Source organism: Capricornis sumatraensis, chromosome 13, assembly GCF_032405125.1.
Source record: "Capricornis sumatraensis isolate serow.1 chromosome 13, serow.2, whole genome shotgun sequence".
NCBI classification, from domain to species: Eukaryota; Metazoa; Chordata; class Mammalia; order Artiodactyla; family Bovidae; genus Capricornis; species Capricornis sumatraensis.
Window position 1 is genome coordinate 89,569,950 of NC_091081.1, and position 282,907 is coordinate 89,852,856.

At 54.4% G+C, this 282,907-nt stretch overlaps 1 protein-coding gene across 1 annotated transcript; it reads left to right on the plus strand.

The window, feature by feature from the left end:
- The first annotated feature begins 60,113 nt into the window (after positions 1-60,113).
- On the plus strand, positions 60,114-227,155 carry SMOC2 (SPARC related modular calcium binding 2). The gene is made up of 13 exons (XM_068984929.1): positions 60,114-60,197; positions 114,986-115,157; positions 124,917-125,023; positions 126,068-126,167; positions 138,990-139,037; positions 141,992-142,042; positions 143,436-143,510; positions 180,126-180,312; positions 188,155-188,237; positions 217,669-217,768; positions 219,564-219,838; positions 223,186-223,223; positions 225,808-227,155. Exons 1-13 carry the CDS (start codon positions 60,114-60,116, stop codon positions 225,823-225,825), a joined length of 1,338 nt encoding a protein of 445 aa, XP_068841030.1. The 3' UTR covers positions 225,826-227,155.
- The last annotated feature ends 55,752 nt before the right edge of the window (positions 227,156-282,907 follow it).

A 282,907-nucleotide genomic window follows, 5' to 3' on the forward strand; every position in this document is an offset into this window, starting at 1 on the left:
CCTGAGGTGGGAGCTGAGGTCAGGGAGGGGCGTGGCCCCAGCACTCAGCTCCCGGGGCTCTAGAGGGCCGAGGGCACAGATAATCCACCCACAGGAATTCTTGCTTATAAGTAAATCTAATCAGTGACACATTGCTCTGAAAATTCATTGTGTTTGGTTGCAGAGTGAGTGTTAGTCGCTCAGATGTGTCTGACTTTTTGTGACATCATGGGCTGTAGACTGTCAGGCTCCTCTGTCCATGGGATTTCCCAGGAAAGAATACTGGAGTGGGTTGCTATTTCCTCCTCTAGGAGATCTTCCTGACCCAGGGATCAAACCCAGGTCTTTTGCATTGTAGGCAGATTCTTTACTGTCTGCGCAAACCCTAGGGAAATGCCGTAACCGGGGCTCAGCACTGCAGCCCCCTGGCCGTCACAGAGCAGATGCTGGAGCTCCTTGCTCTGATGGGTTTGGTCTCTCCCGGCCATGCGGCATCGAAGGAGGGTCTCGTTCCCCCGCCCCCACAGCACACCAGGGTGGAGAACAGCTCCTCTGGTTTCCATCCTGCACCGCCTGCTGGGGGAGAAACTTCACTGCGTTCAGGTGGTGGGCGGATGATCCCGTAAAACTGTTTCTCAGGGTGAAGCTGGGCTGGGCTCCCATCCGACTGGGCCACTCAGGTCAGCAGCATTGATTCTTTCCTTGGGGATGCGGGTGGCAAGTTTGAAGGTGTCCAGGGCCCCCTAAGCCCCTTCCCTGTGCCGAGGACTAGCTGCTTTTCTTACACTGAAAACGCACAGAAATGCTGGATTCTCTTTCCTTCACCTGGGATGTAGGTGCCTGCATTTTTTCACTGATCAAACTGATGTGACTTGCCTGTGACAAAGGACGTGTAAAACGTGACTCTGTGTTTACTATTATGGGCAGCCATGCTTTGTAAGAAGTGGCTGAGAGTGAAAGTGTTAGTTGCTCAGTCGTGTCCGACTCTTTGCAGCCCCATGGACTGCAGCCCGCCAGGCGCCTCTGTCCATGGGATTCTCCAGGCAAGAACACTGGAGTGGGCTGCCATGCTCTCCTCCAGGGGATCTTCCAGACCCAGGGGTGAAACCCCCGTCTCCTGCATTGCAGGCAGAATTCTTGACCGTCTGATCCACCAGGGAAGCCGCTGGGGGTTAATGCACTTCCAGATAGAACAGCGCAGTCCTAGGAAGAGATGGGAAGGCGTTCTCCAGGGACTTTTCCAGCCAATCAGGAAGCTCCTGGTGCCGTCAGACAGGTCACGCATGTGTCCTCAGTGTGGCAATAAACCTTGGTGCCTCTGGTTCAAAAGGCCTTGCGAGCCCGGCTCCCTTTCTGCTGCCTGGAGGGGGTCTGAGCTGAATGTCTAGTGTGCAGCTGGAACACCAAGTGCAGTTTCTCAACATGTTTGAGATGAACAAAGAGTGGGGGGCAAGAGGGGACCCCCGGGCGTCTGGGAGCCCATCAGCCAATTATGGGCGAAGGGCAGAGAAGGCGACTGTGAGGGGGACTAAGGGCTTACAGAGCGGCCCGGCCTGCATCCCACCTGCACGTGTGGATTTTTATCGTGTTTCCTGTTTACCACTCAGAGCGTGTAAACAAATAGAGCAGAATTTCAGAGGTTTTCTTTTTCTTCAAGGTGGAATGTGTTTCCTTTTCTAAGTGAACAATGATGGTTACCGAAAAATCCAGGAATTAGTTTTAAAAATCCCACATTTAAAAATAAAGAAATGACCCGAGAAAAGCGATGATGTGACGTCAGCGCCTCTGAAGTTGGTGCTGATGATCTGACCGTCTGGATCCTCGTGTCATCCCGGAGAAGAGCACCTGGATCGTCTGGAATTGCCAGTTCTGCTGGGTGTTGCCAGTGGCAAAGTTTCTCAGGAAGGATGACGTCGTGCCTTCACACCTTAAGTGCCCAGCACATGAGCTGATGTTCCGAGTATTTGATGGGACGGAGGTCTGGTGACTGAGGGAGTGAGGGTTGGGAACCAACACTTCCCCCCCCCCCCCCGTCATCAGCCGCAGCTGTCAGGCTGCGCGTTGCCACCTCTTGTAAGGACTGTTTCTCAAGTCAAATCGGAGGTGCAAAAGAGGTCTTGGTAGATTTTGGCTTTTGGTTTCAACATTCTCATAATAATATAATCTAAAATGCATTGAACTTTAAAAAAAGTGAATTCTATAAATTTTTTATCATGAAATAAAATCACGTATCACATTAAATTTAGGAAGCTCAGAAGAGAAGAGTCCGACTTTCATTATTGGAACATGACTGCACTAGTATCTTGGTTTAATTTCTTTAATCCTCGATCTTCTCTATCTGTATTTTAACATAACTGCAAATACAACCTGAAACATTCTGAAGGTGAAAGTCATTCAGTTGTGCCCGACTCTTTGTGACTCCATGGAGTCCATGGAGTTCTCCAGGCCAGAATGCTAGAGTGGGTAGCTGTTCCAGTCTCCAGAGGGTCTTCCCAACCCGGGAATCGAACCGGGGTCTCCTGTACTGCAGGCAGATTCTTTGCCCGCAAGCCACCAGGGAAGCTCCGCATAGCAGGGAACCATACCTTTCTGTCTGCACGTCATTCTATTATGTGGTGGTGTGAGGTTTACTCCTTTTTTAAGGCTTCTAAAGGGTTACTTTGGGCTTCCCAGGTGGTGCGAGAGCTAAGGGACCCGCTGCTTATGCAGGAGGCATAAGAGACGAGGGTTCAGTCCCTGGAGTGGGGAGATCCCCTGGAGGAGGGCATGACAACCCACTCCAGTATTCCTGCCTAAAGAGTCGCGTGGGCAGAGGAGCCTGACGGGCTACGGTCCAAGGGTTGTAAGAGCTGCACACGACGAAGCAACAGCACGTGTGAAGGGGCTGTTTTAACTGCTTCCGTTGAAAATGGCACTTTGATGAACATTATGTGTAATTTTCCACATTTGGGGCTTTTTTCTTGGGCTAGATTCTTCAAAGTGGATCTAATAGGTAAAAGGACATAAAATTTCTCAGGCCACCTCCCAAGGCAGGCTGTTGAAGCTCGTCCTTTAGGACCAGCAGGGACGCAGATCTCCAGCCCAGGGGGCGTCCTGGGAGTTTTCAGTGTCTCCCTTTCCTGGAGGCCGACAGCCAAGGTCCTGGGCTCAGACTGTGCTGACGGTCTGTCTGGAACACTGGGCTTCAGTGAGGGGCCCGAGCTGGCACGCAGACAGCCCAGGACTCTCACCCGGGGTCCCCCAGCGTCAGGAGGGGCGCCCAGGACTCGTCCTCCCCTCCGCAAGGACGCTCCTGCTGCCTTCTGATGGAGGGGACGGGAAGACCGTAGACCTAGGGACAGCCCCCCACGCCGCCTCCCCGCCGGGCGCGCTTTGAAAATCGGAGAGCAAAGAAACTAGAACCTGCAAGCGCCTGGAGGTGTGTCCGAGACGCGAGGCTGTCTTGATTTCCGGGAGCACTTCTGGGGACGAGCCTCCCCGGCCAGGCGGGCTCCCCTCCGTGTGGGCAGGGCGCCCCCTGGTGGGCACGCGGGAGGCTGCCGGCCTCCACGGAAGAGCCCCCACTTCTGCAAACCCGGCTCCAAACCCGGGCTCCCAGCAAACTCCAAACTCAAGCTGCAAACTCATAGCTGAACGCAGTCGGCCCGTCCTCCGGGTGGTGAGTGCGGGGCCGCCGCCTGCTGCCCGCACCTGCCGCAGTACTGCCTTCCCCCCCTGGGCACACCAGGGGAGCCCCCAGCACACCCGGGGCTCCATCCTTCCTTCCTGCAGGTAGACGCTCGGGCTGGGCTCCAGAGGCGGGCTCTGACAGCAGCCCCGCCCCAACCCCGGACAGCGCAGCGGAGCTCTGGGTGCAGTGAGGTCACGGGTGTCTGCTCCCGAGAGGCGCTCTGAGCAGTGACCGTGTTAGCGCGAGCCCGGTGCGGCGCCTGGGGTCGGCCACCCCGCACGCGGTGCCACGGGCTCCTCCCTGCCTCGTCCGCCCTCCAGCTCTAGTGGGACGCCTTCCTGGAGAGCGAGGTCCAGGAGGAGGCACGGTGGCTCAGCTGGTTCCGGCGCCTGGTCCTGAGTCTCCAGTAAGCAGAGCGTGACTTGAAGGTGCCGGGGTCTTGTCCCTTCCAGAGGACACCGAGGGTAGCTCAAGGCCACTCTTCACTGCCTTCCGGCAGTCACTCAGAGAAGCATGCTCTGGAAGCTTCTGTGGGGCCGTCCTCTGCGGCTCCTGCTCCTCCTCCTCGGCAACCCCCAGCCCTGCTCCGTCCCACCCCCGGCGCCGGTGCCCCCCTGCCGCGCCCCCTCCAACCTCAGCACGGCCGCCTCCTTCGCTCCGGTCAGACGCCCGCAGATCGGGCGGCGCTCTGAGCCTGGGTGCGTGCCCGGCCCTGGGGTCCTCCCCGGTGCTTCCTGGGCCTTCTCTGGAACTGCTGCGGGAGAGACGTTTGAGGGCGCGTGGTCAGCATCTTAACTGTAATGACGGCTTCATGGGCGAGTCCATACGGCAACATTCATCCAGTTGTGTGAGCGCAGCTTAATATATATCAATTATATGTCAATACACTTGTTAAAAAAACAGCTAACGTTACCCAAAGCAGTTTTTCCATGTTTATGATGCCAATTGGCTAATAATGAGTTTCACGTGTTTTTAATTTTGGGGTCTGCTGATTTGTTTTTGATTTGATTTTATATGTGAAAGTTTATCTACTTCCCACCGTAAACTACAAGACAGGGGACACCACAGAGACCTCACTTATATCCGCTACATAAAGATGACTTTCTTTCCCTTAAAGTTTTAGTTAATTTTTCCATCGATTTCTTTTGAAAATATCGTGGAATGTGTGTGTGTGGGGGGAGAATGCGTGTAGACATACACACTTGTAGACCCACATGCATTCACACAGAGGCACACTCACAACAAGCACACTCACACAGACACACTCATAGACGCACACTCACATAGACTCGCACTCACAACAAGCACACTCACACAGACGCACACTCACATAGACGCGCACTCACATGGATGCACACTCACAGACAAGCACACTCACCTAGACACACACTCACAGACAAGCGCGCTCACACCCCCTCCGCCTTCCCCAGCCAGGCAGTGGCCCTCTAGGGCTATCTTCCTGAGGCCTGGACATCTGGTCCTGGCGCTTCATCAAGGTCCTGGGAAGAGGAGGCGGCAGGTGATTTATAAGGTGCTGTTAAGCCAGGGCTTCCCCTGGGGCCCCAGGCCCGGCTGTCACATGGTTTACCAATAGGGGATTGATGCTCTGCAGCGGCCTCAGACCCGGGGCGTGTGAAGGCCCTGTGGGGAGCTGGGCTTGGGCCCCACCGAGTCCAGCGTCCCTGCACCCGTGAACGTCTCGGTGGCTCCTGAGCAGAGGCGCCGCGTGTCCTGTGAGCGAGGCCGCTCAATCCCTGACGACTGGCCCTGCGGCGCAGTCTCCTTCTCCCCGAGGCTCATACCTAACATGGGCTGTAGCTCCTGGTTGAGGGCTCGGCTCTGAGACCTGGCCTGAGGGCCTCATTTCTACTCTTGGTGCCTGGGAGGATGAGAAGTGTCAGGAGTGGTTGGTTCCCTGTTCTGTTAACAAACGGATACCTCTGTCTCAGCCTTCCTGGGGGGTTGGTGCCACTGGCACACCACTCCCATCTGTGAGCTTGGAGGGCACTGTGTCCACCTCACAGCCGCCCCTGTGTCTCCAGGGCCCTTCAAGCACATTGCAGGCAGTGCCGACCAGAGCGCTGAGGCCGCCCATTCACACTCCCCTCGTGAGAGCAGTGGGGCCAGCATGCTCATACGTGTGCATTTACATATAAAACGCACGCAGACCACTGTGTGTGGTCTGTTGCTCATACGTGCACATTTACATATAAAACGCACGCAGACCATTGTGTGTGGCCTGTTGCTTAGCCGTTCCCGACTCTTTGTGACCCCACAGGCTGTACGTCGCCCACCAGGCTCCTCTGTCCCTGGGATTCTCCAACAAGAATACTGGAGTGGGTTGCCATGCCCTCCTCCAGGGGACCTTCCGATCCAGGGACTGAACCTGGGTCTCTTGCGTCTCCCACACTGGCAGGCAGATTTACCACTGAGCCACCTGGGAATCACGCATATATCAAGACCATATTTTAATAGTAAATTATATATATACACACACTCACAGATACATATGGAGTGGGGTGGGTGGAGAGAGGCCCTTGGGTCCTCATATGCTTTCAAAAAGCACTTTATTGTTCAAGATCCAGGATTTAGAAGCATGTTTCTAAATGTGCGTAGTGTTAAAAGACATTCTTTGAGGACGATCAAGAACCACCCCCCCATCTCCAGGGTGAAAAAAAAAAAATAAAGCTTTTTTTCATTCTCAAAGTTGATGGTTCAAATTTTAGCCAGTATTGGAAATGGGATCCAGGTGTTGGTGGTGACAACCCTGACACTTTCTGGAGCACGCTCTCTATTTGCGAAATAAAAATATGTCTTGTTTGTTGAACATAGTTCTGGCATGTGAAACCGGGCTTTGTCTAAGGTACTTGGTCGTGTTGAAAACAGTCTGGCTTCTATGAAAACTGTCTGGTGGTGGGCGGAGAGCCCCGCGCTGGACTCAGACCAGCGGGAGGGCCGGGGTTCGGGGCGGACAGCCCCTGGTCCCCCTGGGTGCGAGTCTTCACGGCTCACGTGGCTGAGAGCCCAGGGCCAGCAAAGCTGGGTACTCAGACCAGTGTCCAGGGTACAGGGGGCCAGGGAGAGGGTCTCCCCAGACCCCTCACTGCCCTGTCATCTTCACAAGGTGACCGATGAGTCAGAGAGACACAGAAGACATGTTCAAGGCTGTCACCAGGGAGGAGCAGGGCAGCCCTGTCACTGCAGGAAGGAAGGTGTCCGCGGCCGTGTGGTTTATAATCACACCAATTAGAAACGGTAAAGGGAGTCGACTGGGCACTTCCCTGGAAACAGCTGAGCTGAAAACACACAGCAAAACAGTGGACCCTTCAGATACAGTCGCATCTGGGGAGCAGCTTCCAGAGGTGGTCCTGGGGGCGGTCCTGGGCCCTGGGATCCCAGGTCTTGGGAGCTGAGCCCTGAACAAGCAGCCACAGTCTGTGTTAGATATGAGCCTTGGGGTGCTGGATCCCGGAGAAGGGTGCAGCAGGGCCAGCAGGACCCCACCGCATCCTGGGAGGGGCTCAGCACAGATCCCGGGGCTGGTCCTGGGAGGGGCTCAGCACAGATCCCGGGGCTGGTCCTGGGAGGGGGCCCGGGCGTCTTCCCTCCCGAGCCTCCGGGGCAGAAGGCGGAGGGAAGGGGAGTCAGATGAGTCAGGAGCAGGCCTATCAACAGAGAAGAATGTGCCCCAGGAGCGGCTTGCGCGCTCAGTGGGTCAGAACCTCTGCGGTCATATCACTACCCTCTGTGCAGCTCACCGGCTGCTATGGGGCTTGGCCTGGACTCTTCTGCGCCCAAGAGGTTAAAGCAGGGACCGTGTGAATCTGCTCCCACAAGCAGAGTTCCCTGCAGGAGGTCTCCCCAGGCCTTCGGAAGCAGGTGTCTCCCTGCCCGCGGCTTGGGCCTTGGGTTCGGATGGGCCCACTTGGAGTGTGTGAGGTGAACCCAGGGATGGGGAGGACCCCTGCAGCTGGGCATGTGGGCAGAGAAGGGCAGGGAGGAGGCGCCGTCACAGGTGCCCCCTGGGCTGCGTGGCAAGGAGGCGTCCGTGGCTGGGTCCCTGCTCCCTGTGGGCAGATCCTCCCTAAATCTGGCGGACAGTGCTCTGTGCTGAGGTGCCCCGGGGTGTGGATGCTGCCAGCGAGGACCATGGGCAGGGGCGGGAGGGTGTGGTCAGTCCCGGCCACGCCGAGCCTGCCCCGTGGAAGACGCTCATCTCCCCTGAAGGGCCTTTCTGGTGGGGGGCTTTAATCCCCTCCGTAAGCAAGCACCTGCTTCTTCCTCGGGGAACTAAGCGCCCTGAAACGCTCCCGAAGCTAGGGCCTCAGCCTGAGACGGCGACCCTGTGTCAGATGACAGCAAAGACTGGCTCTGTCCTGGGAGGGGGCGTATCAGGGAACTTTGTCTCCTTTGCTTTGGGCCAGAGACAGAGAGACAGCGTAGGACTCAGGAGGGAGAACAGAGATGATCAGGTTCTTTTCTGGGGGTGCCGGGGTCAAGGCCTGGAGAGCAGGCCCGGAGTGGGGTGAGCGTGGTCGGCGGGTGGCACCTGCGGGCCTGGAGTGGGGCCAGCGGACTGTCAGGCGTCAGGGTCTCCTTGTGGCTGCGTTCCTTTTGGCCTTGAGGCTTCATGGCCTGCGTCCACCTCTGTGACTGGGCTTGGCTGTGCCACGAGGCACAAACAAGAACCCCAGTCTTGCATCTGGCAAAGGACCTTCTGGCCCCCCCAGTGAAGATGGTCCCAGGATGGAGCATGACCACGAGGCGGCCGGCAGGACAGGGGAGGAGCAGGGCAGAGTCTGGAATGAGAACTGACGCGTCATGACACCCCAGGGCCCTCAGATGTGGGGCGTGTGGAGAGGATGCTGTGGCGAGGAGAGGGTGGACACCGACGGGCCGCAGGCAGGCTGGGGTGCGGGCTCGAGGGGCCGCAGCAGCTTCTAGGCTGCAGAAGCAGCCGCGGGGCTGATACTCTCACACTGCAGAGAAAAGCAGGTCTCAGAAGCCCCCAGACCCTGACCGCTGGAGGAACCAGTCCCTGCGAGGTCACCGAGCTTGTTCTCAGCCCTGGCTGTGCTGAACCCCTAGGGGACTTCACAAAGCTGGTACAGGAGCCTGGCCAAGGTGCTGGTCTGTTTGGTCTGGCGAGTGGCTTGGTCATCAGGAGCCCACGAAACTCCCCAAACTGTTACAAATGTGACACCCAGGTTTGGACCATGTTCTCCACACTCCCCTCTACCCCGGCTTCTTGTGTGTGGCCGGGTCCTGGTGCCGCCCTGGGGAGCATGGGGGCCAGGGGGAGACGAGGGTCCTGACTTGGGCTTCCTCTGCCCTTTCTTTCCCCACGGTCTTCAGTTCAACCACCTCTGTGACGGCTCTCGACACCCTTTCCCCTGAGTCTTCCCTCCGGGGCTGGAGCCACTGGGGAGACACTTGCCCACACGCCCCAGGGAAACTGAGCTGCCCTTTAACGTCACTAACACCTTCACCAAGTTTATGCTCTCGGGGTTCCAGATTAACCCCACCCCGGGGCTGCCGTCTATAGGGTCGCACAGGGTCGGACACGACTGAAGCGACTTCGCAGCAGCAGCAGCAGCCGGGCACATGACTCTGCTCTTAGTTGGAGCCTCTGGGTGAACCCCTGGTCTCGCGAGAATCGTACTTAAGTCCAATCGCACCCCCACTCAAGTATTACTATTTTCACTTTTCATCCTGAAGATTATTTGCAGACTTGCCGGCTCACGGTGAGTCTCCGAGTATTGTGCAACTCCTCACGTACTTCTGCAAGGTTCTGGCAACTGCCACGCGAAAGGAGCTGGGGTCACAAGCGTTTTGCAAGAGACGGCTCTGAGACCGGACGTAGGCAACAAGGTGCAGTTATCTGCTGGCGGCTGTGACCGAACCTGCTCCCACTCTTCCCGGGGCAGAGAGGGTGCCATCCTGCGTCCCTTCTGTCTCCCCTTCGAGTTTAAAGAACTGGAAGCACAAGAGTCGCTCACAGGCTTTCATCCTCAGCGCACAGGGCACCTCCTCCCAGCGGGGGTGGCAGTGATGGGGGTGGTGAGCTGTGCTGGAGGCAGGGACGCGCGGGCCCTCGGAGGGGCTGCTTGACCACAGCAGCTCCCAGACCTGCCTCTCATGAGGCCAGAGGGTCGCTTCGGACGAGCTGTGAGCCTGGCCTGGCAGCCACCGGAGGCCCTTCCCAGGTGTTTGCTGGGGTCAGCGGCCGGGCTCCCGGTCGCCCACAGAGACACGCTCTCAGTGTATCTTTGCTGAGGGTGCAGGTCTCCTTCGGCCCCCTGTCCCCTTCAGAGAGCGCCCTGGACCAAGGAGACCACAGCAGCGGGAAGCAGGAACGGGGCCACCAAGCGACCCCCGGCAGGCTGCGTGGGGCCGCGTCAGGCGGCGCTGGAGTGTCCACAGAGAGGGATGCTGAGAGCCTACACGGGCCCTGTGGCCTGCCTGCCGCATCCTTCCCATCAGCTCCCCCGCCCCGCATTCCTGAGACCCCAGCCCACCGCCGTCAGCTCCCGCACCCCTTTCCATCAGCTCCCCCACCCCGCATTCCTGAGACCCTAGCCCACTGTGTCAGCTCCCACACCCCTTTCCATCAGCGCCCCCGCCCCGCTCTTCCTGAGGCCCCAGCCCACCGCCGTCACCTCCCGCTGCCCGCTTTTCACCCTCTGTGGCCGAGGGTCCTCCTGGGCAGCCGGAGCGCCTCCTGGCCACGCGAGGAAGCCCTGCGTCTCCCCTGCCCCGGGCTTGGCACGACCGCCCCGCCTGGACACGCACCCTGTCTTCCCCGGCTGAGTCTTCCCGGCCTGCAGGCCTCTCCCTGGCGTGGACGTGTCTCCACCTGCCATCCCCGCAGTTACCATTTCTGCGTCCGTGTGCCATCCATCCACGGCTCCCCTGGTCCCCACATGGTGAGAGAAGAGACCGCTCTGCCTGTTTCTGGGCTCCAGGCTGCCCTCCCTGGCCCAGGCCAACCCGAGAGGGGCCCCCGGGGCCCTCCCTGACCGAACGAGCGTGCCCAAGGCTCCCTCATGCATGTCAATGGAGAGACGTGTTTAGAGCGGCTTCTTGCTGTGCTTGCAAAGCCCAGGAGGGCTCCTTCCTCTCCCTGCATCTCTCTGCTCCTCCAGAGCCCCCACCACAGCAGGAAGGGGCCCGCAGGTGCAGAAGCCCCTCGCCCCACCAGAGCCGGAAGCTGGGGCAGCGGCTCTCCGTTCTGGAGGGAAGCCCCACCTCCCAACCCTCCTGAGGGGGTGCACTCCAAACAGAAGACCGCCTGGCACGCGAGCGCCTCGTGTCCGCCGGCTCTCGAACAAAGACACGTGCGCGTTCACCTTCTGGTTGTGGCAGGTTTGCTTTCCTACAATTTAAAATTAGTATCAGCATTTGCTTCCCCGGTGGCTCAGATGGTAACGAGCCTGCCTGTAATGCAGACCTGGGTTTGATCCCTGGGTGGGAAAGACTCGCTGGAAAAAGGAAAAGGCTACCCACTCCAGTATTCTCACCTGGAAAATCCCACGGACAGAGGAGGCTGGTGGGATGCAGTGCATGGGGTCACAAAGAGTCGTGTCCACGACTGAGCGACTAACACTTTCACTTCTCTGTGCTTTATATAGTGTGTATAACTGAACCATTGACATTCAGTTCAGTTCAGTCGCTCACTAGTGTCTGACTCTTTGCGACCCCATGAGTCGCAGCACGCCAGGATTTCCCGTCCATCACCAACTCCCGGAGTCCGCTCAGACTCACGTCCATCGAGTCAGCTATGCAATTCGTGTATTAACGTGGTAAAGCTATTTTCAGTGCAATGAGAAGATGAACGTAAGTATGAGCTGTTATTTTTTAAAAAATACTTTTATTTATTTATTTACTTGGCTGCGCCAGGATCTTAGTTGCAGTGTGTGAGATCTAGTCCCCCGACGGCCACTTAGCCCCTGGGCCACCGGGAAGTCCCATAAGCTGTATCTTTCCAGTGACCATCTGTCTAATTGTGGTTGTTCAGTCGCTCAGTCGTGTCCAACTCTTTGTGACCCCATGAATCGCAGCACGCCAAGCCTCCCTGTCCATCACCAACTCCTGCAGTTTACTCAAACTCAGGTCCATCGAGTCAGTGATGCCATCCAGCCGTCTCACCCTCTGTCGTCCCCTTCTCCTCCGCCTTCAGTGTTTCCCAGCATCAGGGGCTTTTCCAATGAGTCAGTTCTTCACATCAGATGGACAAAGTATTGGAGTTTCAGCTTCAGCATCAGTCCTTCCAATGAACACCCAGGACTGATCTCCTTTAGGATGGACTGGTTGGATCTCCTTGCAGTCCAAGGGACTCTTGAGAGTCTTCTCCAGCACCACAGATCAAAAGCATCAATTCTTCGGCGCTCAGCTTTCTTCACAGTCCAACTATCACATCCATACATGACCACAGGAAAAACCATAGCCTTGACTAGACAGACCTTTGTCGGCAAAGTGATGTCTCTGCTTTTGAGATACACTGTCTAGGTTGGTCATAGCTTTCCTTCCAAGGAGTTTTCTTGGCTGCAGTCACCATCTGCAGTGATTTTGGAGCCCAAGAAAATAGCCTCTCACTGTTTCCATTGTTTCCCAATCTATTTGCCATTAAGTGATGGGACCGGATGCTATGATGTTAGTTTTTTGAACGTTGAGTTTTAAGCCAGCTACTTGGCATTAAGTTGATAGTATGGAAAATGGTTTTGTTTTTTTCAGTTAAGTAGACCCAGAGGTTTTGTGCTGCCACGCTCTGAACTGGTGTAAGAGGCGCTGTGGTCCCCTTCCTGGGAATCGTCACAAGGTGCCCTGGGGGAGGCGGGATCTGGAAACCTCCGGGGCTGAGGGTGGAGGGAGGGGCCTCTGTGCAGTGCCACCGGGCACCACCAGGGGGCAGACGCAGCCTGCACTGGCTGTGGTGCTGGACACAGGACAGGCCCCGGCCCAGGCCGGGTCAGTAGGGGTCTGGGTACAGACGGGAGGTCGTGGGGCTGTCTGGAGGCTGCCCTGCCGACTTCCTTCCATCAGCCCAGCTAAGGCCAGGACCCCTCAGGAGGCTGCCCTGGGCCGACCCCCTTCCATCAGCCCAGCTAAGGCCAGGACCCCTCAGGAGGCTGCCCTGCCAACCCCCTTCCATCAGCCCAGCTAAGGCCAGGACCCCTCAGGAGCAGGACCCCGAGATCTGGATGAGAAACCCACACATGTGGGGGCCCAAAGAGTGTGGGGCACCCAGACAGCCACAGGAGTGGACTGGGGTCTTCTCAGCCCTTGGGGTTCACAGGCTGTGGCTCCTGGGATGCGAGGACTCTTTGATCTGGGGAGATGCCTGGCAGGTGAGCTATGATTTTGCAAAGCTGGCTTGGAGTGGCAACTGCCTGGGCCCTGGGTCTGAGGCCAAGAGACAGGGCAGGAGTGACCCTGGGCCCGCGTGGCGCCCATCGCCAGAGTCCGGGGGAAGGGACCCGGAGCTCAGGGTGTCCAGGCGAGTGGACCGGCCAAGTCTCAGTGTCCCCTCCCCCTCGGACAGCCCCCTGTATCACTGTGCTATCTTCCAAACCTAACAGATGAGGCAGCGGATATTTGAAAGGTGCCTGCTGCACAGCCCTGATAACTGAAGGTCGGGTCTGCGGTCTGCGGGGGACCTGCTCCAATTGGGTCAGCCCAAGTCCCCAGGGAGCATCACTTGGCCAGTCTGAACCTGACCTCCAGCAGTGGTCCTGCTTCAGAAAAAGCCTGATTGCCAAGATGATGGGGTGCGTTCCATGTTGATGGGGCTTGATGGGAAAATTGCCTACCACCCTTACAAGGAACATAAATGTTCCGTGTTCAGCCCACCCTTCCGTCCTGTCCCCACAGTCTCTGTGACTTGCTTCAAGGGTTCCAAGGGCCCACAGCAGAAGGGGCTTCTCCAACAGCTGGGGCACTGCAGGCTCCCCGGGAGGAGCCAGAGAATGGGCACCTGGGCGCAGGGACAGTCACAGGGGTCCTGAGATGGGCACAAGGTCAGGGTTTCCTCACTTCAGCCCTCCCCTAGGCTCAGCTGTGGCCGAGAGCGTCACGGCAGCCCACCAAGGAGTCCAGGACAGACCTGCCTGTGTCCTCTGCATGGAAGTGCCGATGTGACGTGACTCAGCTGGAGCCTTGGCTAAACGTGATCCCCCGCGCCCGCAGTGGCTGGGGGCAGGCAGACATGACCCAGCTCCGCGGTTGTGGGTGACACTGGCAAGCCTCGGCTGGAGCTGGGGGTGGCAGCTGGGATATTACTGACTCACAGGTGCCAAGAAGCCAGACTCCCAAGTCTGCTCAGGGTGCTGTTTCTTATTGCCAGCGAAAAGCGTTAGACCTCGGTCTCCCCACCCACAGGCCTGGTGCCGGGCAGGGCTCGCTGGCTGGAGATGAAGAGAAAAGCCAGCAATCCTGATCGCGTCTTTACTTAAAGCTTCCGATCAGACACACCACATAATTTGCATTTGTTCAATTGTTTAAATGCAGTGTTAGGTGTCATTAATCTTGAAGACTGATTTCTTGTTGCCCCACTGTCTTCCCAGCCTGGGATGGAGGGCTGGTTTGACTCAAAAACATTCCTTCTCCAAAAGAACGACCTGTCCTCTACCTCCAGCACCCACTCTTTAAGACGCTGAAACCCACAAAAGTTAGAAAACCAGACATTTCAGCTTTTCTGTGACGGGTGGGCCTGTGCCCGCCTGCAGAGGGGCCCAGTGCCTCCCTTCCTCCTCCTCCTCAGGGCAGGAGTCCTTGGGGGCTCCTTGGGAAGGGGGGTCCTTGGGGGTCTTGGGGGGTCCTTGGGGCCTCTGTGGCTTTGCTGCTGCCCTGAGCTGCGCCTGCCGCTGGAGGCCACCCCTGAGCCCCACAGGTCACTGGGCCGCCCTGCCCCCTTCTGCGCCTGGAGACCCCCGGCCCCCCCGAAGGAGCTCCTGCACCTTCTCAGCCGTGGATTCACCCACGTTCACCCAAAGCCGACTTCAAACTTCCTGACTCTGGTGGGGAACCCCCAACAGAGGAGGGGTGGGTTTCCTGAGGCCCGATTTCCAAGTAAGGTCCCAGTCACGGTCGCGGGGTCTGGCTGGGACGCAGCTTTCTGGGCACACAGTTCACCCCGTTCTGAGGGCCGGCTGTGCGTCCTTCCCCGGGGGCTGAGCTCTGCTCAGACTCCGTTTGGGGCCCGGAGTCGGAGGGAGCCTCCAGGAGGAGCGGCCACCAGAGGGCGCTGCTGCCCAGGGCTCGTCCTGCCCGCGTCCACCCGGCGAGGACCCCGGGGAGCCGTCTGTCTGCGGGGCTGTGTGGGGTCCTCCTTCCTCTGTCCTCCGAGGGGGGTCTGCTTTCGCTGCCCTCCGAGGGGTCCTCCTTCCTCCGCCCTCCGAGGAGCACAGCCCGTGGGGCCACCCGGCCGCAGCGCTGGTCTCCATGTCTGGGCTCCGTTAGTTTGGAGGTGCTGGGAGGAGTGGCTGGGGTCACTGCAAGTGGGTGTGCGGAGGTCAGGGGGTGCCTGGGGCAGAGCTGAGGGAGGGAGGGGGTGGAGACCACGGGGCCAAGAGGCAGCCACGCGCGGTGCCCTGAGGGCTGGTGCGTGGACAGGCGGACACCCGCACACACACACCCTGCCCATGCATCAGGAGGAGGCTTCAGGCTGGGGCCCTCTGCAGGGTGGACCGTGCCAGGCTTTGGCTGGGCACAGTGTGGACTGGACCCCAGGGGGAAGGAGCCGGGTGACAGTCTGAGCCCGGGGCTGCCCCATGGGCTGGAGGTTGGGCCGGAGGGTGGTTTCGGGAGTCCCCCTCCCACCGGACGGCTGGTGGGCTCACGTCTGGCTCTCAGGGCTGACGCGCGCACCTGAGCAGGTGACAAAGCCCTATTCACCTCCTCACTTTTATGACCATTCTGTGGGCTCCTTGAGGATCCAGCCACTTTGATGTGGGTGTTTGCTCCTACAGACCCGGCACTGTTGATCTGAGCAACGGTCCATCCCCGACGGCCGAGCTCCCGGGAGCCCCGTCCCGGCAGCGATTACAACCGCCTTTTATTGCTCCACAGGTGTCTGCAGCCAGACAAACAGGGCACAGAGGCCGTTGTTGATAAGGAAATGTGATACTCGAGGAGCCCGGGAGCTTCCGCAGGGGCTCGGCTTGGCTGGACGGACCCCAGGAGCATGAAAAGGGCGATTGTGAAGGGCAGGAAACAGGCTCACCTGCTCCTCAATTAGGGGCACCTGTGTTGACTTGTCCCGTGAAGGGAACTCATTTTTCAACCGGTGAGATGCGTGTTTTCCTGGAAAGCCCAGCGCCCCGCTTGCTACTTTCATCGGGAAGCGAGAGATGGCTTTTGTCCCTTGTGATCTGAGCATGTGGATGGACGAAGCAGCCTTCGCTGCCATGCAGCTCGGACGGTGGTTCTGAGGCTGAGCCGGGCCCGGGCCCGCGGGTTGGTCGGGACCGAGTCCTGGCGGGCGGGTCGCTGGCGGGGAGCACCGTCCAGGTTCCCTTGTGCGGGGGTCACTGAGCCCAAGGGGCCGCTCGGGACACCTTCCCTGCCGCTGTCTCTTTACTCTGTGGCTCGGGGCTGCGGGGTCCGCCTCACTGGGAGGATGCAGAATGGGCTGGCAGACACGGGCTGGCAGGCATGCCTCCCGCCTTGCTTCTAGTACGTGTTCCCCGAGAAGGGGCCCAGCGCCCGTGAGGCCCTCCCGGCCCGCCTCTGACCATCGGCTCACAGAACGGGCTGTGGTAGAGACGGCTCACGCCCAGAGCCTTAGGTGTCCTCAACAGCCCTGGGGGGCACCAGCCGTGGGGTGGGTGGCAGGGGACCCCAGGCCATGCTGAGGACCCACTGCCCCCTGCTCCCCAGAAGCTGCTGGCTGGAGCCGATGGAGAGAGGGCCCCAAAGGGTGAGATCGGTGTTGGAACTCTCGCCTGAAGCAGAAACTGAACCAGGCTGGGGGCTGGAGGACCCGAGGGCGGTTGGGGGGCATGTGGACTCCGGCCACTGCTCTTTGCTCCCCCCCAGCCTGCTTCACAGGTGACAGTGGTCAGGGTGAGACTGCATGGAGCCCGAGGATGGAGCCATTGGGGGTCCAGCCACGACTCTCCCACCCTGGGGGGCTTCCTCGTCCCTCTTCTAGCCAGAGGTGACAGCGTGGGGGGACGCTGATGAGAGAGCCCTGTGAGGCAGGCTGCTGCAGTGGCTGGAGGGCCCCTCTGTCCATCACCGCTGGTCCCACCGTCTGGCTCAGGGGACCTAAGGCTTGTCCCTCCTCGACCTGGCATGAGGACTGAAACCTATCAGTCCTCCTGGGCCCCTCTGCCATGGCCGACACGCCATGGTGCTGCTGCATGGGGGGGGGGGGGTGGGGGTCTCAGGCCCTTCTCCCTGGACCATCGTGGTTCTTGGGGCCTTGGGGTCGCTTCCCTGGGAGAAGGCCCCTCTCCAGCCTCTCTCCAGCCAGATGAGGGGAAAGCCTCAGTCACAGGGCACAGTGACCTTCACGGGAGTGAGGGAAGCTGCACGCTGAGCTGAGGCCACCAAGTGGATCCCCTGCAGCTCCCTGGGGGGGACAAGGCGTGGACCACCTGCTGCCCAGGTGCTCAGGCACAGCCAGTCCCTGTGAGGGCTGTGGGTGCTGGACGCAGGCCCGTGAGGGCGGTCATGTACCTCGGGGCTGTAGTGTGTGTGCCGTGGGAACAGGGACGCCCCTCTGACCTCTGAAGGGTTCGGTTTCTTATCTGCTAAGTGAACACAATTGTACACACTTTTCTGAATGGTTCCAACTAAGACAGTGAATGTCTTTGAACACCTTGCAGGGCCTGAGGACCTGAGGGGTTGCACCTGGAGCTGTGGGCGCCTGAGCTCCCCACTCTCCGGGAAGACCAGAGCCAGCCTCCTTTCTCTGTTTCCTGGAGCAGGCACCCCTGGAAGGGACCAGAACGGCCTCCACTGGAGGGGCCTCCACTGGCCCCCCCCCCCAGGCTCACCTGCCTCCCCTTCACGCGAGTGATTTCTCCTCAATCAGGTGCAAACGGGTCACGAAATCCACAGTCTTCCTGTCATAGCACAGTCAAGAATCAATGTCGGAGGAAAATGTGAGACAGAAGGTGTTAGAAGCATGTTCTGGAAGGGTGGCCTCGGGCATCAGTTCTCATCCAGGTGAGACAGCACCTGGGGAGGGGCTTGCACACGGAAGCCAAGGGGGCTTCCAGGCCACAAGGGCAGGGGCTTGACTGAGAATGGCCTGTGGGCACGGATGCTGTTTAGTCTCCAGGTCATGTCCGACTCTCTGCGACCCCGTGGACTGTAGCCCGCCAGGCTCCCCGGTCCATGGGAGTCCCCAGGCAAGAACACTGGAGTATTGCCTGCCATGCTGCAGGACCTGGAGGGTTGCCAGTCCCTCCTCCGGGGGATCTTCCTGACCCGGGGATCGAGCCCGGTTCTCCCGCATCGGCAGGTGCTTTACCACTGAGCCACCTGGGAAACCCCACCTATGGGCGCTCAGCTCTGAAGCTGGTTTTGGGTCTTAAAAGCCAGGCTAACCGCCTTCAATTCCTTTTAAAGTTGCAAACGAGGAGTTGTCTTGGGGTGACGTGACACAGACCAGGCCCAGGTGTGGTCACCTCCCCGCCTGGCCTCTCCTTAGCCTTGACGAGGACCCAGTCCCTCAGCGCGTGGCACCGCCCCTCACAAAGCGACTCAGTACGTATGCGCCTCGCCTGCGTCTAAGAGCTGCGGGCCGTGGAAGGTCTGGTGCCGCCCGCAGACCTTGCCTCTGTTTCTAGATGTGGGTCAATGGATGAAACAATTAAAAAGAGCAGTTTTCCCTTGTTTTAAAATCTTCCTCTCCGTGTGTCTGCTTGTAAACATCTTATCAGGGTACTGGTGTCCATGCACTGATAATTTAGGATATCTAAGCTACCATATCTTTTTGTCCAGGGCCTCGTAAAGTCTGACATTTATAATCTCCCGTCGTTACAGTTTAAAATGAAAGGCAGCCCCGCTGAGTGGCCCGCACATGTGCAGATGGTTAAAGGCATTTTTTAAATGAAGGCGTCTCTCAGGGGCTTTCGTTGTTGTTGTTTTTGGTTTTGTGTTTTCATACCACAAGATGCTAAGTAATCTGTTGATTTAGTAAAGTATGTATTTAATGCCCAGAGAAAACTCTAAAAAGATTGACGTAAAACCCAGCAGGGACACGGGGCTCGGGTCAGAACCAGGCCCGGGGCCCCGACCCTTTAGAGAGGGCCGCGCGTGCGGGGCGTGGTGCCCTGTCCAGCGCTCTAGGGCCGCCGCTCCGGCCCACCGCAGGCGGTCTTCCCTTGAAGGCTCCCATGACTGGGCGGGCGGAAAACCCACGTCCCAGGACGGGCAGAGGCGGACGAGTCCAGGTCGCTCGGACCACCCGGCGCATGTGGGGAGCGTTTCTGGTCTTTGCGTCAACCTTCAGCTGCAAGTTTGCGGGAGGAATCAGTGAGGCCTCGAGTGTAGGTTTGTGTCCCCTCCTGACGATGCCTCTCCGTGCTCCGGATGCTGTGGGTGGTGTGGTCCTCTGATCCGTCTGATGTCCAGCACCCACTGCCTTCTCTTGAACCTCCGTGTCCCCAGACATGCAGAGACAAAGCGTGACCTGGGGAGAAGGGTCCCTCTAGCCCACCTGGCCTTTCGGGTGGGTCTTCACCGACAGGCAGGCCCTGGACTTGCTCACGGATGGAGCTGGGTGGGGACTCTCTTGCTGCCTGTCCACTGTGACCAGCGTTGCTCAGTCACCGAATCACGCCTGATTCTCTGCAGCCCTGGGGACAGCAGCACATTCTGCCCTTCATCATCTCCTAGAGTTCACTCAGACTCAGGTCCATTGGGTCAGTGACATCATCCAACCATCTCATCCTGTCTTGCCCCCTTTTCCTCCAGCCTTCAGTCTTTCCCAGCATCAGGGCCTTTTCCAATGAGTCAGCTCTTTGCATCAGCTGCCAAAAGTATTGGAGCTTCAGGTTCAGCATCGGTCTTTCCGATTAAAATTTTTCTCTTGTCCTCAAACTGAGCACGTAAGCATGTTTCAGGCAGCAGCTTTGCCAAATCCTGCCACGACTCGGTGGGCTGAGCCTTTCCTGCAAGTCACCCTGCCCTGTCTCTGAGCCCCGCTGATGCTCTGTCTGGGGGCTGTCAGTGGGCCCAGTATCCCATATTTCCTCCTGGCCTCTCACTGTTATGTGCAGGCTGCTTCTGCCATCTGCTTCCAGATCCTTCCTTGGCCCCGGACGCATCAGCTTCGGAACCGGAACTGCCCCCGAGACGAAGGATTCAGTTCGGCGGCCGCTGCTGTCATCTCCTCTGTGCTGGTCCCACCCGGACCCCCGTCCCCTTCCCAACAGAGATGGGGATTTGCCCAGAAACAGCCCCCACCCCGATGAACCAGTGAGTCTCGAGGAGGCTGGTCCCTCCTCAGCTTCTGGGGTCCGCCTGACTGGCCTTGGGTGGCACTTTTCACCCTCGGGATTCTGGACTTGTGCGCCAGGTGGCCCCCATTTGGGGACGTCCTGTGGCCTGTTATGCGTTCAATGCTCTGGACTCTGGGAGCACAGTCTCCAGACATGGCAAGTGTCCTCAGGGAACAGATGTGACCCCCATCTGTGTGACAGATGTGACGGAGAGCTCTGGTCCAAGCCAACGATGACAGTCTCCAGAGGGTGAGCGTCCCTCCCCAGACCACCTCTGAAGGTGTTCCTGACCTGGAGATGGACTGGGGTTGTCCTAGACTCACTCTGGACAGAGAGGTGTGAGGAGAGTTTGCCGGTGACTTCCTGGGAAAGGTTTCTTGGTCTTTAACAAGGCGCATGAGGAAATGGGCCCTCTGCGCACTGAATCTTGTCTGATGGAGGCTGAGGCCATGTCCCCCGGGGACCGTCTGTGGCTCTCCCGCCCGACGGGACCTGTGAACAGGGCACAGCCGGGCACACTGAGGGGGGCAGAGCCTGGCTTGCCTGGCCCCATGCCCTGGACGCCTTACAATGTAGGTGCATCTACAGCGGCTGCTGGGGCAAAACCAGCACCAATGCGGCGGCTGAAAACCATAGGGATTTGTTCTCTTGTGGTTCAGGAGGCTGCAAGCCCAGAGCCTGTCTTGCTGGCTGGAGTGGGGTGTAGGGACGGCCCCTCCGGAAGCCCAGGGGTGCCTCAGCCTTTTCCTGCTGCAGCGCTGGTCCTGTGGCGCCTCCTCTATCTGCCGAGAGCATCACCTGGCCGTTGCCCTGTCCCCCTCGTCACATTGCCTCCCCTTCTGTGGTCACATCTCCCTCTGCCGTGCTCTGACAAGGACCCTCGGGATGGATGCTCCAGGGCCATCTCCCCATCTCGGCGTCCTAGATGCCAGCATACCTGCAGAAGTCCCCTTTGCCATCTCTGGTGACAATTGAAGCTTCCAGGGAGGAAGGTGTGGACATCTTTTGAGGTCGCTGTCCTGCCCATGGCCTAGGGTGTGCACCGCCTCCAGTGTCTAAGCTGGAGGGGGCGTGTGCCCGTGGCCCAGAGTGTGCACAGCCTCTAGTGTCTAAGCTGGAGGGGGCACGTGCCTGTGGCCCAGGGCACACAGCCTCTAGTGTCTAAGCTGGAGGGGGCACGTGCCCGTGGCCCAGGGCACACAGCCTCCAGTGTCTAAGCCGGAGGGGGCGCGTGCCCGTGGCCCAGGGTGTGCACGGGCTCCAGTGTCTAAGCTGGAGGGGGCGCGTGCCCGTGGCCCAGGGTGTGCACGGCCTCCAGTGTCTAAGCTGGAGGGGGCGCGTGCCCGTGGCCCAGGGTGTGCACAGCCTCCAGTGTCTAAGTTGGACAGGGCGCGTGCCCGTGGCCCAGGGCACACAGCCTCTAGTGTCTAAGCTGGAGGGGGCGCGTGCCCGTGGCCCAGGGCGCGCACGGCCTCCAGTGTCTAAGCTGGAGGGGGCGCGTGCTGTGTGTGCAGCTGAGCACGCCCTGCTGTACACCTTCCCGTGGATCCCCTCGTGGCATGAAAACCCCAGGGTGCCTCGCCCACAGCTGTGCTGGGTCCTGGTCTTGCTGCCTGGAGCTGAGCCTGAGGATCAATTTAGAAGGTTACCTGCTTCCAGGGTGAGGCCGTGGGCGCTTGCATCACATGGAGCCACATTTACTCTGGGGAAGCTCGGGTCCGTAAAGGAGCCGTGAGTCACTTGCTGGGGTCCCGTCGGCACCAGACACCCCCCGTTCTGTAAACAGCAGGCCCGACGTGAGGTCACCAACAACCGCACCAGCCAGGGCCTCGCTGTTTGCTCTGGCACCTTAACGGGCGTGCTGACCACGGGCAGCGGTCACTGCACCGGCCGGGCTGTGACCACATGGCTCCTGCTCAGACGGGCGGATCTGCTGGTTTCCTTCTTGGTCTCAGGGTGGCGCCGGACCAGAGCTGATGTCGGATGCAGGGCTGGGTTCCCTGAGAAGGAGAGAAGCCCGGTCCGTCTGTTGCTCTGGGTCTGAACCCCGGCTGCATGCACTTCTCTGAGAAGCTGCCAAGTCCCAGCACCGCGTCGGGGGATGTCTCCAGGCGCTGCCCTTAGAGGGTGGCGGGGCTGTCAGCCACAATGCAGACCCCACTTCGGAGGCTTCGGTTTCCTCTGGGAACCCCTGCAGCTCAGGGTCAGATACGAGGAGCTCTGCTCACATGAGTATTTTTAATAAAAGTGCATCTCTCCTTCATCAGCAGACCTCACTGGTGAGCTCGGAACTCGAAACCTGGAGGAGGCTGTGGGGCGGTTGGCGTTGGGATGCAGGCCTCCTGTTACGCGGTTACTGCCCGTCATAGGCGGAGGAGACCCGCTCTTCCGATCCTGACGCCACCAGCAAATCCTGGGCTTCGAGTTGCCACAGCAACGGAGCCTCAGCCCCGCGTTCCCCATGCATGCGCCGTGGACGGTCCCGTGTGGTCACTGCGGGCCCGGGCCACTGACACAAGGGCTCCAGGCTTGGAGGTGGCCTCTGCGTCAGTTTCAGGGGCAGGGGGAGCCCAGGGACTTGCAGAGACCTCCCGCCCCCCAGCCAGCACCAGCCGGCGTGGACGAGCAGTGAGTGAGTCAGGACTGCACGGCCTCTATTTCCCTTTAAATAAATACACGCTAAAAAACGGGAGGGAATATGGTTGGACAAATTATCTGGGGTTTTAATCACTCTGGAGTTATGCGAAAGCCAGCCCAGACACTCAGGTGGCAGAGGCGCAGGGGCCCGGATGGTCTGCTTTGGCACGGACGCCTGAGCTGAGCAGGGGTCGGGGGCTCACGTAGGTGGTCCCCACACCAGGGGGGCCTCTCCCTGACCCCACAGGTGGCTGTTCATGGCAAGGCGTGTTTGTGAGTGATGAGGCCAGGGCCTAGCTGAAGCAGCTGGGACGTCTGTAAGTCTAAATCTGAAATAGCCGTGACGAAAGCGGTGGTTTCCTCCCTACGCTCCTTGCTCGGGGAGGCCGAGAGGAGCCCTTCTGAGCCATGAGGGTGGTCACAGGTGCCCCCGGGGGCGCTGAGGAGGGGGCAGCCCAGTGGGTGACAGGCTCCTCTCAAAGGGCACAGTCGCGGGTCTGAGGCAGGTAGGTGGACGCACTGCAGAGTGGCCCCGGGGGGGCGGCCCGCTGTGGGCGCCGCTCAGGGAGTGTGGGGGGAGGCATCAGAGCCGTCTGCGGCCGTGGCAGCTCCTCTGTGTGAACTCTCAGCGGGGAGAAACCGGGGGTGCTCCTGCCCTGAGCCCTCCTTCCGGGGCTGGGGGAGGGAGGCTCCACGGGGTAGGGGGGCGTCTGGGGCCCCGACACAACCTGCAGGGAAATGGGCGCTTGTTCTGATCCGTGCTTGGGGCTACAGGAGCCCCCGAGGAGGGACGGTCATCTACCCCCATCCCCAGCCAGAAGGAGACGGCTCGGCCAGTTCAGACTCAGACCCGAGACGCAGCAGGGCCGAGAGCAGGCTGCCAACCCACTCACACGGAGAGGCCTTTGGCCGAGACGGGGAGGAGGGCGTGCCTGGCCAGGTGTGCCGGCCAGGTGTGAGGCCAGGTGTGCGGACCGTCTGCCACCCAGTTCCAGGGCTAGTCTTCCGGCCTGGCTGAGAACCGGCCGGGACACACAGCTCCAGGCCCTGAGTCTGGGAGCTGTTGCCCCGTCATGCTCAGGAGCTGTAATCCTCACAGGCAGCTGCCAGAGAGCCCCGTGTGTGCGTGCGTGTGTGAGCGTGCAGGCCAGGGCACACGTGTCCCTGGAGGTGGCCTGGCCACCCACAGCAGCCTTCTCAGACACCAGCACAGTTCCTGGCTTCAGCTTATGAAAGACCCCAGGCTTGGCTGGAGCCCACGAGCTTCTCTGGCAACACTTGGTCGGGTGGCAGGCAGATTCCTAACCTTGATCAGACGCCCCTGGAGGCCGTCGGGCAGGCTTGCTGGGATGCTCTGCCTCGGGCTGGCTGTGTTTCCGGAGAGCTGTCCGCTGGGCGCACACCTGGGCGGATTTCAGCCCCGAGGGGGCCTCTGCTCCCTGGCCCCCCATCTGTTAGGAGGGGTCAGGCGGGAGAAAGGATGGCTGTGGCTTAAACAGGGGGGCTTTCTGCAGGCCTGTCCTCTGCTTCTGCATTTCTTTAGTTTCCAGAATCTAAAAGGAGTTGCGTCGATGCAAACACATAATTCAGCACAGCCCGAAGGAAGCAAGGGGCGCCTAGAGGCGGGGCTTCCTCCTTCCTGCACCAGGGGAGATGGCCCTGTTCTGACCAGGCGGGCACAGGGCTCTGCCAGGTTTGCAGGAAGTCAAGCAGACGTCAGCATGCCTGGGTCTGTTCTCTGTGGCAGGGAGGGGAGCTGGTGGGCATGGAAGTGACTTTCCTAACCCTGTCCAAGCATGGGCTTTGCCTGGAGAGCAGCTGGCCTCTCCGCCACCCCAAGGGTTCTAAGAGCCTGCGGTCAACGCGGCCTCAGGGGGGCGCCCCACTGGGAGGATGCCCAGGAGGGCCTGTGGGGAGCCCGGCCTTAAGGGGAACAGACCCGCCTTGCCTGTGGGAGCCCAGACTTCAGGGGGAACAGGCCAGCCTTGCCTGTGGGAGCCCAGGCTTCAGGTAGAAGAGGGCAGCCTTGCCTGTGGGAGCCTGGCCTTGAGATGGGACAGGCCCGCCTTGCCTGTGGGAGCCCGGCCTTGAGGTGGGACAGGCCCAACTTGCCTGTGGGAGCCTCGCCTTGAGGTGGGACAGGCCTGTCTTGCCTGTGGGAGCCCGGCCTTGAGGTGGGACAGGCCCGTCTTGCCTGTGGGAGCCCGGCCTTGAGGTGGGACAGGCCCGCCTTGCCTGTGGGAGCCCGGCCTTGAGGTGGGACAGGCCCGACTTGCCTGTGGGAGCCCAGGCTTCAGGTAGAACAGGGCAGCCTTGCCTGTGGGAGCCTCGCCTTGAGGTGGGACAGGGCCGCCTTGCCTGTGGGAGCCCAGGCTTCAGGGGAAACCGGCTCGCCTTGCCTGTGGGAGCCAAGGCTTCAGTTATAACAGGACACCCTTGCCTGTGGGAGCCCAGCATTGAGGTGGGACAACCCCGACTTGCCTGTGGGAGCCCAGGCTTCTGGTAGAACCAGCCAGCCTTGCTTGTGGGAGCCTGGCCTTGAGGTGGGACAGGCCCACCTTGCCTGTGGAAGCCTGGCCTTGAGATGGGACAGGCCTGACTTGCCTGTGGGAGCCCAGGCTTCAGGTAGAACAGGGCAGCCTTGCCTGTGGGAGCCCGGCCTTGAGATGGGAGAGGCCTGACTTGCCTGTGGGAGCCCAGGCTTCAGGTGGAAAAGTGCAGTCTTGCTTGTGGGAGCCTGGCCTTGAGGTGGGACAGGCCTGTCTTGCCTGTTAGAGCCTGGGCTTCAGGGGGAATAAGCCTGCCTTTCAATGAGAGCCCAGGCTTGGGGGAATAGGCCTGTCTTGCCTGTGGGAGCCCGGCTTTCAGGTGGAACAGGGCGGCCCTTCTGTGGGAGCCCGTCCTTGTGGTGGGACAGGACTGCCTTGCCAGTGGGAGCCCAGCCTTGAGGTAGAACAGGGCAGCCTTGCCTGTGGAAGCCCGGCCTTGAGGTAGAACAGGGCAGCCTTGCCTGTGGAAGCCTGGCCTTGAGGTGGGACAGGCCCGCCTTGCCTGTGGGAGTATGGCCTTGAGATGGGACAGGCCCAACCTGCCTGTGGGAGCCCAGGCTTCAGGTGGAACAGGGCACCCTTGCCTGTGGGAGCCCGGCCTTGAGGTGGGACAGGCCTGCCTTGCCTGTGGGAGTCCGGCCTTGAGGTGGGACAGGCCCGCCTTGCCTGTGGGAGCCCAGGCTTCAGGTAGAACTGGGCAGCCTTGCCTGTGGGAGCCCGGCCTTGAGGTGGGACAGGCCTGCCTTGCCTGTGGGAGTCCGGCCTTGAGGTGGGACAGGCCCGACTTGCCTGTGGGAGCCCAGGCTTCAGATGGAACTGGGCAGCCTTGCCTGTGGGAGCCCAGCCTTGAGGTGGGACAGGCCTGCCTTGCCTGTGGGAGTCCAGCCTTGAGGTGGGACAGACCTGACTTGCCTGTGGGAGTCCAGCCTTGAGGTGGGACAGACCTGACTTGCCTATGAGAGCCCAGGCTTCAGGTGGAACAGGGCACCCTTGCCTGTGGGAGCCCGGCCTTGAGGTGGGACAGGGCAGCCTTGCCTGTGGGAGCCCGTCCTTGAGGTGGGACAGGCCCGCCTTGCCTGTGGGAGCCCAGGCTTCAGGTGGAACAGGGCACCCTTGCCTGTGGGAGCCCGGCCTTGAGGTGGGACAGGCCTGCCTTGCCTGTGGGAGTCCAGCCTTGAGGTGGGACAGACCTGACTTGCCTGTGGGAGCCCAGGCTTCAGGTGGAACTGGGCAGCCTTGCCTGTGGGAGCCTCGCCTTGAGGTGGGACAGGCCCATCTTGCCTGTTAGAGCCTGGGCTTCAAGGGGAATAAGCCTGCCTTTCAGTGAGAGCCCAGGCTTGGGGGAATAGGCCTGTCTTGCCTGTGGGAGCCCGGCTTCAGGTGGAACAGGGCGGCCCTTCTGTGGGAGCCTGGCCTTCAGGTGGAACAGGCCCACCTTTACTGTGGGAGCCCAGCCTTGAGGTGGGACAGGCCCCTCTTGCCTGTGGGAGCCCAGGCTTCAGGTGGAAAAGTGCAGCCTTGCCTGTGGGAGCCCGGCCTTGAGGTGGGACAGGGCAGCCTTGCCTGTGGGGGCCCGGCCTTGAGGTGGGACAGGCCCGCCTTGCCTGTGGGAGCCCGGCCTTGAGGTGGGACAGGCCCACCTTGCCTGTGGGAGCCCGGCCTTGAGGTGGGACAGGGCAGTCTTGCCTGTGGGGGCCCGGCCTTGTGGTGGGACAGGCCCGCCTTGCCTGTGGGAGCCCAGCCTTCGGGGGAACAGGCCCGCCTTGCCTCCTCCGCTCATTTGTTCACACGTCTGGGCTGGATTCTTTTCAAACAAAGACTCTGAGGCAAAAGAGGTGCAGAAATACCACTCTAGGTCTTCGAAGATGGCTGTCCACTCGCCGTGCGAACGCAAACACTTCCTGCCGCACGTCAGGAGCACACGCACCGGGGCCCGCTCTTCCCTGCAGGGTCGGCCTCGGGGTGTCCAGTCCAGGGCCCGGGGCCCCGGGGCGGTGGGCTGAGCCCTGGGTGGGCTGTCAGAGAACTGATGTGGCCTCGGGGCACGGTTCCCGAGGAGAGCATTTTGAGTTGAGAGACCCACCCCTTGAGAGCCAGACAAACTCCAGATACTGTCCGAGCAGACCGTGACAGAGACTTGCACGCCTGGGGCACGTCCAGCCACACTGACGTCTGTGACGCGTCCATCACAGGTGGGCTTTGTCAGCAACACAAATCTGAAGCAGTTTTGGTCTCTGCCCTTGAGATAAGATCGGATGATATTCTATTATTTAAAGTGTTCTAATGCACCCCACTCCAGTACTCTTGCCTGGAAAATCCCATGGATGGAGGAGCCTGGTGGGTTGCAGTCCATGGGGTCGCTAAGAATCAGACACAACTGAGCGACTTCCCTTTCACTTTTCACTTTCATGCATTGGAGAAGGAAATGGCAACCCACTCCAGTGTTCTTGCCTGGAAAATCCCATGGACAGAGGAGCCTGGTGGGCTGCAGTCCATGGGGTCGCAAAGAGTCGGACATGACTGAGCGACTTCACTTTCACTTTTCACTTTCATGCATTGGAGAAGGAAATGGCAACCCACTCCAGTGTTCTTGCCTGGAGAATCCCAGGGACGGGGGAGCCTGGTGGGCTGCCGTCTATGGGGTCACACAGAGTCGGACACGACTGAAGTGATTTAGCAGCAGCAGCAGCAATGCATCATAGCTCGTCCTGGGTGAATCAGAAAGTGGTTGCCACCAACAATGATCGCACAGTAATCCTCTTTGCCAAGGTTTCTCTCCCTGCTGTGTGCTTCCTGCCAGGCGTGGGGGACCCCCGGCCCCTGTCTCCGGCAGCAGGGTCGGGCCATCCATCAGGCTGGGGCTGCTCGTCTGGGCTGGCGGGGCTGGGATCGACCCTGTCTGTGAGCCCAGCCAGCTCGCCCTGCTGGGGCAGCTCCTGGGGCATCTTCTGCCTGGGCTCCCAGAGTCTGGGGTTCAGGACCCTCCACTGCCCCTGCCCTCCTGGTTCAGCTCTTCCTGAACCCCAGGTGGTGTTCCCTGGGACTACCTCCCAGGTTAACCGTTCGCCAGGAAGACATGCAGGCATGAAAGCCGGGTGGGCAGGGAGCTCTTGGCTGTCTGCACACAGCGGGGAATGGTGGGGGCACAGGGCAGAGCCCTTCCGGGCATGCTCGCTGAGGCCGAGGACTGCGCCCCGCTTCAAGGTGTGAGCAGAGGGCTGCTGATGGCCTCGGCGGTGGGTCTGGACCACGTGTGGCCACATTCAGCCCTGGGCTCCCGCTCCTGCAAGGCTGCCCCAGCCACATGGCCTGCAGGATGCCGTCTAGAGAGCGAGGGTTTCAGGATGGCCCCTCCTGACCTAGAGGAGCTGAGGCCCTGGAGGAGGAAGAACCCACTCGACAGCCTGTCCCCCACACAGGCGCTGGGACTGCCGATCACGGTGGGCTGGGGGGTGCCCTGGGGAGCTGGCCACCTCAGATCTCACCAGTCCCTTCAGCACGGTCCTCCATAGACTGTGGTCTAGGCTGGCCTGGGAGCGGGGGGCTCCCTGGAACCAGGCTCTCCCCCTCGGGCTGGGGTGAGGCTCTGCCCCTCCCCGCACCCTGGAGCTGGCCTTGTTTCTGATGACGAACCCAGTGAGTCCATTCAGGGCAACGAGGGCATGGAAGGGCAGGAAGGAACTCCTGTGGTCCTGACGCTGAGATTTCCTAACACTTCAGCCCATTTCCTAGGACACGCACATGCCTGCCCGTGCATGCAGGCAGGCCTGCACACACGGACGCACTTGGGTTTTGTAGCCAAACGGGCTGAATCCAAGACTCCGAGTCTCAGCTCAGCGCTGCACGTTGGAGATGGGGTGACCGTAACGGTGACGACTCCGCAGCGCGGCTCGAGTGTGGATTCCCAGCTCAGCGCTGCTCGAGTGTGGATTCCCAGCTCAGCGCTGCTCGAGTGTGGCTTCTCAGCTCAGCGCGGCTCGAGTGTGGATTCCCAGCTCAGCGCTGCTTGAGTGTGGCTTCTCAGCTCAGCGCTGCTCGAGTGTGGATTCCCAGCTCAGCGCTGCTCGAGTGTGGATTCCCAGCTCAGCGCTGCTCGAGTGTGGCTTCCCAGCTCAGCGCTGCTCGAGTGTGGCTTCCCAGCTCAGCGCGGCTCGAGTGTGGATTCCCAGCTCAGCGCTGCTCGAGTGTGGATTCCCAGCTCAGCGCTGCTCGAGTGTGGCTTCTCAGCTCAGCGCTGCTCGAGTGTGGATTCCCAGCTCAGCGCTGCTCGAGTGTGGATTCCCAGCTCAGCGCTGCTCGAGTGTGGCTTCTCAGCTCAGCGCGGCTCGAGTGTGGATTCCCAGCTCAGCGCTGCTCGAGTGTGGCTTCTCAGCTCAGCGCTGCTCGAGTGTGGATTCTCAGCTCAGCGCTGCATGTTGGAGACGGGGTGACCGTAACGGTGACGACTCCGCAGCGCGGCTCGAGTGTGGATGAGAAGAACAGTGTAAAGAAAGCCCCAGGGCAGACTCTCTCCTGGTGAACACACGCGTGTGCTGTGTGTGCACACTTGCCCATGGGGCAGGGAGACAGTTCAGAGACCACCGCCCCCATGCAGTATTTGAACACCGCCCTGACGATAGCCCTGAAATGTCTTCCTTCCTCATCTTCTGTGTGTCCACCCGAGGGTGTCCCAAGCTGCTCCGCAGGGTGTCCATCTGGCCTGGCGGCCGCAGCGTGACTGGCCTGCAGCCTGGGCTTTGCGACGCAGCCCTGGCCTGACACCCGCACCTCCGGCCGGGCGCACCGACCGTCCCTCCTCTGTCCTGGGGAGGGCGTGATGCAGGATGTCCAGGCCTCACGGTCTCGGCCCCGCCAGCCCGCTCCTGTCTGCTCCTCACCAGATCCACAGCTCTGTCCATGAGCTGCCAGCCCGGGACACCCGGCGCTATTGACAGGATGAGGTGGGGCTGGTGTCTGTGCAGAAGGCGTGAAGGTCTTCACCCCAGCCAGGCTGCGGGGCAGGGTCTCGGGCACCATAACCGGCAGTGCTGGTCCAGGGCCTTGGGGGTTCGGAGGTCAGCCGGCTGGGACCCCCAGGCTCCAGCTCCGGGTAGTGCACATGGACAGAACCCAAGTTCTCCATGTGTGACCCCCCCCGTGCCCCCGGCTTGGCCACCAGACCAGCGTCTGCATCCTGGAGGGGGAGTGGTCCCCCTACTCAGGGGTGAAGCGCCTGACCTCAGGGACCCCAGGGGGTAAGCACAAGGCCCCCTCCTGCCAACCTGCCTCCCCGAACGCAACTGCCCTTCCTTTTTTTATTATCATTAAAGTTTATCTTTTATTTTTATTGAAGGATAATTGCTTTACAGACTTTTGCTGTTTTCTGTCAAACCTCAACGTGACTCAGCCACAGATATACACATATCCTCTCCCTTTTGAGCCTCCCCCCGTCTCCCTCCCCATCCCACCTCTCTAGGTTGATACAGAGCCCCTGTTTGACCGATGAATGGATGAAGCAGTCGCGGTACATATACACGGTGGAATACTACTCAGCCACGGAAAGGAGCACATTGGAGTCAGTGCTACCGAGGTGGGTGACCCTGCCCTTCTTTTTAGCAGCTCATCCTACCCCTGGGAGTCTTGATCTCACAGAGAGAGGAGGGGTGGCCAGGTCCTACATGACTTCAGGTGGGGGGCTCAGGATCTGGCGGGAGCCTGGGATGGGGGGATGCTGAGACAGGAGGCTGCGTGCGTGCCCTGTGTGCCCGTCACCTCCATGCAGGGACCTCCCCACAGGCACACCCAGATGACCCTCAGCAAGGTGCACTCTGGCCCATCCTTGTACTGAGCCCCACGGACTCTGCTGGAAACTGGACCCAGGGACACACGGGCCATGTCTGTAATCCCCTGTAACCATGCAGACTTGGTTTGGGGCCAGACTTGGATTTTTTTTTTTTGATGTTCTGTGTTTGCTCATTCTAGGCAAATCACTAGGCTCTGCTTTGAAGGGAAAAGGATTAAAAGGCCATAAAGCGGCCTCTTTGACATTAAATTGCTTTAATATTTTGAGGAGGTAAATGCAAATACATTGGAATCAGACGCAATGCTTCCATCAGATGCACCACGTTCGACGTCTCAGGGGAACTCGGTCAGAAACATGCCGGGGTTCTGAGGCCCCCGCCCCGCCGTAAGACCTGCATCTGTGTCCACATCCTTCATCGTCAGATGAGGTGTGTTTTCAACAGGTCCACACTGTTCTCCACGTGACTCCGAGGTCAGAAAAGCCCCACCATGTCTCTCTCTGAAATGCACTGCCTTGCGGGCATCAGCGGCTGTCAAGGGGAAGAGGGACCTTCTTCCAACTGAAGTCCATCCAGAGGGGTGAGATCGCAGTCTCCCCTCCTGTGGAAGCTGGATGCCCAGTCTTGGTGCAGATGAGCATTCGTTTCTTTGAGGACAGCTAGTTTGTAGCATTACTGTTGGCGCAGAGTCAGACACGACTGCCGCGACCTAGCAGCAGCGTTCTTGTTCGGTCATTTAAAACACACGCTAACGATCTCAGGTGGGAGGGGAGGACGGCCCTCTGACAACAGCCCGCTGCGCTCCTCGGGGCAGCAGGTCTCCGTGGTCCCAGCCCAGGCTCCTCACTCACCAAGGTCCGCTTGGGACACCTGGGTCTTCACGACACTGCGGGGTCGCAGCTCGCTGCCTGCCTCCACCTGCTGTCAGAGTCTCAGGGATGGGGGTCCAGAAATGGCACTTCTAACAGGTTTTCTTGCTGATGGACCCACAACATTTAAGCACTGCTGGCCCCCATATTCAGTCCCAAAGTAGTGTCCGACTCTCTGTGGACTGCGGCATGCCAAGCTTCCCCGTCCTTCACTATCTCCCAGAGTTTGCTGAATCGGTGATGCCATCCAGCCATCTCATCCTCGGTCGTCCCCTTCTCCTCCTGCCCACAATCCCTCCCAGCATCAGGGTCTTTTCTAATGAGTCAGTTCTTTGCATTAGGTGGCCAGAGTATCGGACCTTCAGCTTCAGCATGAGTCCCTCCAATAAATATCCAGGGTTGATCTCCTGTAGGATGGACTGGTTGTATCTCCTTGCAGTCCAAGGGACTCTCAAGAGTCTTCTCCAATACCACAGTTCAAAAGCATCAATTCTTCAGTGCTCAGCTTTCCTTATGGTCCAGTTCTTACATCCATACGTGACCACTGGAAAAACCACAGGTTTGGCTATACGGACCTTTGTTGGCAAAGTGATATCCCTGCATATCTCAGCATATTTTTAATATGCTGTCTAGGTTTTTCATAGCTTTCTTTCCAAGGAGCAAGCATCTTTTAATTTCATGGCTGGAGTCACCATCTGCAGTGATTTTGGAGCCCAAGACCACTGCCCTAAAGGGTGCTTTTTAGGGGTTAACTCTTCCTGAGCCCTTGAGAACAATTACCGATCCTTTCATTCATTCCGAAATGCACTCGCGTGCCAGACACTGCTCTGTGAATTGTAAGACTGCCTGGTGGGCCCCCTCCTGGATAAGCCCCTCCACCTGGGTGAAGGCAGAACTGCAGATGTGACCTGTGATGGACACGACCCCTGTGGTTCTGTCCTGAATCGAGAGACTCAGTCCAGAGGGGAAGGGACGGTCTGGAGGTCAGAGAGCAGGGTGCCAGGAAGACCCACCCAGCTGGCCTGGAAGGAAGCACGGGTACCTGCATGAAACCCCTATGGGGGCAGTAGGCAGACTCAGGACATCAGGAGCAACCAGGAAAAGACCCCAGTTCTACCAGTACCTGAGGGGCGTGGACCGGAACCTCAGTCCTCTGAGGTGAGCTGAGCCCAGCGACACTCGCCTCATCTTGGAGAGACCTGGATGACCGACCTGCCCGCCCAGCCTCCTGAGCACGGAGACCGTGAGATGCCACCTGGGTGCTGCCAGTGGCTTGTTCCCTTGTGCAGGAGGTATGGCTCGGGCTCCAGAGGAGGGGAGAGGCCCTGTCCCCACAGGGCTTGCTATCTAGTGGGGAGACCCCAGCAGAGAGGACGCCGCAGTGGATCTCATAACGGTTATGAAAAAAGGTCAGTTCAGGTGAAGACGCAGGGAGTGGGCAGGGTGCAGGTGAACACAGGAAAGTCAGAGACGAGTGTGGGCTGGGAAGGGGGCCCTCCTGGGGCACAGGGCGACGGAGGGCGGGGGGGGCACAGGGGGGGCGATGGAGGGCAGGGGGGGCACAGGGGGTGGCATGGAGGGCAGGGTGGGGGTACAGGGGGTGGACGTGCCGGGCAGGGTGGGGCACAGGGGTGTGTGGAGGGCAGGGTGGGGGCACAGGGGGTGGACGAGCCGGGCAGGGTGGGGCACAGGGGGGGCGTGGAGGGCAGGGGGGGGCACAGGGGGGGCGTGGAGGGCAGGGTGGGGGTACAGGGGTGTGTGGAGGGTAGGGTGGGGGTACAGGGCAGTGGTGTGGAGGGCAGGGTGGGGCACAGGCTGCAGCTCCCCGGCTCCCCTGAGTGTGGTCCTGCCCACCCACCCGCTCTGGCCATGTTTCTGCCCGGAGCGGACCCGCGTCTGAGAGGACAGATGCCCTGAGGGCACCTCCGCACCTCGGCACACCCTTCCTGCTCCCCAGCCCTCTGTGGGGCCCCAGCAGTTCCTGGGCCCTTTGCTCCTCAAACGCTGTGGCTGGAGTGCAGCCTGCAAACGGGGAGCAGCCCCCGGAGGGGAGCCCGCAGGGACCCCAAGCTTCCCAGAACCGGGTGGGACGCGTCTCCCCTGGAGCCCTGGCCTGGCCTCAGGGCAGGGGTCAGGGTCTGGAGATGCCTCAGGGCAGGGGTCAGGGTCTGGAGATGCCCCCCTCAGGGCAGAGGTCAGGGTCTGGAGATGCCCCCTTCAGGGCAGAGGTCAGGGTCTGGAGACACCCCCTTCAGGGCAGAGGTCAGGGTCTGGAGACGCCCCCTCAGGGCAGGGGTCAGGGTCTGGAGACACCCCCTTCAGGGCAGAGGTCAGGGTCTGGAGATGCCCCCCTCAGGGCAGGGGTCAGGGTCTGGAGACACCCCCTTCAGGGCAGAGGTCAGGGTCTGGAGATGCCTCAGGGCAGGTGTCAGGGTCTGGAGATGCCCCCTCAGGGCAGGGGTCAGAGTCTGGAGACACCCCCCTCAGGGCAGAGGTCAGGGTCTGGAGACACCCCCTTCAGGGCAGAGGTCAGGGTCTGGAGACACCCCCTTCAGGGCAGAGGTCAGGGTCTGGAGACGCCCCCTCAGGGCAGGGGTCAGGGTCTGGAGACACCCCCCCTCAGGGCAGAGGTCAGGGTCTGGAGATGCTTCAGGGCAGAGGTCAGGGTCTGGAGACACCCCCTTCAGGGCAGAGGTCAGGGTCTGGAGACGCCCCCTCAGGGCCGTGGTCAGGGTCTGGAGACTCCCACCTCAGCCTCGTCCAGAGAAGCCACCAGAAGGGCCTGGGAGTGGCTGGAGGGCCCATCCCCTGAGCCAGGGGCGTCGGCTCTCAGAGGCCCTCTGCCCTGAGCTGGGTGGCGGCGTGTGCACGGCCACATCTGAGCCCCGTGAGATCTCAGGCAAGTCGTCTGCCCATCAAAGTGCCTCAAAGGACCAACAGAGCAGATAGCAGAAACGTGTCCTCCCAAGGCCAGAGGCTGAGAGTCTGAGATGCAGGGTGAGCGGGACCAGGGAGGATGCGCTGGGCCAGCCCTTGGTGCCCACATCCCTCCAGCCTCCACGGGGCAGGCTCCTCTGTGTAAGGACGCACTCATGTCAGATGAGGGCCCTAGCCACCTTATTTTGACATGACCCCCTGTGACACGCCCTGTGTCCAGGTAAGACCATACTGGGAGGGGCGTGCTGGGGTCAAGACTGTCTTCTTATCTGGGGGGACACACGTTCTCCCCACAATGCCCTCTAGTCTTTAAGTTGCCTCCTCCGAAAAGATAAGTGGTAACTAACTCGGAAGCGTTTCATGAGATGATGGATGTAACTGACTTGATTCTGTTCTGGACCCGGGAGTGTGGGGGATTCTCCCAGGGAAGCCCCGGGTCTGGAAGGTGGCTGCTGGAACAAAGACTCAGGCTGCACGGCTGGTTTTCCGCTGTAAGAGACTCAAAGCTTCAGGCCTGATGGATCCTGGAGCAGAAGAAACTCAGAGGAACCCTTTTCATCTGAGGTCCAATAACTGGACTCTCAATCTCCTCCTTGGGGGATTTCTGCTTAAGAAATTCTTGACAACGTGATTATTCCCAGACAGCAGAGTCATGGAAATAAAAATGTAATCGTAGGCTTGGACTTGTACATAAAGATAAACAGATTGGGGGGAACACATGTGTCATCGGGCTGAAATGAACCTATTGAAAAACAAGAGGCCTGTGAGGACTCAGGGAAGGTAAATAGACCTTGTTTTATAAATGACACAGTAAAGGTCCTTCAAACAGAGCTGTGGACCTCGGCGTGGGAAACGTTCCGAGTGATCTTTTCCAGTCCTGCTGAGATCAGCCTCTGCATATTTCCTGTTAAATAAAAGCCCTGGGATGTGCAACAGATTTAGCCGAACAAACAGAAGACGTTGGCGAAGCTGATAACCGATTCCCGGAGGGCTGGGTCTCCGAGCGGAAGGAATTTGGATGGAGAGAGAGCAGACACAGCCAGAGGAGCTTAGACCTTGATGCTCGACTCCGTCCTCCCGCTCACCTCCCGGCAAAGCCTGGCCGCTTCTGAGCTAGTCTGACAGCGGTAGCCTGGCAGCTGGATCTGTGGAGGCGCAAACGTGTGCTCTCTCTGCCCATCGACGGGCGTGGCGGCCTTGCGGGTCGCGAGCCGACGTGTCCTACTTAGGCCAGTACGGATTCATCATCGTCGGGCACGAGCTCCCCGGGTTTTTTCCAAGAACGGAAATGGACACGTTAATTTATCTTCATTTTCTCTCTTACGTCTCTTGTGGTCAGTGAAATGCGTTTTCCAGGTGACTGATTGGGGTCAGAAGTGTCTGCGGGGGAGCAGAGGGAAACCATTGTCCTCTGGATGCCTTCAAGATGTTACAGGAAATGAGTGCATGCTGGTTCGCCTACTCAAGCAGCTAATACTCCATTTACACTCTAGCCCAGGGGCTGACTCGCAGACTTCCCTTAGAGTGCCCCGCGATGAACCCCCAGAGGGAGAGCAAAAGCCCCTCCCCCCGCTTGGAGTCCCTTTTTCTACGTGAAGCCAAGGCCAGACTCCTTTCCAGTTCGCTTGCTACGGGCCGCCTCCTGGTCCATGCTGTGGCCAGCTCACCCATCAAATGCTCAGAGTCCTCTGCGAGCCCCTGGGATGTGCCGTGGATGGCAGGCTCTCTGCTCCCTGGGCCCTGGTCCATGAATTCAGCCTGATCCAGATCTGGTGTTTTCCACCATTAGCCACAAGTTTCCTGGATTTCTATCTGTATAATTAGATAAACCAGGGTGGAAGAGGGATGAGAGAGGCCGGTGAGTGACAGCAGCCGTGGTGTGACTGGCAGCCAGGGCGCAGCCCTCTCGGGCTCCTGAGGCACGCGGAGGACGCGGGCTTTCTTCTGATGGTACTAGAGTCACTCAGGTGTTTCATCGGGGACTGACATTACGTGACTGGTGTTTTTAGGTAAGCTTGTTCTGCCTGCTGTGTCGAGAAACTGAGTACAGAGCACAGAGGGAAGCAGCAGCTAAGACGTGATCTAGATGGTCCTGTGGCCCAGGCAGACGTGGCAGTGAAGGTGTGGGCTGGCTGGAGCCTGGACAGAGTGTGAGGCGGAGGCGGAGAGCGTCCTAACTAATGGAGTGTGAGAAAACTCTGAGGCTCTTGACTTACACAATGGGCAGGATGGAGCTGACCACAGCTGATGGAGCTGTCCACGGGTGATGGAGCAGTCCACGAACAGTGGAGCTGTTCTCAGTGAGGGAGCTAGTCCCGGTAACAGCACTGGTCCCTGATAATGGAGCTATCCCCGAATAATGGAGTTATCCTCAGTGATGGAGTTGCTGAATTAATGGAGTTGTCCACAGATGGTAGAGCTGTGCCCATGATGGGGCTGTCTCCACGATGAAGCTTTCCCTGATGATGGACCTGTCCCCATGATGGAGCTGTCCCCGATGAAGGAGCTGTCCCCATGATGGAGCTGTCCCCACGATGGAGCTGTCTCCATGATGGAGCTGTCCCCGATGAAGGAGCTGTCCCCGATGAAGGAGCTGTCCCCATGATGGAGCTGTCCCCACGATGGAGCTGTCCCCACGATGGAGCTGTCCCCATGGTGGAGCTGTCCCGGATGATGGAACTGTCCCCCATGATGGACCTGTCCCTGATGGTGGAGCTGTCCCCATGATGGAGCTGTCCCCGATGAAGGAGCTGTCCCCATGATGGAGCTGTCCCCACGATGGAGCTGTCCCCATGATGGAGCTGTCCCGGATGATGGAACTGTCCCCGATGAAGGAGCTGTCTCCATGTTGGGGCTGTCCCTGATGGTGGAGCTGTCCGCATGATGGAACTGTCCCCGATGAAGGAGCTGTCTCCATGTTGGGGCTGCCCCTGATGGTGGAGCTGTCTCCATGTTGGGGCTGCCCCTGATGGTGGAGCTGTCTCCATGTTGGGGCTGCCCCTGATGGTGGAGCTGTCTCCATGTTGGGGCTGCCCCTGATGGTGGAGCTGTCCCCCATGACGGACCTGTCCCTGATGGTGGAGCTGTCTGCATGATGGAGCTGTCCCTGATGGTGGAGCTGTCCGCATGATGGACCTGTCCCTGATGGTGGAGCTGTCCGCATGATGGAGCTGTCCCTGATGGTGGAGCTGTCCCGGATGATGGACCTGCCCCTGATGGTGGAGCTGTCTCCATGTTGGGGCTGTCCCTGATGGTGGAGCTGTCCGCATGATGGACCTGTCCCGGATGAGGTGGGTTAATTCACGGGAGGAGCAGCAGGTGGGATGAAGGAGATTATGGTTTGGGTCTGGGGAGCCAATTAGACATTCAAGGAGAAATGGTGTGAGGCAATGGGCCATGGCAAGAAGGAGGGAGGGAAGCTTTCTTCCTGTTTGGTGCCCTTTTGCACGTGATGCAACTTTCTTAATCTGTGCTCATTATTACCTGCAGAATTTTTAAAAACTCAGAGTTACAAGAACACGGGGCTGTCTGAGGCACTGCTTCTTTTCTCGATCATATGCTGGGTCCCAAACCCCGAGAATGTCTCTGCGAGACCTACGGTGTGTGAACCCCTTGGCTCTGGCTGATTTCAGAGGGAAACAGAAGGTGAAGCACCAACTGTAGGTCCGAGAACTGCCGATGAGGCGGAGTCAGGCTGGGCATCAGCCTCAGAACCTCCCCGGGGCTCCGGATGCGGGCCTGGGGAGCCCCTAGACCTGGGGAAGGAGACCCCAGGACAGCGGGGCGGGCAAGGACCCCTCGGTGCTTCCTGCGGGGAGGAGGTGCGGCCGTGTGGGACCTACATTTGCTCAAGCGAATCAGGCTGGAATCAAGGGCGCCAGTTTCGGTTTTCTACCATAGAAAGCTTGTTCCTCAACCCCTGAAAGCACAGCTGTGGCTGACTGCTTAGCCGAACCTGCCCGCGTGTCTCCCGAGCGGAGCTGTGTTTACGCTTGGGCAGCTCAGAGCCCTGCCTTCCTGTCCAAGCCAGATAGTCACCCACAAGCTTCCTCAGGCCTGGGGGAGGTTATGGAGCCTCACAGGAGCATCTCTGCCTCCTCAGCCTCCCAGCAGACGGACAGCCCGCCATCCAGTGTGCCCGGCAGAAGCCGCAGCGCTCATGCTTCATCCCCGCGGGGAGCGGGATCCTGCGCTCCACCCAGGGCCGGGCCTCTCTCCTCACCCTCTTTACTGAAGCATCAAAACAGCCAAAGGTGGGCCCTACATCCCCAGTTCGTACGTGAGCGCTCCGTCGTGTCTGACCCTTTGCAGCCCCGTGGACTGCCAAGCTCCTCTGTCCATGGGATTCTCCAGGCCGGAATACTGGAGCAGGTTCCTATTCCCTGCTCCGGGGCCTCTTCCTGATCCAGGGATCGAACCCATGTCTCCTCCCTCAGCGGGAGGACTCTCTACCACTGCGAACTGGTGGCCAACCCTGGGCCTTTGGAGCCCGAGGCCCTGGGTGTGACTGTGAGAAGCGAAGGAACATTCTCTCATTTGTGAAAGGCTGGCTCACTCTTCTCAGCTCATCACAACTCTGTTTTGCAGATGAAATACATTCCAGTGTAGATGAAATGCTCAGAACCCCGCTGGCCCCCAGGCCACCGACAGGAGCAAGGCCCGCGTGGTCAGCTGCGGGCCTGTGTCCACCCTCTGCCCCTCCCCCTCCAGCGTCCTCCTTGGGGTGCAGATGGTCACCATCGTGACACAGCCGGGCGTCCGCTGGGCCCCAGGGAGGGCAGTGTCCATGGGAAGCCTTGCTCAGGTCAGGGCGATCGGGGAGGAAGAGGGTGCTGGAGAGTTGAGGTGGCAGAGTGGCCTCCCTTGTGCGGGGAACCCGGGGCCTCGGGCCCCCCCCACCATGGCGACCCTCCCGCCGGCAGGCCGGGCTGCGTCCAGGCTGGAGCTGGGCCTGCTCTCCCCTAATGGGGGTCCCTGGAGACGATCAGACTCTGAACCTGGGGGAGCAGCGTCCATCTGGGTTTTCTTCCTAGTTATTGTGGACCTGTGACTGCCTTTCCAGATCTCTTTGGGAACCTGTTTTTTTCCCCTTGGCCACAGTGAGGGCTGGGAGTTCTGATCTTTGTGTGAAGAAGGAAGAGACCCCAGAGGGAGGCAGGGCTCTGCTGGTCCCACATGGGCTGAGCATTGCAATTTCATGGCGGTTCAGGTCTCTCTATTTCAGGCTCAGCCGGATTATACCTGAAAGTTCTTTTTTCCGTCCAGAAACTGTCAAACACTGAACGATTCACTGAGAAAGACCGAGCCACAATTACGGAATGAATCATATGCATTTTAATAAAGATTTAAGTCAAATATTTATGAGAAAAGCTAAAAATACGCTGGTAGCTGCTGTGTGGTTCTGATCCTCAGCCAGGAGAGCGAACAGGGAAAGCTCCTTGCTGCCTCGCTCAGCTCCAGCCTGATTCTTGCTTCTGTGTCTCCTGGTGGGGGGCGGGGGAGCTAGGAATCCTGGGTGCTGACCTATTCTCCCAAGACAAACCTGGGGAGATGTTTACAGGGCGCTCCCAGCCTCCAGTCACACCCCGTAAGGTTTAGACGGAGAGGCGCCCCGGCCCACAGGTTGCATTCCTCTGTTGCCTCTGGTCTCTGCCTTTAACAGGGAGCAGAAGGGCATGGCACCCGACTCCAGTATCCTCACCGGGGAAATCCCACGGATGGAGGAGCCTGGCGGGCCACAGTCCAGGGGGTCGCTCAGCATCAGACACGACCGAGCGATGCAGCTTGCATACACGTGGATGCTCTTTATGGAAAGTCTGCTTCGAAATGCTTCCTTCTGTGGATGCAGGGAGATGAGATTTCATGGTTTTCCTGGATTTTGACAGAAAGACGACCGACACCAGACGCAGCCTGGATCCTGGAGAATGCAGAGAACCATGCTAGCTGCATCTTCAGAGCTGACCCCGGGTCACGTGCTGGACAGCTGGGCGCACAGGTGGCTGCAGGGGCGAGCTGTCTCTGACTCCTGGGTCTCTGCTCACGAAGGCCACCTGCCCTTCTAAGGGGGACACGGTGTCTCCGCTTGACTCTGAAGCAGAATTCCACTGATGGGTGGCTCCCAGGACAGATGGTATGCTCCCACACCCTGCAGACTGGACGTCCGAGACTGCTGTGTCCTCAGGGGTGGTTTCTGGCGGGCCCCTCTCTCGGGCTCGTTCGTGGACGGCTGCCTTCCGGCTCTGTCCTCACGTGGCCTTGTGTGTGGAGAGCCCAGGGCTGGGGCTCCGTGTCTCCTCTCTTCTCACAGGGACTTAAGCCTGCTGGGCCGTGACCTCAGCTGACCTACTAACCCCCTGAAGACCCAGCTCCACGTTCAGCCTTGCTGGGCAGCAGGGCGTGGGTGCGTGCATGTAGAGGGGGGCCACAGTTCAGTCCAGCACAAAGAGGGTAGGTGTGAGCAGGAGGAAGCCTGCTGTGGGTGCAGCCTCCCCCTACCCGGCCCTCCCCTACCCGGGCCCTCCCCTACCCGGGCCGAGGACGCGCGTCTTCCTGCACCTGGCCTCCACCTTTGGGGCTGCCCAGCCATGTGCCCCCTCCCTGGCCCCCATGCGAGCTCCGTGTGCTCGAGGGGACGCAACGGATGGACCCCAGGAATGTCCTGAGATGCCTCCCTGGTCCGATGGCCTGCCTGCTATCCCGCACAGCGGAGGCTGTGTGGATCAGACCGCCCTGGGGAGGCCTGGCCCTGATGACCGTCCTGTGGGGCCCTTTGAACAGCTGGTTCAGCTCTCACTCCTGGCATTTTCACCCTCTGAAGTTGGAGGGGCTCTGATATTTGAGGACCAGCGTCATCATTCTGGGGAGAAGATGACAAATCGGTAGCCCTTTGGTGGATATGAACACAGACTGTGTCCACAAACGAAGCAGGCCGGTCGCAGGGAGAGCCCAGACCTGCTCCAGAAGCTAACGAAACCTAAATAATTGGCTTTACCACTTAGAAATTATGTCGGAGGGCAAAGAAGACGATTTTTAAAAATACTCTCTCATGACTCGAAAATAAAACACAGTTTCTGTTCGGTCTTAAATATTCACACAAAATCACCTCTTTGGAGGTTAAAAAAAAAGACTAAATGGTCTCAGCCAAAAAGTTTTCAGAACGTTATGAGTCATGAATACAGGATTATAATGTGAGTCTGTGAGTAAACCTGGCTGCAGGCAGAGTTCCGTTCTGTGCGGGGTGGGGTGCGTGCTCAGGTAAACCCGACTGCAGGGCAGAATTCTGTTCTGTGCAGGGTGGGGTGTGTGCTCAGAGGAGAGGGGTCCTGTGAGCCCGGGGGGGCAGGGTGCGGGGGTCGTGGGGGCATGCGGGAGGCAGGGGGGCGCTAGGGGTGCACATGAGGGCAGGGGGGTCGGGGGGGGGCATGAGGGGGTCGGGGGGGCATGAGGGGGTCGGGGGGGCGCTAGGGGTGCGCATGAGGGCAGGGGGGTTGTGGGGTGTGCAGGGGCAGGGGATGCGCGGGTGGGGGCTCGCAGGCGCACGGGGAGCCGGTGTTTCTCTCGGCTGCGGTGCTTTCTGCTTCTGGCTTTGCCAGTCATGCGGCTGGAAGACGTAGCTCCACGTTCCTCCTTTAAAACCCTGCTTGATTCACCAGCATCAGCCTGATCTGTTGATCCACACACACCCCGGAAGAGAAGTAAGGGTCTTTTTTTTAACCATTTCAGTTTGCAGCTGCTGACACATTGTCATGCAAATGTTTCCTCCGGTGTCCACAGGCGCTGTGAGCTTTAATCAGACTCAGACTTGCCTCTGGGTCTTGTGTCTTGTCCCCAGTGCTGAACAGTGATCCTGGTTGCAAACCGACTCACAAGCGACACCGGCTTCCTGCTCTCGCAGGACGCTCTACCTAGACAAAGAGGAGGCCTGTCTATCGATTAACAGTGACCTCTCCATCAGTGAGCTTCCCTGGTGGCTCAGCTGGTAAACAATCCTCGCGCAATGTGGGAGACCTGGGCTCAATCCCTGGCTTGGGAAGATCCCCTGGAGGAGGGAAAGACTGCCCACTCCAGGATTCTGGCCTGGAGAGTTCCATGGACTGTATAGTCCATGGGGTCACAAAGAGCTGGACACGACTGAGCGACTTTCACTTCTCCATCAATGGGCTCTCCCTGGTGGTTCTGTGGTAAAGAATCTGCCAGCCAATTCAGGAGACATGGGTTCAGCCCTGGAGTTGGGAAGACTCCCTAGAGAAGGAAATAGCAACCCACTCCAGTGTTCTTGCCTGGGAAATCCTACGGACAGAGGAACCTAGCGTGAGGCAGTCCACGGACAGAGCTGAGAGCCTGAAGAACCACACAGCAGAGCAGCTCAGTGACCTGCTGCCCCTGCTCCGCCTGCACCGCCCGCACGCACGGCCAGCTCCCGGGGCAGGGGGCAGGCAGCCACCACAGCTCCCGCAAGGCCAGACCCAGGATCAGAGGGGCGGCAACAGCGCAAGAGGGACAACGGGGCTTTTCCAGGAAGCCCCCCAGCAAGCCCCGCGGGCGGCGTGACGGGACCCTGGGGGCTTCTCCAGGTGGGCCCAGGGGGTGACCTCCCCCCCACCAAGGGCTTGGGTACGCGACCCCAGCACAGGTCAGAAGGTCCTGGGGCTTTGACAGGCAGGACTGTGAAAGGCTAATCGTGAGCTGTGATCAGAGCCGGAGAGTGGGGAGGAAGCCACCGCTCCTCCTGCCCCGACCACAGGCCTCGGCCCAGACCCGGCCTCTGCACGGGGGAACCACGAGCTCGCGGGGAGGAGGCCCTCGGGGCTGCTGCGGGGCCCAGCCTCTGGGGGGCTCGGGAGGCTCTCCTCACTTCAGAGCAGGAGGTGGAGGCTGGTGTCACTTGCAGTGTCCAGCCTGGAGGGCATTTTGCACGCCTTCCAACTGCTGCCGAAGGTGCCTGTCCTTGAAGTCCGGCCCCGGCCCCGCCCCCCGTGTGCTCCCCACGGTCCCGGGGGGCCGGGGGGTGCTGGCCTATGCGTGCGGCTCTGCACGGTGTGTCGGATGCGTGTGGCGGGGCTCCAAGTCAGATGCCCGGGCCTGCCTCTCCTCGCTGCTCTCCGCTTCTCCTCGCGGCACCGAGTCCGACCCAGGCGCCCTCGCTCCCACCTGGACCCCTGCCCGGCCCCGGATTGCTCCTGGCAGCCCACCAGACGGCTCAGCAGCACCCGCTCAGAGAGCCAGGTTTGGAGTTACATGGCAAGGCCCTGGTGAAGAAGAAATACATCTTTATAATAAAAGCACAAATGGTTTTTTGGCACACGAGCTCTTCATTAGATATTTATCAGGTATTTTAAAAGTTGGCTCAAAGCAGCATGGGATTTGCCAGGACGCTTCCTCACAGCCGGAGGAAAGGAAGAACCCGCAGGGTGAGTCTGAGCTGCCTCTGCCCGCGGTCCACACTGCTGGGGCCACGTCCGGGCTCATGGGTCCTCCCTACCGATGCCCGTTCTTGTTTGGATGATGCTGGGGTGTGGGCCCTGCAATCTGCTTGCCCTGTGGGTCCCTGGGCCTCCCTCCGGTATCAGGAAGCACGCCTGGGTGTGAGTGGGAAGGGCAGGGCTTTCTGCGTGTGGGGGAGCCAAACTGGCCAGGAGGGCATCGTGTCCAATGAGAAGTCACCCAGCAAAAATAAAAATCACGTGCCGCATGGGTTGAATGTCTTAAAACGGAGTGAACCGTTTGGGGAGGTTTCTCCACGTGCTCTCCTCTCTCTCTCTCTCTCTCTCTCTCTCTCACGCACACACACTCTGTCCTTAGAGGAAGAGATGCTGAGCTACTGCTAGGGATTAATTCGACATCTACCTAAGTTTTCCTCAGAACCACATTAGAATTTCTGGAAGCTGGGGGCATTTAATCCGTGCAGAAACGGTCGACTTAGAGCGTTCCAGAACCCTGGCGTACGCGGCGGGTGGGGCACTGCAGGGTGGACGGCAGGCCGGGCGGGCAGAAGGCCAGTGCCCGTGGCTCCGTCCCCAAGCTCAGCCCTGCGGACACAGGCGCCCTGGTGAACAGTGAGCTCTCAGGAGTCCTGTCTTTCTCCTCCTCAATTCCCCTCCATCTTGTAAAGCAAACTTCCTCCAAGACATGTCAAAAGCTGTACACGTCCCAGGTGGGCTGAAGAAGAGGCAAAATGGGTGTAAAATGAGCCAAGAATTCTCCCGTGCTGATGAAAGGTGAGATTACCTACCTGGCACTGCCGGGCCGCAGGCCAGCGGGGCGCTGTGCTGCCGGCCGCTGCTGGGCGCGTTCGCTGTGCCGGGCGGGACACGAAGCCCGTTCACGTCTGGCCCAGCAGGCCCGGCGTCCACGTTCCCCAGGGCGGCTGCTGAGCCGGTCCTGGGGGCCCGCGCCGACTCCTGACCAGATGGCTCATATTTCAGGGAGAGTCAGCATCCCCTGAACTCTCATGTTGTCTACACCAGGAGGTGCCCCAGAGCCCGTGGGGAGGACAGGAGGACCTGCGACGGAGGGGGGGGGGGGGGAGAAGCCGCGGCCGCAGGGAGCACCACGCTCGGGTCCTAGAAGGGGACATGCGTCTCCCGGGCATCACCCCGCGCTCGGGGGCAGCCCCGGGGAGACTGCCGGTCCAGCCTGCTCAGGACCCAGGTGAAAATGCCCCCTGCTGCATCCAGGGGCCAGCTCCCGGGATTCCTGGAATGTCAGCCTGGGATACACAAGCTGGCTGGCCTCCCAAGAAAGGGGGGGCACACCGCAGGCCCTGGGCGTGTGACTTCCAGCGTGTCTGTGCGGCTGATGCGCCAAGGAGAGAGGAGTGGGTAAAGCTGCCCAGGTTCCCCAGCGCCTGGAAGCCGAGATCTTAGGTCTCCACTGGCGACCCTCAGCTCCTCTCGGAATCCGTCCTACAGACTCCTGGGGAGTGTCCACGGCTCTCAGCCCTGGGTGTGCTTGCCGCCGGGGACTCACGCAGCAGGAGCCCCGCGCCCGCCTGGAGCCGGCCGCCCTCGCATCCACTGCCCGCTGGCAGGGGCCCTGCGGGTGGGGAGGCTCCTCAGGGGCCAGGCCCCACCACCGCCCCCGACACGCTGAATTGGAGCTAGTTCTGCCCGTGGTTCCCGGGGGCCTGGACGCCGGCCCGCTGTGCAGACAGACCAGACACAGGCTGAGATCCAGGTGCCTGACCCCCGGGCCCAGGGAAAGGCAGGCTGCTGAGGAAGGGCGTGGCCTCCAAACACCTTCTCCCAGAGGTGGGACAGCGTCGCGGGTGCAGCGGAGTCCCGGCGGGAGTGGGCCTGCGGGCCCAGAAAGCTGCCCCATCAAGTCTCCAGGCCACGTGACACACCTGAGCAGAGCCGCCACCGACACCTACACCACCTTCCGATACAGGGTGAAACTCGCTCAGTCGTGTCCGACTCTGCGACCCCGTGGACTATACAGTCCGTGGAATTCTCCAGGCCAGAATACTGGAGTGGGTAGCCTTTCCCTTCTCCAGGGGATCTTCCCGACCCAGGGATTGGACCCAGGTCTCCCGCATTGCAGGCGGATTCTTTACCAACTGAGCTAGCAGCCAAGCCCCTTTTCCGATATAAAATTGCCTTTCTTTTTATTTCTGAGCGTGCACAATCCACGCACAGCACGAGTATTAAAGAGGCCCCGTGGGCGTTTCCCCTTTAAGTCCGTGATTTCCGGGCTTTCCTGGTCACTGAGTAGCCCCCACCCGCCCCGACTAATACACTGCCCTCCCCTCCAGGTCCTCCGAGAGGGGCCCCGAGGCACCGAGGCGTGTGCGGCCGCGGGCCCTGCCTGAGACCGCGCGCGTGCCGGGGAGAAGCGGAGCGACCGCGAGACAGAGCAGCGGAGGAGCCGGTGATCCTCCCCGGAGGACTGGCGCTCGTGAAACACGGGGATTTTGAACCCCGCACCGCGCGAGTGTGGAGCCTGTGAAACAGAGAGCTCAAGTCGGACAACAGTGAGACTAAGGAGGAGCGAGGCCCGGGCTGCGCGAGGAACGCCGCCCCGTGCCGTCCTCAGAGGCGCAGCGCGGGGTGGGGGCCACCCCCGGGGGCTTCAGGCTGCGCTTCGGGATGGAGAGGAGGAAGCCCCCGGCCGCGGGGTGGGGGGCACCGGCCTGGGCGAAGGGGCGGATGGAGGAGCTGGCGGGCCGGACGCTCAGGGGCCCGGCGGGTTCCCACAGCCGCTTGGGCCTTGAGTGTGTGTGTCTCCAGCGGACTTTAAAGTGACAAAAGGCAGGGGCCGGGTCGGGGTTGCGGAGGATCGGGGAGGGCGGGGCCTGGGGAGCGCCGGAGGAGAGGCTCCGACTTTAGAGCGTCTGGCATCACCGTCGGGGATAACCGACGGCGCTTCTCAGTGTTCCGGGGGCGAGACTCTCAGATGCGATCCTGTGCCCTGCAGAGCCTGGGCGGCAACGGGGCGGGGAACGGTCAGACCGCTCACATCGCCACCCTCCCACGGGCGGCCTTCCAGTGTGCTCACCCTCTGCCCCCGCCCCGAGGGCAGTGAGCACCCCACCCACGGGCGCCTGGGGCCCTCACTGTCTGTCACTCAGCCCTCTGCTCCGTGCACCGCGGTCCCGGCTGGTTCTGACCCGCCTCTCCCTGCTGGCTGAGGACCCCGCATGTCCTTCATGTGCTTCCACGTCGTGTCCTCTTGAGTGGCAGGCCTGCTCCTGTATGGATTTTTAAGCCATTGCTTCGCGAGGTCGCTGCATATTCTGGCTGCAGGCACTGTCCTTCGTGGGATCTGTGATTTGTAAATATCTTGGGGCTCAAGCTAACTTTTTTGCTGCTTAATGAGTTGCCGCCAGCGTGACATCCTATTCATTATACGTTTCAACAAACATCCGCAGACTAAACACCATTTCAGCTGATAAGTGGAAATGACTGATCGAACGTCTGGGTGGCTCTCATACACACGTGACTGCCAAAGCTGTCGCTCACGAGCGTTCGGAAAGAAGATGCCTCGTGCTGGCTGCTGAGCGGCTCTCAGACAAGGCCTGGCTCCCAGGGTCTTGGAGTAAACAGGAGGCTTTCAGACAAGACACAGAGGTCGCTCTGGGGCTGGAAACAAAAAGCCTGCAGGGAAATTGGAATGAAAGGGCAGGGGTAAATTATGAGCATATGCATACCTGGCTCAGACGGTAAGCAATCTGCCTGCAGCACAGAAGACCCGGGCAAATCCCTGGGTTGGGAAGATTCGCTGGAGGAGGGCATGGCTACCCACTCCAGCATTCTGGCCTGGAGAATTCCAGGGACAGAGGATCCTGGCGGGCTATGGTCCATGGGGTCACAAAGAGTCGGACACGACTGAGTGACTAACACACAGATGCACGCACAGCTGAAAGTGTGGTGGAATGAACACGCACAGAACCAAGATCCAGGTGAAGACAGCCTCCCTGCTCCCAGAGGGCCGTCCTGACCTGCCTCCCCGGAGGGGACGAAGTTCCAGTGTCTGGTCAGCACGCCCCAGGCCTCTCTGAGGGCCACCTTATACCACCAGCTGAGGTTTGCGGCCTCCTCTTTCACACACTTAAAGCAATGCGTGTTAGCACTTAGACTGTTCTCTGCTACTACAGCCACCCCCACCTGTGAGCTATGAATACAGGACTGAGGCAGTCCGTGATGCCGTCAACAACGAGCGAGCTCGAGCCCCTGTGCTCGTTGTCATCTGTCAAGGCTTTCTTTGCCAGCCCCCCAGCCCCGGACGAGCCCTTTTGCTCCCTATCCTCCTCTGGACCCTGTTAAGGAGCAGGAAACACCAGGAGGAAAAGGCGAAGCGTGCAGACCCTCCGTGGAGTGGACTGTCTTTCTTATCTGCGCTGTCCTGGGAGGCAGGGGGTTCCCCGGAGAAGGACCTCTTGTGGTGCCAAAGCTCCATGTAGTGGCCATTTCATTGCGTTCGTTTACGATGCTGCTGATAAGCTGTGTGCTGTCCGAGATCTCTTCCTAAAGAGCCGCTTTCGCTATGCGCCAGAGCTACAACTTCACTGTTGACGTCACTCCCACCTCGAGAACCTGTGTTGACTGGGGTGGTGAATTTCACAGGCCCACTTGCTGGGCTGCAGTGCCCAGTGCTGGGGCAAGCGTCTGCCTAGGTGTTGCTGTGAAGCCATGTTCAGATGAGATTAACATTTAAATCTCACTGTAAACAAAGCAGGTGGCCCTCCATGTGGGTGGGCCGTGTCTAAGTAGTTGAAGACACTAAGAGGAAAGACTGCGGTTCCCCAAGGAGGGCAGAATTCTCCTTATCCTGGGCATCTGCTCATCCTGGGCCACTGACTGCGAGCCTTCCCTGCAGAGTTCGGATGTTCCAACACCCACAGTCAAGTCAGCCAACACCTTCAAATCAATCAGTTGATGTCTTTCTCCCCTTGTGTGTATGTGTATGTATTTATTTATGTGCTGTTTCCCGGGAGGATCCTCTCTAACACGAGCACACCCCGGAGACAGGGAAGGTTTGGCTCCTGAACGTTGCGTTACAGCAGCTATCGCAGTGAAGCAGGCCACAGGTGCTGTCTGGCCTCCCAGGTCAGATAGAAGTTCTGTCCACACAGCAGTGTAGTCTAAGGGTGCAATGGCATTGCGTCTAAAAAACAACGCACACACTCCGACATAAAAGCAGTTTATTGCTAAAAATGCTAGCTGTCATCTGCGCCTTCACTGAGTTGGCCTCTTTTCACCTTGATGTTGAGGCTGTTGGCTGATCAGAGTGGGGGCTGCTGAAGGCGAGGTGTCTGTAGCAATTCTGTGCGACAAGACGAGAACAAAGCTTGCTGCACCGGTGACTCTCCCTTGCGCTTGATCACGCAGAGGCCGTTGTAGGGCTGTTCATTGCCCTAATTTCAATACTGCTGTGTCTCAGGGGGCAAGGAGGCCTGAGGAGGGGGGGATGGGGATGGGGGGTCTGTGGGGTAGTCAGAACACACGCAACATCATCAGCTAAGTTCACGCATGTAATCGAGGTTCCTGGCACCCCAAAATGAGCCCTGTAGGAACACAGAGCATCACTGACCGCAGGTCACCAGTGCAAAGATGAAAACAGAGCAAGTGTGTGACCTGGTGTGAGAGCCGCAGAATGTGACCCGTCCGCAGTGTCAGCAGACTTTGCTGGAAAAGTGGCTCCCATGGACTTGCTCGCTGCGGGGTTGCCCCAGTGTTTGCAAAGTTTCGTACAGTGAGCAAGACAGAAGGAGGGCTGCTCACATGACTGCCTGCATAAGAAGCAGATCCCCGCACCTCTCACCCCTGAAATATGAGACTCACCACTGGGCCTAACTTTGCACATGAAACTTTATTAGCTACTAGCATTTCATGAGCTCTTCTGGTCATGGAACTCTGATCAACTCACACTTCCATGAGCTATTTCCTTATCTAGAAACAGATTCTATCTAGAAAATAGAGCTGCCATGTGATCCCACTCCTGGGCATATACCTAAAAAAGATGAAAACTCTACTTTGAAAGGATTTATGCACCCTAGTGTTCATAGCACCACTGTGCACAATATCAAGACGTGGAAGCAACTGAAGTGTCCAACGAAGAAGGACAATTACCACACTCCATCACTTACATGTGGAATCGAAAAAACTGACACAAATGAGCTAATTTATACACTGAAAGACTCACAGTGAACAAACGCAGTCACAGAGCAGGACGGCGGTGGGGAGACAGATTAGGAGCTGAAAAAGATGCGGTCGTGTCCAACTCTGTGAGCCCCTGGAGTACACAGTCCATGGGACTCTCCAGGCCAGAACACCGGAGTGGGCAGCCTCTCCCTTCTCCAGGGGATTTTCCCAACCCGGGGATCGAACTCAGGTTTCCCGCACTGCCGGTGGATTCTTTACCAGCTGAGTCACGAGGGGAGGCCTTGTGGTTTAGGAGCTAGGCACTGACATACACTGCTGTGCATAAAACCGACAAACACCAAGGACTGATGGTGAAGCTGAAGCTCCAGTACTCTGGCCACCATGCAAGAGCTGACTCGTGGGAAATGACTGTGCTGGGAAAGACTGAGGGCAGGAGGAGAAGGGGACGACAGAGGATGACGTGCGTGGATGGCATCACCGACTCCATGGACGTGAGTCTGAGCGACTGTCTCACTCTGGGAGGTAGTGAAGGACAGGGAAGCCTGGCATACTACACTCCATGGGGTTGCAAAGACTCGGGCACAACTTAGCGGCTGAACAGCAACAACAGCCGGGACCTCCTGTATTGCACAGAAAACTATGTTCAATGCTGTGATAACCTAGAACCGAAAAGAATCAAAAAATAATGTGTGTGTGTGTGTGTGTGTGTGTGTGTGTGTGTGTGTGACTGAATCATCTTGCTGTACCTCTGAACCTCACAGCATTATACTATACTATAAATCAGCTATACTTCAATAAATCATAAAGTAAAATAAAAGAAAGCCTCTCCACCCTTCAAAGTTGGTTCCAGTGCAGCATCCACCACGGTATCTGCCTCTCAGGCCTCCATTTTTAACTCAGCAACCACCCCAGAGAAACCTCCCGTGTGCCTGGAGGGGCTCGGAGACACAGTGTCTGTCGCAGCCTCCCAGCGGGAAGGAGGCCTGCACTGTAGCGAGCTGGGCCCAGCAGGCAGGGAGGGGAGGAGCAGCTCTGGGGTGGTGGGCGGGCGGGGCGAGGGGCTGGCCCTGACCCAGGCCCCCAGGCGCCAGGGCAGCCGATGTGCCATCAGAGACGGTCTGGGGAGATCCAGCAAGTGCCCCCGTTTCCAGGCCTGTGTACTTCCACCTCTTCACCTTTGCCTTTCGACCTTCCAGGGCACTTTCCATTTCTGCTAGGCCAAACGATCCCTGTGGGTTTATTCTTTCCTATTTGAAGCTGCTCTGGAAAAGCCCAGGGTCTAGCTCTGGCTCCTGGGGCGCGTGGGCCCCTGTGACTGATGCTGGGCGGCTGAGTCCCTGCCAGGCCCACACAGGCCCCGCCCACGTGCTTGGTTTCTGCCTTGACTTCCCCACGAGAGCGCCCCCCAGACCCCCAGGGGTCCCGTCCGTCCCCACAGGCTCGGCCGAGACCCGGGCGGCCGCGGTCCCAAGTGTGGGGAGGCTGGCCTGCCCTGCCGCTGCCCTCTTCTCGGGGGAGACGTGGCCAGAATCTTCCTGGAGACCTCCCTCCTGCTGACCAGCGGGCTCTCGGGGCCCGATGGGGCGGGAGCAGGGGGTGTCCAGCCCTTGCACGTGACCCGGCCCCTCGCCCCTGCTGTGGCCAGGACCTGCCTCCCCCTCCTGGGGCCAGAGCTTCCCCTGCAGGCTCCAGCCCCCTAAGACATCACGCAGGGCCCCAGGTCTCTCCCTCTGCCACAGACCAGGTCGCTCCCAGGCCCGCCGTCCGGCTTCCGCGGTCTCCCCAGCACCGGCTCCTTCTCTGCCCTCCCACCCTTGTAGCTTGTTGGCCTCAGAGCTCTGCCGACCTTGCTTTGGGGGGATTCCTGAGAGAGCAGGGGGTCCTGACCGCGGCCACTGGCTGCTGTTCTGACTCCTTGTTTCTTTCTTTCTTTTCTTCTCTGGTGAGCAAACAAAGGCAACAAGCCTAAATATGAAACAAGCCCCCTGTCCGTCATCAGCGCTCCTCCAGCAGCAGAGGGCAGACCCCCGGCTTTGTGCGTTTTGGCCTGTCTCCTGGGGACGGACTCGAAACCGCTGGTCAGACTGTGCTGTGCTGCGGCTTCATCGGAAGCATTTTCTCCTGTCACAGTGGCAGAAAAAACAACCGCATGCCTCCCGCTGACTGTGTTTTCTATATTTAAACATGTTATAGGTGGAAAAATTAGAAATGTAGGGAAACATTGAAGCGTTGTAAAATAAAATGACGAATTCTTAAAATGACAAAATAATTCTAAAAATAAACAAAGGACTGAAAACTGCCCTGGATGATGCTGATGTCCGTGGAATTCTCCAGGCAAGAACACTGGAGTAGGCAGCCGTGCCCGTCTCCAGGGGCTCTTCTCGACCCAGGGCTGCCGTTCCCTTCTCCGGGGAATCTTCCTGACCCAGGGGTTGATCCTGTGTCTCCTGCATTGCAGGCGGATTCTTGGCTTCCCACCAGGGAAGCCCTAATGATCCTGATCCCCAACAATAAATAAACAAAAAATAAATTTTGGCAAAATGGTTTCAGCCATACTTTCCTGCTGACCAGCCCTCAAATGATCCTCTTCAGAAGTTTGAGCACTTACAGATTCTCCCTTAGTTAAACATGAAGCTGATGCTCAAGAAATTGTACTGTTAATTGCATTGTCTGATTAAAGCAGATTTCTTTGGTATCGTTGAACCACCTTCTAGGTAATGGATTCGATCCAAATAGTTGAGATTCCATTCTCTCCTAGTAAATCATGATGTGTTTTCATGGAAATAATTTTGACTATATATATTTTATATAAAAAGTATTATATATGTATATATTATATATTTTATTATGTATATATATATATAGTTCTTCCATAAAACTGAAAGACACACATTTTCTTGTGCTGAACATCTCATCAGTAAGACTGATGTCAGCTAGCTTACTATCTTTGTTTTCTCATAGGATTTTTATGGTTTCAGGTTTTATATTCAAGTCTTTAATCCATTTTGAATTAATTTTTGTGTATGCTGTGAGATAGGGGCCAGAGTCATTCTTTTCCCCCTTGTATATTCTTAGGTCCTTTGCTGCAAATTAATCACTCGAATACGCATCGGTTTATTTCTGGGCTGTATTCTATCCCATTGATCTAAGATTCTGCAATGTCACGCGGTTTTAATTACAATAGGTTTGTAATATTATCTGAGATCGAGGGGTATGGTGCCTCTAGTTTTGTTCTTTTTCCTCAGTGTTGCTTTGGCTGTTTGGGGTCTTCTACGGATCTGTGAAAAATGTACAGTTGTTCTATTTCTGTGAAAAATACTGTTGGAATTTTGATAGGGATTCTGTTGAATTTGTCTGTTACTCTGGATGTATGGACTTTTCGATAGCGTTCATTCTTCCAACCTATTGAGCTTGCAGTATCTTTCCATTAGGTGTTGCTCACTTTCTTTCATGTCTGATCTTCGGCGTACAGCTCTCTCACTCCCTGCTTAAATTCTAGACACTTCACTGTCTTTGGTACAGTTGGAATGGGAGTGTTCTCTTGACTTCTCTTTCCGATAGCTTGTCATTGCTGCAAAGAGGTACGACATTTCTTGTGTGTTGGTTTTGCTTTCAGCAACTTTACTGAACTTGTTTATTAGTTCTAACCGTTTCTGGTGGAGTCTTCAGGGTCTGCTGTGTATAATACTGTGTCATCGGCAAATAGTAGCATTTTACTTTTCCTTTCCAATTTGGGTCGCTTGTCTTTTTCTTGCCTAATTGCTGTGGGCAAGACTTCCAGCACTGTGCTGGATAAAAGTGGTGAGAGTATGTCCTTGTCTTCTTCCTGATCGTAGGGGAAAAGCTTTCAGCTTTTCACCTTTGGGCGTATTAGCTGTGGGCTTGTCATGCATGACCCATATTATGGTGAGGCACGACCCCTCAATAACCCCTTTGTTGACAGTTTTTATCATAAGTGGAAAGGCATTTTCTGCATCTATTGAGATGATCATATACGTTTTAATATTTTCATCTTGTTGAAATGGCATGTTGTGTTGACTGATTTATGGATGCTGAAGCATCCTTGCATCCCTGGCATAAATCCCATTTGATCATTCTGTGTGGTCCTTTCAATGTATTGTTGAGTTAGGTTTGCTAACATTCTCTTTTGAATTTTTACATCTGTTTGATATATTCATCAGGGACACTGGCCTATAATTTTCTTTCCAGGTGGCATCCTTGTCTGATTTCATATCAGAATGATGCTTGCCTGGGAAAATGAGTTTGGAGGTGTTTCTCCTGTTCTATTTTTTGGAAGAGTTTGGTGGCAATTAATTAATTCTTTGAACGTTTGATAGAATTCACCAAAGGAGCAAGCTGGTCCTAGACCTTTGTTTGTTGGAAAGCTTTTGATTACTGACTTAATTTCCTCGCTAATAAGATTTTCTATTTCTTAATGATTCAGCTTTTGTTGGCTGCGTGTTTCTAGGGATTTACCCATTTCTCCTAGGCTGTCCAACTTGGCGTGTGATCGGCCACAGGAATCTCTTATGTCCGTTTGTATGTCTGTGGTGTCAGTCGTAACTTCTTTTTATTTCTGATTTGTTTGCGTCCTCTCTCTTTCTCTCTTGGTGGGTCTAGATAAAGGTCTGTCAGTTTAGTCTGTCTTTTCAGAGAAGCCGCTCTCAGCCCCGTCGATCTTTTATACGGTCTTTTTGGTCTCTGTTTCACTGATTTCCACTCTGTCTTTGTTATTTCCTTCCTTCTCCTAACTTTGTGTGGCTGCATTTTAATATTCAGCTCAGATCACCAGGAATGGCGGGGGCGGGGGGGGAGAGGAGTGTTTTGATGGAATGCCATCCTGGCATTTGCACTAGGCTAGGGAAGGGGGCGTGGCCGCTGAAGGTGATTGAAAGGCTTTTTTGTGGGAGGATCTTCTCACACTGCTTTCTGTCTGCATAACTCACACCTGTGTGGTCCACCAGTCTCGGAGTATTCCTGGCAAGTCGTATTTCTGTTTAACACCCTTTCCTTCCCCCCAAAGGCAGGTCTCACATAAAGAAAGGAGGGGAAGATGCCTACATTGTGGTTAATGAGGAGGGAGAATCCAGAGGTGGTTTGGGTCACCTGAGTTTGGAGGAGCTTGGCTGCTCTGTGCTAATTAATAGTTAGCTCCTCCTCTCTCCTCTTTCATGCCTCCTGCCATCATAGTTTTGGGTGAGATGCGCTTTTAAAATTATTATTGGTTTAGCTCTGTAACTCTTATCTTCTGTAAGTTCCATATACTAACAAATGTGGCTTCACGAACAGAAAGGCAAAAACAGCTTCTGAGTGTCGTGGACACGAACCTGTTTCAAGACCCCCATGCTGCCTCTGGCAGCTGCCTCACGCTTGGCCCGATGGGACGGTGGCTCCTTAGGCTGGTCTGTCTCTGGCAACAGAAATACATACTTTCAGAGCCATGTAGTTGTCTCCTGTCACCTTTAGAGGGAACGTTCGCACCGTAAACGTCGCAAGTTTGTATTTGGCTTTGTGAAACAGAACTTTCTTTGAAGATGTTAAAAAGGTTTACCATTGGAAAGTGCTGCCGTGGGGTGGAAGCGTCCCCAGTGAATCCCAAACAACCGCGAAGTGCTTTCATAACTCGCTTGGTGGTGGATCTGAAGCAACAGGCCAAGCAGCGCAAGGCGGTGGCGGCGTGTCTGCAGCTCAGAGCTGTGGGTAGTGAGGGGAGAGGCAGACTGCAGGGTCAGAGCTGGGTGAGGGTCCTGCTCCGCCACTCACTGCTCCTGCCAACCTGGGCTGTCCAGGGATCTCGGCCTTATTGTCTGTCATCTGTGAAATATGAGCTTTGCAGAGTTTCCACTGAGTTAATCAGATGACTTGTATCAAACACCCAGCAAATTCCAATCCATTAAAAACGTCCATAAAGTGCCTTGAAAGCATTGTCCTAATCCATATCATAAGGCATCGTGAGATGGCAGAAGAAATCAGTCCACGTGATTTTATTGAGAACAAAGACACTTCAGATTATCTGTTACTTAAATGTCTACAAACAGGGACGAGAGCCTTGAGACAGACTAGGGTCCACGCAGTCTGTGCTTTAACGGAAACTGTCCCGCTGACTGAGTCTAATGGTCGTGGCGAAGGCCAGCTGGCCCGGCGCTGCCTAACTAGACCCTGTGACTCCTCCGTGCGCTTGGGTTTCTGGAGTTAGGCGCTTGGGCTAAAAGCCCGGGACTGACGTGAGGGTCATTCCTGGGCCAAAGGGAACAAAGTTAAGGGAAGACACAGGTCCTTCAGGCTAAGAGGCCAAGCAGAGACCCAAGAGTCAGAAACTCCCAGAAACGCCAACCCTCTGGTGTGGGGGTAAACTCTGGAGCCAGTCTGAGGGTTGGCAGAACACACAGAGATACGAGAGGGGGCGATTGTGCAGAATCCACCTGGGGAGAGCGAGCGAGCTGCAAAGACTCTTTCTGCCAGAGCCAAGCAGGAGCTGGGAGAAAATGTTAATAAGTGACTGATGGTGATTGGTGAAGTGGGCACGATGTCCAGGGCACACACGCTGGCCAGGGCTCGCTCACACCCGCGGGCGACCCTCAGGATGGCAACCCCCTGGTAAGATTTGGGAGACACAGAATTCACAGGGACACTTGCTTAAAGAGCTTATGCTTTGCCTATTGAGGTAGGAAAAGGAGCTGACAAGAAGTTTCTGGCCAAATACAAATTAGTCAGAAGTAATAATTACATTATATTACGCCTACTGCTGGGAAAGATTGAGGGCAAGAAAAGAAGGGGATGACAGAGGATGAGATGGTTGCATGGCATCACTGACTCAATGGACATGAGTTTGAACAAAATCTGGGAGACAGGCAAGGACAGGGAAGCCTGGTATGCTGCGGTTCATGGGGTTGCAGAGTCGGACGTGACCTAGTGGCTGAACAACAAATTATATCATGCCTACAACAAGAAAGAAGTCCTTTGGCAGTTTTGGCATAGTGAAAGAAATTAAAAAGTAAGCCAGGATGCCTTATCGAGGATTTTGCTAGTGGCCTTAGGGGGAAAGTAGATTTGGAAATGTGAGGATGGCTAGAATAGGGTCCTTAGTTTCTCCTTCATATTCTTCAGTGACAAAAAAAAGTTAAATTCCAGATACATAATCCACAATTTAGAATGGGCCCTCATCCACTTACTAATTTTAAAAAACCCCACATTTCCAAGACAAGGGAACTTCCTCGATGGGCCGGCCTGTCCTATAGGAACTGCCTGGAAAACACTGAGCCGGCTGCTTCCTGTCTTGATTCTCGACTAAGTGGCTGTTCTCGCTAACGCAGCACCCATCTGGCCTCCACGCCAGGAATAACTTTCTCAGCGGCGGAGAATGACAGACAGACACAACAGTAACCCAGTGTTTTTAATAAACGTATTGTTTTTCTCCGCAAAAATGGAAGTTGACTGTCTCCCAACTCTGCTGCCAGCTTCTCTTAGGAGCTAGAAGTTGGCATTCAGGGCGCTGTGAGACCCCCCACCCCAAGCTGTCAAAGGCTGTGTCTCATTGGACGGTCCTGGACAACACATTTCATTTCTCTGTGTGGACTCCCTGAGGAGTCTGTGGTTGATACGTGAGGGAAACGCCGAGATTCTTGAGCACAGGGCTTGCAAGCCGGGGGTGGGGGGGGCGCGTCTTTGCTCCCCCCTCTCCCGCCCTCCTTCTCTGGGCCTCCAAGGAGGTGCAGGACAAAAGGCAGAGGGCAGGTCTGGGCACCGGGGGTCTGGGCCTGCCTCTGCCGCTCCCGCTGTCCGGCTGAGCCGCTGGCCTTCTGCTTTTGTTCTTCCTCTTGACGTCAGAGTGAATGAATGAGCGGGTTTTCCATCTTTTGACTTTTACAGGAAAGCGCACAACAGCAAATGAATATTTAAGCTGTCAGCTTGCAGTCCTCTCAGTAAAGCACGAAGTAAAAGCAACATTTCTGGCAGCGGATGCTGAAGGGTTCACGCCAGGTCTGGGTGAAAGTTTCCCTCTCTGGGCGATCGTAGGCCAGCAGTAGGCAGTGTCGACTCTGCATTCTCCCTCGACTGTTGAGGACGCTCCCTACCGGCATTCCTTAGTCACTTACCCACGTGCAGCTGCTCTGCTCACCTCTTTCTCGGACCCAAGAGCAGTCCCGGTTTTATTACAGTTTCTTTCTGAGCCCTCAAGCCAGAAGGAATGTGTTTAAGTATAATACTTAATAGATTTTCTGGGCTCTGGAATTTGAATGAGAATTCACAGAGCAGCCCTCTTTCGAGAAGACACACATTTCCTCCCCGCCTTTCCATGGCCCTCTGTCTGTCTCTTTCATGCGGAAAACACCTCAGCGTGCGACCCCGTGGTTGGAACAGCCCAGGCTTTGTCTCAACGGTCAGGCCCAGAGCCTGCTGATACAGTCCCCGAAGCACTGCCAAAGCTTCGGATTAAACACGGGATTAAAAGTCAGATTTGGATTTTCTGTTTTCTTCTTTTTCTCGGTGTGCCGACAAGTCAATCGAAGCATTGTTCTCCAGAATCTTCACTCTCTTGGCTTTCTGTGTGAGCTAGAATCAGGGCTTTCTCCTGTAAAGTTGTAAGCCGAGGAGAAACTATTCCTGCAATGTTGTCTGTGATGAGTACTGTCCAGAGTCTGGGCGTGCAAAATTCTCTTGGTTTCCCATCAGAGTCTCCACCAAGGGGTCTGGGCCCTCTACACCCCCTATGCTGGCTTCATCAGTGCCTGAAAGGGTTTAGAAGCAGCCACGTTCCTGCCAGCCACACTTGCCCCAGGTCCCGGTTACCTGCAAGTCCGGCCCCAGATCTCTAGGTCCCCCAAGATCCCAGAGTGGGTGCACCTGCGGAAAGGTGTGCAAAGATGCCACCCGCCTTGAACCTTCTGGACTGCACTGGGTGCCCTGCTCACAGCTGCCCTTACTAGAGAGCCAGCTAATCCACCCGTAAAGTTGAGAGGCGAATTCTAGGCTGGACGAGGTGGCGTTAGAGCCCAGAGGTCCAGGGCCCCAAGGAGGACTGGGGGCTGACCTAGGCTTCGAGTTAGCTCTTGGGGGGGGGGGGCGGTGAATCGGCCAGCAGGACCAGTCTTGCGAGGACCGGATCAGCGCCCTGGGATGGGAGGACGAGGTGTATCTTGCTGTCCCAGGGCTTGCGCGCGCGCGAGAGAGCGTGTACGCCTGTGTGCATCTGTGTGCGTGTGTGCACATGGCTGCGCGTGTGCGGGGAAGGGGGCGCGCACACGCAGCACCCACACAGGCTGCAGCATAGCCCTGCGGGTCCCCCCCCACTTCCAGCTCCCTCAGACCCGCGCCCGCGGCGGCCGCTCGGCGGAGCGGGCGTCGGAGCCGAGCGAGCGGGGCGCCGCGGCCGCGCTGGAGGTGGGGCAGGGGGAGGGGACGGGAGGGCGGGGAGGGCGGGCGGAGGAGGATCCGGGAAGCTCCGGAGTTATTTGACAGGAGCCGGGGCCGCCGCAGGACGCGGAGGACCGCCGGGCCAGCTGGTCGAGTCCGGGCCGCCCGGAGCGCTGGGGACGAGGACCCGAGCAGCCCCTCCGCCGGTTCCGCGGCCGCCGCCCGAGTGCCGCCCGCGCGCCCCGCTCGGGGCCGGAGAGCGCCGGCCCGCGCCCGGTCACCATGCTGCTGCCGCGGCTCTGCTGGCTGCCGCTGCTCGCGGCGCTGCTCCCGCCGGCGCCCGCGCAGAAGTTCTCGGCGCTCACGGTGAGTGGGCCCGCGGCGCCGGGCGCGCCGCCTCCTGCCCGGACGGGGCCGGCCGCGTCCCCACGGGCCCCTCCGGCCGCTCCGGCCGCCGCGCTCAGGCGCCGCGAGCAGGTGACCCTCCCGCCCGCGTGGCCCGAGCAGGTGGGGCCTGGGCGGCCCGCGGGGCGCGCGCGGCTTCTGGGGCCCCCCGACGCGGGTGGACCGGCAAGTGGTGCTCCGCGGGCCCCTCGCCGCCCCCGCACGCGGGGCAGGGTCGCGCGCGGAAGACCAGGTCCGGGAGCCAGGGCGCCGCCCGGTGGACTGTCCGAGGGCGGCTCTGCTGGGGCCTCGGCTCCCACCGGGCTCGGTGCGTCCCGCGCTCGGCCCTGGGCGCGCGGTGCGGACCCCGCGGCTCTTGCCCGGCGGGCGGGCGAAGGGGCCCGGCTCCTGGGCCCCGCAGGTTGGGCCCGACCCTCCCGGGGGACGTGAGCTTAGAAGCAGCAGATGCCGGGACACAAGGAGATTGCTTCCCCTCGTCCAAGCGGGCAGACACTGGAGGGCCCCGGGGACTCCGCGTCCTGCGCTCGCCGGCCCTGGGCCCCCGGGGCAGGGTGCGCCGAGCGCCAGGGTCACCGCGCGGACCGCGGCCGGGTTTGCTTTCTTAGCGGCGACTTCTCGGCGAGGCCCGGCCACCGTTGCGCGGTGCCAAGCTCGAAGCGCCGCGCAGGGGCCGAGCCAAGCCGCCGGCCCGGCCCGGGTGTCCCAGCCCCCGGCTCGGGCAGACCTCGTGGGCTTGCAGTGTTTGCAAACCCATAATTAATGCAATCTGCAGAAACGAAAACATTCCACTTAAATGTGTTTTTGAACAAGTGCTTGAGAAAACACGCAGGGAGAGAGAACACCTCTGGTGGAGAGATGCTTCTAAGTGCCCGGGACGGTCCTGAAGGCGTTTATTGTATCGAAAATACCAACGGGTGAGCTGGACTGTGGTCGGGTCTGCTTTTCAGCAAAGCTCAAGCCGGCCGGGAACCTTTTTTTTTTTTTTTCCTATTCGAGCAGTACCAGGGGGAAGGAGTTAGTGAGTTCACGGTTCATACCTAAAATTCTTCTGGGGCGGCCCTGGTCCCTGCCTTGCGTCTCACAAATGACGTGCAGATTAGAAACTGCCTACCCGATCAAGAGGAGGTTCCCAGAGGCTCAGCGGCCCGTGTGGGGTTTTCATCTCCGCAGAGAGGCCGCGGCGGGAGACTTGCTGTGTGTGTCGGTGCCTCGACCCATCTGGACACACATGATGGGCTTAGACGCGCGCTTGTGTAAACAGCCGCCCACCGCGGGGCATCCGAGGCCCCAGAGAAATGGAGACCAAGCCTCACTTCTTTTGCAGCAGGCTGCCTCCGCGGCCACAGCTGTTCTGAAAGTGCCCAAAGCACATGGCACCTCAGGGGGCCTCCTGGATCTGCCAGTCTCTGGGTGGAAAAGCAGGATAGGGTGTTAGTTCCTGGAACTGCTGGACTCCCTGTGGGTTTTCCTCTCTTTTCCGCCCGCACTCTTAGAAGCTCAGCACTCGCTTTCAGGTTGCCCTTGGCCTTGGCCTTCCTAGGGCTGCGCTCAGGGTTTCCTGGGTGTTGGCGGCACCGGCTGCAGAGGACCCCATGCGGAAGCTAATGGCACGCAGAGTGCGGGTACCAGCCCCCTTTGGCTGCACTTCCCTCGAAACTGTTTGTCCTAACACTATTTTTGCAAGTAAGATGCTATGTGGCTTCAGCCTCCAGGAGAAAAGCTTAGAGCCCTGACATCTCTTGGCAAGCTCCCCTCCCCGCCCCACCTCTCATCAAGCAAGTCAAGAAGCTGGCTGATGGGCCGTGAGGGCACGTTGGAGGTGCTGGATTTTTCTGGAGTGCTCACCTCTTTTCAGACCGATTTCCAGTTTGCAGGGGGGAGGCGACCGCTTGTTTCCAGCAGGATGGCTTTCTCTCTGCGGGATTTACATCTGGTCTTTAATAAACCAGAGAGACAGTGCCAGTCCCTGGGGGCTGGGGAGTGATCACTGGGCGTCTTCTGGATGTGTGGTCCTAGGCACATTACTTAGCTGTCTTAATTGCCAGTGTTCTTGCTGTAAAGTGCGACCAAGCAACGCCTTCTGTTTAGCTCAGTGCCAGGATTAAACGTGAGGCTTTTTGTGTCCGCTCGCGGTACACACCTGTTCAGTAACTCACCCTATTTCTGATGGCGGCCGTGCCACTGGTCCTGACGCCGTGGTTTCCCCAGGTGGCTGTGCCCCTCAGGCGTGGGGACGCTGGCCTCATGGTGGTTTTGTCTGTGGGGTGCGGAGCAGTGGGCCACCCTGGGGGAGCGCGAGCTTTGTTAAGGTGGGGGTGCCAGCCTGGACCAGCAATCGAGGAAACCAGCCTGGCTGCCCGCTCGGCACCACCCTGTCTCCTCAGGTGGAAGCAGGCAGCACGTCTGCCTCCTGGGAGTCAGAAGCTTGTCGCTGGCATCCCTGGGTGATGCTTTTGTCCCCCCGCTCCCCGCACTGGACGGTCTTGGTTGGGGGACGTGTCTCCCCCGTGTGTCGGTGGGTTTGACCGCCTCCGCTAATTGGTGTTCAAGACAAAGAGAATCTGCTTTGCTCAATAATTACCTTTCTTTCCCGTTAGAGTCATGCTTTAGAAACGGCACCTTTGTGTGCATTCCTGTGACTCTGAGGATGTGCATCATTGCCTGGTCCTCCATGAACCGCGAGCTTTTCCTGTGACAGGCGGGGGCGAGAGGTGTGTCTGACCCCTGCTGGGATCCTCACCTGTCCCTTCCTTCTTCGAGGGCTGGATCCGGTCCAGTTTCCATCCTGCTCGTGGCCGAGCCTAGGGAGCACCTTCCAGTGTCGGTTGCCTGCTCACACGTGGTCCAGATGACCGCAGTTCTGCTCCATCACGGGCGCAGCGGTGCCGACTTTGGCAGGAGTCCGCAAACCCGGACGTGGGTGTTTCCTTCCTGGGTGTTCCCGGGGGCACTGTACTCCCAGTGACTCCTTGCTCAGAGTGTTTGGGAGGAGCTGGGGACTGATTTTAGAGCTGCCTGCGGGAGTTCTGGCCCCACTGAGAAGGCAGAGGCCAGTGGCCTTGCTTCTCATGTGGCTTCTGGCCACCTGTGAGGATGCGCCCCGGGTGCTGCCCACGGGCTGAGCTTTCTTTGCTCCGGGGACACTTGGTGTGTGTTTTCTCCTTGACTTCGCAGCAGCCTGACCAGCAAGGCTCTGCTTTACTCTCATTCGAGAGGCCCTGCTGGGGCCCTCCACACTGCTCTCTTCCAGAGGCTTCCCTGGGCGGGGGTGGGGGCCAGGGTGTGGACTTCCCTGCCTGTCTGCTGGGTCACCTTCAAGGCCGGTCCAGCTGGGCCTCCCCCGTCCCCTGGCGGGCCTCCAGCACGTGATGAGGAGCTGTCTGTCGGGGCAGGGGCTTCTAAGGACAGAGGAGCCTGGTGGGCTACCGCTCATGGTGTCGTAGAGTCGAACACCCCGGGGTGGGGGCTGAGCGACAGCAGCCACATAGGAGTATGCCGCGGTCGGCACACGCGGGCCCACCGTTGACAGTGCGGAGACGTGGAGTCAGACGTCCCCCTCAGTTCCAGGGCGATCGTGGACGGCCCTGCCCCCACTGCTCCACTGTCTGCTCAGCTCTCAGGCAGCGACTATGGTTTTTTCCTTCTCCTTTTGCAAATGCTCTGAGCACATTTGCTGCTCTGGGAAAGCGGCGTTTCGTTCATCAGCAGAAGAGGGACCACGGAGGTGGTTGAGGAAAAGGAAAGTAAACGTCATCAAGATTTTCCAGCCTAGAAGCCCATTTACACGGCGACTGGAAACCCAAACATCTGGAGGGGTCGCTTTAATTCTGATTTGAAATCAAGACCATAAATAAAACTGTAAGCAACTTCAGGCTATAACAAGGTTGTGCAGTAAATGGGCATCGATGTAACCAACATAGGTTGCGATGGTTCAGAGCAGAACAGATTTCTAAGTAATTCTATATCAAAATAAGCCTTCATGAGAGTCTAGGGTTTTGGAATGAGGTTGCTATTAAGATTGGCAATGTAACATTGGAATAGAGGGCAAGGGTCACACTGTATATATTTTTAATTGAAACATAACTGTCTACACATTTACAAGCCGTGGGTGTAGAGTGACGGACTTCCAGGTGGATTCTGGCGTCAGAGAAGGAAGATTCAGTCATAGTTTTCTGAGTTCATTTGTGATTCCCTAATCGATGGCATTGGTAATGGGACACGTTGTTGTTGTTCAGCTGCTAAGTCGTGTCTGACCCTTTGCGACCCCATGGACTGCAGCCCACCAGACTCCTCTGTGCATGGGGTTATCCAGGCAAGAACACTGGAGCGGGCCGCCATTCCCTCCTCCAGGGGATCTCCCGACCCAGGGATGGAACCCATGTCTCTCGCATTGCAGGCAGATTCTTTACCATCTGAGCCACCGGCAAGCCCGTGGGATTAGACCCTTCTCTTAATTTCTGTACATCTCGAGAGTCTGAATAACACTTAATATATTGAATATTTATTAATAACTGAAGCCCAAGGAAGGAAAGGGTTCAGAAAGTGCAATCCTAATTCCATGTGGGCTAAGAAGAGGTTATTCTAGAAGTGATAATAACAGGCATTTTATGCGGTTTTGTAGTCCCAGGCTGAAAACCAAAGAGCAGAGATTTGTAATAAAACAAATAAATAGAACCCAATAAAATGGTGACTCATTTATATTGTCAGCATTGAGAAGCAAGACATTGTAAATGGAAACTTGTACTACCTGGCCAGGTTTAATTAAAATTATCATTAGAATAGGAGGCCCTTTCCAGAATGACTCATAACACTATAATCATATTCAGATTTCTATTATGTCCAACATAAAACTGGATGTTAATCGATGAAGCTGGCATTTAAGGGGAGGCGAAATGTCCATATGGTTGGGAGCGTGTTTCTCCTGCGACGTGAGCGTCTGCATTCTCCTCACTCCCTCTTTCCCCGATCGCCTTTCCTCTCTGTCTCTTATGCCTCCGCCCTAATCACAGTCGATTCCTTTGCTTCTCCTGTGGCCTTTAATGTCGCTGCTTCCGTCTGAGCTGAGAGTGGGCGAGAAGTTTCTGGCTCCTTCCCCTCACACTCTCTCCCCTGAGAGCATCTGCAGGGCCCCTCTGCTCAGTGTGGCTGGCTCACTGTGGATGGTAGGCCCCTCACCCCCTGCGTCGTGTGACCGGCCCCGTCCCCTCAGTGAGCACACGCCCTGTTTATGTTTATTTTTGTGGGGGGCAAGCCAAGCTGTTAACATTTGAGGTTTCTGGCAAAGGGTTTTCCAATAATAGTGAAGTTTCAGGAAGCTCGGAGGCTTCAGATGAGCACAGAGATCTGTGGCGTGCTTGAGCCCTGGCTCAGAACACTCGAGGACGTGCGCCGGAATCTGTCGGGCCCCTCTCGTTTGGGATGCTCTCAGGTTTGCTGGATTTCGTCGCTGCTGAAAGAGCATGCTCATCAGTGGGTTGGCCCCAAGTGCTCTCGTCTATTGGTGACCTGGCCCGAGGCGGGTTGCTTTGTTGTTCGCTGTCATCAAGGCTCCAGGAACAAACGGGTCCATCCTCCCTGTGAGGTGAGCGCATGGCAGACACGTGATTCTCTTCCTGGGACTGAGGACGTCTGTCTGACTTCCCATCCCTCTGCCCGCCCTGCTCAGCTCTGTACCGTCCCAGCCCCCGGTGGACCGGGGAGACAGACCCTCTGTGGCCCAGCCCATGGCCCCCTGGAGCTGGCAATGGCTGGGTGCTCGAGAGGTGGACCTGGGGCCTTGGAAGAGGGTCTCACAGGCCTTTGTCTGATCCAGATGTGAGCGCTGAGTGCTGGTCACTCTCGCCTGGGAGCTCCATCTCTGTTTCAGTGAAAGTGGGTAAGGAATGTTCTTTTTTCTTCATTACCCAGAGGAATGATGGGAAGTGCATGGCCGAGTGGGCAGAGTGATAATTTTGGGGGGGCCACTTTTCCAGCTGAGGACGGTGAGGTCATGGTTACCTGGCTCCCTCTGGCCTGGCTGAGCAGTCTCGTGATGGCTCTAAAACACGGCTCTGATGTGCGTTCACAGCTGAGCCCTGATGCTGGGGTTTTTACATGTCATTGCCCCTTTCTCATCAAGCACTTCTGGGGCCTGTCTTCATCTTCATAAGAACGTGGCATAGACTTGCCTTCTCCTCCTTGAATCTGGTTAACCTGTCCTGGTTACTAACAGACTAGCTCAAGCCCCGGTCAAGCTCTCTTCACGGAACTCCATCCGCAGGGCTGCACTTTGCTTGCTCTACCACAATTTTTCTTAAAATGTTGAGAAAAATGTACAAATCCGAAGAAAGGCCCCAGAGCCACCCTGGGCCACCTCTTTGTTTGGACATCACTGTGGTGTCCTCCTCACATTACACGTTAGAGTCGCATACAGACTTGTAAGTCGCATAGTGCAAGTTCCGAGACTCACTCACCCCATTGATGAGAATCACTGTTCAGTGTGGAGCAGAAATGCTTACCAATTTGGAAACCGTTCAGGAGGTCCAGATGACGGATACAGGGCGTCATCTGTGCTGTCTCTTAATTGATTCCACAGAGTACTTGGGTTTGTGTCATCAAGAATTAAAAAAACAAATAGTACATTTAAAATGTAAAAAAATTGGCCTTTGAAAGACAGAAGTGACTGTCCTTCAGTTTCGAGATCACTCCAGGGTTAAGACGGCAGAGCGAGTGCCGTCTGGGGATTCCGTGGCCAGTTTTGGGGCGAGGGCTGCAAGCGTGTGTCCCCAGCATCCTTTCTGGGAAGTGCTCTCAGCTCTGTATGGCAGAGACACACGCCAAGGCCCGCCTTGGCCTCCCTCCCAGAGATCAGCCGCAGAAATGTCTCCTGCACCTGTCTCAGGGGACTGCTAGCTTCTTCACGGCGAAGCGGCTGAGTCAGGGACAGACAGAGCGAGCCAGGTCAGGACCACGGTCAGGACTCTGCTCGCGAGGCCGGGTCGTCCACTCCTTCCTTAGACCTGCTCCTGTTGGTGGCAGAGGGGAGGGGGGCCCCTTTCTTCCGAGGGGCCACACTGGCTGTGATGTAAGGGGCCTCGCCCAGGAATGTCTCAGCCAGGGAGACCTCTGTTTTGGATAAACAGGTGCACGGAAAGTTTTAAATATTACAAAGAGAGATGGTGCGAGATTCTGCTGCCTGCCTTAATGCCGCTGACAGTGGAGTAGAATCTGTCACGGGAGGGTTTTCCTTGGGCCTGGGTGCTTGGGCTGGGCCTGGGCGCACGGGCTGGCAGGCTTGGTTTGAATGCAGGCTGGGAATCATATCATCTTTAAAACTGCCACCTACTGATGAACCGACAGTTCCCGTCATCTGCTTCCCCTGGGCCGTTAGCGTAGGTATTTAAAGCAGGTCACTAGGTCTGGGAAAGCCAGACGCCCTTGCACCTCCTCCGTGTCTTTCGGACCCGGCCCTTCCTCCCAGGCCCCGGCGACTCTGCCTTGCCGTGTCGGGAGCACTCTGAGGATGAGGGACGTTTGGACGTCATCCGCCAGGAGTCCGCTTGCTCCTGCCTCCCCGCCCCTCATCTAAGGCCCTGCATTCCCCTCCGCTTTCTGAACCAAGCTCCGTTCTGAGCTCTGGTTGGCTCACACCCTCAGGACCGGAGGCAGGACCTCAGACAAGGAGCACACCTCTGTCTGGCGTGTTGGTTGGCCCACTTGCCCAAGTCACTTTGTGAATCTGAGACTCCATTAAGCCAATTTCTCCCCCTCACTGTTTTTTTTTTTTAATTTCTAGAAACTGTAAGTGGTGTTTTATATGCTATTGGTGTTAAAACTAGGCTTGCATCCTGACCCCACTAGCAGGTTGGAGCTCTCCCCTCTGGCTCACGGAAATCTGCTAAGCGCTCCTCACTGTCCTGTAAGCGGAGCTGTAGGGGGACCCGGAGGGGTGGGCTCCCAGGAGGTGAGACCAGGGCCGTCTCCTCCAGCTGCTGCACCCAGGCCCTGCACCAGGAAAGAGCCCCAAGGGAGTCAGTCCCCTCCCCTCCCGAGAATCAGTGACTTGGGAAGCATCCAACTCTGACTAGGATTCCCAAGGCCACCCACCTGTGACTTCCTCTGACAGTAATCGACGCTGTAGTGGAGGGTGCTGGGCCCGCTGTGAGCCCCGGGCAGTGTGCTCCTGACCGGCAGCCCGCCCCCGCCCCCAGACCTGTTGTCTCCCACACACGCAGGTGCGATCCTAGCACGGCCTGAGCGCACGCAGCACCCAGGCTGTGAGTTCAGACTCAACACTCAGCCCGCTTCCCTCTTAAGGCAGAGAGAGCCGTTTCCTGGGCTGGCACCAGCCCCACCGAGCCGCCCTGTTCCTTTCGTGGGTGATGCATTTAAGTGTTTGCCGGCGCCCGAGGGTGAGGAACGCGAGAGACGGCTCTGACCTGAACGTACATGTCGGCGCAGTCCCGGCTTTGCAGGACCCACTGGTGATGGGCTCAGGTCTTCCTTCTTCAAAGGTGTATCTTTTGCAGGGAGTTGCCCAAACGAGATCTTTCTTTTCACCCGGAGATAAAACCCAGGTGGGGTCCCGGATCCTTTTCTCCGCTCACGTGGCACCTCAGGCTGTTGACACCCGTTTACACCCGCAGGAAGCGCAGGTGCGGCTCCGGGCCAAGGGCCTCTACCGGCCGTGGACGCGGAGGTGCCCGCGCCGGCCACACGGCGGCGCCCGAGAGCAGCCCGCCCCTCCCGGCGGCCGGCGCTGGAGGACGGAGCCCCCGGGGCCCACGCGGCCCACTGCCCTCTCGGGGAGGCGCCCGCGCTGTCTGCGGGCCGGCTGCCCGCCAGATGGGACTTCCTTTCTGCTGCAAAGTCTGGTCACTTAGTAAACCGGTTCTGTTTAAAGCAGTGGCTTCGCTTACTTGTTGGCTAAGCTGATACCCCATTTCAGTGCTCTCTGGGAATGGAAGTGCTTACACGCGTCCGCTTGAGATGGATCTTAACCGGGAAAAACATCAACTGCAGAAAATCGGTCCTCAGGCTTTCGAGGCCTCTCTTCCAACCGAGCCTTCTCCCCACAGGCTCTGCAGCCCGGATCTTCGTGGGGCGAGGGTCCTGGGAGGTGAGGCCCAGCCCCTGCCCCCCAGCTGAGTTCTTACCGGCTGCTACCTCTGGCCGGAAACCATTGACATTGGTTTGCATGAAAGGATCTGAAGGGGGTGTAGAGAGTCCTGAGTGGCCCCCTTGCCAGTCCCCTTTCCCTCCACCCGTGCCTTTCTCTGAGGCTTTGTTCCCTTGTCCTTCTGTGACCAAGGAAGGCCCGTCTCTGGGGCCGGAGGTCCTCTACGGACCTTCGAGCTTGGGAGGCGGGTCCCGCCTGTGGTCTCAGGCCCCTTGGAGGCTGTGACCTCCTCAGAACCTGGCGTCACTTCCAGGCCCAGCCCAGCCTCAGCGTGGCCCCTTGTGGACGGCCATGGGCCCTGGGGGCTTCCTGGGGCTCTGGGGGGACGTCGCCCCTCAGCCCGCAGACGGCAGTGCTGCGTGGACACACCCGATGCTGGGTCCTGTCTCTGGGCTCAGTTCTGTGACCCCACGTGTGCAGAGGTCAGGACGTGGGGGCTCCTGAGGCTGTGCCCAGACGCGGACTGAGGCCTGGGGGCGGCCGCGGGCCTCCCTTCCTGGGGTTCTGGCGCTTCAGGCCGGAGCTCCAGGGCACTTCCTTGCCCTTTGTGTTCTTCCCCCAAATTTAACACAAAAAAGGGTAAAAGAATTTCATTGGTCAGGAAATGGTAGAGTTAGAGGCTAATCTCTCTCTCTGTCCCTCCTTCTCTGAGTGTCTCTCTCTGTCTCTCCCTATCTCTCCCTGTCTCTCTCTTTGTCTCTCCCAGTCTCTCTCTCTGCTCCTCTCTCTCTCTGTCTCTCCCTATCTCTCTCTGTCTCTCCTTATCTCTCTCTGTCTCTCTCCCCCATCTCTCTGTCTCTCCCTATCTCTCTCTGTCTCTCTCTGTCTCTCTCTTTGTCTTTCCCTGTCTCTCTCCCCTGTCTCTCTCTCTGCTCCTCTGTCTCTCTCTGTCTGTCTCCCTATCTCTCCCTGTCTCTCTCTGTCTCTCTCTCTGTCTCTCCCTGTCTCTCTCTGTCTCTCTCCCCATCTCTCTGTCTCTCCCTGTCTCTCTGTCTCTCTCTCTCTGTCTCTCCCTATCTCTCTCTGTCTCTGCTCCTCTCTGTCTCTCTCTGTCTCTGTCTCTGAGTTTCTCTGTCTCTCTCTCCTTGTCTCTCTCTCTCCCCCTCTATCTCTGTCTGACCCCCTTAGACTTTCTGCAGCCTAGTCCCCTGGCCTGTGGTCACTCCCCCTGGCCCTGGGGCTGCAGCTGGGCGGCCTCCCCTCCACACCAGGGACGGAGGACTGGGCCCCAGGAGCTGCAAGGTCTGAGAAAGGACGTGAGCCAACCCAGGTCTTGGCTCAAAGCCACATCCTAATCAGACTTTGTTTTCACCCTTTTTTTCGCTGTTCTCCTTTAACACTTTCTGGGGGTCCGGGTCTCACTGAGCGCTCGGGACAGCCCTGTGTGCATCGCAGTCGTGGGAGCCCAGTTCTTGGGGCGGCTGCCCCCGCTGTCTCGGGATTTCCAGGGTTGGGGGGGCAGGTGATCAGCTGGGACGCCCCGGGGTGCCCTGAGGATGAGGAGGGGCGCAGCCTAGCATCCGTCACTTTGCCTTTGGGGCACCTTAGTGCCCGTCCTGGGGACCGGGGGGCTCCGGTGGAGGAGAGGTAAGCGAAGCTTCACAGCGCACGGGTGTGTCTGACGCGCTCAGAGGCGTGGTGCAGCGAGCTCTCCGCTGGGTGCCGTCACCGGGCAGCCATCATGGGGCCTGTCGCCGCAGACACAGCCGTGCACGGGGGTCGGGACCGGGGAGGGGTCTCCCCCACGTTCCTGTTGGAAATGTGGCCCCGAAGGCCAAGCCCGGGGGGTTGGAGGGGTGCTGTGGGCACCCTGTGCAGAGACTTACCTAGGGGACAAGGGGCCTCCTCAGGGCCTGGGAGGGCCAGGGCCCCCTTAGGGCTCCCAGGGGCTTGGAGGGCCCTGAGGGGCTGGGCTGGGCAGCCGGCCGGCCTCCCGGGGTCTCAGAGCAGAGGGGCAGGCAGGCTCTGGGGCAGCAGTGGTACAGGTGTGATGGGGGCTGGTGGTGCGGGGGTGATGGGGGGCGGGTGGTGCAGGGTGATGCTGGGGGGCTGGTGGTGCAGGGGTGATGGGGGGCGGGTGGTGCACGTGTGATGGGGGGCTGGTGGTGCAGGGGTGATGGGGGGCTGGTGGTGCGGGGGTGATGGGGGGCTGGTGGTGCAGGGTGATGCTGGGGGGCTGGTGGTGCAGGGGTGATGGGGGGCTGGTGGTGCAGGGGTGATGGGGGGCTGGTGGTGCAGGGGTGATGGGGGGCTGGTGGTGCGGGGGTGATGGGGGGCGGGTGGTGCAGGGGTGATGGGGGGCGGGTGGTGCACGTGTGATGGGGGGCTGGTGGTGCAGGGGTGATGGGGGGCTGGTGGTGCACGTGTGATGGGGGGCTGGTGGTGCGGGGGTGATGGGGGGCGGGTGGTGCGGGGGTGATGGGGGGCGGGTGGTGCGGGGGTGATGGGGGGCGGGTGGTGCGGGGTGATGGGGGGCGGGTGGTCCCGGGGTGATGGGGGGCGGGTGGTGCGGGGGTGATGGGGGGCGGGTGGTGCGGGGTGATGGGGGGCGGGTGGTGCGGGGGTGATGGGGTGCTGGTGGTGCGGGGGTGATGGGGGCTGGTGGTGCGGGGGTGATGGGGGGCGGGTGGTGCGGGGTGATGGGGGGCGGGTGGTCCCGGGGTGATGGGGGGCTGGTGGTGCGGGGGTGATGGGGGGCGGGTGGTGCGGGGGTGATGGGGGGCGGGTGGTGCGGGGTGATGGGGGGCTGGTGGTGCGGGGGTGATGGGGGGCGGGTGGTGCGGGGGTGATGGGGGCTGGTGGTGCGGGGGTGATGGGGGGCTGGTGGTGCGGGGGTGATGGGGGGCTGGTGGTGCAGGGGTGATGGGGGGCGGGTGGTCCCGGGGTGATGGGGGGCTGGTGGTGCAGGGGTGATGGGGGGCGGGTGGTCCCGGGGTGATGGGGGGCGGGTGGTGCACGTGTGATGGGGGCTGGTGGTGCAGGGGTGATGGGGGGCGGGTGGTGCAGGGGTGATGGGGGGCAGGTGGTGCGGGGGTGATGGGGGGCGGGTGGTGCGGGGGTGATGGGGGGCGGGTGGTCCCGGGGTGATGGGGGGCTGGTGGTGCACGTGTGATGGGGTGCTGGTGGTGCGGGGTGATGGGGGGCTGGTGGTGCGGGGGTGATGGGGGGCGGGTGGTGCAGGGTGATGGGGTGCTGGTGGTGCGGGGTGATGGGGGGCTGGTTGTGCAGGGGTGATGGGGGGCGGGTGGTGCGGGGTGATGGGGGGCTGGTGGTGCAGGGGTGATGGGGGGCTGGTGGTGCAGGGGTGATGGGGGGCGGGTGGTGCAGGGGTGATGGGGGGCTGGTGGTGGAGGGGTGATGGGGGGCTGGTGGTGCAGGGGTGATGGGGGGCTGGTGGTGCAGGGTGATGGGGGGCTGGTGGTGGAGGGGTGATGGGGGGCTGGTTGTGCAGGGGTGATGGGGTGCGGGTGGTGCGGGGTGATGGGGGGCTGGTGGTGCAGGGGTGATGGGGGGCTGGTGGTGCAGGGTGATGGGGGGCTGGTGGTGCGGGGGTGATGGGGGCGGGTGGTGCGGGGTGATGGGGGGCTGGTGGTGCAGGGGTGATGGGGGGCTGGTGGTGGAGGGGTGATGGGGGGCTGGTTGTGCAGGGGTGATGGGGGGCGGGTGGTGCAGGGGTGATGGGGGTCGGGTGGTGCAGGGGTGATGGGGGGCTGGTGGTGGAGGGGTGATGGGGGGCTGGTGGTGCAGTGGTGATGGGGGGCTGGTGGTGCAGGGGTGATGGGGGGCTGGTGGTGCAGGGGTGATGGGGGGCTGGTTGTGCAGGGGTGATGGGGGGCTGGTGGTGCAGGGGTGATGGGGGGCGGGTGGTGCGGGGTGATGGGGGGCGGGTGGTGCAGGGTGATGGGGTGCTGGTGGTGCAGGGGTGATGGGGGGCGGGTGGTGCGGGGTGATGGGGGGCTGGTGGTGCACGTGTGATGGGGGGCTGGTGGTGCAGGGGTGATGGGGGGCTGGTGGTGCAGGGTGATGGGGTGCTGGTGGTGCGGCCGTGATGCTGGGGTCTGGCTGGGAGAGGCAGGGCGCTCACGGCCCAGGGGGCCATTCGATGTCAGGTTACCTCACGTCGTCTCTGTGTTTCTGCCTGTGAGACGTGGGTTCAGGCGAGGAGACGCAGAGCTGAGGTGAGGGGAGCCGTGAGGAGATCCGGCGGGGCCAGGCGGACACGTGAGCTGCTGGCAGCCTCCCTGTCCCTGGTGTTTCCTCACGGGGCACGCCGTGCAGAGCTCGGGAGGGCGGAGTCCAGCCTGGGTGCCTGTCCGGCTCATGAGCACCGTCTCCTGAGCCCCTCACGTCGGGGCGTCGGGTGAAACAGATGCCTAAACTGCTTGAACAGAAGCATGTGTGACCTTGGGTTAAGCAGATCCCAGGAAACAAAACCTCAGCTGCCACCTGAGCCTCCGCGTGGCCCCCTGCAGCCCATCTTTCAGGGGAGTGGGTCCTTGTGAGCCTGGGGGGTGACAGGCGGTGAACGCGGCCCTCCCGCCGGACTCCCTGAAGGTCAGTCTCACTCTGAATCACAAAGTGACGTGGAGACGCGGTTGGCAGAGGCGCAGGAGGCTGGGGGGCAGCCTCGTGTGTGGTGGGACAGGCCGCTGGCCGCTTCCGGGAGCCGGGGGGCCACGATGGGAGGGCAGCGGGCCTCCTGCCTGGAGCCAAGTGCCCTAGAGGCCTGCGGGGACTCCACTGGATGGCAGGCGGGCGGAGGAAAGATGCTGCTTTTCCGAGGCCTTTGCCCTCTTGGGCTTGCCTTCTCTTCCCTTCTAAGAGCAGCCTCCCGTGCCTGCTGCATCGCTACCCCAGGCTTGTTGTCCTCTGATGCACCCTGGACTTCCTGTTGCGGACATGCTCTGACATGGAATTGAGGGCAACGCGGGGCTCTTGTTTGGAAGAGATGTGGTGGGACCTCGTGATGGTGAAATCCTGCGGGTGTGGCCCCGAGACCAGGATGCGGGGCTCGGTGCAGGATGACACCTCCTTACCGCCCACCCCTGGTCCTCAGGAGACGTGTAGTCACAGCCAGAGGACAGAGCCGGCCTCCCCGGGGGCGGTGGGCTCACTGCCTGGCATCCAGGGGTCTGGGGCCAACACTCCGCCTATGGTTCCTGGCTTGGCTGCTCTTGGGGGATTGGGTGAGCCGCCGGTTCTCAGCCTCCTAGGCTGCAGGACAGGGGTAACCAGGGCTGCACCCCGTCCTGCTCCTGGGAGGGAAGTGGGTCCTGGGCTGGACGAGCCCTCCAGGAGCGCACCTCCTGCCCGCTCTGCTCCAAGGGCGGGCATGGCCTGCGGTTCCTTCTCCGGCGGCCTCTCCCGAGCCCTCAGTGAGTCCGTGTCCTGTGGTCCTTTGCTTGCTCCTGCCCCTCGTCTCTACAGACCCCAGCTCCTGCCCGAGGAAGGCTTCCTAACCCAGGATCAGCCGACAGGCTACCCCGTGTGGAGGAGTGGGAAGCTGGGGGCCTGCAGTTGAGCAAGGCGTGATGATCTCATTTGTGACTGAGAGGCCCTGTCGGTGGGGCTTGGGGATTTGCGCGATGCAACAGGTGAGCTCAAGGGAGCTTGTGGGGGGCCCCGCTCTGTGGTGGTGGCATAGGGAGCAGGTGTGGGGCCTCTTCCTGCGTCCGGGGCCCCGCTCACAGTGACCCCCGTGCTGACTCCTCCCCGGCTTGCTCTCCTTGTGGTGGGCACTTCAGTTCAGTCGCTCAGTCGTGTCCGACTCTTTGCGACCTCATGGACTGCAGCACGCCAGGCCTCCCTGTCCATCACCAACTCCCAGAGCTTGCTCAAACTCATGTCCATTGAGTCGGTGATGCCATCCAACCATCTCATCCCCTGTCTTCCCCTTTTCCTCCTGCCTTCAGTCTTTCCCAGCATCAGGGTCTTTTCAAATGAGTCAGCTCTTCATCAGGTGGCCAGAGTATTGGAGCATCAGCTTCAGCATCAGTCCTTCCAATGAATATTCAGGACTGATTTTCTTTAGGATGGGCTGGATGAATCTCCTTGCAGTCCAAGGGACTCTCAAGAGTCTTCTCCAGCTTTCTTTACAGTCCAACTCTCACATCCATACATGACCACTGGAAAAACCATAGCCTTGACTAGACGGGCATTTGTTGGCAAAGTAATGTCTCTGCTTTTACCAGACCCCCCAGCGCAGTGGCCGGGGGCAGAAACCCCGCGCCCCCTGTAGGAGGTGAGGGAGTGGGTGCCCCGGCCCCACGGTGGGGCCGTGTGCCGCTCATTTTTTTTTTTGAGGACTTCCCTGATGGCTCAGACGGTAAGGCGTCTGTCTACAATGCGGGAGACCTGTGTTCGATCCCTGGGTTGGGAAGATCCCCTGGAGAAGGAAATGGCAATCCATCCCAGTACTATTGCCTGGAAAATCCCATGGACAGAGGAGCCTGGTAGGCTACAGTCCATGGCGTCGCAAAGAGTCAGACACGACTGAGTGACTTCACTTTCTTTCCTTTTCTTCCAAGGAGCAAGCCTCTTTCAATTTCATGGCTGCAGTCTAAGTGTGGTGGACACTTGGTTGATCCCATTTTGCAGATGAGGAACTTGGGACAGAGGTGATTAAGTGAAGTGCCCAGAGTCATCTGGCAGGCCTCCTGGGTGGGTAGGCCCAGGGTCTCCCAGCTGACCCCCTGGGCTGGGTAAGCCTTGACATGCGGGAACAGGCGGCAGGATGCTCTGAGCTCAGGTCCTCTGAATGAGGCTCTCAGGCAAAGACTTGAGCCTGGCTGGACCATGAGTGCTTGTGGACTCACCCAGGGGTGTCACCAAGGCCGCGGGGCCCTTGGACCAGAGGTCTGGGTCACGCGGGCAGGAAGCTTGCTGCGGTGTCTACAGGGCACGTTCCCCAGGGGATCCTTAGGAGACCAGTTCTGGGAATAGTCGTGTCGGACGGCCGCAGGGAGGGCGGTGGGCGCCGTGCACCTGTGGCTGGGCCCCGGCAGGTGTTCACTGTTCGGGGAGAGCCTGAGGTGCCCTGGCAGGCGCGGCCCTGACTGCGGGGTCTGCCCTGATTCTCCCTGTGTTTCCTGGTCTCTGAGTCACACATTGCTTTCAAGTAGCAGGTGTCTGGTTTGTATTTTGATTGATCCCTGCTTCTCTCACTGAGATTTTGAACTTAAGAGACTCTTAATTAAGTGTAAATAAGATAAAATTTACCCTGATTGACTGATAGCGCAGGAGGTTTTCTCAGGTGCCTCGTATCACTTGCCCCAGGCTTGCAAGGCTACACGCTTACACGCGAGGGGAGGCGTGCGATGAAAGACTGTAGGGTTCCTCAGGTGACGCCTGCCCTTAAGCTCCAGCCCCTCACGCGGTCACCCAGGAGCAAGTGACGGGATCTCTGTTGTCGGAGGCGGTGGCGGAGGAGCTTTTAGGGATTTGATTGCCAGCTTCCTCACTTTGTAGGGAGGAATCAGAGCCCTTCACAGTCACACCTGCACACAGCCAGGTAGGCAGTCCAGGTGTCTGGACTCAGCTTCACCCCATTTTTGCCACCCTCCCCTGCTGGCTGAAATTTAATGCTGGATTTTAACAAAAAGAATTTCAGTGCTTCAATCTTCCTGGTGTCTTGCATCACACTATAGAGGACTGATTTTGGTGGAAACGTGTTAAGAGACCTTGACACTGCCTGTGCCCGGGCTGAGCTCAGTCGTGTCCAACTCTGGGCGACCCCAGGGACCGTAACCCTCCAGGCTCCTCTGTCCGTGGGATTTCCCAGGCAAGAACACTGGAGTGGGTTGCCATTTCCTTCTCCAGGGGCTCTTCCCGACCCAGGGATCGAACCTGCGTCTCCTGCATTGGCAGGCAGAGCCTTTACTGCTGATCCACCTGGGAAGCCCCCAGACAACGACACTACGGTTCAAAGATGCAAAATAGTGTGACTGTCAAGGCGGCTCCTCTTTGGCTTACGGCACATTGGTCACGTGACTTAGTAACGACTGCGTCCTGATGTGAAGAGGGCCCAAAGGAGCCGCCCAGACCCTGGTTCTGAGTCGACGAGCGCTGTGTGTGTCCCCAGGACGCCTTACACAGGCTGTGGCTGAGAGGATAAGGAGCTTCACCTCAGCCCCGACGGTGTTGGGCCCACTGTGGATTTCAAAGAGCCTGTTGTAAGGCCTTGGGCACTTTTTGTTCAGTTGTTAAGTCGTGTCCAGCTCTTTGCAGCCCCATGGATTGCAGCACGCCAGGCTCCCCTGCCCTTCACCACCTTCTGGAGCTTGCTCAAATTCTCGTCCATCGAGTCGGTGATGCCACCCAACCATCTCATCCTCTGTCGTCCCCTTCTCCTCCTGCCCTCAATCTTTCCCAGCATCGGGGTCTTTTCCATCGAGTTGGCTTTTCACTTCAGGTGGCCGAAGTATTGGAGTTTCAGCATCAGTCCTTCCGATGAATACACAGAGTTGATTTCCTTTAGGATTGACTGGCTTGACCTCCCTGCTGTCCAGGGGGCTCTCAGGAATCTTCTCCAGCACCACAGTTCAAAAGCATCAGTTTTTAGAGAGGACCTAAGACGATGTGTGCAGGCGACTTCCAGGTGTCTCCCCTTCGCCGGAAGCAAGCTGAGGTTTCATCTGATGGCTTTTCGTTTGGCCCTTGTCTCAAGTCTCTGATGCTTTCTTCTGAGGTTTGGTGAGAACTGAGGCTGAGGGTCAGGGCAGCTGAGAGCGCATTGGGTGGGTCTCAAGTCTCTGATGCTTTCTTCTGAGGTTTGGTGAGAACTGAGGCTGAGGGTCAGGGCAGCTGAGAGCGTGTTGGGTGGTAACGAGTCTTGGCTGCGGCAGAACCTTCACTGCGGCAGCGTCTGCGTCTGTGATGCGGTAGGACTGTCTTGGAGCCCTACAGTTGTCCTCATTCCACTGGGTGAATCAGCAAACAGACGCGCCCAGTGGGCAGTGAGACCGAGCTGCTGGAAACACGGCCCCCAGGCCAAAGGCACCAACTGTCCAGGTGTTCATGGGGTGCTCAGGCCCTCCTGGGCTTTTTCGGGCACTGCTGCTTGAGGCTGTGATGTTCTGGACCCAGAGCTCGGTGGGCACTGAGGGGATGTGTTTGTTCCTTGGGAACGTGGTCCCACTGACCGCCGCCCGCCCCCTCCTTCTCTCCCCTTTGCACGGCTTCCCTTCCAGTCGATCCTTCTGGCAGGTCTTGTCCAGTGGACCACGAGGCCTGAGCCGTGCCCTGCCCCACCCACTCACCCTCTGATTGGCCCTTAGCTGTGGGCACTTCTCTGTTGCCTCGGTGGCTCGGGTCCTCAGTCTGTCACGGCACCTGCTTCTTGGGCACCACGGGGACCCAGTGTCTGCAGTGTCCCGGAGCTCCTGCCAGCCGACCGGCAGCAGCTTGTCTTCGGGGAAGCCTGGCTTTGGGGCGCGTCCTGGATGCACTGGTGCCTGTAGACTGACCAGTCCTTTCCCTGTAGGGCGTGGCCTCCTCTGCTTCAGGCCCTGCCCGGGTGGCCTTGGTCTGAGGTTCTGGGCCTCCCCAAGCTGTCTGCTCGGGGGTGGCCCTGCCCTCCTCCCAGCAGGTCCCTCGTGGCCCAGGCCTCACCTGCCCCATCCAGTTAGCGTGCTCCACTGCCGACCCCCAGGGGGCTCTGGTGACCGACTCCAGCGCCCCCCAGGGATGGGAGGGTGGAGGAGTGGATGGCGGGCTCACAGGACACGGGAGGAAAAGGCAGAGGGGGCCAGCATGGACATGGCCTGAGCTCAGGGGCTCCCTGGATGTCTTTTCCACGCAGCCTGTATGGCCACTTAGCCCTGTGGGGGACCAGGACTGGGAAGAACCCTTGGAAAGGCCAGGTGGGTGGCGGGCAAGTGGGAGAGACATATTCCTGACGTGTGTACTGCATGCTTAGTCATGTCCAACTCTTCGCGACCCCGTGGACTGCAGCCCGCCAGGCTCCTCTGTCCATGGGTTTCCCAGGCAAGAGCACTGGGGTGGCTGCCACTTCCTTCTCCATTTCTGCAGTGGCCACGTTCAAGCACCTTTGTGGTGAGTTACCTGCAAGTCACAGGTGACCTGTGTATGGTTCCTGTAATACTGAAGTCCCACCCGGTATAGAGTTTCCCCTGTTTATCTGAGGGTGCTCTTTGAGTCCTGTTCCTGCAGGAAAGTGGACATGAGCTCCCGGGACTCTTTCTCCAAGGCCTTGTGTCATTGGGGACTTACCCACCCCCTCCCAGCCCACCTAGGTCTTGGGTTCTCTGCCCTTAAAATACTCCACTGACCCAAACCGGGGAAACGGAAAGTACCGAGATGCAGGGGCGATGGTCTGCGTGACACCAAGTGACACGCCCCTCCCCCGCTGTGTTCACCCTAAGGCGGCTTTCATTTCACTGCGGCTGCTGCTGCTGCTGAGTCGCGTCAGTCGTGCCCGACTCCTTGCGACCCCCATGGACGGCAGCCCACCAGGCTCCCCGTCCTTGGGATTCTCCAGGCAAGAACACTGAAGTGGGTTGCCATTTCCTTCTCCAATGCATGAAAGTGAAAAGTGAAAGGGAAGTCGCTCAGTCGTGTCCGACTCTTCGCGACCCCATGGACTGCAGCCCACCAGGCTCCTCCATCCTTGGGATTCTCCAGGCAAGAGCTCTGGAGTGGGCTGCCATCGCCTTCTCCACTCATGCCACTAAGGAGAGACATTAGCTGTGTAGACCTCAAAGCCAGGGAAGCGGCAGCTCTCAGCAGAGTGACGCAGGCTCAGTGCTCGAGGGGCTCTGTCGGCCGTTCTGCTTTCTCCACACAGGAGGACTGGCCCCCGATGGTCCTGAGAACAAAGCCGTGGCTCCGAGGGCTTCGAGAGGTTGCTGGAGTCTTTCCCACGTGATGCATGCGGACGGTTGAAGGCATTTGGTGTGAGACTCAAGGACTGTGAGGGCCTAGGGAAGGAAGGCGGCCCCAGAGGGAGGTAAACTTGATGAAACGACGTGAGGTGTCTGGATAGGGGCGAAGGAGATTCAGGTCCTTCTGGATGATATCCTGTGCTCAGGGCAAGCACCAACCGGGAAAGTCATATCTCCTGGCACTTCTCAGGTGACCTCAGGGCTCAGCATCCCCGAGGGGGTGGTGCGAGGGCTGGGGGAGATTCCCGCAGCAGAGCTGGGGTTGGGTTCTGCGGGGCATCAGCTTGTCCCTGGGATTTCACACCTGTTTCCACTTTGAGAACAGCGCCGGGGGCTGGCTGGGCGGTCATTCTTTCCTCCAAGATTAACTGTTCTGCTGTACGTCCAAAACCCACCGGGGGCGAGCCCACCTGTGGGGCGTCCAGGCCATCTGGGTGTATGACTGTCACTATGGAGCCACAGACAGCTTCTCCAGAAGGAAGACGGCACTTGGGGACGTGACTGGCTCAGATGTAGTCAGCTTTGGGAATGACCATTCCATTCCACTGTTACTAAGTCATGTCGGACTTTTTGTGACTCCGTGGACTGCAGCACGCCAGGCCTCCCTGTCCATCACCATCTCCAGGAGTTTGTTCAAACTCATGTCCATTGAGTCAGTGATGCCATCTAAGCATCTCATCCTCTGTTGTCCCCTTCTCCTCCTGCCCTCTGTCTTTCCCAGCATCAGGGTCTTTTCCAATGAGTCAGTTCTTCACATCATGTGGCCAAAGTATTGGAGTTTCAGCTTCAGCATCAGTCCTTCCAATGAACACCCAGGACTGATCTCCTTTAGGATGGACTGGTTGCATCTCCTTGCAGTTCAAGGGACTCTTGAGGATATTCTCCAACACCCAGTTCGACAGTATCAGTTCTTTCACGTTCAACCTTCTTTATGGTCCAACTCTCACATCCATGCATGACTACCGGAAAATCATAGCTTTGACTATACAGACCTTAGTTGGTAAAGTGATGTGTCTGCTTTTTAGCATGCTGTCTGGGTTTGTCATAGCTTTCCTTCCAAGGAGCATCCCTCTCCATCTAAGACTCAGAAGCCCAAGTGTCATGCCATTAGAGGACGCCCCCATGAGCCATAGGTGGGCCACCTGAAGGTACCCTGTGCCGCAGATGGTTGAACTTGTAAGTCATCATATGTGGCAGGTTTCCAAACTTCCCCCAGGACTATCCTAGCTAACCTTATTCTGCTGTTGAGGTATCTTCTGTCCAAGGTATTTCTTGGACAACTTTGTGTTAAAGAAAATCATATGGGTAAAGAATAAAGAATATAAAAGTACCAGAGAGAAAAGTTCCAAACAAGCCCCGAGAAGCCCGAGGTCCCTTTAGGAGCCCAAGACGGACTGGCCGCCTTCCTGCGGTCGGGTCCTCAGGGCCTGGCGGGCGTGTGGCTGGAGCAGGTCGCCGTGGCTGGCGGGGGCGAGTTGAAGGGTCGCATTCTGAGGAGGGTGAAGGCTCCACAGGTCACGGGAAAGCCTGCCCCCGAGAGTGGCCTCCTTGTTTCTGGGAGACCCCGTCAGCACTGGTCAGCCCCATCGCAGGAAGGGAAGCGACCCCCGTCACGGGGAGGGAAATGACCCCTGTCGCGGGAAGGGAAGCGGCCGGTTTCCAGTCTCCCACCGCCTCGTTTAATCTGCCGAAAAGCGAGCTTTCTGCTGAAGCTTCCCCGCACTCTCCCCCTGGGTTCGCGTGCTCTTTACTCAGGAGAAGAAGGCAGCAGCCAGCGGCTCTCAATTTCTGGGCTCCGGACAGAAGGCTGTTGCTCTTAACCTTGGACTCTCTTGAGTGCCTGCAGCTCGGGGCTCCCGGTGGAGGGATGTGCCCCGTTGTCCAAATTCAGAGGCTGCCGGCCGTCAGCTGGGAAGGGGGTTGTGGTCACCGCAGCCTCAGGCAGAGGGTCGCTAGGCTGCTGGTGGCTGGTGACCTGGTGGCTGTGTGAGCTTTAAAACCTGCCTCTTGTCTCACCTCGAGGTTCTGTGTTCAGATGGCGTGTTTTGTGAAACCCGATATGAAATGCGATGAATTTGGGGAGCCCAGGAGAGCGGTGCCACCTGAAGCCCACAGCCTGGGGCAGATTTGGGGCCTGTGGCGTCGGCTGGGGAAGGGCTTAAGGGACCTCTGGGAGACACAGCAGGGAAGTGTGGACAGGACGGTCAGGTCACCACCTGCTGGACCGGGGACCCAGCGTCTTGAGGAGAAAGCATGTGTTTCGAGTCCTGTGCACATGTTCGGAGTGTACTGTGGGCCTTTGTCCCGAGGATGGACTCTTCACACCCAGATGCAGGCGCGCCTGCCCTGCTCATTCTCTGTGGGCAAGGCTCCCGCAACCCCAGCGGCTGCAGCATCAGCCCAGAGCCAAAGCCAAACCGAACGGAACTTCCCGCTGGCCCACCTGAGTCCTGTCACAGGTGAACTCAGCTCAGCACCGCTGCCAACAGCTACTTCACTGTCAGATGCTCTGCTGAGAGGATTCCAACCTCTCCTGTGGACCAGGGATGCTTTCCCTTTGGGTCTGCTGAACGTGGGATTATTCTCTCTTAGACTTTTCTTAAATCCAGCGTAAGCCCTGCTTTGTGAGAGGATTTGCTGTGTATGTAATGAAACTATAAGCAACACGTTGTGAATTCCTCTGCTTCTGAGAAAGCACCACTAATTATGTCTTTTGTGTGATGGAGGTATTTCATTAATAGTTATCCCTGAAAACCATGCAGGAAGCTGGTAGTTTTGCAGCTGTTGTCTTTCCTTGGCTTAACTAAGAGGCTTCTTGAATCAGTACATCAGCACTGAAGGAAAGAGCTGGAGGCAAACTGCCTGGTGTACTTACCCGTGTTTGTCTCCAGGCAGATAAGTGAGAACCTTCAGGGCGTTCACGCCCCAGACTCTGCAGGGCCTGCAGCGGCTCTGGGAGCCCAGGTCCTACAGGAAGGGGGCACCAGGCAGATAAGGAAGTTTTCTGACTGCACGGATGTGCGAGCTGGACCACAGAGAAAGCTGAGTGCCAAAGAGCTGATGCTTTCAAACTGTGGTCCTAGAGCAGACTCTTAAGAGTCCCTCGGACTGCAAGGAGATCAGACCAGTCCATCCTAAAGGAAATCAGTCCTGAATATTCATCGGAAGGACTGATACTGAAGCTGAATACTTTGGCCACCTGATGTGAGGAGCTGACTCATTAGAAAAGACTCTGATGCTGGGAAAGATTGAAGGCAGGAGGAGGGGGGGTTAACAGAGGATGAGATGGTTGGATGGCATCATCGACTCAATGAACTCGAGTTTGGGAAAACTCTGGAAAATGGTGAAGGACAGGGAAGCCTGGTGTGCTGCAGTCCTTGGGGTGGCAAAGAGCCGGACAGGACTGAATGGACAGAAACAAGAACTGCGAGACTGACTCCGGCCTCACCAGCTGACTGCTTCCAAAGCGCGCGTTCGTATTTTAACAAGTTGAGTGGTTTTATTGGTAAGTTCACTTTCCCATGTCTCAGAAGGGAACTGTAGTCCTGGACACGGTAACGATCACGGGAGCTTTTTGCTCCAGCAGCATGTGGGTCTGGGCAGCCTTCCCTGGCTGGCTCCTGCACCAGGACCAGCGTGGGACAGGGCAGCCCCTGCCCCGGGCCGTCCTCTCCTTCGCCGTGGGCCGGCTCTCCTCCGTCCGCCTGGTAGAGGGATCTTCATCCTAGAACAAGAGCCGTGTTTTCCAGGGTTTGTCTCACTGCCTTATTCTCCCAGAAATCCCTGAGCAGAGCATTCCCCAGGAGGCGAGTCTGGCAAAACTGACAGCAGGCGGGTTTGGTGAGGGGTAATTGAGCGTGTTTTGTAAACAGATCCCAGGTCACGAGTTTATATAAACATGAAGTTCTGGTTGGGGGGGTGTAGAGGCGCGGCAGGATTCGAAAGGTCAGGGTTTGAATACAGAAGCAATTTTCTAAATCTTTCTGTTTGTAAACGGTGTCCTGAAATCAATAAACTAGCAATTCGGAGCACTGTGCAAATTCCGGCAGCACCAGCAGCCAAATCACACGCCTTTGTGGTAAAAATTGGCAGAGCTTTCGGTCCCTGCCAGCTTCGCTGTCAGTGAGATGACCTTTCAGAGACAAAGAGCCTCGACCACATGTGGGTGTCGTCAGGATCCCGATTTGAGTCTCATTAGGAAGGAAGGCTTTCTCATCTCTTCAAGAACACTGAATGGAAATTTCCAGTTCATTCAATGAAATCGTGCTTATGTCTTTTCTCCTTGTCTTTGGGCTGGAGGACTAAATTAGAAACAATAATTTTCTCTGAGCTTGATCTGCTCATAGAAAATACATACGCAGTTTGAAATATATTCATTTTCTCAAAATTGGCCTTTCTTAGTGACTGTGTGATTTGGTGCAGTTTCTCATGGTGTGAGGCAAGGCGAAGGTCCATCAGAACCACCCACTGTGTCCGATAAAAAATGTGGATTCTCATCCCCTCCTGGTCCCTGGAGTCAAGACCTGCAGGGTGGAGACAGGCTGTTTCGAAAACAGAATCTCAGATGATCCTTAAGGAAACCAAAGGCTGAGAATCACCGACTCCGTTAATAGGAAATCTAGAAACAAGGCTCCCGCCCTTCCCCGTGTGTGGCATCTTTTCTTTTTCATGAAAAACAGACCCGCCAGCTACCTGTTTTGCCCTATCTGTGTAGCTTGTTGTTTAAAAAAAAAAAAATCCAACTTTCAGCCTTGGCCACCTGTGATATGACTTTGTTTCATGTTGAGCAGGGAATGCCAAATCTTGAAAGATATCTCTGCTCCAGATAGAGTGTTTCTCTGACCTTTTATTTTTGAGTGAAGCCTTAACTGATGTATCTCTGGCCCAGATGCCGGGACCCTGCATCTTAGTGAGACATCTCTGTGGCCATTTGAGGCACTTCTGGGATAATTTTTGCTAAAACATCAAAAAAGAAAAAATACCCAATGTGAGATGCTGAGAGTCCATCCCATGACACACTCTGCGGAGTCTACCTTATTTTATGACGATACTGTGATTTCCACCTTCACAAGTCCAACCCCATGGACACAGCACTGCCGTGGTCTCCACCTCTACAGGTAAGCTTAGGAGCTTTAAAGGCCCGTGACTCACACGGCAGAATTCTGGGTGAGGGCTGTTGAGGGCAGGCGTGCCTCCTGTTGACCTGCGTGGAAGATTCTGCCTCCCTGCGATGTTGCCTCAGGGCATCTTGAACTGCTAGTAACCACATGAGCCTCTTGCCAAATTAGATTTCAAGCATCGGGCCTCGAGAGGCAGTGGACTGCGGGCCTCCTTCCCTCCGAGGCTTGCGTGGGGCCCGCTGGCAGAAGGAGGTCCATGTTTTAGAACAAAGCCGTTTCCCGCCTTTCCCTCTTCACTGTGGCTGCAGGGCCCATGGGGATGCCCTCCCGTCTCACTCAGGAGTCCAGACTGGCCCGTGTCTGGTGCTGGGAAGCTGTCCCCTCACCTCTGCTCTGCCCTGAGGGTCTCCTCTGTGCTGCAAGACTTGCGGGCGGGTAGAGACTCCCACACCCAGACAAGCTTCAGTTCCCCACCAGCTGTTGCCCAGGGTGGCAGGACACCCCGTCTTCTGCAGTGTGGGGTTGTCTCGACCCCTCAGCCTGATGACAGTTGGGAGCCACCACATTCTGGTGGTGGGGCTGCTGAGGGGGCGTCGGAGCGGCCAACAGGCTAGGGCCTGAGCTCTCACCTGCAGGGTGAGGGGCCGGGTTCAGAGGCAGGGATCCTCTATTGCCAACGGATGTGGCTCCCGTGGCCGGGCAGGCCCCTGTCCTGCATCCTGGCCCTTTGTGGGGCTGTGGTCCCATCAGTGAGTCTGGGGACTCAGCTCTACCCCCTCATCTCCTCCACCAGGTGAGAGGCCAGCCCAGGCCCCTCATGCCTCTCTTGAGGAGGGCACAATGCCAGTGCCCCTTCCGTGTGCAGCGGCCCCTGGGGTCAGGCAGCCGGACTTTGTGAGCTTTGGAAGTGGGCGGAGCCGTGAGGAAGGGACCACACCGGGGCCAGGACCTGATGCTCAGGGGCAGTAGAGCTGTCCTGGAACAGGGGGGAGTGCACCAGTGAGTGTGTGTGTGTGTCTGTGTCTGGGCCCATCTTTGTATTTGAATGGCACCACACACACACACACACACACACACACACACACACACACACACACACACACACAGAGCAGCTGGGCCAGGAGGAGGTGGAGACACGCCTGGGAGATGCCGCAGTTTGAACACACAGAGCAGCTGGGCCAGGAGGAGGTGGAGACACGCCTGGGACATGCCGCAGTTTGGGTCCAGGCAGAAAAGTCAGCATCGTGATAAAGCGAGGTGCACGCGGGATCTGCTTCCTGGTGCAGACGAGAGAGCCACTCACCCTACACTGTAGTCTATTAGGCGTGCATCGCATCACCTCAAAAGAGGCAATGTGTGTGCTGTAGTTAAAATACTTTATTGCTCCAAAGATAGGAACCGTCATCTAAGCCTTCAATGGGTCTCAGTAGCAACATCAAAGATCATGTATTACAGAAACCCCAACAAATATCATCAAAAGAAAGCCGAACGCTGAAGAATTGATGCTTTTGAACTGTGGTGTTGGAGAAGACTCTTGAGAGTCCCTTGGACTGCAAGGAGATCCAACCAGTCCATCCTAAAGGAGATCAGTCCTGAATATTCATTGGAAGGACTGATGCTGAAGCTGAAGCTCCAATACTTTAGCTACCTGGTGCAAAGAACTGACTCATTGGAAAAGACCTTGATGCTGGGAAATATTGAGGGCAGGAGGAGAAGGGGACGACAGAGGACAAGATGGTTGCATGGCATCACTGACTTGATGGACATGAGTTTGGGCAGGCTGTGGGTGTTGGTGATGGACAGGGAAGCCTGGCATGCTGCAGTCCATGGGGTCACAAAGAGTCAGACATGACTGAGTGACTGCGCTGAACTAAACAAGTATAATAATAATGAAAGAATGTGAAAAATGGGGAGAACTGCCAAATTGTGATGAAGACACACAGGGTGAGAGAAGCTTGTGGGATGGATGGCACCGATAGGCATGCCCCAGGCAGGGTTGCCCCAAACCCTCAATTTATAAAGATCAAAGTGTCCCCAGGGCACAGTAAAAGGACATCTGCGTGTTCTGACCGGAGCAGGGGGAAAGGCATGGGGGAGAGCAGGCAGGCTGGGAGTGGGGGAAAGGCGGGCGGGAGAGGCCCGGGAGGGGGGAGGGAGAGGGGGCTGGGAGGGGGGAGGGAGAGGGGGCTGGGAGGGGGGAGGGAGAGGGGGCTGGGAGGGGGGAGGGAGAGGGCTGGGAGGGGGGAGGGAGAGGGGGCTGGGAGCGGGGAGGCAAGGGGAGAGCAGGCGGGCTGGGAGGGCTGGGCTGAAGGTGTCAGGGTCCCTCCAGAGACTCAGAGGTCCTCCTGAAGAGGCTGGCGCCCGTGGCCAGGTGGATAGGAGAAGGGCAGGCTGGGGACAGGGTGGCCTTGAGGTGTCTAGGGACGTGAGGACCGGTGTTTGCTGAGTGACTGTGGACACGGGGCCTTCACGTGGCTCACGTCCTTAAGCCTCCCACCAGTGCCCTGTGGAAGGGATTGCAGTTTAGTGTTGTGGACGTAGGGACGGGTGTCAAGCCCGGGCTTTTAGGTAATTCTGCGCTAAGCTCTGTCCTAGTTCATTTCTAGCTGTCCTAAACTGTGCAGAGGGCGGCTGGAAAAAAGGAGCATCTCGGCCATGTTTCAGATCTGGGGGCGTCAAAGCAGACGCGGTGGTGGTGGTCGTGATGGAAATTTGTTTTCGACCCACAGTTTCCCTTACATGTGATCACTCATTCGATGACCAAGCGATGTCCAAACTGGCCCGAAGGGGCTAGAGCACATGTTTTCTGCTTTGTTAGATGTTTGGGGTATTTACTTTGTGCCATTGCTTTTTACAGGGCTTCCCTGGTGGTTCAGACGGTAAAGCGTCTGCCTACGACACGGGAGACCCGGGTTCGATCCCTGGGTTGGGAAGATCCTCTGGAGAAGGAAATGGCAACCCACTCCAGTACTCTTGCCTGGAAATTCCCATGGACGGAGGAGCCTGGTAGGCTACAGTCCATGGGGTTGCAAAGAGTCGGACATGACTGAGTGATTTCACTTCACTATTGCTTTTCATGGGCTTTCTCTGGTGGCTCAGACAGTAAGGAATCTGCCTGCAATGCAGGAGATGTGGGTTTAATCCCTAGGTCAGGAAGATCCCCTGGAGAAGGGCATGGCAACCCACTCCAGTATTCTTGCCTGGAGAATCCCATGGACAGAGGAGCCTGGCGGGCTGCAGTCCATAGGGTTGTAAAGAGTCGGACACGACTAATGCTTGTGTGTAGCTTTTAATAATTCATGCTTTTTTCTTTCTTTACTGTTGATACATATCCGTCTGGGTAATGCGCATATGGTTATACATTTTCAGTAGGTTTTAAGTGTTATATAAATTTAAACTCTATACAGCATGACTTTTTGAAAAGCTAGCTGAGGTCCACTGTTCAGTTCAGTTCAGTTCAGTCGCTCAGTCGTGTCTGACTCTTTGCGAACCCATGAATCGCAGCACGCCAGGCCTCCCTGTCCATCACCATCTCCTGGAGTTCACTCAGACTCACGTCCATCGAGTCAGTGATGCGATCCAGCCATCTGATCCTCTGTCATCCCCTTCTCCTGCCCCCAATCCCTCCCAGCATCAGAGTCTTTTCCAATGAGTCAACTCTTCGCATGAGGTGTCCAAAGTACTGGATCTTCAGCTTTAGCATCATTGCTTCCAAAGAAATCCCAGGGCTGATCTCCTTTAGGATGGACTGGTTGGATCTCCTTGCAGTCCAAGGGACTCTCAAGAGTCTTCTCCAACACCACAGTTCAAAAGCATCAATTCTTTGGCGCTCAGCCTTCTTCACAGTCCAACTCTCACATCCATACATGACCACAGGAAAAACCATAGCCTTGACTAGACGGACCTTAGTTGGCAATGTAACGTCTCTGCTTTTGAATATACTATCTAGGTTGGTCATAACTTTTCTTCCAAGGAGTAAGCTTCTTTTAATTTCATGGCTGCAGTCACCATCTGCAGTGATTTTGGAGCCCAAAAATAAAGTCTGACACTGTTTCTATTGTTTCCCCATCTATTTCCCATGAAGTGATGGGACCAGATGCCATGATCTTAGTTTTCTGAATGTTGAGCTTTAGGCCAATTTTTTCACTCTCCTCTTTCACTTTCATCAAGAGGCTTTTTAGTTCCTCTTCACTTTCTGCCATAAGGGTGGTGTCATCTGCATATCTGAGGTTATTGATATTTCTCCCGGCAATCTTGATTCCAGCTTGTGTTTCTTCCAGTCCAGTGTTTCTCATGATGTACTCTGCATAGAAGTTAAATAAGCAGGGTGACAATATACAGCCTTCATGTACACCTTTTCCTATTTGGAACGAGTCTGTTGTTCCATGTTCAGTTCTCACTGTTGCTTCCTGACCTGCATACAGATTTCTCAAGAGGCAGGTCAGGTGGTCTGGTATTCCCATCTCTTTCACAATTTTCCACAGTTTATTGTGATCCACACAGTCAAAGGCCTTGGCATAGTCAATAAAGCAGAAATAGATGTTTTTCTGGAACTCTCTTGCTTTTTAGATGATCCAGTGGATGTTGGCAATTTGATCTCTGGTTCCTCTGCCTTTTCTAAAACCAGCTTGAACATCAGGGAGCTCACGGTTCACGTATTGCTGAATTGGAGAATTTTGAGCATTACTTTACTAGCCTCTGGGATGAGTGCAATTGTGTGGTAGTTTGAGCATTCTTTGGCATTGCCTTTCTTTGGAATTGGAGTGAAAACTGACCTTTTCCAGTCCTGTGGCCACTGCTGAGTTTTCCAAACTTGTTGGCATATTGAGTGCAGCACTTTCACAGCATCATCTTTCAGGATTTGAAACAGCTCAACTGGAATTCTATCACCTCCACTAGCTTTGTTCGTAGTGATGCTTTCTAAGGCCCACTTGACTTCACATTCCAAGATGTCAGGCTCTAGATTAGTGATCACATCATCATGATTATCTGGGTCGTGAAGATCTTTTTTGTACAGTTCTTCCGTGTGTTCTTGCCGGGTGAGGAAAGTCCCAGTCTCCCGTGATGTTGTTGCCTGGAGATTAGACACTGATGAAACTTTGCAGTCCTGACATTTTGCCGTCTTTCACCTACACTCTGTGTGTGTGTGTGTGTGTGTGTGTGCGTGTGTGTGTGTGTGTGTGTGTGAGCATGCCCTGGATGCAGGTACATACGTATGTGCGTGTGTATATAAACTTGGGATTGTACTCTACATTTTCATTTTAAATATGTTTATTTAAAATGCTTTCTACACCCTTTATGTGACTTTCAATGGATTGGCACTTTTCTGTTGTGTGCTTCAGAGTAGCTTGTTTATCCAGACCTCCGCTGTTGGAGATTGTGTCTCCTCCGGGCGTGTCTTGCTGCTGATAGAATGCTGCTGTGAGCAGTACTGCGCATTCAGATTTGTGTGCATTTCTGATGTTTTTCTTCACTTGCACTTTGGATGTGGGATTGCTGGGGTTCAGGATTTTAAAGGCCTCTAATACACAGTACAGAACTAGCCAGGCTTTCCGTGTTTATGGAACATTTGGCCTCTCTGGGACTGGCTGCTGGAAGTGCCCAGCAGCCCCTGAAAGTTCAGAATCAGCAACTTCATTTTCCTTGGTTTTTGATCTGAGGATCTGTGTTCATTATAGACTTTTGTTTGCAATAATACCAATGACTCCAAACCTTTAACCAAAGTTGAACTAAATTAGACTCTGAGTCGCAATTAAGGTTGGTTCCCTTTAAAAGCTGAGGCTCGGCAGTTTCGTTTTCCTGCGGTTCTGCGCTTTCAAAGCCTCTTGTGGACGGGGAGCAGATGCGCCCAGACCCTGGAAGAACCATCTTTCCTGTGGACTCTCCAGCTCCAAGATGAAATGGAATCGCTCGGATCGATGGCCAAACCTCAAGCACATGTGTTGCTGGGTCTGAGATCACCGACCACAGCCACCCGCCCCTCCTCCCCTCAGCCTCCAAGTCACTGCTCTTTACCTTTTCAGTTTGTGGAGCCTGGAAACACATCCCTGGGCTTGTCACACGGTCCTATTATCGGACATGTGCTTAGATGCACTCCCAATCATCGGTCTCGCTCCCCAGAATGTGTGGCCATCGATGTTTCCTAACTCCTTTTTCCTAGTGCTGCATGGACAAACATGTCTGGAAGCTTTGGGCTTATAACTGAGCCCACTCTCTTCGTTTGTGACACCTCAAGACCCGGAAGGAAAAGATGAAGGACAACGGCTGACAAAGGGTGGCTTTGCATATTGTCTGGGAGCCTGGCTCTTTGCAGCTGGGTGGCAGCTGGTGGATGCATGAGTGTGTGTGCATGTGTGTGTGCCTGTGTGTGTATGTCTGTGTGCTTGTATGTGTGTGTGCCTGTGCCTGTGTGTGCCTGTGTGTGTGCCTGTGTGTGTGTGTGCCTGTGTGTGTGTGTCTGTGTGCTTGTATGTGTGTATGCCTGTATATCTGTGTTCCTGAGCATGTGTGTGTGTGCCTGTGTGTGTACATCTGTGTGCTTGTGTTTGTGTGTGCCTGTGCCTGTGTGCGCCTATGTCTGTGTGCCTGTGTGTGTGTGTGCCTGTGTGTGTGTGCCTGTGTGTGTGTCTGTGTGTGTGTGCCTGTGTCTGTGTGTGCCCGTGTGTGTGTGTGTCTGTGCCTGTGTGCGCCTATGTCTGTGTGCCTGTATGTCTGTGTTCCTGTGCATGTGTGTGTGCCTGTGTGTGTGTCTGTGTGTGTGTGCCTGTGTGTGTACATCTGTGTGCTTGTATGTGTGTGTGCCTGTGTGTGTGCCTGTGCGTGTGTGTCTCTGTGTGTGTGCCTGTGCCTGTGTGTGCCTGTGTATCTGTGTTCCTATGCATGTGTGTGTGCCTGTGCGTGTGTCTGTGTGTGTGTGTGCCTGTGTTCCTGTGCATGTGTGTGTGCCTGTGTGTGTGTGCCTGTGTGTGTGTGTGCCTGTGTGTGTATGTCTGTGTGCTTGTATGTGTGTGTGCCTGTGCCTGTGTGTGCCTGTATCTGTGTGCCTCTGTGTGTGTGTGTGCCTGTATGTCTGTGTTCCTGTGCATGTGTGTGTGCGCCTGTGTGTGTACGTCTGTGTGCTTGTATGTGTGTGTCTGTGTGTGTGTGCCTGTGTTGTGTACGTGTCTGTGTGCTTGTATGTGTGTATGCCTGTATATCTGTGTTCCTGCGCATGTGTGTGTGCCTATGTGTGTACGTCTGTGTGCTTGTATGTGTGTGTCTGTGTGTGTGCCTGTGTGTGTGTGTGTCTGTGTGTGTGTGTGCCTGTGTTGTGTGTGTGCCTGTGTTTTGTATGTGTCTGTGTGCTTGTATGTGTGTGTGCCTGTGCCTGTGTGTGCCTGTGCCTGTGTGTGCCTGTGTGTGTGCCTATATGTCTGTGTGTGTGTGTGTCTCTGTGTGCGTGTGTGCCTGTGTTGTGTGTGTGCCTGTGTTTTGTATGTGTCTGTGTGCTTGTATGTGTGTGTGCCTGTGCCTGTGTGTGCCTGTGTGTGTGTGTGCCTATATGTCTGTGTGTCTGTGTGTGTGTGTGCCTGTGTGTGTGTCTCTGTGTGTGTGCGTGCCTGTGCCTGTGTGTGCCTGTGTGTCTGTGTTCCTATGCATGTGTGTGTGCCTGTGCGTGTGTCTGTGTGTGTGTGCCTGTGTGTGTGCACCTGTGTGTGTGCCTGTGTGTGTGTCTCTGTGTGCGTGTGTGCCTGTGTTGTGTGTGTGCCTGTGTTTTGTATGTGTCTGTGTGCTTGTATGTGTGTGTGCCTGTGCCTGTGTGTGCCTGTGTGTCTGTGTTCCTATGCATGTGTGTGTGCCTGTGCGTGTGTCTGTGTGCGTGTGTCTGTGTGTGTGTGTGTCTGTGTGTGTGTGCCTGTGTGTGTCTGTGTTCCTATGCATGTGTGTGTGCCTGTGCGTGTGTCTGTTTGTGTGTGCCTGTGTGTGTGTGCCTGTGTGTGTGTGTGCCTGTGTTTGTACATCTCTGTGCTTGTATGTGTGTGTGTGTGCCTGTGTTCCTGTGCATGTGTGTGTGCCTGTGTGGGTGTGTGCTTGTGTGTGCGTGTGTCTGTGTGTGTGCCTGTGTGTGCGTGTGTCTGTGTGTGTGTGTGCCTGTGTGTGTGTGTGCCTGTGTGTGTGTCTGTGTGTATGTGTGCCTGTGTTCCTGTGCATGTGTGTGTCTGTGTGTGTGTGTCTGTGTGTGTGTGTCTGTGTGTGTGTCTCTGTGTGTGTGTGCCTGTGCCTGTGTGTGCCTGTGTGTCTGTGTTCCTATGCATGTGTGTGTGCCTGTGTGTGTGCCTGTGTTTGTACATCTGTGTGCTTGTATGTGTGTGTGTGTGTGCCTGTGTTCCTGTGCATGTGTGTGTGCCTGTGTGGGTGTGTACCTGTGTGTGTGTGTGTCTGTGTGTGTGCCTGTGTGTGCGTGTGTCTGTGTCTGTGTGTGTGTGCCTGTGTGTGTGTGTCTGTGTGTGTGTGTGTCTGTGTGTGTGTGTGTCTGTGTGTGTCTCTGTGTGTGTGTCTCTGTGTGTGTGTGCCTGTGCCTGTGTGTGCCTGTGTGTCTGTGTTCCTATGCATGTGTGTGTGCCTGTGTGTGTGTGTGCCTGTGTGCCTGTGTGTCTGTGTGCCTGTGTGTGTGTGTGCCTGTGTGTGTGCCTGTGTGTGTGTGTGCCTGTGTGTGTGTGTGCCTGTGGGTGTGTGCCTGTGTGTGCGTGTGTCTGTGTGTGTGTGTCTGTGTGTGTGTGTGCCTGTGTGTGTGCCTGTGTGTGTGTGTGCCTGTGTGTGTGTGTGCCTGTGTTCCTGTGCATGTGTGTGTCTGTGTGTGTGTGTCTCTGTGTGTGTGTGCCTATGCCTGTGTGTGCCTGTGTGTCTGTGTTCCTATGCATGTGTGTGTGCCTGTGTTCCTGCATGTGTGTGTGCCTGTGTGTGTGTGTGTCTGTGTGTGTGTGCCTGTGTGTGTGTGTCTGTGTTCCTATGCATGTGTGTGTGCCTGTGTGTGTGTGCCTGTGTGTGTGTGTGCCTGTGTGTGTGCCTGTGTTTGTACATCTGTGTGCTTGTATGTGTGTGTGTGTGTGCCTGTGTTCCTGTGCATGTGTGTGTGCCTGTGTGGGTGTGTGCCTGTGTGTGCATGTGTCTGTGTGTGTGCCTGTGTGTGCGTGTGTCTGTGTTCCTATGCATGTGTGTGTGCCTGTGTGTGTGTGCCTGTGTGTGTGCCTGTGTTTGTACATCTGTGTGCTTGTATGTGTGTGTGTGTGTGCCTGTGTGGGTGTGTGCCTGTGTGTGCGTGTGTCTGTGTGTGTGCCTGTGTGGGTGTGTGCCTGTGTGTGCGTGTGTCTGTGTGTGTGCCTGTGTGTGCGTGTGCATGTGTGTGTGCCTGTGTGGGTGTGTGCCTGTGTGTGCATGTGTCTGTGTGTGTGCCTGTGTGTGCATGTGTCTGTGTGTGTGTCTGTGTGGGTGTGTGCCTGTGTGTGTGTGCCTGTGTGTGTGTGCCTGTGTTTGTGTGTGCCTGTGTTCCTGTGCATGTGTGTGTCTGTGTGTGTGTGTGCCTATGCCTGTGTGTGCCTGTGCGTGTGTCTCTGTGTGTGTGTGCCTGTGTGTGTGTGCCTGTGTGTGTGTGCCTGTGTGTGTGTGTGCCTGTGTGTGTGTGTATGGAGGAGGTGGGAGGGGAGGCAGGCACATACGCACACACAGGCACACAGGCGCACACACAGAGGCAGGGGTCCTTGCCTGTGATGTTCTAAAGACCTAGCCATCCATAGCACACTCGCTCTTTGGGGATGTCTGCCCCGATAACAGCCAGAATACATCCCAGGGCTCCCAGACAACGCCCCAGCGATGCATGTTCTGAAGGCACAATCATGCCCAGCCCACCTGGATCTTCTCCCGACCCCGGGCAATGTGTCACAGCCCAGCTTCTCCCAGTTTCTCCCCCAAGATCACTGAGCACGTGGGGATTTGTGAGGCCTCTGCTGGCCTGTGAAGCCCGTGAAGCAAAGTCTGCCCACCCGTTGATGGATGTTGGGGATCACACCCACGAGCTCCCCCCTCCAGTCCCCAACCTGAGGTTTTGGGCCAGTGGGGACCCAAAGCCCAGGGACATGAGGAGAGGAGAGCAGCACGGACAGGCTAGGCCCAACCTCCTAGTTTATCCCCTCAATCGTACATGCCTCCCTGGTGGCTCAGCTGGTAAAGAATCCGCCCGCAATACAGGAGACCCCAGTTTGGTCCCTGGGTTGGGAAGATGCCCTGGAGAAGGGAAAGGCTACCCACTCCAGTATTCGGGCCTGGAGAACTCCATGGACTCTGTAGTCTATGGGGTCACCTAACCTTCTTACTTCTTCCTGTGGGCACCATTTCCCTGCTATCTCTGGTCCAGCCATTTCCAGTAACCCACTAAGAACTAGACAGAACCGATGAGTGAAGGGTTGTGTCCCCAAAGTCACGAAAGCAAGCGAACAGCAGAAACCAAGCATCAGCGCTGCGATTTCTAGCCCTTGGGGCACAGTTCAGAGATTTTACATCCTGTCGGCTCTGTTCATCTTCTGCCTGGTGGGAAGGCTTCGTGTCCCACTCTCTGTGCCGTGGAGCAAAAGAGAAGAAAAAGACAAGGAAATGACCTGCATTGCGTCTTTTCTTGGCCCCTTCTCCAAAGACGGAGCGAGCCGTGTGCCCACAGTCCGCAGTTTGACTGGCACATTGTTAGGCCTGCAAGGGCTGTTTTCTCTCAAATCCGTCTCCCGTGGCTCCTTCCCCTGAGCCGTGTTGGCTGTGCACATCCAAACCCATCGTGATTCACCATGCATCGGTAACAGCGTTTGGAGGCCGGTCCGTGAAAACCTATCCAATTCCCTGCTGAGTTCACCCACATTCTCCTGTGGTTCTGCAGTGTTTTACAGAAAAAATAGTCCTGGTTCCAAGTCTCTGCCGTCCAAATCCACATTTTGTAGCTTTTCATCACAGAGTCAGGTCCGGGCTGAGACCTCAGCCTTGAGCGAGCTGCCTTTCCTGGAAGAGGAGCGTAAACAAGGGCATTAGTGCCCCCGCCCGCGGGCGTGGCCGCGTGCAGGCCCTCGTCCAGGGCGTCCGGCTGTGAGGTCCTGCTGCACGCTGGACGTATGGCAGCTAGGCCAGCGAGGCGCAGGGCTGGAGAGGGAGTGTCTGTCTTCTTTATTCTTCACCCTCTGCACAGGAAGGCCCAGCTGGCTCGAGGGCCGAGGAGATCAGAGCACACTGCTGGCCGGAGCCCGGGACCCTTAGCCTGCACCCCTCCGAGCCCTGAGGGCACCTTACCCCTGTGGGAGCCCTTGTCCTTGGGCCGAGCTGTGAGCAGCTTCAGGGTGTCAGAGCTGTCCCTGAGCAGCGGTGCTGGCGCGGCCCGTCCTGGGCACACCTGCCCGCCGCCTCCTTGCCCGCTCACTGATTTCCGCTGCACGTAGCAGACCCGTTGCCGTTTCTGTCTGACTTGTCCTCTTCTGCTGGAGGAGCCTGAAGGTGGCCCCGTCCGCTGAGTCACCTTCTCCTCCAGGGTGGTCTCTGGCCAGGGAGGCCGGTTTCTGCAGCCTGGCTGACCTGTGCTCCCCTCTGGGGCCCTCCACCTCCCTGCTCCGTCCCCTCCCCTTGCTTCTGACCTCTGCGGGGTCCCCTCGAGTGACCTCAGAGCAGACTTGAGTGCTCCATCTTCAGCCTTATCATTTATTCAAACTGATCACCTCTTACCAGGCTTCCATCAGGCTCCCCGCGGGCCCCGGCAGCTCCCCAGCTTCCATCGGGCTCCCCGGCTCCCCGCAGGCTCCGGCGGCTCCCCAGCTTCCATCAGGCTCCCCGCGGGCCCCGGCGGCTCCCCAGCTTCCATCGGGCTCCCCGGCTCCCCGCAGGCTCCGGCGGCTCCCCGGCTCCCATCGGGCTCCCCGCGGGCTCCCCGCGGGCCCCCGCGGCTCCCCGGCTCCTCGCCGGTCCTCGGCCTGTGCCCTGGTCTTAAGTGCTGTTCCCCGTGTGCGCGTCTGTACCCAAGCTTCCTTTTTTATAAGGACACCCAGTCATTTTGGATTAAAGGCTCCCTTTCCTTCTGCATGACTCGATGAACGTAACTAATGACATTATTTCCAAATAAGGTTGCTCTTTAAGGGGAAGGGAGATAGCACCTCTCGTGAACTCTAGGGAGACACAGTTCAACCTGTGACGTCAGTGGTTGGATCTGAAGCCCACTCTCATTCTCACTGAGTACCACCTAATCTTAAATCGATTACTGTGCACGACCCTTGTTTCCGAAAACAGTCACATTCACGAGTGCCCGGGGTTCAGACTGAATGCATTTGTCAAGGGGAGGGAACACCATTCAACCCACGATAATACTGCAAAAATACCCTCAGCCTTCAAACCCCCAGCCTTGCCAAGGCGACAGTCTTAGCTTTCTGGATGTCCTTGTAGGGGGAAGCGACCAGGACGCAGGTTCTCAGCCAAGTTATCCCAGTCCTTCCTGGAAGACTCTGTTACAGAGTAAAATAGATGGGGGCGGGGGCAGGGGCAGGAACCAGGGCCGCACCCTTGGAAGGTCCCATGAACGGAAGTCCCCGCTGTGGACCAGCGGGGATGGGCCCCATGGGGAGCTGATGCGCCCCTCTCGAGCCCACCGTCCCTGTGGTTTATGGGGGGCAGTCTGGCGAACTTGATGGGGCCCGAGAAATCACTCAGTGCAAGCCCCCATCTTATAAATGCTGAAATCTGCATTGAATCGGGCAGAATGGTCAAGCGGGTAACCAGGCAGCGGCCTAGAGGAGCTTTGGGACTGCAGGTCGGCAAGCACAGATGCCAAGTGGCACGGGGCTGGCCCTGCTCTGCGGGAGAGGCAGCATCTCTCGCTCCACGTCCACGCACCTCGGCCTCCCGGGCTGTGGCCACAGCCTCGCTGCATCTGGGACTGGAGCCATGTGGCAGGGAGCCTGCCGCCTCTGCTCGAGTGTGTTCACGGACCACTTAGAGCAGGGGGCGTGCCTTCCCATATGAAGACTGACCCTGTGTCATTCTTGGCATTTCACCCCTGACAGCAGGAAATATTTCTAGATCATCTTGTATAATTTACAGTGGGTCAGCCCAATTCATTGCAAATATTTCTCCTATCATGTATCTGAGTAATGCAGGGGTTTTGATCTGAGTCCAGTTGAAGCTGGATGAATCTGAATTCCAGAGGCCTGACACAGACAATGCTGAACAGAAAATTATATTTTATTAAAATCATAAGTGAATTTGTGTGTGTGAAGTTATGGATGCTTAGATAAAGTGCAAAAGCTAGTTTCCAAAAGGTTTGAAGAGTGAGATGAGAATAAAGGGCAGTAACTAGGAAAAGATGTTTCTGAGACCAGGAATGAAAAGGTTCTGGGAGGTAGAGAAGGTTCTGGAAGGTGGAGGCACCTTTGGTTTAGAGTCTTGTGATGACATTGCCCACAGTGCCTGTCTTTCAAAACGAGGTCAGTTAATCCTAAAATGCTTACGGATGACTTCCACCAGGGCCAGGCAGACCTTCAGGTGAATACCTGAAGATTAAAATTATTATTACTAATAACAATAAAATGCTTAAGGAAGACTTAAACCAAAACATTAATCCCATGCTTGTGTGAAAATATCTATACATATGACCTGCAGGAATGTTTTAATCTAGTCTGATAGACACAGATGCAGAAATGCTGTTTGAGTTTTCTTAATTGTGATTTCATTTTGTTAGGAAATTGAGACAAGTTTTCACCATTTTAGGGCCACTCACATATTCTCCCTCCGTTCTTTCTTTGATGAACCTAATTTCCTCACTTTAGAAGCCAGTTTTCTAATTTACTGAATCTCTTAATTAATCAGTCTCTTTAAATTTTAATTGATTCTAATATTGAATTTGCTTCTGAAACTACCAGTGAATTTATATAGATAAAATAATGTTACCTATTTTTTCCCTTGTGCATGAAAAGTTGTATTCGAAGAGAACATTTCTTGTGCAGGCAAAGATAAGGAACCTTCCCTGTCTAAACTGAAAAACTCGATTGTATTTAAAAGGAAAGGTCCAATTTGACATTTGCATGAGAATACTCTTGGCTTAGAATCAATCTTCTTAAAGATGTAAACACGCACACACACACAACACACCACACACACACATACCCCCCCCCACCACACACACACACACACATACACCCACACACACATACCAGACACACACACACACCCCCACACCACACACACACACACACACACACATACACCCACACACACATACCAGACACACACACACCCCCACACCACACACACACACACATACACCCACACACACATACCACACACACGATGTTTATTTTTAACTCACAAGACTTCGATTTCCCCCATTAGTTCACCTTTTCTTTTAGAGAAATATCTCTCAGGAACTATCGGAGACGTCAAGGGAGACCCCACAGCCCCACCACCCGCAGTGGCCCCAATGGTCAGGCTCTCCAATGACAGGCTGATCAAATGATTAATCCAAACCTGGCAGTCTCCCTCTTCTGATGCTCAAGTCTGTGACACGTCGCAGCTGGGGATGAAACCGCGTGGTGGAAACGCAAGCCTGGGAGCCAGTTTTCGCGTTTCCTGAGTATGACCACAGTGAGGCCTGGTGTCGCCAAGCTGCAGCACTGGCTTGTCTGAACAAGCTTCTCTCCTGGTTTCGAGGTGACTGTGGCCGAGGGGTCAGTGGCCGTGGGAGGGACCGCGCTTCGAGAGGACAACACTTGCAGCACAAGCGGCCCTCGGAGTCTCGCCCCTGCTCCCTGCCCCCGCCCGCCAGGAAACCGCGCCCCGGAGGCTTCTCTGCAGCAGTGTGGCCACCTGCGCAGCGAGGGAGGGTTTCTTGAGTAGCCTGTCGAGGGCTTGTCAGGATCCAGTGAGATTACTTAGGAGAAAACTGTCTGTGTTTTGGCATGAAATCTTCCTGAGTCCTTTCTAACTTGGTGTGAAGGGACATTCAAGGAAGAATTCACAAATTTAAATGAGGACTAAACAGGTGGGATGTTCATATGTGCTCAGAAGTGACCTTTTTGAAAGACAACTGGCTTGAACTTTCATCTTTATTGGTACAGATGTGTTAAAAAAAATGCAACTCCCATCAATTTATAGTCTTACCTTGTGTAAGATGTCATATAGCCTTGCACAGTGATGAAGGGAAATATTTGATAAACAGTGCACAAAGAGCTGGATATGATTGCGCGCGCGCACGCACACACACACGTGCAAACTTTAAAGTCAGTGATTGTTCTCCAGAACCAAAGGAAACTCCTATTCAGAAAGTGACAGTGACGTTCTGTGCACAAAGGCCAAGGGGTCCCCAGCATGGACCCCATTGTGGCAAGATGGGGTCCTACAATAGTACTGTGATGTAAAATGATGGTAGTTTGGTAAATTAATATAAAAATTCTAAGTATATTAAATCCTGGCTAGTTAAAATCAGCTTTAGATGATCAAGCTGACAATGTGGACGTACTTTCTTTTTTTCAAACAATGTATAAATCCTAGTTTCCTTTTTCTAGCTAAGTGTCAGCTAAGAAAATCGACTTCAGCTGGCTCCTACAGGCAACACATCTTCTGGTCTCAGACTGTCTTTGTGTTGTTGCCGTCTTCATTGGTTTTTGCCCCGTGGCGTTTTCTGACGCGGACTCCCGGGGGAATTTGATTTTGCGCAGGAGCCACTTTCTGGAATTTTGCCTGTCAACAGCCATGGACCCGGTAACTTCCGAATATCAGGAGGACAGAGTCGCCTCATGCCTTTGGAACAATCCTAAATTAAAGATTTGTCTCTGTTTCCATTGTAAACCTCATTGTTTTCTTGGTTTGACATTATTCCAGACGTACTGGTCGAAATCTTGGCAGCTTTGCTCAATAGTTTTACCAGATGTTGAGAAGAGTAGCTTTTCCTCTTGAGCATTCTGAGTGAATGTATTCTTTACGAAATGGTCAAGCTCAGGGTCTGGATCCAGACAGCTGGACACTGGGGAGCAGGCACTGGTCCTGTCGCTTGTCCTAATTAAGAGATTTAGGTATACAAAATGCTAATTTACTTGGCAAATACCTAAACACAGTGGGTAGCTCTCTTCCTCTACGCTTTCCCCTGAATTGAACACCTAGGCAGCTTCTCTCTGGATATTCCCTGAAGCACTCTGCTGGGTCAGTGAACACGCTGACGACGTCTCCTCCGCACATCTGCCCTGTCAAGAAGACGGGAAAACCTCGCAAGTTCGTTGGTAATTAGCAGTGCCTCCGACTTGTTGGGCTCCGAGTTGAGCCGCCTTTCTGGGGCAGGGCCCTCTAGGACATGGAGCAGACACACGCGGACGGACAGGGGCACTTTCTTGACCCTGATGTCCTGTGATAACTCCCCCGGGACAGCGGGGCCCAAGCTGGGGCGGCCACCCCAGAACAGGGCCAGCCTGAGAGGCGGGGACTGGGGAGACCAGGGCCTGGATCTCTGCCTTCCCTGAGGGTCTGAGCCTGCAGGCCTGGAGGAAAGGGGTCAGCTCAGACAGAATGGGGGTGCCAGTGCCAGGATCCCAAAGCCCACTGCTGATGAGGCGGGTCTCCGTGTGGGTGGGCGGGGCCAATGTGTAGATGAGTGGGGCCTGTGTGTGGATGGGCAGGGCCTGCATGTGGATGGGCGGGGCTTGTGTAGATGGGCGGGGCTTGTGTGTTCTCCAAGCCAGGCTTCAGCAATACGTGAACCGCGAACTTCCAGATGTTCAATCTGGTTTTAGAAAAGGCAGAGGAACCAGAGATCAAATTGCCAACATCCGCTGGATCATTGAAAAAGCAAGAGAGTTCCAGAAAAACATCTATTTCTGCCTTATTGACTATGCCAAAGCCTTGGACTGTGTGGATCACAATAAACTGTGGAAAATTCTGAGAGTGATGGGAATACCAGATCATCTGACCTGCCTCTTGAGAAACCTATATGCAGGTCAGGAAGCAACAGTTAGAACTGGACATGGAACAACAGACTGGTTCCAAATAGGAAAAGGAGTACGTCAAGGCTGTATATTGTCACCCTGCTTATTTAACTTATATGCAGGGTACATCATGAGAAACGCTGGACTGGAAGAAGCACAAGCTGGAATCAAGATTTCCAGGAGAAATATCAATAACCTCAGATATGCAGATGACACCACCCTTATGGCAGAAAGTGAAGAGGAACTAAAAAGCCTCTTAATGAAAGTGAAAGAGGAGAGTGAAAAAGTTGGCCTAAAGCTCAACATTCAGAAAACTAAGATCATGGCATCTGGTCCCATCACTTCATGGGAAATAGATGGGGAAACAGTGGAAACAGTGTCAGACTTTATTTTTTTGGGCTCCCAAATCACTGCAGATGGTGATTGCAGCCATGAAATTAAAAGACACTTACTCCTTGGAAGAAAAGTTATGACCAACCTAGATAGCATATTCAAAAGCAGAGACATTACTTTGTCAACAAAGGTCCATCTAGTCAAGGCTATGGTTTCTCCAGTGGTCATGTATGGAGGTGAGAGTTGGACTATAAAGAGAGCTGAGCACCGAAGAATTGATGCTTTTGAACTGTGGTGTCGGAGAAGACTCTTGAGAGTCCCTTGGACTGCAAGGAGATCCAACCAGTCCATTCTGAAGGAGATCAGCCCTGGGTGTTCTTTGGAATGACTGATGCTAAAGCTGAAACTCCAATACTTTGGCCACCTCATGCGAAGAGTTGACTCACTGGAAAAGACTCTGATGCTGGGAGGGATTGGGGGCAGGAGGAGAAGGGGACGACAGAGGATGAGATGGCTGGATGGCATCACGGACTCGATGGACATAAGTCTGAGTGAACTCTGGAAGTTGGTGATGGACGGGGAGGCCTGGCGTGCTGCAATTCATGGGGTCACAAAGAGTCAGACATGACTGAGCGACTGAACGGAACTGAACTGAACTGAACTATGTGTGGGCGGGGCCTGTGTGTGGATAGGCGGGGCCTTGTGTGGGCGGGGCCTGTGTGTGGATGGGGGTGCTGGCGTGTATCCTGCAGACCCCCTCACGCAGGGGTTTCTGTTCTTCCGAACAATCCAAGTCAGGTCGCTGCCGAGACGGGACAGCGGTGCTGGCCCACCCCTGTTACCTGGCCCGCTGCATTCTGCGATCCCTCCCCCGATGGGAGGCCAAGGTACAGCCTCCGCCGTAATGGCCTCGGGGAAGGCAGCCAGCACAAGCGCGCCTCTCGTTCGTCCTTTGCTCTGTTCGGCGCCCACTGGCGGCCTCATCCTGCAGGCCCAGCGCACGGCCAGGGCCCCTCCCAGCACTCTGAGCTCTCCTCTGAAGCCCCCATGTGTCATCCTGTCTCCTGGTGACGTTTAATCCTCTGCAAAGCGTGTGATGCTCTGCGCACCTTGTGGAAAGCAGAGCAGGCATCTGCCACGGGGTGAGGTGTCTGCTGGGGACACTGTTTGGAAAAGGCCACAAGGTCGCCTGGGACAGAATGTGGTCTCTGCCCCCTGCCTCCCCCTGCGTCCCTGCCCAGGCTCCCCCTCCCCTTCCACTCTCGCCTCTCCCCGCCTTCACCCCTTCCCTGGTTTGGGTTTGTTGGGCAATGACGTGTGCCCCAAGGGTAGGGGAGCTCAGCCCACTGCCCACGCCCCACGCCAGCTGGCCTGTCCCCTCACTTCCACGTTGACCCCCTGCTCTTTACCTCCATCTCAGGGCCTCTCCTCTCCCTCAGCAGGATCTCTCTCCCCCCAAGTTTCTCTCCCTCCTGTCATTAAAGTGTTTCTCCTTCCTCTGTGATTACAGGTGTGAGTTTCAGGATAACCTTTTCAAAAGATGATTCATTTCTCAGCGTTTCATATTTGTTTCATTAGTAATGCAGCCTGGAATGGATATTGATGTCTCTACAACTGGTCATTTAGAAATTGGGGTTTAGGGAGCTGGTTCAGGAGATTAATTACCCTTCATCGTTGCTTCCAGAGCAGCGTCTAAGCCGCCGGTGATGACAGAAGCGTGTCCTCTCGCTGCCCAGGGCCCGGCTCCAAGCCTGGGGGGCTGGGAGCTCAGTGCCGCCAAGCAGCTGCGTTTTCTCTTCCATTTCACTTGAACTCAGTGCAAGTAGCTGCGTGTGGCTGGTGGTTTCATGAGCTACCTGACCCCCCCAGTCCTGGGGTGAAGCACCTTGTGTCTGGGTGATGAGGGCGCAGAGCTGTCTCCCCGCCTTGGCCCCTGGGAGGAGGTGAGGCAGCCCAGCGGCCCGTTCCTGCCCGTCGCGGAGATAGTGCTCCTGCTGGAGGACGATGATAACGCTGAGCAGCGAGGTGCCAGCACCAGGAGACGAAGAGGGTCCGTTTCGGAGAATTCTCCTCCAAGGTTCCGGGCCTGGCTATCTCCTAATGTAAACACGAACTCTTAAACGTGAAGAATCTGCTTAACGAAAAGCCGAGGTGATGGGGGCGTGGGCCGCTTTCCATTTGTGTGGATGCTGATGTGAGGTGTCCGTGAGTCACCTGCAGGCCTGGGGGAAACCTGGGGAAGATGAGAGAGCATAAGAGGGGGGCTCCTGTGCCCCCGGCCCCTCTTCTGCGCATCTTTCCAAGGCTGCTTGTCGAGATCAGGCCCTGCGCGTGGGTGAAGAGTGAAGCCTTTGGGTGGGTGCCCCGGGGCAGGAAGGTGCAGCTGTGGCCCCCAGGCGGGTTTCCAGCCCGTAGGATTGTAGTGAAGAGCAGACCCCCAGGCCCAAAGTCTTGGGTTGGCTCTCACCGCATCTTGGCTGAGCAGGTGGCCTCTCCTGGGAGCCTTGGTCTCTTCATCGGTGACCCCTGAACTCTGCCTGCCCAGCCTCCAGACCCTGATAGCATCCTATCCAGGGGGGCAGCCTCTGCCCTGGCCCCCAGGTCATGTAGACAAAGGCGCTTGGCTCCTTTCCACAGAGAAAGGGCTTCAGACTTCCTTCCGCAGGGTCTTTCTCCTGTGGTGGTGGTTGTGTAGGTGTGCAGAGGTGAGCCTGGAAGGTGGGGGAGGTTTCTTCTCGGCTCCTCCTTCCCCCAGGAAGCCTCCCTGCCTGGCCCAGCGTGGAGCGCGCCTGTGCCCCAGTGGTGAGGATATCGGGTCTGGACACGTGGGCTCTCAGGGGTCACTCCCTTCCCTTCACGCAGCAAATCCTTGTGAGGGAGCTGCTTTGCGCTTGGACCTATGTGGATCCGGCAGGACCTAGACCTGTGACCACTGGCTTCTCCCCTAGCCTGCAGCAAAACACCCTTGCTTTCAACACGTCTCCCAGGCACCCGCTTTGCCCCAGGAAGGGCCAGACCGGGCTCACAGGAGGAGGGATGAGGTGGGGGTGTGATGAGGGTGCAGATGTTTCGGGCACTGGGAAGGTCTTGCTGGGCTGGGATGCCAACATGAACCGGGTTCTGTCTGGTCTCCCCTGGGAGTCCCAGGCCCCTGAGCGGATGTGATGTTCTCATTCTCACCCGAAGAAGTCGGGACCGCGTGAGCGCACCTGAGACCTGGGGCGAGCCCGCTTCCCCGCCCGGGACCAGTCTCCCCGCAGCTTCTCTGGCAAACGAGCCTGTGTGCCACGCCACTCTCACCGGCTGCCCCTCTGCTCCCTGCTTCACCCCGCCCGCCCCGCCGTCCGTGCGGACCGTCCTGCCGTGTGGCGCACGGCCTCCTGAGGTTTGGCTCGGGAGCAAGCTCTCCGGTGTCTCTGCTCGGGGGATGTGTTTCCCCTGCTGTGCAGGTCTCTTTAATAGCCTTACCATGTACTTTTGTGTAATTTGCTCTAAATGCTTTAAAATGAGCAGGAACCTTAAAAAAGAAGCCTTGGCTGAAGGCCTCTGGAAATGTCACTTCGTCAGCAAGTGTGCTGGTCTCCTGGGGGCCAGAGGGTGGACGGAGGTGCCGTCTGCCATCTGCTTGGCAGCCCCGGAGCGAGTGAGGCTGTCGGGGCGTTTGTGAGCTCCCCGTCATGACAGAGTGCAGGGCACGGCACTTCTGTGGCCACCTTCTCCATCTCTGCCTGGCCTCTGGCCTTGTGCCGGCCAGGCGGTCTGTCAGCCCCTCTCAGAGGGGCTGGTGCACAGAGCGCAGTCTGGGCTCCTGGGCCTTTGTCCCCATGCCCTGTCTGCGTGCACAGATGTACCCAGATGGTCCCTGGGGTGGACACCGGGGATTCCCCAGGGTTGACCAGCAGCCCAGTGGATGGGGAAGTGACAGACACAGAACTGACCCTGGTGTGCAGGGCAGAGGGTTTGGAAAATGGAGTCAGACTTGAGCGTAATACTTATTTTGTAGGCTAATTTACCCTTTTGCTCTTAGACACAGGCGGGGTGTGTGTATGACCTTTCGTGTGCTTTAATCTGGAGGCATCTTGAGCACATGGGAAGGAGGCGTCCCACACCGGGGAGGTGAGGAGAGATGGGCGTGTCAGGCCGTCGAGCAAGTGTGTCAGCTGCAACACACTCACGGCGAGCGCGCCCGGGTTCAGGCGTCTTCCTAACGCCTAAGTGTCTACGCGCCCCGTGCCCCTACGTCTGGCTGCTCGGACACCGTCTGACCCTGCTGCAGGCCCTGGTCACTCCCCAGTGAGTTCCGCTGGTCGTGTTACTGCAGCTTCCCAGACGGTGAGCGTTTATTGAGCACCAGCTGCAGACCAGACGCGGTGCTGGGCTCGGGCCTCAGGACGAACACATTCATCTCTACCCGAGAGGCCCCAGGCGTAAGCAGTTGGTCGAGCGTCCACTGTAACGTCCTCCCACTTCCCAAATTCCCAGCTCTGTTTCACAGAGCTGCATCCAGAGAAGCCAGGTAGCTGTGAAGCACCCGTGTGGTCCACGCCTTGGTTCTTATCGGGATGCTGCTGAGACCTGGCACTTCACTGTAACTGAGCTCATGAAGAGAGTGCTGGCCTGCGGCCCGGTGAGACCCCTGTACTCATCTCCACGTCACCACATGCGGTGACACCCTGGGGACACAGGCCTGGCTTGTACGAGTGGAGGTTTTAAGGCCTTTGTGCAAACAAATCGTCTCTGAACCTCGAGAGCGGGGTTGACTGTCAAGTCAGGAGCCTTCAAGTGAGAATCAGAGATCATCCTTGCGCTCAGGTGACACCATCTACCTGTATTTTATTTTGAGACTCTCAAACTCTGCTTAATAAAATGCAGGTAGATGTTTGAGAGTAACGCCAGGACTTCCCCGGTGGCTCAGAGGTTAAAGCGTCTGCCTGCAATGCAGGAGACCTGGGTTCAATCCCTGGGTTGGGAAGACCTCCTGGAGAAGGACATGGCAACCTACTCCAGCATTCTTGCCTGGAGAGAGGAGCCTGGTGGGCTATAGTCCACGGGGTCGCAAAGAGTCGGGCATGACTGAGTGACTTCACTTTCTTTCTTTCTGAGAGTAACAAAGTTCCTAGTGATTCTCACATAAACACAAATCTGGAACAATCAAAACCCAGGAGTTTCTTATCTGCAAGAGGTACTAACAAGAAGCAAAGATATCTGTTTTCATCATTGAAATAAATATTACTGTGGAGGCAGGGAAGGAAAGTAGATAGAAAGGACAGGCTTTGAGGAAAGAAGAGATTAGCAGCGCAGGGCGTGGAGCGGAACTTCCGCCAGCCCCTAGCTGTGGGGTCAGGAACCCGTGCTCACCATGTGGAGGGTGCCTGGAGCTCAGAGGATCAGAGAGGGGCTGGGCCCGGGGACTGGAAGCCCGCAAGGCCTCTGTAAAAACTCGAGCAGTCTGTGTCCACTCAGACAGAGCGGGACCGCAGTGCTGGGAGTGAAGCAGGCGGCGGCACCGGCCTGCCCGCCTCCTATCTCCGCCTCGGTGGGCCAGCCCCTGCCACGCCTGCTCCATCCAGGGCGCCTGGAGCTCCCGTTTCTCAGCCAGGCTCCAGGGACCGCAGCGCTGGTGTGCTCAGCCCCCTGGGCCTGTGTCAGTGTGCACTCGCGGTGGGCGGCGCTCCTGTGTCTGTCTCCGGGCAGGGTTCCTGCAGCTCCTCTGCTGGGTCCCCTCTCCAGGCACGAGCGCCCCCTCCCCATGGACCCTGCGTGTGGAGCCCACCTGCCCTCGCTGCCTGCATCTTCCTGCAAGACTCGCCCCTCCTCTCGACACCCAGGCTACTTCCCTCTCGCCTTCATGCTCCTAATTTTCTTGCTGAAATGACTGAACGGGAGGTTCTCCTAGTGTTCACCCAGTAGATTTGAAGCTATTATGATGGGAGCGTGGCCCAGAGCAAAGGTGCCTGGGGTTGAGCATCTGCCCGGGAGGGCTTCCTGCAGGTCGCACCTTCGTGTCTTTTCCAAGCACGTCCTCATCCATGTCCTTCGTCTTCTTTCCACAGTAATGGTGATGGAATAAGCCTTAGCGTTGCCATCATCTTCATTTCACAATGAAGAAGCCAGCATCATTTGGCTAAGAGGACGGCTGTCCCGGGTCACACAGCAGCTGCCTGTCTCCAAAGTCAATACGCTTCCTCTGCTCACTCTGCCCTACAGTGCCGACCACCCACCCCCCACCCACCCACACTGGCGTTTATCAGCACAAATGTTGACCACTTTCTCTCTCTTTGTTGGGTTTACAACATAAATCTAGTCATAAAAACTGAAAAGAAAAAAAAAAGAAGTCCTCACAATCGTTTGCCCTTGGTTTTTAAATTCCTGCAGCTGCCCCATGAATACAATGAAAAGCCATCAGGAGACCCCAAGTGATGCTGGTGACCCCTGTTCTCGATACTGTTTCCCTCAGCGTCTCAGACATATTCAGCAGATCCCGCTGTGCAAGACCCACAGGCTGTTGTTTTCACCCATGCTGCCGGCTTGTTTCTCAAATCAGAGAAGGGGGGGATCTAGTAAAAGCCCATCCCACTGGCTCTGTGCTGGCCAGTGCGTCCTGGAGATCCACCAGCCTCGGCCGGCAGGGCCGTGCACACGTGGAGACACAGACGCCCTCCTCACCCTGCGGCTCACTTCGTCCTCCTCAGGCGCAGCGCGAGTCTCGCTGTCTCAGCTATTTGCACGGCTACCACAAAGGTCAGCAGAGCAAGTGCTATTACCCCCACTTCGCAGATAAGCACGTGACCCCCCGCTGCCGTGCTGGTGGTTCTGATGGTGTGCTGAAGGTCCTGAGTAGCGTCTGGCCATCGCAGAATCCACTTTTCATGGGTTCACGGCATCCTTGCTAATTGCCAGTTAATGACCAAGGCCTGGAGGGCTGTCATAGTGTGGGAGTCATTTTGTCAGACTGTCCGCTGGGTCATCTGTGTGCAGCGAGGAGAATGCAGGCTTGGGAGTGTTGTGGTCGCAGGAAAGGGGCCCCCATCCCTCCCGGCCTGTTGGTCTGCAGGCCAGTCTCAGCACGACCCCCGGCAGACCTCCTGACATCACGGCTCTTGGTTTGCTCCCCTGGACTCCATACCACTATCTTCCTTTCCCGTCTTCTCAGAGGCTCTCTTGGGTGAGTCTTCAGATCCCCACACAGGAGTCAGAAGACCATCCCACGGCTCTCAGACGCTCACGCTCTCCTCGCAATGCCTGCCGGGCCTGTGTCAGCCCACACGACAGGACGGTGCTCACTGGCCGAGCTGGCTGTTTGCTCCCCTCTGGGCCTTAGTCTCCGCGAGGACGGGCCCTCCTCTGAACCCTCACAGAGTCCAGGAAAATGCCTGACAGAGGGCAGTCCCCCAGCAGTCACTGAGCAAGTCCAATTCAAGATGGACCTGACTCTTTCCTACCTTAGAAATGCGAGGCTTTCTCCCTGAAGAGTGGGAAACAGAGGCAAAGACTATTAAAATACTGAAGCAGAGTGTTTTTTACCAGCTGAGCCACCAGGGAAGGGGTTCCCTGGGGGCTCAGAGGTTAAAGCGTCTGCCTGCAATGCGGGAGACCTGGGTTCGATCCCTGGGTCAGGAAGATCCCGTGGAGAAGGAAATGGCACCCCACTCCAGTATTCTTGCCTGGAGAATCCCATGGACAGAGGAGCCTGGTGGGCTGCAGTCCACGGGGTCGCAAAGAGTCGGACACGACTGAGCAACTTCACTCAGAGTGTTTTTTAAGCACGCATGGATTGGTGCATGTTCGTTCCAGCAAATGGATGAGGAATGAGTGAATGAGTGAGTGAGAGAGAGAATGAGTGAGTGAGGGGTGGCTGTCTCTGGGCAGAGAACACCCCGCAGCAGCTGTGTTTCCCTGGAGCGTCTCAGCTGCCGGCTCAGGGCTGGAAAACGCTTGTCCAGCTTTGAGTCACGGGTTTGGTTCTCTATTCCGCTAGAAAGTAGGGGGCACGTTCCTGAGATCTGACAGCTCAGGGTCTAAAGTGAAGCTGCTCTTTAAAGCAGGGTGTGTGTTTCCAGTCCTCCCCGCCTCCTTCCTTGGTGGTTCAAGGTCACTTCCTCTCTCGAGCCCCCCAGCTCCACCTGCTCCCCAGACGCACCACGGGTTCTGACCTGTCTCCCCTCCCGGGTGTGTGGGCCTCGTCCTGGCATCGAGCAAGCACACTTACTTGGAAGCTATGTTCGCTTTCCGGTGGCTCATTATTTAGAAAGTTCTTGCTTTGGGGAATCTTCCAGCTGCATGATTATGTAATTCAGAGATGTTTTTCTTAATTTAACCCATGCCATGTGTTATCTTGTAAAAATGGCATCTTCCATCAACGTATCAACATTGCAGGGGAAAAATTTGTCCGTATCAAGAGTTTAATCTGTTTCTTAAATGACTGCACTTGTTCCCACTTTTCCTCTGGTTTAAACCCATGCGTTTATTAAGCAGAACACGGACCATGGCTTTAATCTGTGTACACTTGACCTGCTTTTGCTAGTGCTGCAGCCATGTGACCTGCAGGCAGATTTGCACGTGCAGCCCCTTAGCGCCTCCCCCCACCCCCATGTGCCGACTTCCCTGCATCCTGAACGGAAGCGAGGCGGGCCTGGGACCCTGAGGTTGTTGCTGTCATAGTGGTGCTCAAAGTGCAACAGAGTCCCTGGAAGCTGGACAAAGGGGCTCTGAGCGGAACTAGTGTGAAGACCCTCAACCACGTTCATTAGTGAACACTAAATTCTTTAGAAGAGGAATATTGGTATAGTTTATTTTCCTCCCTCAGCTTTGTTTGGTAAAGAATCCAGCTCCTTGAGAAGCTCACTTTCCTCTGTGCACTCACTCCCCTGGAATTTAATTGCTGGTAAAAGTGGGGAGGGGGAGAAATGGGGAGAAAGTATGAGTTCTCTCATTTCTGAGAAAGAACGGGTCCATTGTTTGTTCCACACCATTAAATTACCAAGAATTACGGTCAAATCCCAAACGCCTGAATGCTCGACTTTTTCAAAACTGAGAAGAGAGAGGCTGTCGCCCTCCATTTAGAGAGAATGGTAATTACAGTGTCTTCCCTAAGTCATCTGCATTTCCTCGTCTTAGGGTTTCAGGAAATACAAATAGAGCACCTCTTATACGTAAAAATTAGCAGGATTCAGGTTATTGACTGTCTGCATCTGGAATTGAAGGGTGCGCCTTCTGGGCGGGCTCCTGTGTGGGCCGGGCCTGGGAGGGCCCAGGATGTTTCAGTCAGCTCTGCTCCTCTGTGGCCCCTCTCTCTGTCTCTCTTGTTCTTGCACAAAACTGCGCTGGTCCCAGCCAGCTGTGAGTCACAGGAACAAGCCTGTGAAAACTAGATGCCTGTGAGGAGCGGAACGAGGCAGCTTTGAAAGGCAAGCAGCATTTCATGCGGACGGGACCCCTCGTGTGGAGATCCTGTCTCCTGGGAGCTGCTGCCGCCAGGGAGGGAACGTTAGCTCACACAAATCAGTCTCAGGGAGAGCGAAAAGAAAAAGAAGTTGAAATTCCGCAGTGACAGAATTCAGTCAGCCTGCTTCTGTGCTTTTTTTGGTTCAGCAGCTCAGTCGTGTCCGACTGTCTTTGGCGCCATGGACTGCAGCACACCAGGTCCCCCGTCTCTCACAGTTTGCCCAAGTTCACGTCCATTGGGTTGGTGATGCCATCCAGCCATCTCATCCTCTGTTGCCCCTTTCTCCTCCTGCCCTCAATCTTTCCCAGCATCAGGGTCTTTCCCAATGAGTAGGCTCTTCACATCAGGTGGCCAAAGTATTGGAGTTTCAGCTTCAGCATCAGTCCTTCCGATGAGTATTCGAGACTGATTTCCTTTAGGATGGACTGTTTGGATCTCCTTGCAGTCCAAGGGACTCTCAAGAGGCTTCTCCAACATCATAGTTTGAGAGCATCAACTCTTTAGCACTGAGAGCACTGAGCCTTCTCACATCCATCCATGACCACTGGGAAACCAGAGCTTTGACCAGACGGACCTTGATCATTAAGGCGATGTCTCTGCTTTTTAATATGCTGTCTATTGGTCACAGCTTTCTTCCAAGGAGCAAGCGTCTTTTGATTTCATGGCTGCAGTCACTGTTCACAGTGATTTTGGAGCCAAGAAAATAAAGTCTGTTGTGGTTCCATTGTATCCCCACCTATTTGCTATGAAGTGAGGGGACCGGATGCCATGATCTTCATTTTTTGAATCTTGAGTTTTAAGGCAACTTTTTCACTTTCCTCTTGCACTTTCATCAAGAGTTCCTCTTCACTTTCTGCCATAAGGGTGGGGGTGGTGTCATCTGTGTATCTGAGGTTATTCATATATCTCCTGGCAATCTTGATTCCAGCTTGTGCTTCATCCAGCCCGGCGTTTCTCATGATGGACTCTGCATAGAAGTTAGATAAGCAGGGTGACAATATACAGCCTTGACGCACTCCTTTTCCTATTTGGAACCAGTCTGTTGGTCCATGTCCAGGTCTAACTGTGGCCTCCTGGCCTGCATACAGGTTTCTCAGGAGGCAGGCCAGGTGGTCTGGGATCCCGTCTCCGTCAGGATTTCCCACAGTCTGTTCTGATCCACACAGAAAGCTTCTGTGCTTACTCTATTTAAGAGAAATAAATTTTTATTTTTTTGCAAAACCTTGGAAAGGCAATGATCTCTTTTCACTTGCCCTTTGGTTAAAATAAGCACAGATCATTTCAGCGAGTGAACTTATTCACAGGAAAAATTAGAGCATGGAAAGTCTGCCCCCTGCGTCCCGGAGCCCCGCTGGATGCAGACGTGACGTTCCGCACTGAGCATGGCCTGGTGGCTGGAGCCTTCGCCCAGAAACCTAGGAAATGGCCCTTAATCAGCTCCCAGAGGTTCAGGTGGAGACGTGGTCGCCCACAGGCTCCTGGCCACAGTGCCTTTGCTGCCCGTCTTCCCCAGGACCCCAGCTGCACCCCAGGAGGGATGTGGCTCCCTGGGCAGCTGACCCCCAAACCCAGGGCCCTTCCCTCCCCATGGCTTCACCTCAGCTTCGGCGTTGGTTGGTCTTCACGTGTCGCCAAGCAGGATGCTTGGAGATGAAAGGGGCAAGTGTGGGTGTCCATCTTCTCGAGAAACGAGGCGCCCTGAGTGTGAGACTTTTCTTTCTTTTTCTTCCTGTTGAGAGAACAGGCCGCCGAGGCCCCTGGGCTCCCGCTGCAGTCCGCTGCCTGTCTTCCTCTGGCTCCTGCGTGAACAGGGCAGGGCCGCTGTGAGCAGAGCTAAGTGTCACGGGGCACACACGCTGGATAAGCCGTCCAAGTGGCCACAGCACACACCGTGCGGTGTGGAGTAGTGACCACACCTCAGCGCCGCCCTTCTTTCCGTTAATGACTCAGTGGTGTTCCGTTAATCAGAGCAAAGGCCTGTGTGGGGCAGGCCATGCTCCAGTGACACGTCCTCCAACGCAAAGCAGCGCTGGGGTCACCTTGGGGTTGGTCGTTGTGTCTCGGGTGAGCAGGACTAGACGGGACTGGGGTGGGGCACGTGGGGGGTTGGGAAGCTGAGGGGGGCAGGGGACACCACCCACTGGTGGGGGCTGGCGGCCAGATCTGAGCCCCGCTGGGAGGCCCCTGAGCTCTGAAGCTGTGTGTCCAGGTCATCAGAGGAGCTGAGGCAAGGATAGGGATCCAGGAGGGGCCCCCAGGGCAGGGGCTGTGTGCCTGAAGCACCCCTGCAGCCCTGGGTCCTCCGGAGGGCCCCTCGGACCTCGTGGAAAGAACTCCCTCTGGAACCAGAGCACTTACTCAGAAACTGACCTTCCACCCGAAGGGGTACCTGGGGTGTGGATGAGATTGTGCGGTGCTGTCCAGCAGGGAGGGCCTGGCCCCCAGTTCCAGAAAGACGGGGCTCCGGATACACGTGGCTTCCAAGCTGATGGCAAAACATAGTGAATAGAGGGGTCAACCGGGCACCGAATTCAGACTCAAAGAAAAGCAGTGCTATTCAGACTCTCAGAGGTAAGCAGAGCACGTGTGTCCCAGGGCAGACCTGGAAGGTGCCCAGGCCAGTGGTGGAGCATTTAGAGGTTCAGGCACCCGATGCTGAGCAGAGCAGGGAATGACCCCGGAGGACTGAGACCCCAGAGGTCAGAGGCTTCCGGGCTTCCCACCGTGTTTCTGAGACGCTCCCTCAACGCTAAGTGGCCTAGACAGCCTCCTGCATTCCCCAGAACACTCCTTAAGATGTCTGGATTCTTTTTTCTTTTCTCCTCCAAGTTTTTGAGAGTTGACCAAGACAAGGACAAAGACTGCAGCTTGGACTGTGGGGGCTCTGCCCAGAAGCCACTGTGCGCCTCCGACGGGAGGACCTTCCTATCTCGCTGCGAGTTTCAACGCGCCAAGTGCAAAGACCCCCAGCTAGAAATTGCTTATCGAGGCAACTGCAAAGGTACGTTTCCTTCCATCACTGTTCGAGAGCCAAGCCCTGAAATGTACGGTAAATGTGCTTATAAATGTAAGATAAATGTGCTTTATCGTCACCTGGTCAAGTTTTCCTATGTAGAAAGTCAAAGGGTTTCTGCTCGTGAATCTTTGTCCAGGCGCGTAACGGTAAGAGTCGTTTTTGAATCATCATATTCTTGTTGAATGTTCTTTTTGCTTAGAATGTTTTATGACATCACACATCGCAACACACATTCATCCAAGTTTCACAGAATGTTTCCAGAGTCTCCTAACATCATCCTTTCTCGCTCCCGTTTTTTAAAGTGGTTCTTTCAAGCCTTTTTCGTTTTACCTTCTATAGCACGTGGGGCGTGTATAATAGCACCTGTGCTGTTTCAGGGATTTTTTTTTTTTCTTCTTTTTTGGTACTGATTTTACACTTGTAATTTTCAGTTTTCCTGATTTAAGAGGCGGATTTGGAGCTAACAAGCGTGCTTAGAGCAAAACATTGAAAGGTTTCCCATGTTAATGAAAGGTTTGACTCAGCAAAACATGTTTCAAACACAAATAGAGTCATTTTCAGAAAGAGATTTAACTTTCCTTTTCTTATTATCTAGGAGAAAAGACCACACAGGCTAAAACGCCCTTGAGACCGTGTCCCGCAGTGTCTAGCTGTTAGCGCGACGACCGCTCACACGAAGGGAAGCGGGGGCCTCGGGCCCGCGCTTGGCTGCTGTTCCTCGCACAGTGCCGCCCTGCCTAGGGCACAGGTCAGAGGCACTTCTCCCCGTGACGGAGACGGAGCTGCCTGTTCCCTGCACCTGGGTGCCCTCCTGTTGGCACCTCGTGGGACCCTCTGCCCACGGGCATCGGGCAGCCCAGCACCTACCTTCCTCCCGCGTTCGATTAGTGTGCCCTAAACACATCATTCTGCGAGAAACTTGGATGTAACTTTATGCCCTGATGGCCGTTACACGCCTCAGGTATCTGTGCTGAGAAATGAGAAGTGACCCAAGAATAGGCTCAAGGGTCGAGGGATCTTCCCTGCAGAGAAGTTTCTGGAAACAGTGGCCTGTGCTGGCTTAGCGCGTGAGGACAGGTGCTGCGGCGAGAGGCTTGAGGCTTATGTTCCCCTTTGGTGCCCTGCTCCTTTAGACAGCCCTATCAGATATTCTCTTGGTGATAACTCCCATCAGACCCTCAGCTGGAGGACTCGGAAGAAGCTGCCATATTAAACCTCTGTGTCGGCCATGGTCTCCGTGGGCGTCTGAGAGGGATTGATTACGCTGAGGCCAGAGGCCCATCCATCCGTCTGTCTGTCTAGGTCCGTCTGTCAGGGTGGACTCTCCCAAACCTCGCGCTTGGAACTCTGTGGAGTCCCCACCTTGCATCACTTTTGGGCAGGAGGTTAAGTTGGCATTAAACACAGATGGCCTTTCGGTAACGTCATTTTTAGCTCACTTGTGTCTGGATCCAGCCTAATTTTTCTGGATTACTCCCTTGGTTGGAATTCTCACACCTCACGGAAGAAATTTCATGCCATAAATTTATGACAAAAAATGCGATAAGGGAGAAGAAGGTTAAAAACTACTGCTGTGACTGCAGCCGTGAAGCTGAAAGACACCTGCTCCTTGGCAGGAAAGCTGTGACAAACCTCCACGGCGTATTAAAAAGCAGACACCACTTTGTCGACAAAGGCTCATCTAGTCAAAGCTATGGTTTTTCCAGTAGTCATGTATGGATGTGAGATTTGGACCATAAAGAAGGCTGAGCGCTGAAGAATTGGTGCTTTCAAACTGTGGTGCTGGAGAAGACTCTTGACAGTCCCTTGGACAGCAAGGATTTCCTAAAGGAAATCAACCCCGAATATTCATTGAAAGAACTGTTTCTGAAGCCCCAGTACTTTGGCTACCTGATGAGAGGAGCTGACTTGCTGGAAAAGACCCTGATGCTGGGAAAGATTGAAGGCAATAGGAGAAGGGGGCAGCAGAGGATGAGATGATTAGATACCATCATTGACTCCATGGACATGGATCTGGGAGACAGTGAAGGACAGGAAAGCCTGGCATGCTGCCGTCCGTGGGATCGCAAAGAACTGGACGTGACTTAGCGACTGAACAACAGCAATGAAGGTGAAAACAGGGCTTATCTCTTAAGATCAAGTTTAATTCAAATCAAAAGGATTAAAATAAAGAGAATGTGAAGATACCTGTGAATTTCAAGATCAAGTTTATTTGGTGCTTCAGCTACTGGGGGTAGCAAATATATAAAGTCACTTCAAAGAGGCGCGGTTGGTTGTGCAGCACAGTTTGAAATGAGCGGGCATTAGGGACCCCTGACATTCTTGATCTGGGGGGCAGGCTCGGGCTCTGAGGCGTCTCTGAGTCTGGCGATCTGAGTGTGGTCTGTAGGGGGCCACAGAGAAGGAGTTTCCCATCTGCACCAGACTTTGCCTGCATAAGCAGCCTCTCCCTGGAAGGGGCTCAGAGCGGGAGTGGGACCTCCTCAGACAGGATGGGCCCCTCATACCGGCTGGCTTGCTTCTCAGGTCGCTTCCCCGTTCTGTCGCCTGAAGTCCGGCATCTAACACCCCCAGCCTGCCCCGGGCCACACGGTGGGGGTTCAGTGTGGACAGGAGGGCCCTGGTGCTGGCGGGCGGATGGGCATCCTGGTGGCAGCTGGGGTGCTGCTGCCCCGATCTGTCCAAGAGCACTGGCAAGACTCCACACCAGCCCAGCTCGCGTGTGTCCTGCTCTGACGGTGAGAGCTGGAAAAGCAGGCCGAAAGGCCCTTCCACCGCAGGGAACACCAAGACCCATCCCTGTTTGCCCTAAATTGTTCCCGGTGTTGAAATTGGCTGGTGAATCAAGTATCAAGTTGGTGAGTGTGAAGCTGCGTGTTTTGAGGACATTTCCATGTATTTGATGGGTGACAGCTTCATGGGCCGGTCTCTTTTGGATGTTCTAGTTTGGGAACGATTGAAATATTTCAGTATTTGGTTAAGTTGGACGAAAATGCTTTTTGCATTTCATATTATGCTCTGCTGACCTTGAACAGAAGTGCAGTGGTTTACACCGATAGGTTTTTCTCGTATTTTTTTGAAATTTGTGGAGTCTGTATTTTTAGAACCCAGCAAACTCATTAATGTTTTTCTTTTGATCTAAGACCATTGGGACTGTCTTTCTTTTCAAGAAAATCTCTGGCATTAAAAAAAAAAAAAAAAACAGAAGAAAGAAGGAAAAGAAAAGTCAGATGCCAGGAGATCTTGGAAATATTCTGAGATTTCTGGAAACACTGTCATAAAGGATTCTGACAAAAGCAGCTTCCTGGAGATTCTGAGTGACATTCTTTGGAGTGACGGATGTGTAAGAGGGACACTGTCGCAGAGCGATGCCTGACATTTGTCGCCCTCCTCCACTGCCCGAACCTCACAAGTGCTGTCCTGATGGTCATTGCAGAGTGACCGCTGCCCATGTTGGGGTCTCGGTGGGCATGAGTGTCATCAGTGCGTGAGCACGGGGGGCCTGAAATGTTGTGCAGATGGACCCCACGCCATCTCGGTTGTGATGACTTCCAGACCCCTCACTCTCTCCCTGTGAAAAACCTGAGTGATACCCACCTGGGCGTTCACTCTGGCCAAATAGTGATCGTTGGTCTAGAAGCCTTGGGATGGCTTACGGGCCCTTTGTCCAAGTTGGGTGCTGTGATGAGTCACCTCGGCATGCTCAGGGCAGGCTGGGCCCTGGGTCCATGGGACCATCTGCATTCACGCACATGACCCGGGCCACTTGCAGGGGACGTCCTGCTGACCTGGGCGGGACCTGGACTCTGCTGGTCCTGCAGGGAGAGCTCAGGCCCAGCTCCGTTTCTGGACACTCTGTGGAAGGCGTGGCCCACACACGTGGAGAGCACCGAGGTTTCCAGTGGGCCTCTGCAGGCCTGAGAGTGCCGCTCAGCCCCTCTCTGACGTGCTCCGGGTGCTTTCACTGTGACTTTACTAAAACACACGACGCAGCGCCTGAGAGTGCCGCAGGCATGCAGCCCAGCAGCACTGGCGTGGCCCCACCTGCCTCCCTCCACCCCGGTCCGGGGCAGGAGCTGCTGTGGGTCTCCACGTGGGCAGGGATGGGGCTGGGGTGGCGAGGTCCTGACCTCTGCACACCCTGAGCCCCCAGAGGTCAGGGAACCATGCAACCAGGACGGGAGGCCAGGCTGGCGGGCTGCACCTGACTTCTCGTCTCTGAAACGGGGGGTTGGGTCAGGCGAACACAAGGAAGTCTATCTCTCTGAAGGGTTTTCTGATCATGGACGTGGGGAGGTCAGCAACCCTTGCTTGCATTTGGAGAGCCGAGAAACGGACTGGAAGCTGCATCGCTGGCCGCTTGCCTAGGCTTCAGATGACCTGCCCTGGAAGAAGGCAGGGCCTCTGAAGTTCCCTCTACCTCCCAGGGAGGCTTTGTTATCTGGTGACGGTGCCCAGGACCAGGGCACAGTTTGGTTGCTCTAAGTCCGTGTTCAAGCTGGTTTTAGAAAAAGCAGAGGAACCAGAGATCAAATTGCCAACATCTACTGGATCATCGAAAAAGCAAGAGAGTTCCAGAAAAACATCTATTTCTGCTTTATTGACTATGCCAAAGCCTTTGACTGTGTGGATCACAATAAACTGTGGAAAATTCTGAAAGAGATGGGAATACCAGACCACCTGACCTGCCTCTTGAGAAACCTGTATGCAGGTCAGGAAGCAACAGTTAGAACTGGACATGGAACAACAGACTGGTTCCAAATAGGAAAAGGAATATGTCAAAGCTGTATATTGTCACCTTGCTTATTTAACTTCTATGCAGAGTACATCATGAGAAACGCTGGGCTAGAGGAGGCACAAGCTGGAATCAAGATTGCCAGAAGAAATATCAATAACCTCAGATGTGCAGATGACACCTCCCTTATGGCAGAAAGTGAAGAGGAACTAAAGAGCCTCTTGATGAAAGTGAAAGAGGAGAGTGAAAAAGTTAGCTTAAAACTCAAACATTCAGAAAACTAAGATCATGGCATCTGGTCCCATCACATCATGGCAAATAGATGGGGAAACAGTAGAAACAGTGGCTGATTTTATTTTTTTGGGCTCCAAAATCACTGTAGATGGTGACTGCAGCCATGAAATGAAAAGATACTTACTCCTTGGAAGGAAAGTTATGAACAACCCAGACAGCATATTAAAAAGCAGAGACATTACTTTGTCAACAAAGGTCCGTCTAGTCAAAGCTTTGGTTTCTCCAGTGGTCATGTATGGAGGTGAGAGTTGGACTGTAAAGAAAGCTGAACACCGAAGAATTGATGCTTTTGACCTGTGGTGTTGGAGAAGACTCTTGAGAGTCCCTTGGACTGCAAGGAGATCCAACCAGTCCATCCTAAAGGAGATCAGTCCTTAATATTCATTGGAAGGACTGATTGATGCTGAAGCTGAAACTCCAATCCTTTGGCCACCTGCTGTGAAGAGCTGACTCATTGGAAAAGACCCTGATGCTGGGAAAGATTGAAGGCAGGAGGAGAAGGGGATGACAGAAAATAAGAGGGCTGGATGGCATCACCAACTCAATGGACGTGGGTTTGGGTAAACTCTGGGAGATGGTGATGGAGAGGGAGGCCTGGCGTGCTGCAGTCCATGGGGTCACAAAGAGTCGGACACGACTGAGCGACTGAACTGAGTTGAACTGAACTGAAGTCAGTGTTGACCTGCCAGCATTTTCTTCAGCAAAGAGTCTCTCTATGGAGGAGTCTGCAGGTGTGTGATGCGTGTGCCTGTGTGTACAGGTTCACATACATGTGTGTATGTGGGCAGGCACCTCCGTGTAGGGAGGTTCCGTGTGTGTCCTGCAGGAACATGTGTGTGTGTGTGTGTGTGTCTCTTCTGCCAGGCCCTTTTGGCCAGGCCCGTGTCCTCACTTCCTGCCACATCTTGTCAGACTCCTCGCACCGCAGGCAGGCTCTGAGATGCCTGTTACACGCGTGGCTCCAGGACAGTTTAATCAGGCTAGCACTTGTCCCTTGCAGAAGCCCTCCCCAGGCTTGTTGGCCTTAACCTTCCGTGGGGTTCTCCCAGGTCTGGTGTTAGATGCACCCTCTCGATGAAAGCAGACACAAGAGGTGGGGCTGTTGCTCTTACATTCAAACCAGAATCAGAAATACAACAGGACTCTGAAATGTCGTAAAAAAAAACCCCAAAATTAAACAAAAACACTTCTCTGTTTGCTTCAGCAACACCTGTATCCTCCAAGACTTCACTGGGGGAGCTGGGCGAGCGCAGAGCAGCCTCAGCTGTCCCCTTCCCACAAAGGTTGAGGCCAAAGTTCACACAAAAGGATCCCGAGACCGCTTGCACGGGGTGCTGGTGTGATGCCCGGACGGTCGCGGTGGTCAGTCTTCACGGAGCCGGTTCTGATCGGTTGTGTCCTGGATAAACATGTCAGAGACGCCTGAACACTTTCATATGTTTGTGCGCCACCCCAATTGTGCACCCTGGGTTTTCCAGTCTAGTTTGTTTCTTTCTTTGTGCGTTTACAATGATAATACATATTTAAGATAGACACTGGGCCCCTTTCTCCTCGGCTCTGAGCCGCTCCCTCTGGTCGAAGGATGTGTGGGCTCTTGCTGCGGCGCTGCCTGCTGGCCGGCTGCAGGCGGGCAGACGAGGAGCCTCCTTGGCGTCCTGCTGGCTCTGTGTCACAGCCCGGTGCTCCGCATCATTTACGCCAAAGAAGACCGCAGCACAGAGTTCTCCGTTTTTCTGAGTCTGGCCTTCAAAATGACAGGTTGGTAAAGTAGTACAACTTTTGAAATACAAGATCTGCCTCACTGGATGCCAATAAAGTAAGAAGCCAGTCACCCTCGGGCTAGCGTTCTGCGGCTGCTACCAACAGAGAGCTGGCTCCTTCACTGGCCCCCAGCCTGGTCCTTGCAGGCCCTGTGCTGGCCACGGGGACCCAGCGGAGAGAACTCTGTGTCCCCAGAACGTTGACCCCCCGATGCTCAGAACCACCAACACGTAGTCGCCCTGCTGTGTCCAGAGTCAGCAGGTCTGTTGACCAGAAAATTACTCAGTGTCACCTCTCCATAGATTTCATAGATGGACTGTAAATAATTCCATATCCCCTCGAGCTCCTTCCTCAGTAAGGAGCTGGCTGGGGGGCTCTCTCCGGGGTGAGGACTCACCTAGGAAGAGTTAGAGGGAACACGATCCCCTTTCTTCAGGGTCGTGTTTCAGCATCATCCTGTGTGTGTGATGGATGGGGGCCCCGGAAGAAGAGTTCTGAGGCTCAGGGTGGTCCAGCTCAGGGCTGCCTGTAAACGTCAGTGCCCCTGACCTCGTTCTGGCTGAGCCTCCTCGGGCCCTTGTGACTGTTCTCCAGAATTCTTCTGCATGAAATGGGCAGCAAATGTGTCTCTTCCCATAATCGCTTAATCTGATCTGGAGTGATTTTAGCAAAGAAGGAAATGATCTGCTTCCTGTTTAAAGGACAGCATCCTTAGGAATAACTGCTCTAGAACGTGGCTGTTTGTTTCTGGTTCACAGCGAGTGTTGCAGCATGGTGGCCTCTGTGACTGGTGTCTTCTGATGCGTAGACACGCTTGTGAAAAGGAATCTCTTTTACTTTGCAACTGAGAGAAAACAATGAGGAAAACGAGACAACACACCCCGGGAGTTGGCCCCGCATTTCAGTAGGGTGGAAGTGGTGGGCTGCGGTTGAGACCCTTCCCAAGAGTGCAGCCGCTGCAACCGACTTAGACGTCTGGGGTGCGGCAGGTGGTCCAGCAGGCGGCCCCCTGGTTTGGTGGGCAGATAGAGGCTTGCTCTCAGGGACGGGCCCTGCATTTCCTGCTGCACAGTCCTCCCGTGTCCCTGTGCCTGGGTCGCCAGCCATGTGCCAGCATAAACCAGAATTTAATGCTCTGTCCACATAAGAGGTTTGAGAACTCCCCGATCAGTGGCAAACGCACCCGCTTTTGAAGATGGCATCGGAGACAGGAGCAAGGCCCATGGGTTCTTTGACCGATGTATGTGTGTGTGCCGTGTTCTGCCAGAGTTCAGCTGTTGGGAGTAATTTGTAACTCGTCTGGACCCTTGTGGAGAGCTTGCAGGCTGGGAACCGTATCACTTTTCCTTTTAGACAGTCAAACCACAGGTTATACTAAAAAAATGAGGACAGAAGTCCACAGCAGTGTTTTCTCAGCGAAAACACAGGCTGCATTAAAACCACATGTTGCTGAGTGCTGGCAGGAATGCAGATCACGACCTGAGGCCCGCATTGACGCACCCCTGGCACACAGGCCTGTCGTGCCAAGGGGTGGCGCCGCGGCGCTTGCCCGGGGTCCGAGATGAGGGCCCCCAGCAGCAGCATCTGTGCTCAGGCCCGGCACCGCGGGGCAGGAGCCCTGAGCCTGGAGCTGGGCCCCGGATGGCGTCTCATCACGGCCAGGAGATTTCACTCCCAGGCAAGCAGAGAGTCACCCGCTAAAAATGCTGGGCGGTGGACACGTTTGAAGCAGTATCTCTCAGCGTCCAGAGGGCCTTTCAGACCTAGACAACTTGTAATTTAAATCTGGAAACACTTAAGAAAAATGGGGAAAGCCATTCTTTTCGACTTGTGAGATTCAAGTGAGTTACGTGGGCTGGCAGTCCGCAGAAATAAGCCCCATGCTCAGGGTGCGAGCCCCGGGCGGGAGACTGGTGGAGGCGGCCCCAGGGGCGGCCTTCTCCATGGTGGACACAGACTCAGCTGGCCTGCGGTCCTGGGACGATGGGCCCTTCCTGGGGCTCAGCCCAGCCCCCGTAACTCATGCCAGGCTTCCGAGATGAGCGTCGGGTTGAGCAGGCTCTGGTGCCCAGCTCAGATGCAGCAGGTGAGTGGGGGCCACCTTCCTCACCGTGACCCGATCTCCACAGTGCATCTCGGCAGCTGTGTTTCCTGACACCTGTGTCCGAAGCTGGGTGGGGCCTGCCCCAGTCTTTCCCTTTTCTGCTAGTTTATGGGGTCTCAGGGGCATCCTCCCGAGGAACAGGAGGAACCCCGTGTTTTCCATCCAGTCATCACAGTGGCTGTTCCACTGCGAATGTGTGGAAATCTGTGCTCAGTGCGCCAGGAGGGCTGGTGAAGACGCTCGGCTCTTTAATCTGACATCTTGTTGGATTTTCCACTTGAGGTTGGGAGCGCAGGAGCTGGTGTCACTCTGAGATGCTGAGAAACTCAGATGCAGAAGGGAGAGCCTGTGGGGTGGGCAAGGGTGGACACAGACAGGGCGCGCCCCCTGGGCTGCAGCCACAGGCCAGATGGCCTGTGCCCCTGGGGTGCCTGCCCTCCCACGCCCGGGCCAGTGTCCCTGGGCTGTTTCTCACCGTAGCTCTCAGACGTGGCCCCCACGTGGCACACGGCCTGTCCATGTGCTCCGGAGGATGTCCTTGGGTCCTGGAGTCTGTCCACGGCCCGTAGGGGTACCATCCGACTTCCACCGTCCAGGAAGTAGAGTCCGCCTCTCCCTACGGTTGAGCCCAGTGGCTTTTCGGAGACGTGGTCTCCTGGCTCCCTGGGCGTGGAGGACACCCCACTCTATCTGCCAGGTCTGGCCTCCCCTCAGGGACACTGGTGCCCTGACAGGTGCCCGCCTGCAGCCGCCCACCCCGTGAGGCCCCTGCGGCCCAGCCGCCCACGTGGTACCTCTGCTGGGCGTCTCCAGGGACCTGACCGCCGCCCTGCCCTGTGCCTCCCCACAGACGTGTCCAGGTGCGTGGCCGAGAGGAAGTACACCCAGGAGCAGGCCCGCAGGGAGCTGCAGCAGGTGTTCATCCCCGAGTGCAGTGACGACGGGACATACAGCCAGGTGGGCGGCCTCTCCCCCTCGGGGCGGGGCTCCCTCCTCGGAGCAGGCGCTCCTGTCCTGGGGAGTGGACGGGGTCCCACCGGCCCGCTCATGGCAGAGACCCCAGCCCCAGTGCGATGGCGCTTCTGGAGGGGCACCCGCCAGGTCACAGGTCAGGGTCACATGCGCCGTCTGCCTTTCCTGTGGTCACCTTGTCCATCAGTGGCAGCGTCTAATCACCCAGTTCTCCACCCGGAACGGGTCAATATTATCATTGTCATTTTGTATTAAAGGAAATGAACTCCTGAGAAGCCCTGCTAACTGACGTATTAGCTTTTGATAGCAAAAAAAAAAACAAGATGGGCTCTGTCATGAGCCAGCCAGTAGCACAGGCCTCCCTGGTGGCTCAGCTGGGGAAGAATCCGCCTGCAGTGCGGGAGACCTGGGTTCCATCTCTGGGTTGGGAAGATTCCCCTGGAGAAGGGAAAGGCTACCCACTCCAGGATTCTGGCCTGGAGAATTCCGTGGGCTGGGTAGTCCATGGGGTTGCAGAGAGACTGAGCGACTTTCGCATTAGATTTCATCCAATAATGTGACTTCTGTGCACTGTTTACAGCAATCACTTGACCTTTGGAAGACTCAGGGAGGGGAGAGACAGAGGGAGGTTGGAGCTGTGAGTGGCATCCACTCAGGCTGGCCGGTGGGGGGCAGGTGGGGCCAGGACGGAGCATCTCACTGGCAGCTGGACACGTCTCCTGTTGCCAGCTCCGCTTCGGGCCGATGGGCAGACCCGGAGCAAGTGTCCTGACTGCTCAGTGCCTTGGACCGCCTCTCGTAAGATGAGGGCCGGTGGAGGATTAGACGGAACAGTGACGGGCCGGCACTACCGGCGTAGGGTGCAAACAGCCCGGCTCTTTCAGCCCTCAGATCCAGGCCCAGGGCACCACGGGGTCCCTTGCCAGGCGTCCAGACGCAGCCCTCGGAAGCCCTGGGCCTCCTGGCGCCCCGGGAGGAGCCGTGGGCGCCCCTGCGGGCACTGACCGCTCTGTCTGTCCCTCCCCCCAGATCCAGTGCCACAGCTACACGGGCTACTGCTGGTGCGTGACGCCCAACGGGAGGCCCATCAGCGGCACCGCCGCGGCCCACAAGACACCCCGCTGTCCCGGTAGGTCCCGCTCAGCTCTCGTGGCGAGCCCGCGGCTGGCGCTGCTGGCTGTTTGCCGACTGTCTCATGAATGTCTGCTTGTAACCGCAAGGGAAGTCAGTTTAGGTGGGATTATGGGGAATATCGGGATACATTTGCGTCACTGGACAAAGCCCAAGATATTATGAGACCTTTGTTTTCAAGAAAGCTTAAACAAGTGGAAGATCTGGTTCTGAACCAGCATAGGTTATGGCAGTTTGGGATTCGTAATTTTTAGCAGTGGCCGCGAGGACTGTGGTCAACAGCAGAAATGACCAAATGTTTTCGTTGGCTGAAAGAAGCGAGCGTTTCTGGGTTTGTATGTATACGATTGCAAAGAAAAAGCAGATCATTCTTCACAGATCCCTTTCCAGATGGTGTGTTTGTGTTATTTTATTACTCGTAAGTGGGCTTGATGTACTGAAGGTAATAACCCTGGCGGGAGAATAATCTATAAAAGGGTCTGTTTTCCATTAATAATTTACCAAAATGTTATAAATGGTTCAGATCATTTTTATTTGAAAATGGTCTGCAGCTTGAGTTTTGATTAATTGGTGATGGAGACTCGTCAGACCGTTTACCAAGACGCTTCGTGATCCGTGTGTCACGACCATACTGGATTAAACTCACTAAGGAAAAACACATGTTATGTAACAATACGAAACATCTTCCTGAATTTTCACATAACATGTTGAGGCATTTGTACTCAGAGTTTACTTTCAAGCCTCTTTTCTGTTTGAAGAGCAGGCATCTTATAATTAGAAATTCTGCCCATGGTTCAGACATTTATACCAGGAGCCAAGTCACTGGTCAGAACTCATAACTGCTTCACCATGATGACACACGTAATTAACAGTAACACAAAACCTAATATTTCAAGTGACTGGTCATCACTTAAAAGCCAGAGGGTGTGCATAATGTGGAATTAAAATATCTTTATTTTTAAAACAGTTATGTCATCCAATACCTAAAAATTGCTGAAAATATGTTTTTAGTGAGCTAACATTTGCACCTAATAATTCTTTTACAAACTCATGGAGTAAATGAAAGAGAAAAAAATTAGCCTAGTGAGTTGGCCTCTGTGTCCCTCAGTCTGAGAGATGCTCGCAAATGCTTATTTCATTTCAACCAGGTACCAGCATTTTGAGTCGCGTTGAGCTATTTTATGAAGGAGAAAGCAGAAGACGTACCTGTATCTGTGATGTTAGTGACACCTTTTGAAAAATTAAGTAGTGTCTGAAAGCACTTTCTTAGAAAACCATGAGTGAAGTTGGCCAGGTTTCTTGTAATTTCCCTGTAATGCTTCATTTCTAGGATCAAAACACCCTACTGTTCACTCACATTGATTTTTCCAACCAGGTAGCAGCCACATTTTACTGTATAGAAGTGTTCCATTGTTTCCACTGTCCATGTGGATATTTTGGCTGAAGGGATGGGTATGGAAGTAAGATTCTTCCCGAATCTGGTGTTTATTGCATGGAAAGTGCCACGAGGGCAGGGAGGGGTGTCTCTGAGGACACGTGTGGTGTGGGTGGGGCAGGCTCCTTGGACACCTGGCCTCTCCTTGTAGGAGCATCTTCCTTTTCACTTCCGTGGCTTGGTTTTGCAGCTTGGCCAGAGTTATGAAAAGATTCCACTAATCCCCAGCAGTATTCACGCTTTTATTCTGCAGAAACGTGGGTGGAGAAGCAGGCACCTGTCCTCAGAACGTGCATGGAGGCTGTGCAAGGGAGTTTGGGGAGGACGGGTCGCACACACACATACAGTTTATGCTGGGCTTTTGCTGATGTATCAGAGCTTCTTCCCAGCTGTAGATAGCTCCTCACCAACCACGTGGAAGGACGTGGTGATGGGCATCGCTTTGCTGAGCCTGTGCTTGACACTGGGCCTGCCCGCTGGTTGGGCTCCATCTGCACACCCCGGGAGCATCCTCCTCCCTTCTCTGGGATGCAGGCTGACACCTGCTCTGGTTGGCATGCCTGGTCCACTCTGTAGAGGACAGATGTGATTTCCGTCCAGTTTATTACAATCAGGTAAACGCCAGCATCCAACAGTGGTCTTTGACCCTGGAGTTCTTACCACAGAAGCACTTTCTCTAGAAATTTGAAGATCAGAAAAAGGTATTAAAACTTAGCAGTAAACACTAATGCTCTCTTAGAATGCACGTATGTGTGTGTGTTATGAGTTGGTGCAAACACACGTGTCAGCAGCCTGTGAGGAGGGCAGGGAATGTCCACTCATGGCTGATTGCAGTGGAGGAGAGGGGCCCGCCTGCCATGTCCCCTGGCCCACTCCTCCCCGAAAGACCTTCAAACCAAAGGATTCTTTTATTTCACAATTATGTGTTTCTAAGTCATTAATGCAAAGCACCCAAATTCCTATGAATCAATAAGAAAACTGGAATAACGAGGCGATCCAGCAGAAAAAGTCAGAAGTCTTGAACGGTCAGCATTTTATAAATGAGGAAACCCTAAGGACCATAGCTCAGTTGGTAAAGAATCTGCCCGCAATGCGGGAGACCTGGGTTCGATCCCTGCATTGGGAAGATCCCCTGGAGACAAGAAGGCTACCCACTCCAGTATTCTGACCTGGAGAATTCCATGGACCGCGTAGTTCACGGGGTCACAAAGAGTCAGACACGACTGAGCGGCTTTCAGGAAAGAAAAAGGGCCAGCGAGCAGAGGAAGAGATGCTTGGGCTCGTTAGCACAGGCCAGGGAGCTGCTCACTGGCCTCCCGGGAGACTCCCAGCTGGGGAAGGAGCTACTGCCCCCCCCCCCCACGGTGACTCCTCGGGACCCTGGGACCCCTTACCCACCTTCATAGGCTTCCATCAAGTCAGCTCACTTCCTTGCCTGCTGTCAGTCGGGAGCTGATGGGTAATTGCACAGCTTTTCGGGAGTGGACGACCAACCTTGTCTTTCCTTCTGGCTGTGGGCTCATGACTTTCAATGGAGCTCACGCTGCAGGAGGCAGAGGGCTTCCCTGGAGAGAAATCGGCCCCTTTAGCCCCTGTGGACACCTGTTTCCTGGAGACAGTCATTCACCGGGTGAGACCCCTGAGGACGTGATCAGAGCCGCCCCTTCAGTGAATCGTGGTGGTCCATCCCGTGGGTCCCATGGTCCTTCCCGTGGGTCTTGTCCTTCAGAGAACACTCACTCCACCCTCCCTCCCTGGAAGCCCACTCCTCATTTCTTATTAATGACCATCTCCACGAGCAGCACTCACCAAGCATTTGCTGGGCCAGGTGCCCACGTCTGCTCAGAGCTCTGCTGACACCCCTGTTGGGGGCCTGGGAGTTCTGTGCAGAAGCCGCAGGCACTCGGGGAGGGGGCAGCTCACCGTCCAGGATAATGGGGGTGGGGGGACATGTCTAGAGGAGGGGATTCCTGGAAAAGGGGGGCATGTTGGCTGGCACAGGAAAGGGGCAGAACAGTTTCTCTCCCAGTGCTTATAAGCAAGGAGATCCAACCAGTCCATCCTAAAGGAAATCAGTCCTGAATATTCACTGGAAGGACTGATGCTGAAGCTGAAGCTCTAGTACTCTGGCCACTTGATTCGAAGAACTGACTCATTTGAAAAGGCCCTGATGCTGGGAAAGATTGAAGGCAGGAGGAGAAGGGGAAGACAGAGAATGAGATGGTTGGATGGCATCACCGACTCAACGGACATGAGTTTGAGCAAGCTCCGAGAGATGGTGATGGACAGGGAGGCCTGGCGGGCTGCAGTCCATGGGGTCGTAAAGAGTCGGACGGGCTTCCCTGGTGGCTCAGATGGTAAAGACTCTGAGTGCAGTTCAGGACCCAGGTTTGATCCCTGGGTCAGGAAGATCCCATGGAGAAGGAAATGGCAACCCAGTCCAGTATTCTTGCCTGGAGAATCCCATGGAGAGAGGAGCCTGGCAGGCTACAGTCCATGGGGTCGCAAAGCATTGGACACAACTGAGCGACTGAACAGTAACCTCCTGTCCCTCACCGTGTTGGTTCCTGAGTTGGGAGGGGAATGTGAGGAGGGCGGCAGTCCTTCCCTACTTCTGGGCCAGCTCCAGTGACCCTGGGAGGCATTTAGGACTGAAGGCTGCTCTTTGAGCTGCATCCAGATGCATCCCCAGCCTCGCCTGGCCTGACAGCAGGTGGTCCTGCTTGCGGCTTGGAGATGGTTCCCCTAGCCCTGCTGGTTAGACCCCAGGTTTGCAGGGCCGGGGCCGGGGGTGGGTGTCGCTTGCTCCAGGGATGCTCAGAAATGTACGGCCACCCCCAGGGAGCCCACTGAACCTTCCTCCATCCTTGCCACCACTGTGGGGCTGGGTTTCTGGGTCTCCATGCGGGCACAGCTGACCTGGAGTTCCTCTGTAGGAGTTTTCTCTTTTTCTTCTTCCTTCTGAAGGTTTGAAGACACATTGCTAGAGGCAGGAGATGAGCTTAAAAACAAAGGGCTTCTTTCCGAGGGAGGCTGTTTGTAGTCGGCTCGCTCCGGATTATTTGGAAACAGCTTCGGGGGTTTTAATCTCATCTTCCTCTGAAACAGTGCACCCGAGCCAAGAGCTTACTCCTGGCAGGAGTACAAAGCGGCTGAAGACACTGGAAGCTGAGCCTACTCGTAGGAGCCCTTCACGTTACAATATCCAAAGAACCTCCCTGTGTAGCTCAGCTTGAGGTGTGTGCTTGAAGGAAGGCTTGTGGCAGAGAGATGCTCCTGTGACAGCCGGCGAGTCTGCCCCGCCCCCCCCCCGCCCTCTGTGCGCTGAGTCACCTGTAGGGACGGCGTCTCCTGCGAAGTGGAAGCCTTGCTCAGCTGGCCTTGGCCACGAGGCGCGCTTGAGGGGCCCTTCCTTCGGGTGCAGGGCTTTAACTGCTCAGCTGGCCTTGGCCACGAGGCGCGCTTGAGGGGCCCTTCCTTCGGGTGCAGGGCTTTAACGATGGAAAGCCGCCTGCGAGTGCGCGTGCTCACGGGCATGCCGGCCCTGCTTCTCAGACGGGCTTCCAGATGCGGCTTTCGGAAGGCCCGCTCACACTTGACAGAGACCCTCGGAGTAGACTGAGTAGCTTCCCTGGATGTTGTTTGCACGAATTGCGCTACAGCCTTTGGGTTTTCCCGTCAAGCCTTAAGTTTCGGCCTCTGCCTGGAACGGGGAACTGCCCGTTTGTACGGTCATCTTTTTGATTTCTGAAAGCTTTCACTTTATAAAGAGAAGCTGGGTTTGTTCTTTTGTTTCATGAATGAATTTCCCTGGCACTAAATTAAGGGCCCTGCATAGCTGAGGAACTTGAAAGAAACATCCAGAACAATTGAATTCCCCAATGCTGAAATCAACAACACAGCTGTGCTTCTGAAGTGTCTCTTTCTGAGAATTCAAGTGCACAGTAAGTTGCTTGCTGGATGGAAACGGTTACAGATCAGAGGGAACATTTTTTTTTCCCTCAAAATGGCTTTTTCTTCAGGCTTAACAATTCTCTTTCTGAAAAATGATAGTTGTCAAAATAAAATATTTCAATAGCTATTGGCAAGGAAATGTGAAAACAAGCAACTGTCATAGGAAGTAGAAAATGGACTGAGAGAGGGGCCCGCTTTTCAAGTGGACGTGAGCCCCAGGGGTGGGGCGGGCTTTGCTGCCAGCCCCAGTGTCCATTTCACTAATGAAGGCATATTTCAGAGAAAAATATGTATTATTTCACCTTCTAACACCTACTGTTATGATGACTTTTGAAGTATTAGGAAATTTACGTCCAAGATGAGGAAAAAAATAGCAATTTGATATAGACAACATGAGCTACGCAAAATTTCCAATAAAATTTCCAGATTGTGGACATTTCAGAACACTGAAGAATTTTCTAAAAGATTAAGTCAAGCATTCAGGGGAGAGAGCACAGTGTGTGGCTATTGTGCCAAGGAAACCTGGGAAGCCTGAGGGTCAGCGTGAGGACCTCCCTGCGAGTGTCTGCCCAGCACCGGCCAGGAGGCAGCTCTGAGGAGGCAGCGTCGGCCGTGCCTGGTGTTGGTGCTGGGAGTGTCCATCTGTCTGTCTTTTCCTTTCCAGTGTAGGCTGCTTTGGCCTTGTTTATCTACCCAATGGGCAACATTTTGGTATTATTATGTTTCCTCTCTGGAAAAATGTACTTACTGGTGTCTTATGGTTTGTATAACAATCAACTCTATTATTGTATTGAATATTTCAGTATACATTTAATTTGGTGGCTAATTTATTATCACTTCCTTCATTACTTTAAGAGTTTTCTATAAGCTGTCCTCTTCACACTTAGGCCATAAATGGATTTTTCTCATATTTTTTAATACTTAAGAAAAGTTTAAGATAAGATAAACTAAGAAGTCTTTTAGAACTCACTGGTCCCAGGCTCTATACCTCTATACAAAGAACACTGGGTTATCTCTTCCAGAGGTATACCATATCTCTGAATTAAAAGGAGTGTATGTATTTTCCTTCTTCTTTTTTTAAGCAAACAGTACATTTTTTTCAACAGCACCTTTTAAATACCAATAGTCAAACGCTGGAAAGATTTATGATACCATTGACCATGAGTGACCTTTCTGCAGGAGTGAGACTAACGTTTCCTCCGGCCACTGCAGTATGTAACATTCAGACCTTAAAGAGGACACTGATGGAAGGGAAATCAGAAATAACCTCTCAATTTTTTTCAATTGTGATTTCTGTATTTCCTCTCTTACCATCTAGAGAAGGGCATTCTCAGATGGGGGACGTCAGGACGCTCAGCTCAGAGCTGAGCTCAGCATCCCTTTTATCTAACGCTGTCTCACCAGGAATCCCAGCTTTTCAAAGGCAGCATCACCAGGGAAGAGAGAAGAGCCGAGAGGAGGGGGCCCAGCACCACAGCCTCTCCCCTTCGGGACGGGGCTCCAGCCTTCCTCCCGCCCGTCAGCTTCTCCGAGGCTCACTGTGGGGAAACAGGCCAGCTTTGTTTGCATTCTGCGTCCACAGAAGTGTAAAAATAGGAAAACAGGAGATGTTGCGGTAGGTCGAGGGAGCCGCGGGGTCTTGACAGACAAGACGGAGACGAGTTCGTGGTAACAGAAAGAATCCATTAGTAACAACACTGTTAATAGCAACTGCAGAGTGCCCAGGCCAAGCCCTTTTCCTCGGAGCTCTGGAACCCAAATTTCAGTCCACACAGAGCTGGATGACAGACTCTGGGGCAGTACCCCAGAATTTCTGATCCAGGGGGTCTGGAGGGGAGTCCAAAGTCCTGCCTTCCTGACCAGTTTCCAGGTGAGGATGCTGGTCTCCTGGGCAGTGGGGCGCCTGCTTGAGAGCCGACCTTGCAGTGACCTGTCCCCAGCCCTGAGTGAGGGACATAGGGCCCGGCTTGGTCTCTCCTCGAGGAGGCCTGACCGTCCACTGGGGCCTGTCATGATCCCACCGCCAGGACGTGACCTGCGCTGAGCAGGAGGGTTGCCCGAGTCCCTCAGCCATCTGGGAGGGAAGGGTGCACGTCCAGCCAGCAGGCGATGCTGAGAAGGCGCAGGTGGCTGCAGGGACCCCCACGGTGGTAGGCGGAACTCACCCTGGGGGCACCGGGTCTCAGAGGGATGCCCACGGCCCTTGGCACGGGGCCGGGTGGGCGGTCTGCAGGGTCCTGGCCCAAGATCCCCTGCGTTGGCTCCAGAGAGGCACACACCTTTGACCCGGGCTGGCATGCGGGGGTGAGCTCCGGAGGATGCCCTGCCCCTGGGGATGCCCACTTCAGTGCTGGCAGAGGGAGCAGGGCCCTGGCACCTGCTCCAGCTCACCCTGCCTCTGTTGCCCTGTAGGTCAGGCTGCTCACCCCCTGCCTGGCTAGGTGCACTCTCTCGGAGCCCTTCCCCCGCCTCTGGCCTTGGAGGGTGACCCCAGGACACAGCAGGGTCCCTGGAGTCTGTTCTCAAGGGTTTAGACTCTGGAGGGCAGGCTCTGTATCGGGGGCTCTGGGAAGTGAAACTCTGGATTTGTGGGTGCTTCCTGCCAAGGAAGAGAGCTGGTGAGGATGCGAGTGAACACTGAAGGCATCTGAAAAGTGGGGTGGGGGGGTCACGGACCAGTGCCTCACCTTACTTGGCTGGTGCGGTCCAGTCAGGCAAGGCCAGGGCAGCGTCAGCCCTGGGGCTGCACTGACGCTGTCTCACAGGCAGGTGGAAGGCCCCTGTGGTGCTGACTTCTGGGTCTTCCTCTGCTCTGACACAAACGTTCACGGAGCTGCACCCCCGTCCACTCTGGGAGGTAACCGGGGGCACGGGGCCACAGCGATCTATCAGACGCCAGCCTGGTGGTGTCACTGTGCATGCTGGTCTGACTGCGTGATGACCCCCAGCACCCCATGAAGGGCTGCCTTCCAGGGACTCCGACTCTGCCACGGCCTCGGTGCCCAGCGCCCGCTCCGCCCCTGCGGGTTCCTGCCTCTGCGCTCCAGCCCCTGTGCCTGTCAGCAGCTGAGAGTGGGCGAGTGGGTCTGGGGTCAAACAGAGCCGTCAGAGAGCCTGGAGGTGTAGGACCCTTCAAGCTGAGCTCAGGCCGTCCCAACGCTGGTGTCTGAGAGGCCGTGATGTGGAGAGCTGCCTGCCGGCTGTGTCCTCGCAGACAGATGATGCGTGGAAGGACGAGGACGTGGCAGAGACACTTCTGGGCACCGGCTGTGCCCTGGGACCCTCTCCTCCCGGGCAGGTGCTGTGTCCCCCTGCCATCCTCTCTGCCTCGCGCCACCCTCCTTCCCTTTTTCTCCAGGAGGTCTGCCCCAGCTGCTCAGACCACATCAGCTCCTCTGTGGGCTAAAACTACGGACATGGACCCCAGCTCTGCCGTTCCTGATCAGTGACCTTGGGCTGTTAGGTCGCTCTCAGGGTCTCAGCGCCCTCATTTACTGGGCCTACCAGGGGTGCCCACTTCAGGGTTGCCCACTTCAGGGTTGCTGTTGGCATTAGAGGACTTAGTGTGTGTGTGAAGTTCATAGAATGATGACCGGCACACAACAGGAACTGTGCAGACATCCTCCACGCACTCAGCCGTCATGTGAATTATTTGAGTAATTTCTGCCTAGTGCCTTTCAGTCCTAAGGAGGCGGGACTTTTTGTGCTGTATCCCCTGAGCATGTTGAATGAGTGAACAAATGAAAGTGGCCACAGAAAGGCCAGTTCACACGGGTGTCCTGCCAGTGGCGGCACGTTTTGGCCTCTCACTCTGAGTGGAGCCAGGGTTGCTCTTTGCTGGGAGTGGCTATCACCCTCTTGATGCACAGGACGTGCACACGTGGAGAGAGAGGCTTCAGGAGGAAAAGGAACGCAGAGACACCCAAGTGTCCTGGGGTATTTTAAGGGAGCCACCCCCGAGGCCTCTGTTGTGTGTTGGTTTCTCTGTGGGCTTCCTGCTGCCCAAGAGGCAGGTGATCCCCACGCTGCCCTTGCAGAGAGGAGGAGACTCAGCATAGGGCAGGCAGGCACACCTGCCAGGGCACCGAGCTGGTGGGCAAGGTCCATCTCTCCCCCACACTCTTCCTGCTTCCCGCAGCGCCCGGCCTCCCTCTCTCCCACAATCATTCTTGTCACCTGCATGGGGTCCTGCCCGGAAAGCACAAGGCAGGGCAGCCAGACAGCGCCTGGGAGAAGCCAGGAGTTCCTGCCTGGAGGAAGGGCCCAGCAGGACGGCGAGACCAGGCTGAGGTGCGGGACTTCATGTACCTCTGCTCCCAAGAGTTCAGGGTTGGCAGTCCCAGTGGGAAGGAAGTACTCATCCGGAAGGGAAGGGGAGCTGAGCCGTCGGCTCTTCCAGGCCCCCTCCCTTTCTGGCCCCCTCCCCGCCCCTGCCGTCCCCTCCCCTCCCCCTCCTGTCCCTGCCCTCCCCTCCCCTCCCCCTCCTGTCCCTGCCCTCCCCTCCCCTCCCCCCTCCCTTCCTACATGCCTGCCTTCCTTCCTCTTCCTCTTTCTTTCCTTCTTTTGCTCATTCTTTCCTTTTTCTTCCTTTCTTTTCTTTCCTTCTTCCTTCCTTCCTTGCTCCCCGCTCTCTTCCTCTCCCTCTCTCTGGCTGCAGCAAAGCCGCGTGACGGTGTGACTCTGCTCCTGGGATTCCAGAAAGGGGTAAATCATGCCGCTTGTTTAACTCTGCTCTGAAAGACCATCAATCGCCTGCTAAACAAGTGCCCGCCTGCAGTGCGCTGACCTCATTAAACCCTCTGACGGCTCCTCCGGCCGCACACATCACAGACCCTCCTCCCTTAGTCATGTCCAGAGAGCATTTAGTGCCTGTGAAAGGAGCTGTCTTGGACCACCAGCTCTCTCAGCAAACACTGCACCTCCTCGGGCTGTTTTGCCTGCACGCTGGTGTTACCGAGTGTAGCTGGATTTGAACCAAGGGCTCGGGGACTACAGGCTCATTATTCTTTCCCTGAACCATCGACGGCTCCTACATTGTGTTTCTGTGGTTTTCTCCACCAGAAATGCATACCCTAATTGCCAAAAAAAGCCACCCTTTAAAAATAGCATTTAAATGGAATGAGATGTCACAAGTGGAAGGAATTCAAACGTGTCCTTTGAAATAGGAATCTGAGGGGCAGAGTCTTCCTCTCTGAAGGTTCCGCCAACCAGCCGTGGTCTGCGGAGCTGCTTACTGCTGTCCGCACTCATGTTCCTAGGCCCCGGGTGTTGCACTTCCGTCCTGGAACATCACCTGCTCTTGGGAGCTCTTCGGCAAATTCTTACCTCCAGAAAAACGTAATGGAAGAAAAGAGTGGCTTTGTGGTTCTGGGTTCCTGGATTCCACTTAGCATGGCGGCTTTGCAGTGAGGAGCACGCATTCAGCCGCCCCCAGGTCCTGGAGGACAGGGTGCTGGGGAGGTGGGGCGGGGAGTGGGGGGAGGTCTTTTTGTCCAGAGGCAGCTGGACGGGAAATCAGTGCCCTGCTGGCCTCACCCCCCAGTCCTGTGCAGCAAAATATTTGGCTTGGGTTATCAAGGGACACTTGATGCTGTGTTAAAATTATTTCCACCTCTTAGGAACAAGGTAGAATTAACTTCATGTGGATTTAAGTGAACACTGGTTGAATCTGGAGGGGTGGCTGATGAACGAGCCATGAGACTGGTTGGTTCGGAGAGAGAAAGGACATCTGAGGGAGCAGATCTATACTTTCTAAACGTGCTCTTCAGACCTCAGATGCCCATCACATTTCGAACCAGCAGCTCGGAGACTGCAGGCCCTAGATTACAAAAATACTACCTTAATTCAGTTGAGACGCTCCCTGGGGGTGGGGGTGGGACTTCCAATTATTATTTGGGTTGTTTGCATTTAGCTCAGAATAGTCAAACCTTCATAGTTGTGTCCAGAAATATTATCGAAATATTGTCATTTCCCAGTCAGCACAAAAAACATTTTTTGAGTCATTGACTGCAGAAACACATGATAAAAATAAACGGATCACTGAGAAACTTAAGCCTGTTAACAAATCTGGATTTGTAGAGAGAGGGTACGAAGGGAGAACCGAGCGAAACGGGATCCCGGAAGCTCTGAGCGGCCACACAGGGAGCCCGCTTTCTCTCTCGGGATTCTCACCAGGCGGGAAGCCCTGAGTTTTGCCCCTGGAAAGCAGGTGACGTTTCACCGCGTGGTCCCAGCCACCACTGGGAAGTTGTGCAAATGGATGGGCCAGGAAGATCCTGGTCCTTCTTATCTATCAACCGGGCGCATTTCCGAGGGCCTGTGGTCCAGGCATTCCCGAGGAGCAGCCTGGAGGGGAGAGGGCTGCGGCTGCTGCAGCCCCACTTAGGCCATGTGAGAGTTCGCCGGGGGGTCCTGCTCCTTCCCGTAAAGCTGCTGACTGCACTCGGCTGAGAGTGTGGGGGCCGGCCCCGCAGTGCCTCTTCCGTCAGGGTTTGGGGAGGGTGAGCCATGCCCCTGAGTTATGCCCTGTCCTCCAGGACCTCTGCCCACAGCCAGCTACTCATGAACTTCCCACTGCGGAACTGTCATGCTTCCAAGACGAATGTCCTCAAGTTTATGTCTTTAGTATAAATGCGGGTCTGTATTTCAAATTCCAAACTGAAAAAAACCAGGCCATGAATTTCAAGTTTCACTTCATGAGATGTTTTGTCTGCAGAGTCTAGCCTTGCGTATGCCTGGCGTAGCTCTGAATGACTCTGGGTGGGATGTTCTGAAGGGGATGGGCAGATAAACCCCAGGTGAATGTGGGATGGAGCTTCTTTATTCCTTGGAGTAGGTGTAATGACGATGAGGTGAAACTCTTGCTGCCGAAACAGTGTCCATCTAATGAGGAAGACAGGACAGCGTCCCTGTTCATAACATGAGCTTTTCAGGGCAGCATAACTGTTAACATGCTGTTACAAGTTACTGAGTTAACGCTCTATTTCCTGTTCTCCCCTTATGAAAAAATGGTTCCTCAGTTTTCCATAAGTCAGAATTCAGCTAAAGCCAGTTTTTATTGATTTTTAGTTGCAAATCTTATTTTAAAAGTTTTTAAAAGTCTATCCACTCTATTACCTCCACATGCTGTATGTTAAAAAGGCTCTTATGATATTTTTCAGGTGAAGAAACTGCTGTATTTTGTACCTAGAGGGTCTCACATGCGTCATGAGCCGGGCAGCCATAGAAGGAGGAGCTGATATCATGTTTCCTAGTTTGGGGCTGTGGTTTCAGATGACAGAGTCACCCAGGGCACTGGGCAGCTTGTATATGTTACCTAGAAAGTGACAAAGCCCTGCGAATTAATCAAAATGTAATAAAATATCTGCATAACAATTAGTGGTGACTGTTTGAAGGCCAAGAATAATTTCATCCCTTATTGTCCCCTTTCAGGTTCCATAAATGAAAAGGTTCCCCAAAGGGAAGGCACAGGGAAAACAGGTAACTATCTTAAAATGAACTTCCTTGACGTTTTCTGACAGCGAGTCCGATCTATGCCTTAAAATAACATCTCAGGTTAGAAGGTCAGCGTATGTCGGTGATGATGATGATATATGAGAGCTCAAGCAGTCTGTTAATATTATTTATTCAGCAGTTGTTTACTGAGCCCTTACGATTGCTGGGACCTTGCAGGTGCCAGGCACGTGACCCACCGGGTGACCCACTTGGTGTCCCCATCACACTTGTGTTGGGGCCACTTGAGGATGGAGTTAGCGTCATCTCAGGTCCACACCTGGGCAGAAGACGCCGGGGCTGGTGCGAGACTCTAGCTTAGCAGTTGAGGGGGGCACCGATCGAGATGTCCGCTGCTCCGCATAAGAAAGAGGGGACCTTTTCTGTCTATGACAGTCATCTCTTCTGGGATCAGTGCCCTCGGAAACCAGATGAAATAGCGAGCGTTTCCTTCGGAAGTCACCCTGCAGCTACAGGTCCGTCTCTGCCGGCCGTGGCCTTTGCCCTTCCCTCAGCTGGCAGGGGCCTCCCTGGTGGCTCAGCTGGTAAAGAATCCGCCTGCAATGCGGGAGACCTAGGTTCGATCCCTGGGTTGGGAAGATCCCCTGGAGAAGGAAAAGGCTCCCCATTCTAGTATTCTGGCCTGGAGAATTCCGTGGACTGTGTAGTCCTTGGGGTGGCAAAGAGTCGGACACGACTGAGTGACTTTCACTTTTACCTTTTAGCTGTCACCTGTTGGTCCCAGTGACACACATTCTGTTTTCATCTGATATCAATCTGTGAATTCAGAATTTATTTTTAAGATGAAATAAAAATAATGTACTAACATCTTGGGGTACCACTTCCCAGGCTAGTGGTAAAGAACCTGCCTGCCAGTGCAGGAGATACGGGTGTGGGTTCAGTCCCCGAAGAGGGAAGATCCCCTGGAGGAGGGCATCGCAACCCACGCCAGGACTCTTGCCCAGGAAACCCCATGGACAGAGGAGCCTGTGGGCTCCAGTCTGTGGACTGCAGAGTTGGACACAGTCGAAGTGACTTAGTGCACACGCTCCCGTCTTCAGCTCTTAGGGAGAGGGTTTCTGCTCAGGAAGGAAAGAGATATGATTGCACGGAGATGCTGGGGGCATGCTGCTTTATCTAAGAGAAGGGGAAGTGTAAATGTTCATGGTTAGGAACAGTAATCAAATACTGAAAAAACGACGGAGGGAAATACCATTTCGGGGGCTCCCTCAGTCCCGCTCATGGTGATATAGGTCCATTCCACTGTGGATATATATGTTTTTAATCCCTCAGGAATTGGCATGTGGGCTCAGAAACGGATTTAAGGAAATAACACATTGATTCTGCTGAAACCCCTTGATCTATAGACATGCCTGTCTGGGGAAATACCGAATATAAGATAGAGCTGGTTTGTCAGGAAAGTGAGAGGTTTGGCAAGCTGTCCTGGAGGCAGAGTAAAGGACACGGAGCTGTCCATGACTTTGCACCGTTGTCTGAAGCTGAGCCCAGTGGGTGTTGGCGGCTCCTTGCACCGGGACAGGCTCTCGGGGGGCCTGAGCAGGATGGTGGAGGCTGAGGGTCACGCTGCGGGGCCTGAGGGCTGAGACAGGGATGTGGGGGCCTCTGGTGCTGGCAATAGGGGTGGGGGTGGGAGGCACCCACCGTTGTCCCTCAAGGACAAGCCCCTCTCGCCTTGGTTCTTAGCTGAGAACTCAGACCGGCCCAGTCCCAGGGATTAGGGCTGCCGGCCCCCAAGGGATGACCTGCTCAGGCCTCAGCAAAAGCGTACAGCTTTAACTGTGTCCTTGATGGACGTTAACTGTGGCCACGATGGACATTCACAGTTCTTCATGGCTGACATTCCAGAGGACCTGAAGTATGCAAAGACTTTTTCTCAGCATGTTAAGACTCTCAAATATGTGGAAGAGGTTGTAAATGTGTTCCCCGTTTTATTCTTGGAAGATGACAGAATACTCAGGAGCAGCGCAGGCTTAGTTTGTTGCTGCTATCATGAGCAGACTTGGATGTTTCAGATCAATGACACTACATTTAGTCGATGTTTTGACAGATGGCGAGATTTTTTTTTCAAGAGATTGTTAAAGAATTTTTAAAAATACTGTTTGGTTTTCCCCTGGAAAGAACTTATGGGAAATCTCAGTTTTCCTCTCAGGGTGGCTGGGGTACTGATGGGTCACAGCCCACCAGTTAAGCCACGTGGCTGCCCCTCCTCTCCGTTATCACTTGCCGAATTGTGATCCTGAAGTTATTAAAACACGAAATCACATGAGTAGACAAGCCTGGGAGAAAACAGCAGGATGGCTCTCAGCAGCCCCCCGCCGTGCGCACTGTTAGGGCATCCCTGCCTGGGGGCTCCTTGTCCGGTGGCTTCTAGAGGCTTCGTTGCCAGAGAACCCAAAGGGTACTTTCCAGCTAAGTCAGTAAAGACCGTGTCCTCGGGATAAGGTCCTCAGCAAACGGCGCAGAATTTTCTGACTCATGCCCCTCCCTCTGCACTCGGGCACTTTCCCCCTGTCCCCTGACCCCACCCCTTACCCGACCCCCACCCCCCACCTCGCAGGAGGCCTGCGGTGCCTAGAGACCCGTGGGGCACAGTCCAGGCCCTGGTCTCTGTCCCCGCCCTCCGTTCAGAAACACGGGGCAGGGCAGGGGTCAGGCCCCCACCCCAGGCCCGCGTGGCTGCCGTCCGCCCCTCGCCCACTCAGGGGGCCCCCAGGGTTCCCGCCCGATGTCTCCCCCCCCCCAAGGGGTTGTTTGGCGCCACGTGCGCCTGTGGGTGTGCATCCGTGGGTGCGGCGTGCCGGGTGGTGGTTTGGTGGATCGTGGGGGGTATGCGATCCGGAGGGTCCAGCCTCTATGCACACTCATTTCACTTACTCTCGTAATTGTAGTCTCCTTGCAAATCTTTTCCGTTCTGAATTCAGATGATGCCTCAGCTCCAGCGCTGGAGACTCAGCCTCAAGGAGACGAGGAAGGTGAGTGTCCGCAGGGAGCTGGGTGGGGTGCCGTGGGCCTGGGGGCGGATCACGGCCCTGTGCTCAGGCTCACCTGGGACAGGCTGGGTTTGCCCTTTTCCAGCTTTATTTGCGAGGCCTCGTGTCCCTGCTGAGGGCCCCCGCACGTGCCATGGGACTTTCACACAGCACGTGCAGAGAGGCCTTTATGGTGAAATCTCTGAGCTGAAATTTTATCATCTGGATAGAGTGAAGGATGTATTTCCAAAGCTGCAAAGGCATACGCAGTTTCCCTGCTCACCCTCCACATCGTGTGATGATCACGCGTGGTGCCTGAGACCAGCCTTGTAAAGTGACAAAGATGCGTCTCAGGCTCATTAAGTTTTGTGTCATGGGAACGATGCCTTTCCTACTCCTGGCCGTGAGCACGCTGTTGTAGCCGTTGGCCTCTGTGTCACCCGTTCTCGGGGCAGAAGGGACCAGGTCTGAAGGCCGCATGTAAGGGGCACGCATAATACGTAAGTCGGAGATCAGAAGTGCTTCGCCAACAGCAACAGTGATAGTCATGATAACTGACTTCTGTCTGCCCTGGAAGCCACGTGCTCCATCACCCGAGCTCACCAAGCCCTTGGAGCCCCACCTCACAGACGAGATCACAGTTGCCCGAGATCACAGAGCCCACAGATGGCAAGGGTGCCCCTGGCCAGCTGGTCGGCTTCAGCGTGGTTCTCGGGCGAGTGTCGTCCTGACCGCACTGCAAAAGCTCAGTCGCATCTGTGACTATCACCACCACAGATTTGTTCCCAGATGTTGTAGGCAAACTTGTATTTTACATATTACACTTCGTACGGAGTCCTTCGGGCTTCCCTGGGGGCACAGCTGTAAAGCATCTGCCTGCAGTGCAGGAGACGAGGGGTTCGATCCCTGGGTCAGGAAGATCCCCTGGAGAAGGGATTGGCAACCTACTCCAGTATTCTTGCCTGGAGAATCCCATGGACGGAGGACCCTGGTGGGCTATGGTCCATGGGGTCGCAGGGTCGGCGACTTAGCCTGAGTGAAGACCTTGCGTGTGACCCAAGTATCCATCTTTACCACACGAGGGTGTGTTTTTGTACTTTGACGCTTTTTGCCAAAACCTCTTTCTTTTCAGCGGAAACTGTCTGGACTCACACTGCTTTTGTTCGAACTTTTGGATGAAGAAAGAAAAAAAAGACCTATGCTAAAGTTTTTCAAAATGCACGTTTTAATTTCCCTTTGTTTCATGCACATAAATATTTTACGTTTTTAATGTACAATGTGTATTTACTGATCATACTGACTTTTTTGCACTTTTAGGTTGCCTGCTGAAGTCTTTGAGAGACTTTGTATTTTCATGATGAATTAAAATAACTATTGTTCTATTTTGGTTCAATAGATGTGGCATCACGGTACCCCACACTTTGGACTGAACAAGTTAAAAGTCGACAGAACAAAACCAATAAGAATTCAGGTAAAAGGGGGACCTGTGTGGCTGAGTTAACAGACCCAGAAAGTGGCCTTGTTTTCTGGACGTTGCCTGCAGAGCACATGTTTTTCTCTGGTCACCAATGAGTCATGCAAATATGCTGTGGTTTGCCCATCAGAGTATGGTTCAAATGTGGGTGTTTTATTAAATTTGCTAAGTTATAGAACATATTATAGAATTTTAAAATTTTTTCTCAGAAATTAATGTTAACGCATTTTGCTATTGCATAAAGATGTTAACCTGTGCATTTCTCTTACAAACTTTAGAAACTGAATTAGTTTTACACAGTCTCGTCACTGTATTTCCAAAGGTTAGCTAGTTTGGTTTGCTTCTGTGCATATAGGTCAGTGCGTGGGAAATTAATTCAAACATTGAAAGCTTCAGGTTTACTGGTGGGTCTTGAAATCCTCTTGGGGAGGATTAGCGCGACAGTGCTTAATTTGAGAAACAAATGTGAAAGTATATAAAAATGTCATTTGAAATGTACATTAAAGAACAATTTTAATTGTCAGTGGGGCGCTCTTTTGGGGCTCCGTCTACATTCGTAGAACAAGGGTGCTTGTGTCTCACCCATCACCTACTGTTACCAGATTTTCAAGCTTACGTGCCCTGTCAATTATAATTAATGGTAACAATGCTGCAGACCTTCAGGATTTAGTGGGACTGAAAATAATGTTTCAGGAAATTCTAGTTTACAAGTTATCCTACACTATAATTTGATTTAATCAACCTAAATGTATTGAACACAAAACAATGACATTGAGTTGATTTATAGACATGGGGCATGAGATTATGGGATTAGATTTGTGTTTATCCCGTGTCCAGGAACGTGTTCTTTCTGAGGGTTTGAAGAAAGTGAGCCCTAGGTGGAATTTTAAGACGGTAAATACAGTACTTACTTTATTTAGTGATGAAATGGCAGAAACCATAGGTTTTACGCAATGACCATCATTGTCACCGAGATCCCAGCATCAGAAGAGTTTCATTTGTGTTTGACTTAAAAGATATTTCTACTGATAATCTTCTTTGGTAGAAGTGGACACATGTACTTAACAAATAAGTTGTGGCTCTTTGTTATTCCACGTTTTCACAAATTTCTGTTGTTTCTCCGCACCATTTCCATCCCTTTATAGAAGAAGCCAGACAGAAAGTGCTTTGCTGTTTTTCTCTAACGCTTCTCAGTTAAAAGCACTGTTTCTGCTCCCAGAGTTAGAACTAAAATGACAGAATAATACCTATGTTACCAAACACAGGAGCACCGCCATGCAGAGTGAGGGGTGCCCTGAGGATGCGGTCGCTGTAGTTCAGAGTGTAAAGTGAGACTCGTTCTGGGGAGGGACTTCCTCACAGAGGAAGCAAAGTACTCCGAGCTTACGAAACTTCGCTCACGGAGCTGGTCGCAAAGAGTCGGACACGACTGAGTCTGTCAGTAAATGTTTATTCACATGTCCCATGGTCACTTTGATGATATCATTGGCTTTTTATCTAAAAGTAAGTGAATCAAGAGGTTTCCCAGGTGACTCAGAGGTAAAAGAATCCACCTGCCAGTGCAGGAGACCCGGTTCATTCCCTGGATTGGGAAGCTCTCCTGGAGGAGGGATGGCAACCCACTCCTGTATTCTTGCCTGGAAAATCCCACGGACAGAAGAATCTGGTGAGCTACAGTCCATGGGGTTCCAAAGATTCAGACATGACTTAGCGAGTAAACAACAAGTTAAACAAAAAATAAACAAATGCATTAATAACTGAAAACTTGATTTAGTCTGAGTAACATACAGTTTCTCCGCTGCACTTTTAGTGATTGAAATTCAATGTGAACATAAATGAAATATTCCTCTGTTGGTTCGTTTTGCAGGAAAAGTATCCCTTTCATTTTTCAACTCAATGTGCATGAGTAAGTGAGTCAAACCTAAAATTGCATTTTGCTCTAAGAATTCATTCAATTTCTTTCTATTAATATATAATTGAGACTGTCCATATATTTCCTCATGCTCTTGAATCATCTCATATTCAATTTTATCATTCTACTTATAGAAGTTACAAAGCTTGATTACAGAATTTTACCAAATAAGAGATTTTGTGACATATTGTTTAATTATATAAAGTGAACTCATGTCTCTATTAAGCTGACACTCTTGCCCTGTGGTACATTAACTGCTTCCTGGATTTCTGCCTGATTTCCTTTAAACCAGTCCAGAATATTAAACACAGTGCGGTTGTTTGTTAGTTGGGACGGTAGTGATAATGACAGGCACTGCCACCTCTTGTGCTCACCATGGGCACGCACCTCACACGCGAGGCTGCGCCTGTGTCCTGCTCAGCGGGCACGACCCAGCGGGGCTACTGCGTGTTCTGTCTGTCCTCAGAGGAGGACGTGGTCACACATGAGGCAGCGGATGCTTGCAGGGCCCCTGAGTGCAGGACCCGAGGGCCATCCGGCCTGCCTCGGCCTGCCCTCGCCACTGTACCGCAGGGGCAGGACACCCCCTGCTCCCAGGGGAGGTGTGAGGGTGGTCCTGGCCTCACGTCTGGCCCTGGCCACGGTGCACCTGTGGAGCGCTGAGTTCAGACCCCTCGCCACTCGCGGGCCGGGGGCAGAGAAGGCTGGGGTGGGAGGGACACAGGGTTCCCCATCGGGGAACCTGCACTCGTTCCCCATCCTTGCTCCTGGGGCTGTGTTCTCTGCTTTTCAAACATTCTCGGTCCTCGGTCATCCCTGGGTCTTCTTGGACCCCAGCTCTGGGCACACAGACTGCCTCGTCCCTGCTCCCAGCACGCACCTACCTGCTCATGTCTACCTGACCCCCGGCTCGTGTCCACCGGCCCCCCCGCTCGTGTCCACCGGCCCCCCCAGCTCGTGTCCACCGGCCCCCCCCGCTCGTGTCCACCGGCCCCCCCAGCTCGTGTCCACCGGCCCCCCCAGCTCGTGTCCACCGGCCCCCCTCACCTGCTCGTGTCCACTGGCCGCCCCCCACCGCCTGCTCGTGTCCACCGGCTCCCCCCCCCGGCTCATGTCCACCTGCTCCCCCGCTCGTGTCCACCTGCCCCCCTGATCGTGTCCACCGGCCCCCCCGCTCGTGTCCACCGGCCCCCCCGCTCGTGTCCACCGGCCCCCCTCACCGCCCGCTCATGTCCACCTGCCCCCCGCTCGTGTCCACCTGCCCCCCCGCTCGTGTCCACCGGCCCCCCCACCGCCTGCTCGTGTCCACTGGCCCCCCCGGCTCGTGTCCACCTGCCCCCCAGCTCATGTCCACCGCCCCCCCTCACTTGCATGCAGCCGACACCCTCTCTCTGGGCATGTGCTCAGCATCACCCCTGTCCTCTCCGGGCTGCTGTGCTGTGTAGACCTGCCCTTGTGACCAGGTCCCCCACAGCCTGAGTTGACCCTGCCCCCGGACCCCAGGCAGGGCGGGGGCGGCGGGGCACCGTTCTCAGCCCTTTAGAGAGGGGAGGCAGCCCCTTTACCAGGCATGGCTCCTCTAGACTGGACGGGGCTCCCGGCAGCTCGCTCTCTCTGCTCATCGCTCCCCAGCCGCATCAGCGCCCCGCCAGAAGGTCCTCGCACCCAGCCTGATGGTTCCCTGCCTGTCCAATGGGTCCTGGTGCCCCATCTCTTGGCCAAGCACCTTGTTGCTCTGAAGGCATTTTGGGGATGAGAGTCATGTTCAGATGAGTGACTTTGAGTCAAGGAGGTTCCCCTCCTCCCTCAAGGGCCTCACCCAGAAGGGCCAGGGGCCCCCTAGGATGGCCCGTGGGGGGCGGCAAGCAGGGGGCAGACTCTGTTTAATCTTTTCCGTCAGAAAGGAGCCAAGGGCACTCTGCTGTCTCGTCATTTACTTCATGTGAATAGTTCACGGCGCGGCGGGCCTGTCTCCCCGTGTGGACCCTGCGGTGCAGCAGGCGCCCGGGCCCTGCCCCAGGGTCTGCCCACCCTGGGGGAGGAGGCGCTCCTGACTCTGCTTCCTCTCCAGCCCCTCATCTCTCTGCTTCCTATGCAGCCCCACGTCTCCCACGGCTGCTCAGAAACGGGAGCTCTAAGGGCCGGGCAGGCTGCACCCTGAGTGCGCTGTGTGACAGGCCCCCAGGAGCACCCACTGGCAGTGGCCTTGATGCACTGGGACCCCTCGTCTATTCACCTTAGGAGTCGGTCTGCGGTTTGAGGGCCCTCCCTGGTGGCTCAGTGGTAGAGAACACGCCTGCCAACGCAGAAGACGCAAGAGACCTGGGTCGGGAAGATCCCCTGGAGGAGGGCACAGCAACCCCCTGCAGTGTTCTTGTCTGGAGTGGACAGAGGAGCCTGGTGGGCTACAGTCCGTGGGGCGCAGAGTTGGACGCTGAAGCAGCTGGGCACGCGTGCATGCACACTGCGGCTCGGGAAGGCCGAGCTGCTCCCCTACCTTGCTCAGGCCGCGGCCACCTACGAGGTCTCAGCGTGCCCACGGGGCCCAGCCTGGCCGAGGGCGCCGGCATCTGCTCCCAGAGGCTTAGAGTGGGCGGTGCTTCCCGCAGGGCAGAGAGTGACAGCGTGGGGCGGCGGGCGTTTAGCTTCATTATTTATTCCAAGGCCCAGGTTGGCGGGGGAGTGTGTATGCTTTCTCTCTCTGCCCACAACTCAACCCAAGTCTGAGCTGAGGAGCTCCCCCGCTGAGAGCTCTGGAGGCGGCTCCCCGAGCCCCCAGGAGCTGTGTTGGCTGCAGACCCGACGGGACACACGCAGGCCGTGGGGCCCTCTCTAACGAAGAAGCTGCGGCTTGAACGGTCTTCTCGTTTTTGTGGTCTTTGTAAGTTTTGCATGTTAGCTGGAGCAAAACTAGAGGCCCCACTTTTTGCCATCTCTGAAACCCTCCTCCCACTTGGAAGAAAAATATTTCTCCCTTCCTAAACCATTAAAAACAGCTCTGTTTTCCATCCAAGAGAGGTTCTGTATCTCAAGATGTTCCATAGTTTTATGGGACCCCCTCCATGGAAACATTTTTCTGTTTTATTCAGGGTTGATAATTTTTGTTTTATTGCACATATTAAAATTATGGCCAAAAGATGATTATCTTTTGATTCTGCTTTAAATCATGGTAAATTGCATTCCCTGGGGGAAAAGAGCACCAATTATATTTTTCTTTCTTTGTACATTTTAAAACATTTCCTCACTTCCCTTTCTACCCCATTCTTCAAGCATGACCTTACAAAACATCAAGATGCCAACTACATTCTTAAGTTATAAAGTGTTGGTCATTTGAAGATATTAAGATACTAAAATAAATCAAGTAGCTCCTTCTCAAGGTGAACTCTGAACGTGTCTTACTCATAAGTATTATTAATACCTAAGCTACTAAAACGGCATGATGATTTACCCAAGTTTCCTAACTATAAACAGGAATTTTAACTCCAATTACATTTAATTCTTAGATTTCAGTATTGAAACGCTGGTTAAATAATCAGGATGCAAGATTTCAACATAAGTACGGAAAACAGTAATGAAAGTATACAAATCGTTTCTCAGTTGGCTGACAACATACACCAGCGTTATACATACACAGGCCTTTGTGCTCTCACTGTATGAAGAAAAAAGGGCTTTTGACTTATTTATTCTCTTGGTATAAATGAGATTTAATCCATCATTGAATCAGTGAGCCCTGATGTTAAATGGTGTCCTCTGTAGATCCTTAGCTATTGAATACAATTTGGGAAAGATTATTTTGTTCCAGGCAAGTGCTGTGTGATTGAATAATACGGCCCACTGCCCCCCACCCCCCCACCTTTGGGGTAAGCACGCTTTGCAAACTCTCTGCGTGGCCGGGAGGGGCCTAGCCCGGGTCTGACTGTGCACCGAGCCAGCTCCCTCGCTGCGCTGTGGCTCTGGGCTCCCTTTCTTGAGGCGCCTCTGTGGCTGACCGCGGGTTGGGAAACCTGCCTGCCCGTGAAGACACCTGGACAGTGCTGGCCGTCCTCCTCCGGCCAGACAGCCCCCTGGGGAGGGACGCAGCCCCAGGAGGGATGTGACGGGAGGTGACTCTGGCCAGGTGGACGGACCGCGGGTGTGAGAACTGGGGAGGCAGCAGCGTCTCCACCCCAGGCCCCCCACACGAGGCCGAGGCTGCCTCCTCGTCCCCTGGGGCACGGGCCCCCATATGCGAGGCCAAGGCCGCCTCCTCTTCCCCTGGGACATGGATGCCCGTGTGTTGCAGCGCACTCACTGTGCTGAGCTGCCTGGGCCTGGCTGTCCCAAGCCCCGAGACCCTGGGTCCGACGTCCTTCTAACTTGGGTTACAGCCGCTGCTGCTGCTCAGAGCCCCCGGGGCCTTGGGAAGGGCAGGGCTGAGCTGGGTTCCCACAAGGCCCTGTAATGCTGGTGAAGCTCTCTGAGCATCAGTCGGCATCTCATCTCCACGGGTAACAGTGTGCTGACCTCACGGGTATTGGGGCATGTCCGGGGGCACTCTGGGTCAATTGCTGGGGCTGTCCGAGTCCAGTCTGTAAACAGGACTGGGGTTACTATCCACTTGTTCACACATGGGCTCAGGCCTGGGCTTTGCAAATAGCGAGAGGGCAATTCTTGAGAGTTGTGGATGTGTGTGTTCACTCCAGAGGTTGCAGGATTCCCAGTTTGGAGAATTCAGGTGCTAGAAAGTGTATGATGGGTTGATGGTGCTGCAGGAAGGTGTCTCTGTGGTGGTGGAGTTTGTGGGGTTTTGTCCACTACTGCTTGGTTAGCTGTGTGAACCGAATACAAAGCCTCTTCTTGCACTTCACGCTTGTGAGTAGAAACGTAACAGGTCAGGTGTTTCTGACTAAATCAGGATTGATGCGGCTCGTGAACAAGGGAGGGTCCTTTTGAAAACCACTCTCACCGTTAAAACCCAAACTTGCCTTCTTGCCGCACCCTCGAGGGCGGTGGAAGAACGTTCTGCCAACCAGCAGGCCTCGTCTTGCCATCCTTGCCATCTGAACTGCTGACAGACGGCTGGCTCTTGGCCAAGAAGACATACAGCCAGTTACAGTGACCTCTGTGAGCCAGCTGGGTGGCCGGGGAGTTTGAGGGTTGTTGATGCAGCCGCTAAGGCTTTGATTCTTCCTGGGGGTGCCATGGTGTATATGTCTGTGTGTGAACTGAAGATTAGTCATAACCTGAAATTAGGGGGTTATTTAATCTGGTGGGAACATTTAGGATTCTGAGCCCGGGAGACAGCACCCCAGTAGCTCTGAGAAAACTTCTGCAAGGATGCAGGAGGGGAAGTCAGGCTGTATACAAGCCTGAACAGCAGAGATCGGATATCAAGTGAAGCAATTTAGCGTTCTGTGATGGGAAGGGCATGCCTCTGGGCTCACTGAATTCGCTTCTTTCCTGTGCACCTCAGCTGTCTGGGGCTGATCCTGTCTCCTGTTCACCTTGAAGAGCGCGGGTGGCTGCTTCTTGCGTTCCCCCAGCCCCTCAGCCATCACCGGTGGGGGGGTGACGGAACCTGCAGCCTCACAGTTTTGGGAGCCCTCGTTCACTTTCGGAGGCCAGAGGTCACTGACGGCTGACAGCCCTGTTTATTGATACGGCGGGAGGCATTTTCATTCCACATGTGCAAGTGTCTGCACACAGCCAAGCATGTGTTAAGTGACTATTTTCATCTAAAACGTGTCTCTGCTTTTAACAGATGCAGCCCTGTCCCTTAGCTTCATCCATCTCTATGGTTACCATCGTTTCCCTCTAGTTCGCCTGCCTCCTGCGTTTCTGTCTCGGACAAGCACTGGGCTGGAAGTGCTCCTGTGGTTTTGTCTGAAAATTGCATTAGGGCCTAAAGCCAGGGTACATCAGGCTATTGTGTTTCAGATGAAAAAACAGGCTAAGAAGTCGTTTAGGAAGATCTCATTTAGTTCTGTATTTAATAAAATATCTGCCCCACAGCCTTTTCATATTGATCACGGGTGTCTCGAGCAAGAATACTGAAGTGATTTGCCGTTCCCTTCTCCAGTGGACCACGTTTTGCCAGAAAGTTCCATCATGACCCGTCTGCCTGGGGTGGCCCAGTATGGCATGGCTCATCGCTCCACTGAGCTACCCAAGGCTGTGATCCATGTGACCATTTTGGTTAACTTTCTGTGACTGTGATTTTTCATTCTGGAGGCTGTGGGATGGTAGTCCTTGGAAGAAAAGCTATGACAAACTTAGACAGTGTATTAAAGAGCAGATATATCACTTTGCCGACAAAGGTCCGTCTAGTCAAAGCTATGGTTTTTCCAGGACTCGTGTACGGATGTGAGAGCTGGACCATAGAGAAGGCTGAGCACTGAGGAATCAATGCTTTCAAACTGTGGGGCTGGAGAAGACTCCTGAGAGGCCCTTGGACTGCAAGGAGATCCAGCCAGTCAATCCTAAAGGAAATCAGTCCCGAATATTCATCGGAAGGACTGATGCTGAAGCTGAAGCTCCAGTACTTTAGCCACCTGATGCAAAGAGCTGACTCATTGGAAGTCTTTTCCTGATGCTGGGAAAGACTGATGGTGGGAGGAGAAGGGGACGACAGAGGATGAGATGGTTGGGTGGTGTCATTAGCTCAATGGACATGAGTTGGAGCAAGCTCTGGAAGATAGTGTGGAAGGACAGGGAATTCTTGCAGTTCATGGGGTCACAAAGAATTGGATATGACTCAGGACTGAGCAAGAGCAGACAGCAGCAACTAGATCAAAGCACAGAGTGTGGAGGGCACTGAGATTCTGCACGCTGAGACCCCCGAGGAAGTGAAAAATGAGTCATTTTATACCAGCCCGTCGTGTCCCATGTATGAAATGACTGCAAAAACTTACCTGAACAGCAGAGCCGGGCGATTTGCCTAACACGTCAGTTTACTTCACACGCTTATCGCGAGGACATCAGCTTCTGGAGGACAAGCCAGATTTATCAGGAAGCGTGGGTGTCAGCAGAAAGGCAGCACAATTCCGTGTCTGGACAAGATGCTCAGAAGCTCACTGTTCTGTTCAGTAGCCGCCGCGCTCCTTGGCCGTGCAGGGCCTCAGCCCTGTCCTGGCTCAGCCCTGTCCCGACTCAGCCCTGTCCCGGCTCGGCCCTGTCTGGGCTCAGCCCGTGGGTTGGTTTCAGGAGGTGGAGGGCCCCCGGGGGCAGACCCGCTTGGAGGCCTGGCCTGGTCTTGCGCCTGCTGCCTCCTCTCCCGTCCGCCCGCTGCGGGAGGCCGGTCTCTGGGCCTGAGACCTCAGCGCAGCAGCCCTGGCTGAGCCCTGAACACAGCCGTTAGGAAAACTGCAGATATGGCCATGACTGCACAGCCCGGTTAGGTCCTGCGTTTAGGTCTCGCTGGTTAGTTCATGTTCCCTTTTGTGTTGTTCCTATGGTTACACACACATACACGTGCGTGTGTTCGTGTCATTTATATACACGTTGGCCTTTGCCTTGCCTGTAGCTCAAATAGTAAAGAATCCACCTGCAGTGCAGGAGACCTGGGTTTGATCCCTGGGTCGGGAAGATCCCCTGGAGAAGGAAATGACCACCCACGCCAGTGTTCTTGCCTGGAGAACCCCATGGACAGAGGAGCCTGGTGGGCTGCAGTCCATGGGGTCGCAGAGTTGGACACGACTGAGGGACTAACTGGCCTTTTGCTCACCGTGGCTGCGTGCTGGGGTCCCATCTGCCCACCAGCCCCGTGTTTGCTCCTGGGAGGCGCGGTGTTGCCTGTACCTGCCAGTCCCCTGTGCATCCCCAGGGCACCTGGGATCCAACCCCGATTAAAACGCTTGCCCCCGTCTCAGTCTCATCAGAGTATCTGCGTCTCAGGTGGGGCTTCTGAAGCTGCCTTCTAGGCAGCTTCTCTGCTGACTTTCGTGTGAAATTTTGAGTCGCACCGCAAACACATCCTAACTATTACCAACAAGGTTTTGGCCATCTTTAAGTTCTTGCTTGTAAATGTAGACCTCCAGGCTTCCCTGGTAGGTCAGCTGGTAAAGAATCTGCCTGCAATGTGGGAGACCTGGGTTCGATTCCTGGGTGGGGAAGATCCCCTGGAGGAGGGCATGGCAACCCCCTCCAGTGTTCTTGCCTGAAGAATCCCACGGACAGAGGAGCCTGGCGGGCTACAGTCCACGGGGTCGCAAAGAGTCAAAGTTTTGGCCATCTTTAAGTTTCTGTTTGTAATTATACATGTACATAAAGCAAATCCCTAAGTTTCCCAAAGGTGCCTGGGTGCAAGGGCACAAGCATGTCGGGCCTCCTCTGTGCTGTGAGCCTCCCCCCACACCCCGTCCAGCCCTCGGGCCGCCCCGCAGGCTCCGCGTTCGCGATGCGGCTTCTGCTTCCTGCCCGTCCTGCGGCGCCAGGCCTGCGGAGCCATCCGCACCTCGTGTGGCTGGGGTGACTGCCTGGACCCCCGTGGTCTTCAGGCCTCCCCTCTTGGGTTCCGCACTGCAGCTTTCTCCACGTGGCGCTTTCAAAAGTGAGAGCCGTGTCTGTTCGGGAACACCCCAGCAGAGCCCCAAGTCACTCCTGGGAAGGCCGTGTCCCTCGCAGGGCCTCTGGTGGGCTCCGGGCAGCTGGTGCTCCTGTGGCCTCTAAGGCCGTCTCTGCCCTTGGTGGCCTTTACCCGGCTCTGTTCAGATGGGATTCGCCTGCCATACGGTTCACCCGTTTGGTGTACAATTCAGAGGCTTTGGAAAACCACCACAAGCTAATCTGGGGACATTTTCGTCACTCCAGACCCCCAAACCACACATTGATTAGCGGTGAGTCCCCACTGACAACCCTCTGCCCTCATAAGCACAGACCCGCTTCAGCCTCTGCAGATGGACTTGTCCGTTCATCTCAGATGTGTGGTCTCACACGTGTGGTCTTCTGTGACTGGCTTCTTTCTCTTAGCACGGGGCTCATAGTATCAGACAAGGGGTAGTGTGCGTGTCAGCACCTCATCCCTTTTCTTGCCTCAGTAATGTTCCATTGTATGTGCGGGCCACGTTTCATTTCATCAGCTGATTGATGGGCATTTGGGTGGTTTCCATTTGTCAGCTGCTATGGACATTTCCTGCACAAGTTTTTGTGTGGACATATGTTTTCACGTCTCTTGGGTTCAAACCCAGTGGTTCAATTGCTGGATCACACCATAAGGTGACGGCTAATGTTTTTATGGGGCTGCCAAACTGTTGCCAAAGCAGATGTAACCGTTGGCACCCTCATCAGGAATGCACGTGGGCACTGATTTCTCCACGTCTTCTCTAGGACCTGTTACTTTCTGGCTTTTGGTTTGTTTGTTTGCGTTTTGATTACAGTCATCTTGGTGAGTGTGAAGTCGTGTCTCCTTGTGGTTCTGCTCTGCGTTTCTCTGATGACTAACGGTGTTTAGCACCTTTTCACGTGCCTGCTGGTTATCTGTGTCTTTTCTTTGGAGATATGTCTATTCAGATTCTGTGCCCATTTTATTTGGTTATTTGCCTTTTAGTTCTGGAGTTGTTAGGCTTTATGTGTTCTAGATACAGGTCCCTTATCTGATACGTAATTTGCAAATATTTTTGTCCCATCCTGCGAATTGCCTTTTTACTTTTTTGATGATATCCTTTGAATTGCAAGGGCTTTTAACTCTGATGCAGTCCGGCTCATCTGTTTCCCTTTGTTGCTCATGGCTTTGACGCCTGATCTAAGAAACCTTTGCCTGGTCAAGGCCCCCTTTGTCACCCAGGGTGGAGGCCCTGTTTTCAGGGAGGATGGGGCTGCTGCACCACCGTCAGAGGCTCACAGAGGTCTTCATGCCCCCAGAGCTGCGGTCTTCCTGCAAAAATACAGCCCTCTTCCACTGGCTATCCTGAACCTTGAGGGTGGAATTTGGAGTTAATCCTGCTGGAAAATTTCCTCCCTCCTTCCTTGAACTTTTTTCTTTAAGCTAGTGAAACTGGCTCAAAAGTTATGTTATAGCAAGTATAATTGGGAAAAAGAGAAAGTTAGAGAAAATGTTATAAAAGAAGAAAATAGGTATGCATGGGACATAATTATCCTAAAACTATTGCTTCAGTTCAGTTCAGTTCAGTTCAGTCGCTCAGTCGTGTCTGACTCTCTGCGACCCCATGAATCGCAGCACGCCAGGCCTCCCTGTCCATCACCAACTCCCAGAGTTCACTCAGACTCACGTCCATCAGGTCAGTGATGCCATCCAGCCATCTCATCCTCGGTTGTCCCTTTCTCCTCCTGCCCCCAATCCCTCCCAGCATCAGAGTCTTTCCCAATGAGTCAGCTCTTCACATGAGGTGGCCAAAGTACTGGAGCTTCAGCTTTAGCATCATTCCTTCCAAAGAAATCCCAGGGCTGATCTCCTTCAGAATGGACTGGTTGGATCTCCTTGCAGTCCAAGGGACTCTCAAGAGTCTTCCCCAACACCACAGTTCAAAAGCATCAATTCTTCGGCACTCAGCCTTCTTCACAGTCCAACTCTCACATCCATACATGACCACAGGAAAAACCATAGCCTTGACTAGACTATTGCTTATTTATCTGAAATTCTCATCTAACCTCCTATCCTGTATTTTGTCTGGTAACCTTTCCTGTCAATAAACACACTTCCTTGTTCTCAGTCTTTCTTTGGCTGATCTTCAGTAGAGAAAGGTCCCTTGGGCTTTCCTCAAAGGTCACATTTTCACCCCGTGTGTCAGTCTGTGAGGGCTGTCCTAACAAAGCATCATGGGCCACGGTGGGTGTTTGTTTCCGGTTCTGGGGCTGGGAGTCCGGGTGCATGTGGGTCCTGGGGAGAAGACGCGTCCTGACCTGCAGATGCCCTGTCCTCTCTGTGTCCTCACATGGCCTCTCCCCCGGGTTCACACCGTCCTGGTGTCTCTTCTTCTCGAAAGGACTCCAGTCCCATGACCGTTATGACCTCAGCTAACCTTGATTGCCTTCTTAAAAGCCCTGCCTCCAATACAGGGACAAGGAGGAACAGGAGGGGGTCCTCCCGCCCTGTGATGTGAGGAGGAACGCAGTTCAGTCTGTAGCGTCCGGAGTAGAATGACTGCAGTGTGCTTGGGTTCGGGTGTTTTGCATCGAAAGCAGAGCCTGTGAGGAGATGGGCTCCGTGTGGACGTGGAGGCTGTGCATCCGCTCTGCGGACACCTCAGGCCCACCTGCGTCTTCTCTCCTGCATCACCCTAGGCTCCCGGGATATTCCTCCTGAGATGGCCCCTTACAACAGGGGTGGTTTTTGTCATTGGTTAAAGAAATGATGCTTGTTCCTTGGAAGAAAAGCTATGACCAACCTAGACAGCATATTAAAAAGCAGCGACATCACTTTGCCAACAAAAGCCCATCTAGTCAAGGTTTTCCCAGTGGTCGTGTATGGATGTGAGAGCTGGACTATAAAGAAGGCTGAGCACAAAAGAATTGACGCTTTTGAACCGTGGTGGTGGAGGAGATTCCTGAGAGTCCCTTGGACTGCAAGGAGATCCAACCAGTCCATCCTAAAGGAAATCAGTCCTGAATATTCATTGAAAGGACTGATGCTGAAGCTGAAACTCCAATCCTTTGGCCGCCTGATGCAAAGAACAGACTCACTGGAAAAGACCCTGATGCTGGGAAAGATCGAAGGCAGGAGAAGGGGACGACAGAGGATGAGATGGTTGGATGGCATCACCGAATCAATGGACATGAGTTTGAGCAAGCTCCGGGAGTTGGTGATGGGCAGGGAGGCCTGGTGTGCCTCAGTCCAAGGGGTTGCAAAGAGTTGGAAGTGACTGAGGGGCTGAACTCACTGAAAGAAACGGGATTCTCATGGAAGTCCTGTGGGTAGCTTCACATTGACCTTTGACAAAAGTTTCTGTGTTTAACTAGAATGGAATTTATTCCAGTGTATCAAGTGTTGGCTGAAGACAGTATTGAGAATTTCCCTCAAGCTTAACATTGCTTTTGTGGCCACAGACACCTTCTATAGAACGGATACGCTTCTTGTTAACAACCTTGTTGTTACATGATTGATTTACAGTGCTTTGCTAGTTTCTGCTGTATAGCAAAGTGATTCAGTTACGTACGTACGTGTGTGTGTGTGTGTGTGTGTGTGTGTGTGTGTGTGTGTACACATGGGGGGCTTCCCTGGTGGCTCAGAGATTAAAGCGTCTGCCTCTAATGTGGGAGACCTGGGTTTGATCCCTGGGTCGGGAAGATCCCCTAGAGAAGACAATGGCCCCCACTCCAGTCCTCTTGCCTGGAGAATCCCATGGACGGAGGAGCCTGGTGGGCTACAGTCCACTGGGTCGCTAAGAGTCGGACACACCTGAGCGACTTCACTTTCACTTTCACACATACATATGTATTCCTTTTCCTCTTCTTTCCCGTTATGATTTATTGCGAGACGTTGAATACAGTTCCTTGAGCTCTGTAGCCGGCCTCGTTGCTCACCCGTTCGACACACAGCCCTTTTCATCTGCTAACCCTAAACGCCGCTCCGGCCCTCCCTGTGCCCCCGCCCTTAGCGGCCACAAGCCTTCATCGATGTCAGCGCGTCTGTTTCCATTTTAGATCCTCCTGTAGCGGTATCTGCGGCATTTGTCTCTCTCTCAGACTTCCTTCAGTTAGAATGCCAGTCTCTAGGTCCACCCTGTTGCTGCAGAGGGCATTTTTTAATGGCTGAGGAGTATTCTATCACACACGTGTCCCCCATCCCTGTCCCTCCTTCTGTCAGTGGACACTGAGGTCGCCTGCGCGTCTTGGCTGTTGTAAGTAGGGCGGCCGTGGCCACTGGGGTGCGTGCATCTTTTTGAATTGCGCTTTTCTCTGATACATGCCCAGGAGCAGGATTGCTGGGTCGGATGCTGTTAATAATTCTGTTTGTAGTTTTTAAGGAACCTCCCCATGTTCTCCATAGTGGATGCACCGACTTAAATTCCCACCAACAATGTAGGCTGCCTTTTCTCCACACCCTCACCAGCATTTGTCGTTTGTAAGTTTTTTGATGACTACCATACTGACCAGTGTGAGGTGGTACCTCATTGTAGTTTTGACTTGCTTAAAATGGGTATTCTTAATTGGTGATTTTTTAAACTTAAAAAAAAATAAAGAAAAAGAAAACAGCCAAGTGCAGCTTATGTTAACTAAGAAGAGATTTCAGGTATTTTACGAAGCCATCTCAGCATCTGTCACTTCTGCTCAATGGGATGTTTGTGTCCGGGGTTCCCTGCACCATCTGAGTCTGCCCTAGGTGCTTATAGACAGCTGACAGCTCTTGCAGAAGCACGCGATTCTCACGCGGTAATGGATGCTGGACTCGCAGCACGGAAGGCGCTGTAGACCGTGGTGACGGATGGTCCGCCTTTACTTTACGGGCTCCCCGGGGGCACTGATGGTAAAGAACCCGCCTGCCAGTGCAGGAGACGCAAGAGACACTGGTTCAGTCCCTCGCTCAGGAAGACCCCTGGAGGGGGCATGGCAGCCCACTTCCCTGGTGACTCAGCTGGTAAAGAACCCGCCTGCAATGCGGGAGACCTGGGTTGGATCCCTGGGTCAGGAAGACCCCCTGGAGAGGGGCATGGCAGCCCACTCCACCATTCTTGCCTGAAGAACTCCCATGGGCAGAGGAGGCTGGTGGGCCACAGTCCGTGGGGTCACAGAGTCCGACGCGACTGCAGCGGCTCAGCGTGCGTGCCTTTACTTTGTACATCTGTGGGTTTTATATAGCAGGCTGTGCAGACTGCAGTGTGTGGCACACTCAGTTGTGCCAGAGGACACACACCTATTAGGTGAGTTGCTGGGAGACACGTAGAGAAGCCTGGACAACCGACCAGCTGAGGGGGGAGGTCCGGCACCTTTACTTACAGCTGCTCCTTGACTAAGAATATCGAGAAGCACTGTCTCTAACCCCCTCTTTCTACTGCTCATAACTATTCAACCTTAACTTGAGAAATAGCAATACATTTTCCAAGATTGGTCTCAACTGAAAGGCATGTTTTTGTTTGCCAGAAGCTTAGAAATAATTTGTTTTTCTGTTTTTGTGTGACTCTGCTTTAAGAGAAAAACAAGTACTTTCTTCATTTTCAAAGTCAGTTTTTGAAATTAGAAGAGGGAGAAAAAGGAAAAATGTCTCTAAAATCTTGGTTGGAAAGAGACTTTTCATTGACTTGAGAGTTTTTTTTTTTTTTAATTTAAGTGTTTTTCAAATATTATGTGTTCTCATGAGCACTGGATTATTTTATCTAAAGCCATCACTTTAATGTTTGAAATAGCAATGTGTTACAACCAAACTGTATAGGAAGTTGACTTACGGGTTGAAGCAGAGGCTAATAAATTACTTAAGATATTTCTCTGTTTCATGTCTTGCCTCTGTAAAATCGCTGCCTGCTGTTTCCTTCTGCTGCCTTTCTGTAATTTGTAAAGCCGTGGATGTCTGATAGACGCTCAAGTCAGTGCTAAATGCTCATGAGTTTCCTGTGGTGACTTGTAACACTTTAGATGTCCCTCAAGGTGAGGATTTAGAGTTTTGAGCCGACAAAATGATAGTGAGAAAGCGGAATGAATGAACTGAAAGAGTTAGTCACTCAGTCATGTCTGACTGTGACCCCCACCAGGCTCTCCTGTCCAAGGAAAGAATACTGGAGTGGGCAGCCATTTACTTCTCCAGGGGATGTTCCTGACCCAGGGATGGACCAAATCCCGGTCTCCTGCATTGAAGGTGGATTCTTTACCATCTGAGCCACCAGGGAGGCCCAGAATGAATGGGAGCCTCACTTAAGCCGGGACCAGACCTGGGGACAGCCACTCAAAGACTAAGGGGGAGCCAATGTCTGTTGTTAGAATCCAACACTCACATCATTTCGGATGTGGAATCATTTCTTAATTAATTTACTTTGTATCTAATATAATTTATGTTTATATTAGTTTCAGGTTTATGGAAACCACAGAGTCCTCAATCCCCCCACGCCCACCCCCACCCATGAAAAAAGTGAGGGTGAAGTGAAGTCGCTCAGTCGTGTCCGACTCTTTGCAACCCCATGGACCGCAGCCTGCCAGGCTCCTCCATCCATGGGATTTTCCAGGCAGGAGCACTGGAGTGGGGTGCCATTTCCTTCTCCAGGGGATCTTCCTGACCCAAGGATCGAACCCGGACCATAGCCTCTGTAATGGACACCTTGCAGAAGAGCCGTGCCGCTGGGAGCTGAGCCAGGGCTGGGATGCTGCCCCCAGAGTCCTACGTGGCCACCACCGACCCCAACACCTCAGTCTTCCCTCTATTTGGGGCTTCGTAGCAGTGACGCGGGTCTGGAGACCTGGCCTGTGTCCAGCTTCCGCTGTGACTGCTACGAGGCCGTGTGGAACCCATTTGACTTCCCCACCCTCACCCCTGTGTTTCTTCCTGGGAATATGCTGTCTAGGTTGGTCATAACTTTCCTTCCCAGGAGTAAGCGTCCTTTAATTTCATGGCTGCAGTCACCATCTGCAGTGATTTGGGAGCCCCCCAGAATAAACTCTGACACTGTTTCCCCATCTATTTCCCATGAAGTGATGGGACCAGATGCCATGATCTTCGTTTTCTGAATGTTGAGCTTTAAGCCAACTTTTTCACTCTCCTCTTTCACTTTCATCAAGAGGCTTTTAAGTTCTTTTTCACTTTCTGCCATAAGGGTGGTGTCATCTGCATATATGAGGTTATTGATATTTCTCCCGGCAATCTTGATTCCAGCTTGTGTTTCTTCCAGCCCAGCGCTTCTCATGATGGACTCTGCATAGAAGTTAAATAAGCAGGGTGACAATATACAGCCTTGATGTACTCCTTTTCTATTTGGAACCAGTCTGCTGTTCCATGTCCAGTTCTAACTGTTGCTTCCTGACCTGCATACAGATTTCTCAAGAGGCAGGTCAGGTGGTCTGGTATTCCTATCTCTTTCACAATTTTCCATAGTTTATTGTGATCCACCCAGTCAAAGGCTTTGGCATAGTCAATAAAGCAGAAGTAGACGTTTTCCTGGAACTCTCTTGTGTTTTCCATGATCCAGCGGATGTTGGCAATTTGATCTCTGGGTCCTCTGCCTTTTCTAAAACCAGCTTGAACACCAGGGAGTTCACGGTTCACGTATTGCTGAAGCCTGGCTTGGAGAATTTTGAGCATTACTTTACTAGCATGTGAGATGAGTGCAATTGTGCGGTAGTTTGAGCATTCTTTGGCATTGCCTTTCTTTGGGATTGGAATGAAAACTGACCCTTTCCAGTCCTGTGGCCACTGCTGAGTTTTCCAAACTTGCTGTCATATTGAGTGCAGCACTTTCACAGCATCATCTTTCAGGATTTGAAACAGCTCAACTGGAATTCCATCACCTCCACTAGCTTTGTTCGTAGTGATGCTTCCTAAGGCCCACTTGACTTCACATTCCAGGATGTCTGGCTCTAGGTGAGTGAGACAGCCATGAAATTAAAAGACGCTTACTCCTTGGAAGGACAGTGATGACCAACCTAGACAGCATATTTAAAAGCAGAGACATTACTTTGCCAACAAAGGTCCGTCTAGTCAAGGCTATGGTTTTTCCTGTGGTTATGTATGGATGTGAGAGTTGGACTGTGAAGAAGGCTGAGCGCTGAAGAATTGATGCTTTTGAAATGTGGTGTTGCAGAAGACTCTTAAGAGTCCCTTGGACTGCAAGGAGATCCAACCAGTCCATTCTGAAGGAGATCAGCCCTGGGATTTCTTTGGAAGGAATGATGCTAAAGCTGAAACTCCAGTATTTTGGCCACCTCATGCGAAGAGTTGACTCATTGGAAAAGACACTGATGCTGGGAAAGATTGAGGGCAGGAGGAGAAGGGGACGGCAGAGGATGAGATGGCTGGATGGCATCACCGACTCGATGGACGTGAGTTCAAGTGAACTCCGGAAGTTGGTGATGGACAGGGAGGCCTGGTGTGCTGCAGTTCATGGGGTCGCAAACAGTTGGACACAACTGAGCAACTGAACTGAACTGAACTGATGAAGGTTAGAGATCTTCTGGGAGAGGGACTCACCTAGACTAAGATGCTCGTCTGCGGGCTGCTGCCTCTAAGCAGGCGTCTCTGCTCCATCTGGCCCTCACTTGCCCATCCTGCCCCCGAGGGAGAATGGGGTGCCAAACTGGAGGGGGCGCCTGGCGCAGGGCTCTGTGCGCCTTGCTGACTCCAGCTCCCATGGCCAGTCCAGTGGGGGCCTGTCCTCACCCTGGAGACAGGGAGACGGGCATTGCAGGGTCAACCCCAGGACTCTCAGTTGGTGAGAACTGGAGCGCAGCTCTGTACTCTCCCCGGGCCACGGTGTGTGCAGGATACCAGGGCGGGCGGTGGGGCAGGGGCAGCGTCTTTGGGGCCAGAATGCTGCTGTTGTCTTTTCTTTTTCTCATCTCAGTTTCGTAAAACTCACTTTTTTTTTTTTTTTTTGGACATGCAAGGAAAACTAATTTGGAGAAATTTGGCCACCTCTGTATATTGGCCTGAGTGGACTCTGTGTATTTTAAAATAGGTTTGTAATCAGCTGCATTAGCTTAAATTACTGGTCTTAATGTGGAGCTTTTCTGGAAAATGGAACGTGTTCTGATTCCTTTTGTAAGGCGTCCAAACATAAAATCAGGCTGCTTTTTTTAGTGCCCTTTTGTTATGTCTCCTAATTTTGCAGAATTTAAAGGGAAAGAAGGTAGTATTTTTAGAGCGTGTTTTTGGCACCATGAAGCGTTGTCCCTTGCTGACCGCGGGGTTCCGTGAGTGAAGAGAGGACTGCGTGATGCTGTCTCAGAGAGAGAGGGGTCTGTGTTCAGGGCTGGCCTGGGTCTCGGGTCCATGGGCAGTGGCACGAGAGGCTCCCGTGTGGGGCCTTGCTGAGGCTCGCAGAGGCCAGGGCAGTGTTGTGTGTGTAGGGGGTGGTTTTAGGAAGCACCAGGAGAATCAGGGTCCATGTGGAGGGAAGAGTGGCCTAGTGTGGTCGTCACTCAGAACAATCCAGAAGCTGCAGAGAGAGACGGGAAGGGGTGTGATTTGCGACCGTTCACCATCAGGGGCTCCGAGGTCATTCTGGGGTGGGTGGTCTTCACTGGGACTGACCACACTTGTTGCCCACCCTCCACCCCACCACTGGGGTCTGGGTCTCATGTTCAGGCCGGAAATGGTTACTTGGGTCTGTTGCTATGGGGATAAATGTGGGAAGAAATCAGTTAGAAGGGACACCCGTCACTGTTTTCTTTCCAAAGAAATTGTACCCAAGAATTGCATCCAGATCTTTATTTTTTGGAAATATGTGTCTGACTGTGGGCTTCCCATGTTACCTATTTTCCATTTTTGGGTGTTGCTGGACAGGCGTCGTGTGCGGCTTCCAAGGACGGGGGGCTGGGGGGCCACGGGTGGGTGTGAGTTCTCACTGGCCTTTCCTGGCTCTACCATTCTGAGACAGAAAGCCTTTCAGAGCCTGTGTTTCCTCACTGGTAACATACGCATAGTGATGCGTGTACCCCGTTTTGTTACTACCAGGATTGAAGGAGAACGTGCAGAAACCTGGGTCCCATGCTCACGGGGCCTGTAAGCGTTATGGCGACAGTCCTGGGTTAGAAAGCTGAACTTAAAACTCTCCCACGGGAGCTAATTATACAACCCATCTTAATGTGTGCACTTGGTGGGCAAAACCTTAGCTCCGTGAGTGCCAGTTTGACTTTTTACTGAAAATGGATGTGTGAGTAGTTCCGCTCCACCAGAACTCTGAGTACCGAGGTCTCCCGCCGTCCCGTCTTCCGTTCCTAGGGAGTCAGACTCTAAGGAAACAGCGCTTTTTACTGTATTTCTGTCTTTGATCAGCTGGGTTTTAATTTGTTGCTCCTTGTTCAGTCACTAAGTCGTGTCCAACTCTTTGCGACCCCATGAACCACAGCACGCCAGGCTCCCCTATCCTTCACCGTTCCCTGGAGCTGCTCAAGCTCATGTCCACTGTGTCGGTGATGCCTTCCAACCGTCTCATCCTCTGTCACCCCTCCTCCTCCTGCCCTCAGTCTTTCCCAGCATCAGCGTCTTTTCCCATGAGTCAGTCGGCTGTTTGCATCAGGTGGCCAGAACCACAAACGAGTCTATGACTGATGAAGACAACATGTGTATAAATTAAGTAATCAATTCTAAGAGATTGGGCCTGGCCTCAGACCAGGACTCTGGGGCCAGGATGGCTCAGTTCAAACCTGGTCTCTGCCGCTTGTTATCCTGACGGCATGGATGAGAACGTGACTCACCTTCTCTGATTCAGTGACTGAGCTTGCAAAGTGACGACAGTGATCCCACGTCATGGAATCAAGCAAAGCAGTTCAGTTATGTGCTGTAGCTGAGTACGCAGTTCAGTTATGTGCTATAGCTGAGTATACAATTCAGTTATGCGTGCTATAGCTGAGTATACAGTTCAGTTATGCGTGCTATAGCTGAGTATACAATTCAGTTATGTGCTGTAGCTGAGTACACAGTTCAGTTATGTGCTATAGCTGAGTATACAATTCAGTTATGCGTGCTATAGCTGAGTATACAGTTCAGTTATGTGTGCTCTAGCTGAGTACGCAGTTATATGCCTACAGTTATATAACAGATGGCTGACGATATTCCGTCTTTCCCATTATGGTGTGCTTAAGTAAATTAACACCTGAAAACCGTGTAGGCGTAAGTACCCACTAAGTGTTATAACTGTCAATCTCCAACCTCTGCTGTGTGTGAAACTTACATGCTCTTTATAAGTGGATCCTACTTGGCAGGTTGTTTATTATTTTACCCCCAGAATGTTTTTATGTGAAGCCCTTCATAAACCTCAGAGTACTTCACAGATCTCCTTTCTGTGTAGCAGTTCACCTTCCAGTATCCACCAACTAAGTGACATGTGATCACACACAGCAAGTAGGTATCTGTGGTGGAGAAAATCACGTCCATTCTATGAACCCCAACAGCGTTCACATACATTTCAACACAGGCAGTGCGAAGGTGCCAGCCCTCCTATTGGTTCAAGGTCCTGACCAGGTCTGCACGTGCGTCCACATGAGAGCCCCTGGAGGGGACCACACGCCTGCCCCGCGGGGCACAGGGCCCCCCCTTCACGCTGGCAGCAAGCCCTCACCGCCTCCTGTTGTCTCCGGTGTGTTTCTCTCTTTCTTTCTTTTTTTAATTTTTGTTTATTGAAGCTGATTGCTTTACAACACTGTACTGGCTTTTGCCAAACATAACATGAGCCAGCCACTCCCCGTGCATTTTTACCTGGGTTTACTAATGGTCAGGTTCGTGATTTTCTATCAGGCGTGCCTGGTGGCCTCAGATTAAGCCCTCATTGTCCCTCACAGGGACCAGAGACGGTCTTGAACCGGTCCTTCGTCTGAGAGCTTTGCCGCCAGGGCTTTTAAAGCACAGACATGGCCCTGCGCTCACCCTTACGAGGCCTTCTGCTGCCTGTGGAAATCGCTTCACCTGCTCCAGAGCCCCACGCTGGCGCCTGCTGCCCTGCAGCCCGCCGCGTGCCGTGGATCCTCCTTCTGCAGCTGCTTCCTTGCGCGAAGCCCAGGCCCTCGTCTGTGGTGTCTGCTGAGAACTGAACCTGTGCCATTGATTGTGGGCGCGTGGAAGGCAGAAGCAAGATGCCTGGAGAAGCAAGACATTTGGCAGTTTGACCAGGAGTATTTCTTGAGACAATCGTGAAAATGCTATAAGGAGATGCAAAGAAAATGGACGATGTTGATTTTGCCCTCTGAGGCTGACACCAGAATGCCTGTTGTATCAGACAGCTGCTGCATCATAACAAGTAGCCCCAGGGTGTTAGCTGTCATCACTGACAAGCGTTCATTTCTCACGCATCTGCTGATCTTGGCTGGGCTCCGCTGGGAGGCTCCAGGCTGCACGTGGGCCTCCGTCTGCCTCCTCCCAGCCTGAGTGGAGACACTGGGAGTGCCCTTCTCCCGGCAACACCTGTGCCCGGGGAGACAGGCCACACACACCCAGGTGTCCAGCCCCCACTTGCCTCATGCCTGCAGACACCCTCATGCAGCAGGCAGTTCCTATGTCTGAGCCCAAAGTCACAGAACAGGGAGGACCCCCCGCCAGTGTGGGAGGAGCTGCAAACCCCTGGCGATGGGGAGAGAGGACGGATCGGGCCAGCTCAGCACCATTTGTTCCTGAACGTGAGGGTGCAGTTATCCTGAGTGGGATGATTCAGAGGCAGAAGCACCCTCAGGATGGGTGTGAGCATTGGAGGAGGAAGCGATGCGTTTCTGGGACCTCCAGGCTGTGACTCCCTTGGTCACTGGGCTGGGCAGAGGCCACTGACGGCGAACAAGCTGGCCCACTGGTCCCACAGCGCTGCAGGGCAGCTGACGCAACAGGAACCCGGCCAGCAGGCAACACTGAGCAGGACCCAAGGGCTGGGCCCAGGAAGCTGGGGCGTGGATGGACTCACTGGTCCTGCCTGCAGCAGATTGGTCTGAAAACTGCCCACAGCTTAGATGTTCCTGCAGAGCAGATTTGTGCCCACAGGACATGGGACCCGAGCAGGTTCTGCACGCTCTGTTCTCACAGCAAAACTTGTCTTTACCCAGGAAGTCAGTGCTCAGAGGCCCGAGACCCTGATTACCTTGTCGCTATTATTGTTATTATTGGAGTTTTGTTGATGAACAGTGTTGTGCTCGTTTCGGGTGCATAGCAAAGTGATTCGGTTATACACACACATATGTATACACATACGTGTCTCCTCTTTTCCAGACTCTTCCCCATGTAGGTTATAACGGAGCATAGAGGAGAGTTCCCTCTGCTATACTGCAGGTCCCTGCCGGTTATCTATTTTATACATAGTAGCGTGTGTGTGTAAGGGACTTCCCAGGTGGTGCTAGTGGTAAAGAACCTGCCTGCCAAAGCAGAAGACAAGAGACCTGGGTTCGATTCCTGGGTGGGGAAGATCCCCTGGAGGAGGGCATGCCAACCCACTCCAGTTCTTGCCTGGAGAATCCCGTGGACAGAGGAGCCTGGCAGGCCACAGTCCATGGAATTTCATAAATCTGGACAAAATTGAGCAACTAACACCAACTAGGATCCCTATTTTACTCTTAGTAAAAGGGCTTTTCCCACGTCATTTAGGTGTCTGTCTGCTGGGAACATGTCCACACAGCGAGGCAGGCTGTGGTGCAGGTGCCCCCCAGCAGCGCCCACCCCAGGACAGGAGGCTCCCCCTTGAATGCTCTTGGACCCTTCCTGGGTCGGGTCCTCTGAGAGGAAACTGTTATTGAATTTCCACCACTTAAGGATCCTTTCTCTGGGCTGGCATTTTCTATTAATGAAGTGATAGCACCATATACCCCCTGATTTCTGCCTCTTTTACTCATTGTAGTAGCTTTGAGATTCACTCTTGTTGGCTGTAATTGTCACCCATTTTTTCCTCTAGTTTATATGAAGGATTGTATATCGTATGCATATCCCATGATCTGTGCCTTTTCCAGTAAGGGGCTATTTTAGTTGTTAATGTTTGGGGGATACTGAGAGTGTTGACTGAAAACATATAGCCACAACCTGAAAGCAGAGAGTTTATCTGGTGAAAATATTCAGAACTCCGAGCCCAGGAGACTACATCTCAGTATCTCTGAGAAAACTGCTCCAAGAAGGCAGAAGGGGAGTCGGGCTGTATATAACTTTGCAACAAAGGGAGCAGGAAGTTTGCACACCGTAGATCAGACATCAAGTAGAGAAATTTCGCATCCTGTGATGGGAAGACACAAGCCTCTGTGCTCGCCGAATTCTTCCCTTTCGTGTGAACCTCAGCTGTCTGGGCCCGACCTGTCTGCTGTTCCCCCTAAGGAGAGGCTGATGACGGCTTCTTGTATCCCCAGCTCCTCAGCAATCACCATGGGGGTGGGGTGGCAGAATCTGCTGGGTCACAGTTTGGGGAGCCCTCATTCACCTTTGGAGGCCAGAGGTCACTGACGGCTGTGACAGTCCTGCTTATTGATCTGGCAGGAGGCATTTTCATTTCACAAGAGTGAAGCTGCCCCATGCGTCCTGCACTCACCACCTTGGGGACGCGTGTTCTGTTTACTCTAGGGATGGTGACTGCAGCCATGAAGTTGAAAGACGCTTACTCCTTGGAAGGAAAGTTATGACCAACTTAGACAACATATTAAAAAGCAGAGACGTTACTTTGCCAACAAAGGTCCGTCTAGTCAAGGCTATGGTTTCTCCAGTGGTCATGTATGTATGTGAGAGTTGGACTCTAAAGAAAGCTGAGCACCGAAGAATTGATGCTTTTGAACTGTGGTGTCGGAGAAGACTCTTGAGAGTCCCTTGGACTGCAAGGAGATACAACCAGTCCATCCTAAAGGAGATCAGTCCTGGGTGTTCATTGGAAGGACTGATGCTGAAGCTGAAACTCCAATACTTTGGCCACCTGATGCGAAGACCTGACTCATTTGAAAAGACCCTGATGCTGGGAAAGATTGAGGGCAGGAGGAGAAGGGGACGACAGAGGATGAGTTGGTTGGATGGCATCACTGACTCAATGGACACGGGTTTGGGTGGACTCCGGGAGGTGGTGATGGACAGGGAAGCCTGGCGTGCTGCAGTTCATGGGGTTGCAAAGAATCAGACATGACTGAGCAACTGAACTGAACTGAACTGAACCCCTGGAGCAGATGTCACCCTGGGTGAGGGATGCAAGAGGGTGCCCTCGGCTGGGCATCCTCACCAGCCTGCATGCTTCTGGTCTGGGTCATCAAGGCCCCTCTCCTGGGCCCACCATGGGACCTGCGTGCTTCTGGTCTGGGTCGTCAAGGCCCCTCTCCTGGGCCCACCATGGGACCTGCGTGCTTCTGGTCTGGGTCGTCAAGGCCCCTCTCCTGGGCCCACCATGGGACCTGCGTGCTTCTGGTCTGGGTCGTCAAGGCCCCTCTCCTGGGCCCACCATGGGACCTGCGTGCTTCTGGTCTGGGTTGTCAAGGCCCCTCTCCTGGGCCCACCATGGGACCTGCGTGCTTCTGGTCTGGGTCATCAAGGCCCCTCTCCTGGGCCTACCATGGGACCTGCGTGCTTCTGGTCTGGGTCGTCAAGGCCCCTCTCCTGGGCCCACCATGGGACCTGCGTGCTTCTGGTCTGGGTCGTCAAGGCTGCCACCATGGGACCTCCTGAGAGTCTACTGCATTTTCCTGGTGACCAAGGATGCCTAGGAATTTTCTCACGTGCTTATGATCCATCTCGAATCGTCTGTTCAGATCTTTGCCCCATTTATATTAGATTATTTGTCTTTTTTAATTGACTTGTAGGGTTTACTGACATACCCTGAATATTTGTCAGATGTATGTGCTTTAGGAACATTCTCTCCCTGTCTGGGGCTTGCTGTCTCACTTCATTAATGGCATCTTTGGGGAGTGTAAGCTGTAAAGTCTATCAATAATGTCCTGTTTCCCAGACATCTCCTTTGTGGGTAGGGTTTTCTGTGTCGATTCTGAAACTCCTTCTCTAACCTCACGTCACAAAGAGAGTTTGTATCTTCCATGAAGGCTACATATTTTTAGCTTTTTTGGTTAGCTGTCTATCTCAGGGGCTTCCCAGGGGCTTCCCACGTGGTGTTAGTGGTCAAGAATCCTCATGCACTGCAGGAGAGGCAAGAGAAACGAGCTCCGCCCCTGGGTCGGGAAGACCCTCTGGAGGAGGAAATGGCAACCCACTCCAGTATTCTTGCCTGGAGAATCCCGTGGACAGAGAAGTCTGACTGGCTATAGTTCACGGAGTCTCAAAGAGTTGGACATGACTGAACATCTGACAACAATCCATCTCAAATAAAGGTCTGTGTATGCTGTGAGTTAGGCTTTCTTTTTAAATTGGCAGATAGATAGCCCATTGTTTAGAATCGTCCTTGAAAGCATTTTCCCTTTGAGTTGATTTGGTGCCTTGTAAAATATCGGTCGAGCATACATTTCTGTGTCTATGAACAGCTTCTTCTTTCTCCTCAGTCTGTTGAATCACCCTTATTTGGACAGCATTCCGTCTAGATGAGCAGCTTTACAAGAGCTTCTCAAGTGAGGTGGCACTAGTCCTCCACGTTTGCTATTTTGGAAGAGGACTTTGGATGTTTCAGGTCTTTTGAATTTTCATTTACATTTTAGAACTAACATGTCAGTTTCTACAAAAGACCTTCCTAGAATTTTGATAGGAATTATTTTGAGCTCACAGATCAGTTTGGGGCTCACGAACACGATAGCATTAGTGAGCTCTAATCGGGTACGTGGCACTGTTCTCTCCTTTCAAGCATATTCCCTTTGCCTTTTAGTTTTCAATCTCTTGCTCGTCTTTTCCTAAATTTATTCTTGATTATTTTATGTTTTGATGTTATTGCGAATGTCGTTTAAAATAATTGTCTTCTGATCCTCCATGCTAGTCTATGGAAATTTCACTGACTCTGTATGTCACTTGCTGTATTCACTTATTATTTCCAGCAGTTTCTTTCTACAGGCGTTTCAGTTCCTTATAAGTGCATATTTCTGTCATGTGTGATTAAAAACAGTTTTACATTTTCTTTCCAATCTTTATTCCTCTCTTTTCCTTACCTTTTCCGGCACTGCCCAGGACCTCTAATATAATGAAAAACAGCAGAGATGAGATTCTTTTCCATCTTACAGTGATAGCATTCAATTTTGTATCACTAAGCATGAGGTTAACTACAGAAAAACATACGCTGTTTACCAGTTAGAGAAGATTTTCTTCTAATCCCCATTTTCTGAGAGATTTGCCACTTAATTGATGAAGTAGCTCACTGTAATGAAAAGGAACCTAATTTTCTTTGCCTAAAACCAGATAGGGTTACCGTAACTGAAAACTTCTGCTCTCAGGGTGTAATATTATCACAACACCTAAGCGAGTTATGAGCACTGTTTCTAGCATTTTAAATAATCGCTTCAAATTTGCAAGACACGCCGCCCTTCTCCGTAAGAGCGCCCATGTGCTATGCTATCAGCGTCTTCGCCCACCTCGGGGGGCGGGAGCCTGGCATGGGTGTGTTTGGCAGACAATTCCTTGATTCTGTGATTGATTCCCTGAAGCCAGGAGGCGAGGAGGGTGGGACTCAGTCTGTTCATCTCCATTGCACACTGTTCAGCCATGTTTCTGGAAGGATTACCAGAGGATTAAATAAAAACCCTTTGACTTTGAAAATTAAATCCACTCAGCTGCCTCTGCATGACTCTACCTGAGAATAAATAAGGAGATGAGAGAAGAGAAAAGCGTCTGCCAGTGTCCATCAGACATGAGTGGACGTGAGCGTCGCGTCTGGGCACGCTGTCCACACCTGCAGTGATTTCTGAAGGCATCCGAAGGCGCTGCTGCTGCTGGGAAGTGATTTTGTATAATTCTCTGGAAACGAGGCGCGTCTGGGAACGCAGACTGTTCCAAGAGCAGATCGTCATGTGAGGAGAGGGACCAGGTCCCTCAGCTAACGACGAGGGCCTACAGCTGGGCGACACTCTGCGCACAGCACACGGCAGGGGAAGCTGTAGCGGAGAGTGTGGCCAGAGGGGAGGAGTCTCGGCGCGGTGTGCAGAGCAAAGCAGGCAGGCTCAAGAGGGGGCGAGCGGACCCAGAGGAACTGCTGGGGCGGAGTCCTGTGTCCAGGTGATCGTCGTGAACACAGACAGGTTCACATAGTTCAGTGCGTTGAAGCTTCTCCAGACTTCATACCTGTCGGAACGTGAAACATAAAACCCTGAATATTAATGAGAAGCCTGTAAGCAGGGAAGCGAAGTGAAGTGAGAGAAGTCGCTCAGTCGCGTCCGACTGTGACCCCGTGGACTGTAGCCTACCATGCTCCTCCGTCCGTGGGATTCTCCAGGCAAGAATACTGGAGTGGGTTGCCATTTCCTTCTCCAGGGAATCGTCCCAACCCAGGGATCGAACCCGGGTCTCCCACACTGCAGGCAGACGCTTTACCTTCTGAGCCACCAGGGGATCTGGCCACAAAACCGATACATGCAGTGGGCGTCCTTCCGAAACACGGCCACATCTGAAGAGCATGCTTTTAGAATGCGTGTGGTTTGCTATTGCTTCCTATAAAAATGCTTCAGGCTTCATCATGTTAAAATCAAGCATCCTCTGTTTAAAGAGATTTTCATTTAAGAGTTTGTTTTCTTCCCCCTTTAAGTTCATAACTGTCTGGTGGCTACTTATGGTCGTCTAATTCCCTTTGGTTGTCAGATTATTTGAACAATCTGTCAAATACTTTCTAAGTCACTAAAATCTGCTAGTTTGGAAAATAAACTAATTTTAATGGACATTCTACCAAATTTACAGAAGTAGCTTTCTAAAAATACAGAGTTGTTATATGAGTTGTTAGAACTGATACAAGCAAATTGGAATTGTACTTGTGTTTCTAGTCTAATATATATGTGAAAAAATACTGAGGCAGACTATTTCCAAAGTGCTACGTGCATCTCAGAAGTCTGTTCGAAATCTGATGAGGAACCCAGGAGATGGACGTTGAAACCAGAAACGTCGACAAGCTCGCAGCATCAGAGAAGGCACAAACGCAGCTGCTCGGGACTAGAGAAGCTTGAGTCACGTTTGCCACGGAAGAAAGTACGGCACAGTCACCATAATTATAGTCAGGAGTTCACACATGTTCGTGTGTAAACAGTACCATCAGGAGGTTAGTTAAGCTGGAGCAGGAAGACAGCCATCGAGAGATGTCTGCAAAGCCAAGGCTCAGGTGAGAATGGATTTAATACGCCAAATGGAAAGCTATCCTTTTGTAGAGAATGTTGAGATCTGGTGGCATGATGAATCACACGTATAACTTGGAAATTTGAGCAGAGCCCTCTGTTACCAGACACAAGACTCGCAGAACCTGAAGCTGAAGTCTGAGCCATTTTGATTCTCATCTGTTACCCGAGGCTTTGTTATATACCTCGACTTGATAGTTCAGGTGCGTAGGACAGCGTAGCATAAGCCTGGGTGTTGTATTAATGAAACAAGAAGTTACAGGAAAAAGATGTGGTTTAAAAACATTTATGATGTTAAATACACACAAAGTTTTCTCTTGGGTTATGACTCTGGCTCTTCACAGGACCTTTTACTCTTTGTGCTTCTGTGTCTAACGTTGTTATTGTTGTTGGGTGGGCTATGTTAAACTTTTGCTCATTATTAGTAACACCTTCAAGTGTCCCAGAAGTCTGCCACTTACCAGGCATTCCTCCAGCAGCCACGGTCACTGAGAGGCAGGCAAGACAGGCATGGTACGGGGTATGGAATCTGTGAGGTGAGAGTTTTGCTGGAGTTCATAAGGCTAGTAATTCAAGGCTAGAGAACAACCAGAGTCTGTCTCCTAGCCCAGAACTTGACCTTTGCCCGTAAGACAGGACGCTGGTGCAGAAAAAGTCTCCAGGTCTCACGTGTTTTCTATTCAATTTCTAAGTCTCCAGGAATGAGAACCTCATTCATTGCAACATCTTTTTCTTTAATTTCTCCTCAAAGTATGTTTCAGGCTTCTTTCACTAGGGAAAAAAAAAACCCTTTCTTTGACCCAATCATCAGTTCTAAATAATCTCTCAGCTTTCCCTTGCCACAACGAACTTCTCAAAGGGGACCTCTCTCTGAGTGGTTCTGCTCGAAAGGTACAGTGCCTTGCCTTTCTCTGAATTCCCTCGTGTTGAAATTCCTTCTACACCGCGTTCACTTTTCTCTCCTTGTTCTTCCTCCGCACATTAGCTCCTCAACACTCCATGTACGAGGAGCTTGTGCAGCAGAAACCCTTCTGAATAGGAGGGACTGCGATGGCCGCACCATCCCGAACACACCCAATCTTGTCTGAACAGGAGAGAAAGCATAGATCTTTTCATCTGACCCATTAAAATGGATGTTATAATTTGAAGTGTGTGAGCACTGGTTATTTGTTTTCTTGCTGAATTATTTCCAGAATCTCAAAGTTCATTTTCATCCATTGATGAGCATCCTTTGGCATGGATTCAAAGCTAACTTTCAGTGAGGTCATCACTGTAAACTGCAGCCTTGGTCCCCTTTGTGGCCCTGGACCATCGGCCGGCAGCAGGAGCCTCTGCCTCCACGCACACCGTCACGTGGTCCGCAGCCCGTCCCCCCTTACGCCGCCAGTTCCTTTTGACCGTGTCTCCTTCCTTATTTCCTATTTCCTCCATCGTTAATCGGTTCTCTCTTTTCCAGTTTCTCTAAAAATCCCCCCATTCTCTGCCCTTTCCTCCGGTGAGTCCCCCTTCCCTCCTGCCCTGTGAGTCCCCATTCCCTCCTGTGAGTCCCCCTTCCTCCTGCCCTGGGAGTCCCCCTTCCTCCTGCCCTGTGAGTCCCCCTTCCCTCCTGTGAGTCCTCCATCCCTCCTGCCCTGTGAGTCCCCCTTCCTCCTGCCCTGGGAGTCCCCCTTCATCCTGCCCTGTGAGTCCCCCTTCCTCCTGTGAGTCCTCCATCCCTCCTGCCCTGGGAGTCCCCCTTCATCCTGCCCTGTGAGTCCCCCTTCCTCCTGCCCTGGGAGTCCCCCTTCCTCCTGCCCTGTGAGTCCTCCGTTCCTCCTGCCCTGTGAGTCCCCCTTCCTCCTGCCCTGGGAGTCCCCCTTCATCCTGCCCTGTGAGTCCCCCTTCCTCCTGCCCTGTGAGTCCCCCTTCCTCCTGCCCTGGGAGTCCCCCTTCATCCTGCCCTGTGAGTCCCCCTTCCCTCCTGTGAGTCCTCCATCCCTCCTGCCCTGTGAGTCCCCCTTCCTCCTGCCCTGGGAGTCCCCCTTCATCCTGCCCTGTGAGTCCCCCTTCCTCCTGTGAGTCCTCCATCCCTCCTGCCCTGGGAGTCCCCCTTCCTCCTGCCCTGGGAGTCCCCCTTCCCTCCTGTGAGTCCTCCATCCCTCCTGCCCTGGGAGTCCCCCTTCCTCCTGCCCTGGGAGTCCCCCTTCATCCTGCCCTGTGAGTCCCCCTTCCTCCTGTGAGTCCTCCATCCCTCCTGCCCTGGGAGTCCCCCTTCATCCTGCCCTGTGAGTCCCCCTTCCTCCTGCCCTGTGAGTCCCCCTTCCTCCTGTGAGTCCCCCTTCCTCCTGCCCTGTGAGTCCCCCTTCCTCCTGTGAGTCCTCCATCCCTCCTGCCCTGGGAGTCCCCCTTCCTCCTGCCCTGGGAGTCCCCCTTCCCTCCTGTGAGTCCTCCATCCCTCCTGCCCTGGGAGTCCCCCTTCATCCTGCCCTGTGAGTCCCCCTTCCTCCTGCCCTGTGAGTCCCCCTTCCTCCTGTGAGTCCTCCATCCCTCCTGCCCTGTGAGTCCCCCTTCCCTCCTGTGAGTCCCCCTTCCCTCCTGTGAGTCCCCCTTCCTCCTGCCCTGGGAGTCCCCCTTCATCCTGCCCTGTGAGTCCCCCTTCCTCCTGTGAGTCCTCCATCCCTCCTGCCCTGGGAGTCCCCCTTCCTCCTGCCCTGTGAGTCCCCCTTCCTCCTGCCCTGGGAGTCCCCCTTCCTCCTGTGAGTCCCCCTTCCTCCTGCCCTGTGAGTCCCCCTTCATCCTGCCCTGTGAGTCCCCCTTCCTCCTGTGAGTCCTCCATCCCTCCTGCCCTGTGAGTCCCCCTTCCCTCCTGTGAGTCCCCCTTCCCTCCTGTGAGTCCCCCTTCCTCCTGCCCTGTGAGTCCTCCGTTCCTCCTGCCCTGTGAGTCCCCCTTCCTCCTGTGTTGCGGGCCCTCACTGGTGATTTTCTGAAACGTGGCTGGGACTTGTGCCCTGGAGTCCTGGTCCCCGGGTCTCGGGACTGAAAGCCCCCAGTGCCAGATGCCCAGCTGGTTTGTGTCCCTCTGCCAGCTCTCTTTCTCCCTCCATCAGGGCAGCTGGCGTCCTGTGCAGAGCAGGGTGTCTGCTCTGAGAGAACCCGCCCCCCCCCAGGAGCATCCTCCCTTTGCCATCCTGTGTGGCCCCCGTGGAACCAGAAGGGGCGGAGCTCGGCTGTCCCAGTGAGGAGGGCGGTTTTTAAACAGTGAGGCGGGACACCCTTTAGCTTCGGTTCCCTTGGGCCATCGTGAGTTTGACCAAAGAAGATCTACTTCCTTCCATATGGCCATAAAATGTAATTGCATTTCTCCCATAGGAGAAACTGAATTCCCCACACAGAGCCAGGTTTACCAAATAAAATTGTATAAGTTAACAGTTCTAACTTCAGCCAGGATGTTTATATAAACAAACACAAATCTCTTCTGACTTGGCAATAATATCTTCCATATTTTACGACAGTCTCAGCAAATTTTAATCAATCCTACTTTGCTTATGATGAGCCTTCAAATATGATGTAAAATCTTCAAAAGGGCCATTTCAAGAATTTTCCAGAACCCATTCTATAGATACAGCATGTCCTTGGATGGAGCATGAAACGCATTTTGTGCCCAGACAATCACACCATAAATTCTGTTCACTAATAAAACTTCTGAAAAAGGGCCAAGTGAACGTTAAAGTAAGCAATGTGTTTTCCAGGAGAGCTTTCTGGAACAGAAGCTCTTGCGTCAGCTGAGTCTCCTGAGTGTGGGGCTCCAGTTAGGAACGGGTCAGCCGCTCCAAGGACTGCTAAGAGCAGGACCCAGTTGCCTCTGAAAACACGTGGCTCTGCCTGCATCCTTCTGGGTTCCCGCCTCAATCTGATCTAAAGTAATGCATCTGTCAGTTTAGAAAGCAAGACGAGTCATTGTCATTTTGATTCCACATGTTTCCCAGTTACAGTTGGAGCCAATGCCTTGTTAAGATAACCGTGTAACACAGGGGTGGGTTTGATTTATGTATCTATCTATTTGCAATGAACTTGAACTTGGGCAAACTTAAAGTTGGTGAGGGATAGGGAGGCCTGGTGTACTGCAGTCCCTGGCGTCCCAAAGAGTTGGATACGGCTGGGCGACTGAACAACTATTTGCCAGGCAAAATCTAGAATCTACAGAAAAGTACCGGGATTAAAGGAAGCAATCAGGATGACGCTTTTAAGAAAGTGGGTGGAGCTGTTGTAAGAAATGCAGCGGCATTCATTACTTGTATTTATTAGCCATGAGCTGAAATTAGAGTAGCATCTGCTGCGTGGACAGGTCAGCACCTGGAGTGGTGCCGAGTGAGACGCCTGTCCGCCAGCACGTGCCGAGTGTGCTGAGCAATGCAGTGGGACACTCGATGGAAACCAGCGCCCCATCCTGATGCTGACCTGCTTCACAGTCACAGCTCTGCTAGTTAAGATTCTTAACTTACAGACCCTCCCCTCAGAAATATCCGCCTCCAGATGGTCAAAGTCAAAGGGAATTTAATGGAGCTGCATGGATGCCTTGGGGAGCAGGTGGCGGCCAACCGCTCAGGGTCCCCATAGCCCCTGCAGCCCGGATGCTCACAGACCACACGCTGCCCTAAGGACCATGGCCGTGGCTGGGGCAGTGCCTGGGCCTCCTCCACCGATGCTGAGGACCCGAAGTCTTCTCTGTCTCGGGGACCAAGGTGCTTGCTATTAGGAACAGAAATGCAAGCCCTCGTCCAAGGGCCCCTGTCTCCCCCCTTCCTCTTGCTCATTAAATGCTGCAGAACGCCTGTGAGATGTAGACCCACCCCCGGCTCTGTGCTCACCCTACAGAACCTCAGCCTGGACTCATGGCCATACAGCCCCCACCTTCCTTGTCCATCACCAGGAGGCTGAGGTCAGCCTGGCAGGAAGCTCCGTGCGTGCCTCTGAGTGGGAGCAAGGGGGGACCCACAGGTGACCTTCACCTGTGGACGTGAGCAGGGGTGCCGTGGTCCAACTGCAGCAGCATCTGCTGATACAGTCTGAAGGCTGACCAGTCACAACAGTCGCATGTGTGACTGTCCTCACGGTGCAGACGGACCTACTAGAGTAAGATAAATCTAGGTGGTTTTCTAACTAATGATGCCGTCACTATGAGTTATCTCACAATAGATTTATGGTCTGCCTGTGGTATGCCAGACCTTTTTTAAGGGCTGGCTGCTGCTGCTGCTGCTGCTAAATTGCTTCAGTCGTGTCCGACTCTGTGTGACAGCATGGATGGCAGCCCACCAGGCTCCCCCGTCCCTGGGATTCTCCAGGCAAGAACACTGGAGTGGGTGCCAGTTCCTTCTCCATTAAGGGCTGGAGAAACAATCAAAGTAGGAGCCAGCCTTCATGAAACAGGGTCTTTGGGCCACACTGTGTGTTTCACCTCCCTCACCTGGACAGCGTCCCCTGTGTCATCGCCTGGGTCGGGGCCTTCCTGCTGAGTACCAGGCCCCTGCCTGCAGCCACGGCAGTGCGCTCCCAGAAGCACACTCCTTCCCAGCTTTGGGAAGCTTTCCCACCTGTTTCCCTGTGACTGTTTGTGACAGTCACAAAATTCCCTTCAACTGTAGTTAGTTCATTTCAAAGCAGGTTAAGACTGTGGAAAGTTACTTTCTAGGCAGAAAATTGCTCTAAAGATTTTATTTAAAACACATCCATTCAATGTATTGGTTGTTTTCTTTTTCCTTTTATGGAGAAATATGAAAGCAAAAGAGACCATTTTCGATCCCAGAAGACAGTTCAGGTGAGGAGAGCCTGTCCTGGGAGAAAACCTTGACCTGCGCTCGCCCTGGGTCCCAGGGTGCGGGCCCGTGCGGTGGGAGGTCAGTGCCGGGCGACTGCCTCTGAGGCCGAGCTCAGAGACGCCCCACCCCCAGGAGAGACATTGGGAACGAGCGCCGCAATTGGGATTCTCGGCCAGCAGTGAGGGGGAGGCTTAGTTCCCGGGTGTGAGCTCTTGATGCCAGCTATGTGGCAGAACAAGAGCATTTAGAGTGTCTCGTGCCGAGTGCTCTCTGGATTACATTCCGAACCTCGTGCGGATTTCTAGTGAGGCATAGAGTGTCCTTCTCCTTCTATTCTATTTGACTCAAGTTCCTCACCCTCTGAGGTCACTGAGCAAAACGGACTCCTGTAAAGCTTCTCAGACATTCTCCGTCAACTATTCGGGGCAGAAGGTGGATCTAAATCAGTGGTGGTGGTTTAGTTGCTCAGTCGTGTCTGACTCCTTCTGACCCCATGGCCTGTAGCCTGCCAGGCTCCTCTGTCCGTGGGATTTTCCAGACAAGAATACTGGAGTGGGTTGCCGTTTCCTTCTCCAGGGAATCTTCCCAAGCCAGGGATTCCCTAGGTCTAAGTTACCTCACGTCTAAATGCAGAAAAGAAACTGAATCTATTAGCATAGGAAGACAGAAGCCCCTGTGCATTGAAATGCTCGTTCTTAGACTTGAGTGACTGCTGAGCTTTCCTGCGGGTGGGCTTCCGCGCTCCCCTTGCACCACCCGCGACGCTGCCCTGACTAGGCGCGCCTCTTCCTCTTGACCGATTTCCGGGCATGCGGCCCTTTTGCAGCGGAGCCTCTGGGGTTGATCACGCTGCAGACTCGGCCTCAGGCAGCCCTCGGGCAGGGCACGGCGGCGGGGGGTGTTCGCCTGGGACCCTCTTGGGGGGAGTCGGTGGCCCTGGACTGGGTGCCTGCCGGCCCTCCCGCCATCTGGGGACCCAGAGCAGAGGGCCGTGGCTGTCGCTGGGGTCCGGGTCCCATCCGTGGCCTTGGGAGCCCAGGGACATCAGATCCCTGTGGAAGGTGTCCACCCTGCCGGCCACAGCAGCGCGGGGACCCTGCTGGCCAGCCCCACCCCGTCTCCCGGGCGCTCACTCCCGTCTCCTCCCCACTGCAGTGTCCTCGTGCGACCAGGAGCAGCAGTCGGCCCTGGAGGAGGCCAGGCAGCCCAAGAACGACAACGTGGTCATCCCCGAGTGCGCCCACGGCGGCCTCTACAAGCCGGTGCAGTGTCACCCGTCCACGGGCTACTGCTGGTGCGTCCTGGTGGACACCGGCCGCCCCATCCCCGGCACGTCCACCAGGTAAGCTCTGGAATGCAGGCTTCCCGCCCGCCGTGGACTCGAGGCCCTGAGGCCCGAGCTCACCCTGCTGCTCAGCGCGGTGTTAACGCCCGTGGGCGCGAGGCCCAGGAAGAGCGTCCCCGGACAGGACCGGAGCTTGACGCTTTAGGCAGGGTGTGCTCCCATCCTGTTCACGCAGGCTGCAATCGGGGAGGGTGGCTCTGACGTCCGGGCTGGCTGGGCGGGTGCTGAGAGTGTGTCCCTCGTCGCCTCAGCCTCTTTAGTCCGTGATTTTGGTGAAGGGGTTGGCTGCCCAGTTGGCTGTCTGTAGCCCAGAGGTATCTGTGTCCTGAAGTTACAGCTAAAAAGAAAGAGTGCTGAGGTCAAGGTTCGAAACAAAACCCAACCTACTCGCTCATGTTTTGTGTGAGTCTGAGCATAGCAAGTCATTTCGTAACAGCACCAAGAGACGCTCTGCTCCCTGATCCTGGGAAGGGTGTGAATGTGAGGGAGGGTGTTTTTGCAGCTATTGGCCATGTGACTTGACCTTTGATTTCTCATACATTGGTATAGAAGTAGTTTCTACGTGTTAATTGCTCAGTTGTGTCCGACTCTTTTGTGACCCCATGGACTGTAGCCTACCAGACTTCTCTGTCCATGGGATTTCCCAGGCAAGAACACTGGATTGGGTTGCCATTCCCTTCTCCAGGGGATCTTCCTGACCCAAGGATTGAGCCTGGGTCTCCTGCATTGCAGGCAGATTCTTTACCATCTGAGCCGCCAGGGACGCCCCTAAAAATAGCTTCTACATACAGGGACATGAACCCTGGTTGCCCCAGTAGCCCTGGTCTGAGCACTCCTGTGCCTCCTGACACCTCCCCAGCTTCTCAAGTGTGGCTGCCGTGCGTGTGGACGGGGAGACACCACACGACTCCGGGAGCTGGAGGGACGGTTGAGCAGCTACTGTCTCCTGCTGGGAAAGTCCAGGCACACCTGGGGCCCGTCTGGCTCATCGGAGAGACCAGGCTCCGTGGGGGCCCCGCCGTGGGGATGGGGGTGTCCAGGACAGGGGCCAGGGTTCCCTCCACCGCAGTTGTAGGAGATGGTTTCAAACCTGAAGAGGACACACATCTTCCCGCAGTTTTGTGTGTGAAATCGCTTCTTTGGTTCCTCAGCACGTGTGCATTGCAGGGAGAGCTCTTTTCTGAGAAACCTTTCTTGGAGAGTGACGTGTGCACACCCTTCACACTCTGGCTTGGGGACAGTGCATTAAGTTGGGGGATTTGTTCCCCAGGCTGGGCTGCATGAGCCACTGGAAGTTCCCTTAGCACCGGCCAGTGGAGTCCTGAGCCTGTCAAGGCCAGGCCTGTGCAGGTGGGCCCAGAGGGTGAGGTCAGCTTCAGCACGTTGTCCCTCAGAACCTGCGAACACTTACCTTACGACTGGACGGGAAACAAGCATCCAGCCTGCTTTCATTCTGCCCAGATGTTATCAGAGCCCAGCATCCCGTTCTCATTTCCCCTATGTTTGTCTGCAGGAGCGAGGGACTCCCTCTTCTTTGAATTTCAACAAGCAGACTTAGATTAGACCCTGGGGAGAAGATGCTTCAGATCAGAGGTGTGGGCTTTCTCCCGTTTGCGCTCCGTTGATTTTTTCTCCCTGATGCTGACTGTCGCGACCCTGACACCATCAGAATCGAGGCGGTGACATGGCCAAGCAGAGTGGGGTCCCGTGCGGGCCCCGCGCCCTGCTGGGGGCACCCGTGGGGCTTCTCCCGTGGCGGCCGCGGTGGTCCGCAGGCCCTGCCCGCCTCTTCTCTGTCTCCTCCTATCTCCATCTCCAATTCACCAGCTCGCTCTGCCCCTCGCTTCCATCCTGGCTTCCAGCAGCATCATGTGGCCCTGACAACACGGTGTGGCTTTTCTTGACACCACGGGAGGCCTTCCCTGGGGTTCCTCGGTGTGCCTCCCCTCACTCCACCTGGCCAGACCAGGCCCCAGCGGTCAGCACCCAGGTGTGGACGGGGCCACCCCAGGGCACCCAAGGCCACGCAGTGCAGGTTGTACTTGTGACAGAGTTCAGCACAGAAGGGGTGCGACCCCTGAAAGCTCGAGACGCCCCCACCCTGTATCACCCCTGAAAGCTCGAGACGCCCCCGCCCTGTATCACCCCTGAAAGCTCGAGACGCCCCCGCCCTGTATCACCCCTGACAGCTCCGAGAGACGCCCCCACCCTGTATCACCCCTGAAAGCTCCGAGAGACGCCCCCGCCCTGTATCACCCCTGACAGCTCCGAGAGACGCCCCCACCCTGTATCACCCCTGAAAGCTCCGAGAGACGCCCCCGCCCTGTATCACCCCTGAAAGCTCTGAGACACGCCCGCCCTGTATCACCCCTGAAAGCTCTGAGAAACGCCCCCACCCTGTATCACCCCTGACAGCTCCGAGAGACGCCCCCGCCCTGTATCACCCCTGAAAGCTCTGAGACGCCCCCGCCCTGTATCACCCCTGAAAGCTCTGAGACGCCCCCGCCCTGTATCACCCCTGAAAGCTCTGAGAAACACCCCCGCCCTGTATCACCCCTGAAAGCTCTGAGACGCCCCCGCCCTGTATCACCCCTGAAACCTCGAGAAGCCAGCTCCCTGTATCACCCCTGAAAGCTCTGAGACACGCCCGCCCTGTATCACCCCTGAAAGCTCTGAGACGCCCCCGCCCTGTATCACCCCTGAAAGCTCTGAGACGCCCCCGCCCTGTATCACCCCTGAAAGCTCTGAGACGCCCCCGCCCTGTATCACCCCTGAAACCTCGAGAAGCCAGCTCCCTGTATCACCCCGAAAGCTCTGAGAGACGCCCCCACCCTGTATCACCTCTGAAAGCTCCTAGAGATGCCCCACCCTGTATCACCCCTGAAAGCTCTGAGACGTCCCCGTCCTGTATCACCCCTGAAAGCTCGAGACACCCCCGCCCTGTATCACCCCTGAAAGCTCTGAGACGCCCCCCACCCTGTATCCATTCGCTTTCTATTCACCAAACGTTTGAATCTCTCGACGCTGCAGGTGCCATCCTAGGGGACATACAGGGAACAAAAGAGACCAAAGTCTGGGCCTCACGGAGCCTCCATCCTGATGGAGGGAAAGGGACAGTAAACAAGACACGTGAGCAGATGAGCTGAATGTGAGCGATGTGCTGGCCCCTGACCGCTGTGCTGGAAGAAAACACACAGGAAATGGAGAGAGAGAATGTTGGGGTGTAACTTCCATGGAGTGGCTGGGGGCTCCCCAAAATGTTGGCGTTTTAGTCAGGTCCTGAGGAATTGAGGAGCAAGCTGATGCTGTCTTTGGGGTAAGGTGGCAGTCTGGAGGGGTGAATGCGGCCCCCACATTGCAGCTCTCAGAGCCAGGATCTAGTTCAGTTTTGACCACAAGATGGGCTGTGTGGATTAGGAAGCTCTTCATTTGTAGTAGCGATAAATCTTACAAATGGGCGTAAACAGCGAGGGACAGTGTAATCTAAAGAAGAGGTGCAGAGATGGAAGAATCTCCTTTCAGTGGATTCTGTATCTTGGTGACACCACCGAGGACACGGAGTCTCCAAAACTTTCCTCTCACGTCCTCATTGTTTTGTGACTGCCCTTGGACAGATGCCCCTCGTGGTCACAAGATAGCTTTAGGGATCCTGTCATCTCATTCAGACACCATGTTCTCAGAGGACACACAGCCCATCTCTCTCAGGAGCCAAATCACCTTTCCTAAAAGTCCCCTTGAAAGTGAAGTCGCTCAGTCGTGTCCAACTCTTTGCTACCCCGTGGACTGTAGCCCACCAGGCTCCTCTGTCCGTGGGATTCTCCAGGCAAGGATACTGGAGTGGGTTGCCATTTCCTTCTCCAAAAGTCCCTTAGTGGATTTAATTCATGGATTATTGGCCATAATTGGATCATATGACTATGGCTAAACTCATCAGTAGCAAGAAAAATGGATTTGGGTTAAACTGATTTCGAGGGAGTCTTGCATGCTGGGAAGTCCATCAAAACCATCAGCTTTAAGGCATATCTGATCGTATGTGTGAGCCTCCCCGCCCTCTCACAGCCCTGCTTCTACTGTGAAGGGCAGCAAGGTTGCAGAAAGCCTCCTGTGTTACTACTTAAATACTGTCTGTTGCATAAACGCTATTTTCTTGTAGCGTTCTGAAATAAGCCATTCCAGGGAGATTAGTTGTGATTTATTTTGGGTAGACAGTTCGCATGCCCCTCCACCAGTCATTCTCTGTATTTTCTAATGGAGAACAAGAATTGTAAAATCAAACAGTAAGAAGCCATAAAGCGCACTGTCCTTATAAGCTAGTTCTTTCCTTGTGTCATCCTGCCAGGTAACTACATTACAAAGGACACATTTTGTTACAGGCCTGTACCAAGTACAGTAAACACACAGAGCAGAGAGCAGCTGCAGGGCGGGATTTCCAGATGGGATGGTCATCAGGGCGAACCATGAGTCCATCCGGGTGCTGATGCACCTCCTGGCCCCTCTGCCTTTTTGAGTGAAAACTGGCTGAGATGTCCAGATCACTGGCAGGCAGAAGCCCGAGCCTCCATATGCTGGATTCTGAGCCCATGTGAGCTGGATCCCGAGCCCCCATGAGCTGGATCCCGAGCCCCCATGAGCTGGATCCCAAGCCCCCATGAGCTGGATTCCAAGCCCCCATGAGCTGGATCCCGAGCCCCCATGAGCTGGATCCCGGGCCCCTGTGTGAGCCCAGGCCCCGCGTGGTGGAATATGATCTGGGAGGAGGGGCGGGTTCCCACCTGGTCACTAACCGATGGTGGGGAGAGCCAGCGTGAGCTATCGGGTTAAGCATGGACCAGGCTGACTGCCAGCTGCTACGTTAGCACCCAGAACCAAGGGATTTCTCTTCCACTTTCTTGACAGCGGATGGGGGTTTGTCTACCTGGCATCAGGCTGAAGGTGGTTCTTAACTGCCTGAGGGCCCTGTTCCCGGCTCTCAGGCCCACATGTCTCACTGGCCATGTGAATGTGAAATCGAATTTCTCCCTGGCAGAGAGCCTGGGATCTGATGGGCAACCAGACAATCAAGAGATGTTCTTCTTTTACATAAAATAAGTTAAAATAAACACCATTGAAAAGTCTGGTGATGGATGTCAACACAAGAGGTTTTCTTTGAGTCTTCAAAGGCATTGATTCTGTTTCTTGAGATTGTCGTTTCTGCAAATTAAAAGACGTTTGCTCCTTGGAAGAAAAGCTATGACAAACAGCATATTAAAAAGCAGACATTACTTTGCCAACAAAGGTCCCTGTGGACAAAGCTACGGTTTTTCCAGTGGTCAGGTATGGAGGTGAGAGTTGGACTGTAAAGACAGCTGAGTGCCGAAGAATTGATGCTTTTGAACTGTGGTTTTGGAGAAGACTCTGGAGAGTCCCTTGGACAGAAAGGAGAGCAAACCAGTCAGTCCTAAAGAAAATCAACCCTGAATATTCATTGGAAGAACTGATGCTGAAGCTGAAGCTCCAGTACTTCAGCCACATGATGCGAAGAACTGACTTGTGGGAAAAGACCCTGAAGCTGGGAAAGATTGAAGGCAGGAGGAGAAGGGGACGATGACAGAGGATGAGATGGCTGATGGCATCACTGACTCGATGGACTTGAGTTTGAGTAAACTCCAGGAGTTGGTGATGGACAGGGAGGCCTGGCGTGCTGCAGCCCATGGGGTCGCCAAGAGTCGGAGATGACTGAGTGGTATTCTTCAAAAAGGAGCGGAATGTTGCCCTTTAAACATACATGGTTTAATGTAAGCACAGTGCTAGGATTCTTAAGACTTCCTGCCCAAATGTGGAGCCAAACCAGGATGACCGTGCAGTGTGGCTAGTTCCCAGGCTGCTTTGAGGTTCAAGATTCAGAATGGAGTTGGCAGTGATGTGGTTTCTTATCATCACGTGTTGGCTCTGAGCCTTTCACAGGCTGGACATGGTTTGTGTTAAAAGTCAACATCCTAACACACAGAGCAGCCTGTGGCTGAGGTCCTCGCAGGCGAGACGTCCCAGGAGTGGCTGGCTGGTCAGCCTCCCTGGGAGTCCTGGCCCCAGCTGTGCCTGCTTGGTCAGGAGCTGGGACTTGGCATGTCCTTTCCCTGGAGCTGGCGTTTCATGGGCTGCTGGCTGTGAAGGTGTCAGCTCTGGTGTGGGTACCAATGCCAACCTCCCAAGCCTCACAGATACTCACCTGGAGTCTGAAACAGCCATTGTTCAATCTTGAGCATGGGTTCAGTTTCCCCAGATTGAACAGGCGTAACAGTGAGCCCTCAGCCATCTCTCAGTTATGAAATTTCTTTCTCGAATGTCCCCCTGGTGAATTTCTGGCTTTCACCTGCCTGTCACAGCCACAGGTGCGAGAGGGGACACCAGGTGGGTAACAGGTCCCTTCACCCCCGTTCACTTTCCTGTGACGTGACTTCAATGCCAACTGCACTGAAGTCCACTGCATTTCAAAGAATGTGTGTTAATGGCTTTTGGTGAAAACGTGATAATGTGACTGTTTCCCAAAGTGTGTCGGGAATGCTTTAATTTCAAAAACAACTTTTTGAAAAGGCATATTAAGTTTGCGTGAGTGGAGTGCTAGGTTTTCTGGCATCAAAGAGGCCGCTCAGAGTGTGAGGGCCAGAGGAGCCTGCGGAGCCCTCCCTGGCTGTGTTTCAGCCGGGCTGGACGCGCCCCTCATGGCCAGCTGGCTCCCTGGGCCCCAGGCAGGGCCTCTGAGAAGCTCTCCGTTTGGAGAGAAACCTCATTCTTTTTTCATTTTCTCGGGTAGGAGGACAGGAATATGGGAAATAAGAGTCCGAAATACCCTGTGAAGTAAGCGTGACCTTGTGGGAAGGACACTGGGCTGCAGGAGGAGAGAGGATTGAGGGGCTTTGTTGACTTCTGAGGATCAGCGGCCCCCAGAACCCGACTGTCCCGCCCGCACCCACCCCCGACCTGCTCCGACTTGTTCATGTTTTCCGGGAAGCCTTCCTGACCCCCGTGGCTCCTTCAGGTGCCCTGGAGGGCGGGTTCTCACAGGCATCCTTGGGGACTGTCAGAGACCCCACGAGCCGGGTGGCCTGGGTCTGCCCGTGTCTCCCCCTGAGGGGCGTTTATGAAGAACCTGGAGGGAGGCCCCATGGGGGATGCTTGGGGGATGCTCACGAGCTGTCCACCTGGGCCGGGGTCTGGAACACACCTGGCAGGTCAGTGCAGAGTCATGGTCCTTTCTGGGGTCCCCTGAGTGCCTGCTTCCTGACTTGAAGTAACCTGCAGCCACCCTGTCTGCCTGCTCGATGCCAGGGCCCCCCAGTTCCTGTCAGCTCTGAAGGGCCAGAACGGAGCTCTTACTTTTACTGTTTGGACATGGAGGGAGGCAACCTTTTGCAGCTTTGTGAGCGAGGCTGGGGATGTGCTGGTCCTTGAGTGCTGCGTCCCTCTAAAGTCCTGAGGTTCCCTCTGTGGCTTTGCTTTCTCCGGGGTGGGGGTGAGTGCCTGCGCCCCCGCCCCCACTTTGGTGCCGATGCTGGCGTTTCCCCTCCTCTGACCCCTGCCCGCCTGGTCCTGGGCAGGCGGTGTGTCCCCTGCACAGGACATGTTGCAGAGACGGGATGGAGAGACAGAGCCCGGGGTGTTGTGTGTGTCCTTATGGGCTGTGAAGAAGACGTTAAGTTGTTGCAAGGTCACCAAAGGTCCATCCCGGACATTGCAAAGTGATGGCCGGACACCCCGTGTGTCCCAGGGCCCAGGAAGCCTGCTGTGTGAGTGCGCGGGAACCCGGGGCAAGCCTGCCTCAGAGTCTCAAACCAGCTGGTCTCTCTCCTTTCCTCCTCCCAGGTATGAGCAGCCGAAATGCGACAATACGGCCAGGGCTCATCCTGCCAGAACGCGGGACCTGTACAAGAGCCGCCAGCTCCAAGGTGAGTGGGCCCGGGGCTGGGCTGGGCTCGTCGGCCGCTGCTCTGCACTTTCCTGCGGGTTTTGGGGGGAAGGGGCTCAAGCGAGTTAGGTTGTGAAGAATGATCTCAAATTAAGAGAGGCAGTGTTTACCCTTGTAATTATTACAAATAGCATTCACTGAAATGTTTTATGGCTGTTCTCTTTCATCAAAAATCCTATGAGCATCCATGAGACACCAAAATGGGTGATGTCAACTGTTAACTTGAAGTCCCGCCTGGACGGGGGTCTTCCAGGTGTTGAGGTGCACTTGAACTTGGCTGAGGGGCATGGCCTCCCAGCTGGGTTGCTGCCGTGCAGCTCGTCTGATGAGACTGTGGGATGAGAGACCCGGCTCCTGCATCGGGGGTGGGCTCAGCGGCTTCGGCAGGATGCTGCGAAGCTTGTTGCTGTTTTGTCTCATTTCCGTCTTCTTTTTTTCCCCTTAAATGCCTCCAGACGGTGTCTGTTTCATCAAAGCCTCAGAGACCATGAGAATCTTTGCTCCGGCACCTCTCCTTTAGGGTGCGTGCTGGATCTTGGTCTTACACGCGGTCTGGATAGCTTGTTGTTTAGAAAAATTCTGTGGTCGCCCTTGCTTGATGTGTATTCGTTGAATCCATAAAGAGAGTTTTAGATTCTGAAAGAGATGTTTCTCTGCCCGTGAGCAGAGGCAGAGAAGACGGGAGGGTCATCTGACCACCTCTGTACCCTGCCAACGACGCCTGGAACAAAGGCGCTGGACACAGGAGGCGGGGAAGGCGGGACCTGGTCCGGTTTGTGTCAGAACCACTGCGCCCACTGCCCGGTGCTGACTCCAAGCCGCTGGTCTCAGGTTTTCACCACGTCCCACCTCCCCTTCCTTCCGGGCAGGTGGTGGGGCCTCTGACACACGGCTCTGTGTGAGTGCTAGCCGGGGTGCCACGTTCGTGAGTCAGGGTGTTCCTGGATCTTGGGGCAGGGTGAGGGGGGTGGTGAGAAAGGGCAGGAAGAGAGACCCTGAAGGCGCAGACACCCTTGAAGAAGATTCCCAGAGTGATGCCTTATGTGTGCGTGTCTCGGCCTTAGGAGGAGTGCCCAGGGGTGTCCTCTGGCCCCCTCCCTTGGCTGAAATCTGGTTTAGCGCCAGTGGGCGGCATGCTTTCTTACCAGGGAAGAAGGAATCTAGCACATTCATCATGCGGCTGTCCGCCCTTTCGCCCGTCTTAACCCCGCCGCTGAAGCTTCAGGCCATCTGCTCTTTGTCTCTGAGGGGCTCATTTTTCTTTTCGATAATCTGAACTGCCTCACCTCTATCTCAAGCTGTGTGTGCTTTTGGCCCTTGTAATGTCAATGCCATTAATGAACGTGCGGTCAAGCTCTGGTCTTCGTTAGAGACCTAGACCTTCCGTAGTCCATACGACAGACAGACGAGCCCCTCGCGGCTGCTCCTGGGGGCTGTGCCTGGGGACTCCGGTACCTGGAACCTGGGCTGGACTCCAGGCTGAAGGGCTGGACTCCAGGCTGAAAGGCGGGAGCGGTCATTCATCCTCTGGGGACCACTGACCCTCCGTATTGGGAAACACTAAGTGACGTCACTGTGGGCTCGTGTGGGGGTCAGATGGACCACCTAGAGACAGACCACCCAGCCCTTCAGGGAGAACCGCAGGAAGGGGTGCTCTCAGAGCAGTGGAGACCACGCCCGCCCGCCAAAAGGAGCAGGGCGCCACCCGCTGACAGGAACAGGGCGGGCCGGCTGCCACCACGAAGGTGCCCTCCCAGCCCTGCCCTGAAGCCCGAGTCCCGGGCACGCAAGCCCTTTTACGCAAACCCTGAAAAGGTCAGCTTATTTTGCAATCGTGGATGTTTGGGAGTGCACCATTCATGACCACTTAATCATTTTGCTTTTTTGAAGATAATCATCCTTATTAGGGAAAAACAAGTAGGTCTTAAAATAACTCCTGGATGGAGGCTGTTCTTGTCAAGAGGGGAAAACGGTATCCAAAATAATACAGCACCATGGTGGGCAGGCAGACACTTCTCAGCCCAATGCTGATGCGTTTTCTTCTTAAAAGGCATGGTTCTCATTTTAAGCAGCTTTATTAAGTTTCAGCCAATAAGGGTCACTCACTTTCCCAGCCAGACTGATACTGTCCTCACGCACAGCTCACTGGTTCGGTGGTTTGCTGACTGCCAAGTATTCGTCCACACGCTGTGTGGGACAGAGCGTGGACTTCCAGGCTCACACTAACTATGGGGAAGTGGTCACTTAATCTTGAGGGTCCAGTGCTTGGCCCTGCGGAGGCACCATGGCCCAGCCTGAGGGGTCAGTTCCTGGGAACTGGGCCGTGGTTTCGACTCAGAGGTTATTCTTTGACCCTGTAACGTGCCTCACACGAATGACTGTCATACCTGAGAGGAGTCAAAACCTCGCGCGAGAGAGACTTCCCACAAAGGTGTTAGACCACACCTTTGTTTGCGGATCTGTCCTGCCTGGTTTGCACTGGTGTCCCTTCATCCCGGTGGCGTTTGGAATAATCTGTCTACCCGACTTCTGGCCGGCCCGGGCCCCTCAGCCTCTCCCACTCCTCAGGGCTCTGCCGATCACCTGCTCACAGCCGCGGGGCGTCTCTGAGCCCAGGACGCTGCCCATCAGCCCTCCTGCGGGCCTGGCTGTCTGTGGAGGACGTGGCTCCCCAGGGAGAACACCGCCCTCTGATGCCCTCCCCGTGTGTTCCCACGGCGTCCGGGGCGCCCAGTGCTGCTTTGCAGGCTCCGGCCAGTGCCCCACACGGTCCTTCTGAGATTGGGGGCTGAACCCCAGGATGCCCCCCCGCCAGCCAGCACAGCACCCTGAGCACCTGGAAAAGAGTGCAAACTAAGCTGCTAAGTGGGCTGCTTTTCCTTTGTTGTTGTTGTTTAGTTGCTGAGTCATGTCTGACTCTTTGCAGCTTTGTGGACTGTAGCCTACCAAACTCGTCTGTCCTTGGGATTCCCCAGTCAGGAATACAGACCTGGGCTGCTGTTCCCTTCTCCAGGGCATATTGCTGACCCAGGGATTGAACCCACATCTCCTCATTGGCAGGTGGATTCTATACCTCTGAGCCACCTGGGAAGCCCTTTCTTTTCTTATTCTGGGCCTTTGACTCTTCTGTATTGAGCGACACTGGAAGACTTCAATCTGCCCAGGGGTCTTGCTGACTTTGAGGCACAGAGCGTGTCTTCAGTCAACGGGATTGCTAGTGTGGAGGGGTTGACCTCACAGATGGAGCTCATTGTTCTGGTTCAACCTCAGGCTCTCTGCCCAGGAGGAGAACTCACCTGTCCTCTCTCCTTGGCAGAGACACACAGCCACATGTGGCAGCTAAAGGCCACTGGATGCCACTCACACACCCATTGCAGGGACATAGGCAGAGGCCTCAGTGGGCAGAGAGGTGCCTGCTTTTGGCCCCTGGAAAGTGCTCAGCCTCAGACCTGGGTCCCCCATCCTCAGACCTGGGTTCCCCATCTGTGTTGAGGAACCAGACCCTGGAGGGAGTTGGTGGGAAAGGTAGATAAAGGAACTTTTAAATATTAATATTAATTAAATTAATATTAATTTTAAATGTTAAAATGTAACAAGTAAAATAAGCCACTTTGTGCTTTAGAGCTTATGACTTCCTCTAGCTGGTGCGTTTGTGTCTTTTATACTTAAGCACTTTTTGGGGGGCTTATTGTCTCTCTGAGACAATTTTAACAGGCTCATCAGGCTTCCACTCTCCTCTGGCTTTTTACTTCATTGAATCTCTTCTGATGGGCAGACGCTGGTTTTGTCAGTCCTCATTATGGTGCGAGCAATCAAGCATTTACAGGCAATCGACAAGGAAGGGCTCAAGGATGGAGGGCAGGTAGAGAGAGCTCTGAGGGCAGGTGAGCCCACGGAGAGGGCCTTACTCTCTGTGCCCCTCTCTTTCCTCCATCCGTTGAGGGCTGTTCTGCTGGCTCTCAGGGGCTTCAGGCCCGAGGATGGTGAGTGAATGTGAAGGGTCTTAGGTTTCCAGGTGACTGAAAGCGGCCTCCTCACATTTCTGCTTCATCCCCCAAACCAGAGCCACCAGTTGCACCCCCTCAGCGCTGGCACCCGGCTCAGCCCAGTGGAGACCATGGCCCCTGCTAACCTGAAAGGCTCTCTGAGGATGAGCGAGGCCACCGCACAGGACCTGTGGAATCCAGTGGCCAAGGAGCCTCTCTCCTCAGGGCCACAGCGACCGCAGGCACAGCAGAGCTTCACTTCCATTGCTGTTCACTTGCTCAGTCGTGCCTGACTCTTTGTGACCCCACAGACTGCAGCAGGCCAGGCCTCCGTGTCCACCACCAACTCCCGGAGCTTGCTCAAACTCGGGTCCATAGAGTCGGTGATGCCATCCAGCCATCTCATCCTCTGCAGTCCCCGTCTCCTCCTGCCTTCAACCTTTCCCAGCATCAGGGTCTTTTCCAATGAGTCAGTTCTTTGCATCAGGTGGCCAAAGTATTGGAGCTTCAGCTTCGGCATCAGTCTTTCCAATGAATATTCGGGGTTGATTTCCTCTGGGATTGACTGCTTTGATTAGAAACCCTCAAAGCACCACCTGAATTTCTCAAGCAATATTTTAGCAGATTCTAAACCTTTTCAGAGTTCATTTTCATTTCCTGAGGCAGCATAAAATGGCCCTTACGTCAGCCCAGCACACTTTCCCAGAGGAAACTCGTCCTGACTGGCGCCTGTGCTGAGCATGCCCGGCTCTCAGGGAGTGGGGCTCACTCTCCCCCCAGGCTGACTGGGCCTTCGGGGCTCTTCCGCAGACAATAGGCAGTGCTAGTGTTCCAGCCCTGGAAATGCAAGCTCCACAGCCCGGCTGCGCTCTAGCTGTATCGGGATGGAGCACTCTGTCTGAGGGCCTGTGGGTGCCCAAGGTCGGCTCTCCCCGGGGCCGTCTGCTCCTGGGCCCACCTGCCGGAGGCTCCCTGGCATCTGCCTCCCTGGGCTGGGCCAGGACTAAGCTGCATGGAGGTGAGGGCAGGTGTGCCGTGCACAGTAGAGGACTTTAAACAACGTTTTTGCTCTTAGGAGCTGTTTGATGACTTTACAGCTAAGTGTCATTGCTGGTTCACTCTGTACAAGTGTGGGTCGAATTTTGGACATGGACAGGACGGTACTGAGCAGCCTGGCGCGGGGACTGAGCTCCATTAGTTTATGTTTTGACCAGTTGATGAGTTGACCGGTTGAGGTTGATGACTAAATATGAAATTTAAAATATTAACTTTGTAGCTGAATAAGATGACTAATCCTTTAGAAGAAAATTGCATTTTGTAGAAAGCGTGACAAAGAAATGGACCGTTAAGTCCAGTTTTATTGAGGAAAAGACGTTGCAAATACAAGCTCACTTGAAAGCACACAAGTCATTTCCACCCTAAGGATTCATGACACAGGAATCCCAAGACGCGGGGGACCAGGGGCTCCATCTCAGATGTGACATGGATCACTCACGAGGAACTGGGAAAAACCTGACCAGACACGAGGGACTGAGCGTGAAACGAATGCTTTGCTTACTGTTTCTTAAAATAAAGACGAGATCAGATGCTGGACGGACACCAGCATCTGAAGGCACCCGAAAGGCAAGACACGGGGAGCAACGGCGATGCGCCACTTGGCAGAGTCTTAGTGAGATTTTTATCAGAATATTTAGCCCCGTTGATATCTTTCTCCATTTGTTTTAAGAGAATGAGGAGAAATTGGAGGAGGCTTGGAGGAAACTGTGGTGATTACTCATCCACAATAGAACCAGAACAAATAAAGACAAGATGAGGAAGCAAAGGCGTGTTTCTAACACGCGGAGGAAAGAGCAATAAAGGTCACTGCAAATGTTAAGTGACTTACAAGACGGGCACGTTTTCCATTTATTAAGCCCTTGGCGGCGAATGGAGAGGAGTGAGTGTAGAGGTTATTTCTTAATTCTACTGAATAAACCCTGAGGAGCATCTTTCCTTAACCTTCGGGTTGTACCCGCCCTGGGGTCGGGGGTGAGAGGTCTGACCTGGTGAAAATCTTCAATGTTGGGTAAAAGTGTGGCTGGAAAGGGGCAGACAAGTGGAGAGACTTTTTTCTTTCCATAGCCCTTCAGGTGCCATCTCTGACTCACTCACTAAGGCGGTCTGCAGGCTCGTCCTGTGCCCACCGCTGGTGGGCGGTCCACTGTTCTTGACTTGGAATTCTGTCAGCTGTTGCCAGGCACATGGACCCCGTCCGGCCAGGTCTCCAGGCAGGCTCTAAGCAGCTTTCTGAGCCCTGTCCACACCAGGAGCAGGAGCCTCCTGGGGCTCCCTGGCCGGCCAGGTGTCCCCCTGATTGTGTGGGCTGTCGTCACCAGATCAGGTCCCCGGGATGAGGCCCCACTGGCTTTAGCCCACCCACATGTCCCGCTTCCCTACCACGAAATGCACATCTCAACCCTAGAGAATCATCCTCCCCAAACCGGGTGTGTGTGTCTAAAAGTCCATGAGGGAGGTGGGAGAAGCCGATCTCCATCCTGTTGTCACCGGGAGCAGCCTGTGAGCTGCCAGGGGCGGCGTGTCCAGAGACAAAAAGGCCTGGGGTCCCTGTACAGCTAATCCACTCATTTACCTCTTAACCCTGTGGGCAGGTTCTGCTACTCAGATTGTTCTGAGTTTCTGTGAAAGTGTGTTCTTGGCCGTGGGCTGAGCGGCTGCACCCGGTTCTGTGTGCCGTCTCTGTCAGGGGCATCTTCATGAGCTTTGCGCAGGGGTTCCCGCTGTGGGTCTCACCCTGGGCCTGCCTAGAGCTGAGTCTGGTGGTTACTAAGGTGCTTTTTACATCACACCTGCTTCCGGGCTTGGGGAGCCGTGTGGATGTCATCCAGGGGTCATCGTCGAGGCAGGGTGTCAGCAAATGAGGCCTTGGGGCTGGGGAAAGTGAAAGTGGCTCAGTCGTGTCCGACTCTGCGACCCCATGGACTATCCAGTCCGTGGAATTCTCCAGACCGGAATCCTGGAGTGGGTAGCCTTTCCCTTCTCCAGGTGATCTTCCAAACCCAGGGATCAAGCCCAGGTCTCCTGCATTGCAGGCCGATTCTTTACCAGCTGAGCCACCAGGTGAAGGTGAGAAAAGATGTGGAAATGGGACACTGACGAGGCACCTGGGGCTCCAGCTGCAGTAGGTGAGGGGCACTTGGATAAACGCGCGGCTCTGAGCACAGCGGCGTCATGCGTGATGCAGGAAACCCGGAAGCTGCAGCTCCAACAGCTAGACAGACACAGTAAAGGAGGGTTAGTGAGGTAAAGTTAACTCACCAATGCTAGGAAAAAGGCAGGCTAGCTTGTTGCCTGGGAAATCCCATGGACGGAGGAGCCTGGTAGGCTGCAGTCCATGGGGTCACGAAGAGTTGGACAGGACTGAGCAACTTCACTTTCACTTTTCACTTTCATGCACTGGAGAAGGAAATGGCAACCCACTCCAGTATGCTTGCCTGGAGAATCCCAGGGACGGGAGCCTGGTGGGCCGCCGTCTATGGGGTCGCACAGAGTCGGACACGACTGACGTGACTTAGCAGCTTCTTTTAAAGGCTTGAGTTGGGTGGACCTGTCACCTGACTCGAAAGATGGGAGGAAAGCTTAGGGTGGGGGTCGTGGCAAACACCGCTCTCCAGCATCACACACCCAGGGATATGTTAGAAGAGATCTCACTTGTGTTTCTTTCATTGTTTTCTTTAAAGCCGTGTATGTTTTTAAAGTCTCAATAGCCAATTTAAGAAGATTCTTAAAGATGGCAGGGTGAACTAACGCCGCTTATGCTAGCGAAGTTACGCCCTGGCCTCCATCACTTTGGGAGTTCTGACTATGCTGAAGAGATAGGGAGAGGGGTTTAGATCTGTATTAACTGTGAAAAAGCATCTGCCAGACAAATTAATAGTGTCAGTCATGTTTCACAGGCAGTTTAAATAACTCAAGAGGACAAACTGTTCTCAAACACCATTAAATATGTTAAACTTATGGCTAAACAATTATCCTATGAAAAATAATTCCTGTCTATTTATTACAACATTTTGTCTCAAATAACGATTTTACAAACCTCCCAAGTACGGTATATACATGGAAGAATAATAAAATTGACTTTAATTGGTTTCAACTCCCTTTTATTGGGTTGGCCAAAAAGTTCATTCCGTTTTTTTCCCACAACATCTTACAGAAACACCTGAATGAACTCTTTGGTCAACTGAGCATTAATTTACGTTGTCCTCATAGATCCTGCCATAGCCAGATCAATGCCCTCCCAGAATTCAGAGTTGCTTAAACTGCGCTTTAGGAGAGGACGGGGCGGGTGTCCCACGACTCTGGCCTAGAAGGCCCCTCCTGCCTGGGGTCCCTCCTGTTCTCGGTTCTCCGTAGCGAGTGGCTCTTCATGCCATCTCCATGCTGGGGAGCTCCTGAAGCCAGAGCTGCACCTGTCTTTCGACCTTTCCAGCGGCTCTGGGCACTTCACTGTAAACACGCTGTTCTGCTGGTCTTTTCTCAGCGCACCCCACACTCCCTGATTTGATCCTGATCTTAGATGGGCCGTGGGGTCCCGAGTAGCTGGCGTCGGCCTTCAGTCTGTGGACCTGTGGCCTGGCTGGCACACGGCCCCAGAGAAAGGGGTCCCTCCTCCCGCGCGCCCCCACGGCCGGCACTCCAGCCTGCTTCGGAACCGCTCTGCTCATCCCGTTATCCCCCTGTTGTGCTCGTAAGATCCCAACACAGCAACCGCACTGCAGCTTCTGTGCTTCAGCCTTCTCTCGTAACACTGAATTCCTTCTTTACAAACTCAAGCCCATGGAGCCGCTGGCAGAGGCCAGACACTCTGGGGGACCCAGCTCCTCAGGACCCAGTGGCAACACTCCGGAGCGAAGGCTCCAGTTTTATGACCCCAGGATGGATGCTCTTAAACAAGAAAGCAATGCTGTAGCAATTAGAAAAATTAACGGAATGGAGACTCCCGCATGACAGAAGTTTCCCTTTATATTTGCAAACATCACGATGTCACTCTAAAAGCCCTCTTCCAGACTCTGTGCCAGCGTCAGGAATATCGTGCCCATGCCCTAGATACACCATCTGGGTTAGGACTCGCTTGGCAGAGTGTGGTGGTCCCCACACCACATACCAACAACACCATGGAGTAAAAGTGAAAAGCAACCCCCTGCGGAAGTCGCGAGGGGAGTGGGGAGTGGAGACAGGCCAAATCCAACTACCTGCATGGGGGCCTGGCCAGACACGGGTTCTTCCTCTGGGAATAGAGACCGGACTGAGAGAATGGCCGAGCGATGGTAGAAATTGAGCTCTATCCTTCCTGATAACTTCATTCCCTGAGAATTTAATTGGCCCACCGGAGACCACGGGGCTCAAGTACGTAAGCTGTACACTGGCCAGCCTGGACACTCCCGGATGACCGATGACGGTGGGAAACGTCCCCAAACCTGGTCCATGATGAACACCAGCAGGACACAGAAAATTCTGGGATGTTTTCCTGGGAAGATGTAATTTTTCCTTAGCTCTCTTCTGATTGTTGGATCAAGGGCAACTTCTTTTCAGAAAAATCAAGGATTTCTCCCTCTGACAAAAAAAAAGATAAATGGACTGCCCTCTGGCTGTTAGTTGACTTTAAGAAATCCCTGAGACAGATTTTTCAAGTGTGATTTACAGCAGAAGAGGTTTTGAATTTTGAGTTCTCATCCCCCTTATCCATCTTTTCTCTGTGCTTTTGTTTATTAAATCAGTAACATATCCATTAACGTATTTAAAATGTATAATGACCTCATTTCAGGAGAATCTGAGACAACCCCCTCTGTTAAAAATCACACATCTCAGAATCTGATGATTGATACAAAATACTATCATTCCTTAAATCCAGAAAGTGTTATATTTCTGATTTTTAAAATCTCCTGAGAAACATGCATCGTCTGTCATGAAACAGCAGTTTTGGGAGGACCCTTTGACAGGCTCTAAAAGGGAAGTCAAAGTTTTGTTTCACATTTTACCCTTTTAAATGATCCCCACTTACTACCTTGCAGAGGGTAAATTTGTTTATTCAAATGCAGCAGAATAGGAATTTTACTTTTAAAGTTTCTCTAGGGGAGGAAAGTCTTGGAGAAAAGGAAGGGACAACATGAGGAGCCGGAAGGACAGACAGCCGTGCACAGCCCCGTTCCTGGCAGCACCCCCTTTGCGCAGTCAGGCCGCGTCATCTGCTGGCCTCACTCTTTCCTGTTGAGTGAACCGCCTCCTCTTGCACATCCCTCTCTCCCAGAAAGCCCAGCCCTGGAGTCTGCTCCTGCGTCATGTCTGATTGACCTCTTGCCACCAGACTCAGTGGAGATGAGGTTGCCCCGTGTCTGGCGAGCTGCTGCAGTGCCTGTCTCCCCACCACTGACCCAACACCCTTCCCCTGCATGAGGCTGGTGCTGTCTCAATAGCTCTGCCGGGGGTCTCCCCTGCCAAAAAGCTGGGGCGCAGAACGCCATGTGGCAGCAGCGGGCCGGTTCTGTGCCCTGGTGGAGGAAGGCTGTTGGCCGTGAAAGGCCATCTCTCTAAGGCCCACGGCACGCCTCCCTCAACTCTGACAAAGCAGGACCTACTCGGCGTGGGCCTGAGATTCCCGCCAGCTCCCTTAGCAGATGCCCGAAGCGCAGTCCTTTCTGGAAGCCCCCTCTAGGGAGAAGGTTTGGATTCCTAGTGCTTCTATCCGACGGTGACTTGGCTCTAATTAGTGAATGTGGGTGAAATGATCTCTTTAATTATCTGCTGGCTCTAGCATCCGGGGCTTGTCTATATAAATTCTTTGAGTATGTGAGACCAAAGAAGCTAACAGAGACTCATGTGGTACACAGAGGTCCTTGAGCAGTAAAAGCAGAAGGTGGGATGGAGGCTTGGCAAGATGGGACGACGTGCCGTTGAGGAGTGTGGGCTAGATCCTGCAGAAGGTTCCCCCGATGTGGGGAGTTCATTTCTTATTTAAAAACACACAGACAGGCTTGTGAATGATGGGTCCAAGGAGCCCCAGACAAACCAGCAGCAGCTGCAAGAAGCGCAGTGGCGTTCGTACTGGGGAGAGCTTGTCGAAAACTCACAAGGCATCCATCGCAAAGCTTGACATAGAGTTTCACTCAGTCTTCACTTCAGCCCCGAGTAAAAGGGATTTTCTCTGGTCTTTATAGATGACATGTTGATATTAAGTAAACTGGGCCTGTATCATTTAGGTGTTACCACAATGATACCTGCATTTATGCAGGTGACGCCTATTTAAGCTAGAGAATCGTGTTGATGCCAGGCAGAGTTACACACGAAACTTTCCATTCAGTTCTGTCTCTCAGCCTTGTCCGACTCTTCGCAACCCCATGGACTGCAGCATGCCGGGCCTCCCTGTCCATCGACAGCTTCCAGAGTTCACTCAAACTCATGTGCATTGAGTTGGTGATGCCATCCAACCGTCTCATCCTCTGTTGTCCCCTTCTCCTCCTGCTTTCAGTCTTTCCCAGCATCAGGGTCTTTTCCAGTGAGTCAGTTCTTCACATCAGGGGGCCAAAGTATTAGAGTTTCAGCTTCAGCATCAGTCCTTCCAATGAATAATCAAGACAGATTTCCTTTAGGATGGACTGATCTGATCTCCTTGCAGTCCAAGGGACTCTCAAGAGTCTTCTCCAACACCACAATTCAAAAGCATCAATTCCTCAGCACTCAACCTTCTTTATGGTCCAACTCTCACATCCATACATGACCACTGGAAAAAGCATAGCCTTGACTAGATGGACCTTTGTTGGCAAAGTAATTTCTCTGCTTTTGAATATGCTGTCTAGGTTGGTCATAACTTTTCTTCCAAGGAGCGAGCGTCTTTTAATTTCATGGCTACAGTCACCATCTGTAGTGATTTTGGAGTCCAAAAAATAAAGTCTGACACTGTTTCCACTGTTTCCCCATCTATTTGCCATGAAGTGATGGGACTGGATGCCATGATCTTCATTTTCTGAACACTGAGCTTTAAGCCAACTTTTTCACTCTCCTCTTTCACTTTCATCAAGAGGCCCTTTAGTTCCTCTTCACTTTCTGCCATAAGGGTGGTGTCATCTGCATATCTGAGGTGATTGATATTTCTCCTGGAAATCTTAATACCAGCTTGTGCTTCATCCAGCCCAGTGTTTCTCATGATGTACTTGGCATACGCACATTTACGTGAATCTTACTGGATCAAAATTCTTTATAGCGTGGCTCTCATTATAAGAAGGGCTGTATTGGACCCCCAGTGACTTACTGTTAAGGGAACCACAAAAGAATGGTTATAAAGTTCTTGTCCTTGGTCAGGGAACACAGACACCCACAGACGCCCAGCCACAGTGGGCACCATCCGTGTCTGGTCTGATGAGGCGTGATTTAGCAGAATTAACAGGAATGGGTGGACTCCCTGCCCACTCCCCGTCCCTTACATCCTGTGCAGCAGGGCTCCCGCTGGTCTGTGCAGAGGTTCCCGTGCAGGGTCTGCTCCCAGAGCCGCGAGACGCCTGGGCCCCCGGGAGATGCGAAGTGTCCCGCAGCCCCTCCTCCATTTGGCTCAGGCATCTGGGATGGAGCTGGAGATGAGGATGCGTGGGGAAGGGTGATGCTACAGGTGACTCACGAGGACGCCCCAGCCCGATGTCCATTTCCAGCGAGGCAGAGACAGGAAGGAGGACTTGGGGTGCCGGGGCTGCGGGTGAGCCGGGAGTGGTCCCCGGTGTGTGCTCTTGGGGGCGGGGCCGCAGGAAGCCAGGCCAGTGTGGGGAGTGGTCCCCGGTGGGTGTGTGCGCTGGGGGCGGGGCCGCAGGAGGCCGGGCCAGTGCGGGCTCTGGACTGAAGGTCGGTCCTGCTCTCACGCGTGTTCTTAGCCTTCGTTTCTGCCATCTTGGCATCGGGCTTTGACGGTCTTATTTTCAAGACCTCTTAGTAAAGTAGTAGCTTAGGATCTTAGGATCTTAGTAAAGATCCTCTTAGTAAAAGTAACTGCTTTGGCCTCAGTTCGCCGTTAGGTTTCACGCACCGTCTCCTGGAAAGTGTCATTTGCCTCCCGGACTCTGCGAGGGCATCTGTGCAGTGAAGGTGGGCTGGGTCCGGCAGGTAGATGTGCCCTTGTGCCCGCCCACCCTGCGCAGAGTGCCCGCTGACTGTCAGGAAGCAGCTCGAAGCTGAGAAGAAACAAACAGAAGCCTCTGGGCTTCCTCACCAGGAAAGGGGGTGCCCGGCGAGGAGGAAGTGGACCCTGCGTTCAGTCACTGCCCTGCCGCGCGCTGTCCCGGCCGCGCTGAGGATACTGGCCCGCTTTTGTAGTCAGCCAGGGACCTGCTGAGCTGAGCGCGTCCATGCAAAGGAAATGAAAAGTCAACAATCGCAGCGCTGGTGGGTGCAGAAACCCCTCTGCCTGACCGGCGTCCAGTCCTGAGTGTGGGACACGGAGAGGTCCTGATGCCTTAGGGACGAGTTCCTAACTGCTTAGGAGGACATTGGACACTGGAAGCATCTCTTCTCCTTAAATGTGGATGCTACCAGCTCATCCTCAGCTCGGCCCAAGCCGAGTCCCCCCACAGCATGATGCTCTGCTCACGGCCTTGACCAGACTCACCACTTCCTCCTCGGGGTTGGGGCGAGGCTGCTGTGGCTTGGGGAGCTGGAGACAGGAGTGCCTGAGCCCTGCTGCTGGCCTCTGTGATGTCTCTTCTCTGGAAGGAATTGGCCACGTGTGCAAGGCTTCTGCAGGCCGAGCTCAGAGCATTTGGGATGGTCTGGAGTCTGGGAGGCAGCTGCACTTTTATGTGCATTTTAGAAAAGAGTCGGTGTCAACATGGTTACCAGGGCAACGTGGTTACCAGGGCAACATGGTTACCAGGGGAGCTTAGCCATGACATTCCCACAAACATGCCTGCAACCACTCGGCCTCACCTCTGTCAGCTGCAAAGTCCTACTGCAGTCTGCATCACGGTCCCTGCTCTCTAATCGTTGCCCCCAAAGACAGGTCAAAGGGTCAACCCTTTACGACTGTGAGTGATCACTTATTGGTATGTGGTTAGCAAACTTTCAGAGCCGCTTACCTTCAGCAGGTATGCAAGCACGTATTTTCCAGCCTTTTTATCTTCAGAGGGTCCCTGTCTCTCTGAATCAGGGGTCTCTCCGAGGACAATGGCTAAAGGAGACTCGGGCTGCACCTGCTTAAAAATCCTTGTTAGGCTGACAATATGGCCCTTGAGGTGCAGGGCCTTCTTGCCCGGTTCTCTGTGTGTGCATGGAGCCAGCAGCCTCTGGAGGAGAAGCTGACCCCCACCTCCGTAGAAGGGGCCTTCTTCTCTCTGGTCTGTGTTATCATGAGGCTTCCCAGTTTATGTGATTCTCAAGGCAAGTGGCTCCTTGTGTAACCAGTCTCCAAGGAGAGATACACTCCAGGCCCCCAGTGTCTGGGAGGAGCTCAGTCTATCAAAATCTAAGAAAAACACACACAGTTTGCACGATAGACTTGCCCCACCGTTGGTCTTCTAGAGACTTCACTTCGGATTAGCCGGAGGTGCATGTGTACAGACCACGGGCTGCCCCGCTGCTGAGACGCCTCTGCCCACTTCAGGCTGTGCCCCAGGCCGACACTGGCGGGCCTTACAAGCAGAGCCTGGCAGACTGCTGTCTGCCGAGACACGGCGCCGTGCCGTCAGCCCCTGCACTGCTGCGCTTGGGGCCTGGAGACAGGCTCTCTGCAGTTCCAGTATCGAGAAGGGGGCCTGGCCTCCAGCCCATTCAGTCCTGTTCCGTCCACGCTGGGCTTTCTCCTCTGATTGGCTTTCTGTCCCCGCAGTGGCCCGTCTACACCAAAGGCGCTGAGGTGAAACTCGCCCTCACGTTCTGCTGTCTGCGTTACCCTTATTTTTTATGGATGTTGATGTCTCTCTCATTTATTAAATCTAATTTTGTTCTGATGTAGGGCATGTACCTTGCCGTCTCCCTGGGGTTGTCAATGCCTGCCCCCCGTAAATATATCTGCACGGCTGTGCCCTACTGACCCCACACACATGTGTGTGAAGGTGTGCAGTATGGGCGGAGACCGTGGTGAGGTCACAGGGAGCACAGGCTTCCCCAGGGGTGGCTGCTCGTATCACAGTTTGTGGGCAGGACGTTGAGAAGGAAGAGCCTATGTCTTCCTGACAATGCCACTGACATGTAAAGAAGTCAGGGACGCTGACAGTCACTCCGCGTGATCACATCCTGACGAGCGAGGGCTAGAGTGCTCAGCCCTGCCTCGGTTCAGAGGCCCCCCAGCTGCTGAGAGCCTGTGCTGTCGTGGGAAGGGGGAGCGTGGGGTAGACAGCAGGCTCTCCGGGTGCAGAGACCTGTGCGATTGGCCCGACACCAAGGGGTGTGTGGCAGGGCCTTGAGGCAAGCACTCGAGTCCCACCCAACCCCCGAGAAGCCCTGGAGATGATGCGTGAGAGCGTCAGCCCTGAACTCGGCTCAGGAACAGGAGGCTGATGGTGTGGCCAGGAGGTCGGAGGAGAAGAAGGTCCATGCCCGCCAGGCCCTGCAGTGCGTGTTCTGGAAAAGTGGGCATGAGATGAATTGTTAGGAAGGGAAAGACACAAGTGGGCAGAGAGTGGATGCTATTTCAGGGAGAATGAGCACCTTGGGCACCAGGCAGAAGTAAGAGCTGCGAGATGAATAAGCCTAGGAGCCTGTTTGGAAGAGCTTCTATTCCAGGAGGAGATGGATGTGGGTTCTGTGGTTTGGTTTTCATATTAAATCATATTGTCATACTTTTCTAAGGAGATTGGGATTTCTGGTTACAGTCAGCGACTGCAGATCCAGGTGAGAAGCGTGCATGTGACCTTTCTGAAAGGATGCCCCCTTCACTTTGAGTCATGGTTTTTAGACTCCTGTCTCCAGCCTGTTAGGGACGACCTCCTCCTTGTGCTGTCTCCAAGCTTACCCTGAGAGCATTCAAGTCCTCATCAGGCACGTCGCTGCAAAGGTTTCTAGGAAATGAGAAAACTGAAGACAAAACCTTACGGCCCTTCCTCAGGGAGCTCCCTAGAGACAGACTCTTGTCTGTCCATTGATGCCACACTTTCTTCCTGCAGCCTTTGAACCAGAGGCAGGTCCACTGGCCTCTGTCACCTGCAGAGATGTAGCAGGTGGTCAGAGGTGGAGCCTGGGAGGTCTGGTCCAGTTGGATCCACATCCCCTGGGAACAGAGCTTGCTCCAACCATTAGGAGTTTGTGTAAGAGAGGGAACAAGCCAATCAAGCCCCCACTTCTCCCCGAAGAATGTGAACTAAGATGCCTTCAATCCTTCTTCCCTGGCCAGGCTCCCTTCTATTTCTTTTGCCCAGAAAAAGCAGGGCTGTGGATGAGCCAGAGAATAAACTTGGGTAAATTTGCAGATAGTCATTTGAATGTGGAGAAATGTATATATACGAAATCTCTTGATAGGTGAAAACTTGAGAAACCAAGGCAGGCTTGCCTCCTCCCTAGAGGTCTGGAAAGCATTTTGCCTGTTTCTTCATTTCTGGGACAAACTCCTACATCTCAGAGATGACAGGCAGGTGAGCCCAGGACGGTGTCCTTGGTATGCGCTGGGTGCAGAGGTGCCGTGACATAGACCAGGGGGTGCCAGGAGGAGGGCACACCACCCTCATACGCCTGGATTTGGGGAGCCTGGCGTGGCCACCGTCCAGCAGTCTGTTCTCCCTTCTGAGTCTTAGTCTGCTCCTCAGAGCAAAGGGCTGATGCACACCGCCACCTCCCAGGTCTTCTGAGCGTGGAGCTGAGCCACCTTCACGGGGACGTTCCTCTCAGGGACCCTGTAGGCTGACGGGTGGGCGGGAGGTCACTGAATGCAACCCCTTCCTGCCCAGGCTGTAATGGACATCTCCCCTAGTTAGCTCTTACCAAAAAGACTTGTGATTTTATTTTTTTTTAATTAAAGAAAAAAACCCAAGAGTTCCCACTGGATAACCAAATCGTGTAAGCTTCACATGTGCAACACTATTTATACTTCCGTCTGCACGGCCTTGATCTCCCACCAAAGTGGGTCTTCCACCGGTCACCACACAGGGCACCCCTTTGCCTGCTCCCCCCGCCCCCTTCCCTTCCCCAGCCTGTTCTCTGCATCTGGGGGTTGCTTTTTGTTTATTCTTTTATTTTGTTTGGTGGTTTGCTTTCTGGGTTTCACGTATGAGTGAAACCATATGCTATTTGACTTCTCTGCTTGGCTTATTTCACTAAGAGTACTACCCTCCAAAACCATCCATGTTGTAGCAAATGGCAAACGTTCATTCTTTATTACGGCGGAGTGGTATTCCACTGTATGTACACACCGCACCGTCTCTTCCCGTTTATCTGTGGAAGGTACTTACATCAACTCCGCATCCTGGCTGTTGTAAATGGCGCTGCTCTCTACACTGGGGTGCATGCATCTTTTCAGACCAGGGTTTTCATTTTCTTTGAATAAATACCCAGAAGTGGGACTGCCGGACAGTTCTAGTCTTAAGCTTTTGAAGAATGTGCATGACAAGGAATCATCCGGGACGCACTCAGAATATGTCAGAGGCCTAAGAGAGGCCTGTGACTGGAACAGGAGGTGGCGGCTCGCAGCCTTTCTCAAGGGTGCGGCTCCTAGACTAAACACGGGCCGACGGTGGGCCCCTGGGCTGCTTGGGAGTCCCCGGGCGGCTGCGGGGTCTCGCCCTGCAGACCGTCAGCGTCCGGGAGGCTCCGGGGTCTCGCCCTGCGCAGCGTCAGGAACGCTTAGGCCTGCCTCCGCGCCTCTGCTTGAGTTCCAGGAGCGGCAGAGGCCTCAGTGCCGACGGCTTCCCTCCTGGCTCCCTCTGCTCTTTAGAAAACGCGTGGCTCTTGGTCAGTTTCTGAGCTTTGTTCCAACACGACGTTGTGTGATGTTGGACTCAGAGGGCCCGTTACCGAGGGCTTTTCAGATGCTCATGAGAGATGAGGGGCACAGGCGTTGAGGAGTGAGGGTCCTGAGCTGAGGAGGGCCGGTCTGGTGCCTGGGACCGAGGGGGCGGCACCCGGCACAGGGGCTCCCAGGGGACCGAGGGGCGGTGCCCGGTGGGCTCCCGCGGGGAGGGTCTATATTCCAGACCACAGAGCCATCTCCCTGCGGCACAGGCAGTGGTGAGCCTCCACGGAGGATGTGACCCTGCTCTTCCGACGGTGTCTAGGCTCTCGGCGGTGGCGGGGTCACTCAGAGGGGCTTCCTCCTGGGCAGAGCTGACGGGCACTGAACGTGGTCCCGTAGGGGCTGGAGCTCTGTGAACGGCGTTTCAGAGCACAGAGCCCTGCAGCCCCCTGCATCCCCAGGCCGCCTTTCAGGGGCGCCTTGATGCTCGAGGGGCTTCCAGCCCCCATGCCACCCTCCCGTTTTATAAGCCTTCATTCTCTATCTGCATCAGTATTGTTGTTAGCCCCCCACCCCCACCCTCTGTTTCTGGAGGAGCCTGGTGGGCTGTAGTCCATGGGCCGCAAAGAGTCGGACACGGCTGAGCGACTGACGCAGGCAGGGGTGTGGGTTCATCTGTTTTAAGGCAGCTTTGAAAGCAAGAATCTTCCACACAGAATGTTCACAGGTTCAACAGGCAGGTTCTGGTGAGAAATGCCCAGGGCTTGCGCTCCAAGCTGTTCCACAAGGTGGGCGAGAGTAAGTTCGTTCCGTAAACGCGTGTCCTGATGCGCGAGCGCCGCTCCGTGGAGTGGACATTAGGCGCCGAGCCCTGGGCCCCAGAGGACGCGCTGACCCGAGGACGCAGCCCTCGCTGGGGCGCTGCCTCCCACCAGGACGCCCTGGCAAGTTTGTCCGCGTGATACATGACCCAACCCCGAGGCAGCTGCACAAACCCGAGACTCACGTCTCCTCTCTGCTCGCTGAGGGGGAGCGTCAGCGCAGCCCCTGCCGGCGGCCCCTGTCCCCGCTGCCGCCACACGGGTTTCCAGCTCCACCAGCTTCCGCCGACCCAGCCCACTGGCCCCTCTGGGATGGTCCACATGGATGCCTGGGGCTTGAGTCTCAAGAGAAATGCTGCTCCTTTGAAGGACATCAGTACACACTTTCTGATGGAAATACAAGCATGAGCGCAGAGCTCTTTGGACTGTTCACTCCCTGGACCCAGCTTCATCTGTCAGGCCCGGAAACGCTGTGTCGTTGGGGCCAGAGTTTCAAACAGTGCCGGTCACTGAGTCAGACGTGGGCGAAGTACGTTTTTAAAGTGTCTTTGGTGGGAGTGGTATCAAGTAGCTTTTGTTTGCTGTTACAGTCTTTGTTGTTGTTTGTCAGGAGCTTGGAGGAAGGCTGAGGCTCCTGGCATGCAGGGTCCTGGACAGACTTGAGGCTTTGGAGGGCTGGGGTGGGCGTGGGGGTCCCTGGGCACAGAGAGTGGAGCAGAGGTCAGACTTAGAGCTGCAGGGCTGGTGAGCAAAGTGGCGAATCTCCGTCGGGGGGACGGTTGTGGTCAGCGTGGCCCCGAGCCCCACCCGGAGGACAGTGCAGGACTGGGCAGCGAGTCCTATGGGGTCTGTAAAGTTTTGGTCACTAACCTCAGAACAGCTTTGAAGTCTGGAATGTTGTCAGGCTATTTGTGACTCAAACAAAGAGAAGAATTTCAGGCCAAGAGTTGAAGTGGTATGAGGAAGGGGCAAACTTTTTTTTAAAAGGAGAAAATGACCCTCGTGTGCTTTTGTTCACGCACGTGTACTCTGAGCTGGACCCGGCTAGACCGGCAGGCTGGCCGTGGGGTCCAGGGGGCTTGGCACCCTTACAGGAAGGTTTCAGAAGTGTATGCTTTCAGTATAGAGTTTTCTTTGTTTAGATTCAGCTGCAGTTTCTTGTCTCAGTCATCACATTGTCGACTGAATTCACCATTTTTGGCTCTGAGTGACAGGTCTGGACATACAGGGGAAAAAAAACCCCAAAACCCAAGACATGTTGCTTGAGTCACTTCCAAAATGTGACCCGACCTTCTGCTTCTGCAACATTCAGCCTTTGGTGACTTGCCCAAATCCTGCCAAGGACATAACTGCTTCCGTTCTTTAGGGAAGAACCAGAAAAATCATCGAGGCAGCTTTCCTTACTCTGTTTATCTGTGAAGGTTCACGCTAGCCTTTGCGTTGAAACTGATCAAAGCTGGGACTTGACTTGGTCCTGAGATGCAGGTGTTCGAGCAGATTCCTGGAGGCATCCACTCTCTGCCTCGGCAGAGCAGAGTCTGCAGGTGAGTGACTGGCGCAGCGGCTGAGGAGGGCACTTAACCGGAGGTGGGGTGGGGTCCACCTCTCATCCGTCATGCCTGGTTTAAACTCCCCCCCCGAATCACAAGGGTGCAGAGATGGCACAGGTCCCTGTTCCACTTGCTGCCTGGTGCAGGGGTGGGGGGCTGGGGCTGTGAGTGGCGGTGGCCGCAGCCCACTCCCCTCCCAGGCAGCACGCAGCCCCTCTGTCATCTCATGAGCTTTGCTTCCGTGCTGGGGCACTGAGGAGGTGATTGCCCCATGCATTTGGGTGATTAAAACCCAGGGGGCCCAGAGCCTGGCTGGTGGGTCGCTGGGCATCCTTGGCCGTGCCCCTCACCTCCCTCCTGTTTCCCCCACTGCACTGTGGACCATCACGCCGTTCTGCGGTTACTGTGGTTGCGTGGCCGAGTTCTCTCACACTCTGTGTGCGCCTGTCCCTCACTTTCTCCTTCCTTCCTCATCGTCCCTCTCCCCTCCCTGTCCCCCTCCCGTCCTTCCCCCCCTCCTCAGCAGGCTTTGCTGTGATGGGGGGTCTTAGCCGGCAGAAGGAAGGGAGGAAAGCCAGGGCAGGCGCAGAGCCTCTGCGGACGTGAAGGGCAGGGTGCGGACCTCTGAGCCCAGGCTCCATCTCTGCTGCAGAGACTCAGGCGCTGATTGGCGGTTAGGGAGTCGGCAGAAATCGCCTTTGATTGAACGCTCTGGGGTGGCTATGAAAACACTGGCTCACTCTTAATATTTTAAAAGTGTAGCAAAAGGAAACCTCACTTGAAATCCAGTCAAGGTCATGGGTGCTTTAAAGTATAATTTACAAGCACGTCGTAGAGCAGAGGCCTCTTTTTTACGGCGGAGATTGAAGGGCTTTTTAGGGTTTGTGGTGTGAGAACACGCAGGCCGGCTACGTGGTTGTTTAGCCCGGCTCTTTCTTCAGTTCCTCATAAAGGGTGTGAGAGGGCTGAGCTGTAGAGCAAGCCGTTGGAGGGAGATGAACCGGGAGTCTGGGAAGGAAGCTTTGTCCCCTGGAGGGGTGGCAGGAAGAAAGCACCTGGCCTCTGTCCGGACGCCCGAGTCGGCTCCAGGCCTCATGGCCTGCAGGTCACTGGGCCCAGGCCACCCACTTGCTCCTTCCTCCGGCCAGGCCGGGAGGGTGCTGGGCTGTGGGGTGAGGGGCACTGCGTCCGCGGCTGTCTTCATGCCGAGCTCCTGGGGCAGAGACCTCCCTGCACCCCTGGGTCGCCAGGATCAGCCAGGCTTCTGTCTGCTTCTGCAGCCGAGATTCCACCCGCCATTCCTCATTCATGGGAGGTCACCTTAGATCCCCCGGGCCGGGGCAGGGGCCGCTCTGGGTGGTGCCATGTACGTGCCTGCCAGGCACGTGGCCGTCATCCCTGGGGCCGCAGTAAGAACCTTGTCACTGTTACTGCGTTCCCAGCCCGAGAACACTTGCCAGTCAGCAGCCGTCCTTCCAGGGGCAGCCCTGGCTCAGCCCCCACAGGAAGGCGGCCGTGTCTCAGGGAATAGTTCAGAACTGCCTGTACCGCTGGGTGCACTGGTGGAGAGCAGGCAGTGAATAAAGAAAAGCCTGCGCCCAGAAGCGGGAAGCGGTGCTTCTGTACCCGGCACAGCATCACCGCTCTCTCCTGAGTTGTAAATAGACACACATGATTCCCCAGCACGGTGACCCCGCTTCTCTGAGAGACGCTGGGGCACTGAGCTGAGCCTGGCGGTCAGAGCCCCTCCAGAGGGCGGGCAGCACCACGTGGACCCGGCCACGTCCCCTGAGGAGCCCCCTCTCTGTCCCCACCGTGGCCCCGCGGTCTGTCTCGTCGAGTGGGGGGAGGTGCCCACACACCCTCACGTCACGTCCGGTGCTGGTGTGCAGGCTTCGAGAGAAGACGGTCACTGCTGACTCCTCCTCCGTGGCCTTCAAGAAGCTCCACGTACCCGTCTCGTGGTCAGGGATCATTCAAGCCCTAGTGCTCAGGAGAGACAGGGAGGGGAGGACAAAGCCTGTGGGTCGGGAGCCATCACCGGTGACCCTCATCCTGGGAAGGGCGTCTGCAGGTCAGGACACCACATCATGGGGACGTGTGTCCTCAAAGGCCCCCGCTTCCTGGCTCCCTGGGGACAGTCCCCAGCGTGGCAGCCGAGGAGCCAGTGCCTCCTGCAAGCGGATTCCCACCTCTGCCACCATCAGCCCCCCTCTCTCACCACCACTGCTTTATTTATAAGCTCCTGGAGGGTAAAAGCGCTGCTTGTCACAGGAGGTATGGCTCATGGCTATCACACAAATGTTGAGGACGTGCTGTTGTCCCTGAGAAGTGTAGGGGGCTTGGGGACACACACCGTCTCTCTAGTACATATCCCACTGAACTTATCAGCTGGTGCCAACTCCTGGCGCGCGTGCTGGGCTCAGCTGACCCACCCAAAGGAGAACTAGGCCACAGGCCTGAGTGCGGTGCGTCCAGCCCAAGGAGCCTTGGGCAGGAGAGCACCAGGAGGAGGGCTCTCCAAGCCCGGCTTCCTCTGACCACGTCTCCAGGAGAATAACTTCCCGGGGCCCTTAGGCGTGGACTTTAGCCAAGCTCTGATGCTCACCAGTGTATTATTGAATGTTCGGTAATCAAAGCACAGCCTCAAGCCTGAAATCCTCTTTGTTTAGAATGAAAAAGTGTGTAGAAAATATGAAAATAAATATAAAAATTTGTAAATATTAGAAAAGATGAAAAGCTAGAGCTGATACACAGGAGTAGTGATTTTGCTTTTAATCTTAAGGTTGGAAACGTCTGTGCTTTTCCTTTGGGCCTTTTGTGAGAATGAGCTTACTCCCTGTGTCCCACATAGGTGTCCTACAGTATGAACGTGCGTGTGTGTGTGTGTGTGCACACGCGTGCATTCAATCATGTCTGACTCTTTGTGACCCCATGGACTGCAGCACACCAGGCTTCTCTGTCCATGGGATTCTCCAGGCAAGAATACTGGAGTGGGTTGCCAGGCTCTCCTGCAGGGGATCTTCCTGACCCAGGGATCCAACCCAGGTCTCAAACGTTGCAGGCAGATTCTTTACCACTGAGCCCAGAAACGTATGCGGACGCGTCCTGGTTATGTCTCTCCTGCGGTGCGGGGGCCTCCTGGCTCCACGCTGCCGTCTTCCTTTTTCATGAATCCTGCTGTTTATTCATTTTTGGCTGCGCTGGGTCTTCGTCGCGGTTCGAGTTCTCATCATGGTGGCGGCGTCTCTGGCTGTAGCGCACAGGCTCAGCAGCACACAGGCTGGCTGCTCTGCCGAGGACTGCACCTCCTGGGCCGGGGATGGAGCCGTGGCCCCCGCGCCGGCAGGCAGGCTCCTAACCGCTGGACCACCAGGGAAGCCTGAACCGCCATCTCCACGTGACACTTGATGCCCAGCTGGCGGGGATGTTTATAAAGATGTGTTTTCTGTACTGTTAGCTGCAGATGCTTTTTTAAATGTGCTTTAAGAACTTTTCTGATTACTTTTGTTTAATGTTGTTGACGTTTGAACTGCATATAAAGGTAAAAATTAAGAAAAACGCACTTATTAAATTAAGGCAGGTTGTCCTGAGGTGGGAGTGTGGGGGTGGGAAGTGAGGTCAGTGAAGTTGCAGGAACTCCAGGTGTGGGGACCCATCCTGTGGACCCTGGGGCCCCAGGTGGGATGCTGGGACCCCAGGGCCTGAGATGAGCGTGCTATACATATTTGGGGCATGTCAGCGCGTGGGAAACAGCACTCCAGCTCCACGTCTAGCTGAGGAGACTAGGAAGGAGCCTGGTGTTCTGGCTGACTGGAAGCGGGGCTGTGGCTCGAGGGCGGGTGGAGGTCAGGGCAGACCTCAGAGGCTGCGCTGTCGGAAGCTGCAGAGCGGAGAGCGCAGTCCCTCACGCTCCGGGCCACGGCCTGTCCCCCTGCCGTGTCTCAGGTCTCAGGGGCCCTCCACACGGCGCCGGAGTCGGCAGACCTTCCCTTCTCTCCTCCATGGCTCTGCTGTGAGCTAAACTGTAAGGACCAGTGTCCCGCCGTTCCATCTCCCACTTCTGTGACTGGCCAGCCAAGGATGGTCTCACTCGGTGCCTCACTTTCACCTTCCCATCTGTAGGAGGAGCCTCCCTCCAGGGAACAAACCCGCTTCCTCTGCACACAGGGACGGAGGTGATGTTCTGGCTCTGGCGGACGTGGTTTGTGCAGGGAGCTCGTTGCAGCTCCCCGCTCCCTGCCAGTAACACACAGGGAGAAAGAATCGCATGATTCATCCTGTGTTTGCACTCACTTTCAGTAAAGGTAATTGAGAGAGAAATTACCAACCACGCAGCTGCTTTTATGTCCAAAATATTGTACATGAAATAAAGGGATTTAAAATCTGCAGACTGAAGGCGGGAGGAGAAGGGACGACAGAGGATGAGATGGCTGGATGGCATCACCGACTTGATGGACATGAGTTTGAGTAAACTCTGGGAGTTGGTGATGGACAGGGAGGCTTGGAGGGCTGCAGTCCATGGGGTCGCAAAGAGTCGGACGTGACTGAGCAACTGAACTGAAAATTCATGTAGGTTAGCAATTTGTAGATTGTGCTAGTCTTCAGGGAAGAGTGAGTCTAATCCACTGCAAAGAGACAGTTATCAGTGTTTGTCGCCACGTTTCTAGAGGAACAGGTGCGACTTAATCCCAGTCTCTCACAACCTTTGGAGGCAGCAGAGGGCAGCTCTCGCTTCTGACCCACACCCTGCAGGTCAAATGTGTTCATGTCACTCTGGGAAATCGCACAATACGAGACTTCCCTGAAAATTTGTGTGATAAATTCTTAAAAGTTTGGGAGAAGGCAGACTTCCAAAACTGGAGGAGTTAAACTGTTAGCAGGGAAGTAGTTGCTTGCAGTGGGATGAACGCACATGCAGGCACACACAGCTCCCCAGAGGGTTCCACACAGCTCCCCAGAGGGATGCACACAGCTCCTCAGAGGGGCGCACAGCTCCCCAGAGGGTTCCACACAGCTCCTCAGAGGGGCACACAGCTCCCCAGAGGGACGCACACAGTTCCCCAGAGGCACGCACAGCTCCCCAGAGGGGTGCACAGCTCCCCAGAGGGATGCATACAGCTCCTCAGAGGGGCGCACACAGCTCCCCAGAGGGTTCCACACAGCTCCCCAGAGAGACCCACACAGCTCTCCCCAGAGGGGTGCACAGCTCCCCAGAGGCGCACACAGCTCCCCAGAGGGGCACACATAGCTCCCCAGAGGGTTCCACACAGCTCCCCAGAGGGACCCACACAGCTCTCCCCAGAGGGGTGCACAGCTCCCCAGAGGGACCCACACAGCTCCCCAGAGGTGCACACAGCTCCCCAGAGGGGCGCACAGCTCCCCAGAGGCGCGCACAGCTCCCCAGAGGGGCGCACATAGCTCCCCAGAGGGTTCCACACAGCTCCCCAGAGGGACCCACACAGCTCTCCCCAGAGGCACACACAGCTCCCCAGAGGCACACACAGCACCCCAGAGGCGCGCACCGCTCCCCAGAGGCGCGCACCGCTCCCCAGAGGCGCGCACCGCTCCCCAGAGGTGCACACAGCTCCCCAGAGGCGCGCACCGCTCCCCAGAGGGGCCTGAAAACCAGAGAGAGGGTTCTTACTTCCTCTTCATGTTATTCCTCACCCATGTCAGTTTTATAGACATTTGAAATGATAAACCAGCAGATGAAGCTTTAAGCCTACTCGGTGCTAGATGCTTTAAAGCCCGACTGATGGTGGTCACTGTCCCCTGACCCTTCACCCCGTCTTGTCACCCGGTCAGCAGTGGACCCTCAGCCCCGCTTTCCCTGACCCGCAGGCCCCAGGCCTCACCTGCTGGGCGACGTGCAGGCCTCAGTTGGGCATCGGTGTGGCTGACACGGTCCAACGCTGTGTACTGTGTACAGCACCATCCACGGAGGCCGTCGCCACCCCGCCTTCCCTCTCTCGGTGTTGGCTTTCCTTTTGAGGGCGATCCTGAGTGTGCTGGGTCGCAGGAGAGAAGCAGATGCCGGTTACCACGTGGAGTGGAGTTTCCCAACGTGGTTGAGGTCTCAGCCCCGAAAATGTTTCCATCTGTATTTGCAAGAAAAAGGGAAAAGACGAAACAGTCAAGTTGCTGAAGTCAGTAATTTCTACACCAAAAATGTCTATTTTAAAAAATAAAGATGTCTCATAGGGCAGAACACATGCATTTTAAGAGTTAACAAGTCAAATAGTTTTTAAGGCATCAGCTATGAACCAGGTTCCCTGGGGCCACACGGCGCCTGGTGTCTGGAGAGCAGCAGCCAGCCGGCTCGCTGCTGAGGAGCTCGCTAGGCCCAGGGACTGAGGCTGGGACAGGGCCACCCGCTCACGCGGGTCAGGCCGGGATTAGAACCCGAGTGTCTGCACAGGACTCTGACAGGATGCCAAGTATTTTCCTTGGATTTCACAGATAAGTGAAATCAACTGAGCATTTCCAAGCCAAGCAGGATGCTGGATTTTGCCTTGAATGTGTAAATAAATGGTTGCAGCCTTTCTGCTTCCAACTTGGAGAAGGGCCGTCTGGTCCCCCCGCCCCACCACACACAAGCGTCTCTTTACCGGGCTGCCAGGTCTCCGTGGAAGGCCCTGCTGCGCAGCTGTCCCTGCCCTGAGCCCCCCGACCCGAGCCCTCTGGGCCTGCCCCACGTCCTGCGGGTGGACACAAATATACTCTGGGTCCCGTCTCGGAGCCCGCCGGCCGCGGTTTCCCTAGCACGAGGTTTACGGGTGCTGGGGGCTGTGCCAGGCCCTGCGGGCAGAAGGAGGGAAGGTGAGCTGCCGCAGGGGAGGCCGGGCCCCCTCGGGTGGGCACCTGGTGTCTCCTGGTGAGCGACCCACTGAGCTGGCCCGGGGCTCGGGAGGCTGCTGGCCACGGCCTGTGGTCTGCAGGCAGGACGCAGAGCTCTGTGGTGGTTGCTGCTGCCCGCGCCCAAGGGGCCGAGCGTGAGGGAGGCTAGGGGCTGCTCTGGGCTTCCTGGGAAACCCAGTGGCCAGGGGCCTGGCTCCCTCTGTCCCCCAGCTCTGAGGCTCCTCGGGAGGCCCAGGCCATGGCCCAGTACTGCTGGCACTTCTCATATAACCAGAAGCCACTTCTTAATCGTGCGCGCTCTGATTTTTTTCCTTTGGATTTCTTCTCATTTTTACAAACACTGTGGAGGATGAGCAGGCCTGGGGCTCCTGTGTTCCCAGGAGGAGGCGTCCTCCCAGGAGAGCTGGGGAAGCCCAGGGGGTGCGGTGCAGGCAGGAGGTGAAGGCGGTCCTTGCCCCCTCTCCATCCTCGGTCTGTCAGCCTTCGATGCTGCCTGACCCCGACGTATGGTCGTCGTCGTCCAGTTGCTACGTAGCGTCCGACTCTGCAACCCCGTGGACTGCAGCACGCTAGGCTTCCCTGTCCTTTACCGTCTCCCGGAGCTCGCTCACACTCATGTCCACTGAGTCAGCACCATCCAACCATCTCATCCTCTGTGTGGGGATTATTTTCCCAGGATGCTGGCCACAGCGGGTGCTGCCCCGGCCCTATTTGGTCTCACGCGTATTCAGAAGTGGTACAGCCATTTCTGTTTCATGAGGGGTTGTCCTGGAGCCAGCAGCCGCAGGTCCCAGAGTGTGAGGCCCTGGGTCTGTCTCCCTGTCACGCCAGGTGAGGGCTTGGACCCGGGTGCCGGGTCTGCTGGATCTGAGGGTTGCTCGCCCCTGAGCTCCAGGCCTCCGTCCAGGTCTGAACACGGGCTATTGGAGGAAGCTCAGCACTGCCCGTCCTGGAGCGGGCGAAGTCCTCACGTCAGATGACCGTCCCAGACACGCCGTGCCAAGGGCGCTGCCTGTCCTAGAGTGGGCGAAGTCCCCACGTCAGATGACCGTCCCAGACACGCCGTGCCGAGGGCGTTGCCCGTCCTGGAGCGGGCGAAGTCCCCACGTCAGATGACCGTCCCAGACACGCCGTGCCGAGGGCGCTGCCGGTCCTGGAGCGGTTGATGACCTCGTCAGATGACCGTCTCAGACACACTGTGCTGAGGGCGCTGCCCGTCCTGGAGCGGGCAACCAGCTGCAAGTCGGCTGCTTCCTCCCCAGGGAACGCTTAATGTTGTTTCATTTTTCCCTTGAAAAGTAGCGTTTTCCCTGGGGGTTTCCCCTACAGATCACAATCTGCTTTGCTAATTGTATTCATACGGGACAACACAGCTCTTTTTCACCCTCCCTTGACCCTTAGGGATTCGCATCTGTTCTCTGATACGTGTATTTAACGAAGTGGAAACCAGTGTAAATGGATTCCTGCTACAGGCAATTAACATGTGCTTGAATAATAATAACAGAAACTCACGTGTCAAAAGGAAGTTTGTAAAACCCCAGCTCTCCGCCTGTGTAAACACACGGGTCCTGAGAGGCTTGGTTGCCGCACGCCGCACTGCCATCGGATCCGTGTGGAGGATCCCTCCTGCTTCTCGGAGTCCAGGAGAGACGTGCCCAGCTGCCTCTCTTCATCCCGAAACACAGAGGGTGCAGGCGCTTAGGGACAGTTCAGTGGCCTCTTGTAGGAGAAGACTGCAGTGGAATGTCAAGCTTCAGGTGAGCTCCGCAGAATTACTCCAAGGCCACGGGCCGCCTTCTGTCTCAGCTTCATCTGACCAGATGCCAGCGTGTCCTGCCCCACTCGTGTGAGCCTGGGGTGGTTCCCAGCCTCGGGGCTTCCTACAGAACGGGGGCAGTGATGCCACCCGCCTGGGGCTGCCGCTCTGGGGACCAGTGAGATGATAATGCCCAGGAATCTGTTAGCGTCACGAAATAATTCAAGAAATCTTAGAGACTGTAGTTTTCAGAAGCTGGGGTTTAAAATCAACATGTGTGGGCTGCAGGTGTTCGGATGAGCTCACTGATACAATATGCCTGAGAGCCAGGTTTCTGAGTCTTAACCCAGCCCTTCTTTCTGCTGCAGGGAGCTCCACTGTGCTCTGTGAGTTCTGGGAAGCGAATGTGCCTGACAGCCAGGTTTCTGAGTCTTAACCCAGCCCTTCTTTCCGCTACAGGGAACTCCGCTGTGCTCTGTGAGTTCTGGGAAGCGTGAAACGATGTCTGTGCTTGGTCTTTTTCAGGTTGTCCTGGTGCCAAAAAGAGCGAGTTTCTGACGAGCGTGCTGGACGCGCTGTCCACGGACATGGTCCACGCGGTCTCTGATCCCTCCTCCCCCGGCAGGTGCGCTGCCCCTGACCTCAGAGCAGGGGCTAGGATGGAGCCTGGTGGTCAATGGACTCGTGGAGCCTGGAGGGCAGAGTCCAGCCACTGGAGTCTCGGGGCTCGGCTTAGCGGGCACAGCCCAGAGCGGAGCAGACCCGTCCCCAAGCGTGAGGTCCTCGCCCGTGTGTGCAGGAGGTCTGCTTAGCGGGTCTTCCTGTAATGCGATCAGTCCCATGAGGATGTTGCTGGCGTGGGACCAGGCCGAGGCCCTGGGGTTTCCCCAGGTTCCATCAGGCGGGGGGTGCAGACGCTGGGTAGGGGAGACGGGGGCGTGGGAGAACCCAGCCCAGAGGGCTCCCTGCTTCAGAATGAATGCTGTTTCAGAGCTAGTGACTGGATTTTATAAATACTTTCAATTAAATTGTTTGATTAAAAATTCTCAAAATAGGATTTTTTTACTAAAATATGTATGATGTAACATTTGCCTCTCAGCCCTTCCCAGGGCTGCGATTCAGGGGTGTTAATTGTATTAACACTGTTCAGAGTCTGACTTCTGAACCTTGGGGGACTTGCCCTGAGCGCCTGGTGGACACGCTTGGTTCTGGGGCTGAGGCTTTGAGCTCCACTTCCTGAGACGCTGTCGAGTCCCCGAAGCTGACCTGCGTCTGTGGACGACTGTCGGCCCACAGGAGGGTCGTGTCCAGTGTTTAATGGACGGGGTTTCTCAAGCATCGGCTCTCCCCTGTTAATTAGCGATCATCAGTCTCTTTATCTTAAAGCACAGTTTTCTGATGGGGAATCTCACTGTCTGTATTTTCTCAGAGCACTGACCTTCCTCCCCTCCTCCCCAAACCTTGATGATTCCAGCCCCTCCAGCTGATCTAAGATTTCTGGTCCCTCGGCTCAAAGTCCTCCTCTCTCTGCCTCTGCTTAAGAGTCAGAATGGAGAAGAATACAGGGCAGGGCTATGAACCCAGTAGAAAGTTAAATTGTACGGAACCACCCAAAGTTCAAATTGACATCTTATATTTTCAGAAAGATTGCTCTTCTCTGTAAGACTACAGTTGAAAGCAGTAAATGAATTTCCATCCTAGAAGGTCCTCTGAGAGTCTGAGAAACGGTCAGCAGTCTCAGAAAGCCCTAATACCCGGGAACGTCTGGTGTCTGACTCCCTCCTGACGCTCATGGGAACAGAGATTGACAGCAGGCCAAGGAAGCAAGGACCAGGCTTAGCACCTGCCGGCATCTTCCGCTTAGTGAGAAACCCCGTCGTAACATCGGGGTTTCCAAGAGCAGCCTTAAACGCAGAACTTCTGGAAGCGTTTTTAACTTAAATCTTAAAATACCAAACTTTCTTTTTCAGTCCAGGGTAAGATGTCAGCTTACCACTTTAGGACACGTGTGAATTTTCACCTTTTAGTTTACCTGTGACATCAACAGCCTGCCCAGGAACACAGAGGAGCAGAAGGCCTCAGGGTGCCGGCAGTGGGGATGGCCGTCCTGTGACCGGAGTGGTGGTCCACGGGCTTGGTCCCCGAGACCTGCCAACGCCCGCTGTGCGACCGGCCTGTCCAAACTCACTGTGCCATTTCTAGTTTGAAACCAGGTTCAAAATGTTTGCCTGATCTCCTTTTCTAAGTTATTTTTTTAAATCATTATTATATTGAAGGGTAAAGCCAGGCAGCCTTATGCCTTAGGAAGGAGAGGGCGACAAGCAGGTTCCTCCATCGGGGAAAGTCAGAGCTGGGTGGGGGTGCCTTTCTGGACAAACCAGGACTGGGGCAGGGGTCCTGACCACCCACGTGTCTTCCAGGCTCTCGGAACCTGACCCCAGCCACACGCTGGAGGAGCGAGTGGTCCACTGGTATTTCAAACTGCTGGATAAAAACAACAGCGGGGACATCGGCAAAAAGGAAATCAAGCCCTTCAAGAGATTTCTTCGGAAGAAGTCCAAACCCAAGAAATGCGTGAAGAAGTTTGTGGAGTACTGCGACGTGAATAACGACAAGTCCATCTCCCTGCAAGAGCTGCTGGGCTGCCTGGGCGCGGCCAGAGAGGAGGCCAGGGCGGACACGAGGAAGCGCCACAGTAAGCCCTTCTCCCCACTTTCAGCCACTCCCGCCCACTCTCCACGCCTCTGCTGAGAGTTAGAGAAACGGTCCCAACAGCCTGAGGGTGGAGGCAAGTGTGATGCGCTGCCTTACTGTAGGTCCCCTGCCCGTGGAGACGCTGGCAGATGGTCGGGGGGTGGTCAGAGGGGAGCCGGTGTGGAAAGGGGAGAGCTCAGAGGTGTCTGGAGACGCGTCTTAACTCTTCTGTCCTCGGGAGGGGAGGGGAGCCTGCCCTCCCCAAGTGGCCGCCTTCTGATGCTGAAGAGCGAACTGGGGACCCCTGGGAGCCACTTGGGGCCCCCAGGCATGGCCCTCGACCAAACCTTCCGCCTGATTATTAGCAGCTCAATAATTCCTGTTTCCAAACAGTCATTTCCGTGGTTGAAACAGAGCTTCAGCTGTGCTGCCAGCTGGGCGAGTCTCCTCCCGGAACCCGAGCGCGGTTCCGAGGCGCTGGACCACCACCCTGGTCCCTGGGGCCGGTGGGGTCCACGGGGCCTCTCCCAGCGCTGCTGTCTTACGATCCCATCTTCCTGTTGCCGAACTTGCAGCACATTTGAAGCGCAAAGCAGGCCTGAGAGCTGAGTCTGGAGCATCAGTAGATGGTGGTCTGCACGCTGCCCTGTATTTGTAGTTCAGCTGGGACGGGAAAGCCCTGGACCCGGTGGTGGTGGTTTCGTCGCTAAGCCAGGTCCGACTCTTGCGACCCCGTGGACTGTAGCCTGCCAGGCTCCTCTGTCCATGGGATTCTCCAGGCAAGAATACTGCAGTGGGTTGCCAGTGCTTTCTCCAGGGGGTCTTCCTGACCCAGGAATCAAACCCAGGTCTTCTGCCTTGCAGGCAGATTCTTTACTGACTCAGCTATGAGGAAAGATGGCCCCTGACCTCCCCCAAATAAACTAATGTGGTAAAAACGACAATTTGTTTAAAAATGAGCATTGGCGATTTGGATAAAAAGTTAGCTGATTTTGCAGCTCTTTTTTTTTTTGCTGAATTTCTCTTAGTTTTTTCCTATTGTTAGTTTTTTTCAATTTTATTATTGTTTACTTTTTCCTATTCTGTGTCATTTGAAATAGGGAAAAGTCAAAGAAACATAAATATTCAAGAGGGATTATTTCTAAAAACCCAAATTGTTACCAGTTTCTTTTTTTTTTTTTTGCTCTCTACTTAAAAATGCGTTTTTTAATTCTAAAAAATATGAGAAATCAAATAAAGAACATAAATAACATGTGATCTTTTATTTTGAGACAAAAATCAGACCAGATCTACAGCTTTCCAGACACTATTTCTGTTCATGTATACATACAGTCCATGGGGTCATGACTTAGCGACTGAACCACGACAAATATGTACGTATTTATGCACTATGATTTTCACTACAAAGTGGGATCATAATATATAAATACTTAATCACATTTATTTTTACTTTAAGCAATTAAACAAGATTTTGCATTTAAATTTTTGCAACTAAGACATTATTGGGAGCATGATCTCAATTTTTGCTATTACAAAAAATGCAGAAATGAAAAAATATCCTGAAAAGTATTGAGAAAAGATAGAACATAGAATAAATATTTTCCAAGGGTTCAGGAAAAATTCACAAAAGATGACATTATGTCTTCATGGTCCTCTAAAATGATAATTGTACAGAAAATCAGCAATTAGGAAATGCTCATTTTGGACCAAATCATGTTTTTCGCCCAAGTTGCCATGCTGGCTACATTCTCTCGGGCATATTGCCTCACAGTCACATCATCATGTGTGGTGCCACCTGGAAGTGATCAGTACCGTCTGATGCCATGACAGCACCCTCCCGCCCGACCACCCATCGCTAAGCTTCACATTGGGAGCTGGGAGGTACACGGTGCTTTTCTCACTGAAAACTGTTTTCATTGGTGTGGCACAGCTTCATGTTTATTTTAATGATGCACACTCTGTTTCATTCAAATTAATTAGCAGCTTATTTTTTGCCCTTTATGTGTTTTAAAAAACTCCTTCATGGAGTTTTTCCCTACTGTCTTGAGAGGAATATTTCACCCAGGGTCATTCATGAAATTTATATTCTTTTCATCTATAGAGCAAAGTTCTAGACACGTAGAAATGTTAACTTTTCTTGCCGTAACTTACCTTTGGTCTGTGGCTGCCTCCCATGATCGGTGGACTATTTACCAGGAAAGGAACCAAGAAAACTCTGGCAATTGTTGACAGCCCAGTTGGTTAGAATAGATTCAAAGTATCTACTTAATATTCTCTCAAGTTGGCCCAATGGCCCAACGCCTGCTTTCTCTATAGAGTCGTCATCTCAGGCCAAACACAGTGGAGAGCGGCAACAGCCGTGATCCAGATCCTTAAATCGTTCAAACCTGCAGGTGAAGGAAGCAGTCCGTTTAGCTGCTACTCACTCAGTATTTTGGCGATTTGTTGAATACATTTGTGTTTCAACTGATCATGCTCTGTTTCTGTTTGCTTGAATATGACAAGAGAAGAGGTTTGAACCTGGAATAATTTTGCTCTTTAGTTTATTAATTGAATGAATGGACATTGACAACTAATCAGGTGTTTGGGGTTAGGGGTGCTGTCTTCCACCTACTGATTTATTCCAAAGATATTTATCCAGTGCTCCCTGCTCAAAGCATTGGCAAAATCACAGTAAATGAGACAGGCAAAAGTCATGTACTTCTAGAGCTTACATTTTAGCGTGGAAACAAGAAATGGAATAAATAGGAACAATCCACTGTAATGGGTGGTGCTTGCTAAGAAGGTGGTGGGGGGAGACTGGAGTTCCAGGCAGAGGTTTCAGGCAGGAGAGTGTCTCCACAGGTGGGGTCCCAGGTCCCTGTCCTGAGAGAGGCTCAAGCAGGATTTGGTGGAGCCAAGCAGGATTTGGAAATAGTTATTTTGAGCCAAGCCAGTTAAATGATTCTCGTGACTTAAATATAAGACCCAAAGCTTTCATAGCGGCGGCATTCTGTGCTGGACTACCCGGTGCCAGGATCGCCTCTCCCTGCTGGAGCTTGAGAAACTGAGCAAGGCGCTCTCCACAGCGAGTGGACACGCCTGTGGAATTTGGGGCAAAATGGAACAGTCTTCTGAGGTTGGTCTAGAGTGTCTGAATTGGTGGAAATTGTTTATATACTGGCTTTTATGACCCATTATTATGCTCCGTGCTGAGCATGCGTGTAAAGCCTGTTTTCTCAAAGTTTGCTCGAGGACGACTCTTTCCTGAAGTGGTGTGGCTCTCTTCCTGAAAGAGTCTACTTAACCTCTTACTAATGGAGTGTGTTTGGTTTCTAATCTCTCTCTCTCTCTTTTTCCCCCTGCTAGCCCCTAGAGGTAATGCTGAAAGCGCTTCTAATAGGCAGGTGAGTATGTTTACACTGAAGCCGTCATAACTTGCTGCTTTAGTTGCAGGCAATACCAACTGAAGTTCTGTCCATTTGGCGAGTGAAGCGCCTCCCAAGAAAGAAGGAAATGCAGACCCTCGTTTTTCACCAAGCGCCGCCTCCGCGGGGACTCTCAGCCTCTTGTGCTCAGAAACACAGGCGCTGCCTCGGCCTGAAATAAGCTCTGTTCCAGGCAGAGCCTCGCTCCTGAGCTTTTTCCCTGGAAAAGGAATCCGGAGCAGTCTCCCCAGCTCTTTCTAAGGTGTTTATCGCCACAAACAGTGATCCTCGGTGAGGCCCTGAGGACCCGCCTGCGAGGCCTCAGAGAGCCTGGCAAGATTCTGTCAGAAATCTCCAACTTGCTGAATTATCAACTTCAAGGTTTTTGCCCTAATTATTTATTTTTACTACTTGAAATTTCAATTATTTGTTATTTTGAGAAGATTTCCGAGTCCCCCTGTTTTGTGGGAATATGTGTGTGTGTATAACAGTTCTCCAGGATTTGCATCGGTAATTTATTTCTTATATTTGATGAAGGAGACTGCAGGGACAGGGGACCTTCGCTTTTCACCAAGCATCACCTCCGAGGGGACTCGAAGCGTCGTGTGTGCACACAACCGCCCTCTGCTCTTCCGAGGCTGGGTCTCTATCTGCAGTTAGAGGAGATGACCGTGTCATCCCAGCCACAGCCCTCTCGAGCCTAGAGTCTCTTCCGGAGGGTAAACATGAGCGGCTCCTCGCTCCTCCCTCGAAGCCAGGGCCACGCCCTCCTTTCTCCAGGCCGCTCACCAATTTGCTGTGCATTTTGTCTTCACCTCTTTGATGTCAGGCCTCCGTTTCCTGAGACAAGCCCCCGTTTTTGTTGTGGGTTTGAAATGGAGACCTCTAGCGCACACCTAGGATGTAACTTAAAACCATTTCATTAGGAAAGATGTGTGATAGGGTTGGTCTTCTTCGTTGAGCAAGTGTTTATGGTTTCAACTTTTTAAATCCCAGCACAAATCACTTGTGCTTTAGAACAGGGCTGGTCTGAAAGCAATTACCTGGCTGAGTTCCCAAGACTTCCACACGACTTTTTTTTCCTAAGATAACAACGGTGACGGGCACACATGCGCTGCCTCAGTCTGAAATAAACTCTGTTCCAGGCACAAGCCTCACTCCTGAGCCTTTTCCCTGGAAAAGGAATCTGGAGCAGCCTCCCCAGCTCTTTCTATGGTGTTTATCACTGCAAACCGTGATCCTGGGTGAGGCCCTGCTGCAGCTGGCATTTATTAAAGCGATTGAAGACCATGCAGGCTTCTTGAAGGAATCAGGAGTCTAACCACCAAAGTCTTTCACTGTATGGATAACCAAACACAAGAAGAGGAAATAAAGGGCATCTCAGAGGATACATGAAGCCCATATTTAATAAAAAAACAAAAAGTGACCTGCTTTTCCGGGTGTCTTCTGCAGTTTCCATAACAATCCCTCAGTGATCGGCACCCTACCATCCAGTGACGTGGATGTAGGTTAAAACATTAGTGCCGCTTGTCCTCCAGCAAATCTGATCAGTTTTATTCTCTGATTAAACGTGGTGATGGCTTATCTTTCTCCACAACTAATTAAAATAGAGTGTCTTGTTTACTTAATGTGGGAGATGCCGTATCTCTTCTTGCCGCCTGTTCATATATTTAGCAGGAGGGTAAAGCCAACCCAGAAGTCTCCTCAAAACTTAAATAGAACTGACTTGTATTGGCTGGAATGGGTCTATGTGGAAAAATAAGCCAAGAAGGCTGCACATTGCTTCTCCTTTTCATTCTTCATGATTTTTAATTCTGCACTCGAGTGCAGAATTCCAGGAACTTAGTAAGCAAACTTTTCAGTTGCGTTTCTTCTTAGAAATGGAATAATGAATGGAAAGGATGAAAAGAAAATTGTCAAAAAGCAGCCTTGCCTTTACAAAATCTGAAGCATAAATTAGATTGTTAAAAATACGTTTGCATGATAACTGCGTGGTGATTGCAGATTCTGCAGAATGTTTAATATAGTGAAGCTGCTTATAGTATGTGAAAGAAATGCTAATTTCCTCAACTGATATATTTTTTTCTTATATTTCTGAACATTGAATGAAAGAAATGTGCTAGAAGTTAAGAAGTGCCCAAAATTCCTTTATTTTTTTAAGTTAATTCTTGTATCCCAAGTGGGGCTTCCCTGGTGGGTCAGTCAGCAGTGAAGAATCTGCCTGCCAGGGCAGGAAACGTAGGTCCGACTCCTGGGTCAGGAAGGTGCTCTGGAGAAGGGAACGGCAGCCCGCTCCAGCGCTCTCGCCTGGGAAATCCCACGGAGGAGCCGGGTGGGCTACAGTCCGTAGAGCCACAGAAGGGTCGGACACGACTGAGCAACTAGTAGCTACAGCGACCCAAGCGAAGGACGGCCTCTTTTCACTGCTGTGTAAAATGTTGCTTTTCCCTTTGTTCTTATCAGCTGGATTTATTTTATTCCTGGAAGGCAAGCCTTCATTTTCAGAAATGAGTGCTTCAAAAGTCTGAATACATCTCTTTTCTTGTCTTTTTTTTTTTTTCAGCCAAGAAAGCAAGGATGAATGACTCCACGGCAGGTCCTAGACACATGGCCAACTCCCTCACCAAAAAGCAATTAAAAAAACCAAAACAAACACATAGTATTTGCACTTTGTACTTTTAACTGTAAATTCACTTTGTAGAACTGAGATATTTAAATAGACGGCTTTAATCTGTGAAAATGGAAGGGCTGGCTTCAGAAAATTAATCACATACAATGTATGTGTCCTTCTTTGACCTTCAAAACCTGTAGCTGGTGGAGATGTATTTTGAGTGGATTTAAGCTTAGCTTCTTCATCCCACATGTGTTAACCGACAGAAGCCTTGGCCGAGGTGCCCTGGCTCCACCCTGTGCCTCCTCCTGACGGGCGCCGTCACTAGCAGCCTCGCCAGGTTAGCTTTGCCAGGGACCTACTGTCCTGGCGGCATCGCTGACTCTATGCTGGAAGCTCCACGGCTCCGTAGACGTGTGTAGTCGACTGCTGACCCCGTCCTGGGTTTGTTCGCTTCTTGGGATTTTGTGTTAGCTTGTTGGTTTTCCTTCCCGAGTTCCTGCTCATGCAGTGAGTTATCCAGCCACTGGCGCAGTCTTTACCGATAGTGCCCTGGTAGAAGAGGAGATATTTCAAACATTTCTTGATATGCCTGCTTTTCCATTGTGAGCTTCTGTTTGAGTTTTGCTTTGGGCTCGGATTATCCACGCTGTAAATGCTAGAGAATTCTGCCTGCCTTCCTGAGGCAGCGTGGAGGGGCCCAACGTTCAGAAAAGTAAATTTAATCACGATCTGACCCAGCCAGCCAAACATGCTTGTCAGCCTTCTTCTCTTACGCCTGGCCCCTGTCCACCCATCCATGGTCTACACCGGGGCCCCCGGGAAGGGAAAGCTGCCGCCTGAGCAAGTTCCTTAGAGAAGGCGTGGCCAGGCGAGGCTGTGCCCGGCGCTGGTCCTGGCAGCTGGGGCAAAGACCTGTGGGTGCCCGCTTCCCTTCTTTTCTGGAGGCGTCCAGGCCTCGAGGACTGGCCACTGGGAAATTCACCCAAGTGGGGCTGGACAGGGGTGGGGGGCAGCGGGGCTGGGCCTCAGGGGAGCTGGCTGCCCCCGTCAGGGCTGGAGCCCCGCCTCCGTGCTGTGCCCACGGGCTCCGTGGAGTGGAGTGCAGTGACGGACTGACGCTGCCTCAGCTCAAGATTTAGGTCTGGAAAAAAATCTTCTTGTCCCCAGATTCCCCAACACACAGCCTGTCGATCTGTCTCGACAATTTTCATGAAGACGTTTCCTGCAGTGTCTCGCGGGAGAGTCAAAGGGGAAACTTGGAGCCTCAAAACCAGCCCCCGTGTGTCACCATTGTTTAAGAAACAGTTATGATCCTAACTTTATTGGATAATCTTTTATATTTCTGAACTTTGAATTTAATCATTTTTCTTAGATTGAAATAAAATATGCTATCAAAACCTTAGTCAGTCTCTTGCTTCATTCTAAAGGTGTCTACTGTCAGGAGGCAAGACAGGGATGCTGGGCTGGGGGGAGGTGGACCCTGGTGCTGCCCCTCTGGCCATGGGACTCGGGGTAAGAGCCTTTGGGGGCTTCAGCCTCCTGCTCTTAAACAAGATGACAAGCGGCGACGTGCACCCTGGTGAAGGCACAGGTGTCCACGTGTGAAGGGTGCAGGCTGGGGCAAAGGGCACACGTGTGCATCCTCGTGATGGGAAGCAGCCCTCCACTCACGAGGAACTGAGGCCTTCCTGTGCCGCCGGACGCTGGGAGGGCCACAGCAGAGGCGGAAGTGCTCTTGTCTCGGTTAAAGCTGATGCTGCTCACACACAGCTCCAGAAACCCTGGCGGATTTTGGGCCCAGCCCCAGTCTCCCGTCCTTGGCTAGACTCTCTACGTCTCTCACTGCAGTGGGGCTGCTTCCCTCGGTTTTGCTGAGATGTAACTGACACACAGGGCTGTGAAGGGTAAGATACATGGCATGATGATACCCTTCCATATGCCATGAAATGACTGTCATAGTAAGTTGAGAGCATCCAGTCTCTCACGTAGCTACCAAAAAAGGTTGCTTTTTCGCCCTAGTGATGAAAACTTTCAGGATCTACTTTCTGAGTAGTTTTCAAATACCCCAGTCGGCTGCGCTGACTGGCCCATCACGGTGTGGTCCGCACAGCAGCCTCTTGGCTGGCCATACTTCCTCTAGGACCCTCTCTTCCCTCCCAGTAACTCTCCCCTCAGCTGCACTGTTTCTTTCTCTGCTCAGAAAAGTGTCGTCTTCGTAAAACTCAACCTTAGCATGTCAATTATGCAATCAAGATGCTACTGGAAAGGAGGTAAGAGGAAGCTGCCAGGAAGCACGCCTTGATGGGGTGGGGTTTGGACTGGTTCTGGAGCAGGTACGAGAGGACGAGTGTCCAAGGAGGCTTAGAGCCTGGACAAAGGCAGGGAGGCTGGAGAGACGACAGAGCCGTGGAGGCAGTGGCCCAACACGCCGGGGCTGGAGCAGGTGGTTCTTATTGCTAGCTATTAAGACTCTAAATGAGAAGCAGAACCTGACTCCCTTCCGTACCTGGCGCAGCTGACCTAGTGGCAGATGCCTCCCTCCCCCAAGGCCCTCCCCTCCTTCTCATGTTGGAAACTCTCCTGCCTCCTTGTCCAAAATCTCCGAGTGGGGGCTTATCTAGAAGTGCACTGACCAACTCATGAGTCACCCCCATGAAAGTCACAACCGGAATTTTCTAAAGTTATCAAGACGGAAGGTGTCAGCTCTTTTGTAACCCATGTGCAGCAATGACTGACATCATCAGAAGCTGCCAAGTGGACACCAGGTGATGTGAGCAACAGAGCCGGCCGGAGAGAAAGTGAGGGGGAGAAGTAAGAGGCCCGTGGGCGGCGGTGACGGTGGCGGTGAAAACGGTGCTAAGGAGAAGGATGACGGTGCTGCTGTGGCGAGGATAATGGTGATGGTGGTGGTTAGGATGGTGGTGATCAGGGTGATCTGGGTGATGGTGGTGATAGTGATGATGGTGAAGGTGGTGATGGTGGTTGTTATGGTGGTGATGGTGGTGATGGTGGTTTTTATGATGGTGATGGTGGTGATGGTGGTGGTTATGGTGGTGATCAGGGTGATCGTGATGGTGATGATGGTCACGGGGATGATGGTGCTGATGGTGGCGGTGATCATGGTGATGGTGGTGGTTATGATGATGGTGATCAGGGTGATTGTGACGGCGATGGTGGTGATGGTGATGATGGTGAAGGTGGTGATGGCGGTTGTTATGATGGTGATGGTGGTGATGGTGACGGTGATGGTGGTCACGAGGATGATGGTGCTGACAGTGACAGTGATCATGGTGATGGTGGTGGTTATGATGGTGGGGATGATGGTGATCAGGGTGATCCTGATGGTGATGGTGATCATGGTGATGGTGGTCACGGCACTGATGGTGCTGATGGTGACGGTGATCATGGTGATGGTGGTGGTTATGATGGTGATGGTGATCAGCATGGTGGTGATGATGGTGATGGTGGTGGTTTTCTCCCTAATACCATATACTACCACAGAGGCTTAGAGAAGGAAATGGCAACCCACTCCAGTATTCTTACCTGGAAAATCCCATGGACAGAGGAGCTGGCAGGCTACAGTTCAGAGGTCGCAAAGAGTCAGATAAGACTGAGTGACCTGAGCCCAGCACATACCACAGTGGCCAGAATTTGTAAAGCATTTTTGATTGATTAGATGCTTAGGCGTTTTTGTATTTCTTCACTCTAAAAAGCTGTATTAGCTACTTTTTTACTACAAAGCTATAAACAAACCACCCCAAACTCCACAGTGTAGCCTACCCCTGGCTATTCTTACCACTCTCTGCATGTCGGTGGGGCTGGTGGGGCTCTGCTGGGCCGGCCCCGTGCCTCACCACTGCTCCAGGATGAGGGGCCACTGGGGTGTGTCTCTGCGTGGCTGGGGCTGAAGCACGGTACGGTTTACCCGACTGTGAGCATGTTTCAAACCTCATCTTGTGACCTGTCTGCTCGCATCTGTGAACCACCCCTGGGCTCCGAGCGGGTCCCCAGGCTCAGCCTCCCAGGCTCCTTGGGTCTGTTCTGCTGTCTGTAGAGCAAAGTCTTGTCCCGGGCACCAGCCAGAGGGTCAGTATTTCATCAGGGACCGGACATGACTGAGGAAAGAGGCACGCAGCACATTTTGTGTTTTATCTGAACTGCGCTCATCTCACACGCTAGTAAAGTGATGCTCAAAATTCTCCAAGCCAGGCTTCAGCAATATGTGAACCGCGAAATTCCAGATGTTCAAGCTGGTTTTAGAAAAGTCAGAGGAACCAGAGATCAAATTGGCAACATCCGCTGGATCATCGAAAAGCAAGAGAGTTCCAGAAAAACATCTATTTCTGCTTTATTGACTATGCCAAAGCCTTTGACTGTGTGGATCACAATAAACTGTGGAAATTTCTGAGAGTGATGGGAATACCAGACCACCTGACCTGCCTCTTGAGAAACCTATATGCAGGTCAGGAAACAACAGTTAGAACTGGGCATGGAATAACAGACTGGTTCCAAATAGGAAAAGGAGTACGTCAAGGCTGTTTATTGTCACCCTGCTTATTTAACTTATATGCAGGGTACATCATGAGAAACGATGACCAACCTAGATAGTGTAGTCAAAAGCAGAGACATTACTTTGCCGACTAAGGTCCGTCTAGTCAAGGCTATGGCTTTTCCTGTGGTCATGTATGGATGTGAGAGTTGGACTGTGAAGAAGGCTGAGCACCAAAGAATTGATGCTTTTGAACCGTGGTGTTGGAGAAGACTCTTGAGAGTCCCTTGGACTGCAAGGAGATCCAACCAGTCCATTCTGAAGGAGATCAGCCCTGGGATTTCTTTGGAAGGAATGATGCTAAAGCTGAAACTCCAGCACTTTGGCCACCTCATGAGAAGAGTTGACTCATTGGAAAAGACTCTGATGCTGGGAGGGATTGGGGGCAGGAGGAGAAGGGGACGACAGAGGATGAGATGGCTGGATGGCATCACCGACTCAATGGACGCGAGTCTGAGTGAACTCCGGGAGATGGTGATGGACAGGGAGGCCTGGCGTGCTGTGATTCATGGGGTCGCAAAGAGTTGGACACGACTGAGCGACTGAACTGAACTGAACTGAACTGAGAAGAAACACAAGCTGGAATCAAGATTGCCGGGAGAAATGTCAATAACCTCAGATATGCAGATGACACCACCCTTATGGCAGAGAGTGAAGAGGAACTAAAGAGCCTCTTGATGAAAGTGAAAGAGGAGAGTGAAAAAGTTGGCTTAAAGCTCAACATTCAGAAAACGAAGGTCACAGCATCCGGTCCCATCACTTCATGGGAAATAGATGGGGAAACAGTGGAAACAGTGTCAGACTTTATTTTGGGGGGCTCCAAAATCACTGCAGATGGTGACTGCAGCCATGAAATTAAAAGACGCTTTAGTCCTTGGAAGGAAAGTTATGACCAACCTAGATAGCATATTCAAAAGCACAGACATTACTTTGCCAACAAAGGTCTGTCTAGTCAAGACTATGGTTTTTCCAGTGGTCATGTATGGATGTGAGAGTTGGACTGTGAAGAAGGCTGAGCGCCGAAGAATTGATGCTTTTGAACTGTGGTGTTGGAGAAGACTCTTGAGAGTCTCTTGGACTGCAAGGAGATCCAAACAGTCCATTCTAGAGGAGATCAGTCCTGGGTGTTCATTGGAAGGACTGATGCTGAAGCTGAAACTACAGTACTTTGGCCACCTCATGTGAAGAGCTGACTCATTGGAAAAGACCCTGATGCTGGGAGGGATTGAGGGCAGAAGGAGAAGGGGACGACAGAGGATGAGATGGCTGGATGGCATCACCGACTCCATGGGCATGAGTTTGAGTGAACTCTGGGAGTTGGTGATGGGCAGGGTGGCCTGGTGTGTTGCAATTCATGGGGTCACAAAGAGTCGGACACGACTGAGCGACTGAAATGGACTGATCTGAACTGAACTGAACTGAGTCCCATTCAATCGACAGCCGCTGAATTTCTCTGGCCACGGCATCTCTGCTTTGCATCTCTTCTTCAGAGTTTGAGCTAGTCACTTGCTGTCCACGATGGAAGGGAGGGGAGGCTGCGGGGGCGGGGGGGAGTGCTCCACAGGGCCCGGCCACCCCCTGACCCTGAACGGCTCTCGGTGCTTACTGCATCTCCGTAGGTCACGTGAAATAAATGCCCCCTTTCTGCCTATTTTCTCTGGACATCTGAGTGCTTGCTGAGTTCTGATAAAATTGACCAGTTAATTCATTTCATATGTGTTTCATAGTGGAAAGATTTCATACACCTTGTTATTAATATTTTACCTTCAAAACAAAGATTTGACTTCCCTCAGTTGAAGTTATGCTCAGTCAATAGATTGTTTCTTTATTTAAAAAGAGGATTTTTGTACTCCCAACCAGACTGCCTACGTGATGCTTTTCCAGTCTACTGCGGCTGTCGTAGTTCAGAGGAGGAGTGCCATTTTACTCCTTAAGATCTTGCAAGTGCGCCCGGGGGAACCACTTGGAATGTTTCAGTTTAAATTTACATATTCATGATGCTCTGAGTATCAGGCCAGAAAAGCTGTTTCATTACTTAAAATGTGTCCAACTCTGCTTTTTCATCTAAGAAAATGGTCTTTCTAATTTGGTGAGTGATGTTATTACCTGAGCCCTATTATAATAAAAGAAACATATTTCTAGAAGTAAGATAAAATGAATAATTGAAATGTGCTTTGGAAAGGGTTTAGGAGCGGGTGGTGGTACTGAGCGGAGCACACGCAACCTGGAGTGACTTCTGCCAACAACTTCTGGGCCTCCCGACACTGACGCTGTTACTTGTGCGTGCGCGCTCAGCCGCCTCAGCCATTTCTGGCTCTTTGCAACCCCACGGGCTGCAGCCTGCTAGGCTCCTCTGTCGGTGGTTGTCCTAGGCAGGAATATTGGTGTGGGTTGCCATGCCCTCCTCCAGGGCATCTTCCCGACCCAGGGATCGAACCCACGTCTCTTACGTCTCCTGCGTTGGCAGGCGGTTCTTTTCCATTAGCGCCACCTGGGAAGCCCGACTCTATGCTCACTGAGCCTGAAATGCAAGTCCCCCCACCCCCAGCTTGGGAAAGAGAAGTGAAATGAGAGCAGAATGAATTCATAGCAACGCTGATATTCATACCTGTAAGGAAAGGCTGTTCCTTCTGGTGACCCCACAGTCCCTGACATTTCCTGATCTGGACCAAACCAGAAACGCTGCCCCTGGGTGATGGAAGCCACCTAAATGTGCTCGTGGCTGTCTCATCAGGTCCTCGAAGCAGAGCCTGTGACGAGAGCAGGTCTGTTCAGCACAGCACAGAGTGAGCACGTGAAAGCCTCAAAGACTACCGCTGGGCTGGATGAAAATGGTCCCTTACGCCTTCAACATGCTAAAGAGTCAATAGGTTTGATGTCAGAGTCTGTCTCCCATTTCGTCCCTTTCTCTCTAACTCGGCTTCCAGTTGTCTCTGACTTTCCCTAATGTGTTCGCCCGGAAGATACGTGTTTCTGATGAAATCTTGAGAAGCGAGCTATGGCTTGTCATCATTGCTTCTCTTAAGACATGGTCCAGGGAAGGGAGAATGGGAGCTGGACAGGGTTGGCAACTTTGGTGATGAAGCTTCTCAGAGACCAGCGCCCACCCCGGCCCCCGGCGCGGCGAGCAGTGATGCCCTCTCTCTGCGGCGCCTCCAAGTCATGTCACAGTCACCACGCCTTTCTCAGACTACACCGCAGAGTCTAACCGCGGAAATGAGCCTTCACGTTGATAAATCAGGGTGACTCTCCTGTCACCCGAATGTGAACAATTCCACCTTTCCCCCCAAAACTGAAACCAATCATTCCCAAATGTGCTGTTTTTATCTGCTTTTGTGTTGGGGCGCTAAACAGTAATTCACTGTAGGTCCCCAAGGGCTATTGAGAATTCCTTTACTTGTAAATTTTGAGATGAACACATCCATCTGTTATTTCTCCTTTTAAGTTTGAAAATCCACGTGCCAAGTACAGGATACCGTTCTAGGCACCATAGATCACATTTGTAATAACATCATTTATGAAACTGAATCAGGTCACGACGGCCACCATCTGAAAACCTCAGATTCAGCAAAGAATTGTCTGAAGGCCACAGTTCACATCAAATAAAACCTCCTTCGTGATTAATGATTCCTTCTCAGTAAGTTTATCTCCATTGTCTTACTTATTTTCTTCTTCACATAATCTTCTCTTAGTTAACAGCGACGGTCACCCTTTGATTTTTCTGCTTTTCATATTCTTACTGAGACACAAACATGCCATTCACTAAATTTGCAGTGGGCTTGCTATTTTTCATGTTATTTAGGTTTTCATGACTGGAAAAATGTAGACGAGCTCATCTTTCTGTCAAATGCTAAACAAGTACATTTTCCAGAGTTTCTTTTTGGGAGAGTGGGGCATGGAGTCTGTGCTCCATCTTGCTGATAAAATGCATGTTGGCTTTAAAATGAAGATCGATCACATAGTTACAGCCTGGAGGGGAAGCCCTTTCACCAGTCCCAGCTGGTCCCCTGGCCACCTCGAGGCTGCTGGAAAGTCCATAGATAGCTATGCTCTGGCAGTGGGCCCAAAGGACCCTTATCTGATTGCAGATCGGATGCATTTTCAACCCGTCAAACCACGTCTGACTGGGACGCTCTCTCTTGAGCCAGGCTCACACACCCGAGCCTGAGGTGGACCCTGGCCACACCGCCTCTCCTGGTTTCGGACCTAAGGGTCCTGCCAGTGCTCCCATGGGGGCCCCGCCGCCCACTGTCCTCCGCCCGCCTCTCTCTCGTCAGTCGTAACGTTTTCTTCTTTGGCGCATTTCTAGAACCGCAAGTGGGGCAGAGCAGAGCTCCGTCCATGTGTGCCAGGTGCTAGGGTGAATCGTGCCCTTTTCTAGTGAGCAGCGGGAGGCCGAGGCCTTGCTGTGAGGGACCGCTGACTTGGGCGGGGGGCGAGCTGAACTCGCGCTTTCCTCCAGGAGTCTGTGACCTTGGGCAGGATTGCCAGCGGCTCTGAGCATCTGTATCCTCCCTGGAAAAGAAGAGCATTAATGTCTGGCCCATGGGACCACGGAGCAGCCTCTCCGGGGGCAGGGCTGGTGCTGTCCCATCCACACGCCCCCTCCACTCCCTCCTCTGGCAGGAAGGCCCTGATTTTCTGCCATCCCCCCCGCTCCGGCGGACCCAGCCTCTTCCAGGCCACTGCACGCCTTCCCCAACCGCCACCTCCCAGTGCCCTCCGCCCAGGTCGCTTCATGCCTGCCTCCTCCTCGGTCATTTCTGCTGTGGGTGTCTCAGGGACCCCGCTGTCCCTGCAGGAGGCTCCCAAGCCCTTGAGGCCACTTTCGCAGCTTCTGCCCGTCTCAAATCAAGGGAACCGCGGGAACGGCCTTCTGGTCCTGCAGACGGAGCAGGCCTCTTCTGTCCTCTCTCGGGCCGTAAGCTCCCCTCTCGGCTCAGGGAAGAATCTTTTCTTTGTCCTGAGAACTGCCCCTGTGCAAATGTCCTCAGCCTCTGCAGCGTGCTCTGTAAACCTCGCCAGGCAGATCCCCGGAGCTGAGCGAACCCAGATGTCTTGGACCTGTGCCGGGGCCCAGGCAGTGAGGTGTGTCTGGAGACTAAGAAAATCAATCCCCGTGGCGTCCCCTTCGATGATGCTGGGCCCATTGGTGTCACCTCTGCCTCAATCTTCTCCAGGAGGATTTCACAGCTTCTTCTGGGCCCGCCTTCAACCCCTCCAGCCCCCTATCTTCCCCAATGCCCAGCACGCCCTTCACAAACGCAGCTGCACACGTCCTCACCCCGAAGCCATGATGGGAGGCTTTCTCTTCCCCACTCTCAGACCCCTGGGCCGACGTCCTCCCCACTCGTGGCGGGGTGGGTGGGATGGGGTCCTGCCGCCCCAGTGGGCTCTGCCCCTTGCCAGCTCTGGGCCCCTGTCTCCTCCCTGTCACCTGGCTCCCTCCTGAGATGGCAGACCCTCTCTTCTGCTTGCAGGGCCCCCAGCTGAGAAGAGCCTGTCTTGACCCCAGCCCTGCTCCTCCAGCCCTAATTCTCTGAGGCCCCTAGAGCTCTGTCTGGGGAATGTCCTGGGAACAGAGCTCTCGGTTCAGTGGGGGCACTGTCAGTCATGCTAGGGCAAGACAGGGGGACCGGCAGGAGGGCCCTGTGGTCGGCCAGCCCTCTGGCCCGAGGCCCTAGCAGGCGGTCCGGGGAGTTTCTGCCTCCCAGCCTCAGTGCATTTCCTCCCCTCTCCCCCGGCTCTCCACTGGACGGTCAGAAAAGGACCCAGGAAACACTGCTTTCTCAGGATTGGCTCGGTTTGTGAGGCCAGGTCTGGCTGGCCTGGGACTGGCTGGCCTGGGTCTGGGAGCTTTCTTTCCAGCAGCCGTGAGCACGGTCCACACCTCCTCAGACCCCATCAGAGCCGCAAGCCCTCAGCCCCTCTGCGGGGGGAGCCTGAGCTAGTTCCTCCTCCTGGGTGAAGCCACTCTGGCCCACATCACCCTGGGTTCACGTCCATCCCCCTGGGGCCCCTGTGGGGCCTTCAGAGCCATGGTCTTGTGAATGGCCACCTCCTCCAGAAGCTCATGCTTTTAACTCCCTGATCAGTGACCCCACCACCTGCCCAGCATCCGGGCCTGGAGTGTCTCGTCCTCAGGAGGGTGTGTGATCACTGACCCTGCCTCCCCAACACCCCCCCCCCCAGCATCACGGGCCTGGAGCACCTCATCCTCAGGAGGGTGTGTGACCATTGACCCCACCCCCCACCCCCACCCCACACACCCCACCTCCACACACACCCCACACACACCCCCAACATCGCCGGCTCAGAGCTGCTCCTCCTCAGGAGGGTGTGCACGTGTGCTGACACGTGTGTTTATCGCTCGTGGCCTCATCCGCCTCCTACTGAGAAGTCAAGGAGGGCAGAGCTTCCTCCCCTCTCACTCATGAGTTTCCAGCTCCCAAAGCAGAGGCTGGTGTGTTGGGGGCACTAGGTGGGTGTCTGGGGGTGCCTGGAGCTCGTCCACTTGCTTGGCTGGTTGATGGGTGAGCACGGTGCCTCATGTGGCCCAAGTGTTACCATGAAAAGTCATGCTTACCCCCTTTCGCTCTTTTCCCACCCACTCACTTCTTCCATTCTGGGATGGTCTCCTCGTTTTCACAGAGAAACTCCGTCGGCCCCCACCCCTCACCCGCAGGCCTCTTTGCATCTGCATCTAGTCTGGGCCGACCTGACCGGCCTCACCCCCTTTCTGCCCCTGCCTGCTCCTCTTCTCCACTCTGCCCTGTTCTCCTTCACCCGTATCCCTCTTTGATCACAGATGATGCAGGAAAATAGAAGCAAATAGAAAATGCTGCCTAGCTCTGCACCGTCTACTCACAGCACCCCTGACATCACGCATGTGGGGTTTCACCAGCAAATGCTCTGGACACCATGCGGCTGTCCTGAAATTCAGTTCACTTCTGACACCACCTGTAGTTAGCTGAGACCCCTCCAATACTGTCATACTGGGGATGAAGTCTCCAACATAGGAGCCTGGGCAAGGGGACCCAAACGGTCACCCCATGGCGGGTTCTCGAAATGGGCCGTTTGGAGGTCAGCTTATCAAGAAGTGAGAAGCGTACGTGAACTTGGGAGGGTCGGGTGAAGACGCAGAGGGTACAAACTGAAGCAGTGAGGTGAGTGGGGTCTGCGTGTCGTGGCAATGAGAGAAAAAAGGCCCAGCCGGCAATCCTGATGAGGGAGTGGACCAGAGGGTGGACAGCGGACCACGTGAGGCCACGTGGCCAGAACCAGCACCCGGATCAAACCCCTCCGCGGCCCGGCATGCCGTCCTGAGCACTCGGGACCCCTGGACTGATGCACCTCAGCTCTTCCCCTTCACGGAGACAAACTGTTTACATTAAAGTTCCCCAGGCAGGAGAGGGGACACTCCGTGAAACACTGAGGGAGAAGCCGACCTTTATCTGCAGGCTGATGGCAAGTTCCAACCAAATGAGGAAGTCTGAACCAGGCCCCTGATGGATTTCTCCCTGTAGGTTTTATGTCCTAAGACTTTAGGCAAACCCTAATTTCATAACACATTTTAAAATTTTCATTCCCTATGACAATAGACTTTTTAAGGTTTTCCTGCTTTATTTAATTTGTAAACATTTTGATGGTGAAGGAAATAGCAAAGTGTTCATTTTAATTTTTTTGTTTTGGTAGTGATAACCAGAAGCCTTTGATCTGTAGATACTTTTGAACTGTGGTGCTGGAGAGACTCTTCAGAGTCCCCTGGACTGCAAGAAGATCCAACCAGTCCATCTTAAAGGAAATCAGTCCTGAGTATTCTTTGGAAGGACTGATGTTGAAACTGAAACTCCGATTTTTGGCCACCTGATGGGAAGAGCTGACGCATTAGAAAAGACCCTGATGCTGGGAAAGATTGAAGGCAGGAGGAGAAGGGGACGACAGAGGATGAGATGGTTGGACAGAATCATTGACTCAATGGACACGAGTTTGAGCAAGCTCCGGGAGGTGGTGAAGGATGGGGAAGCCTGGCATGCTGCGGTCCATGGGGTCACAAAGAGTCAGACACATCTTAGCAACTAAACAACAACAAAGCTAAAAAAAATAGCTATTTCCTAAAAGCAGAAGTTTCTGCATAGCTCATCTCTGCCAAATAGACTCTGTGAGAAGCCCCTTCACGGGAGCCTTGTTGCATCTGAACAGCCAGCCACATCACTGACAACCTGCTGTGCTCGGGGTTTCTGACAACCAACAGTCCCGGTGCCTCCGGGTCAAGCCGTTATCCGAGTTAGTGATGTTTCTCTCGCCTTCATTCCTCTGCCTGTTGGATCCCTGTCTTCCTTCAGAACCAGCCGACCGCTCAGAGACGGAGGCCTGAGAGGCCCCATCCTCTGACAGCATCCCAGCAAGACGTTTCCCTGGAGAAGCTCTAGTTCCCTCTCTTTGCTATCTCATCTCAGCTGAGGAGCCCCGTAGGTTCCTTCTGGTTTCATCGTGGTGAAGGGTTAGGAAGTCAGGTCAGAGCTGAGTTGGTGGGATCCTGGGAAGAGAGGTGAAGACAGGCCTGAGTTTGGCCTAGTTTCCAGGGAGATGGTCAGAGGCGCCTGTCTCTGGTCAGTCCGGAACCCTGCCTCCCCGGGACGCCTGTCAGGTACCCTCAGTGCCTGCTGCCTGCGCCCGGGCACCCGGCTCCCTGCCTGTGGCTCTGCCTGCCCCACAAGGCCAGAAACGCTTGGCCTCGCTGGGGTCCAGGCGGCGCCCAGCCTCTCGTGTGGATGGCGTCCTCATCCCGCCTGACTCGAGCGAAGCCTCTGTCTCGGGTTAAATGGGCGCTCCATCAAGAGCATCAGCTCATCACGGATTTGTAACGGCCTCCCCTCCCCGCCCTCCGGGGACAATAATCAAGCTCCTACTCTGACTTTCCTGTGGTCCTCGGAGGCATCCCCAGATATAACTTATGTAATTCCATTGTGACTCAGTAATATCTCCAACATAAAACAATCGGCTGAATGTGAGCCTGAAGGCCTGGGTGAGTCATCCCGGGGCACACTCATTCTTGTGGGCTATTTCAAAAGCTACACGGCATTACGGGATCACAAGAGAGAACGGTTATAGGACAATGAGTTCCATATTCCACCTCCCTGGAATCCTTTAAAACATGCAAATGTGAAATGAGTTCTCATCGACAGCTGCGATTGTTTTAAACGGAACTTTGCTTTGGGTTAGCATCAATCATGTATGTAAAACGTGAAACATACGGCTTAGATTATCACATGAGCATTAATGTATATTTTTCTTAGATTTGCTTTCATGTTCAAATGCTCTTATGCCCGGCTACAGAGCCAGCAGTGAAACAGTAATGTCGGACTCTCTGTTGCCTTGACGTTATACTGAAGCGTTTACGTGGAAGGCGTGGACAAGTCATGCAGAAAGTTGGGAACCGGAGGTGTGAGCTGGGCTGATGGCAAACACAGCTGAAGCGCTCACTTCTGAACTGGTTTCTTGTACTGACTCTCTGCGTGGGCTACGGAATTCCCATCAGATGGCAGGGGTCAAGGTCGCATTAGTTTCTTTGCAAGAGATGAGCGGGCTTGCTGGCAGGTCAGGTCTGTTAGCGAGTGTTGCCCAGCCTCCTGTTGCTGGGGGCGCACCCGTAAAGAGCATCTGGGTCCGCCCTGTACTGAGGTCAGGCTCAGGGTGTATGCAGCTAAGTGCCGTGTGCAGCTACATGCAGCTCAATCATATCTCCATCAGAAAATTGTGCTCAGAGTTGAAGTGATGGAATAACCTTGAAGGTCTTCATGGAGAACAGCGCCTGCCTTCCTGAGCTGGGTGGGGCCTCGGCCAGGTCAGCCGGGAGGGGCCGGGGCAGGGTCTGCTTTCTGTCCAAGGATGTAAGCGAGGTCAGAGAGCAGGAGGGGGCTCAGGCCAGGGCTCCTTCGAGAGCAGAGAAGCTCCTTCTTGCCCACCTGCCAGCCCACCGCACAGCCTTCGTCTCCAGGGAGCGTCAGGTGTCGCCGAGCCAGGGCCACGGCTGGCCCTGGACTCCTGACTGCTCCGTCCCGGGGTCTGCAACTCCCCCGTCTCTCCTGCGTGTTTGTGCCCCGTTGTCCCACGTTGCAAAGCAGGGCGCTTCTGTGAGCCAGGCTCCCCGGGGTCAGCGAAGCAGCTCCCATTGACTCAAGTCCTGTGTCCCCAGCCCCCACCAAGGCTGACTCGTCTCAACAGGGACGAGTCCCGAGGAGCCCACAGCTCCCACACGTGCGGGCCTCCCTGCTTCTCTGCTGCAGGCCGGCCCATGATGTACAGGGATGCCCAGCCCCTCGAGAGAGAGGTGGACCTGCGGCCCCTGCAGGGTAACCCTGAGCCTGGGGAGGGCACAGGTGGGTGGACCAGAGCCCACTCCCTGCAACTCAAGGTGGGTGGTTTTGAGAACATTTGACAAGACCCCGCAGTGGGCCCTCAGGCAGGTACCTGACCCCATCCTGCTTCTGGCCTGCGTCAGGAGCCACAGACGAGCATAAGGGCTACGCTTTATCCTGGTGTTCAGTCCACAAATGCGCAAGTCTCTGCAGCATACCGTCAAGATCAGCACAGCAAGTGGGCCCCTGCCTTGTCCAGGCCACGACCTGGAGCAGGCAGCGCCTCAGTGGAGGTTTAATCTGTGTCTTACTCACTGTATCAGTCACAGCTGTGCAGAGAAAGAGATCGGTGGTGTGTGTACGTATGGATGTGTGTACATATATGTGCCTGCGTGTGTATGTCTGTGTATCAGTGTGTGTGTGTGTATATGTATTCAGTCCAGTTCATCTCAGTCGTGTCCGACTCTTTGTGACCCCATGGACTGCAGCACGCCAGGCCTCCCTGTTCATCACCAACTCCTGGAGTCCACCCAAACCCATGTCCATTGAGTCGGTGATGCCATCCAGCTGTCTCATCCTCTGTCGTCCCTTCTCCTCCCACCTACAATCTTTCCCAGCATCAGGTCTTTTACAGTGAGCCAGCTTTTCCATCAGGGGGCCAAAGGATTGGCTACGTGGTGTACAGGATCTTAGTTCCTCAACCAGGGATCGAACCCGGGCCCCTTGCATTGGAAGCGTAGTCTGAACCACTGGACCAGCAGGGCATGTGTGTGTGTGTGTGTCCATGTATCTGTATGTATGTGTGTATATATGTGTGCGTCTGCGTGTGTGTATATGTCTGTGTGTCTCTGCGTGTGTGTGTGTGTGTGTGTGTGTGTGTGTGCAACAGGAACCTCAGGGAGAGCTGAGATCCTAAAGGCCATCTGCTGGCAGAATTCCTTCCTCTAGGGAGCCCCTGTCTCTTCTCTTAAGGTCTTCAACTGCCGAATGTGGTTGGTCCACATTGTGAGGCTCGTCTGCTTCATCAGGGGCTTCCCAGGCGGTGCTCGTTGTAAAGAGCCAGCTCGCCAACGCAGGAGACATAAGAGGCTTAAGCCCTGGGTCAGGAAGACCCCCTGGAGGAGGGCACGGCAGCCCCCTCGTGCTCTTGCCTGGAGACTCCCATGGACAGAGGAGCCTGGCGGGCCGCAGTCCGTGGGGTCGCAGAGAGTCGGACACGACTAAGGCGATCAGCAGCAGCAGCAGCATCCAAGATGCCTCCACCTTGGCGCATTGGCCCTGGTTGGACCCAAAACCGGGCACCGTGGCCAGCCTGACACACAGCGTGCTTCTCGCATCGTCTATTGATCAGATGCTGAGCCCTGGCCACGTCGAGGCCTTGCCAAAAGGCTCATGAATTTTGCACCATCCCATTCAGCGGATCCCAGCTAAAGGCATCCACTGTGCGTCTCTCGTATTGGTGACGGGGCCGCAGAGTCACAGAAGACGGTGGCTCTGTGTCCATCCAGCTTCCCGCCTGGCCAGCAAGGAGGCCGGGGCCCACGTGCTGCCCGAGCCCCACGCTCACAACCCGCGACCACTCACGGACGCCCATGCATCCGGCGTCCGGAGAAGAAGACGGCTTCCAGGCGGCTCACACCTGCACTGCTCTTCCGGACTCTCCCCCGGCCTCGGCCCCCGGCCGGGCCCAGGCCTGAAGCTGGCTCTCTGCGCAGAAATTGGACCACATCCGACGCATCCAGGCTTAGAGCTGTGCCAGACTCTGCCGCTTCTCCGAGACCTGGCTGGGCTGTGGCGCTACTCGACTGGGATTTCTCGCAGACCTCCCTGATCTCTTGCGGTGGCCTCCCGGGTCCCAGGGCTGTGTCTTCAGGAGGCACAGAGCGTGTCCTGCATGGAGTGTGCACCAGTGTCTCTGCTGGGGGAGGCTGTGCAGCTGCCCTGTCCTTGGGGTGCAGGGCCGTCTCCAGCACAGGGCACACTGTGGAGGAAAGACACTGCCAGCGTAGATGTCTCCGCAAGGCGGGGGCGGGAGCTTGTGCTCAGGTTCGTCCAGAACTGCCCTGGCAGGGAAGTCGCCAAGCACCCAGGCACATCCTGGCACGGGGAGGAGCTAACACTCTCTTTGAGACAAATTTCCAGAAACTGGCAAGTTTAAATGGATCAGTTGAGGAGCGAATGCTTCCCCTACAGGTGTGGGGCCATGTGTCCTCAAGCAGATCTGACTCAAGGCGCCATTTGAACCCGCAGAGAGACCTCTACCTCTGTCCGCCCAGTGGGACGACATAGGGGGTGGGGGGCAGGCGGGCAGGGGCCCGGCGGTGGGGTGATGCCTCCAATAACAAAAGTGCTATGTCAGCTGGTTTTGGCAGAGCCCTGGAGCCTATGACTCCCTTTTGCAAATACTCAGCAAAATCAACCCTGAAACGGACCAGATACAGGTTATTATTTGCATTTTTCAAAGAAGGAGAGACAGAGCTTGTGAGTGTGGTTTATTTACCCACATTCACAGAGCTACGCACCAGGGGATCTAGGGTTTGTCCGGACTGTCTTTCCTGCGGCTGCCAGCTCTGGGTGTCCAGGGTAACGCGGGCATAGCCCCCTGGGAGACCGGGTGTCCATCAGCCATCTCCGTCTCCGTGGGCAGAGCTCCTCAGCAGCTCACCTGGAAGTACAGTGAGGAGTGTGTGCGGAGGAGACAGGCGCAGAGGGCTAACAGGACCCCGTGGGGATCGGGGAAATACAGCTGCCCGATTCTTTATTTGAAGTAAGAAATTTGTGTGTGTGTGTGTGGAAGAGATAAAGAGGAAGAGAAAAAGCTCCTTTCACCGTGCGAGGCATCTGTATACATGCTGCCTATTGCATTAACTTCCTCCTCCAGGCGTCCCTGAGGGATTCCAGTTCAAGGACAGCTGGAAAGAAAGCCTTTCAAGTCCTCCTAGCCCCTGAGCCTGCTGCCCTTCTCCACAGTTGGGACGAATCTAGTAACACAGCTCTCCTCCTGCAGGGAGCATCTTTGTAATACTCCCCCAGCCTTCGTGTATCCAGACCTCCCACTTCTCAGGGCCACAGTGCTGCAGAGACCCAGTCAGAGCCCCGGGCCAGGGATTCTGTGGTGGCCCAGTGGTCAAGCACCCACCCTCCACTGCGGGAGACACAGGTTCAGTCTCTGGTTGGAGAACTGAGATCCCACATGACACCGAGCAATTAAGCTGCAAACTGCTGAGCCCGAGTGCCGTCCTAGAGAGAAGCAGTGAGAGATCCCATGAGCCACAGCTAAGGCCTGATGCCCCCAGATAAAAACCTAACTAAAGAAATGAGACGATCCTGGCCACTCCCGAGCCCGGCCCCACTGGACTTCCCCTCACCGGACCCCACTTGGACCCCCTGGACCCCGCCAGCCACCACCCCAGGGCCCAGAGGCCCAGACAGAGGGCTCCCAGCTTCACACCCACGTCTCCTGAAAATCTGTCCCAGTCTCGGCACAAAGCCGCCACACCTTCCCCTCCCACTGCAACCCCGTGGTCCCTACCTACTCCCACGAGGAAAAATGGAATTCAATGATTTAATCGCCAGCTATTTGTAGAGAATAACATTTGCTCATGTATAAAAGTCCTTGCAAACCTTATGAGTTCAGAGTTGAAATATGTAGGCTTTCCAGCTAATTGTTTTTCCAAACATAAGGTCTTGACTTTGGGAAAACAGTTAAAAGTTCAAAAACTCTTGAACATCAGATAAGTATTACAAAGCAACGTTTAGATGAGTTTCAGTAAGAATATAGGAATTAGAAACATATGAGTCATAATTTCCTTTAAAGCCCACTTGCATTTAGAGATTAAGGGGCAGAGAGATACTGATTAACCAAATGTGTTCAAGCATTTAGTAAATCCAGAGTATTTAAAACATCATGAAAACATTTAGGAAGAAAAATAGTTATTGCATTTACTGAGTGCGCTGTAGGCCATGCAAATAAAGCAGTGTTTAGAGAGTTCTTAAAAATTATTTACCACTTGGTGTTACCTAGCTGGGACCAAAATGAATCCAGAAAGTCTGAGTTGTGGACACATAAGCCACTTTTACACGACTCCATATTTCCAGTTAGAGAAGGTACATTAAGATTCTCAAAGGTAGTGGCTAAAAGTGCTGATAGATAAAGAATGAAAAATAATGCGGCAGGCTCTTTTATCATTTCCTGACAAATTAGTGTGGCTCATTTAGGTTTAACAAATGTTTATGGGATACTTTTCCTTCTGTCAAAGGCTCATTTTTCCCTCAGTCAAGGTAGTCCAATATAAAACTTTTTCACAGTTTATAAAACACATCTAGTATATTAGGAAAGAATGGATACTTTAGGGTATCAGTGCAAGTAGAAGATGCATTTAAAATAAATAAAAGCTTCAGATGAAGTTGGGGAATCAAAGACACACAGGGTGAACCTCTCAAGGTGGGAAATGGGTGTAAATGTGCTTCAAGCAACTGAGGCAAACGAGGGGACGTGGCAATTTGTCAGGAGTGTCTAGAGCAACAAGCACCCCGTCGCAAAGCCAGCTGGGAGAAGGAGCAAGAGGGCAAGCGCAAAGCGCGGCACAGAGTGGCTCCGACTGCACCGGCAGTCCCAGTAAACATAAGTGGAGCTGTCTTACCTCATGTGACAGAATTCCTTATCATCGTTTTAAGAAAAAGTTTAGTTCAAAAGAATGAGCGATTACAGAGACATGTTAACCGTTAATGCTTATTAACAGTCTTTTACTCAAAAGATCTTTGCATGCATTTTCTTTTTTTAATTTTGCTTTTTCTTCATTTCTTGAGACTTCTGTGCTGTAGGTGAATGCACAGACTTATACGGTGGGCAGTGACAGACTAATGAGAAAAGGGGGCAAAGCCGTTGGTGGGCGGGGTAGAGCCGGTGGGCGGGGTAGAGCCAGCGGCTGCCTCTAATGCAGTTCTCAGATTTCACACACTGTGGTCTGCACACTGGATGCTCAGACCGTCAGGAAGAGGCCTGGCTCTCTCCGAGCCTGTCTTTCTGAGTCAGTCTGGGTCAGATGTGACTGAAATGGACCCTGAGTCAGCAGACTGGATTTGCACATCTTGTTGGAACTCTGTCCACGGACCTTCTCCGTGGCCCCTGTGGTCCTGGGCTGGGGCCAAGGCAGGTGTGATCCAGGGCCCGGCCCTGCAATGATTCCAGCGGGGCTCAGGGCAAGCATCGCTCTTCCTCACATGTAGGACCCCCAGGGGCCAGGGGGGACCGGGAAGCACCCTGCTTTGCTTGGAGGCGGAGACCTGGCTGGCAAGAAATAGGACTTAAAAGTGAGGTGCAGAGGAGACCCAATCAGACCAACTGCTGATGGTAATGTTAGGGACCATTATTTGCACAATCCTATTGCACATCCTGTGCACAACAGGAGTATCATTCATTGAAATTAAAATGAGTTTCAGATATTAAGAGCTACTCTGGATACTATTAACATGAATTTTAATAACTGCAGCTTTTAAATAAAATTCTTTATTACTTACAGAATTGCTTTCATTCTGCTGCCTTGCAAACACTTGGTCTCTTAAGTGTATTTTTCTCCTCTGTGTGTTTTTCACATAAGCACTGTAGTTATCCCAGAGTCCACATACAGAAGGGAACTGCGAGGAAGATAAGTTGTGGGGGAGGTATTTTCCGTTTTTTCCTGCCACTGATTAATTTAACTTGGATAAGTCACTGTATTGATCTTGTCTCACTCTGAAAAATGCAATGAAATGATTTCCATGTACCTAGTTAATGCTCAAGACACTACAATAAGGGCTCGTGTGTGTGGGTGAGGTGACCTCTGTTGCCATACTGGGGTCCTCTGTCTCAGGTGAGCATCTGCTTGGGGTCCTCCAGAGGGGGTCAGCAGGTTCGGGGAAGAAAACTCGAGAGCTTAGAGAGGTGCTGGCAGGATTTTTGGTTAAATTACCAACTCTGCCTACACAAAGGAACAGACCCTACAGAACCAGCTTTTCAGTTCCCCAACAAGCGGCTGAATCAGAACAAAGTGAAACAGAGCCCGCTTCTGCAGAAAAAGGCACAGACTCTGCAGACACAGTGTGAGCTGGTGTCCTGGGCTCTGCCGGCCTGGGCGCCAGGCGGAGGGGGCGGGCTCCTGAGACGGGACGGGCCTCCCTGTCTTCAGGGCAGCCCACCGGGAAGGCAGCTTCCTCTCTTGTTTCTCTCTGCTGCACAGACGCCTTCCTGGAACACTCCAGAATTCTGAATTCAGGGCCCCAGAGACTTTCTGCTGAAACGCCCAGTGTGGGAGAAGCCCCACGTGGTAGGTTCCCGAGGCTCCGGGCAGGTCCCATGACCCCTCCACCTTCGGCCTTGCGATCCCATGTGGAAACTTTCATTCTTTTCAGTAATTGCTGAGTTTGACTTCTTGTTTGTTTGTTGGGTTTCCTTTTTTTTTTTTCTTAATTGGAGTGTAGCTGGTTTATAATATCTTTTTTCAGGTGTGCAAGAAAGTGACTCAGTCATACATACATATCTATACATATGCAGTGTTGACTATTTTCCATTATAGGTTGTTCCAAGGTATTGAATATAGTTCCTGGGTTTTGGTATTTTTAAGTAAGGAAAGGTGCTGATTTCAAGGTAAACAATGAGGTGGAAGAAGGTCCATGCCTCCTCTTTCTCCCGCCTGCCTCCTTGCCCCTCCCCGCTGCCTGGTCGCTGTTGCTCAGAAACGGGCTCCAGCCCCTTCTGGTTCCACGAGGGTCAGATCCATGCTTCACTCTGAGGTTTGTTTTCCTTGATGTCTCCCTAGCTGCGAAACGTGGACACAACCCCCCTAAAAGATGAGCTGCGCGCTTTGTTATGTGTATCTTGATTAGGGTCGAGCTGACATGAACCTGTCCATGTGAGGAAATACTACAGAATTACACACAAAAGTCCAGTGGTTAAGACTTCAGGCTTCCAGTGCAAGGGGCAAGGATTCGACCCCTAGTCAGGGGATTCAGGGCCTGTGTGCTGCAGAGCATGAGCAGGAAAACAAAGTGGCCTGTTGTTTGGCTTCTCAGGTAGCGGAGTGTTAAAGCACCGCCTCCCAGTGCGAGGGAGACACGAGACACCGGTTCAACCCTTGGGTCGGAAAGATCCCATGGAGTAGGCAATGGCACCCCTCTCCGTATTCTTGGTTGGGAAATTCCATGGGTGGAGGAGCCTAGCAGGCTACACACAGTCCATGGGCCGCAAAGAGTCGTGCTAGCTGCGTGACTGAGCATGCATGCACCCACCGAAAAGGAGGATTCCTGCAAAATCTGGAGAAGCTCAAGTGTGGTTTACCTTGGAGCTGACAGCCCCGACGGCAGCTCCCCTGGCCTCCCGGGCTCTCTGCCGCGGAAGGGTTTCCATCAGCGGGCACGCGGGTCCTCTCCTCTCTGTGAGTCTGCCGTCGTCGGGCCCGTGCATGTGGCTGCGTGGTGTTCCTCACAGCTCATCAGTCTTCCAGTTATGGAGAGACACTCCCGGCTCTTGCCAGCCTGGCTCCTGGGGCCCGCTCTTCTGGCTGCCTATTGGTCAAACAAGGGACAAAGAACGTCCGTTATTCTCGGGGCCGTTTGTCTTGTTTCTAATCACATTTTCGGAGCTCTCAGTGCCGTAGGGGGATTAACTCTGTCACGCAGTGCTTTATGCCCCAGTATTTCATTTCCAATTTTACTTGGTGTCTGGTTTCTTTTTCTAAATGCTTTTGCTCAAGAGGAGATTCCCTAAAAAATAACCTGCTTCTTCAGAGGAAACTTGTGCCTCGAGGAGGAGTCAGCCGGCCTTGTTGATCCTGGCTGGCACCCACCAGATGAACGATAGAACTTGGAGGCACACGCAGTGATTTCCTTGGTAAATTCATCGCTGCAATTTTGGGCAAGAGCGTTCATCTTTATGTTTAAGGCTGCTGTCCGGGTTGAAATCTGAGACCCTCTTGCTGTTGGAGAGACCTGAACAAGTGTTCTAACCTCTTTAAGCCAAGGTTTCACGGTGAAGTAGCCTCATCACGAGACAGTGGTGGCTGGGTTACTGTCATGAAGGCAGTTACTTTGTAAAACAGCAACGGGCACCAAAAATTCAGCAGACGGCCCGTTCATGCTCAGTCTCGGTCACCTCTTTTCTATTAATTCTGGAGAATAATCCTTGGTGGGTGTGATCTGGCATGGCTGTGCATTTGCCCCGGGAGATGAACACAGGCTCCGTGCTTCCCTTGGGCTGGAAACTCGGGGGCTAGCGGCCCGCTCGGCCCTTGACAGCTCCCCGGGCATCTGAATGCACTTGACTTTCTCTCAGCGTTTACTCGGCTGGCTCGGGGGCTCTGGGGGGGCACTGGGGCACTGCCAGGTGGCCTTCCTGCACACCCAGCGGGCGCCGGGCTCAATCAATGCGGCTGTTTGTTCCGCTGTTGGCTTTCGGGGAGCCGGGGCAGGTTGCCTCACCATGCTGCTCGGGTTTCAAGGAGAGGGTTTATTTGGAGCGCCTGCAAGAGCAGGGCTGATCCTCAGCCTCCCTAGACAGAGCCCCGAGCGGCTGCTCACTCAGCTCCTGCTTCTCCAGCCTCCGCCTGGGAGCCCCAAGGGGAGGGACACTCAGGGCAGCCCTGCTCAGCCACGAGGTCATTGTCAGGAGCACGTGGGAGAGGTCACTGGACGCACAGAACTATTTTAAGGATGAGAAACCAGGGCATTGTGGGAATAACCAGCGTGCTGCAATTCATGGGGTCGCAAAGGGTCGGACACGACTGAGCGACTGAACTGAACTGAACTGAACTGATGCTGCCACTTTTTAACATCAACATCTTTAAGAATGGTCCAAGCACTGGGCTTTAATCAGCACTGAAAAGTGAAAAGAAGTAAAAGTGAAGTCGCTCAGTTGTGTCCAACTCTTTGCAACCCCACGGACTGCAGCCCACCAGGCTCCTCCATCCATGGGGTTTTCCAGGCGAGAGTACTGGAGTGGGTTGCCACTGCCTTCTCCAGAGGATCTCCCCGACCCAGGGACTGAACTCGGGTTTCCCGGGTTGTAGGCTGGAGCTTTACCCTCTGAGCCACCAGGGAAGTCAAGAGCTTTGCAAAGTCCTCCAGTGTAAGCCGTCCATGGCCTCTAGAGACACAACCCGAGACCCTGGGCCACAGGAGTGCCGGCCCCGGCCTTTCGGGAGGACAGTGGGATGGCTCCCGGGTCCGAGCGCTGGGCTGTGGGCTGGGGAGGGCACTCTCCACCCCCCAGGACAAGCAGAGTGTGGGCTGGCTGGGCCCAGGAAAGGATGAAAGTGAAGTGAAAGTGAAGTCACTCAGTCGTGTCCGACTCTTTGCGACCCCATGGACTGTAGCCCACCAGGCTCCTCCCTCCATGGGATTCTCCAGGCAAGAGTACTGGAGTGGGTTGCCATTTCCTTCTCCAGGGGATCTTCCCGACGCAGGGATCAAACCTGGGTCTCCTGCATTCCAGGCAGTCGCTTTAACCTCTGACCCACCGGGGAAGCCCACCGGGGAAGTCCACGAGTCACGTTCCCTCCAGACAGCAGGATGACTCTGAGGTGAGCAGGTGCATTCCCAGCCTCCTGCGTGTTGCCTCTGCTAACACTGCCTGGGCTGGGAAGGCACCTGCAGAGCCTGGCACCAGCACGGGGTCTTCCCTCCCAAGGGGTTCCCTTGGGGCAGGTGGCAAAGGAAGAGAACCCCAGGACACCTACCCAGGACCCTCCCTGGGGATTGTGTGCACTGGAGCCGGGCCCACCAACGGCTCTCTCTGCCCCTCCTGCACCTCTCTCCACGGTGAAGACGGATGTTTCACTCTAGGGTAGAATGATCTGGGTTTGACATGTTTATTTCTGAAATAGTTGAGTGATATTGCACAAGGCAATAGCCTTCAGTCTGCGTGCCCTCCACCTCCAGAGTCAGGAGGGGCTGGAGCAGAGGGTGGTCGGAGTGAAGTCAGAGCAAAGGGGCCTTCCACGGTGGGCAGGACTGCAGTCTCGGCTTCCTTGGCAGCAGTGGGGGCTGGTCAGGATCAACAGGGGCACCCCAGCCCCCGTGCACACACGCACACACACGCATGCACACACACACCTGTACACACACGCACACACACGCACGCACACGCTGGATTTCAGCGTTCACCCATTTCTGTAAATATTCCCACTGTGGTCGAAACCGAGCGGCCCACGTGGCGTCAGTCTAGCGCCGCCCCTCTGAGGCCGCCGGTTGGCTGGTTCCGGCCCGGCCCGGCCTGGCCCCTGCGCCCGAGGCCTGGGCCTGCGCTGAAGGTGCTCACCTTCCTCCCTCTCAGCGAGGCCAGGAGGGGCCTGGCAGCGTGTTCTCGGGTGAGGCGGCCTGGCCTCGTCTCTCCCCCACGCCGCCGTGGTCCGCTCAGGGGGACGGCGCTCAGGAGCCTCTGTGTGCGACGGGTCCAGGAGCTGGGGCCACAAACGCGGCCTCGTGACCCGTCCTGCAGGGACCCCCTTGAGCACAGCGGTGACATTTAGAGAGAAGGGAGCTGATGGCAAGTATTCCCTGCCCCTGGCTCTTTGGCCAAAGGCCCTTTAGGAACCTCCTAAAGGAACCCCCTTTAGGAACCTCCTTTAGAGGCTCCCTGGGGGTTCTCTGCTGAGGCCCCGCCCCTCCGCCCCCTCTCCTCCCCCTCCCCCTCCCTCATGTCCCCGCCCTTCGCCCACCTCCCCTCCCTCACCACTCGCCCCTTCCCACTCCCCTCCCCCGCCCCCGCCCCTGCCCCGCCCCTGCCTCGCCCCGCCCCTCCCCGCTCCTTCTCCCCGCCCCGCCCCCTGCCCCGCCCCCTGCCCCGCCCCACCCCCCATCCTCCAGGCAGCACTCACACATTTAACCTGATGGTCTCCCGGGACCCGTGACCGACAGCGCTGTTTTCTGTTTAGTGGGGAGGGCAGCCCGGGGACCCCGCGGCCCTGGAGGGAGAGCGAGGTAGACACCGGCCTGGGGACCCTGCGGGCGAGAAAGAGGAAGCGCACTTTCTGGCTCTTGTGTGTCTGGAGGAAAAGTACAGCTGCTGCTCGACAGTTTGGACTCCAGGCCCTGCTCGGTCCACTGTTCCGGGATTTCTCAGTCCAGACTAACATGTCTTTGTCCAAACTGCCTGACTGCACTCCAGCCCTCTAACCTCCCGTCTCCTCGCTCAACTGCATTTCAGAACCTCTGTAAATACCCATCAGCCAGGGTGAGAACAGAGAAGAAAGCAAGGAAGACAGGTTCTTTCTGGCTGCAGAAACCCCAGAGGGCAGCTGGGGACAGCGACTGGAACCCAGCTTGGGGACCCTGAGGAGGAGGCCTGTGGCACCTCGTATTCTGGGCGCACCTCCAAAATGAGTCTGTCTGTTGCAGATGAGAAAACTGAAAGACTCTATGAGAAATGCAAAGTTATATCCTGCCCCAAGGCAGGTAAGCAGTGCTGGTAACCAAACGCAAGTGACTAGACCACAAAGCCACTCCCCTGCCCCTGGAGGACCAGGGCACAGGAGACCTTTCTTCTCATTGTAAACTTGACATTTTAAGCAGCATCAGGCTGTTCCCACATTACAGTGAGTGGCCCCTGGAGGAGGGCATGACAGCCCACTTCAGTGTCCTTGCCTGGAGAATCCCCATGGGTAAGAGGAGCCTGGCGGTCTACCGTCCGTGGGGTCGCAAAGAGTCAGACACGACTAAGCACAGCACATAGTAAGCGATACAAATGCTGCCTCATAGTGCTACCAAGAAAAGGACTGGTTTATTCTGACCATGGTTTGTTTTTAAAAGATTAACAAGCAAACAAAAGCCAGCATCACAAATGGTCACAGGCAGCTCTGTGTTGCTGCCAAGAACCCCTGGAAGGACCAACCTGGGACTGAACCTTGGCTATGATCATCATAGACCATCAACAGCGGCCCCAGGATGGCTCCTCAGCATTTCTAGACGTGGGTTTCCGGATGCATAGCGTGTGAACGTCAGTCCTTCCCAGAGTCGTCAGGAAGGCATGCAGACCCACGGGCAGGGAGCCTGTAGCCCAGGAGCTGGAGGGTGGGAGCTGCAGTTGCCTTCTCAGGAGGTTGCTCTGGGGGGAATTTCCTGCTTGACGCACAGGCAGCAGCTCTTGGGTATTTAGGGCTTCATAAAACCCTCTGTGCCTCTGTGGAGAACATTTACTCACCCAATCACACCTGAAGCCTCAGCAAAGACCGATTCTGGAGATTAAGAGCGAAAGCATCATCTTGCTTTGCAAGTTTCCGGTTGCTCTGTATGCAAAGGTCAAGGTCAGTGTTGAGCTCTCAGCTCAGATGACCCAGCAGGGTGTCTGCGGTGAGAAATGTATCAAACTCTTGGTTTTGTTCTTTCCTAAATATGCCCCCAAGCCCATTAAATGGCCTCCTTTCGTCACGACCAATCTGTTGAGAAAGAAGACGCCCAGTAGGACAATTCTGAAAACTCACCGTCTGCACTTACTGGGGACAAAGACGGCTCCTTTGTGAGCAGCAGCAGGTCCAAGGGGCACGTCATGAGTTCACGGCATAGAGCTGGCTTGCCACAGACACTCAGAGTCTGGAATCATCTCTCCAGGCCAGGAGGGGGGTCCTGGGGCTGTGTCCACCCACCTCCGTTCCTTGGAAGTCAGGGTCCCCGATCGCCCTTGAGGGGAGCAGCTTGGGCAGTCCCGGGTGTCGCTGTAGACTCTACCACGAGGGCCTTCTGCTGAGTCTGTCCTCGTGTCCTGGGACCTTCAGCCCAAGTCTCGAGTCACTCTTCGGAGACAGAGTGAAAGTGTCGAAAGTGACTTGTGGGTCTGTTTGAACTCACAGTCCTGTGCCCTCCTGCTTGCTGTGGGCAATAATTTTCCGATAGACGCTTATGAACAGAGTTTATATTAAAACTGGCTATTTTACTTTTGAGACATGAAGTGGTGATTTCATTAAGGGCTTTTATTAGGTCTTACTAACTTGCAAATTTTCTCCAGTTGCATTTGCACACAGAACTTTATAAATATAAAGAGAATTCTGTATTTCCCATTTTAAAAAAGATCCAAAGTAGTCGATTTGAGTGGGTAGCATAGTTTTTATATATATATGTACCATCACAAGGAGTTTTGTTAAAGCTTCCACTGGAGGAGTTTCCTGATCCTTAGTTGTGACGTGAACTGTGGTCTCAGTGATTTGCAAACTTACCCAGCATCTTCAGACAGGTGAGTGGAAGACTTCTTAGACTCTGCATGTAGAATGCGGGTGCCTCCTCGGTCATGAACTTGCAAGATTGTGTTTGGAGACTTCGCTTTTGTCTTTGTGGTTTAGTCGCTCAGTCGTGTCCGACTCTTTGCGACCTCGTGGACTGCAGCCCGCCAGGCTCCTCTGTCCATGGGATTCTCCAGGCAAGAGCTCTGGAGTGGGCTGCCATTTCCTCCTCCAGGGGATCTTCCCTTCCCGGGGATCAAACCTGCATGTCCTGCTTGGCAGGCGAGTTCTTTACTGCTGAGCCACCTGGGAAGTCCTTACCAGATGAAGTAAAACCTCCTCCACCTTGAGTTCCTAGAAGTAGATGAAGATGTTAACCCTTTTGTACCCTTCAAGGCAACCGTTCTATAAATAAAAATCAGCTTATCCTCTGGGATAGAAGTAAGATTTCACCGCTGACCTATGTGTCTGAGCACATGTGGCTGCAGGTGGCCATTGCCTTGACATCTATCTGGATGGGACCCCATCTTGGCACCTGGAAGATGACTTAATAAGAAGTAAAGCGGGTAAGTCCCTGATGCTGGGAAAGATTGAGGGCAGAAGGAAGAGGGCAACAGATGGCTGGACAGCATCACCACTGAGGCAATGAACGTGAACTTGGGCAAACTCTGGGAGATGGGGAGGGACGGGGAGGCCTGGCATGCTGCAGCTCCGGGGGTCGCAAAGAGTCGGACACGACTGGGTGCCTGAACAACAGCCACAGAGCAGGGGCCTGAGACATTTAGACGTGCTCTGTTGTAGGAAACCTGCTTCTGCTAAGCTGACCCTCACGTCTTCGCGAAACGTGATGGGGAGGCAATCAGAAGCAACCAAGGTACATGAGATTCATCTCAAAGGCCCTGCTTGTTTCCAGGACAAGTTTCCTTTCACGACGAAGCTTGCAGGGTATAAATGAGGCGTAGGTCTGGCTTCTCTCCCAGTGAGGAGCTCGGAGGAGGGAACTTCTCTGTAGTAAAATGAGTAAAATGGCGTCTTAATTTCAGCAAAATTAAGGAGGTAAGGAAAACAAACACATGCTATGCACTTTTCTGGAAATGTCCTTTTTTGTCAATGCTGAGACTCTAACTAAATGCTGAAATGGTCCTGGGTGATCATGAGAAAAAGTAGAGATTGGAGACATCCAATTTAGCTTTTATTGCTAGGGTTTAAAATATTGACTTTTAAAAATTAGATTATACATAAAAAATATTTATGAATCATATGACCAAGAAGGGGTTAATATCCAAAGTGGATTAAACAGCTCATACAACTCAGCATCAAAAAAAATTTTTTTTTAATGGGCAGAAAATTTGAATGGACATTTTTCTGAGAATATGCTCAACATTGCTAATCACCAGGGAAATGCAGATCAAGCCACAACGAGACATCCTCTCACACCTGTGAGAATAGCGATCATCAAAGAGACCATAAATAACAAACGCTGGCGAGGATGTGGGTGAAAGGGAGCCCTCCGACACTGCTGGTGGGAATGCAAGCTAGCACGGCCGTTTCCCGCGTTTCCGTGCAGGAAGCAGCATTGAGTTTTCTGAAAATCTACGAATAGAACTAACAAGGTCTAGCGGCTCCCCTCCTGGTTGCATATCTCCAAAAGAAACGAAAACACTGGTGAAAAGGTAGATGCGTCCAAATGCTCACAGTAGCATCATCTGTAGTAGCCAGGGTAAAGAAGCAACGTAAGAGTTCAGTAGATGACTGGGTAAAGGAGACGTGGTGTGTAAATTCACACACACACCGTGGAATACTCGTCGGCCATAGTAAGGAATGAAATAACGCCGTTTGTAGCAACGCGGATGGACTTGGAGGGTATTACACTAAGTGAAATTAGTCAGAAAGACAAATCCTGTATGGAATCGTCTACATGCGGATTCTAAAAAGTACAACAACTAGTGAATATAGCAAAAAAGGAACAGACCCACAGACACAGAGAACAAGCTAGGGAGGGGAGGGGCAAGACAGGGGTTGGAGATTAGAGGCACCAATTGCTACGTGTAAAATAAGCTACAGGGATATAGAGTACAACACGGAGAATACAGCCAGTGTATTACAGTAAGTGTAAAGGGAGCATCCTTAAGGGTTTGTGAATCACTTTATTGTATGCCTGTCACTTACATAATATTGTACATCAACTATACTTCAATATCAAAAATAATAAAGTAGTTGAAAAAATTAGAGTACACGTTAAATGCTTTTTAATTTTTTAAATTTTCACTGTCTAGAATATTAGCATATTTCTAGGTATACATTTGGCAGGAATCCTTCCTAAACTATACCCATCATTTAAATTCATCATAATATCAGCTACTTAAATCATACTCTAATTTCATTTACTATGGCCTCTTTGTTTATCTATTACATGCCTCTCTGGAATTATATTTATGACTTCATATTTTTGTTATAGGAAAGAAGTCACGCTGGTCAATGGTGGGCTGTCAGAAGAACTCTAAAAATAGGTATTTATGATAAACAAGGTCAGTGAGTCAGACTGTTGCATTATTTTTGGACCAGAACCTTGGCAGCACTTTTGCAATTATGAGATGAAATTACTGCACGTCTTGTTCTTTGCATTTTCTTTTTTGACATTTATTAGGACAGTGGACATGTGTTTGACATCATTATTTCCTGTGTTTTTGGTGCATTATTTTAGGCTTATTACTTTGTGTGATAAGTACATATCATTGCTTAAACAAAGCACAATCAGTTCAAAATCAGAAAGTTAACAGCGGTTCCACGCAGCACAGATGGCGCGTTGCAGTGATGTGGAGCCTGGAGGGAAAGGCTGGAGCAGTGAGAGGAGGGCGCCAGCGTAAGGAGGGAGTCCGGGCTGTGGGCTTCAGGAAACACGCAGTGGTGGTGGGGGGGGGGCTGTGTGCGGAAGCCCTACCCCCCGGGTGGCGAGGCTGAGAGGGTGAAGCCCCCATGGGTGATGTCAGGGCCCTTTCCTGGGGACCGTGCGCCACTCCCCAGCCCCTTCCTCCACTGGGGGCCATGGGTCTATGAACCAGGAGGGGCTTCCCGCCTGCATCTCCCCGCACAGTGACCTCGGACATCCAGCCTGCAGGACTGTGACAAGTGCATGTCCTCTGTTGGCAAGCCCCCTGTGTGTGGCCTCCTGTCAGGGCACTGACTGAGACAGGAGGTGGAAGCGGAGGGCTGGCGAGTGAGCGGCCAGCGCTCTTGGGACCAAGTGTTTTCCTGGAAAACCACGCAGTGGAGAGGTTTGAGAAGGGCCTGCACAGCACCGGGGGCAACGCAAGAGTGGGCAGCATTCAGGGCAGCTCTGCCAAGCAGTGTGTGTGTGTGTGTGTGTGTGTGTGCACGCGTGCACGTGTGTGTGTTCATGCATGCACGAGTGCACATGCATGTGTTACACACGAGTGCATGTGGGTGTGTGCATGTGTGTGTTTGCGCACGTGTGTCACGTGTACATGCGTGTGTGAATGTGTGTTCATGTGTGTGCATGTAGTGTATACATATGTGCATGTGTGTGCACTTTTGTATGTGTGTTTATAGTTCTGTGTGTGTGGTGTGAGTATGTGTGTGCGTGCACATGTGTGGTGTGCGTAGTGTGTGCATGTGTGTGCGCACGTGTGTTCGTGTGTGTGCGTGTGGTGTATACATGCATGTGTGCATGTGTGTGCACTCGTGCATGTGTGTGTTTATAGTTCTGTGTGTGGTGTGTGCATGTGTGTGTATAGTATATACATGCGTATGTGTATGTGTGTGCTCGTGTATGTATGTGTGTGTAGTTTCGTGTGTGTGTGTACATGTCTATTTCTGACACCGGGAGCTTTCCTATCAGTGAACCCAGATCCCGTTGCCTCTGGAAGGACAGTGGAAGGGCCTCCCCGGGTCTGCACACAGCAGCCATCGCTCCAAGAGGACCTGTCAGGACAGCTGTACGTGCCCGGATGCTCCGGGGTGGGACTGAGAAGACACAACGGGTGGCTTGGAAGCAAACCCCATGACCTTAGGAGAAGCGTCCTCAGGAGGGGTCCAGGAGACCTTGCCTTCTCATCGGCACTCAGGCGCCCCCCGCCTGTCAATGGGCAGGTTGATTCACTGCGAGGATGAACCATCCCACCCTCCAGCCTCTGCCCTGCCAGCTTCTCCCACTGTGATCTGGTCCAAGCTGCAGGAGGCCTTTCTTCCCGGGGGCCTTCTGGGGTCCCCCCAGGTCCAGCTTCCCTTTCCCCCAGAGTGAACCCGCCAGCACCTGCCTTCTGTTCCAGCTGGGCTCAGCCAAGGTTAAATCTGTCTTTGGTCTCACAGTTGCCTCCCAATTGTCTGTGTTTTGAAGTCCTGGGTCCCAGCACAGTCTGTGGGTTTTGGGCGTCAGTGGCCCAGCTGGTAAAGAATCTGCCTGCAATGCAGGAGACCCCAGTTCAATTCCTGGGTTGGGAAGATCTGCTGGAGAAGGGAAGGGCTACCCACTCCAGGATTCTGGCCTAAAGAGTTCCATGGACTGTATAGTCCCTGGGGTCGCAGAAAGTCCAACATGACTGAGCCACTTTCACTTTCCCTTTCAAGTCCCCCAAAAGCAGAGAGACAGACAGCTGACCATCTCGTGTCAAAGGAGGACATCCCACGGCCCGTGTGTCTAGCCAGTCTCAGATCGGCTGTCCCCACTGGCCCTCCAATCCCCTCCCTCCATCCTTGGAGATGAGGAGGGTCCCCAGGAGCACAGACGGGAAGGCCAGGCAGCCGGTGGGAAGGGGCTCTGGGGAGGGTCTGGCACCCAGGAGCTGGGTGTTGAGCTCAAGGTACGAGAGCGAAGCTGACGGGCGACTCTCACGGGAAGAGCTTGAGTCTGAGCCTAGTGGGGAAGTGAGGTTTCAGGAACTCTCCCGGGGGCTTCAGGGGTATGGAAGTCGGGGATCCAAGGGAGGGGTGAGGTGGGGGACCTGGGCCAGAGCCCCCAAGACGGGGGCGGGAGGGCTCCTGCAGCAGTGGGAGCGTCTCAGGTAGACTGTCCACGCCCAGGTCACCGGGGACGCGCGTCTGCTCCCCCTTCTCGCCCCAGGCCCGAGTCCCTCCAGGGTCACTGTCCTACCGATCACCCCTGCTCCTGGGGCTGGAGCCTTTGCTCAGAAACCTGTCTGCTGCCGAGACGTTTGGAGACCAGAATGTCCTCCAAGTTCCACCCCTCACAGGAATGGCAAGCTAAGCTCTCACCCTCAAAGGTGACCTTTCCACCGAAGCTGCCCTGGGAGGCGTCCCCCACGCGTCTGAGAGCAGTGTCGGGGTGGCCCCGCCGCTGTGGCCTCACCCCCAGGGAACCTGGGCCAGCCTCGCAGGGGTGTTGGGTGGGAGACTCTGGCTGGGCCTGGGAGGGCTGCATGCTGGGTTTTCATCTTCTCAGAGTATTTATGAAACCAAGATTTCCTTTAATCTCACAGCACAGCCTGCGACTCCACTGGGCCACATGGCGGCCGGGGACCGGCTCCTCTCTGGGAAGGGGGTGCCAGCGTGGCCATAACCTGGGTCCTGGGCTACAGTGGGAAGAACACCACACACCAGTCGGTGGGGTCTCCAAACCCTGTATTTGATCCCCGGGTTAGCTTTTGTCTTAATTTGCATGGTTTTGACTGAAGTCATCTGGCAATATTGAAGCCCAAAACAGAATCAGCGATTTCATCTGACATTATTGCGTGTAGGTTCATGAGGTTTTGTGGTTTCTTCATCAAGCATGTAGTTAAATGTTACAAAATGAAACCATAAAAACCTTGTCTAGGAAAAATTCTTGTCTCTCCAGAGGCGCCAAACGCACTCTAAGCTGAACGGCTGGGGAGGCTGGAAAAGTTAGTCTTGAATCAGCAGACCCCATGAGACAAGACATGAAATCCAGCAATTAGACCGCTTTTAATAATTTAAACTTTTGAAATAAAAATAAACTTGGAAAACAGGGCTGGTACAAAAAAATAGTGTCCTTCTGAATATCCCAGACACCCTGAAGGTCAGCTGTTGAATCACAGCTTTGACCAAGATCCATGAGATCATCCAAAGTTAAAGAAACAAGTCAGCCCTTTCCTCAAAGACAGCAAGGCTCGGACGCCGGGCTCCCAGCTCCCGCCGCTCGGAGCTCTGCGGCTGGTGTGCTTGTGTCTGCAATGCAGACTTCTGCAGTTTTAAGCATTTTCCTTGTGTAGTGAAAAGCGTTTACTCGTTGTTGATGATAAAGATATCGATAGCCCCTGAATTCTAGGGCCTCTCCCTCCACGTCTCCTGTGTGTCACTGCGCCGCAGGAAGATAAGTTTCCGGTGCGCTGGAAGCCACAGTGCTGGGGGGCGGTGGCGGGGGGCGGGTGGTGAGAGTTCTGCTGAGTCAGCGGACTCCTGGCCTGCACGGTCCACTCCACCCCTGGGCGGTGGGGGAGGGGGGACAAAGCTCTCCTCCCCTTGGGAGCTTACATGCCAGTAATAAAGGTCAAACAACATCACGGACAGGATACATCAGTGCTGGTGAGAGCCACCGGCGAAGGCAGGAATGTGGGGACAGGGTGCCATCTTACACAGGCACCAGGGCGGCACCCCGCTCCCCGCACACCCCACGCCTGCCCCAGATGGCAATGCCACCTTTCCTGCAGCTCCTGGTGGAGACCTGCTCCAGGCAGAGGGATGACCTGTGCAAAGGCCCTGGGGCAGGGTGAGCCTGGCTCCACCAGAGCCCAGTGTGACTGACAGGGTGTGGGGGGCAGAGTCCCAAGACCCACAGGAGGAGCCTCGCTGGGGTGAGGGCCTGTGGTCTCCGCAGGACAGGCTGGCCAGGGTGGCTGTGCCTGCAGGGCTTGTGAGCGGGCCTGGCCCAGGAGGGAGCCCAGCACAGCCGCCCTCCCTTGCGATGTCTTGAGAAGGCAACAGCTGAAGAAGACCGAGGCTTCAGCTCCCGGATGGTCGCGGTTTTCTGAGAGGAGGAAACCGTTCCCCAGGACACATGTCAGAGGGCCACAGCCATCCTGTGTGCTTGGTCCCCGAGGCGCCCCAGGGCACCCTCCTTCCCCCAGGGGGAGGAGGGGTGCAAGGAGAGCCAAGGTCCATGCTTTCAAGTTCTCATGGAAATGAGACCTTGAAGACACCCAGTTTGGGGACAAATATGTTCTGAAATTTCAGAACAGGTAAAGATCTATGTTCCAAACGCCCTTCCAATCTCTGCAAACAGATGCGGCTTCGTGGAGCTGTGGGATGTCACTGGGGTATCGGGAGGGACTTAGACCACAAGGACAGAGCGGGTAACGAGCGTTGCTTTCTGGCAGCTTCTTCCCGGTGTGGGCAGCTGCTCTCCTGGGAACCTGGGGCTGGGGGAACACACACCAGGGGAGGCGAGGTGGCCGGGCCGTGGCTGGGGCCGGCGCCTGACTGGCCCAGGGGACGCCTGGGCTTGTGCTCCTCCCGAGTGACTTTCAGGCAACAACTTGAGAGCAAGGCGCCGGTCTCCTGCGGGATGTGATACAGGCGGAAACAGGTGTGGCCTCGGGAGGGAGTCCTCGAGCCGGCTGTCACAGACGCCCTGGGATCTGCAGGGGCCTTGACGGCCTGAAGACTTTCCTGCGACGTGTCTGCTGGAGAGGACAGGCCTCCCCCTCCCTTTACACTCAGCCTGGCTCGTGGCCACCCCTGGGGGGTTCGGGGGGAACACAGACCTTGCGTTGAGGCAGCGTCGCGGCCCTCGGGGCGGAGCTGCCCCTGTGGCTGGGAGCCGTAGCACACCGCCAGGAGGAGGAGAGAGGTGGCCGAAAGAGACGGGGCCATGGGGTCCTCAGGGACCAGCCTGCCTTTGAAGCAGGAAGAGGAGAGTCTCCAGGCGCCGGCCAGGCTGCAGAGGCCGGAGGAAAACAGTCCTGCCGAGGCCCGTCATCTCTGGCGAGCGGAAGAGCCTCGTGGCCAGAGTCGTGGTTTCCTACGGGCTTCTAGTCTCCCCCTGCTTTGCTCATTTCATCACCAACTATAGCTTTTCATTTCAAGACCATCCGAAGCTTTGCGTTTTCTGTCTGCACAGTTTTCTAGAGGGAAACATTTTCTTCTTCCCTCCAGGCTACTCCAGGCAACTAGGACCTCAGTCACTGTCCGCCCCGGTCCCTGCGAGGTCGGCTGCCACGTGTGTCCATTCCGCTCCCGAGCCCTCTTCCTGGGTCACCTAGATCAGAGCGACGTCCACCGGGGACCCTTCACGGCCACGTGGCAGACTGAAGGACAGAGTAGATATTTGTGGTTGGCAGAATGTTAAACCCCTGCTGCTGGACATCTTAGAAACCCACTACAAGATGATCAAATCCCAAAATAAAAAACAGCTCTGACACCATCAGTCCCAGTGTTTCTCAAACGTCTTAGCCATGCTATCCTCTCTCCAAGCTAAATCCAGGGGCAAAGCCCAGGGGAGGTCCTGCTTGAAGAGGGGGTGGGCTAGCTGCCCCCACGTGCTCTCTGCCCCCCACCCCAAGCACCCCAGGCCTGCAGAGGCCCCAGGGAGGCCCCAGGATTTGGAGGAGCGGTTTTCAACCATCGCTTATAGTTCAAGCCATGCTAGGACCGTGCCCAGTGAGCGCCTGACTACACAAAATCACCTCCGCGAGCAGGGCTGAGCCTCCTGGCTTCGTCCTGTGCTCACCACACACCACTGGGCAGGAAGGAAAGTGAGGCTTCCTGGCCACGTGTGGGTGACCTTCTGCAGGATGACCGTGGTGGCGTGGTTCAGCTCTAGGTTACGGAGAGACAGGCCAGGTCTTGGTGACTGCAGAAGGCCACCGCCCTAACTACCTTTCTAAGCTTCTGCGTTTACGCAGAAAGTGTGAGGCTCAGGCGGTAAGTGGTTGGCGCTTGTTAATGACATTGATGAAGGCGATGTCACGGAGAGAGCTTCAGACAAGCTTAGTCTCTTTTCCCACACTGTGCACTGTGGGCCCCCCGGGGGAGCACCGGACGGTACGCCCCATGCCAGCCGCCGCAGACTCACGGAGAGCTGCGCCAAGAGCCGAACCCGGGGAGCTGAGGCTTCAGAGCCTGTAACTCCCTTGTGTGCTCGTTATTTTAAATCAAATGTGAAACATGAAGGAGGCACGTAAAATTCTATTTTTAAAACTGAGAACCCTGGTTTTCACTTTGAAGTTTTGATTTTTTTTAAAAACTCTATTGATTTAGGGGTGTTTGAGAATACTTCTAAAAACCAACTGTTGTCCCATTATAATGGGACAAGTGAAAAAAATGTGAATGAAAAATACATTTTGGCAGAAAAGGGCCAGAGACAACATTCTCTTGGCCCCTAGGTGCACAGCTCTCAGCCCTAGAATCTCAGAAAACCACCTTTCTCCACGAAGTCGAAGAACCAGCCTGGAATTCAAAACAACCAAGATTTATTTGCCCTCATTTCCAAGTAGTTCAGTTGTCTACTTGTATCTATAACCTTTTTTCATAGTGATGAGTGGCTGCGTGACAGGGATCCGAGTCTGAGCATTTCCTTTTTATGGAATGATGCGGGTGGGGGCAGCGAGGGCCTCACCGTTGTGCAGACACTGGCCCGCTGACCAAAGCCGGCCTTCTGGCCCTCCCTCCGGCCCTTCCAGGCAGCTCCAGTCTCGGCGTTCTGCGTTGAGAGGATGGAAGCCCTTCAGAGGGAAAATGACAAAACCCCATGGACATCGACGCTGGAGAGGGCAGCGGGTCCCTGTGGACTGAGGTGCCCCGGACACCCCGAGACAGACTCGGGCTCCGAGCTCACGGGGACGTTCCGGCTGCTCACTGAAGCTGGAGCGCCGTCCTGGAGCCGGGGCAGCGCTGAGGGAGGGGAGGGCTGGCTGGACGGAGAGTGGACGCCAGCCCCGCTGCTGAACGCGCCCCTCCAAGGGCCCTGGCTGCTCCAGGCACCCCCGTGCGCTCTGCCGTCCATGCACGCTGGGACACACGGAGCTTGGCACCTGCAGCCTGGCTCCGAGATGAGGGTCCTGAAAGTCAGGGAGGGCTCCGGGACCAGCGCTGCTCCTCTGCCCCAGGAGACGTCGCTGTCACTCAGCCCCAAGGCTCACAGCCCTCAGGCGACACTTAAATGCAACAAAAAAGCGCTTCGAGATGGCTCCAGAGTCCCTTTTCCCCTGATTTTTCCCAACGTGGCTTCCACCGCGTGGGATCAGGGCCCTTTCGTTCCCAGGCGGTCCCGGAATGTGCGTGTCCTGAAGAGCCATCAAAGGCAGAGTTGCTCTGATTGGCTCCCCATCTTTTGCGGCTGTCAGAAAATAACCTGTATTTATTTTGAAATAATGCTTCCTGCCTTTTTGTTCTATATAAATATAATTTCTATTTACTGTAGAGAATTAAGAAAATACAGGAGGGTGTATGGAAGAAATTTAAATGACTTATGTTTGTGCCACCCAGAGAGTACTCGGGTTAGCATCCCGGTGTGTTTTCTTTCGGGTTTTACGTGCATGTGTTTATACACTGGAGATTATTCTGTAGACACATGTTGAGACTGTCTGCTTTTCACTCAGCGCTGCATTATGAGCAGCACAGCCCGTCTGTGGTTGCCCCGTAACAGAGAGGCCCGCTCTTCTGTTGAACTTGTAAGTGTCTATTTTTTAATCCGACAGGGAATGCTGTGGCAAGCTCTGTGTGCAACTCCCCAGAACTGTTGGTCATTTTCTTGATTCCTGAAAGTGTTATGGGGTCAAAGGCCACAAGTCAGACATTCTTGTAGAAAAGTTAGAACTCAATATTTCACACAAATTGCTGCTAAAGTGAACATTTCAGCTCCTTTGCATAACTTTGTCCTCTATGAGAGGTAAAACACTACAAAACAAACACGCTTCCTTCTGTGATATTTTTCCTTGTTTTTAATGGAAGTTCAGACCGCTCTGGGAGAGTCATGTGCAGGACTCGGGAGGCTTGCTGAGACTGTGGCTGGAGGGCAGGGCCACTGGACGCGTACTGGGATCCAGCTACATCTCCCAGAAAGGCATGCGGCAGCGGGAAGCTTGGAGCCCAGAGACACGGCCTTATTTGGAAATGGGGCCTCTGCAGAGGGAGTCAGGTTAGGGTGAGGCTGTCAGGGCGGTCATAACCCAAAACGAGGCTCCCCAGGTGGCTCTGCGGTAAAGAAGCTGCCTGCCAAAGCAGACGACGCAGGCTGGACCCCTGGGTGGGGAAGACCCCTAGAGAAGGGAATGCCAAGCCACGACAGAATCCTTCCTGGAGAATCCCATGGACAGAGGCGCCTGGAGGACCACGGTCCATGGGGTAGAAAAGAGCTGGGCGCGACTGAGCGGTTAGGCACACAACCCACTGGGCGCCCGTCCTTGTGAACAGAGGAGTGGACGCAGGGACAGGGAGAAGCCACGCGAAGATGGAGGCAGAGACGGGGTCAGGTGTCCACGGGGGCCCCGGAGTCACTGACACTGCCCGGAACTGCAGGAGGTGAGGGAGGAAGCGGCAGGCCAGGCCCCTGGCCCCTGACCTCCAGGGAGAACACATGGCCTGGTTCCTGGCCCCTGGTTCCCACCCCAGACGCTTGGGCTGCAAGCCCCGTCACTTCCGGGACCCCAGTCCCTGGGGGGGAGTGGGCATCTTCTCCCGGAAGCTCCCAGAGCTTTCCTCCGGCTGCCGGCGCGGCACCTCTTCCTGCAGGGCTCTGGGGTGTCATGGGAGGTGTGCTGGGAGGCTTGTCCTTTCTGGGTGCAGAAGTCACTCAGAGGATTCCAGGGAGATACCTTGGATCATGTTTTGAGCACAGTCCGCAGGCCACTTTGATGCAGGGAAGCTTGAGGCCAGCCCTCAAGGTCACACGGGGGAAAGGACACAGGCCCTCAGGGTCACACAGGGGGAAAGGACACAGGCCCTCGGGGTCACACGGGGGGAAAGGGCACAGGCCCTCGGGGTCACACGGGGGGAAAGGGCTCAGGCCCTCGGGGTCACACGGGGGGAAAGGGCACAGGCCCTCGGGGTCACACGGGGGGAAAGGGCACAGGCCCTCGGGGTCACACGGGGGGAAAGGGCACAGGCCCTCGGGGTCACACGAGGGGAAAGGGCACAGGCCCTCAGGGTCACAGGAGGGGAAAGGGCACAGGCCCTCAGGGTCACATGGTGGAAAGGGCGCAGGCCCTCGGGGTCACACGGGGGAAAGGGCACGGGAGTGTCCCCGGGCATGTCCTGCTGGAGTGCACACGCCGAGGCTCAGTGGGGAACTTGCCCCAGCACACACAGCGTGCCGCGGGGACCCCCGGGCTGTGGCCCCTTTCAGAGTCGGTCAGAGAGTCGGTCAGAGAGTCGGTCAGAGAGTCGGTCAGAGAGTCGGTCAGCCCCAGGTCAGAGAGTCGGTCAGAGAGTCGGTCAGCCCCAGGTCAGGGAGTCGGTCAGCCTCAGGTCAGAGAGTCGGTCAGAGAGTCGGTCAGAGAGTCGGTCAGCCCCAGGTCAGAGAGTCGGTCAGAGAGTCGGTCAGAGAGTCGGTCAGCCCCAGGTCAGAGAGTCGGTCAGAGAGTTGGTCAGAGAGTCGGTCAGCCCCAGGTCAGGGAGTGGGTCAGAGAGTCGGTCAGGGAGTCGGTCAGGGAGTCGATCAGGGAGCCGGTCAGCCCCAGGTCAGGGTCCACAGGCATTGCCCACTGCTGCCCAACGGGGTCCTGCTGCAACTAGAGGCGGCGCCCCTCCAGCCTTGCCTGCCACGAGCACACTTTTCACAGCCCCCCTTCCCTGACCCTGCTGGGCATGTAATTGCTTCCGAGGGGCCACGACGGATGGAGAAGCTGAAACACCTCCCGATCCCCAGCCCCCTCCTTGGGCAGACAAAGGGCATTGACAGCAGAGACATCCCACAGGGTCAGGCTCTTGGGAGTGGACGCTCCGCAGAGATGGACAAAGCCTGGAGACACGGGGAAGGAACCAAAGGACCACGTCCTCCTCCGCTGGACACTCGTTTGGGGCCAATGGGTGCGTCCATTGAGAGCACTGTGGAAGCAACCCCTGGAGGGCAGGTGCGTGTCCGGGGCTGGGGTCCCAGAGCCCGGCCCGAGTGCATCTCCCCGCACCCCGCCCTGCCTCCTGCCACTAAGCTCGGTCCCTGAGGTAGACCCAAAACAAGAGCAGGTCTGAAATGCTGGGCTTTTGTCTATTAAAATGCCCTGTGAACTCCAGCCCTGAAGCCGCTTTTTCTCCTTTCTCCTATTTACGGTATTATCATCAATATTCCTTACCTACCAGGAAAGGAGGTCATCGCCTTTATCCTACCAATCAAAGGCTTTGGAGAAATCGTTTTCTCTGTGGAAACGACAGAGAATTGCCCGGAAAGGTACGTTTCCCGCCCCCTTTACTCTGCAGGACCATCCGGGCAGCCTTCCCTCCAGAGGGCACAGGTCGCCCCTCTGAGAACCCCTGTGGGGGCAGCACACCCATGGCAAACACAAAGCAGGCGTCCCCTTTCGGAGGAGGTCAGGAGGCTGGTAAGTTGCCACCACGGCCCAGGTGCCGGGGGCATCTTTGTCCATCGAGCGTATTTCTGACAGGCCCCAGGAACCTGGTACAGTTCCCCAGGGGCAGCTGACAGCGACCGCTGCCCTGTGGCCAGGGGCCTGCACCCACGGGCACCCCTGGAGGGGCAGGTCTAGCACCCCACACCTCGCTGGCCCCAGGCAGACCCCCCCTTGCCTCCCAGCACCTTGTCGGGGGAGCTGAGGCACCACCTGAGATTCCACGTGAAGGAGTCTGACTCTGCTCGCCAGGGGTCCCGTGGGGGGGCCCCACACAGGTGCGGGTTCCCGCTGGAAGCGGGTCCCCAGGTGACGGGCCCGCCAGGAAGGCACGAGGGGATGGTGGCCGCAGCAGCATCTCCAGTCTACGCAGGCCTGGGAAGGGGTCCTCACACACCCCCAGACACGACCAGGCTCATCAGAGTGGGCCCCGGTGCATTCCTGTTGCCTGATTAAAGGAATTTTCTTTTGTGAATTAAACCACACTACATAAACCCCAAATTGTGCTGCTAACAGCCACACATGCAGGCACTCTCAGAACGCTGGGGGCCACGGGGCTGGACCCAGACCACCCGGGATTTTAGCAGCTTCTGTGCCTCTGTGGGGACCGCCAGTTCCTCTGGGGGGCATTCGGAGAACCATGGGAACGGTTACAAGAAAAGCTCACTTCCCTGCTGTTTTCCATGATTGCTCCCCCTCAGCCCAATATGATTTAAGTGGAAAAAAGCAAACACATCCATTCCGGCCGGCCCTTTCCCCCGCTCCGTTAATATTTCTTCTTCTGTGTACAGTCAATCAAGGCCCACGTGGGAGGTGACCAGGCAGTGGGGTCCAGCTCACCTGGGGTCCTGGGAGGGGAGGGCCCGGCCCGAGGGAGCAGCTCGCAAGCGAGAAGTGGGGGAACCACACGACGCTCCGCGGGGGCCTGGTTTCTACCTCTTCTTTCTTTAAACACCCCTCCAAGCGTCTGTCATCTCAACAGAACCGTCCCCTCAAGTAGACTCGTTGGGCTTGTTAGAAAATGAGAGTCAGAGATGCCGGCGCCTGGTCTCATCTTAAGCTGACGGCCCCTCCTGGCTCACAGGGGCAGACCCTGCCTCAGCGGCCTGGGTGACCTTGTGAAGGGCACGAGGCTTGCTCTTGACGGATGCCCCCCTCGCTGGGAGGGGTGAAGGCCTGGGGTTGGAGTGGTCTCTACAGCAGAATCACTCGGATAAGAGTTTCAGGCTGTGCTGAGAGGGCGAGTTTTGTCATTTCCCACGCAAACAGTCATGCAAGGCCCCAGAGATGGGGCCCAGGGCTTGGCCTGCCCTGCGTGCGCTCAGAGGCTCCCAGAGGCTGACCTCGGCCTGGGGCTTGGACTAAGTAGAAGGGTGGGGAGGGGGTCTGCAGACAGCCGTGGGGAGGGGTGGTGGGCGGTCAGGGCTGCCCCTGAGGAGCGGCAGGGGGACTCACCTGCCCAGCCAGGACGAGCCTGGCTCCACCTGGGAGGGACCGAGGCGGGGACACCGGTCAGCACGTCCTCACTCCCGTCCAACCAGGAAGTGTTGGGGGTGTGCAGGGCAGGTCTTCAGAACAGCAGGCGGTGGGGCTTGGCCAGAAGGGGCTCCTGAGCCGCACAGGCTGCCTGTCAGTTTACAAAAGCTCCTGGGCTTGATTCGCACTTTCTCTCCTCCTCTGTCTCTATCTCCAACAGCACAGGACGAGCTTGTCCTCCCCCCCGCTCCGGGAGCACGTGCGGGATGCCGCGTGCCTTGCCGCTGCGCGGGGTAGGCAGGAGAGGCAGCTCTGTCACCCCTCGTTTTCAGGGAGGATCGCCAGGCTCTGAGCCCCCAGCGCCCGTCCACTCCTGAGAGCTGCAAGTGCAAACCGCACTGAGAGTTCGCGGTCACCTGTGGTCACTGTGCAGTCCGCTCCGAGTCTGTGGGGCGTCCTGCGGGGCGGCACCCAGAGGCCAGTTAGAAACATGAAGTTGTCTCCTCCGGCCGCACCTCTCCGGGTGTTTAAAAGCACACTTCACGTACGTTTAGGCGTGTCGTCCTTGAGAATCTCTGCCCTGGCAGTCCTTGACGAGCGCAGCTTCTGTGATGCTGTCTCTTCTGTGACAAAGCCGACGGTCATCAGAAAGATGTGCTGAAAAGGCAGGGAGGAGAGGGCTGGTTAAGACAGTCCCGGGGAAGCAAGCTCAGTGACCAGAAGCCCAGCAGGAAATGAGCCGCTTCCTGGGGCGTTCGGACGGCCGCAGCTGCTTTTGCCACCAGCCGACCTGAGACAAACTCGAAGCAAAATCCTGTAGGATATTTTGAAATCACCTCTGGAATTGGTTAGGTCTGACAAGACAATTTTACAATCATCTTAAAAGGTTATAAACATAGAAGACACATGAAGCAGAATTCCTCTTCTGCAGAGACATGCGGGCCATCGCACCCACCACCTTGGTCAGAAAGAGACAGAGGTCAGAACCTGCAGGAGGAGGCGGGGACCCAGAGACACTGCTTGTCAGATAGGAGCCAGAGCACAGGCCGCTGTGGAGACGAGCGCCTGAGTCTGAGGCCCGAGGAGCTGCCCCCCCCCGGGAGGCTGGGTGCGGCCTCCAGGCTGGCTCGGCGGCTCTGACCAGTGACCAGTGACAAAGGCTGCAGGGTGGGAGGGGCCTCTCAGCCACAGCCCGCTTCCCAGGGGAGGCCCTGCGCTCAGCGCTTCGCTTGGGGACCGCTCCTCCCCGAGCGCCACGCACGCCTGGGTCCCGGCCACCTGGCCCAGAACCCGCCAGGTCCGCTTGTGTAGACTTTAGTCTTAACTGAGTGGGTTAGTTGCTCAGTCGTGTCCGATGCTTTGCGACCCCATGGACCATAGCCCGCCAGGCCCCTCTGTTCATGGGATTTCCCAGGCAAGAGTACTGGAGTGGGCTGCCATTCCCTTCTCCAGGGCATCTTCCTGACCCAGGGATCAAACCACTCTTGACTGTCTAAGCCACCAGGGAAGCCCCAGTCTTAACACTCAGGGGAAAACAATTTCTTAATCACCTAGCTCAGTGCACTCTGGAGCCCAGAGGCTTCAGTCAAGAAATCCGCAGTCCCGTTGACTCAGCTGGAGTCAGGGTGGAGGAAGGTTTAAATTGCCAGTCCTATCCAAAAGGTACTTCACACGAGGAAGAAAAGAACCCAGCTCTGCTAGTTCAATAAACATCTCTAGCTATTTGTCTTAAAAGATCCTCAGCGGGAATTTCCGTGACACTCACAAATGGTGCTGTGACTAGAAGAACTTCAGCCATCTGGAACGCGCTCAGACACACACGTTTCACTCAACCAAGTGAGAAAAAGTCCACATACTTTTTAATGCACATGTAGAACAAAAAATGACTTAATTCTATAGGAAATCAACCCTGAGTATTCACTAGAAGGACTGATGCTGAAGCTGAAGCTCCAATACGTTGGCTACCTGATGGGAAGAGCTGACTGACTGGAAAAGCCCCTGATGCTGGGAAAGATTGAGGGCAGGAGGAGAAGGGGACGGCAGAGGATGAGATGGCTGGATGGCGTCATGGACGCAACGCACGTGAGTTTGAGCAAGCTCCGGGAGACAGTGAAGGACGGGGAGGCCTGGTGCACCAAAGTCCATGGGGCCGCAGAATAGGAACGGCTTAGCAACTGGAAAACAACAACAAAATATAGCAAACTACCAACAGCTGCAGCATCTGGAAATTGCTTCAGATGAATGACGGCGTGCCGCACGGGAGCTGTGCGGGCGGCTGAAGAGGAGGACGCAAGGCCGCTCCGCCCCCATCCTCCAAACTGCTAGCCGACGCTCACGTCCTGTACTGGTTTCCTGGGGCTGCCGTAACAAAGACCACAACCGAGTGGTTCAGGACGACAGGGGTTTGCCCCCTCGCAGCCCAGGAGGTGACCCTTCCAGCTGCCGGCGGCCCTGCGCGGCGCTCCGCCAGCAGCCCATCACTCCAGCCCTGCCTGCTGCTCACCCAGTGTCGGCCCTCCGCGCCTGTCTGGGTCCTGATCTTCTCTTCCCAGGAGGGCACCGGGCACAGCAGAGGCCTGCCCACCCCAGCGACCTCATCTGACATCTGTGAAGACCCTGCTTCCACAGCGCCAGGGCCCGGGGGCTGAACGGGACACAGGTTTTGGGAACACAGTTCAGCTCACTGCACGTCTGGCGCTGTTGTTGCGCTCTCAGCTGTCCTACCACCAACCCAGGGGCTCAGATTAACCAGAGAAGCAAGGTGTCTCCTGGACCAGAGGGACCGGGGGCTCCCCGGAGGGGTGGGCCGACAAGCAGCACAAACCCAGGACGGACAGCAGCCTCCTGAGGGAGGTCCGCTCGGGCAGGAGGACCCGGCCTCGTGGGAGCCTGCAGCCAACCTCACCCCGTCCATCACCAACCGCAGCTTCACCACGTCCTTCCGGCCCCTCAGAACCGGAGGGGACTCGGCTCCAGCCGGCCGATACAGAGGCTGCTGTGGCTGGGGGCCCTCCAGGCCTGTCCCCATCAGTCACAGCCCAGTGCGAAGCTCCCTGTCCTAACCTTCCTGTCAAAGCTCGTGCTGGTTGCGTATATTGCCACGAAGCTTCAAGCAGGGGCAGGAAGAAGTGGTACGGAGAGCTAGGCGAAGCCCTCCCTTCCCTGGCTTCATGCTCCCCTCTCCCCTCAAGCCCCAACGCAAGGCGTTCTGGCCTTCTTCCCACGCAGGGCAACCACGGACCCCCAGACCTCCTTACAGACCCACCTTCTCCACCCGAGTGGCACCCAGGCCTGCATCTCCCGGAGCCTGGCTCTGGCCCATGGGGGGACGCTGGGGTGGCACTGCCACGCCTGCGAGAAGATGAAGGACCCTGCACACGTGACTGTGCACGGGACCCGCGAAGCTGCTGTGTTCTCTAAGGTGGTACTCAGATCTGGCTTGCCGTCAGCCGACTCATCCAAACGTGTGTGCTCGCACGCTCAGGGACTCAGCATGTCCGCCTCTGCGACCCCATGGACTCCAGCCCACCAGGCTCCTCTGTCCACAGGATTCTCCAGGCAAGAATCCTGGAGGAGGTTGCCATTCCCTCCTCCAGGGGATCTTCCCGACCGAGGGATCGAACCTGTGTCTCTTTTGTTTCCTAACTCAGCAGGCAGAGTCTTTACCACCGTTCCACCTGCAATCTAAGCGAGCAAATACCTATTATAAGGACAGGAGAAACCGCACTGATGGAAAGGAGTCCAGGGTTTGAGCATAATGTGAGTCAGGAGAGGCTGAGAAGGAAGATAAAATTCAAGTAGGTAAAAGCCTAGTGAAGAGCTGTTTAAACACTAACGGTTCCAAAGCATTCCTGATGGGCGTCTTGTTTATTATGCCAATAAAATCATATTTGTCCCAACCACAAATATTTTCCAGTTCAACCTACATTCCATGGAAGCCCAAAAGCAAAATGGATGTGGCTGAATGAAGATGAGCAAGCTTTGGGGAAAAAAAAAATTAAATTCATTTCTCCATTTTTACACCAGAAAATTCTCTGAGCACATCCTTTGAAAATGCAAAGGCCTCTGAATAGGCGGGAGACCCACTGTCTGACGAGTTGCAAAGACCGAAGTCCAGCGGCAGTGGTCCCAGAATCAGCCTGCAGGTCAAGAAGCCCCCCAGACAGTCCCGGGGCCCTCAGAACCTCCAGCCCCTGCCAGCAGACAGATTCTCAGCTGTTCAGTTCTCACAAGGTACAGGCTTGCAATCAGCATTAACAGACTCGCTCATCCTGAAGTTAAATACGCTGTGCCTGGGTGCATGCGTGTGCTAAGTTGCCTTAATCGTGTCCGACTCTTTGTGACCCCGTGGACTGCAGCCCACCAGGCTCCTCTGTCCACATGATTCTCCAGGCGAAAATACTGGAGTGGGTTGCCATTGCCTCCTCCAGAGGATCTTCCCCACCCAGGGATCAAACCCGCATCTCTTATGTCCTGCATGGGCAGGCAGGTTCTTGGCTACGAGCGCCATCTGGGAAGCCGCAAATACACCAAGCAATTCTAAAGTTGTCCTTTAGAATTCGAAAATGTTGTCCGTGTCTTCATTAGTTTTTCAATTGATTTAAAAGGTAGCAGCACAATGAACGCTAGGGCTTGTGGAGCTGGGGGATCGTGGTGCCTCACCAGCGCGCTTAGGGCCAAGCACAGCCCGCTGCAGGCCGGGCTGGGAGTCCGTCCTCTGCTGGTGACCCGGTGACACCGGGCTATGTCACTGTGGAGAAGAACCCCGCACTGTTTTCATCCTTCAGGGCAATGGGGGGAAGGCCAGGGTTACAAGTCTAACCACATGCTGATTCACGGACTTATCAGAGCTGCCTTTTAAAAAGAAATCTAGGTCATTATAAGGATTTTTTAGTGGATCCACATTTCCTTCAGAAATGGATATGTGGATTTAAGGTTTTGATCTTCTGATTAGGAATCTCGGTGGTTACGTGGCATTCTTGTAAGTAGAGAAGATGGTGGTTCTACTAAGAAAGTTGTCATTATCTTTTGGAAGAAGCTAAAAATATTTCTCTGGAAAACGTGACCGTGATTCAAAGCCAGTGCAGTGGTTTTGAGCTCTTCCTCTGGCAAGTTTGAAGGTCATCCCAAGAGTGCAGGAATGGGCTGCAGTTTTAAATGCCCGATTCGAAGTACAGAAGAATGTGTGTGCAGTTGAGTTTCTACTGACAGAATGCAGTAGAAATAATGATTATGGTATTTGCATTTTGATGATGAAAAAGACATGCTGTCAACTGAGGTAAATCTTGGTTTGAAATAGGTTATATGGTTAGAATTTTCACGAACTCAGAATTTTCTAATGAATTTGAAATTGGAAACGTGCAGTTAGTTGCCAATTGCACATTCTTATGTGTCTGCCAAGGAAACTTTTTAAAGGGATTTGCTCCAATCTACTGTCATCTTGTTTCATTTGGGGGGAAAAAAAATCTAAAGGCAGAAAGACTAGGTTTAAGGATGAGTGGTAGTTTTTAAACGTTGACTAGATTCAGCGTTTCTTGGCTTCATTTTGTCACAGACCAATTTTAAAATATCACGCGTTTTTCAAGTCGGTGAGTTTGGATCTGGAATATGGACCGTAGATCCTGGCCTCTGGTTTGCTGCGAACCAGGGTGTGCGACTGTGTTCTATGTTATGTTTGTAACACGAATAGCTCTGTGTTTCACTTTACCTCACAGATTTCATTCGAAAATTGACTGAAGAAACGTATGTCTACGTGATCAGCTCTCGGCAGGTCTTCAGAAAACGTAATTCCCCTTCATCTTCACCCGTGTCTATCATGGGGGCACGTGTGCCACGGAGCCCACAACTTTTACGGCAGAAACAGTTCCCTGCATGATTTTGTAACACCTGCGGCTCCCCAAACCAGCTGTGGCACAGGACAGTAGAGGTTCCTCGGTGTTAGGGATCAAGTTGAAACTTTGTAATTTTAAATGCTGACCTGTTGCTCTTTCCCTTCTGTTATAAGGAGGCTTCCCTGGTAGCTCAGAGGGTAAAGGATCTGCCTGCATGCAGGAGACGCGGGTTCAGTTCCTGGATTGGAAGGATCCCCTGGAGAATTATGCAGTGCAATCATTTTACATTTTGAAAAAAGGAAAATTATTGTTATTGCTTTGCTACAAAAAATGTTTGCAACATTTTCTTAAAGGCACTTTTCATTTTATATGATCTGAAAAGAAGCGTAATTTTATCATCTTCCCATAGTTTTGAAGACTTTCATTCTTTTATCTGGGTTTCTATCCAACTCTGAATCAAATGATCTGCTTTTTTCCCTCAGATTTTTGAGTGATTGCTTCATTAAAAAGTAGGTGCTGCTATCTCATCTGGTGATTAAGTTCCCGTTTCTTAGATACTCTGTGAATGACGTAGAGTCACTGCTTTGGATTTGAATTAAATGGAATGGATGTTATTTAATTAAAACTCGGGTCAATCTTAACCAGATTCACAGAACGATAATCACTATGATAATAAATAATAGTCCTGACTGTAACTAATAAATTAGTCCTGAGTGTAATTCATTGTCAAGACATAATCCTTACATGAGCGGTTCAAACTATGAGAAAAGCTAACCTCTGCTGCTTCCCGGCAGCCAGCGGCCTGCAGCCTGCTTCTCATACCAACCAGCACTGCTGTTCGCTCGAACACTCCTGTCTGACTTGGTGCAACCCCGTTGACTGCAGCCCGCCAGGCTCCTCTGTCCATGGGATTCTCCAGGCAAGAGTACTGCAGTGGGTTGTCATTTCCTTCTCCAGGGGCGAAGTGTCTTGCTTACAATGCGGGAGACCTGGGTTCGATCCCTGGGTCGGGAAGATCCTCTGGAGAAGGAAATGGCACCCCACTCCAGGACTCTTGCCTGGAAAATCCCATGGACGGAGGAGCCTGGTGGGCTACAGTCCACGGGGTCGCAAAGAGTCAGAGGCGACTGAGTGACTTCACTTTCACTTTTCTCCAGGGGATCTTCCAACCCAGGCTTCAGGTCCTGCACTGCAGACCTTTACCTGCACTGGATTCTTTCCCACCGGCCAGCAGAGAAGCCCTAATTACCATACAAACACCAATTAAAACAGAAGCAACTGCCCCAGGGCTCTGGATGGCAACAGCGGCCAAGCCTCCAAGGAGAAAAGTCAGGATTTAAGAAGCCCTGCTGGCTGGGTTTCCTCTTTAGCTCCCGGCTTTGCCCTGAAGGCTGCCTGGGTTAGGGACTGTCCAGTGGACACAAACAGTGCATTTTTGAGACAAACACGGTCTATCTGTCCAAGGACCAGGAGGAGGATTCTCTGCACTGAGTGTGGAAAAAAGACCCCTTTCGTTGCCTTCTCTTTGGCCATCACTTCTTCCTCCCGGCCCTCTCGCAGTTCAATTCCTGGCGCTCTGAGAGTAATGACTACATGAAAATCTAAAAATCTAAGCGAAAACTTGCCTTTCTGGCCAAAGGACTTAGACTTGGTTCAGAAAAGGACCCAATATTTGAAGAGTATGAAAAATCCTTATTACTTATTTTTCCTTCTCTTGTCTCAGCTCTACTGAATGAATGGACCTTCTGAATAGACCTTCGCAAGCAACTCTGACCCTAAAGGAAAGCCCAGTGGGGCCCCGGAGCTGGGAAGGATAACTGAGTGGATTTCCTGTTAAAACAACAGCAACAAAATTTAATATTTTCCAGAAGATTTTAACAGGGTTCAAAATTTCATAGTGTAGTATTAAAAATGTCCAGGATACAATCCCACGTTATTTGAAGTACAATGAACCAGAAAATTATGACCAACACTCAGAGGAAAAGATTATCAACAGATGCCAGTCTCAATGTGACCCAGATATTGGAATTATCAGAGAAAGACTTTAAGGCAACTACTATAACCATGCTCCTTGAGATCAAGGTAAACACTCTTGAAATGAATAAAAGTGAAGTTCTCAGGAGAAAACGGGAAGCTATGAAATGGAAATTTCAGAACTAAGGGATGCAGTTGATAGAGTTGAATAATCTCATATGCAGTTGATAGGACTGAATAATCTCATATGCAGTTGATAGGATTGAATAATCTCATATGCAGTTGATAGGATTGAATAATCTCATATGCAGTTGATAGAGTTGAATAACCTCATATGCAGTTGATAGGACTGAATAATCTCATATGCAGTTGATAGGACTGAATAATCTCATATGCAGTTGATAGGACTGAATAATTTAGTCTCATGGGTGGGTTTGCTTTGCAGAATGTAGGAAGTAGAGTGAAAAGTCAATGAACTTAAATGTCAATGAATAGAAATCATTTCATTTGAATTATAGAGAAAAAAACAATTGAAGAAAATGAAGAGAGTCTAAGGAAACTGTGGAATAATCTCAAAATTCTCACCCTCACAGCACTGGAAAGCCAGAGTGGGACAGAAAGAGTGATGTTTGGAGAAAAATTATTTGAAAGAATAACAGCTAAAACCTTCCCAAATATTGTTCAAGACAAAAATTTATATATTGAAAAATTCAGTGAACCACAAACAGAATAAACTCAAAGAAACCGTGCAACCTACTTGGGATGCTGAAAACTAAATATACAAAAAAATATTTGGAAGGTGAGAAAAATAAAGTTTTTCACTGGGCACATAAGAACCAAAGTGTTTTCTTTAAAAAAAAAAAAAACTCATCTATTCCTGTTTACTTTTACATAAGACATTTAAATCAATAAATAAAGTGGAGGAAAGGGCATTTTGGCTCTGGAAAAGGATGTGCAAAACATGAAGTAAAATAAAAATTAGTGGGTGCAGTATCTAAATATTTAGAACCTCAAACAAATATTTGGTTTGATTTTGAGGCAAGTAAACGACTCAGTCGCTTCTTTTTTTATCCCCTCTGGCTCATCGTCGTGGCGATGACCAAGGAATGAAAACACTGTAAGGTGAGTGACGGGATACAATCAGGCGGCTGAAGAAATTGCCTGTTACACTCCTGAAAGTCAGGGACCTTGGGAGCTCATTTCAAGATGATCGTGGTTGGTTCATTCTCCAACTTCTGTGATAATCACGGCGTTTCTCAGTTTTAACTTATTAATGTCTTGGGATGAAATGAAGGCTTAATATTGAGCTCGTCTGGAAAATGTGTCATAATATTAGACTTAGGATTTGTGTGGTCCCAAATGCCATCTGCTGCCACTGTACAAGTGGTCCTACATAGCCCAGAGGGTTCTATTTCTTCACGGGTCACAACTAGTGATGGTCAAGTCCCAGAGCTTTATGAATGTGGTTTATTATGTGTCTGAAATTAGAACAAATCTACTATGTGTGTGGACTAGAGCTATTAACTAGATGAAACGAGGTTCCCCTTATTGACTGAAGGCATTTTATTAGCACACATTCTTTATGTCTTTTTGAAACTCCAGTTTCCAAATTCCTAAAACTTACACAAAAGAGAAAAGCATTATAAAGATGAAATATACATAGAAATTTAAAGAGAATGTGGATGAGAGCTTTTAACTGTTGGCACATGGGTAAAATGAAGTTTAATTGTATGTTCGTTTATAGCGGATTCCACTTAAAATCTTCTCCACAGGCCCCCTTAGCACCTCAGGTCATGTTTTATGAGGTCATGGTTTGACCTCTAACATATAAACCCGAAAGAAATGAAGAAAGTTGTAACAATAGTTTACTCTCATCCGATGAAGAAAGAACAGGTAGCTTATGATCCACTAAATACACTCTGAGAAGAGAAAGCCAACTATCCTTGTCATCAAAATGCAGTCAGTTTACGTCCTCATCACATCAACTTGGAAAAAGCGTGTGTTCACTGTTATGGAGATGGTAAGAGCATTTGGTTATTTTATATCCGCTCTTGCTGTTTGTAGTGATATTCAACAATACAAACAGCAAATTGTACACTCAAGAGTCTTTATATACTTTAACTAAATTTTCCTTTTTGATTCTTATAAAGAAGAGCATCAGAACAAGGACTTTGAGATCGCCACTCAGAGGAAATAAAGCCAAGAGCTCCATGTTTATTTTGAGGAAAGCAAGAGTGACCTGTGAGTCTGCCCTAAAGGTGTCTTGACTTCATGTGGCTGTGGAGGGGAAGATGGTGTGGTTTGCCCAATGATTTGCATTACGCTGCTGGAAAAAAAACACAAAAACCCTATTTTGAAAATGTTTATGCATCAGTTACTTTGCTTTTGGAAACTGTGAAATTTATGCCAATTATTAAAGAAAGCTCACTTTGCTTCCTTTCCCCACAGCTCAGAGCTGAAATGTGTACAATAACCCACCTCTCCACGCTGCTGGTGGGAACTAGCTGACTATGACATGAGGAATAAGTGAGGCTCTTGATTCAAAGCGAGTTTCCCACTCTGTGCAAATACATTCCTAATATTTTACTCATGTTTGTCATTTCTACCAAGTCTGAAGATTCTGAGGAGTCATCTGAGCAATAATTCTTGTTTATCTTGACTAAAGCCAGGATGGAAAGATATATAGCAACATAGCAAGCCTGACATTTACTAGGCATTGATTTTGATTTTGGTAGCAGTTTGTTACGAGAGAAATCTGAACAGTTCTGTCTTTGTGGGTACGAATATATATGATTTTCTATGCATTCAATTCTCACTCTCAGTACTGATCTGTCAGCATTTTTGAAGTGGCTAAACTAGACTCTCAGTAGAGAAAATATGGGTGAGATGGTACGAGCATGTAGAGTACAAAATGATGTTATTATTTGTGAAATTGAAGCCCTATTAGGGTCTTGACAACAGTTTCCATTGTTGAATCTCTTCATCCCATAGTTACCTTATATCTTGAATTTCATCTGAAATTTCTCTGTAAGACTTTTTAAAAAATGTGAACCATTTTTAAAGTCTTTAGTGAATTTGTTGCAATATTGCTTCTGTTTTATGCTTTTCTTTTTTTTTTTTTTTTTTTTGCCACTAGGCATGTGGGATCTTAGGTCACCAACCAGGGATCAAACCTGTACCCTCTGCATCAGAAGGTGAAGTCTTAAGCACTGGACCGCCAAGGAAGTGCCTGGCATTGTTTTTCTGGCCTAAATTGAAGAACCACCCAGAGAAACTGTGTGGATCACAATAAACTGTGGAAAATTCTGAAAGAGATGGGAATACCAGACCACCTGACCTGCCTCTTGAGAAATCTGTATGCAGGTCAGGAAGCAACAGTTAGAACTGGACATGGAACCACAGCCTGGTTCCAAATAGAAAAAGGAGTCCATCGAGGCTGTATATTGTCACCCTGCTTATTTAACTTCTATGCAGAGTACATCACAAGAAACACTGGGCTGGAAGAAGCACAAGCTGGAATCAAGATTGCCGGGAGAAACATCAATAACCTCAGATATGCAGATGACACCACCCTTATGGCAGAAAGTGAAGAGGAGCTAAAGAGCCTCTTGATGAAAATGAAAGAGGAGAGTGAAAAAGTTGGCTTAAAGCTCAACATTCAGAAAACGAAGATCATGGCATCTGGCCCCATCACTTCATGGGAAATAGATGGGGAAATAGTGGAAACAGTGTCATACTTTATTTTTTTGGACTTCAAAATCACTGCAGATGGTGATTGCAGCCATGAAATTAAAAGACGCTTAATCCTTGGAAGGAAAGTTATGACCAGCCTAGACAGCATATTCAAAAGCAGAGACATTACTTTGTCAACAAAGGTCCATCTAGTCAAGGCTATGGTTTTTCCTGTGGTCATGTATGGATGAGAGAGCTGTATTGTGAAGAAAGATGAGCACCGAAGAATTGATGCTTTTGAACTGTGGTGTTGGAGAAGACTCTTGAGAGTCCCTTGGACTGCAAAGAGATCCAACCAGTCCATCCTGGTTGGAGATCAGTCCTGGGTGTTCATTGGTAGGACTGATGTTGAAGCTGAAACTCCAATACTTTGGCCACCTCATGCAAAGAGTTGACTCACTGGAAAAGACCCTGATGCTGGGAAAGATAGAGGGCAGAAGGAGAAGGGGACGACAGAAGATGAGATGGCTGGATGGCATCACTGACTTGATGGACATGAGTTTGAGCAAGCTCCAAGAGTTGGTGATGGACAAGGAGGCCTGGTGTGCTGCGGTTCAAGAGGTTGCAAAGAGTTGGACATGACTGAACGACTGAACTGAACTGAACCCAGAGAAAAGCAGAGCAGGTTACTCAACTGTTAGGAGAATTTCCAGATCGGAACAGACAGCATCAGAGGCCCCCGTAATCTAAGAGAATTACAAATTAGGCCTGTTATTCCAGATGCTATAAGGCAAAGTGCTCTTGCACAAGTCTGCTTGCAAAGAGGTCACCAGTAGCCTGGCGTCTGCCACAGAGAACGTGCGGCATGAGCCTGCTAAAGCCCACGCCCCAGTGCCCCCCGCTCCCCGGACGCCCCCCGCTCCTCCATCGCCTTCTCCCTGGGTGGTCCGTGGTTGCCACTGAGGTCTCAGGAAGCGTCACTGAAGGCAGGACACAGGATGACTGCGTCTGAAACTGAGAGTCAGATTCTTACTCTTGGGCTCCAACACAAGCTTCTGAAAACCGCGGCAGGCGATGACTGAAATCCCCAGCGACTCACGGTGAGTCTAGCAACAGAGCTCAGTGCGGTGTGCGGGTCTTGGGGGTCGTAAAGGCAGACCACCCTTCGTCCTGCCTGGACATGCAAGTCTTCCAGGAGCAGAGAAGCAGGAGGGAGCGGAGGCCTCCGGGGCAGGGAAAGCACTCGGGCCAGGCTGAGTGGCTGAGCAGCGGGCTGTCCCGCCTCCCACCCCTGCTGCTCTCTAAGCGGTGGGGCCCTGGTCATGAGCATGGGGGCAGACGGCACCCAGGACAGCACAGTGGGAAGCAGGGCTCAGGAGAGGCCCCTCTGTCCGCCTGGGTGTGGGGCCCACAGCACAGAAGGGGCGGCACGGGGTCAAGGACGAGGAGCTGAGACAGTCCTGCTGCAGCGACCCAGACCCGCTCGGGCCCTCGAAGAGAGAGGGGCAGCAGAGCCACCGCTTGTCGCCGGGGCTCCAGGGCCCAGAGGCACGGCGGCCGGGGACGGTTTGCAGCCTTGGCCGGAGTGGAGGCTGATGGCCAAGGACCAGACGGGGTGAACTCCTCTCTGTGGCGTCCAGGAGTGGAGCTAACCAGACACGTCTTCCCCTGAAGACACACAGAAGATACACAGTTCCCTTTGGAACGTACAGCTCACTCCCTGGGAGGGGAAACAGGAGCGCAGCTCTGAATCAGCCGAGTTCAAACTGGCAGTGACTCAGGGCTCAGTGACTCGGTGACAGTGGTTTTTCCTCGGAAGTGAGTAGGTTAGATCTGCTGCTGCAGAGATACTGTGACTCCACTGAAAATCAAACCCAAATTTAAAAGAAAGCAAAGTTCCTCTTTCAGAAACAAGCTGGAGGTTGTAGCTCATGGGGATAGTGCCTTGGCCGTATTCTGCACTGTCTGCATTTGACCACCCCTGCAGGAGCCATCCAGCAAGTGCTTATTTATAGTGTAGGGTCAGAAAAGGGATTCTCAGTGTGTCGCCTGTTGGAGGAACTGGAAAACACCCCCGAAATCCCAGAGCCCACTCCTGAGCGCATCCTTCTCGACTCAGACATTACCCACGCATGCAGGAAACGGCTGGGTCTCTGCTGTCTGTGAAGCCAGGACTGTACAGCAGGCCTTCGGGGATGGTTGAGATGCTTCACACCTGTGCTGGCAGGCTGAGCGGCCACAGTGTGTCTGGTGCACCTGAGAAGCTGGATTTTAAGTTGTGTTCAACTCGGCTTCAGTTACCTGTGACACACAGGCGACCGTGGCCCCCGTAGTGGACACTGAGGCAGAGGACTGGGTTCTTATCCATGACCCTGCACGTGGCCAAGACTGTGACTGTGTTCCTTTCTTTCCTCGGTAATCTCTTATCCTTCTCATCTCTACAGTCAGGTGGAGGTAAAAGATGTCAGTTGAAGACCTCAGTCTTCTCTCTAGACTCCTCCTGTCT

Bases quoted from the DNA above. Each gene is read 5' to 3' on its own strand.
- SMOC2 (XM_068984929.1), top strand. From the start codon at position 60,114: ATGCTGCTGCCGCGGCTCTGCTGGCTGCCGCTGCTCGCGGCGCTGCTC. The intron at 188,238-217,668 runs GTGAGTGGGCCC...GGTCTTTTTCAG, and splicing joins CAAGAGCCGCCAGCTCCAAG to GTTGTCCTGGTGCCAAAAAG. The intron at 219,839-223,185 runs GTAAGCCCTTCT...TCCCCCTGCTAG, and splicing joins GGACACGAGGAAGCGCCACA to CCCCTAGAGGTAATGCTGAA.